The following is a 288,358-nucleotide window of genomic DNA, read 5'->3' on the forward strand; positions in this document are numbered from 1 at the left end:
ATGTGGACCCTAAAGCTAGTGCGAACGTTGGAAGCATCAGAGGAAAATATCGCCCGTGCTGTCGATCATTGGCTCAATCACGTCATAGGAATATTTGTGAATGAATTCACGTTCGACACCTCAGTTAGCTATAGCGAGCTAGAGCGATGATTTTTCAAAGGACCACAAGGTAAGTACGTAAAATCTTTGAATACCTGGATTAAAATGTTTTTGTATGAAAAATGGGTTATACAGCTACCTTGATGTTCGGGACTCGTGAAGCGAAAACTTTATAGAAACGAAGGAAATAAGGGTCTGGAGTATAGCCCCTTGATTTTACCTCTGCGAAGGGACGAAGAAGGGATAGTGAAGGTTTCTCTGCAAAGTTCTACTCATTTAATAAGACAAGGATTCCCACGAATACCACCTCCACCCTCACCACCTCCGACTTCACCTTCATCACCTCCAACTTCACCTGTACCACCTCCACCTCCACCGCAATTCAGTATGGAAAATATACTAAAGTTGCCTTTGTTCAAAAGCTTTGGAAATGAGGACCCGAACCAATTCTGACTCGTTGTGAGGGCTGTATGGGAAGCTCAAGGTGTTACAGATGATCATATAAAGAAGGTGACACTGGTTAGTGCTCTTCAAGATCGCGCACTAACCTAGTATATTAAGTACTCTAACAATAACTTGAATGCTGGAGTAGCAAACATCCAAGCAGCACTAAATAGGGAATTTAGTAGGCCTAAATCTGAAGCACAACCGATTGTAGGATTCAAAGAGATCGCGATGCAACTAGGCAAGATGCCTTGGGAACTAGATCAGAGGCTGAAATGTACAATCCGCGAAGCCAACATGAATTTGACAAATGGACAACATCACGAGTGGTTTGTGGCTTCACTACTACCACACTTAAGGAGTGCGTTGTCACAGTAGAAGATAGCAACTTTGGCAGAGGCCTTGGAGATTTCCATGAGACTACATGAGACTCCGATGCATGCTCCTAATCTAGGAGTTCAGTAGATTCATGCACAATTGAAGAATATGTGCCTTGAGATGAAAATTTTGAAGCAGGACAGGACAGTTCGACCAGAGATACGCGAGGAGGTATGGTGCTTGAAATGAAAAAGTCAGGGTCATTACAAAGACCATTGCCCAGTATTTGAAAATTACATTGTAGGAGGAGGACTGATGCCTTTAACACCAGAAGCTCAAGCAATACCTAGCGCGGGGCCTACCAGATAGCCGGAAAACATGCCACGGATAACTGTCACCTGCTACAGAAGTATGTACAAGCACCGAACAACTGTTCTACAACTTTTGTAGGTCGGTAGGACATGATGAACGTACTTGAAGGATATATGAATTGATGATGGATAGAACTCCCACCTATAGGGTTCAGGTCGAAATGCAACCCCTTGAACAGAATGCAGGGATGGCGCGAACAGGATTTCAAGGGCATGAACAAGGCCGAGGTGGAGGAGGACCTGGTAGAGGTCAAGGACAGTTCATTTGATACAATTGCAGAGGACCAAGATACTATGTTCATGATTTCACTAATCCAACATGTCCATCGTGCAAGTATTTCACACTATTTGATCATGAAACATAATATTGTCCTACGCTGATAGCTAGGATACGTGACAAAGGGGTGCTACTACCTCCACCAACTCAGAACCTACAGATGATGAGGTCTGATCCACGCAAGGAAGATCCAAATGTAAATATAGTGCTCAGAAGTGGAATCACGACAGGGGATGACAAGGGGGATTAACTAGAAGATAGTACATGGGTTCGCAAAGCCCTGGAAAAAGAGGCTGAGTTCGATTTGGAGCATGCTCGTGAAACCTTCATGGAAGCTAAGAAGAGCTTCACTGAGGCCTCCACCTCAGAAAGCAAGGATAAGCCTAAGCCAGATATGGACCCCTCTATGCTCACAACTTTCCTAGAAACCTGTATAAAGTTATTGCGCGATAGTAAGGTTGTGAAAGGGTTATAGGAACTCATCAATAGATGCGTTGGAACCGCGCTAGGTGAGTCACACATAGTACGAAATATTGGTAAGCATAGAAAAAGGACGGGATGGGAGATGAGACTGACCACACAGATAGGAGAGTATGAAATGGATCAGGTCATTTTGGACCTAGGGTCAAATGTGAATGTCCTACCAAATTAGACTTGGGAGTGAATGGGGAGACCTACGTTGCAATGGTCTTCGATTCAGCTAAGGATGGAAAATCAACAAAAAATCATCCCCATGGGGCGGTTGCAAGGGGTGACCATGGATATTGAGGGAGGGAGAGCACTAACAGATTTTGAAGTAATATAGATAGTGGATGACAACAATCACTACCCTGCGCTCTTGGGAATTGACTGGGCTACTTATATGAATGGGGTAATCAATTTGAAGAAGCGAAAGATGATCTTTGAGAAGAAATCATTGCTCGTAATAATACCCCTCGATCCTGCTGAAGGATCGCACTATACTAAGCTTGTCCATGATTATGAGAGTGATGACGATCTGGACTATATCTATAAGATAACAACGTGAGACCAAGTTTGGGTGAATCCCACTGTGGATAGATGGATTACATGGGATCACGAGAGTTCCTGCACTTCGGACTCTGATGAAGAAATAGAACGCTAGCATAATCGTTTACATGAAGTAACTATGCTGAATTGCAACATGATAACCCAGTCGCTACATTGTGTGTCGTCAGGGGTAAGAAATCTTCCTATTTATGATGGTATAAATGAGGTAGATATCTTTTTGGATACATTTGAAAGGGAGGTACTAGAAAAGCAGTGCTTGCAGGTCTTGGACTAGGCACTACACAATACACACCCAAGATGGTAGGTTATGCACAAGGGAAGCTTTGATGATTGGCGTGAATGTAGGAGGGTGATAAGAACACGATTTGGGAAGCCTAAGATATGACTGACAAACAAGTACGATGGGAAAAATGATCTGCGCACGCACCTGGCCAAATGGATGTAGGCTTATGGAGAAAAGCCCCAACCTGAGTGGGTGCACTTGTTCTGTCATACCCTGGATGTTATCCTAATGAATTGGTATATAGAAACAGAGCTCCGCCATGGGACAGGTGAATGGGATATCCTGTAGGAAGGATTCATGATGAAATTCAATTTTGAGGATGGGTTTGACAGTATTGATGAAGGGCTCAAAGAGGTTAAAGCAGCCATCTTTAGGATACCACAAGGTCCTTTAGACTTGATTCAACCTAAATGAGCTACTCAGTTGAGTCACGTGCTCGAATGTTATAATATAATTGCTTAAGTAGAGGATGAGGATTCGCGAAAGATTAACATTCCATAAACAGAAGGCCACTGCGAGGTTCAAGGACCACAGTTTGAGAACCCTAATATAACTATGCCAGTGAAAACAAAACAAGTGAACATCGGTAGTATGAAGGCAGAACCTAAATTCGCAAAGATTGGAGACTACTGGGACAACACGACGGTGGATAAGGTCATTGAATTGCTCCATGAATACCAAGGCTTATTCCCTACCAAGTTTACAGATCTGAAAGGAATAATTGGAGACCTAGGAGTGATGAAGATCACGTTAAATCCCAACACTAAGATAGTTAATCAGAGGCCTTATTGCCTCAATCCAAAATACAAGGAGAAGGTCCGCTTAGAGATAGACAAAATTCTAGTGGCAGGCATCATTGAGCCTATGGAAGAATCCGATTGGGTAAGCCCAATGGTGGTGCAAGAGAAGAAGCAGAAGGATGAGATAAGGATATGCATGGATCTCAAAAAACTGAATGACACTTGTGTGCATGATCCTTTCCTGACTCCGTTCACGTATGAAGTGTTGGAAAATGTAGGTGGCCAGGAAGCATGTTCCTTCACTGATGGGTTCTCTGGGTACCACAAAATCAAAATTGTGCTGGAGGATAGGAACAAGACAACCTTCGCAACTGAGTGGGGTTGTTTTCAATACACTATGATGCTATTTGGATTGAAGAATGTGCCTGCAATATTTTCACGCGTGGTTGTTGTGACATTCAAGGAATTTATTCATAAGTTCCTGGAGGTATATTTTGATGATTGGACTGTATTTGGGCTAGTTAAATGCCATGTAGCAAGCTTTCACTTGATGCTAGATACGTGTCAAAGATACCAGATTGTGCTGAATCTCAAGAAGTGCCTATTTTGTGTTCCTTTTGGGAACCTATTGTGGCATGTGGTTTGTAGACAAGGACTGATGGTAGACCCCGCAAAGATCACGGTGATACTGAACTTGGAAGTGCCGAGGAGTGTGAAACAGTTGCGCACCACTTTCGGACATACATGATATTACAAAAAGTTTATCAAAATCTATGCCCACATCACCGTGCCGATGGAAAAATTATTGAAGAAGGATGTTATGTTTTGATAGAACGATGATTGTAAGAAAATCTTGGATATATTGAAAGAAAGGATGGTTACCGCGGTGATTCTAGTCTTCCCGGACTAGAAGAAAGAGTTTCATGTACATGTCAATGTGTCATATATAGCACTGGGGGAAGTATTAACACAGGATGGTGGAGAAGGCCTAGACCATCCTATAGCATCCGAAAGCCGTAGATTATCCAAAGCAGAGAAGAACTATTCTACCACTGAATGTGAGGGGCTAGCTATGGTGTATGCGCTCCAGAAGTACCGACACTACTTGCTAGGAGGCCATTTTAAGATGTATATGGATCACTCCGCGCTGAAGTACCTGGTCAATAAGCCTATGTTGGGGGGCCAAATCTACAAATGGCTCTTATTGTTCCAAGATTACAATTTTGAAGTTGTTGTTAAGCCTGGAAGATTGAGCGCCAGACCAGACCATCTGTCATGCATCGAAACAGGGGAGGAACCTACTAACTTGGAAGAAGGATTGCCTGATGTGCAGCTATTTGCAGTGCATGTTGTGGATGGTCATTTTGAGGATATAATACACTTCCTAACAATAGGAACTGCACTGGAAGGATACTCTGTCCAGCAAAAGAAGGAATTAGTGGTGCACATGGTAGATTTCTCTGTCATTGTTGGGCATCTATACAAGATGGGGACTGATGAGATATTGTGATGGTATGTACCTGAGTTTGAACAATGCAGTGTCCTCACAGAAGCTCATGGGGGTGTCGTGGGAGGACATTATGTAGGGAGAGCAACCGCTCATAATATTCTACGCACCGGGTTGTGGTGGCCAACCCTTCATCAAGATTCAAAAGCATATTGCAAGGTGTGTGATGTATGTCAAATAACATGCAAGCCATTATCAAGGGATGAACTGCCTTTGAATCCACAAATGACATTGCAACCCTTCGAGAAGTGGAAAATAGATTCTGTATGACCCATTTAGCCATAAGGGAAGACACGAGCAAGGTACATTATCACTGCGATGGAGTATTTGACTCGTAGGGCAAAAGCGCAGTCGGTGAAGGATTGCATAGGTGCGACGACTATGAAGTTCCTCTTTGAGCATGTACTGATGTGATTTGGATGTCTAAGGATCTTGATGATTGATCGTGGTACACACTTCCTGAATGAGACAATCAGTGCACTAATGGAGGAATTTTAAGTATATCACCAGAAGAGCACACCTTATCACCCGCAGGCTAACGGGACAGTGGAGGCGTTCAACAAAGTGCTTCAAAACACATTGACCAAGGTTTGTAATGCTCAGCAAAGTGATTGAAACCTACAGATACCTGTAGTACTGTGGGCCTATCGAATGACATGAAAGAAGTTGACGGGACAAACCCCTTTTAGGCTTGTTTATGGTGTGGAATCCGTAATGCCTATGGAATACATCGTGCCTAGTTTGTGCATAGCAGCGCTCAAATGTATGACAGATCACAGAGCCCTGGAAGAGAGGCTCGTGTAGCTGGATGAGCTCAAAGAAGAAATATTTTTGGCTGGATTTCACGAGCAGGTCCAAAAGCAACTTGAAAAGGCATGGCATGATCGAAACACCAAGCTGTGCACATTTAAGGTAAATGATCTGGTTTTTTGTATGATAGTAAGTTTGATAAATTCCCCAAAAAATTCAGGATGCACTAGTTAGGGCCCTATGTTATTAAGGAGATTACCAACGGAGGAGCGGTACAAATGGTCAAGTTAGATGGAGAACCCTTCCCAGGAAAGGTGAATGGAAGTTACTTGAATCCATACACCGGCGGTCCGGCCATGTGACTAAATGAAAGTAGCACAGTCTTAGCACCCCAGGTAGCTTAAAGGAGGCGTGGGACTATAAACTACACTATCCAAGTTGGGGAGCTGCGTGATTGGAAGATGGTGTGAAGCAAGGACGTATCACTGGGTCTGCAATGGCGTGGAGGGAGATGCGCTACCCAAGAGGAAATTGCACAGGTCGGCTAGAAAGTGATTGTTAAAGTCACTTTTCATGAAAAGACGACAAAAGTGAGGCCAAATGGAGCGGGTGACTGGCATTTAAGATGAAATTTATGGCTTATATCCTTGAAAATCTATTGCCAATCCGGCATTAATGAACCGATTTTGGGGGGAATGGATTTGAATTCAAATTTCCCTATAAATTACAAGTGGTCATCTAGCAAGAAACACTTGGCATTTTAAGTATTCAGTTGTTGAGCTCTTAAACGCCTATGGACCCAAAGTTTTTTGAAGCTCTCAAACAGACCCCTGCATTTGCAAACTTTCTTGAGACGTCGCGAGTATTGATAGAGAGTGTTATGTCATCACCCCCAAAAGTTATCAATACATAGAAAGTGGTATAAGAGTCGGCATAAGAGATGGAGAAACAGGCTGAAGAAGTTACCTCAGAAGTAGCCAAAGTATTGGCGGAGGTCCCTAAATCTCCGAGAACATTGAGACCGAAGCCAATCCCAACCAAGGAGACCATGAAAGATAAGAAGGGAAAGCAACCTACCATTCCGGTGTGCACATCATCGAGACAAAACCCAACCAAGCCCACTTCCTAGGAGAAAGGTAAGGCTATAAACCTAGAGCCAGAAGAGGAGGATATCAAAGACATCCCCATGGATGATGAGGATGTGGGAGTGGAAATATAGGAGGTTGAAGCCGAGGGTGTGGACCCTATTACACAGTTGCCAGAGTATGTCCCTTCGTGCAAGCCTAAGTCCAAGGTCCCCAAGGACATTGATGAAAGTAAGACTCCCCTACAAACCCCATTGCTACCAGATGAGATCACTTTTTATGGTCTGCATTTGGCATGGGTGCTGATTTTGAAGCTCAAAGACTAGGACTTGGCGGACCATGAGAAGTTTCCACACCTGGCGACCAAACATTCATCATAGACACAAAGACAAGGATGACTACACTAGAGCCGATAAAGTGGCTCAGAGGAGTAGAGAAGGCAGGATTACTAAACTAGCTCTAGGTGTCGCACTATAACTGCACCCCCATGACAATTTTAGTTATCAAGAAGCTATTGTGCTTGCTGCATGATGGGTGTTTGTGGCTAGAGCAGCTAATACCCATCATTGATATTTTGATTCACTGCATCACACGCCTGCCGTATATAGGTGAAAATATAGCTATGATCTTTGGTGGCAAGGGCGGCAAGCTGGTGCTCGCAGAATCGAGGAAAGAGAAGTTTAAATTAGTAAAGAATTCGCACGGGTACGCGATCTCTAGCATCTGCAACCTCACTGTGAAGGTGGAAATGCAGATCCTTATAGGAAAGGTGATGCGGAAGTTCCGCGCCGAAGAGGTGTAGGCACCTATCATTGTGCTCGCACAACAGTGCGTAGAAGGAGTCCAGTTTAACTGGTCGGACTACCTTCGTGGCGAGTTCCTGGAAAACTGTCGTGAAGCACAAGAGCAAATCAAGACGTTCCACTACGCGTGGCTCTTGCCATTTCCCCTTGGTCGCATTGGACCTTCCTAAAGTAGCGAAGTATGCTTCACTGTGGGCAACCAAGGACGCGGAGTGAGTGCGAGACAGCAAGATCTTCTGGATCTTGAAGGAAATGAATATCAGGATGGTTATCAATCGCAAGCCGCAATTATCACCCATGGTATATGCTAACCTATAGAGTTATGCCAAATTCAAAGACGATTTCCATAAGATCTCAATCAGGGCATGGAAGGACCCTACACAAATGTGGTATGATTTGCCATACCTAGCCACAGATGATGCCATCGATGCAGTGTTGGATAAATGGCCGGCAGAGTGGCACACCTCCATAGACTTGGCGATGGGTGGAAACAAGTCTTCCACACAAAAGAAGAAGGATGAGGCCAAGTGATCCGGACTTAAACAAGAACGCAACAAATTATAGATATAACCATAAACACAGATATGCAGCGGAAATAATACTTCATTTCATTAATGTAAGATATTGAAATATGCTTACAAACAATAATGGAAATAAACTAGCTAGGGCGATGGTAGCTTATCTCTGAGAAGAGATGTGGTGGCTACATGCCTCTGAATTGTTTTATAATGAGGCTCGAAGGCCTATTTATTGTTGAGAAACAATGGAAAACCCTTAACATTCCAAAACCTAACCCTAGAAGATGAAACACCAAACTATGGGCCCCGTTTGGGTAAATTGTACACCAACTTCTAGGGGTCGTAACTTTGGCATACGATCTCTGTTTGACGCGTACAATAGCTCGTTAGAAAGATCTATCAGAGCACTACCACTTTGGGAGGAAACATCAGTCCATGGATCCATGTTGCCCCAGATTTCCCAAAAAACGTCGTTTAGGGCCTCAAAACGGCGCCGGAAGTTCAGGACCCGAAAAACTGCTAAAAATAGTAAGTTGTGCTACAACTAAGGAAACTGAAAGTGCTGAGAGAAACAATGGTGGGGGTCCAAGTGGACTTGGCAGGTGGCCACCAATATCCACCTGGATCATTCCTCCCCCCTTAGGAAGCAATGGTCCCCATTGCGTTGAGTTCCTCCATGAGATGAGGAAGCTTTTGCTGAACTTGTTCCCTGGTGAGCCACTTGCCCTAGTGAAGGAGTTGGCCTGCTTTGACAACTCGATACAGTTTGATATTCTGTTGGCGAGTGTTCTTGATCTGTGTGTCCATGATCCGATCAGTTGTAGCTTCTTCCATGCAATCTGGATTTAATTCTGTGGGTTTGAGCTGTTCTGCAGTGTCGAATGTGTCTAGCAGTGGTGGAAAGTATGGTTGAAGGCGGTCCACATTGAACACTGGGTGCAGGCCAAGGAATGGGGGAATGTTGAGCTCAAATTCATTGTCTCCCATAGCCTTAGTAATGGTGTAAGGACCATATCGGAGTGGTCTCAGTTTCCGATAGGCTCTAGTAAGGCGTTCCTTTTGCAAATGTAACCAGACTTTGTCGCCCACCTGAAACTTATGTGGCACCCGATGTTGATCATGTCGCTGCTTGTACTTGGCATTTGATTTCTCCAGAATGTCATGGACCTGTTGGCGAATATGTTGGATGCGCTCAATGAAGCTGGTGGCCTTATCTATTTCGGAATGGACATGAGCTGAATTTATGTGAGTAGCTGCAAGTGGCATGGCCACATCAATGGGGCATAGTGGCTGGAATCCAAAACCCACCTGAAAAGGGCTATGGCCAGTGGAGCTGTGAAGAGCTCGGTTGTAGCTGTGCTGAACATAGGGGAGGCTCTCGTCCCATGTGCATGGATGATTTGAGTTATACATGCGCAGAATGTGCACAATCATCCTATTGACAATCTCTGTCTGGCCATCAGTTTGAGGATGGAAGGCTGTGGACTTCGTGAGTTTGGTGTCCAGCATTGACCAGAGACTGGACCAAAATGTGTTGAGGAAACGACTATCCCGATCTGAGATGATAGACTATGGGATCCCAAAGTGCACCCACACTCGTTCAAAGAAGAGTTTAGCAGTGGCTTCTGCTGTGATATTCTTCTTGCAGGCCGCCATAATGGCCATCTTCGAGAACCTGTCGACAACCACAAAAACACAACCATTTCCATGCTTAGTGGAAGGAAGGCCTGACATGTAATCCATGGAGATGGATTCCCAAGTTCGACTAGGGGTAAGCAAAGGGGTATAGAGTTCATGCTTCTTGATGGTCGGTTTGGCAATGGCACAGGGAGTACATGATCTGATGTACTTCCCAACATCCTGTCGAAGATTCGGCCAATAGAAATAATTTTGCAGTACTGCCACTGTTTTCTCGACCCCGAAATGCCTAGCAGCCCGACTGTAGTGTGCTTCCCAAATCATCTTGGCACGCTCGCTTGAAGGAACACAAAGGTGACCTAGGTGGCATAACAGGGCATCCTCGAGGTGAAAATCTGGAACATGCCGACCCTCCAAGAGTGTCTGGTATGTGTGGTCGAATTCTAGGTCGCTTTTGTAGAGAAGTGGCCAATCAGAAGTCTCATGCCCACAAGAGTTGAGCACGGTGGTTAACGCCATGATTGGTGGTCGACTGAGGCAATCTGCAACATTATTGGTGCTGCCCTTCTTATACTTGATATTCAAGTGGAATTGTTGCAGGTATGTAGACCACTTCTGATGGCGATCATTCTACAATTTCCCTTGGGTCTGTATGAACTGCAGGGGTCGGTGGTCTGTGTGGATGACCGTTTCCTTCCCCAAAATGTAATGCTTCCATTGTCGGCAGGCCTGCACAATGGAATACATCTCTTTATCATAAGTGGGGTACTTCCGGACTGTCTGAAATTGTTTCACTATGATATGCCACTAAATGTCCATGTTGAGTAAGGACTGCCCCAATAGCATAGTCAAAGGCATCTGTCTCGACCTCAAATGGTTGTTGTAAATCTGGTAACGCGAGCACTGGTGTCGTGCAGAGGCGATCCTCAAATTCTATGAATGCCTTCTGTTGAGATTTAGACCAAAAGAATTTTGCTTTCGCTCCTCCCTTGGTGACTTGACTCAAGGGCCAAGTAATATGAGAAAACCCCAACACGAACCTGTGGTAGAAGTTGGCAAGACTTAGAAAGCTATGGAGCTCTGTTAGAGTGGTTGGAGATGGCCAATATCGAATGACTTGGATCTTGGCTGGATCCACATGCACCCCCTGTTCATCAATGATGTATCCTAGATACTGAACCTGGGTCATGCCAAAAGTGCATTTCTCCAAATTGGCACATAGCTTGTGTTGCCGCAGTGTTTGGAGAACCTGTCGGATGTGGTGAAGGTGCTCTTCCCAACTCTGGTTGAATATCAGAATGTCATCCAAGTATACTACTACAAATGAGTTGGTGAATGGCCACAAGATGTCATCCATAATCCTCATGAAGGTTGCAGGAGCATTCATCAATCCGAAAGGCATAACCAACCATTCGAAAAGGCCCTCCTTGGATTTGAAGGTAGTCTTCCACACATCAGAGGGTTCGATTGGTACCTGGTGATATCCTGACTTTATATCGATCTTGCTGAAATATTTTGCCCCCTTTAGTTGGTCCAGGAGGTCATCAATCCGCGGGATCGGGTACCTATTACAGACAATGATCTTGTTCAGTGCCCGATAGTCAATACAGAGTCTCCACGTCCCATCCTTCTTCTGTACCAACACGATTGGGCTCCCACAAGGCGATGAACTCGGACGGATGTGACCTTTATGCAAGAGCTCCTAAATCTGCCTCTTGATTTCATCGTTCTCTAGAACAGAGCACCGATAAATAGGTCCATTGGGTAGCGGCGCACCTGGGGTCAGATCGATGGAGTGCTTGACCTGACAGTGTAGAGGAACCCCTGTGGGGGAGGTGAAGATGTCCTCATACTCCTCCACGACCTTGTCCATCTGTAGTTGTCGTGCGGATGGGCCCTGTCTGGAGGCTGCGGCCACTGTCTTCTTCTTTCCTGAGGGCGTATCATCAGGAAAACAAATTTCCTGGTTTTGGAAATGAGCTTATTGCATTGTTTTGTAGTAATCAAAGAGATGGCGGTAGGTGGTGCTACCTCTGGTATCCTGTACAACTTATTTCCCAATGTAATAATAACAACACAGGGCCTTGATTAATACACAGCATGTCGCTTCCACAAGTATGGCTGTCCTAATAATACATCACAAACTTCAAGGGGAGAAATGTCACACAATACCTCATCCGTGAAGGGCTTGATGTTGTATGGAAGGCGACACTGCTGGCTCACGCGAAGATCTCGTCCTTGGTGAAGCCACCTGATGGTGTACGGTTGTGGATGTGCTGTGGTTGGTAAGCCCAACCGCTTCATGACCTCTGCAAAAATAAGGTTCTTTTGGCTCCCGCTATCAACAATGAACTGTATCGGGGAGCCCTTTACCCACATCTGGGAGTGGAAGAGATGCTCCTCCTCCTCTGAATCTTCGGGTTCATTTTTCTAGATCTTGGCGGTAGCAACAGTGGCGTTGGGATCTGCATCAATGATCTACTTCCCTTTGTCATTCCCCTTGTCGGGTTCTGACTCAGATTCGGAACATGCATCTGATTCTGAAACCTTTAGCTCAGCCACCAGTGACTGCTTGGACCGACACTCACTTGTGTTGTGAGTGGAGCTCTTATGGAACTCACACCATTTTCCCGTGTCCTTTTTCGGCTTCGCAGCGTTGTTCTTTGCTTGCAGCTTCGGCGGGTTGTCTTGGGCTGCCCCGCCTTGGCTTTGTCCTTTGTTCTGTGGTTTAGGGGCACCTTTCCCCTACTTTGGATTCGCAGATCCAAATTCTTGCTTCTTTTGTTTAAACTTCTGCTCGACGTTTCCGGCATATCGGTATGCTGTGCCTAGCAAGGAGATGTTCAGGAATTGTATTTCTTCCTGGATGTACTTGTGCAGGCAGACGTGGTATTTGAGTATCAAATGCTGCTCTGAATCCTTGATAACCAACTTTGTGTGAAGGTTATGGAAAAGATTGGTGAACTCCGGCACGTCTTGGTCCCTTCCCTGCCACAGCGTGGTCCATTTTATGTATTCATCCTCATAGCTTCCGACAGGGTAGTACTGCTCCTTGATGGTATCCCGGAATGAATTCCAGGTGGGTGCGGCGAAAAATAGTGAGCCAGTACTTCCATCCTTCTGCTCGCAGTAGGTTTCCTACCAGTCCTTGATGTGGGGGGCTGCTTTGAGAAGAGCGAAAACAATCTTTTCCTGACTCGAAAATTCATGAATAGGAAAATAACCCTCTAGCAGATTTAACCATTTATCTATGGCATCTGCGTCTATCTGACCCTCGAATATGGGGATTTCAAAATTAACTTGTACCTTAAAGGGCATGGCGTTTCCAGAGTAGCTGTTGGAAGCCAACGCGTCGCTTCTGGGTAGCCGCTGAAGGATCTGGGCAAAGTTGTCCATCATCGCATTCTGTTGTCGCTCAAGGGCTTCTTCGAGCAAGATTTTGATAGGATCTCCTGCCCCCTCGTCTTTCTTCTCATCCGCCATGGGAGGCCGTCGGTATTTGCAAGGTTGGTCTTGCAAAGGTTCGACCAGTTCAAGCCCTAACTCCTTATATCCTGACCTCGTTGGGGACATGCAAAGAAAAACAGAGAAAAAGCAGACCGCTCTAATACCACTGATCCGGACTTAAACAGGAACGCAACAAATTACAGAGATAACCATAAACACAGATATGCAGCGGAAATAATACTTCATTTCATTAATGTAAAATATTGAAATATGCTTACAAACAGTAATGGAAATAAACTAGCTAGGGCGATGGTAGCTTATCTCTGAGAAGAGATGTGGTGGCTACATGCCTCTGAACTGTGTTATAATGAGGCTCGAAGGCCTATTTATTGTTGAGAAACAATGGAAAACCCTTAACATTCCAAAACCTAACCCTAGAAGATGAAACACCAAACTGTGGGCCCCGTTTGGGTAAATTGGTACACCAACTTCCCGGGGTCGTAACTTTGGCATACGATCTTTGTTTGACGCGTACAATAGCTCGTTAGAAAGATCTATCCGAGCACTATGACTTTGGGAGCAACCATATTTCCCAAAAAATGTCGTTTAGGGCCTCAAAACGGCTCCGGAAGTTCAGGACCCGAAAAACTGCTAAAAATAGTAAGTTGTGCTACAATTAAGGAAACTGAAAATGCTGAGAGAAACAATGGTGGGGGTCCAGGTGGACTTGGCAGGTGGCCACCAATATCCACCTGGATCACCAAGCTGAAGATGGCGTAGATGGTCGAGAAGAGGAAGAAGGAGGCCACTAAGAAGGCTAAGGCAAAGTAGATAGGAAAGGGGGAAAGAAAACAAAAAGGAAGCACAAAGCGGGGCTCTGACAAAGGTGCGCGGTCGTCTTCACCTACAACTGAAAAAGAGGACACAAAGCAGCACGACGTAGACCCTCAGGAGACATCTAGCCGTATTAAGCGCCCGAAAGAGCCGGAAAAAGGAGGGTCCAGCAAGAAGTCCAAGGCAACCAAGATCTTGCTAGAACCCATCACACTAATGGAGGGAGACTTATACAACATCGGTGACACAGTCAGCGATGTCACTGCGGAGGCCCTACACCAATTTGAAAAGCAGTAGCAGATCATCCTATGGTCCATCCAGACTGGACTGCAGGAGTTGCAGGCCCACACATCACAAGTTAGTATGGCATTTACCAGCTTGGCTATCAGCACGTCAGAGGTTGTCGATATGCTATGCACGAAGGTTTCTAGTGCACTAGTGCTGCTGGATGGATCACTGACAATAGAAAATGAGGCTGACAGGCCCACTGTCAACACCTGCAAGGGAGTAGGATTGAACCTGGCAGTGCTCCCGTGCAAAGCACTCCACCTCTTGCAGGATGGAGTAATTGCATAACTGAGGGCCCATGGGCACTGCGCCCTCCAAGTGATCAGTGAACAAATAATAAACAATGAGAAGATGGCCTTGTAGAGGGATGCTTCCATCACCGCTGAGGCCGCGATGACCAGCCAACATAAGAAGATCATATAGGTCATAGAGGAGGCCTGCAGAATGGTCCCAGAATTGGCACTTCTAGAGGAGGATCCAGTCGAGGTCCGCATCCGTAAATTGGCCACAGGGGTGCACGACACTCGGAAGGAGATTGTGTGGGTTTAGTTGGAACTGAACTTGTAGATTACAGAGTTCCAGTTGAGGGCTCAGCCTTCAACACCACCAAAGGTAAAGGAATAGTGAGTGGTTGTTGTCACAGAGGCAGTCGTGGCAGTGGAGTGTGCAGAAGAAGACTGCACCTAGTTGTTTAAACAATCGTTTGAGGTCCTGACCAGCTTGGAGGAGGACCCAAACATCCAAAGGATCGAGATGGAAGCGCACGAACTCCAGCAATGCTATGACGAAGTTAAGGGCACAACAAAAACTGTTGCACTGACATAGAGGTTAGCCAAGCTACAGGAAGCCAAGCAACTGAAGGAATAGGTGGACACAGTATTGTACAAGGAAGCATTGCTAAAGGCGTGACTTTAGCCCTAGCTGGAGGAATCTTATGCAGTTACAGGAAACATTGAAGGCAAGGATGCAACTCTACAAGCGATGCAACAACAAGTTCAAGCTGACAGTGCAGGGGTAGTAACTGAGAATACAATCAAATATGCGAAGCAGGTAGAAGATCAGTGCATAATCTAAGTTGTGGTTATCAGGGTTGAGTTGGATGAGCTTCGTGCAAAGATCTCCATGTCTATTGAGTGACTCGAAGGCAAGTCACAATGTTTGTGTTGGGGACCTTTTGGGAGCAAGATCCCCCAAGGGTAGTTTTGGGGCTAAAAGCCCATGTTTTAGTCAAATTTTTGTAATATTATTGTAAAGAATCCACATTTTGTGGTCATGGGGTGTGAAGGTATTATATGTCACAAAGGGTAGTTAGCCCTTATTTTTGTAGTACAGTAAATTCAGTTGTAATAAATCTACCCATAGTCCACGGACCATGGGATTGTATAAAAAGAGCTAAGATCTAAGTAGTTAATAGGATAACATGAGGAAGAGAGTCATATCTTTAGAGCAAGAAGTCTAAGTCTTGGGTTGTAGCATAGGTAGAGGCTTGACAGCTGAGTGCGCATACGCATAGGGTAGAAGTTCGCAGCTGAGTGCGCGGACCCCTGCAGCTATCTGCGCAGGGTGAACAGAGTCTGTAACACTTGGAAGATATTAATAAAAGGAGTTATTCTGCAATTTGTGTGTATTTATTCTGTTCATGGGTTAGGATATCTTGTGTATGAATTTCCTTTATTATTCTTATATGATGCATGAATGAATGCAATTACATTGAATAATTGAACACAATCACGAATATTTGCTTACGTGGTGATAACTTTAAGTATTTGACAAGATAAGAAAATCACTTAGGATAATTGAGGAATATGCACGGTACGTTGCTATAGCAGTGTGAAAGTACTTGAGCTATAGGTTAGAGCTGCACGAAGGTCAATCATGTACTTTTGTGAAGGTATTGAAAGCCGGAATAGAGAGTTTGTCTTACAAGCCCTAGAGCAAGATCACCTGCGTGAAGGCAGGGATAGAAGAGATCAAACGACATCACAACCATCTCAGGGTGCAGAAACTTGGTTCCAACATCCCCCCATACTGCTGCAAGTGAGACTTCGGTCCGTGCTCCGTGGGCTGATTCTGAAAGCGCTAGTAGTGTAGGGAAATGATTGGCTAATTAACGCTGAACCTGGGTCAGGCCCCCTCAATCCAACACATAGTCAGAGGAATTTTTCTCAATATCAAATGGTTATTATAGGTCTATGTGAGCACTGGTGCAGAATAGAGGTTATTCTTCAACTCGGAGAACATTTGTTGTTGGGTTTCTGACCAAAAAAACTTTTCTTCTTCTTCACCCTTCATTACTTACTTAAAGGCCAAGTGATTTGAGAGAACCCCAATAGAGAAATCTCCATAGCTCAATAAGCCACAACCCCTTTCAAGTTGGGCTGGGATTTAAGCCATTATTCCCCATTGATGTGGCCATACCATTTGCAACCACTCAGGTAGATTCGGCTCACTTTCAGTCCGAAGCTGAAAGGGATAATAGCTTCATTGAGCATATTCAACATGTCCGCCAACAAGTCCATGATATATTGGACAAAGGCAATGCTAAGTACAACTAGTGCAAGGATCAGAATCAAGTCCCACACAAGTTCCAGGTGGGCAACAAAGTTTGGCTACATTTGCAGAAGCAGCACCTTGCTGGACCCCAGTGCAAGCTTCGCTCACTCCAATATGGGCCCTACACCATCACCAAGTCCATCGATGACAATGCCTTTGAGCTCAGCATCACACCATTCCTTGGTATGCACCCATTGTTCAATGTAGATCACCTTCGGCCATACTTTCCACCATTGTTGGACACATATGACATTGCAGAATAGCTCACACCAACATAGCTCAACTCAGACTGCATGAAACAAGCCACAACTGATCAGATCATGGACACACATATCAAGAATGCTTTCCAACAGAATATACAACTATATCGACTTGTCAAATCAGGCCAACTCCTTCACCAGGGAAAGTGGTTCACCACAAACAAGGTTCAATAGAAATTTCCTCACCTCAAGGAGGCTCTACATACAATGGGGACCATTGCCAACTAAGTGGCAAGGAATGATCTTGGTGTATACTGGTGGAACCCCACCTATTCCACCTAAACACCCCAATCAGTTTCATCTTTCCTTGTTCATTTAAGCATTTACTATTTTTAGCAGTTTTTCAGGTCCTAAACTTACGTATCAATATTGACCCCCTAAACGAAATTTTTTTGGGGTCCGTGGTAGGCTTGTAGCTATAAGGAAGGGCCTGTAATGAAACTTGTAGTACTATGAGAGACCTTTCAAACAAGGTATTGTACGTGCCAAACAAAGATAATATGACCAAGTTACAAACCCGAGAAGTTGGCTGCCCAACTAAACCCAACGGGACCCACAAACTCTTGGTGTTACATCTCCTGGGGTTAGGGTTTTGGTTGTTTAGGGTTTTCTCATGCTTTCCAATAATAAATAGGCCCTTGAGCCTCATTGTAATAAAGTTCAAAGGTATGTAGCCACCACATCTCTTCTCAGAGATAAGTTACCATCACCCAAGCTATCTTATTTCCATTCTGTTTGTAAGTATAGTTCAATATTTTTCTTTTAATGAAATGAAGTGTTTTTCTATTGCATCTCTGTGTTTATTATTATATATATAACTTGCTGCATTCTTGTTTAAGTTCAGATCAATGGTATCAAAATTTTCTTCTCTTTCTCTGTTTTTCTTTGCATGTCCCTAACGAGGTTAAGGTATAAGGAGTTAGGGCTTGATCTAGTTGAACCATTACAAGATCAGCCCCGCAAAACTTTACGACCTCCCATGGCAGAAGAAAAGAAAGATGAGGGGGTAGAAGATCCTTTCAAAATGTTTCTCAAGGAAGCCCTCGAGCAACAGAGGGATAGGATGATGGATAAATTTGCTCAAATCCTTCGACAGCTACCCACAGGCGATGCATCTTCATCCAACAATGACTCTGGAGGCGCCACTCCTTTTAAGGTACAAGTTAACTTTGATATTCCCATATTCGAAGGCTTGATAGATGTAGAAGCCCTAGATAAATGGTTAAATATATGGGAAGAATATTTTTGAGTTCATGACTTTTCTAAGCGGGAAAAGATTACTTTTTCACTTTTTAAAGCTGCCCCACATGTTAAGGATTGGTGGGAAACCTACTATGAAAAAAAGGATGAGAGTGAACCCTTGTTGTTTTCATTCGTACCCACTTGGAATTCTTTCTGAGATGCCATCAAGGAACAATATTTACCTATCGGGAGCTATGAATACAAATACATAAAGTGGACCACGCTATGGCAGGGAAGGGACCAAGATGTGCCAGAGTTCACAAATACTTTCCATACCCTTCACACAAAGCTGGGTATCAAGCATACTGAGTAACATTTGGTGCTCAAGTAGTGCGGTTGTATACACAAGTACATCCAGGAAGAGATGGAGTTCCTAGACATTTCCTTGCTCAGCATAACGTATCGATATGCTGTCAAGATTGAGCAGAAGTTTAAACAGATTAAGTGGGACTTTGGATCTGTGAATCCAAAGCAAGGAAAAGGTGCCCCCAAAGCACAAACAAATGACCAAACGAAGGCAGCACTACCCAGGACAACCCATGATCTGAAATGGGGACCTAAAGGCTTCTTGTAAGCTTATAATAACCTCTCCCACTCCAAAGCTTAAATAATTTCCAAGATCTATGCTTATGATTGATAATTTGCGGAATTAAAAGAACTTGAAATAGGTGTATGCTTGTGTTTTCCTTTCACTGCTTAATTGCCTTAAGTTTGTTTGCTTAAAATGAAATATGAACACACATAACAGTAAATGCAGCAAATAAACAAACCATAAAGACAACAAGTTTAATTAGGAGTTCACCCTGATATCTTGGGCTATGTCTCCATGAGCTCTAGTCAACTCAACTAGGCTCTTTGGGATTATGGTAAACTTCTTTTACAAGTTCCACACTCAACTCCATTGGTTTACAACTGAACCTATGGGTTTAGAATACCATCTTATCTCGCTAGCTGTCCATACTCTGCAAACAGATCTAGGCTTCTCTAGACTAGATTCCTTCAATCAGCACTCCAGGCTATCTTGAGCTCCCAGCTTGCACCAACTCCCTCAGAATTCTTTTACTATCTCTGGAATTCCTTCTTCTATCTTCAGCACACATCAGACACCAGCAACAACTTGATCATTTGATCTCTTTGTTGCTCTAAAACTTCATTACAACCTCATGGCTCTTAGAAGTCTGTTTTGAGCTCTCTGGCTCTGCGGCTCTGCCTCCAACCTCTGGTGGCTCTGCCTCTATCAAGCCTCCAACCTTTGGTGTCTCTCTATTAATCCTTGGCTCTACAGCTCTCTGGATTTGCAACTCTGCTACGCTCAAGTTCTCTGGCTCTGCAACTCTACTGCTCTCAGCTCTCTGAGGAATCACCCCTTTGCCATTGCCCCCAACCTCTGGTGGCTTCTCTGGCTTTCTCTGGAACTGTGGCTCTACGGCTCTATGGCTCTTGGCTCTATCAGCTCTCGGCTCTGTGGCTCTTTGCCCAGTTGTGAGCTCCCTGAAGGGAGACTTGCTCCTTCGCTTGGCTCTCTGGCCTTTGAGGAATCCTCCAACTCTGTGGCTTCCATCCGTTCCTCTATCCCCAATCATGAGGAATCATTCCTTTGTGGCTCTGCATCTCTTCGACTGGCCCTCTGGCTCACTAGCTCTGTGGCTCTGCATCTAGCCCTCTAGCTCGGTGGCTTTGCGTCTGGCCCTCTAGCTCACTAGCTCTATGGCTCTATGTTTTCTATAATGCATTCATGTTACAAAATGCTCGCTTATAGCATGGCACAGATGAGATGGACTGTTTCCAATGGAAATGAACTGGTGGCCTCTTTCCAGGACAAAATCCACGAAATAACGCATTTGTTGTTTGGAACAAAAATACAAAGGAATACACAAAAAAACCGACAAAATGCTTTTCATCGAAACTCAAATTTTATCCAATCGTGTCCATAATCCTATCAGGTCTGGCCTTTATCACATGTCGTAATGCACAGCTCTTTTATATGGCTGCAATCCCATTCACCAATCTTTGATATTGGTACTATCACATTTCGGCATATCCCATGGCATAAGGCTTTGTTCCAATAGTTGATCACTGACACCAATCACTGATCGCAATCACATATCACATTGTCACATGGGTCTGAGGTCTGGTGCTTTACCCCTCCGATCACCGATATTGTCGTCACTGATCGCACATGTAAATGGCCCGGGGTTTGTTCCGATATCGCATGAAGGCCTTCCTCTGATGTGATATATTGGAGATCAAAATCGGGGTGTCCTTCCACCTCCATTTAAGTCCTCCCTTTGAACCTTTCTGATGCAATTCTTTAAGGAACCCTTAAGTCCACTTTAATAAGAAATTGCCTCCTTTTCTAAGGACATTGGGCAATTTTCATTTTACAATAACTCCTTCATCCAGAGTCCGTTTTGGTCCATTCAAATTGCAGTAGATTCAGAATGAAGAGATCTATGCAATGAGACTATTTCCAAGAGCATCCTTTGACTTTAATTTTTTATCATTAAAAGTCATCAAGGATCATTTTCTGATCACGCCTCCCCATTGGAAATATTTTGGACCCCAAAATATTGATATACTGATCTGAATAGTAGATGAGAGTAACAACACCATCTTCTTTCAGCCTCCATACACTTGCCTTACATAGTGCCTCTAAACCAAAGCCTTTGAACACTTCCTTCCTGGATGTGCTTGTCCTCCAATTAAGAACTGTCTTCCTCCTTGACTTCATGTAGAACTCCTGGTGAGAAGGTTACAGTAGGTAGTTTGAACTTCTCTCCCTGGATCATTGATCCAAGTTGGCTCAAACAAATGTGAAGTTACATCTTCTTCACAAAAATTTACATTTGTATCTGTTTGACATATTGTCAACAACAATAGAATTACAGACAACAACTGGATGGCTTAAACTCTTGCTTCATCAAAAGAAATAGATTTTCACATCTTGTGAATTACCTCCATGTCTTACATCTACATACAAATGATTGACTAGATAACAAGCCAACAAAACATGCCTTTAAAACAATTGACCCTTCAAGTCAAGCATGTAGAAAAAGAACTTTAGGATTCTTTTTCAAAGATGAAACACTTCATCATTATCTCCATCTTGGAGACCAAATCAACTTTTTCCAAGTCAACATTACATTACACGCATGTTTACAACAAAGTAATCAACCCTTCAAGTTAATCACACATACATGTTCAAATACAAGGAAATCATCAACATCCCTGTGTTCATGCATATCATGCTTATGCATGCATTTCACCTTTCAACTTTCGCTTAAGTACATTGTACTTTCGAAGCTAAAATGAATATAATGTTGCAGCAATAAAGTGAGTCTCCTACTCAACTTTTCCATTCACCTTCTTGGTAAAACCCTGCAACTTGCATTCCATTAACAAAGAAATGCATTCTATTGATTTGATGCATTTTCAAAAGACATGCAACCTTAATTGGATAAGAACTCTAACCATTTAAGTTAGTAACTGGAGAACCCACAGTAAAAATCATGTTTTCGTCAACGTTTCAAATCCCAACAGGGATCCATCATCAGGACTTCATGAATGTTGATAGAAGAAGAGCTTGAATTAGGGTTTAAATAGTTTTGAGGAGAGAAGATATAAGAAGATGTCGGTTGTTTTAATCTTTTCATTTATTTTAATCATAATAAATAATTTTGAAGTATTTTAAAGTATTTTTAATAACTATTATTTAATACAATTATTAATGTGAAAATGAATAAATACTTTGATTATTTAATCTTTATCATCAATCTTTATTATTGAATGTTTAATTTTTAATTATTATTATTATTATTTTTAATAGATTCATTAATTATTATTATTATTATTTTTATTATTATCTTAAATAATAATTAATAATACTAACAATTCATAAAATAATAGTAATAGTTATTATCAAAATTATTATATTGAATATTTAATTTCATTTTTAATTATATGTATTAATATTAGATATTAAATATTAAGTATTAAATATTAAATATTAATAATAATATTATAATTAATAATCTTAAATATTAAATACTAAAATATATTAATATTAATAATAATATTATAATTAATAATATTAAATATTAAATACTAAAATATATTAATATTAATAATAATATAATGATTAATAATAATAATAATGTAGTGTGTTAAAGTAAATAATAATAGTCATTAATAACTAATTAATATTTAATGTTGATAGTTCATAATAATACCAAAACCTAATAATTACTACTAAATAATTATTTTTTATTAAATTTTATTAATAGTATAACTAATTATTAGAATTATTCATAGGCCTTAATAAATAATAAATAATAACATTTCATAATAATAATTAATGATAATAATATTAGCTAATATCATCATTATTATTGTAAATGTTACCAATCCATTTCAAAGGTCCTTCCTTTGTCTGCACATCAACATCAACATGTGAATCATCTTGAAACACATCATTCATGGAATCTTTCTTTCCATTCCTGCCATTCTCTCTTTCCACCCTCTTCAAGTTTTGTGGAAGCAATGTTAGATTCAGTGTCCAACATTTTGCAGCAATATGTCCTTGCTTATGGCAGTAAGTGCAACACATGTGCATCTTCTTGACAACATGATTTGCCTTGTCCAGTGGACCTTTGGCTTTTTGCTTCTTTTCCTTCAAAATTTTCCTGTATGTGGCCATTTTCTTCCAACATCTAGAAACATTATGGTTATCCAAACCACAAAAGGAACATGCAATTCTTTTCCCATACTTATATGGAAATTTACCATGCTGAACATAATCAAAAGGAATATGGTTAAAACCAGATTTATACCTTTCTCTTTCACCTTTATTGCCTTCATGAGGAGGTGAATCAAATGAAGAAGTGGCTCCCTTTGGAACACCATCAATCTCTTCAAGGCTTTCAGAGTTTCCACAACTTTCTGGTTCAAGTGTATGCTTATGAACACCTTCATCCTGTAAATGATGTTTCAAGCTATTACATTCCCCATGAATACAATATTTACACTCTTGAGGTAGAAGACCTGAAATGAAACTCCTTCTTGGAACTGTTTCAATTGTCTTCATGGCAACTTTGGAAATTTCTCCATAAGATTTTCCATAGCCAAGACCCAAATACTTAGGCCTTTTTTCAACCATTATTGGCTCAACAATACCCTGTGCATGTTTTCCCAATCCTTTTCCTTCATGGCCCATTTTGGACATTAACTTGGAACCTATGCCTCTGGTATGTTTTTCAAAAGAACCAATATAAACATTCTTAGAGGAAATTGAAGACAAACTGGAATTTTTTACCTCTTCTTCAAGCTGATACTTGACTAAGGCTTCTTTGGCAACAAGGAGCTATGTCTCTAACTCATGCATCCTTTCCAGGTTCATATTTGTAATATGAAGTTGGCCTTCTACTTCCTGCAATTTGTTAGAAAGAAACTGTTGCTCTTCCTTCATGGAATTCAACTGCTGTCGAAGTCCAACACTCATTTCTCTCACCATATCCATTATGGTGAACAAGTCTTGCTTCATTTCTTTATGGCAGAATCTTGTGATGAAGGAATAATTTTAGGACTCACTTGTAGAAGTTGTCATTATGAAAATGAACAAAAGAACTTCAAACAAGATTAACAAAGAGCTTATTCAAGCAACCTTTTGCAACAAACCTCTTGTACTTCAAGGATTGCTTTGAGGTCCTTTGGGATAAGAAGAATGCCTTCAACCCTTCTTCTTTCTTGTCATCTCCTAGACTCAGCTATCAATAGCTTTCCCTTCACCTCTGCAAACTCAAACAATAGTTAGTTTACAAACAATCAAACACCTTTCAAGTCAACCAAGCATATAGATTGCTCTGTCAATCAAGCATTCTGATATAATACCACTTGCATCATGATACAACTTGCTTCATGATACAACCTGCTTTGGTATAACCTGGCACTGATACCAGCTGATCTAAAATGGGGACCTAAAGGCTTCTTGTCTGCTTACAGGAACCTCTCCCACTCCAAAGATTAAACAATTTCCAAGATCTATGCTTATGATTGATAATTTGTGGAATTAAAAGAACTTGAAATAGTTGTATGCTTGTGTTTGCCTTTAACTGCTTAATTGCCTTAAGTTTATTTGCTTAAACTAATATATAAACACACATAATAGTAAATGCAACAAATAAACAAACCATAAAGACAACAAGTTTAATTAGGAGTTCACCCTGATATCTTGGGCTACGTCTCCATGAGCTCTAGTCAACTCAACTAGGATCTTTGGGATTATGGTAAACTTCTTTTACAAGTTCCACACTCAACTCCATTGGTTTACCACTGAACCTATGGGTTTAGAATACCATCTTATCCCGCTAGCTATCCATCCTCTGCAGATAGATCTAGGCTTCTCTGGACTAGATTCCTTCAATTAGTGCTCTGGGCTATCTTGATCTCCTAGCTTGCACCAACTCCATCAAAATTCTTTTACTGTCTCTGGAATTCCTTCTTCTGTCTTCAGCACACATCAGACACCAGCAATAGCTTGATCATTTGATCTCTTTGCTGCTCTGAAACTTCATTACAACCTCATGGCTCTTAGAAGTCTGTTTTGAGCTCTCTAGCTCTGCGGCTCTACCACCAACCTCTGGTGGCTTTGCCTCTATCAAGCCTTCAACCTCTGGTGGCTCTCTATGAATCCTTGGCTTTACATCTCTCTGGCTTTGCAACTCTACTGCACTCAAGCTCTCTGGATCTGCAACTCTTCTATGCTCAGCTCTCTGAGGAATCACCCCTTTCCATCGCCCCCAATCTTTAGTGGCTTCTTTGGCTTTCTCTAGAACTACGGTTCTACGACTTTATGGTTCTCGGCTCTACCAGCTCTCGACTCTATGATCTCCTTGAAGGGAGACTTGCTCCTTCGCTTGGCTCTCTGGCCTTTGAGGAATCCTCCAACTCTGCGGCTTCCATCCGTTCCTCTATCCCCAATCATGAGGAATCATTCCTTTGCAGCTCTGTGTCTCTTCGATTGGCCCTCTGGCTCACTAGCTCTGTGGTTCTACATCTGGCCCTCTGGCTCTCTGGCTCTCTAGCTCTACATCTGGCCCTCTGGCTCACTGGCTCTGTGGCTCTGTGTCTTCTATAACGCATTCCTGTTACAAAACGCCTGCTTATAGCGTGGCACAGATGCGATGGACTGTTTCCAATGGAAATGAACTAGCAGCCTCTTTCCAAGACAAATCCACAAAATAACGCATTTTTTGTTTGGAACGGAAATACAAAGGAATACACAGAAAAACCCGACAAAACGCTTTTCATCGAAACTCAAATTTTATCTAATATCATCCATAATCCTATTGGGTCCGGCCTTTATCGCATGTCACAATGTGCGGCTCTTTTATATGGCTCCGATCCCATTCTCCGATCACTGATATTGGCGCTATTGCATTTTGGCATATCGCATGGCATAAGGCCTTTGTTCCGAACACTGATCGCTGATTGCAATCGCATATCACATTGTCGCATAGGTTTGAGTTCTGGTGCTTTACCCCTCCGATCGCCCATCTGTTATCGGAAATCTAGTGTCTATGCAGAGCTGCTAGTCCCACTAAGATGGGTAGCTATCTTACAAACAAATAGATTAAAGTTACTTTCGTTCTCCTTTATGAGAAGTAGATAAGAGAGGATCAAAGAATACCAACCTCAATCTTTTGCTCGGTTCTTTGCTTGTTCCTTCTCCTCACCAACAAGTCTTTGCCGCTTTTCCCTTGACCACTCTGCTTCAAAGAGTACTTGTAAAGTCAAAGCAGCACAATACCTTAAAAGTGCAGAGATCTACAATCATAAGCAATATAGGACTAGATATATATTGACCACACAAATGTATATACTATCAGACATATAAGAATGTGGAGGAAAACTTGAATAGCTATATTGATGTAAAGATTAGAAGAGAGGATTACAACCCATTGATCTGACCCAGTGTCATCCTCCCAGCATGAAAGCCCTTCTTCACCTCATGAAAAGCTTAGATCACCCAACACTATGATATTCCACCAGGAAACCAATAGCACTTCCTTACAAAATACAAAATTCCAGCCTCTGGATCTCTGGGATGAGGGATCCATATATAGATGATTGCAGGGAGGTGAGTCAGCTTCTGGGATTTTGATTAGTGTCTTCTCTCTGATAGTTCTTGATTCCACTTGGAGATTGATGATCTCTTACTCATCCCTGGGCAAATTCAGAGAGACAAGTGTCACAGGAGAAGTTTCTAGAAGATTCCATGATCATCCACCTTGCAAACTGTCTCTGCCATTTGTCCATTCTTGCCCATCACACCCTACAGAAGGGATTTCTAGTATGCATTGCACCTTTTACACTAGGCAGGTGAGATGCATCGTACCCTTAGCACTGAGCAGTTTTCTATGGAGAACTTTTGGGATATGATGTAATCAGCTGACCTTGTTCCTTTAGGGCATGAAACAACACTTTTAGGGACTCATAAGCCCTTGGTTTTTGGACATATATGATTGGGGTTGCAGTGCCAAAAAATGTCTATAACAGTTGCCCCCTAAAGCATGAGGTCGTTAATCTTTTGATGTCGGGTGAAATGCTTTATCATGAGGATCCGAGGTTTTTCGAACTGGAAGGTGACCTGTAATAAGATACAATACAATACATTATCTTCATAACATTTTCATGATCTAGCTAAGGCGGGCATTCCCATGCTTAGTGTTGGCCGCTCTAATTGTTTTCACAATTCGAGCTCCACATGAATTGTCAACCCGAGAAGGTCTTTTTATTTCAAAGATAATAACGCACTGGATATGCTCAATTTCAAAAGCGGAATCGATGTTGTAGTAAAAGAAAGATGCACACTTGTTAAATTCATCAATCTACTAGTTCACACTCTACTTAATCAAAGCTGAAGTCAATTAAATTATAGCAGAAACGATTTCTCTGTTACAGCAAAGGAAACTCAATCTACAAGGAAAGAAATCATTCAACCATAGCAGGAACAGGACCCTATTCCTTGGTGAGGAACTTCAGCACCTGCTGCCTGGAACTTAACCACACTGTAAGAAAAGTAACTTCAAGAGATCAAGACCCTATTCCCAGGAACAGGAACCTTCAGCACTTGTCCTCTTGTTTCTAATCACACTGCAGGCAAAGGAAAGCAATCAATGGGAGCAAGACCCTATTCCTTTATGCAGGAATCTTCAGCACATGCTCCCAACGTCATTCATTCATGCATTCAATACGCGTAGCGCTAAAGAAACAGAGTATTGCAAAGCTGTGTAACTAGTGTCCAACAACAGAATCAAGGGAAGTGCAAACACATAAAGAAATAAGCAAACTACAGGAACCAAAAGGGTGAATCTTGTGAGGAAGGCGGGCCCTTTCCTTCTCACAAGATTCCCCAAGAGAAAGAATTAAATTGAAACGCTCAAAAGAAGATTTTATTCATCTGTCAAAGTAACTGATACATTACAGAAGGAGACTAGCTCCAGTTCTCACACAATACTCTCCTGTAACTTACAATTCAACCCCCCTCTAATGATGATGTCTCCTCTTTTTAAAGAGGAGACATCTTTTACAATTTACATGAGAGCAAATCTTCATTATCTCGATTCTGTTTTCTTTTCCAAAACAGGACTATTCTGTCCTTTCAAAAAGAGATGCTGTTACAACCGAGACAATAAAAGTGCTATCTTCAGGATGATCCAGGTAACCATATCTTCGTGCTGCTGCTACTATTCCACAAAAAGTTCTTCCAGAATCGCAAATTACGCATAACGGGATTTACGTGCTTGACGGCTGTTTCAGCAACTGAGTCAGCTGTTTCAGCAACGGAGTCAGCTGTTTCAGCAACGGAGTCAGCTGTCTCAGCAACAGCCACTCGTTCCCAACAAGGCATATAACTTATCTGCGATCTTTGACTTGTGTTAGCAACAATGCACTTCAATTAATGATAAAATATAAGAGTTTTGCGGAATTAAATGTAAGACAGATTAAACATATAATAAAGAAGAGGTTTCTATATACCTTGGGATAAGGTAGATGAAAAAGACAATGAAGTTCATGGTTTAAGAGTAGAGTGGTGTCAAAATATATAGCAAAAATGATACATAGTGGAGTCCTAACATCCCCCCCAGCTAAAAATGTTGCATGTCCTCAGGCAACCCCTAGTCTAAATCAGAGTCTGAGTATTGGGACTGAGCATGCAAATTACTCAAGCAATAGCTGGAGAAGGTGGCATCTGTAGGAGCTCGGAATCCGCTGTCGGTCTGCAAATGTTGCCATGCCAAGGCTTCCTCTCTGTCAGTCAACTGGTAATGACATTGATATTTGTCTGAAGGCAGCCATAAAATTGGAAAACGGAAATGATACCCGATCCAGTTTACTCCACAATGTTGAATGCAATTAATGTACTTAGGGACCCTGGATAATGCAGCTTGAAGATTGAGAGGGTTAAAAGGATGATAATCCTGTCTTTCCTTACATGACTGCTGCCAAAAGATATCATTGGCCTTCAATGCAGCAGTACCCTTCATTCTAATGTGTTGTTGACACTTAAAAAGTATTGAAGCCTGTAATTGCTGCATGTACTCGTTCATTCCTGGCTTCTGCAAGAATTCATAATATTGTGCTATAAACGTGGCTGGGCCTACAGGCTCTGGTCTAATCCACAGGAGTTTATTTTCCACATTATGACTGCTTGCAGTGAACGCAGTCTGCCAAGTGAGCTGGTTAGACAAAAATGAAGCAAATGCCCTGATTTGTATATCTCCTGCAATTGGAATAAGATTAACTCTCCTATCTTCAGGAATGGCCTCATTATGAAGGTAGAGTTCGCACAGCAGATGCTGGTCACTTTCAGGGGCCTCCTTAAAGGTCTCAACAAATTTCTCTGAAGTCATTAATTCATATGGTCTGCCATTTGCTATTGCTTTTAATTGGAAATAAACTAATCGTTCAGAAAGGAAGAGAGAGTAGTTTACAGAGGGTTTGCGCGTAGCCATCAACTTCTGGACTAATGAAAACATCAAGGCTATCTTTGCCTTAGATTCTCTAGCTTCCTTTTTATACTTCCTGTGCTCTTGCATTATTTGGTCCCAACTATCCCAGTTGGCATATACATGGTTCTGCCATTGTAACTTATGTTGTCATAATATTATATCTTGTTCTTCAGCATATTGCTTCTTCCATTTATTCATCTGTTCCAATTGATTCCATGGCAGAGTCTGTGTCTTGGCATCAGAAGTAGTGGGTTGGGACGTTGTTTCCTCTATCTGGATGGCTGCATCAGAAGTAATGGGTTGGGACGTTGTTTCCTCTGTCTGGATGGCTGCATCAACCTGCAAAGGACGGGATATCTGAGGTTTGATTTCTTCTTCTTGCTTTATAGAGAGTCCTACTGGTTCTTGTGGAGCAGTAGGGCATCCCTCTCTTATTCCAGCTGATGTAGATGCCTCAGATAATTGAACTAGTTTGTAGCTTGCATTCTGGTAAATGTTGCCACACTCCTGGCACATGTATTCTTTGCATGGCTCCTTATTTTGCATTGAGGCTATGTGTGCTAATGTATGGAGATTCAGTTCTCTTTCAAAAGCCTCTCGAGCCATGGTTAGTTCCTTCTTGTAAGCTTCTAATTCAGACTTCAGGAATTCATTCTCCTCCAATAGAGATGTCATAGTATGTAAACCTTGTGTACTGGTTGACTCTGTTGGGGTATTTTGTTGATGCACAGTCGTAGCTAGTTCTTGTGCCACAGTAGCTGGTTCTTGTGTTTCAGCCACTGGGCAAGTGACTGGTTCTTGTGTGACAGTCACTGCTGATTTCCCACTACCGTCCTGCTTGGTGTATTCTTGTGCCCCAGTGACTGGTTCTTGTGTGACAGTCACTTCTTGAGCCATAAACAATGTCGTATTATCCCGGGGCGCTGGTTCTTGTGTGGCAGTGCCTCCGGACGAGACAGGTTGGGAGGTTTGAGATGGGGATAAAGGTTTTAATAGAATAGTGGCAGGGTAAGGGAAAATAGAGGTGAGTTTTTGTCTCAACAGCCATTTTCATTTTTCTTTTTGGTAGGAAGGCAGCAAAATCACTGCCTTTCCTTTTCTTTGAAGGGGAGGGTTTCTTTCTGGGGACAGGGTTTTTCGAAGAAGTAAGAATTTGAGATGTAGACCTTGTCCGTGGTCTGGAGACTACGACTGTTGGGGTTCTTTTCTTTTTATAAGTGGGTGAGGAAGGGGGTGTTAGAGAGTCGTCACTAGGGACAGAAATAGTGGGGGCAGTTAGCTCTGCTGAATGAGGCGAGCTCGGGGTTGGGTCAACTGGGGAGTGTGGAATTTCTTCCTGTTGTTCTTCATGAAGAATTTCCGGAATATCATGAGGAATTTCGGGTAGTTGGGGCGTTTGGGCTTGTTGAGGAATTTCGGGCGGCTGGGGTGTTGGGGCTTGTTGAGGAATTTTAGGTGGGGCGTGCAGAGGGGGATTTTGCTGAGCAAAACCCCTCTGTATCAGCAACTGGCATAAACGGTGATGGGTAAGGGATAACATTGGGAATTTAGCTCGTTTACAATAATAAGACATGTTTTTAATACAACCAAGCAGATAATAGGGGATATTAATCAGTCGTCCATTCCTCAAATGATTCATCAAAACAAAATCATGATTGTACACTACCTGATAACGCCCCTCACACGTTAAGTAGTGTTTGATGAACTCTGCCACTGATGGCCATGGTTGAGGAAGTGAGTGCAGACTAACCCCGCGGCCTCTGGGTTCCACTTGCTCATCTGGGTGCAGAAATTCTTGCTGCGCATTGAGAACAACCTGCTTCCTGCTGAACCAGCGAGTACCCTCAGCTGGCAACCCTGATACCTGAACTATGTCATCCTCTGTCACTGAAATGCGAACCCCTTGGACCACCGAAAAATCATCTTGAAGGTTTTGTGCAAATTCTAGGACTTGTTCCTGGTTAAATTCCCCCAACCTTTCAAAATATACTGTCCATCCCACTTGGTGGAAAATCTGATAGACTTCGGGAAACAATTGAAGAAGACTTATGGAGCCGGGCTCATGTCTAACGGTCGACCCTCCCATGGCTGTAGCTTTGAGTTATCCGCAGAGGCACCGGCACAATAAACACAGACCTTGATCGCGCTAGTTGTTGCAACAGAGGCTGCATGGTCTAAATGACGGCAGAAATAGATATGACAAGGGACGGAGGCTTGGTTAATGTGAAATGATTGTTCTATTTTTGGAATTCCCCCCCCCTACGTATGGTGTAATAATGATTGGGCGTGTGAAGATATGTAATCATTATAAATGAAATCCTCTCTTTAATATGATTTAACCGAATTACATTAAAACCTTATACCTTACATTTTACCTTTGATTTAATAATTCGAAGTGTCGGTTGCTTCAAAATAGCTTTAATGTACATGGAAGAATCTGTAGATTTTTTAGAACGGGAGTGTAATTGAATCTGGTACGTGCTGAATAATTTTCACCAAAAGGATCTGAAGTATAATCGTGGAGAACCAGAAAGCTCATATAACAGCAAAGAGGGATACTGTTTTGATGATAACAAGTTGCTGAAACTGGTGTTTGAGCAACTGGAAAATGAACGATACGTTGCTGAAACAGGTGTTTCAGTAACGGGAGAAATCAATAATACATTGCTGAAACAGGTGTTTCAGCAACGGGGAAAATCAATGATACGTTGCTGAAACAGGTGTTTCAGCAACGGGAAAAATCAGAGAAATGGGATAAATGACTTAGGTCTGTGAATGGAGAAAATATTTGATAAGGGATCATTTCAGCAGTAAGGGGTGGGAAATACCGACTGAAGGAGGATATTTCAGGGATGGTGGGAGTGGGAATAATAGAAATAATGTGGGTATGGAGGGATATTGCTTTAGGAAAAAGGGTAAAATGATGGGAAGAAGCTTCTTGACTTAAAGCTTCAGATCTTGTCATGATGAATCTGTCCTCCTTATTGCTTTTTCCAGAATCTGCAAAATTCAATTGTAATATGCCAATCCTTGACAGGGATTATTAGTGCTAAATCTAATCTAATACTAAAAATATAGTGCAGAAAATTAAGTGCTGTGAGGAGCAGAAGACTCCCCTAGAAAAAGATAATGAATATCAGTCATGCAAGCAGTCTTGAAATCCTCTTTAGAAACAGGGCGCTTATATAGACGGAGCCTATGGCCATTGACTAGTAGAGGTGTTTTAGCATCATCAATTGTTACAAGCCTTACCGTTCCGTTTGGAAAAACATCATCTACTTCATATGGTCCAAGCCAACGTGTATGTAGCTTTCCCTGAAAATTTTCAAATCGAGAGTCATACAACAAGGCCCAATTACCTTTTTGGAACTGCTTGTGTTTGATAATTTTGTCATGCCACTTCATCCTTTGTTGCTGTATCATGTTTGTTTGATGAATGACATCTAATCTCTTTTCATCCAACTCCAAAAGCTGCTGCAATCTAGCTGTCTGCACATCATTCAAATCAAGATTAACAGCTAAAGCAGTCCTTAAAGTTTTAATTTCAAATTCCACAGGAAAAACAACATTTTTACCATAAACCAATTCATAGGGAGAAAAACCTGTAGTGTTTCTCCAAGTAGTCCTGTAAGCCCATAATGCCTCAGGGAGCCTTTGGGACCAATCCTTTCGGTTGTCCTTCACTGTTTTAGTTAGAATGGCCTCTAAAACTTTGTTTGTGCTTTCCACCTGCCCATTGGCCTGGGGGTGGTATGGTGTAGTCATTCTATGTTGAATATGATATTTGTGAAGGGTAGATTTAAAACCATGAGAATTGAATGGAGGTCCTCCATCAGTAACTAGCTCTCTAGGAATTCCAAATCTAGTGAAAATCTCTTCGAATAAGAAGGCTAGGACAGCCTCTTCATTGGCTCTAATAAGTGCTTTGGCCTCCACCCATTTAGTCATATAGTCTGTACAGACTAATATATAGGTTCTTTGATTGGATGGAGGGTTAATGGGTCCTATGAAGTCCAAGGCCCATCTTTCAAATGGTTCAGAAACTACCTGGGGGTTTAATGGCATTTGGTCTCTATGATTGGGTTGACCCATTCTCTGGCAGCTGTCACAAGCCCTTACATACTTCTTTGCATCCCTGAATAATGAGGGCCAATAGTAACCCATCCTCAGAATTTTATGTGCTGTTCTTTTATCAGCAAAATGGCCTCCACAAGGGCCATCATGACAAGCTTTCAATATGTCATACACTTCATCTTCTCTAATGCATCTTCGGATCTCCTGATCAAGCCCAGTATAGAAGAGACACCCGCTTATCCAGCTGTACCTGGCACTTTGTTGAACAATTCTTCTCTTTTCTCTATATGACAGGTGTGCTGGTAGTTTTCCTGCAACCAAATAATTAGCAATATCTGCATACCATGGAGAGTGAGCAGAAACTGCAAACAAATATTCGTCAGGAAAACTATCATCTACTGGAATATCATTGTCAGTTTTTAACTGAGAAAGAAAATCAGCCACCACATTTTCTTTACCAGGCCGATCTACAATTGTAATATCAAATTCCTGCAATAATAATAGCCATCTGGTAACTCTAGCATTTGTGACAGATTTGTTCATTAAGTATTTAATAGCTGAATGATCAGTGTGCACAAAAGTAGGATAACCAGTGATATAGTGTCGGAATTTATTAATGGCATAGATTACTGCAAGGAACTCTTTCTCGGTAACTGTATAGTTAAGCTCAGCAGGGGTCATATTCTTACTGATAAAGTATATAGCATAAGGAAGATGATTTTCCTCTTGTCCCAAAACCGCTCCAATAGCAATGTCTGAAGCATCAGAAGATATATGAAACGGAAGATTCCAGTCAGGCCCCCTCAAAATAGGAGCAGTAGACAACTGATGCTTCAGCTCTTCAAAAGCTTTCTGACAAGAATTAGTCCACTTAAATTCAGCATTTTTCATAAGCAATACAAATAATGGAGAAGCTATTTTAGAGAAATCTTTAATAAATCTCCTGTAATAACCAGCATGTCCTAGAAAACTTCTCACATCAGTTTGAGTTTTAGGAATAGAAAGATTCTGAATGACCAATATTTTAGATGGATCTACCTGAATACCTTGAGATGAAATAAAATGTCCAAGCACTATTCCCTCACTCATCATCATATGGCATTTTTCGGTACTTAAGGAGAGGTGAGCTTGTATACATCTTTTAAGTACTTTCTCAAGGTTTTGTAATGCCTCTTCGAAAGACACACCATAAGGGGTAAAATCATCCATAAATATTTCCATAGAATCATTCAGCATATCGGAAAAAATTCCTATAACAGCTCTTTGAAAAGTTGCTGGTGCGTTGCACAACCCAAATGGAAGAACTCTATAAGCAAAAGTTCCCCAAGGGCTGGTGAAAGTGGTCTTGTCTTGGTCTTGGGGTGCAATTCTTATCTGATTATACCCACTGAATCCATCTAGAAAAGAAAAGAATTTCTTCCCTGCGAGACTATCCAACACCTGATCAATGAAAGGTAAGGGAAAGTGATCCTTTTGAGTGGCTTTGTTTAAAGCTCTATAGTCGACACATACCCTCCATTTCCCGTTTTTCTTAGGAACAATTACTAATGGGGAAACCCATTCACTGTCAGATATGGGGTATATAAATCCTGCGTTAAGCAATTTTTGAAGTTCTTCTTTAACAATTTCTCGTAGATTAGGATTCATTCGTCTTTGGGGTTGACAAACAGGTCGGCATCCCTCTTTAATGTAAATTCGGTGAGTACATAATTCAGAAGAAATACCTTTCATGTCCGTGTAATCCCAGGCAAATGCCTCCTTATATTCGTGCAATAACTTCATTAGTTGCTGTGTTTCAGCATCTGTTAGATCAGGATTTATGTTTAATGTCTTGCCGGGTTCAATTTCAACTGTTATGCTTTTAGATGGGATCGTGGTTAAAGTTTGAGATGAATCTTCAGGTTCAATCTTTTCTTGTGCATCAGTTTCAAAAATTGCAGTTAATTGATTGTGTGTTTCAGCAATGACAGAAGAAGGTTCACAAATAAAATTATTGATTATCTCATCCTCTGTATTGTCTTTAAGAGTTAAAGCTTGTCCTATAGTTAGGATAGGCTGAACAGCATTATCATCATAATCCATCCATATAGAATCTTCATTATTGACTACTGGCGTAGCGTGAGGATAAAGAGTTAATTGTTTTGTTTCATAACCATTAGAAATTGTCATTGAACCAGATCTGCAACTAATAAATGCATCAGCTGTGGCCAACCATGGCCTTCCTAGAATTAAGGGATGTCCCCCCAGCTTTGTTTTAGTCTGCAATACAACAAAATCAGCTGGATATTTCCAGGATTCAACTGAAATGAGTAGGTCTTCAACAATTCCTTCTGGTTTAATTGTGGAACGGTCAGCTAACTCTAAGATGGTGGGTGTATCTCTGATTGTGTTATTCAGCTGTAACAATTGTGAAGTTTCCAGAGTCATTATATTAATTGCTGCACCTAAGTCTACCAGAACTCGGGGAATCATTGTTTTACCAATCTGAACTGTGACAGTAGGATGGCCAGGATCACCATATTTTACAGGAGGGGTTTTTCCGGACATTAATGCAGACAAGTCTCCCATCACATGTACTGTAAGGGGATCCTTGGTTTTCCTACCAGGTTTCTTAACACAAATATCCCTTAATGTTCTGGCATAAATTGGTACATCTCTTAATGCTTGTAAAAGTGGAATTTTAATGTACAAATTTTGCAATTCCCCCATAAAATTAAAAGCAGGTGTTTCAGCTGTTTTGGTTAAAACCAAACGCTCGGGGAATGGTGGTTCTGTTATTTCAACATTTTTGTTAGGAGGTGGTTGAGCTTCTTTTTGTTTCTCGGTTTCATTTTTATCTGAATCAGTTATGTCATCAATAATAGGCTCTACTATTCTTCCAGATCTCAAATGAATATCATTACATTGCATAGTAGGAAATATAGACTGATTCTGAATATCAATGACTTGCACAACTTTATTATTGGGGTTAGGGTTTGGTTGCACAGGTAGTTGGGGTCTCATTTGGTTGTTTGGCGGAGCATTTGATGGCAGAGGGAGTGATTGCTGGAATTGAGGCAATTGATTTGAGTACGGGAGTGATTGACTATTCCAATTTGGGTTCCAAGGATTGAAAGGAGGTGGCTGCTGTGGAGGCCAAGGGGTCCACATTGAAGGGTCAACAAAGGGAGGGTTTTGCATTTGCATGGGTGGGAAATTCATTTGATTGAAAAGTGGGTATTGCATTTGGTTGAAGGGGGGGTAACTTGTTTGGCCAAAAGCAGAATAATTGTTCCAACGATTAAATGGCATACCAGAGTTCGTACCTTGCCCTTTAGGTTGCCATTGTCTTCTTTGAGTTAGCAGGTAAACTGCTTCAGCTTCTTCTTCCGTTGGCTGCAATGCTGCTTTTATTCCTGGTAGAGATGGACACTGTTCTGTCTCATGATCTTTCTCACAAAGGGTGAAAATTGGTATTTTATCTCTTGGACATTCCCTTAGTGGATGTTTGTCTCTACATTTCGGGCAAAAGACAGCCAGAGTTGCTTCTGCTTCGGCCTGCTTCTTCTTAACCTGCAAAGTGTCAATCTGCGAAGCAAAAGAACTTAACATTTCGGTTTTAAATTCTTCAAGTAAATTACCTATTTCTGCCCTTGTTGCTCCTCCATTGGCTGATTTCTGCACCCTTGAATAGGTGGAATCTCTTATTCTGTTTCTTGCAGCTCCCCTAGAGCACCTCTTAGCAAGTTCACAAATCTCATCATATGATTCTTTAGATATATCTCCCTTAGCAAGCATATTTAACATATTTAAACAATCATCCCTTAAACCTCTAAGTAATATTGTTTTACGAATATCCTTACTTATATCCGGATGATCAGATCTCTGTATGTTGTACTGCAGCCTTTCTATGTAGTCCTCTAGACTTTCATCCGACTTTTGTGCCATATTGAATAGTTCATCCTTCTTCTCTCTCGTCCGGCAGTAGTCTTGATATTTAAGCAGAAATTTTTGTTTCATATGCTCCCATGTTGTGATTACCTGACTTCCAAGGCTCATGAACCATCTTAAAGCATTCCCTTTTAAGGTGGCTGGAAACAGCTTCAACTTTTGAGCATTAGTAACATAATCATAACTTCTGCATAATATATCAAATTCAAAAAGAAATTCGTCAGGATCTTCAGTGGATAGACCATGAAAGTTAGGTAGAGCAGACAATGGAATATTTTTCATTGTTCCTGCAGGGAGATCACTGATGGGAAATCCCAAGGTAGAGAGGGAATTTTCATCCTTTCTTTCTTCTTCAGGACCTGCACGTCCTCCTCCAAAGAGGAAGGCATCATTGTTATCTTCCATTGTTGGCCCTCCTACTGCACTTTCTCGATCGTCAGAATCCTCTATTGGTTCTTCAATGTTATCTACCGGTCGTCCAACGCTTTCTACTATTTCCTCAATGTGTTCCACTGATCTGCTAATACTTTCCTCCGACTCTTCAGCACTAACTGCTGGTTCTTCTGTATTTTCAGGACCCACAACTTCCTCTGTTTTGTAATCTGACTGAGGGGAACGCTGAAATTTTGATTTCCGAGAACTTAATCTTTGTGATGATTCAGCCTTCGATACAATCTCGTCAATAAAAGTTTTTCGTCCTCCCCAGCCCTTGCCACCTGTGCGGTTATTTTTCTTCTGGTTTCCTCGTCCTCTCATACAATCTGCACATTAAAAAGAAAAGATGAATGCTTTTGAAATCTATAATTACCTTCCCCGGCAACGGCGCCAAAATGTTGGCCGCTCTAATTGTTCTCACAATTCGAGCTCCACATGAATTGTCAACCCGAGAAGGTCTTTTTATTTCAAAGATAATAACGCACTGGATATGCTCAATTTCAAAAGCGGAATCGATGTTGTAGTAAAAGAAAGATGCACACTTGTTAAATTCATCAATCTACTAGTTCACACTCTACTTAATCAAAGCTGAAGTCAATTAAATTATAGCAGAAACGATTTCTCTGTTACAGCAAAGGAAACTCAATCTACAAGGAAAGAAATCATTCAACCATAGCAGGAACAGGACCCTATTCCTTGGTGAGGAACTTCAGCACCTGCTGCCTGGCACTTAACCACACTGTAAGAAAAGTAACTTCAAGAGATCAAGACCCTATTCCCAGGAACAGGAACCTTCAGCACTTGTCCTCTTGTTTCTAATCACACTGCAGGCAAAGGAAAGCAATCAATGGGAGCAAGACCCTATTCCTTTATGCAGGAATCTTCAGCACATGCTCCCAACGTCATTCATTCATGCATTCAATACGCGTAGCGCTAAAGAAACAGAGTATTGCAAAGCTGTGTAACTAGTGTCCAACAACAGAATCAAGGGAAGTGCAAACACATAAAGAAATAAGCAAACTACAGGAACCAAAAGGGTGAATCTTGTGAGGAAGGCGGGCCCTTTCCTTCTCACAAGATTCCCCAGGAGAAAGAATTAAATTGAAACGCTCAAAAGAAGATTTTATTCATCTGTCAAAGTAACTGATACATTACAGAAGGAGACTAGCTCCAGTTCTCACACAATACTCTCCTGTAACTTACAATTCAACCCCCCTCTAATGATGATGTCTCCTCTTTTTAAAGAGGAGACATCTTTTACAATTTACATGAGAGCGAATCTTCATTATCTCGATTCTGTTTTCTTTTCCAAAACAGGACTATTCTGTCCTTTCAAAAAGAGATGCTGTTACAGCCGAGACAATAAAAGTGCTATCTTCAGGATGATCCAGGTAACCATATCTTCGTGCTGCTGCTACTATTCCACAAAAAGTTCTTACAGAATCGCAAATTACGCATAACGGGATTTACGTGCTTGACGGCTGTTTCAGCAACTGAGTCAGCTGTTTCAGCAACGGAGTCAGCTGTTTCAGCAACGGAGTCAGCTGTCTCAGCAACGGCCGCTCGTTCCCAACAAGGCATATAACTTATCTGCGATCTTTGACTTGTGTTAGCAACAATGCACTTCAATTAATGATAAAATATAAGAGTATTGCGGAATTAAATGTAAGACAGATTAAACATATAATAAAGAAGAGGTTTCTATATACCTTGGGATAAGGTAGATGAAAAATACAATGAAGTTCATGGTTTAAGAGTAGAGTGGTGTCAAAATATATAGCAAAAATGATACATAGTGGAGTCCTAACACTTAGCTTTATAAATTCATTTTCATGTACAAAGGACAGACAACCGTCTGTGTGGTAGACTGATGACTCTGATAGAGCCATCATCCTTTGATTCGGATGATCATCCGTGCAGCAATGATGTACATTTGATGTCTTTATTTTTCCTAAATATATCGCAGCTAGGATGGATGAAACTAGATCCAAGGTCTTCAAACTCGTCCAATATTTGCCCGAAGTACAAGTCGATCCATGTGAAAAATGTTCTGGAGTTGAACATGGAAAGACATCGCCTGATTACCAGCCAATGATGTAAGTTGTTAATAGGCGCGAGAGGAATCACCGATAATGATGATGACCCTCAAGGTACGACAGTACAATTCACGTGGTGTGAAAATGGGACTTGGCGTCGAACACCACGCAAAATCTCTCGGTCGAAGGCCATTGATGTAAACCTGTCGCCGAAAGTGAGAAACTTGCCATTGAGGCATGCAAGCTTCAAAGTACTGAAAGGGTTGTTCCTAGGTTGACTTCTTGGATAATGAGCTGATGTCAACAAGAAGTGACCCGTCATAGGAGGGCCTTAATGAATCCCACATCTATGACATGGAACGGAGCAAATGACTTTTGGAGGTGAAAACGATCTGATGATACAGGGTTTAGGGTGGCAGTCATGAAAGAATGAAGCGTAAAGGTATTGTAGCGGATGAGACACAAGATGGGTTGGTGAATTCTCTGATCGACTTCTCTTGAACATATCGGCAACACTGAAATGGATTGGTAGCATTAACCCCAAATATGGATGGCACGGTGGACCAATGGTAATATTACCGGTGAACGGAATAACCCAACCCGACTCAATCATGGTGATGGAGCGAAAGTGTCATGTTCAAGAGCGACTCGCTACCAATAAAGTTTCTTCAAGTTTTCTTCCCAATTTTTCCCTAGTCATTGCTGACCAGTACCTCTTTATTTTTATCAAGCTTGAAGAGGATAAAATATGCTTGTTCTATAATTTTCCCTTCGAGCAAACCCGTTGCTATGTTTTAATGAGCCTAACGACAATGAAACTTGTTCTTGTCTGCATGGACAAGTTTGTCTCTATTGGTTTTAACGAGTTTAATGAAAAAGAAAACTCGGTACTCTTTCAATTTTAGAGAGTCTGAAAAGGGACGGAAAGGAAACTCCAGTGATCCTTTTTCGTCATGTAATCCCTTAAGTCCGAAAAAGTATAAAATAATACGAAAGGGATGAATTTTCGATAGTTTTAATGAGCCGAACAAGACAAGCGCTCGATATTTTTGTGTAATAATCCCTCAAGTCCAAAAATATTAAAATCTAGAGGAGGGATAGCACTGTCGGTAGATTTAACGAGCTGGAGAGGCCAACTGCTCAACAATATTTTCATATTTTATGAGTCAGAAGAAAAGAGCTTAAAGGAGACTCGTTTCTTGAGGAACGAGTGATATTTTTAGGTAGCAACTGATTCCAAGTAAGTTTTGGAATTTTCCAATCACGGCAGTGTCACAAGTATGGCTAACAGAATCACTCTTCGCAGTTGTTCGTCAAAAGGGGTAAACAATCAAATGGAGGCAAATGATCGGCTAAAACAAAGTATAGGTGATGGTAAGATCATGACCAGGGCTCAAAAAGCTGATGATAATGCATTCGCAATGGTTATTTACCAGAGGTTGGTTCATTTTTTAATGAGCTAAAACTCTGGGGGGAATGTTTGCCCATTGCTTAGGTTTAATTTTTTACGAGCTTGAACTTCACATAAAAACTACTCATGCCAGTCGTATAATAAGGATGTCTCATCGATAGGTTCAATTTTTAGGGAGCTTGCACCATTCGAAACTTTGCTCCGCTGCCTCTTGCATGCAAGCTAGGAATGACCAACTACTGTCCTAGGGGTTAGTTAACTACTAAGGTCGGGTAGGAAAATTTTTCCTTTATTTCACCGGTGCCATTTGGCCCCTGCGAAGGCGAACGGTCGATTCGACCACTCACCCAACTTAAGCAATTGAAGTTAGTGAACCTATGGAGTTAGCGTTACGCTGGTCACTTTTCACTTGTGCACAAAAGGTTTGCATGCCCCCAGGTATATCAAAGTAGAGATTCCCAAGTAACCCCTCAATTTGCAGACAAAACAATTGTTCTATCAGGAAAGGCCTACCTTTTCTAGGTTACCCTTCAATTTGCAGACAAAACATTTGTTCTATCGAGAAAGGCCTACCTTCTAAGAGAGGTACCTTATTCCGGTCTAATCCCATTTTCCCATATGGATGGGTGTGTCAAACTAGTCATATATCCTTCGTGGAAACCTACCCTATACCTGATGTTTTTCTGCCAGGCAGACCAGGGCGCATGCCCCCTAGGTTTCAGTCATGGCCACCGAATTACTTGTGTTCTTGAAGTGGACAGACTGGAGATTGATGAGACATTCCTTGCATGAAAAGACAATTTAGGGATGGTATTTGACTATTAGCTATGTGTGAGCCGAGGAACGAAAGTTGGTCTACGAGCTGGACCACTTGGCCTTCATGCGGAAAACACATTACTCGAAAGAGTGAGGAGACGATGGATCCCATGCTATAAATATAGTCGCGCCCAAGGAGCAGATTATAATCTAAAGGTCCTTGGACTACCATTACATTCAGATACATGGTTTTCCCTCTTAAGGTTATAGGAAAACTTGGAAGGATCCCTAACGGTCGAGTGGTTCCTTTATCAAAGCCTGTTAGATTCCACATCTCAGGCAAAAGCGATGGCGAACCAAGCGCTTTCCAAGTAGTTGAGGAAAGGATACTCACAGAAGCCCCCTCATCTATGATGGTACCAACCATGACCATTTTGTAGGTTTTAACAATGATTCTGAATGGTACACTAGCCGGTAAACGGGGTTTGCCTAGTAGATTCCAATTGAAGGAAACTACTAGGTTGCTCAGAGGTAGGACCGAATAAATGGTCGGGTATGACTCTGACGAACTTCATTCCTACGGTAAAAGAATGGGTAGATTGCCCCCATGTTCATCAGAGTCTGTGTTTATGAAAATAATTTTAACGGTGTCATTCTCATTCTCTTCGGTGATTGCATCATATGAAGATGGACCTTCCGAAGGCAAGACCGGGTCGACTGCCACCTCAACCTTTTGAATTTCATCTAGTATGGATTCAGTGGGTTTATCTTCAATGATAGATGCTTCGATCAACAAGAAAGTAATGTCGGTTAGATTTTCAACTAGTGATGGACTCGGCAAGAGTTTCTTATATCCAGGAGGAAGCCGCAGCAGTGAAGTGGGACGGTTATCCAAGACTCTTTTAGCTTCGTCCAGGAAGGGCAATGGTGGACGGCATGATTTCCTTCGCACAGTTTGCAAGGAAATTTACATCTTCCTTTCTGTCTAGAGACTTCATTTTCACTAGTTGATGGTGTTCTTTCAACATGATCGTCAGAGGTTGATGACACCAGATTGTGCAAACGAGGAGACCAGTCCCTTAAGATCCAGGGGATACAAGGACAATCTCAATGATAGTGGTCCCCTTTGCAAATGACACATGGAGATTTAGGTCTGGACGGTGTCGTGTGTGGATTTTCGCTAGATGATGCATGGTTACCCCTTTTTTCCTTTGGCTCCTTCTTCTTCTTTTCCTTCTTCTCCTTCCCCTTCTTCTCCTTCTTAGTTACTTGATTTTTTTCTTTACCAGCTTCATCAAGCGAAGAGGAAGGAGGAGAGGGAGAAATGGACGAAGTAGAAGGTTGGGGGGTAACTCTAGTATCATCTAGTTGCTAACTTGATTGTTCAGGAATCACGGTATTCTGAATGACGGAGGTCGAGAAGAGCCATATTGGCAAGGCAATCGTCAATCCTGGAAGTGACAATGTGGCCATATGAGGTGGACCAACATCTCCCCAAGAGGAGAAAGGACCAGGATTTCCTCCAAGGGGAAATCCTTAGTTGGTGGACTCCATTTTATCAACCTAAGACCAACGAGGGAACAGTGACGTTATTCCGATTAAAATAAATTTTAGACGCTTTGACACAACCTGCTTTTTCAATTTTTAAGAGTCGAGAAAAAAAAAAATATGACTCTAGTCGCCTTCGATTTTTAATGAGCCTGAAGTGACAAGTGCTCAGATGGACCTTTTCCTTTAAGGAGACAGAGGGATTACCAAACCAATCATAAAACTACAGAATAATTTTTACGGTAAGGCAGTCAATCTTCCTAAATGCTGTGTTCAGTGGATTGCAATCGATAGGGCGACAGACATGGCTTCCTATGGATAAAGGATATAGCCTATTGTGGTCTCCCAATATATACTCGACGGTACGTGGGAGCACAAGTTCGTACTGGTACTTTTCGTCTCAAAGAGGAGGAATCACCCAACCTACGATGAAAGCGACAGTTACCAGGCTTTATGACGTTGGAAGACGTCTCTAGCCCAGACTTCTAGATATTGTGCGTTAGGTTCCAAAGCGTTTTTATGTTCATTGAATTTATTTTACAGTTGATATTTCTTAAGAAATTTTCCTTTCAGGTTCACTGTGTGATGTAGATATATAATTCCTAAAATGCAATCTAAGATGATAAACAATCATTTAATCTTCTTTTTGCAATGAAAACCCTAGCTACTAAGGAAAGAGAAATGAGATTCTTTCAACATAGAACAGAGAGCACACACTAGATGCACTGTCCTAAATCAACAAGCAGTATAAATGCAAATGCACATGCATGTATTTGTTTTCAGCCTTCTTAATGTGTGAATGACAAGAAGAATGCTAAGTACAAATCTGAATTATCTTTTCAAAGCGACAGTACTAACAATTTTTCTTCAAAACACGAAAGGAAGATAATGACGACACTTTGCGATTTTGAGTTGAAAACTGCTTTCGACACTTGAAAAACCACTAATTCAAATCAAATACAAGAGTAATTGTATAATAAACCATCAAGAATGATAGGACTCTTTTCTTTGACTGAAAACGACACTTGCGACACTTCCAAATCAAAAGACGATAGTTTGATTATGCTACTTTTTTGTAAAAGAGAACTGTAAATGGCACACAATACATAAAAACATTCACAATTCTTTGTACTATGGAGGTGGAATCATGCAAAGGAAGGGAGTTTCCACAGTGGTATACTGATCACAGACAGCAAAACTCCTGAATAAAGCTGAAGAGAGTGGACAAAGAAACCAAAATCTGGAAGCAAAAGAAGTCTTATCTTATCAACGCACCTACAACACAGGGAAAGTGCGATGCAGCGCACCTACTACACACGGGAGGTGCGATGCATCCAGACTCCCAAGAGGAGAAAGTGCGATGGTCCAAGGACGAGACTTGCAATGGTCCAAGGACGAGACTTCAACTTGGTTCTTGGTCACAGTTTGCAACTTAGTTCAGGGATTTAGGCCGAGCTAATGATAGTTAGTAAATAGAAATCACAGGGGCTGATCTAATGAGATTACTAGAGACACCACTAGGGCAATTAGGATGTTTTCAAATTGATTGTTCAGTTTATAAACAAAACCCAGAGATAGACTGAAGCAACATTGATCTACTTTTCACTTGCATAGAAAATGCAGTTCGAACGCTAGCTGGCTTAACTTCAAGCTCTGTCTGTAAGTTTATAAAGCAAACAAGTATAAACAAGCAAACAAGCTATTCACTCCCTAGTGCAGTCACCATTTTGTTATTGGGAAATCTAGTGTCTATGCAGAGCTGCTAGTCCCACTAAGACGGGTAGCTATCTTAGAAACAAATAGATTAAAGTTACTTTCATTTTCCTTTATGAGAAGTAGATAAGAGAGGATCAAAGAATACCAACCTTGATCTTTCACTTGGTTCTTTGCTTATTCCTTCTCCTCACCAACAGGTCTTTGTCGCTTCTCCCTTGACCACTCCACTTCAAAGAGTACCTGTAAAGTCAAAGTAGCACAATACCTTCAAAGTGCAGAGATCTACAATCATAAGCAATATAGGACCAGATATATGTTGACCACTCAAATGCATATACTATCAGACATACAAGAATGTGGAGAAAAACTTGAATAGCTATATTGATATAAAGATTAGAAGAGAGGATTACAACCCATTGATCTGACCCAGCGTCATCCTCCCAGCATGAAAGCCCTTATTCACCTCATGAAAAGCTTAGATCACCCAACACTATGATATTCCACCAAGAAATCAACAAAACTTCCTTACAAGATACAAAATTCCAGCCTCTGGATCTCTGGGATGAGGGATCCATATATAGATGATTGTAGGGAGGTGAGTCAGCTTCTAGGATTTTGATTAGTGTCTTCTCTCTGATAGTTCTTGATTCCACTTGGAGATTGATGATCTCTTACTCATCCCTGGGTGAATTCAGAGAGGCAAGTGTCACAGGAGAAGTTTCTGGAAGATTCCATGATCATCCACCTCACAAACTGTCTCTGCCATTTGTCCATTCTCGCCCATCGCACCCTACAAAAGGGCTTTCCAGTATGCATCGCACCTTTTACACTGGGCAGGTGAGATGCATCACACCCTTAGCACTGAGCAACCTGTATGGTCCAGTTTTGACCAGTTCTGAGTAGTTTTTTGTGGAGAACTTCTGGGAGATGATGTAATCAGATGACCTTGTTCCTTGAGGGCATGAAACAAACTTTTAGGGACTCAAAAGCCCTTGGTTTATGAACATATATGATTGGGGTTGCAGTGCCCAAAAATGTCTATAACACGATCATTGAACGCTGATATCGCTGTCGCTGATCGCACATGTAAACGGCCTGGGGTTTGTTCTAATATCGCATGAAGGCCTTCCTCTGATGTGATATATCGGAGATCAAAATCGGGGAGTCCTTCCACCTCCGTTTAAGTCCTCCCTTTGAACCTTTCCGATGCGATTTCTTTAAGGAACCCTTAAGTCCACTTTAATAAGAAATTGCTCCCTTTTCTAAGTGCATTGGGCAATTTTAATTTTACAATAACTCCTTCATCCGGAGTCTGTTTTGGTCCATTCAAATTGCAGTAGATTCAGAATGAAGAGATCTATACAATGAGACTATTTCCAAGAGCATCCTTTGACTTTCATTTTTGATATTAAAAGTCATCAGGGATCATTTTCTGATCAGCCCACTGAAGAAACAAGAAAAGAACATCACCCTGAAGACAAAGAAGGACACAGGAAAATGGTGTGAGTTCCATAAGGGCTCCACTCACAATACAAGTGGTGTGAGTCACTAATGGCTGAGATGAAGGCTTCCGAATCTGACACAGGTTCTGACTTTGAATTAGAACCCGATAACGGAACTTACAAAGGGTAGCAAATCATTGATGCAGATACCATTGCCACCATGGCCACCACCAAGATCCAAAATATTGAGCCTGAAGATCTCGAGGAGGGGGAATGCCTCTTCTACTCATAGATGTGGGTGAAGGGTTCTCTGATACAGTTCATTGTTGACATTGGAAGCCAAAAGAACCTCATTTCAATAGAGGTCATGAAGCGGTTGGGCCTAAAGACTATAGCACATTCACAGTCGTACACCATCGGGTCGCTTCACCAAGCACGAGATCTTCATGTCAGCCACCAGCGCTGCCTTCTATATGACATCAATCCCTTCACAGCTGAGGTAATATGTGACATTGCTCCTCTTAAATTTTCTGATGTATTGTTAGGACAACCATACTTGTGGAAGCGACATGTTGTATATGAGTCTATACCTCGCTTTGTGATTATTACTTTGGCTAATAAGTTGTACAGGATATTGGAGGTAGCCTCGCCTACCGCCATCTCTTTGATCACTACAAAGCAATGCAGTGAGATCATTTCCTAGACCAGGAAATTTGTTTTCCTTATGATTCACGCCCATGACAAGAAGAAGGTTGTGGCCATGACTTCCAGGTAGGGATCCTCTACACAATAGCAGCAAATGGACAGGTCATGGAGGAGTATAAGGATATTCTCACCTCACCCACAGGGGTACCTCTGCATTGTCAGGTCAAGAAGTTCATTGATCTAACCTCAGGTGCACCCTTGCCCAATGGACCAATCTATCGACACTCTATTCTGGAGAACGATGAGATCAAGATGCAGATTCAGGAACAATTACATAAAGGGAACATCAGTCCAAGCTCATCACCTTGCGGGAGCCCAATTGTATTGGTATAGAAGAAGGATGGGAAATTGAGGCGTTGTATTTAATATCACGTGCTAAACAAGATCACTATCTGAAATAGGTACCTAATCATGTGGATTGATGACCTTTTGGACCAGATCAAGGGGGGAAAATATTTCAACAAGATTGACTTGAAGTTAGGTTATCACCATGTGCGTATCACTAGGTAGCTATACGGTGACTATGTATAAAAGTGTCTCACTATGGTAAGCCACTGGATGCCCTTTTTGTGTAAGAACCAACCATTATCATAGTCAGAGCCATCTACCTCAATCTCAAATGGTTGTTGCAGGTTTGGTAATGTGAGCACTGGTGCAGAACAGAGGCGATTCTTCAACTCTAAGAACACTTGTTGTTGGGTTTTTGACCAAAAAAGCTTTTCTTTCACTTTACCCTTTGTGACTTAACTTAAAGGCCAAGTGATATGAGAGAACCCCAAGAGAGCAGTCTCCATAGCTCAACAGGCTACAACCCCTTTCAGGTTGAGCTGGGCTTTCAGCCATTATGCCCCATTGATGTGGCCATATCATTTGCAGCCACTCAGGTAGATTCAACTCACGTTCAGTCTAAAGCTGAAAGGGATAATAGATTCATTGAGCACATTCAACACATCTGCCAGCAGGTCCATGGTATATTGGACAAATTTAATGCTAAGTACAAGCAACGCCATGATCAGCAACGGGTGCCGCACAAGTTCTAGGTGGGCGACAAAGTTTGGCTACATTTACAGAAGGAGTTCCTTGATGGACCCCACTGCAAGCTTTGCCCACTCTAATATGGGCTATACACCATCACGAAGGTCATCGGTGACAATGAATTTGAGCTTAGTATCCCTTTATTCCTTTGTTTGCACTCAGTGTTCAATGTAGGTCACCTTCGACCATCCTTTCCACCATTGTTGGACACATATGACATTGTAGAATAACTCACACCAAGAGAGCTCAACCCAGACTGCATGGAACAAGCCACAAATGATCATATCATAAACACACCTATCAATAACACTCATCAATAGAGGATACGACTATATCGAGTTGTCAAAGCAGGCCAAGTCCTTCACCAAGGACTAGGTTTAAAAAAATTCCTCACCTCATGGAGGCTCTACACACAATGGCGATCATTTCTTCCTAAGGGTGCAAGAATGATCTAGGTGGATATTGGTGGCCACCTACCTATTCCACCTAAACCCCCCAGTTAGTTTCATCTATTTCCTTGTTCATTTCAACATTTACTATTTTTAGCAGTTTTTCGGGTCCTAAACTTCTGGAGAAGTTTTGACCCCTAAACGATGTTTTTTTGGGTCCAAGGCAAGCCCATATCCATAAGCAAGGGCTTGCAGTGAAACCTATAGTACTCAGAAGACCTTTCCAACAAGGTGTCGTACGCTCCAAATAGAGATAATATGACCAAGTTACAACCCTGGGAAGTTGGCTTCCCAACAAACCCCAATGGGGCCCACAAACTCCTGGTGTTACATCTCCTGGGGTTAGGGTTTTGGTTGTTTAGGGTTTTCTCATGTCTTCCAATAATAAATAGGCCCTTGAGCCTCATTGTAACACAGTTCAGAGGCATGTAGCCACCAGATCTATTCTCATAGATAAGCTACCATCGCCCGAGCTATCTTATTTCCATTCTGTTTGTAAGCATAGTTTAGTATTTTTCTATTAATGAAATGAAGTGATTTTTTGTTGCATCTCTGTGTTTATGATTATATCTGTAAGTTGTTGCATTCTTGTTTAAGTTAATATCAGTGGTATCATATCAGTCTACTCTTTCTTTGTTTTTGTTTGCATCTCCCCAACGAGGTCAGGGTATAAGGAGTTAGGGCTTGATCTGGTTGAACCATTGCAAGATCAGCCCCACAAAACCCTATGACCTCCCATGGCAGAAGAAAATAAACATGAGGGGGCAAGAGATCCATTCAAAATGTCACTCGAGGAATCCCTCGAGCGACAGAGGGACGCGATGATGGATAACGTTTCTGAGATCCTTTGACGGCTACCCACAAGCGATGCATCTTCATCCAGCAACCACTCTAGAGGCGCCACTACTTTTAAGGTACAAGTTAACTTTGATATTCCCATATTTGAAGGCCTAATAGATGCAGTCACCATGGATAAATGGTGAAATATATTGGAAGGATATTTTAAGTTCATGACTTTTCCAATTGGAAAAAGATTACTTTTGCACTTCTTAAAGCCTCCCACACGTCAAGGATTGGTGGGAAACTTGTTGTGAACAAAAGGATGAGAGTGAACCCTCGTTGTTTTTAGCCACACCCACATGGAATTCTTTTTGAAACTCCATCAAGGGACAATATTAACCTGGTGGGAGCTATGAAGATAAATACATAAAGTGGACCACACTACGGCAGGGAAGGGAACAAGATGTGCCAGAGTTCATAAATACTTTCCATACCCTTCGCACGAAGTTGGGTATCAAGGATACTGGGTGGAATTTCTTTCTCAAGTACCATGGCTATCTACACAATTACATCCAAGACGAGATGGAGTTCCTAGACATTTCCTTGCTCGACAGAGCGTATAAGTACATTGTCAATATTAAGCATAATTTTAAACAGAAGAAGCAGGACTTTGGATCCGCGAATCAAAAGCAAGGAAAAGGTGCCCCCAAACCACAAAAAAACAGACCAAGCCAAGGTGGCGCTACCCAAGACAACCTACTGAAGCCATAAGAAAAGAACAACACCCCAGAGACGAAGAAGGACATGGGAAAATGGTGTGAGTTCGATAAGAGCTCCACTCACAATACAAGTGAGTGTCAACCCAAGCAGTCATTGGTGGCCTAGTTGAAGGCTTCTAAATTAGATGCAAGTTCTGACTCTGAATCAGAACTGAATAAGGTAACTGACAAAGTGAATCAGATCATTGATGCGAAACCTAGTGCCATTGTGGCCACCACCAAGATCCAGAAGATTGAGCCTGAAGATCCAAAGGAGGGGGGAGGCCTCTTCCACTCATAGATGTGGGCAAAGGGTTCTCTGTTGCAGTTCATTGTCAAAAACGGGAGCCAGAAGAACCTCATTTCAGTAGAGTTCATGAAACGGATGGGTCTAAAGAGTATAGAACATCCACAAACCTACACAATCATGTGGCATCACCATGGACGAGATATTCGTTTCAACCAATAGTGCTACCTTTCGTATAGCATCAAGCCCTTCATGGATGAGGTATTGTGTGAAGTTGCTCCTCTTGAAGTTTGTGATGTATTGTTAGGACAACCATACTTGTGGAAGCAACATGTTGTATATGAGTCTAGACCTTGTTTTGTGATTATTACTTTGTCTAATAATTTGTACAAGAGACCGAAGTTAGCCTCGCCTACTGCCATCTCTTTGATCACTACAAAGAAATGCAGTAAGATCATTTCCCATACTAGGAAATTTGTTTTCCTTATGATTCGCCCCCAAGGCAAGAAGAATGTTGTGGCAACGACTTCCAGGCAGGGTTCCTCTACACAATAACAGTAGATGGACAAGATCGTGGAGGAGTACAGGGATATTTTCACCTCACCCATAGGGGTACCTCTACACTGATAGGTCAAGCACTCCATCGATCTGACCTTGGGCGTGTCGCTGCCCAATGGACCGATCTATCAACGCTTTATTCTAGATAACTATAAGATCAAGAGGAAGATTCAGGACCTATTGGAGAAAGTGCACATCAGGGCAAGCTCATCACCTTGTGGGAGCTTGATTGTATTGGTACAGAAGAAGGATGCTACCTAGAGGCTCTATATTGACTATTGGGCACTGAACAAGATAATTGTCTAGAAAAGGTACCCAATCCCATGGATTGATGACCTTTTGGACCAGCTCAAGGTACCTATCACCAGTTGCATATTAGGTGACTATGTCTGAAAGTGTCTGACTGTGGTAAGCCACTGGATGCCCATGCTAAGTAATAACCACACCAATAACATAGTTGGAGGCATCTGTCCAAATCTCAAATGGTTGTTGCAAGTTTGGTAATGTGAGCACTAGTGCAGAAAAAAGGCTTTTTTCTCAACTTAGAGAAAGCTTATTGTTGGGTTTCTAGCCAAAAAAACTTTTCTTTCACTCTGCCCTTGGTGACTTGACTTAAAGGCAAAGTGATATGAAAAAACCCCAATAGAGCAGTATCCACATCTCAACAGGCCACAACCCCTTTTAGGTAGGGATGGGATTTCATCCATTATGCCCCATTCATGTGGCCATACCATTTGCAACCACTCAGGTAGATTCATCTCACGTTCATTCCGAAGTTGAAAGGGCTAATAGTTTCATTGAGTGAACTCAACACATACTCCAGTAGGTCCATGATATATTGGATAGAGCCAATGCTAAGTACATGCAGTTCCATGATCAACATCGAGTGCCACACAAGTTCTAGGTGGGCGACAAAGTTTGGCTACATTTGCAGAAGCAACACCTTGCGGAATCCACTGCAAGCATCACCCACTCTGATATGGGTCATACACAATCACCAAGGTCGACTATGAGAATTTCTTCGAGCTTAGCATCCCACTGTTCCTTGGTCTGCACCTACTGTGCAATGTAGATCTCCTTTGGCCATACTTTCCACCATTGTTGGACACATATGACATTGCAGAACAATGCACACCAACAGATCTCAACCCAAACTGCATGGAACAGGCCACAACTAATCAAATCACGGACACACAGATCATGAACACTCGCTAACATAGGATACAACTACATCGAGTTGTCAAAGCAGGCCAACTCCTTCACCAAGGCAAATGGTTCACCAGGGACCAGGTTCAATAGAAATTTCCTCACCTTATGGATACTCAACACGCAATGGGGACCATTGCTTCCTAAGGGGTAAAGAATGATCCATGTGGGTATTGGTGGCCACCCGCCTATTCCACCTAAACCCCCTAGTCATTTTCATCTGTTTCCTTGTTCATTTCATCATTTACTATTTTTAGCAGTTTTTCGAGTCCTGAACTTCCATAGCAGTTTTAACCCCCTAAACAACATTTTTTTGGGGTCCAAAGATGGCTCATGGTGTGGTCAAGGGCCTATGGCAAAACCTATAGTACTCATAAATACATTTCTAAAAAGGTATTGTACGTGCCAAACGGAGATAATATGACCAAGCTACGACCCCCAGAAGTTGGTTGCCCAACCAACCCAAATGGAGCCCGCAAACTCTTGGTGTTACATCTCCTAGAGTTAGGGTTTTGGTTGCTTATAGTTTTCTCATGTTTTCCAATAATAAATAGGCCCTTAAGCCTCATTGTAACACAGTTCAGAGGCATGTAGCTGCCGCATCTCTTCTCAGAGATAAGCTACCATCGCCTGATCTATCTTATTTCCATTTTGTTTGTAAGCAAAGTTCAGTATTTTTCTATTAATGAAATGAAGTATTTTTCTACTGCATCTCTTTGTTCATGATTATATCTATAAGTTTTTGCGTTCTTGTTTAAGTTCGGATCAGTGGTATCAGAGAAGTCTTCTCTTTCTCTATTTTTCTTTGCATGTCCCCAACGAGGTTAGGGTATAAGGAGTTGGGGCTTGATCTCATTGAACCATTGCAAGATCAGCCCCGCAAAACGCAACCTCCCATTGTGGAAGAAAAGAAAGATGAAGGAGTAGGAGATCCTTTCAAAATGTTTCTCAAGGAAGCCCTCAAGCGATAGACAGACACAATGATGGATAAATTTTCCTAGATCCTTCGACGACTACCCATAGGTGATGCATCTTCATCCAGCAACCACTCTGGAGGCGCCACTCCTTTTAAGGTACAAGTTAACTTTGATATTCCCATATTCAGAGGCCTGATAGATGTAGATGCCATAGATAAATGGTTAAATATATTGGACATATATTTTTCAGTTCGTGACTTTTCTAATCGTGAAAAGATTACTTTTTCATGTCTTAAATCCACCCCACATGTCAAGGATTGGTGGGAAACTTACTGTGAACAAAAGGATGAGAGTGCACTCTCATTGTTTTCAGTCGCAACACTTGGAGTTCTTTCTGAGACATCATCAAGGAACAATATTACCCTATCGGGAGCTATGAAGACAAATACATAAAGTGGAACACACTACAACAGTGAAGGGAGCAAGATGTGCCAAAGTTCACAAATTCTCTCCATACCCTCGAACAAAGCTGGGTATCAAGGATACTAAGTGGAATTTGGTGCTAAAGTACCCTGGCTATCTACAAAAGTACATCCAGGATGAGATGGAGTTCCTGGACATTTCCTCACTCAGCACAGCGTATTGGTACACTGCCAATATTGAGAAAAATTTTAAACAAAAGAAGTGAGAGTTTGGATCTGCGAATCCAAAGCAAGGAAAAGGCACCCCTAAACCATAGGAAAAAGGACCAAGTCAAGGTGACACTACCTGGGACAATCCGTCACAGTAGAAAGAAAAGAAAAAAACCCCAAAGATGAATAAGGATATGGGAAAATGGTGTGAGTTGCATAAGAGCTCCACTGCAAGCTTCATCTGCTCCGATATGGGTCATACACCATCAAGAAGGTCGTCGATGATAATGACTTCAAGCTCAACATCCCACCGCTCCCTTGTCTGCACCTAGTGTTCAATGTAGATTTCCTTCAGCCATACTTTCCACCCTTGTTGGACACATATGACATTATAGAACAACTCACACCAACAGAGCTCAACCTGGATTGTAGGGAACAACCACAACTAATTAGATCATGGATACATAGATCAAGAACACTCACCAATAGAGGATACATCTATATCGAGGTTTCAAAGCAGGCCTCACCTCATGGAGGCTCTGCATGCAATGGGTACCATTGCTTCCTAAAGGGGAGGAATGACTCAGGTGGATATTGGTGGCCACCCGCTTATTCCACCAAGAACCCCTAGTCTGTTTCATCTGTTCCTTGTGTTGGCATTATGGCTAAAATGTTGTCCTTGATGGCAACCCATTCAGGTGACAGGTTACTGTACTTCAAGTCAGCAGCAGAAGTTGATGATCAGCTACCAAATATTGAAGGAAATAAGGAGGACGCAGGAATACCTTACAGAAAGTGCGTACCCGCAGGTACACCATGCAGAAGCCGCGTCCAGGGACACAGTCCAGCCGTTCAGAAGGTGCGTCCACCCAGTGCACACTTTTTAAGGCAGAGAAAAGCACACGTGGGGGTTTCTTGTGATTTACTCCTGGTATCTAGCCGACGGTATTGTGTTTTTAAGGTGTCGGCTCGTGGTATTGTTCCTTGATTCGAGGAGGAGCTTGCCTATATAAAGCAAAGGAGATCATTTGGTTTGTGTATGTCTTTGGTTGAATATCTTATTGGGTGAGATCTAGTCTAAATCTAGAGAAGGCGAATCTACTAAAGGACTAAGATCTCTTTGGCGCATGATTAGATCTGTAGATCTGTGTGTTTGGGTTTCTCTTAAAGTCTTGAAATCTTTCATACCCGAAGGCACGTAGGTACAGTGAAAGGAAAGTGCGCCGGGACGCAGCACAGCAGAGAGAGACCTGCATGGGGACACAGGGCAGACGTGGCTCAGGTGCGTCCGGGACGCAGTTCAGTAACGGGAGATCTGCGTGGGGACGCAGGACAGACCAGGTTCAGGTGCGTCCCTGAGGTAAAAAGAAGCGGCGCGATAGTATCTCTGGGTGCGTCTTTTGAGCAACTGGACGCGGCGCGATAGTGTTTTTGGGTGCGTCCCTGCAGCAAAAGGACGCAGAGCAGTTGAAGGAACAGTGCGTGGGCACGCAGTGCAGCAAAAGGATCTCTGCGGGTGGTCGCAGGAAAGCAGAAGGTGAACTGCGTCTATACGCAGGCCACAGAAGGGAAAACTGCGTCTCTGTTCTGTTGATTGTATTTCTCTGTTGATAAGGTGTTCTGGGTTAATTCTGTTATTGCTGATCTGATAACTGTAGTAGACAGTAACTGTTATGTACTTGATGATCATTTGATGCTTTATGAAAAGAAGTAGAGAGTTGTAGCTCTCTGCAGGTTGCAGCCTGCGTACTGGTAAATGACTGCACCAGTACAAAATCATTGTAAAAGGAGTTTCTAATTTGAAAGAAGATAGAGACATATTGCAGCAGGTGGTTTTCACCCACATTGGGTTTCCACCTTACATCTTGTGTTCTTTGGTGTGACTATCTGTTTTCTTTGTTCATGCTCATTATTTTATGGTACTGATATGCAAGAATAATTCAAAGATCAAATAAAGAAGATTTGTTAAATTGCTAGATAATACTAATTCACCCCCCCTCTCAGTATTATTTCCAACAATTGGTATCAGAGCAGGTCCTTCAGAGAAGCTTGATCGCTTGAAGGTAGATCGTTCATCATGAGCAACTACGAGAGAGAAGCATCAATCAGGCCACCGGTTTTTGATGGGACAAACTTCAATTATTGGAAGGTAAGAGTTACTGCATATCTTCAATCTCTTGGTACAGAAGTTTGGGACATTGTAGAAACAGGCTATGCTTTTCCTTCAGCTACTCCTACAGATCCAGCTGAGAAAAAGAAGTATGAAACAAATGCAAAAGCAGTCAGTACTCTATTAGGAAGTATATCCCAAACGGAATTCATGAAGGTAATGCACTTCAAATCAGCAAAAGAGATATGGGACAAAATGGTCACGAGCTATGAAGGAGATGAACAGGTAAAGCGAGCTAAACTTCAAACTCTCAGGATTCAGTATGAGACTCTCAAGATGTATAATGATGAAAGTGTGGCTAATTATTTTCTTCGGGTAGATGAGATTGTTAATTGTATGAAAAATTTGGGTGAAGAAATAAAAGAGGCTATAGTAGTTGAAAAGATTCTAAGATCATTATCCCCCAAGTTTGAATCTAAAGTATCTGCAATAGAAGAAAAGGAAAATCTCCGAATTCTCACTATGTCTCAGCTACATGGAATTCTAACTGCTTATGAAATGAGAAAGGGAGGTCCATCAGACAGAAGGGAAGCTGCTTTCAAGGCATCAGGCAAAGAAGATTACTATGAAGCAAGACATGTTCCAGAAGAAGAGGAAGAAGAATCAAATTTTGTCAGAAATCTTCAAAGGGGTTTTGGAAGGTTCAGAGGTAAGCTACCTTTCAAATGCTTTGCTTGTGGAAGAGTAGGTCATTATGCTGCAAAATGTCCCTATAAGGATAAAGGTAAGGAACCTACTAGATGGAACAAGAAACAAAGTACAAATAAGAAAAGCTACTACACCCATGAAGACAGTGATGGTTTATCAAACAGCGATGAAGATGAACAAGGTAATAAATATAAGTTGTTAATGGCATTTGAAGATGATGATTATGAGGATGTTGTAGATGTGAATAACCTCTATGATGAAATTACTAGACTCAAGAGATGTATAGAAGAAAAGAATGTGATCATTGATACTCTACAATTTCAGATTGATGAAAAGGAAAAACATCTTGAAAAACTAGAAGGTGAAATTGTTGGTCTCAGAAAAGAAATTGAGAAAACAAAAGCTATTAATCTTAAGTTTGTCAAAGGATCTGAAACTTTGGATGAGATTATCAATGTGCAGCGGTCTCCTCTAAACAAGACAGGTTTGGGTTATAATGGAGAAACCTCTCAAGCATCCACCTCAAAAAGTTATCTTGATGCGGCAAGAAGAAATGAGCAGAATAACAATGAAGATAATCAGGTGAAGCAGGGACGAAATACAAACAGAAACTATCAAGGGCAATCCATCTTAAGGGTGAACAAAAGCTACAACCAGCCACAGGTAAAATCTTCTCAGTTTGGTTCAAGAATAGATGAAAATAGAAATTACAATCAGTTGGCAGGTAGATTCAATAACCGCAGAAGCTTCTTCAATGGACAATGCTTTTCTTGCCATAATTTTGGTCACAAAGCAGCTCAATGTGTTGCATATAAAACAATCATGACTAGGGAAGCTCAAAAACAAAGAAGCATGACAGGGATTACAAAAAGGACCTATAACAACTTTTCGGCTCTTGAGAATGAAGTTGAATGTTCCATTTGCAATAATTTTGGTCATGAAGACTCTGAATGCAGGAGCAGGTTTCAGGAGAGAAAGGAACAAGAGCGGAAAAAGGAACAAGCCTCAAGCACCAAAACATGGAGAATAAAGGAACCTCAAACAGAAAGATGTGGGATAGCATTCTATGCAGAGGGACAGGAAAATCTATGGTATATTGACAGTGGATGTTCGAAGCATATGACAGGTGATAAAGAAAAACTTGATTCTTATTCTACTTTAGAAAAGGGAAAGAAAGTCTCTTTTGGAAATGATACTCCTGCAACTATAAAAGGAAAAGGTATTGCTCCTTTAAAAGAAAATGTCAAGGCTGGAAATGTTTTGTATGTTGATGGATTGAAGCATAATCTACTAAGTGTCAGCCAGATGTGTGATCAAAGAACCGAGGTTATATTCAGATCAAATGGATGTCTTGTTCGTGATCTTGATACAGGTAAAACAGTACTCAAAGGCAAAAGAACTCCAAATAATCTGTACATATTTGAAGAAGGACAACAACAATGCTATCTGAGCAAGGATGAAGAGCACTGGTTATGGCATCGAAGGTTGGGACATCTAACCTTCTCACAAATAAGGAAAGCATGCAAATATCAGGCAGTTCGCGATCTTCCAGATATCAAAATTCCTGACAACACCATATGCAGATCATGTCAGTTTGGAAAACAAACCAGAACTAACTTTCCAGAGAAAGAAGGATCAGCTAGCATGCCTCTTGAGCTAGTACATACAGATACATGTGGTCCATTCAGGAAAAGAACACCTAGAGGAGAGGAATACTTGATATTATTTATTGACGATTTCTCCAGGTTTGTCTGGTTAGGACTTATGAAGCACAAAGATGAAGCATTCGAAAAATTCAAATCCTTCAAAGCCTTGGTTGAAAATGAATCAGGTCACAAAATTAAGTGCCTCAGATCCGACAGAGGTGGGGAATTTACTTCAAATGAATTTTTCGATTTCTGTGATGAACATGGGATAAGGAGAGAATTCTCTATAGCTAGAACTCCTCAGCAAAATGGAGTTGTTGAAAGAATGAACAGAACAATCCAACAAATGGCTCGTGCTATGCTTGATGAATCAGGAACTCCCGCAACTTTCTGGGGTGAAGCTGCACATGCTGCGGTCGTTATTCTCAACAAGACAAATGTCCGGGTGAACAACACTCAAACTCCTCATGAGCTTTGGAGTGGCAGGACTCCTTCGGTAAAGCACTTCAAAATATTTGGGAGCAAATGCTATATCAAGAATACTGATGAGCAGCTTGGCAAACTTGAACCTAGAGCAGATGAAGGCATTCTTCTTGGTTACTCTCCACATAGCAAAGCATACAAGTGCTACAATAAAAGACTTGGCAGAATTGTTGACAGCATTGATGTGGTGGTTGATGAGAAGGGATACATTCCTAGGCAAGTACATCGGGAAGATATCGAAGAAGATGAAGGCTACCCTCAAAGACAGAATGATGAAGAAGAAGAACCTCAAGAAGAACCAGAGGAGCAAACAAGAATAGAAGAAAAGACTCCATCCAGATATGTTCAGAAAAACCATCCAGAATCTCAGATTATGGGACAGAAAGAAGCAGGTGTACAAACTAGAAGAACAGTTGCAGAAGCCTCAAGCTATTTGGCATTACTCTCCTCGACTGAACCACAAAATGTGAAGGAAGCATGCAAAGATGAATGTTGGGTGAAAGCAATGAATGAAGAACTTGAGCAGATCGAAAAGAACAACACTTGGGAGCTGGTTCCTAGACCAAAAGATAAGAATGTTATCGGGACAAAATGGGTCTTCAAAAACAAATTGAATGAAAATGGAGAAGTAATTAGAAACAAAGCCATACTTGTTTGTAAAGGGTACGCACAGCAAGAAGGAATAGACTTTGAAGAAACTTTTGCTCCTGTTGCAAGACTTGAGGCCATCCGAATGTTCCTTGCTCTCTCAAGTTTTAAAAACTTCAAAGTATTTCAAATGGACGTGAAATCAGCCTTTCTGAATGGAGACTTGGAAGAAGAAGTGTACATTGAACAGCCAGATGGGTTCATTCTTGGAAATGATCCAAATCTTGTATGCAGATTGAAAAAGGCTCTCTATGGTCTCAAACAAGCTCCAAGGGCTTGGTACTACCGGTTGGACAAATATCTTCATCAACAAGGTTTTTCAAAAGGTTTAGCGGATAGCAATCTGTATATAAAAGTTGAAAATGACAAATTGCTAATACTTGTTGTGTATGTAGATGACATTATTTTTGGCAGCAATGAAGAAGCTATGAGTCAAAGCTTTGCCTCGGTCATGCAGAAAGAATTTGAAATGTCCTTGCTAGGAGAACTGACATATTTCCTTGGTTTGCAAATCCAACAAAAAGAAGGAGGAATCTTTTTATCTCAAACCAAGTATCTCAAACAGATTTTGAAGAAATATGGCATGGAAGATGCAAAACCAGTATGTACACCCATGGTCACAGGATGTAGTCTCAGTGCAAATGATGAATCTGCAGCAGTACATCAACCAACCTACAGATCTATGATTGGAAGTTTACTATATTTGACAGGTACCCGACCAGACATCATGCATGCAGTTGGAATAGTTGGAAGATTTCAGGCAAATCCGAAGGAGACTCATCTTCAGGCAGTGAAGAGAATTTTCAAATATCTTCAAGGGACTCAAAATTATGGCTTATGGTATCCTAGAGATACAGATCTTACTCTTCATGCTTATACAGATGCAGATTGGGCCGGAAGCGTGGATGACAGGAAAAGCACAAGTGGTGGTGCGTTCTTTATGGGTTCCAGACTGGTATCTTGGTTCAGTAAGAAACAGAGTTCGATTGCCTTGTCTACAGCTGAAGCAGAATATGTTGCTGCTGCATCTTGTTGCACCCAACTTCTTTGGATGATGCAGACTTTGCAGGATTTTCAAATCACTTGTACACCACCTATCCCCATCTTATGTGATAACACAAGTGCAATCAGCATCTCAAAGAATCCGGTTATGAATTCAAAAACCAAGCACATACCAATCAAGTATCATTTTCTCCGGGAACAAGTGCTTGAACAGAAGGTCAAGTTGGAGTATGTTCCTTCTAAGGAACAAGTTGCTGATATTCTCACCAAACCATTGCCCAGGGACACTTTTGAATACCTCAGGCAAAAGCTGGGGGTTGTTGATGCATCATCTTGTTGAATCTTTTCTGATTGATGGTACAGGTTCAGGGGGAGCATATAATGCATTGTTGGCATTATGGAGGATGGTCAGAAGGAGGTCTTGGAGATAGTTGCAATATGTCTCTATCTCTTTCATGGTGGATTATGGTTCTTTGTTGCAGATCTGGTTCATATTCAGGGGGAGCATGTCCTTAGGGGGAGCACACCCCTTTGCCCTTGATGTCAAAGGGGGAGAATGAAGCTGAAGGTTGTGAGGTTGCCATCAAGTCCAAAGGGGGAGATTGTTGGCATTATGGCTAAAATGTTGTCCTTGATGGAAACCCATTCAGGTGACAGGTTACTGTACTTCAAGTCAGCAGCAGAAGTTGATGATCAGCTACCAAATATTGAAGGAAATAAGGAGGACGCAGGAATACCTTACAGAAAGTGCGTACCCGCAGGTACACCATGCAGAAGCCGCGTCCAGGGACGCAGTCCAGCCGTTCAGAAGGTGCGTCCACCCAGTGCACACTTTTTAAGGCAGAGAAAAGCACACGTGAGGGTTTCTTGTGATTTACTCCTGGTATCTAGCCGACGGTATTGTGTTTTTAAGGTGTCGAATCGTGGTATTGTTCCTTGATTCGAGGAGGAGCTTGCCTATATAAAGCAAAGGAGATCATTTGGTTTGTGTATGTCTTTGGTTGAATATCTTATTGGGTGAGATCTAGTCTAAATCTAGAGAAGGCGAATCTACTGAAGGACTAAGATCTCTTTGGCGCATGATCAAATCTGTAGATCTGTGTGTTTGGGTTTCTCTTAAAGTCTTGAAATCTTTCATACCCGAAGGCACGCAGGTATAGTGAAAGGAAAGTGCGCCGGGACGCAGCGCAGCAGAGAGAGACCTGCGTGGGGACGCAGGGCAGACGTGGCTCAGGTGCGTCTGGGACGCAGTTCAGTAACGGGAGATCTACGTGGGGACGCAGGACAGACCAGGTTCAGGTGCGTCCCTGAGGTAAAAAGACGCGACGCGATAGTATCTCTAGGTGCGTCTTTTGAGCAACTGGACGCGGCGCGATAGTGTTTTTGGGTGCGTCCCTGCAGCAAAAGGACGCAGAGCAGTTGAAGGAACAGTGCGTGGGCACGCAGTGCAGCAGAAGGATCTCTGCGGGTGGTCGCAGGAAAGCAGAAGGTGAACTGCGTCTATACGCAGGCCACAGAAGGGAAAACTGCGTCTCTGTTCTGTTGATTGTATTTCTCTGTTGATAAGGTGTTCTGGGTTAATTCTGTTATTGTTGATCTGATAACTGTAGTAGACAGTAACTGTTATGTACTTGATGATCATTTGATGCTTTATGAAAAGAAGTAGAGAGTTGTAGCTCTCTGCAGGTTGCAGCCTGCGTACTGGTAAATGACTGCACCAGTACAAAATCATTGTAAAAGGAGTTTCTAATTTGAAAGAAGATAGAGACATATTGCAGCAGGTGGTTTTCACCCACATTGGGTTTCCACCTTACATCTTGTGTTCTTTGGTGTGACTATCTGTTTTCTTTGTTCATGCTCATTATTTTATGGTACTGATATGCAAGAATAATTCAAAGATCAAATAAAGAAGATTTGTTAAATTGCTAGATAATACTGATTCACCCCCCCTCTCAGTATTATTTCCAACACCTTGTTCATTTTAGTTTGTACTATTTTTAGCATTTTTTCGAGTCCTAAACTTCCATAGCAGTTTTAACCCCCTAAACGGCATTTTTTGGGATCCGTGACAGGCTTGTAGCCATAGGAAAGGCTCATGGTCATTCCTATAGTGCTCAAAGAGACATTTCCAACAATGTATCATACGCACCAAACAAAGATAATATGACCAAGTTATGACCCGCAAAGTTGTTTGTCCAACTAACCCCAACCGGGCCCACAAACTCTTCGTGTTACATCTTCTGGGGTTAGGGTTTTGGTTTTTTAGGGTTTTCTCATGTTTTCCAATAATAAATAGGCCCTTGAGCCTCATTGTAACACAGTTGAGAGGCATGTATCCAGCACATCTCTTCTCAGAGATAAGCTACTAATGCCCTAGCTATCTTATTTCCATTTTGTTTGTAAGCATAATTCAATATTTTTCTATTAATGAAATGAAGGTTTTTTTTTATTTGCATCTCTGTGTTTATGATTATATCTGTAAGTCATTGCATTCATGTTTAGGTTTGGATCAGATGACTTTGGCTAAACCGTAGTCAATTTACTAGCCTTATAAGCCCCTACTTCCTTGCACAATTCCTAAGAGGATCAACCCATATTTAATTTGGAAACCCTTCTTCCAAAACTACGCAATCCAAAATTAGGTCCTCAACTGATTGCATGCATGATTTGTACAACTCAAAAAATCATACAACTGACAGTACATTGTCCTTGCACTCTAGTCTCAAATGGGTCTTCCTCTGAATTGACATGCATGAATTATTTGTGATTGAATCTTCAGTTAACTTTTGTGGTACTGGTTGATGCATTGGTGCACTAATCCACTACTAGACCTCTACATGTTCCTGCCATAGTTAGAACTCATTTAACTAAGTATAACTTAGTTAGACTGAATTATCTAATTACAACTCTAAAGAACTCAACCTAAACCCCTAAAATTTAGGGATCACACTTACATGACTCCAGATAGACTTCCCACTCAAAATTCCTAAGTAAATTAAGTCAATTTAACTTAATTAAGTATTTACAAGTTTCTATGAGAATAGATTTTGCTTTTAATTCACAATTTAATTCAAGAAAAAATTAAATTGGAATTTCTTGTTGCTATTTTTAATGCTCCCTCTCAATAAGAAATGGATTATCAGCTACCCTGGTCCTATCTCTGTGAAACTTGAATTTACATCTTAACAATGCCTTTGTCAAAATGTTAGCATCTTGCTCCTCTATGGGAATGTACTCCAACAACATAATCTATCTCTGCACACAATCTTGAAGATGATGATACTGAATATCAATATGCTTGAACCGATCATGAAAAACTGGATTTTCAGGGAGTTTGATACAACTCTAATTGTCACAATAAATCATAGTTGGATCCATCTATTGACCAAACAAACCAACCTGAATCTTCCTCATCTAGATGGCCTCACATGTTTCTTGATTAGTAGTCATGTACTCTGCCTCTGTTGAACTAAGTGCAACCAATCTCTGTTTCTTGCTATACCAAGAAAAAATTGTTGACCCAATACTGAAGATCCCTCCTGATGTGGTATCCCTGTCGGATGGACTCCCTGACCATTCTACATCAGTGAAGCCTTGAAGCTTCACTCCCTTTATCTGTCTATACCACATTCCATACTGAGTAGTGCCTCTGAGGTATCTCAACACATGCTCGGTAGGCCTAACCATCACCTGACTAAGATGGTTAACTGCATATCACATGTCTGGTCTTGTGTTCACCAAATACATGAGTGAACCCACAAACTGCCTGCAAACACTAGCTTCCACTACGTCACCTGAAGTAGCATCCTCCTTCCTACAGTTAGCTGCTAGAGGAGTCTCCAATGGTTTACTTCTCTCCATGTGGAACCTTTTCAGTATCTCATTGGCATGATTTCCATGGGAGAAAAAATGTTCCCCATCACCTTGCTATACTTCCATGCCCATAAATTAATGCATGAGCCCCAAGTCCTTCATTTCTAACTCTCTTGCAAGATCCTCTTTGCAATACTTGATTAGCTTATCATCACCTGTCAAAATAAAATTGTCGACATATAAAATAATAATCAACAATTTACCTTCCACCAAAATATGGCACAGGTTCGCATCTGCTTCACTTTTGGTGAAGCCCAACTCGGTGAAGTAGCTATCGATCATGGTGTACCAAGAATGGGGTGCTTGCTTCAGCCCATACAACTCTCACTTGATGATTTGGATTTAAACAAGAATGCAACAAATTACAGATATAACCATAAATATAGAGATACAATATAAATAATACTTCATTTCATCAATGTAAAATACTGAAATATGCTTATAAATAGAAATGGAAATAAACTAGCTTGGGCAATGGTAACTTATCTCTGAGGAGAGATGTGGCAGATACATGCCTCTAAACTGTATTACAATGAGTCTCAAAGGCCTATTTATTGTTGAGAAATAATGGAAAACCCTAAACATCCAAAAATCTAACCCTAGGAGATGAAGTGCCAAACTATGGGCCCAGTTTTGGGTAAATTGGTACATCAACTTCCCGGGGTCGTAACTTTGGCATACGATTTCTGTTTGATGCACACAAAACCTCGTCAAAAATATCTATATGAGGAATACAACTTTTCGATGAGAAACATTGGTCCAGAAACCTATGTTAGTCCCAAATTTCCCAAAAAACGTCGTTTAGGGCCTCAAAACGACTCTGGAAGTTCAGGACCCGAAAAACTGTGAAAAATAGTAAATTGTGCTACAATTAAGGAAAATGAAAAATTGAAAGAGACAGTTATGGGGGTCCAAGTGGGATAGGTGGGTGGCCACCAACATCTACCTAGATCACTTGATTCGACACACATATGAATCATTCAAAGGTCTCAAAACCTTCAGGTTGTTCAATATACACCTATTCCTCAATCATGCCATTAAGGAAGGCTATATTTATATCCATTTGATATATCATCCAACCCATCTACGTTGATATTGCCAAATTGATGAGTACCTTGTAACATGAGCAAAGGTCTCATCATATTCAACCCCCTCTACCTAAGAAAAGCCTCAGTCCATAAACCTAGCCTTATGTTTCTCCACACTACCATTCATTGCTTGCTTTACCTTGTAAAGCCATCGGGAGCTCACCACTAACTTGTCTGTCGGTCTTGGGACCACATCCCAAAAATTGTTACGAAAAATGGAATCATACTCCTCCACCATGGCATCAACCCAAACCAGTTGATGCACTACCTCCTCAAAGGACTATGGCTTTGTCTCAACACATCCTCTCATAAGATCCATGTATCCAATGTACCTCTCAAGTGACCTCCTCTTTTTTCATTGTGATGTGGGTTCTCCCACATTCTCTCTCATATCCTGCAATAACCTGTCGGCCTCTCTGGTGTGGTTTCTCCCATCCATGGAAGACTCTTCCTGAGATGATGTCTCCACTCCCAGATCCTCTGCATGTAGCTACTCCACATCAATCTAAGGATCCTCCTTAGGAGCTAAAATCTCCTAAACCGCATGTAGTTGAAGCTCCCTCTCAATGGAAAATTTCATGGCCTTCTCTTCATCGAATTTTACATCCCTGTGAACCGTTTTCATCCTGCTGGTCAGCAAGTAAACCTGATAGTTGTGAGGCATATCAATGTACCCCACAAATATCCCCAACTCTGTTGTCATCTTAAGCTTCTTCTGTGCATCTTTGGTCACATGGCAATATATCAATGACCCAAAAATCCTGAAGTGACCCACATATGGTCTCTTCACTAAGAAAGCCTCCTCTGGTGTACTCATCCCAAGAATCTGATGAGGGCTTTTGTTCTACAAACAAAAAATTGTGTTTCATGCCTCAGCCCACAAGTGTACTGTTAGGCCCTGATCATGCAACATCACTCATGTTTCCCCTACAATGCTTCTATTATTCATTTCAGCCAATCCATTCTACTTTGGGTTATGAGGTGTTGTCAACTCTCGTTGAATGCCTTCTACCACATAGAAGTTTTTAAACTCATTCAACACATACTCTCGACCGTTATCACTCCTGAGAGCTTTAACCTTCTGTTGTGCTCTACAACTACCCCCCATTTCTTATCATTTTATTCACAAAATGATCATATGAAATGGGTCGCTTTAGAGTTTGATTGGTATCAATATTGCATTATTCAAAAAAGGTCCGAAAACCAAATAAAAACATTATAAAACCCTTTTCAGAAAATCCCATTTTTATCAAATAAATCAATCTTTATCATTGCGATAAAGCGATCGCAAGATCGCATATCGCAATGACATAAGGTACATAAATAAGTGGCACATTGGTCCCCGTCGATGCGATATCACTATTGGCTATCGGCAACACTCTATGCATATTTTAAAGTGCCCCCATGCCATTAACCCCGATGCGATGCGATGCGATATCGGCAATCGGCGATCGACGATATACTATATATGTCTCAGATGATGCCAATACTCCCGATGCGATGCGATATCGCTATCGGCGATTGGGATTTTCAAAAGATGTCAATATAAAGGGTTTAAGCTTGCCCCGATCGCCGATTGCGATAAAGTGCAGATTTCAAAAAGCCGTTGGAATAAAGGGATATCATGATTTATTCATATTAAAGGCTTGATCCGTCCAACAATGATTCACCTACGCTCAACCGCCAAAACATCTACAACACGCTTAAATGAATCATTCGGCCGATTAATGATATAATGGGCATAAAGATTGGCAGGTTTTAAATGACCATTTAATGTAATTGTAAGTCCTAAAATCCTCCCATGGATTGTATCTACGCCCATTTTAAAAGATAATCCCTTATCATGCATCAGTCAATATATCTCATCACTTTGAATTTTTCATTGCCAATTCTCCATGTTACATTTTTTTTCACCTCTGTGCAGAATTCATCCAAAGGAGAAAGCTTAAGCAAAATGGGGAAGAAATCCAAGAAGACCACAGGCGCTTCCACTGCGCCAGCTGTAGGACAAGCTGTCGCTGAAAAAAAAGAAAGGATTGATTTCGGATACCACATGTTCTGGTCTCGGCAAAACTACTTGGCAGAGTACCTACAACTTGATCGAAATCGAAGAACCTAAAGTGACAACAGTAGAAGCTACTGCAGATTCTACTCGGAAATCTGAGGGTACTCTCAAGGACTTAGCTGACTCCTTCCTTCACCGGATAGCAGCTAGAGAACAAATCCTCCCATACACAGATGTAGTGCGGTGGGCAATTGAAGAAATCCTAATCCTGGATAGAACCTTCAGCACCAGAGATGGGAGAATTTCCGGGTCGTTCAAAGCTGATGATTTGAGGCAAATGTATCATTTTCCTGAGCCAGAGAAGATATACAATAAGGCATTCCTGGAAAAATTCTCAAACGAGAACGAAGTTGAATCCGAACCCATCCGGGATTGGAGACAAAATCCGGCAAAGCACAAACATGAGTCTTCCGGTAAGTACTCAGTTGATTCCCTGGCTTCTCCTTATTGCTATGCGGGAATAATGATGTGTAGATTGTGGGGATTGCATGACTCTTCTAATTTCACTATAGAAATGGTCCCTTTAATGGAAGCTGCATGCAACAGTATAATAATGGATTGGGCCACTATTCTCTCAGATAAACTAGCCAAAGCTGTTCTTGAGTTTAGGAATAAGACTCGCATCTCTGAAAGGATAATTCCCCCATTCTATTACAGTGCATATATTTTAGATACATTGTGTTTCAATTCTGAATTTCCCGTGCTCGGCTGGAGGTGGACGCCACAAGACCCCATGGCTATCCACATATACCATCAGAAATTATGGAAATCCTCTTACAAGCACCATCTGTACCAAGTCTGCAATGGCTTTATGATGCCTATTTATTATTCTATTTTTGATAAGCCCATTCCCAAGATTTCCTACCAAGATGAGATTGATTTAACAGCGGTAGGGAGATGGTTTGGAGAGGATAAATTCACTTATATAAGAGTTTTCGGTAGCCAAGCCGAACCTCATGTTCTCCCTTTATACATACCAGATAAATTGTTGGCAAGAGAAATCTCTTACCAGATTATGGCTGAGAGTGTTACACAGACTCTCAAGAAAAATAAGAAGCAGGGTTGGCCCTCTTTTCTCTTGAGATGTGGTGTATATACTCTGCATGATCTAAAACATGCAGAGAAGGAAGCCACGAAGATTAAATCATTAACTCTGGCGACTCTCTCAAATAGGCAGTTTGATCCAAACAAAGTTGCCTATAATGCACTAGAACAGGCCAAATTTGACGACCTGTTCTCTTCAGCTGAGACAATAATGCAGGTTAAAGCATTGGCCAAAATGAAATATAATGATGAAGGGTTGACAGAATTTAATAAACTTAAAGAACAGAGGTTTCAAACTCTGCCTCTAGATCTACTAGCGACAACCCCAGCGCCATCATCAAGCGAGCCTGATCGGCAACAGTCAAAGGAACCTCCAACTATAACAAAAGAACAAGAGAAGCCACTGGAGGAAAATCAGAAGAAAGAACAGGAGGAAAAGCAGAGAAGAGAGAAAGAGGAAAGGCAGAAAAGAGAGAAGGAGGAAAGGCAAAAGAGAGAGCACAAAACAGTGCGGAAGGAGACCCAAGCTGAAAAGGAAAAACAAACCACCATTGATGTCAATGTGGATACTCATATTGACCCTAAATTGCTTCAGGAATGGAAGCAATTTGATTCCATTATCAGTGGTTTGGAATGTTCAAAGGACACAGACACTTCAAAGGTAACGGACACTCAGGATATCACTTCACCACAGGTTCTAAGTGGAACCAGCGGCCCACCCATTTCTAAAGAGGTAGAGATAATACGAAAGGACCTCTCCGACCAAATCATTTTGCAGGTAGAAGATATTCCTCCCCTGGATGTCTTCTACAACCCAAGGCATAAAGTGGTGGTTAAACGACAAAGGAAAAGAAGAAGGACTGATCAACCTTCCCTTTTTCCAGAGAAAACTGTCACGGGCAATGTGGTTTGGAAGGAGGAATTTGACCCCTCCAATGACCTGACAAAACTGTCACAGTATGCGGGAGCTTATTCGACAGCAACAATAGATAAGGCATCGGAGGTAACCCTTTTACTGAAAACAAAGGATCAGGAGATTTTCTCATTACAGGCACAGCTAAGTGAAGCAAAGTAGAAAGCGGAGCAGGCAGAGCAGCAATTGTTGACGCAACAGCAAGTGAACAGTCAACTAACTCAACAATTACAGGCAGAAAAACAAAGGATCGACCAAAGCACAATCCAGAAGCAGAAAGAATTATCAGAGGCATTGGCACAATTGAAGGCAGCAAACGAGCAAATGGTGAAAACAAAAGATGAGCAAATCGCTCAATTATCATCACATCTCGAAAAAACAAAGGGCGTTCCACAAGTGGCTGAATTTAGGGCAGAAGCATTACAAATAAATACTGCATTAATATCCCAAATTAAGCTTCTGTGTCAACAAATAGCCCAGGCAGAGCCACTATGTGAATTAACGACATCTATAAATAAGTAAGTAGAAAAGGCCAGAACTGAATTGGATCAAGCCGAAGAAACAATAGTTGCATTTCTTGACTGGCAAGATTCTGATCAAGGACAAGCGGCAAATTTACCCAGGACCTTAGAATCACATAAAGATATACTCTTCACAGAATGGCAGTCCCAGTTGATGAAAGCAGAGAGGGCGGCTTCAAGATGTAAATCAACTTCTAGCAATTTAGTTGAATTAGTCAATAACACTCTCTATTTATCAAACATGATTTCCCAATGCACACCAGGAAAGTTGACAACGATGAAAACATTGGAGCAATCATGTTATCCAGATCTAGAAGAAAAGGGGAGATTAATCGCTGGGATTAACAGTTTAACTTGGGACACCTATTGGTTCTTCCTAGTAAAGCCGCACACACAGAGAGCCGCCCTCAAATGCCTTACGGATGCAATCGGGTATATTATCCCCGATATTCAGGATGCCACCTATGCCACCTAGCTCAGCTCGCGCCTCAACAAACCACCTGAAGTGGAGCCAATGCTTGCGATAAGTCAGCTCAAATATAAAGGAAAGCAGCCTACTTGATGAATCATGCCGCCGACTGCCAGATCGCTGAAAAAAATAGGATCAAGATTTATTGATACAAATTAAGTAGGATTTCTGTTTTATAGATAGGTAGAATAATTAAGTATTTATAGACCCTTTCATTGTTTTGGAAAGGGTCGTAAAGTTTTGTACCTGACTTAAAGGCTGAAGTTGCACTATTGTGCTTCATTCATATTCTTTTATGAAACTGGACCAATTGTTCTTAATTTGACAAGGAAGCTTTTTATGCAATTGTGCACTATTGTCTTTGTTTGAAAGTGTTTCTACGTTGAAGGAAGAATTACAAGTAGCGATTGATATTGGGAGTGTCAAGCAGCTCATATGGTATTTCTATCTATGTCTGAGTTCATTTCTTTCATATGAATTGTTATTTGATTATCCTTGCTATTATTGATTATATGCATGTGCTTTAATAGCAGATCTATATTCCTTCCACTATTGGATGTTTTATGATGTGATTTTCTTTTAATCATGTATGTGTCGATGATATAAATGATGAGTGTAGTAATATCGCTTTAATCACTTTGCTTAACTATTTAAGCACAGTAATCCCGAATGAAATAATGTCCATGTCTGTTAGATGGAGTCATCTATATGCCTGTTTATAGACACAGACCATCAAGCGCTACACTTTAAAGCTCAATAAGTTTCCCGGGATAGGTCATAGTTCTTGTATTCTTGTTAATAGATTTAGTTATTTGCCCACCATTAGCTTAGTTAATAAATCATCCATTCATCCCGTTTATCCACTTTTGGGAAACTGGTCCCATTATCCCCAGTCAGAGCCACCATTCCAAACGGAAAAGGAGTTGTACTAAGGTCCGGACCGGGTGGTTATCCCCAATGTTTTTGCAGTGATTTTTGAGGCATCAACATTTTTGGCGCTAGAAGGAGGGGCTGACTGTGAATGGAACACAAATCAAAATTTACAAGCCATTCCAAGAGTTATTCTCCCTCCGTATCCCCTCAATCTTCCCATTTGCATGCTGGTTCTCCAGTATCCAAACAAGAAGAAGAGGAATCAACTACCACTGCTCAAACCCATCATACTCCAGAACGATTAAGTCTTGAATCACCTGAAGTCCAGTCTCTTATCCACAAACTTCAGAGCTTCTCGATTTCACCATAGAAATCTGAGATATCACAAAGCAGTGCGACTTCGCAGTTCAATTTACCTCACCCTCTCACCAGACTTTAGAGCGAAAAGCTCGGTATTGAACCCACTGAGTTCCCTTTACCCAAGAGGAAAAAGGCGAAGAAATATACTGAAGAATCTGACAGTGAAGAGATTTCATCCACATCCTCCATTGCATCTTCTCCTCTGCAAAGTCAACCATCCACTCCCCCATTACATATTGTTGTTCATCAGGGATTAGGAGCTTCAACATCCCAACCTGCTCATTCCTCAATATTATTCCCTTCCCAGACATCTGGAATTCCAACAGTAGTATCAAACACTACTGCTATTATAATGGCAGATCCATGGACCAGACTTGGTGCAATCAATATGCCTGCACCATTGCATCCATTACCAGATGCTCCTTAAAAATGGCTACCCAAATTTAATCCAGGTGATGGGACCCAGGCTGAGGAACACATTAATAATTTCATGTTGGCAATCAACTTGAAAGGAGTAACAGAACAAGATGTTGTTGTTAGACTTTTCCCTTACACCTTGCAAGGATCAGCAGGATCCTGGTATTTTTCTTTACCCTCTGGTTCCATTACCAATTGGAACACTTGCCAAGAGCAGTTTCTTACTAAATATGGAGATGATAGGTCTTTGGCTACCCTAATAAATGATCTCTCCAATCTTAGGATAGAGCATTGGGAACCAATTAAGGAATTTAATGCTCAATTCAATAAACTCTTGAACAAAATCCCGACGGCCTCCAAACCAAGTGAACAAATTCGAAGCGAATGGTATATAACCGCCCTACCTGCCAATATAGCCATTTTTGTAGATAGGGCTGGGAAACCTACCTTAGCCGAAAACATGAAAGAAGCACTTGCTGTGGAAAAACGCATTAATGCTCTAGAGAAGAACGCTGCTCTGGAAGACAGAAAAGCCAAAAAAGTCTCTTTTAAAGATGACTCAAGAAATAAAACCTCAAAAGACCCATATGACATGGAGGGTTTGCAAAAGGTCCTAAAAACTTTATCAAATGAAATGGTTGAAATAAAAAAATAGGTAGCCGAAACCTCAACCAAAAGACCCTTTAGGACTTTTAAAAAAAATGAATCAAAGCCACCAAATGTCATATCTAATGCAGATTCAGAGCAAGAAGAAGAAGAAGAAGAGGAAACAATCTCACCAACTGATGATGAAGAAGAAGTAGTAGAATGTCATGGAATGTGGGATTTTATACTCCCCAACTCCGATACCGATAATGAAGAAGAAGCGTTCCCGGTTACTACTAGGAGAAAAAGTACTTCTGAACCTGTTCAGGTAACGTCAAAGAAAAGGAGTGCAGGTGCCACTACAACCAAAGAAAAAATACCTGCAAAGAAATCACCTGCAGCAGTTCCCCAAAACCAGCCTTCAACTTCTAATACTCCTTCAACATCTAAAACACTAGTGGTATCTGATTCAATGGAGTACAACATTGTTGATGACATGAAGAAAACTAAAGCAAACATTACTATGTTTGAACTTAGTAAATTAAAACATCAGCAGAAATTGCTTCTTAAAGAATTGAATATTGTTCCTTCTACACCTCTTCCCAGTGCTAAAGCTGCTAATGATTCAGGCCAACCTCCTCCCAGTATGGTTGAAGCCACCAATTCAGTTCTGATTGGAGATAGATCAAATTCTCATACTCCACCTTTCCTTCTAACCTATGAGATCTATAACAGAAACCTGCACAACTATTTGATTGACTCAGGAGCATCTTCTAACATAATGCCAGCTTCAGTTTGTTCCAAACTGAACATAGAACCCCAGAAGTCTGCTATTCATATTGTACAGTTGGACAGGACCAAAGTGCAGGTTGTGGGAGAAATTAATTCCGTAACTATCAGGTTATCTGCTGATCCTAGAGTAGTACAAAGGATTGATATCTTGATAGCCGATATACCTGAATTTTACGGTTTAATCTTGAGTAGGGATTGGTCTGAAAAATTACATGGGTATATTTCTACTGATTGGTCACATATGTGGCTTCCCTATAAGGGTAAGCCAAATCAAATAAGGATTGATCGAGAAAAACATATGACCCATACAGTTACTGAATTTGAGCAAGAAAACCAACCTGTAGCATTTAATAACAACATTTTGGGAAATTATTCATCTGAGTCATTCTTTGGTAGCTTTATTGCCCAGTCATCCCCTTTCTCAGTCAATCATTTTTCATCTCAGATTGAGAATTTTTCACAAACTGATAGGTCTAGATGTTTCAATGATGCTGAGAAAACTGTAAATACATTTGTTAATACCTCTTTATTTTGGTCATTATATTTCGATGGGTCCAAATCTAGTGAGGGCTCAGGAGCAGGATGTATTTTGGTTAGCCCACTAGGAGAAAAAACAATGTTGTCTTGTAGGCTCGAATTTGAATGTACTAACAATACAGTCGAATATGAAGCCTTAGTCCAAGGACTGTATAAAGCGATCGGCCTTAAAGTGCAATATTTAAAATTATTCGGCGATTCTGAAATTATTATCAAACAGGTGAGAAATACAATTCATTGTCTTTCAAATCATCTTAAACATTATCAATCGCTAGTACAAGAAATCACTTCACACTTTTTGGCATTCAATATCTCCTCCATTCCTAGGTCTCAAAATTCAGCAGCCGACCTGCTAGCCAATGTAGCTTCCAAACTCCTACCTTCTGAAGACTACAACCCAGATAGATTTTCAGTAGAATTGCTTTTTAGGCCTTCAATTCCTGACAATGTCACTAATTGGAGAGTATTCAACCATGATGAGGATATTTTACAATTCTTAACTTCTGAAAAGTCCTATGATAATCAAATTATTGAGGAAAATGAGCATGACTCCCAAATGAGAGAAATACCCTAGGAAAATGCAATTCCTAAACCTGTGGTAAAGCTGGAGGATCTTTATGATATTAAAGACAGGTTTAAACCTGTAACTAATGTAAAGCTCCAAAGCTCTACCCTAAGGTTTGAGTTGATAAATCTTGGTACTGAGCAAGCTCCTCAAAATATTAATTTAGGATTAGGACTTTCCTTCGAAGAGAAAGAGGCATTCATTAAACTGTTAAGGAAAAATAAACAGGTTTTTGCTTGGAAATATGATGATTTGAAGACATATGATACATCCATTATCCAGCATACCATTCTTGTGCTTCCTAATCAGAAACCAATTCAACAGAAGTTAAGAAAAATACATCCAAGTTTGGAGAGTCAAATAAAGACTGAACTTAACAAACTCTTGAAAGCCAATATTATTTTTCCATTCCGACACTCAAACTGGGTCTCCAATATGGTGCCAGTCAGAAAGAAAAATGGCGAAATTCGGATTTGTATTGATTTCAGAAATTTGAACAAAGCAAGCTTAAAAGACAATTTCCCATTACCTACCATGGAGCAAATACTCCAATCAGTAGCAGGCTCTGAATTAATGTCCTTTCTAGACAGTTTCTCAGGATATAACCAAGTTTTGGTCCATCCTGATGACCAGCTTAAAACCACATTCAGAACCAAATGGGGAACATATGCATATCAGAAAATGCCCTTCGGACTTAGTAATGCAGGAGCAACATTCCAAAGAGCGATGGATACAGCTTTCAGAGGGATGATTAATAGAACAGTGGTCGTCTATCTAGACGATATTACTGTATTCTCTAAAGAGAGGTCTAATCATTTTCATGACCTAAGTCAAATCTTTCAACGCTGCAAAAGATATGGTATTTCTCTTAACCCTAAAAAATCTTTCTTTGCTCTTGACCAAGGAAAGCTCCTAGGCTTTATTGTGTCTAAAAATGGCATTTATATTGATCCTGATCGGATCAAAGAAATCACTCAAATCCCTTTCCCCCATAATAAGAAATCCATGCAGTCATTTTTAGGCCAAATCAATTTTGTTAAAAGATTTGTTCCAGACTTTTCTCAGATTATTTTGCCACTTCAAACTATGATCAAGAAAAATTCAGTCTTTAAGTGGGGATCAGCGGAAAAAGAAGCGTTTGATTTAATCAAACAATCAATAATCGATGTCCCAGCCTTAAATACTCCCAATTTTTCTAATCATTTTACATTGTACACTATCTCCTCCACCTCGCCTTATGCAGCAGTACTCACGCAACTCAATGATCACAATTTGGAAGCACCCATTTCATTCTTTAGTTCAAATCTTCAGGGTGCTGAATTGAATTACTCCGAAGTAGAAAAACAAGCCTTTGCTGTATTTAAAGCAGTCAAACATTATAGACCCTTCCTTTTGAAAACCCACACTAAAGTTATAGTTCCTTTCCCTGCAGTTAGGCAACTATTAATCCAAAAAGAACTGGGTGAAAAAAGGGCAAATTGGGTCACAGCGCTTCAAGAATATGACTTAGAAATTAGGCCAGCAAAGATTGTTAGGGGCCAAGGTTTTTGCAGGTTATTGGCAGGAGCATCCAATATTCCAGAATCAAGTGATACAGATCAAACCAAAGAAATCAACCAGATAAGTGTTACTGATTCTGAGTCTCAATATGCAGATTTAATCTTTTATTTGAAAAATGGTTATGCACCTCCTAACCTGTCTTACAAAAACAAAAGGGCCATTAGGTTAAAAGCAAAGAATTTTACAATTATTGATGATGTGCTTTTTAAGCAGAATTATGATTCCATCTTATTAAGATGCCTTGAGAAACCTGAAGCACAAAAGGTTTTGCAGGAGTTACATGATGGACCAACAGGAGGACATTTTGGAGCTGACACAACAGCTCACAAAATTATTCATGCTGGATACTATTGGCCCACTCTGTTTAGAGATGCCCACGAGTATGTAAGGAAATGCCTCAATTGTCAAACTTCTAGTGGAAGACAACGTAAACCAGCTTTCCCTCTATGACCAGTCAACATTGAACAACCATTTGAGCAATGGGGATTGGACATCATTGGGGAAATTACTCCACCGTCTTCCAAACAGCATAAGTATATCCTTACTACTACCGATTATTTTACTAAGTGGGTCGAGGCAATTCCTTTGAAGACAGCAAATTCTGAAGCTATGATTGAATTCATAGATCAATTCATCATTACCAGGTTTGGTGTCCCAAATGCTCTTGTTTTTGATAATGCATCTTATTTCTCAGGCAATGCTATGTTTGATTTCGCTATTAAAAGAGGATTTAAATTGAAATATTCTGCTAATTACTATCCCCAGGGTAATGGTTTAGCAGAGTCTACTAATAAAAATCTGATCAAAATCATTAAGCGAACTATCGAACAGAATCATAAAAACTGGCACAAATCCTTAATGTTTGCATTATGGGCTGATAGGATAACACAGAAAGCTTCTATAGGATCTTCCCCATTCAGCCTTGTGTATGGAAAAGAAGCAATACTGCCCACAAATCTTGTTCTTCCTTCTCTAGCCCTAGTTCAGTTCATTGAGGAAAGTCCTTCCTCTTCTATTCAGCTTAGACATGATCAAATTCTAAAATTAGAAGAGGAAAGAGAAAAAGCCAGGGTTATTCATGCCAAACATCAGCAAGTCATCAAGGCAGCGTTTGATTCAGTCTCATCCGGTTCAAAACAATTTCAAGTCGGTGATTTAGTTCTGAAATGGGACAAAGCCCATGAGGACAAGGGAAAACACACCAAGTTCCAGAAAATGTGGCTTGGACCATTTCATATCTGTGAGAAGGTAGGCCATTCAACCTTCATATTGCAAGACTTATCAGGTTTGAGATATTCTCTCCCTGTTAATGGCCTTATCTTGAAGAAATTCTTTAATTGAGGAGGTAACCCCTTCTCCTTTTAGTTTGATAGAGTTTTGTAGTTTGTAGGATTTGTAGAAAATAATGTTGTAAGGTATCTTCCATTGACCTTTGTTGTGTTTGAAAACTTGATCCACAGAAGTATTGTGATATTTGCTTTTAAAATAATAGAAGTCTTAACCAAAAGGGATAATTTCTAGGAAGCTAGGTATCATTGTATTCTGAAACCATACTTCAAGTTTTGTGAACCCCTCTCAAAGTTGCAAGTATTATAAATCATTTTCTGTTTTCAAATTGGTCACAAAAGGTTATCAATATCAAGATAGAAGCTAATCCAACTTCAGCATCTTCAACTCTTACCCTGTCATCCATCTACTCTTAAAAGAGAAAATTGTCCATCCCATTCACCAAAGTTTATGATTACTCAGAGTGTAATTCTAAAATTTTGATATAAAAGATAAGAGGTCTTATTACAAGCCTACTTACCATGATCATAGGGAAATAGTTTAACCGACATTACCAATACTGCATACCATAACAGGGTAATGGCTTAAGAATTATAAGACAAGGGGTCTCATCACGAGCCAGCTTGTTCGGTTAGATTACTACCAGTGAATGGCATTGTCGATAGCTGGCTACCAAACCAGGACAATGGCTTTTTTATCTTATCAATAACAGGAAAAAGAAAGAAATACAAAATATGCAAACATATTTTGAATTCATTCTGTTAATCACACTCTCAAATTGGATGGGACAATGGACAATAACATGGTTAAAAGGTATCCCTGTCGAAACTATGAACGTTTGCTGGTAGCAGAGGCTCTACCTATGACAGACGAGTTCACTATAAAAGCTGATTTGGAAAGGTTTTCTGTTTTATCATTATAAACCAATAAAGGCCTATTTAAAACTTAAAATGTATCTATTGTCTTAAGAAAAGAGAGGAAATTAACAAAATAATTTCATTTTACTCAGAATGCATTTATACCTAGTTATATTAGATTTTTCCCTTTTGATTAGAACTCTATTTTGAAAAAGTTTAAGTATTTCTATACTTTTCAGAGATAATTGTTTCTTCCAGCGAATCGCCAATTGTTGTGCTCTACAACAACCCCCCATTTCTTATCATTTTATTCACAAAATGATCATATGAAATGGGTCCCTTTAGAGTTTGATTGGTATCAATATTGCATTATTCAAAAAAGGTCCGAAAACCAAATAAAAACATTATAAAACCCTTTTCGGAAAATCCCATTTTTATCAAATAAATCAATCTTTATCATTGCGATAAAGCGATCGCAAGATCGCATATCGCAATGACATAAGGTACATAAATAAGTGGCACATTGGTCCCCGCCGATGCGATATTGCTATCGGCTATCGGCAACACTCTGCATATTTTAAAGCGCCCCCATGCCATTGACCCCGATGCGATGCGATATCGGCGATCGGCGATCGGCGATATACTATATATGTCTCATATGATGCCAATACTCCCGATGCGATGCGATATCGCTATCGGCGATCAGGATTTTCAAAAGATGTCAATATAAAGGGTTTAAGCTTGCCCCGATCGCCGATTGCGATAAAGCGCAGATTTCAAAAAGCCGTTGGAATAAAGGGATATCATGATTTATTCATATTAAAGGCTTGATCCGTCCAACAATGATTCACCTGCGCTCAACCGCCAAAACATCTACAGCACGCTTAAATGAATCATTCGGCCGATTAATGATATAATGGGCATTTAAAGATTGGCAGGTTTTAAACGGCCATTTAATGTAATTGTAAGTCCTAAAATCCTCCCATGGATTGTATCTGCGCCCATTTTAAAAGCTAATCCCTTATCACGCATCAGTCAATATATCTCATCACTTTGAAGTTTTCATTGCCAATTCTCCGTGTTAAGTTTTTTTTCACCTCTGTGCAAAATTCATCCAAAGGATAAAGCTCAAGCAAAATGGGGAAGAAATCCAAGAAGACCACAGGCACTTCCGCTGCGCCAGCTGCAGGACAAGCTGTCGTTGACAAAAAGAAAGGATTGATTTCGGATACCACATGTTCTGGTCTCGGCAGAACTACTTGGCAGAGTACCTACAACTTGATCGAAATCGAAGAACCTAAAGTGACAACAGTAGAAGCTACTGCAGATTCTACTCGAAAATCTGAGGGTACTCTCAAGGACTTAGCTGACTCCTTCCTTCACCGGATAGCAGCTAGAGAACAAATCCTCCCATACACAGATGTAGTGCGGTGGGCAATTGAAGAAATCCCAATCCTAGATAGAACCTTCAGCACCAGAGACGGGAGAATTTTCGGGTCATTCAAAGCTGATGATTTGAGGCAAATGTATCATTTGCCTGAGCCAGAGAAGATATACAATAAGGTGTTCCTGGAAAAATTCTCAAACGAGAACGAAGTTGAATCCGAACCCATCCAGGATTGGAGACAAAATCCGGCAAAGCACAAACATGAGTCTTCCAGTAAGTACTCAGTTGATTCCCTGGCTTCTCCTTATTGCTACGCGGGAATAATGATGTGTAGATTATGGGGATTGCATGACTCTTCTAATTTCACTATAGAAATGGTCCCTTTAATGGAAGTTGCATGCAACAGTATAATAATGGATTGGGCCACTATTCTCTCAGATAAACTAGCCAAAGCTGTTCTTGAGTTTAGGAATAAGACTCGCATCTCTGAAAGGATAATTCCCCCATTCTATTACAGTGCATATATTTTAGATACATTGTGTTTCAATTCTGAATTTCCCGTGCTCGGCTGGAGGTGGAGCCACAAGACCCCACGGCTATCCACATATACCATCAGAAATTATGGAAATCCTCTTACAAGCACCATCTGTACCAAGTCTGCAATGGCTTTATGGTGCCTATTTATTATTCTATTTTTTATAAGCCCATTCCCAAGATTTCCTACCAAGCTGAGATTGATTTAACAGCGGTAGGGAGATGGTTTGGAGAGGAGAAATTCACTTATATAAGAGTTTTCGGTATCCAAGCCGAATCTCATGTTCTCCCTTTATACATACCAGATAAACTGTTGGCAAGAGAAATATCTTACCAGATTATGGCTGAGAGTGTTACACAGACTCTCAAGAAAAATAAGAAACAGGGCTGGCCCTCTTTTCCCTTGAGATGTGGTGTATATACTCTGCATGATCTAAAACATGCAGAGAAGGAAGCCACGAAGATTAAATCATTAACTGTGGCGACTCTCCCAAATAGGCAGTTTGATCCAAACAAAGTTGCCTATAATGCACTAGAACAGGCCAAATTGACAAAATTTGATCATAAAGAAGATATGTTTGACGATCTGTTCTCTTCAGATGAGACAATAATGCAGGTTAAAGCATTGGCCAAAATGAAATATAATGATGAAGGGTTGACAGAATTTAATAAACTTAGAGAACAGAGGTTGCAAATTCTGCCTCTAGATCTACTAGGGACAACCCCAGCGACATCATCAAGCGAGCCTGATCGGCAATAGTCAAAGGAACCTCCAGCTATAAAAAAAGAACAAGAGAAGCCACAGGAGGAAAATCAGAAGAAAGAACAGGAGGAAAAGCAGAGAAGAGAGAAAGAGGAAAGGTAGAAAAGAGAGAAGGAGGAAAGGCAAAAGAGAGAGCACGAAACAGTGCGGAAGGAGACCCAAGCTGAAAAGGAAAAACAAACCACCATTGATGTCAATGTGGATACTCATATTGACCCTAAATTGCTTCAGGAATGGAAGCAATTTGATTCCATTATCAGTGGTTTGGAATGTTCAAATCACACAGACACTTTAAAGGTAACAGACACTCAGGATATCACTTCACCACAGGTTCTAAGTGGAACCAGCGGCCCACCCATTTCTAAAGAGGTAGAGATAATACCAAAGGACCCCTCCGACCAAATCATTTTGCAGGTAGAAGATATTCCTCCCCTGGATGTCTTCTACAGCCCAAGGCATAAAGCGGTGGTTAAACGACAAAGGAAAAGAAGAAGGACTGATCAACCTTTCCTTTTTCCAGAGCAAACTGTCATGGGCAATGTGGTTTGGAAGGAGGAATTTGACCCCTCCAATGACCTGACAAAACTGTCACAGTATGCGGGAGCTTATTCGGCAGCGACAATAGATAAGGCATCGGAGGTAACCCTTTTACCGAAAACAAAGGATCAGGAGATTTTCTCATTACAGGCACAGCTAAGTGAAGCAAAGCCGAAAGCGGAGCAGGCAGAGCAGCAATTGTTGACGCAACAGCAAGTGAACAGTCAACTAACTCAACAATTGCAAGCAGAAAAACAAAGGATTGACCAAAGTGCAATCCAAAAGCAGAAAGAATTATCAGAGGCATTGGCACAATTGAAGGTAGCGAACGAGCAAATGGTGAAAACAAAAGATGAGCAAATCGCTCAATTATCATCACAGCTCGAAAAAACAAAGGGCGTTCCACAAGTGGCTGAATTTAGGGCAGAAGCATTACAAATAAATACTGCATTAATATCCCAAATTAAGCTTCTGTGTCAAAAAATAGCCCAGGCAGAGCCACTATGTGAATTAACGACATCTATAAATAAGCAAGTAGAAAAGGCCAGAACTGAATTGGATCAAGCCGAAGAAACAATAGCTGCATTTCTCGACTGGCAAGATTCTGATCAAGGACAAGCGGCCAATTTACCCAGGATCTTAGAATCACATAAAGATATACTCTTCACAGAATGGTAGTCCCAGTTGATGAAAGCAGAGAGGGCGGCTTCAAGATGTAAATCAACTTCTAGAAATTTAGTTGAATTAGTCAATAACACTCTCTACTTATCAAACATGATTTCCCAATGCACACCAGGAAAGTTGACAACGATGAAAACATTGGAGCAATCATGTTATCCAGATCTAGAAGAAAAGGGGAGATTAATCGCTGGGATTAACAGTTTAACCTGGGACACCTATTGGTTCTTCCTGGTAAAGCCGCACACACAGAGAGCCGCCCTCAAATGCCTTACGGATGCAATCGGGTATATTATCCCCGATATTCAGGATGCCACCTATGCCGCCCAGCTCAGCTCGCGCCTCAACAAACCACCTGAAGTGGAGCCAATGCTTGCGATAAGTCAGCTCAGATATAAAGGCAAGCAGCCTACTTGATGAATCATGTTGCCGACTGCCAGATCGCTGAAGAAAATAGGATCAAGATTTATTGATACCAATTAAGTAGGATTTCTGTTTTATAGATAGGTAGAATAATTAAGTATTTATAGACCCTTTCATTGTTTTGGAAAGGGCCGTAAAGTTTTGTACCTGACTTAAAGGCTGAAGTTGCACTATTGTGCTTCAGTCATATTCTTTTATGAAACTGGACCAGTTGTTCTTAATTTGACAAGGAAGCTTTTTATGCAATTGTGCACTATTGTCTTTGTTTGAAAGTGTTTCTGCGTTGAAGGAAGAATTACAAGTAGCGATTGATATTGGGAGTGTCAAGTAGCTCATATGGTATTTCTATCTATGTCTGAGTTCATTTCTTTCATATGAATTGTTATTTGATTATCCTTGCTATTATTGATTATATGCATGTGCTTTAACAGCAGATCTATATTCCTTCCACTATTGGATGTTTTATGATGTGCTTTTCTTTTAATCATGTATGTGTCGATGATATAAATGATGAGTGTAGTAATATCACTTTAATCGCTTTGCTTAACTATTTAAGCACAGTAATCCCGAATGAAATAATGTCCATGTCTATTATATGGAGTCATCTATATGCCTGTTTATAGACACAGACCATCAAGCGCTACACTTTAAAGCTCAATAAGTTTCCTGGGATAGGTCATAGTTCTTGTATTCTTGTTAATAGATTTAGTTATTCGCCCACCATTAGCTTAGTTAATAAATCATCCATTCATCCCGTTTATCCACTTTTGGGAAACTGGTCCCATTATCCCCAGTCGGAGCCACCATTCCAAACAGAAAAGGAGTTGTACTAAGGTCCAGACCGGGTGGTTATCCCCAATGTTGTTGCAGCGATTTTCGAGGCATCAACACCTTCCTACTTGTATATTTCTCGACCAATGCTTTAAATTTGCAAAACTTTGTAAGAGTTTGATCTTTCTTCTACATGAAGAAGGTCCAAAAATTACGAGAAAAATCGTCAACAAATATAACATAATACTTGTGTTTGGCCGTGGATGTTGTTGAGAATAATCCACACACATCTAAATGGACTCAATCAAGGATCACATGTGCTCAACCGTCTTTTTCATGAAAGAAAGCCTTGGTGTACTTTCCCAATGTACACCCTCTGCATGTGTCAAATTGCTCTAGTGTACATTTGGGACAACTGGAAGAAATTTGCTACATGATTTTCAAAGCACCATGATGCAAGTGACCCTATTGCTTGTGCCATAACTCATCGATGTCTCTGCTCTGCACCTCCTTTGCTTTCATGCTCAAGGTAGAACAACATTCTACCTCCAACTTATAGAGATTCTTCACCCAAATCCTTATCCTCCTTACCTGTCCCATGGCTATGTGACAAAGGAACGTATTTCCCTTACTAAAGATCACATGATAGCCTCTATCCTCCAACATGGAAATAAATACCAAGTTCTTCTTCAAACCAGAAACATACATAACATCATGCAAAGTGAGGGGAGCACCCAACTCCCTCTGAAAGGTAAATGTATCTAACCCAATAGCACTATACCTACTGTCATCGCCCATATCAATATGTATCTGGAGATCCTTCTCCTCCAAGTCACTGAAGAACTCCTTGTTACTAGTCATGTGGAAAGAAGCTCCACTATCTAGGTACCATACACTACCCATCATTGGTGACACAATGCATGTGATGAGGGTAAAGTCCAATATGAAGTGTGAGGCAATAACCTCACTTGCCGCTCCTCCCGAGGAATTCTTCTTAGACTTATTGAGCGGACAAATTGTAGAAAAATGACCCAACTCGTGACAATGGAAGCACTTGACTTTTAACATGTCCTTCTTCCTTCCTCCATGACAACAATCCAATTTGGAATGGGATGCCTTACCCTCCCCTTTGTTTTCCTTACATGTTAAGGAACATTTTTCCTCGTCATTAGTCTTTGATGAGGATCCATCCCTAGTGCTCCTATGAATATATTCAAGTACCAAATCCGACCATAGTTGTTCCTAATATGGTAGCTTCTCCCTCCCATTAATACAATCCTCATAACTATGTAACCTCTTGGGGAGTCCTAGAAGAGCTATGCTCATTATATCATCCTCGGCAACAGTAATCCAAACACTTCCAAGCTCATCTCGACAATGAGTGAACTTGGTCAAGTATTTTAGAATTGAGTCGCCCTTCTCCATATTGATCTTTCTAAGTTTGTCCTTTAGTGCCAACTTCCTATGGTCATTGAAATTCTGAAATATCTTCTTCAATGCCTTCCACATTGAGTATGGAGTATCCTTGCCATGGAGACTTGAAACAATGTGGTCTCGAACTCCCTCCAAGATAATCCTTCTTGCTTTTACCACACACTTTCTCCATCATCCATATCTTTAGCGTTCAATGCTGAAGGCTTAGGAATGTCATGATCTATGAAATCCTTAAGGCCATTGTCTTCCAGTACTGCCTCCATCCTATCTTTCCAGGCTATGTAATTCGAGCTGACTTCCAAGGAATACTCAAGTCTCAAACCGTAGAAATCCATTTTCTGACTCTGAAGTATGAACTGCAAATTTGAATTTCACATCCACAACAAACTCGGAATATCCTCTTCTATACTGTCTTCAGCTCTAATACCATGTATATTTTCTTGTAGATTCAACAGCTTATGTGATTTTCTAAAACACAAGACAATAATCTACTCTACTCCTCTCAGTGGAAACCAAAATGATCGATGAAAACAATAATCAAAAAGAGGAAGAATATAAATCGCACACAACACAATATTTCTTTGGGGAAATAAACTACTAAAAACCCAGACTATATATATTGCATTAACCAGAAGACCTGAGAAGAAAATACAATGCTTGTTTGTCCTGAAAAATTCTTGCACTAGTACAATCTAACTCTCTTCTTCCTAGGCTGAATATGGTCAATACTTAGCCAATTTACTAGCCTTCCAGGCCCCTACTTCCTTGTACAATTCCTAAGCGAATCAACACATATTTAATTGGGAAATCCTTCTTCTAAAACTGCACAATCCAAACTTAGGTCCTCAATAGATTACATGCATGATCTGTACAACTCAGAAAATCATACAACTAATAGTACATTGTCCCAGCAGTCTAGTCTCAAGTAGGTCTTCCTTTGAGCTGACATGCATGAATTATTTGTGAGTGAATCTTTAGTTAACTGGTGTGGTACTAGTTGATGCACTAATCCATTACTAGATCTCTACTAGTTCCTCCAACAATTAGAACTAGTTTAATTGACTCTAACTCAGTTAGACTGAGTTATCTAATTACAACTCCAAAGAACTCAACCTGGACCCTGAAAATTTAGGGATAACACTTACATGACTCTAGATAGACTTCCAACTCGAAACTCCTAAGCCAATTAAGTCAATTTAACTTAATTAACTATTTACAAGTTTCTATGAGAATATAATTCAATTTTAATTCACAATTTGATTCAAGGACAAATTAAATTGGAATTTCTTTTTGTTATTTTTAACAAAAATATGAGGCAATACTTGATCTTATTATTTCTTTCATATTAGTAATTAATGGTCAAGGAAAACTAAGGTTTATCTTGTTCTTTATAAGGTAGCATTAAAAAATTCTATAAAGGATTGACTAAAGGCACAATCAGTAGATAAGCTTGAGACTTTTTATTTTCATGACATAATCTTTTCAATAGACTGAGTAGTATTGCATACACATTGTGATCTAGAGGCTAATTTTGTCAAGTTTTCAAATCTTGATCCCTGTGTGATTATGGAAATGAGCCAGTGTTTAATAGAAACATATGATTTGGCTTGATATTTTGCTAGTGAATTGATGTAGCTAATATGTTCAAATATAGTGAAAGTAGATGTATTGCTAAGTAGAGAACCTTTAGAATGATGCTAATCTGAATGAACATCAAGTAGAAAATTGCTTCTAGTTATAGTTTGAATCGTCAAAGGGCTTGATGTAGTATAAATCATTGTTTTTATTTAAGGTATTATTATGGAAGTGCACTTATTTATTGTTACTAGCATTTGGAGACGTTGTCGATTACATAACTTTCTATATGTATGGTGTGTACCCTAGTTGTTTTTTCATAAGATATTTGATATGCTCATATAAAATAGTGATATATAAACATGGTGATTGATTGAGAGATGATTTGAACTATCTAGTGTTTGTATGGTATCTATGAGGTAAAGTACCAGATATTAGCATTGTAATAAAAGGGTGATCACTGGCATGGTTGGAGTTGTTGTTAGGGTTTGTTGAAGGCTCCATATATATTGATGCTATTAAGGTTTGCTACTAGGGTTTGGTAGTGTTGGGAAAAGCTAGGGTTTGGCTTGATGATATGTGTTGAGAAGATTTGTTGATGTTGTTCAAGTATAAGAAAATGATGAAGAGTGACTAACTTGTTTGTCTTTGTTGTCCAAAATCTGGTTATAATTGTTGGGGAGTGCCATTGGTGTTGGATCACTGTTGTCCTATTGAGTCGATTTTTGTCCACTATTGATGTGTCGACAACAAGTTTTCATGGTTATAATGGTTTGAATACAAATAAAGTTTCCATTATAGAAATAATTTGATGCTAATTCTTAGGGTTTACTTTAATTATTATTGCAATTAAGTAGTATAACAAGAGTGTTGTATGTAGTGCAGAGTATCCTAGGGTTTATAGCTATTTTCATGTTGTAAACTCCAAGATATTGATACAAGGAACATATATCTATTGATCAAGGATATTGTTATTGATGAGATATGTCAGATGTTACGATTATGATATTATGTTATATGATGTGTATCTAATGAGCTAAGTAGGGTTTTTGTTACAAATATCAGATTGGTTATTGGATATTGATGGTAGTGGATGCGTAATGTAGTGATCAATAGTAATAATTAAACAACGTAATACATCATATTCAGTTACCTTATCTAAAGGGTGGTAAGGTGGTGCAAGGTAGAGGTTGGAATTTCCTTCAGAGTGGTGCTAGGGAAAGTTGGAGCTGATAAAACCATGTTGTTGGAGTGTCCTTATAGTTAGAGCTGGTAAATCAGGGTGTTGGAGTATCCTTTTAGTTAGAGCTGATAAATCATGGGGTTGGAACCTCCTTCTAGTGGTTATTGGAGAATATTGGAAGTTGTAGCTTCGTGTTGATGTAATCATTAAAGACATATATTAAAATTGTTCAGTGTTTTTTCTCCCTGGAGGGTTTCCACCTAAAAATATCTTGTGTATTGTCTTTGATGTTGTGCATTGTTTAATGGTGTTGCTAGTTTATGTTTTAATCTAATGCTATTGATAATTAATGTTTTATGAAGTTAAAATTAAATAATTGAAGAGAAATATTGATTCACCTCCCTCTCGGTATTTTGAACAATGTGGGCCATAGTTACCAAATTTGAGTGAGTTGGCCCAAAACATTTGAATATTCACCGATTTGATTTGATTTGTGCATTAATAAGTGAAGTCAAATATTTCAATTTTATGACAAATTCTATATTAAAAGAAAATGTCAACGGAAAGTTCTATATAAAACATATGAAACAAAGGTAAATTATTTACTAAAAACTTGCTTTGAAAAATATTACATGTGTTTTAAATTCTTTGGGATGATAGTGATAACCAAGGTTGCATTCTTATTACTTAGATTATTAAAGTTTACTTTACATGTTTTCCCAATCTACAATATTAATAAATTTGATGTAATTTGTTTTTTGTTATTTTTGTACCATCTTAAAATAGCTGGGGGTTTTAACATCTTAGAAAAGCAGGGTCTATAACATGTTAGATCAAATAGGTCAATGTTGAAGTTAATTAAACCATAGTATTTCATGAATTTTCTTTGAGGTTTTGAATATAATAAATTTTCTTTTTAATTTTTTGAAATTAAATTTTCAAAAAAATAAATATTTATAAAATGTATAGTCTCAAAATTTTTCCATATTGAATTTTATACCGTTAATTTTTTGTAATGTCTACTATCTCATGAGCTGGAGATATGACTTCTTCTTGGTTAATTATCTCCTAATAGGCTAGCGAGAAGGAAAAATTAATCTAGGAGATCCATTGGAAATTTACCCAATTTTGTTATTATTAAATAAAAGGGTAAATAATAAATAATAAATAATAAAAAGAGGCAAAAGGTATTTTATTTCAAAAAGGGGCAAAAGTCACTTAGGAGGAGAAAAGTGACTTCTTCAATAAAATAATATTAAAAGAAGATCTAGAAGCTTGGAGAAGTCTCAACGAAATATTATAAAAGGAGGAAGAAGGTCAATGATTGAACATTCTATTCCAACATATTCTTTGCTTTTAGGTGAGTAGCTCAAGTGAGTTTCATTTCCAAAGGTTTCTAGTGAAGCCCTCACACTAGCTTCAGTGGATCTCTTGCCACCTTGTTATATTTATTCCATCTTCGGTGGGCATCACTTGCAACCCTCGTAGAATTCTTTTCTCTTATTTATGTCTGAATATTTAAAAAGATTTGTTGCAGGAAAATCTTGACATATTGACTATAATTTGGTTATAGGTCTATAGAAGTCCAAGGGTTGAGTTAATCTCCTTCTAGTGGGTCAAACATCAAGGGTTTGAAGGCTAAATTCTGAGCACAAGTATCAGATTAGATTAGTGGGCCGAATATATTTCTTTAAGATATATTGTATTCCATATTGAAAATTGGTTGAATCATTTAAATCTAATGAGAAGACCCTGCATTTCGATGTCAAATTTACCTTTCTCAAATATTTGAAGTGTCTCCTTGACAAAACTATAGATCAATTTCATTGGAGCTACAAGAGGTTAGATTGCAGAGGTTGGAAGGGTGAGTTTCTTAATTTGGTGCCAAGGAAGAATATAAATTGTTTAATCAAAGATCATCCAAGGATTGAGTCTGAACCCATAGTGAACCTCTCAACTAACCTCTACGAGGGTTAGTAAGGTATAATAGATCAATTACTCTATAGGACGAAATAAGAAAGACAAGGGATTTACAAGATGAAATTCATAATACCAAGGAACCCATCAAACCCACCTTCCCACCTAATGGAAAAGATAGTAGACCTCCTCAAACTAATTTGACTAGGAGGAAACCATTGGATGAGGAGAACAAAAGAGATGTCAGGAGGAGGAGATTTTGTTTCACATGCCAAGAAAATTAGGCATCAGGGTATTGATGTACAACAAAGGGAAAGGCTCATTATATTGAAGTGTTCTCTGATAGCGAGGACGAGGAGGATGAGAAAGAGAAACAGGAGGAGCTTAGAGAAATGGAGGGCAAGCCACACCAAGATGAAGAAAAAGGTGGTGTTATTACATCACTTTCAGACATGCCTTAGTAACTTACCCTCAAGATTTGGGGAACCATACAAGGACATAGGGAAAAAATATTTGTTGATAGTGGGGCTTCTCACAATTTCATTGATGCCAACTATGTAGCTAGGGGGGGATTAGCCACTATGGAGTTTCAGGGATTCTCCATAACCATACCAGGAAACAAATTCATATAGTATAATAGGATGATCCCAAAAGTGAGTTTGACAACGGGGAAAATACACTGTCACAAATGATATCTTTGTGATTGTTGTCCATCCTAGAAATGTAGTATTGGGAGTTCAATGGCTTATCACTCTTGTGTTTTGCACCACAAACCACCAACAAATGGAGATGGATTTTATAAAGGATGCAAAAAAGGTTGTGCCAGGGGCATGCACACTTATCCTCCCAAGACAGTGACATGAAATTAGATGGAGGTGATTTTTTGACATGGATACATTAATTAGGCAGCATAATGCAAAGTGTCAGATAAGAGGTTAGAGGATTAGCATAGGTAATATCCAATAGACATTGTAGCTCTATTGTAGAAGTACCAGAAGATGATTGGGGACATTCCACCATGGAGGCCACCTAACAAAGGTTTTGATCATATAATTTAGTTGGATGAGGGAATCCAAAAAGTCATCTTCACTCCCCATAAGCACCCTAGAGCAGACAAAGATGAGATTGAGAAGACTATTCAGGAGCTACTCAAACTAGGCGATATACGCCCTAGTTCCAACCCATTTTCTTCATAAGTGGTCCTAGTCAAGAAAAAGGATGGGTATCTAATGATGTGTATCGATTACAGGAAATTGAATAAGAAGACAATAAAAATTGATACCCATTTCCTGAGATTGATGAATTAATGGATGAATTAAAGGGGACCAAATATTTTTCCAAGATCGATCTTTGCTCAGGTTATCATCAAATTAGAGTCAGGGAGCAAGACATTCCTAAAACAACTTTCAAATGTCACTATGGCCATTATGAGTTTTTGGTTATGCCTTTTGGGATAACCAACACACCTGCTACATTCTAGTCTTGTATGAACCATGTGTTTAAAAATCAGTTACGTAAGTGTGTGCTAGTATTATTTGATGATGTCTTGGTCTATAACAGAACATGGGACCAACACCTATAGAAATTGGAGGAGGTATTAAATATTTTGGAAGAACAAAAAAATTATGCTAAGTTGTCTAAGTGCGAATTTGGTTTGACCAAGATGCTCTATTTAGAGGATGTGATTAGAGGGGGAGTAAAGGTGCAACATGAAAATATCTGAGTTATTATTGATTGGCCCACTCTTAAGAACATGAATATGTTGAGTGGTTTCTTGGGTATCTACAGTTACTATAAATAATATGTCAAGGGGTTTTCATAATTGGCATCTTCCCTTGTAGATTTGAACAAGAAGGAAGATTTTGCATGGACTTGCAAAGAAGGAATTTGTGCAACTTAAGGAGGTAACGAGTTCTTTCCCTATTTTAGCTTTGCCTAATTTTTCTCATCCATTTATTTTGGAGTGTGATGCTTCAGGTGAAGGGATTGGAGCAGTACTAATGTAAAATGGGCATCCTATTGCTTTCAAGATTTAGAAGCTTAGGGACTATAAACGTCACTATTCCAAATATGATAAATATATGCTTTCTATCATGCATGAATTAGCCAAAATCGAACCATGTCTAGTGGTTAACCGCTTCAAATTCAAAACCGACGATAACAATCACGTATTCTTTCTAAATTGGAAGAAGTTAAATGATCGGAAACATAAGTGGGTGAGAAAGGTATGGACTTATGATTTTGAGATTGAATAAGTCAAAAGGAATAATAATGTGGTGGAAGATGCGCTATCAAGAAGACCTACAATACTTTCTCTCGTGGATTTATCTTTGGATTGGAAGTCCTAGATATTGGTGGAATACTCAAATAACAAGATAGCATGTGAAATTTTAAATGGGCAGATATGGGATGGTCAATTAGACAACAAGTTGTCTACTTCATGAGTTTCTTCTTCATTATGAATCTGATTTGATGTTGACGGATAGTCTTCACCATCTTCGAAATCTTCAGATTTTACCTGCATAGGAGTGTTTCCTTCTTCATCAACCACTACATCAATACTTTCAACAATTTTACCAAGTCTTTTATTGTAACATTTGTAAGCTTTGTTGTGGGGAGAGTAGCCAAGTAAAATTGCCTTCATCTGCTCTAGGTTCAAACTTTCCAAGATTTTCATCAGTCCTTTTAATGTAGCATTTGCTTCCAAAAATTTTGAAGTATTTTACCATGGGAGTCTTACCATACCAAAGTTCATGAGGATTCCGAGTTCTGTTTACCCGGACGTTTGTCTTGTTGAGAATAGTAACAGCGGCAAATGCGGCTTCACCCCAGAAGGTTGCTGGAGTTCCAGACTCATCAAGCATAGCACGAGCCATTTGTTGAATAGTTCTGTTCATCCTTTCCACTACTCCATTTTGTTGACGAGTCCTTGTAGCAGAGAATTCCCTTCTTATTCCATGTTCTTCACAAAAATCAAAGAATTCATCTGAGGTAAATACCCCTCCTCGATCAGATCTGAGGCATTTGATTTTGCGATCTGATTCATTTTCAACCAAAGATTTGAATGACTTGAACTTTTCGAAAGCTTCATCTTTATACTTCATGAGTCCTATCCAACACATCCTTGAAAAATCGTCAATGAACAATATGGAATACTCTTCTCCTCGAGGTGACCTCTTCCTAGTTGGACCACATATATTGGTGTGAACAAGTCCAAGTGGCCTACTAGCTGATCCTTCCTTCTCAGGGAAATTAGTTCTAGTTTGCTTACCAAATTGACATAATTTGCATATTGCATTGTCTGGAATTCAGATGTCAGGAAGATCATGAACTGCCTGATATTTGCATGCTTTCCTTATCTGAGAGAAGCTAAGATGCCCCAGTCTTCTGTGCCATAACCAATGTTCATCATTCTTGCTTAAATAGCATTGTTTTTGTTCTCCCTTGAGTACATATACGTTATTTGGAGTTCTTATGCCTCTGATCACTGTCTTTCCTGTATCAATCTCACAAACAATACATCCATTTGATCGAAATATTACCTCAGTTCCTTGATCACACATCTGACTGACACTCAATAGATTATGCTTTAAGCCATCAACATACATAACATTTCCAGCCTTGACCTTTTCTTTCAAACGAACAGAGCCTTTACCTTTTATGAATGCAGGGGTGTCATTTCCAAATGAGACCTTCTTTTCCTTTTCTAAGGCACTATATGACTGAAGTTTTTCTTTATCACTTGTCATATGTTTCAAGCATCCACTATCGATGTACCATTGATTTTCCTGTCCTTCCACATATAAGGCTATCCCACATCTTTCCGGTTGTGTTTCTTTCCTTTTCCATGTTTTGGAACTCAATGAAGTTTGCTCCTTCTGAGTTGTTTTCTGAAACCTGCTCCTGCATTCAGAATCTTCATGACCGAAGTTGTTACAGATAGAACATTCTATTTCACTTTCAAGAGCAGAGAATTTATTGTAGGTTCTTTTCGTGATTCCAGTCATACTCCTTTGTCTTTGATCTTCCCTAGTCATGATGGTCTTGTAGGCAACACATTGAGTAGCTTTATGACCAAAGTTATGACAAGAGAAACATTGGCCATTGAAGAAATTCCTACGATTATCAAATCTACCAACCATATGATTGTAGTTTCCATCCATTCTTGAGACAAATTGAGAATGATTTACCTGTGGTTGGTTGAAGCTTCTGTTCATCCTTGAAGTAGATTGCCCCCAATTTACTTGATAATTTTTTATCATTCTTGAAGCAAATTGTCCCTGATTTACCTGGTGATCTGCATTGTTCTTTTGTTGTCGATTGTCAACTTGTTCACTTCTCCTTGCTGCATCAAGATAACTTTTGGAGGTGGATGGCTTCTGCGCTTGCTTCTAAGCTTGAGATGCTTCTTCGGAATATCCAAGACCTGTCCTGATTAGAGGAGAACGCTACACTTTGATAATCTCATCTAGAGTTTCAGATCCTTTAGCAAATCTGAGATTAAGGGCTTTTGTTTTCTCAATTTCTTTTCTAAGTCCCACAATTTCACATTCTAACTCTTCATTGTGTTTATCTTTTTCAGCGAGTTGGAATGTTAGAGTATCTATAATCATATTCTTTTCCTCTAAACAAACTTTAAGTTTAGAAATTTCTTCATAAAGCCCTTCTTCATTTGTAGCATCCAAGAAATCATCATCTTCAAAAGCCATCAAAAGTCTATCATCATTACCTTTTTCATCTTCATCACTATTTGACAATCCATCACTATCTTCATGCATGTAATAGCTCTTCTTATTTACATTATGTTTTCTGTTCCATCTAATAGGTTCCTTACCTTTGTCTAGTTTATCTTTATGTGGACATTTTGCAGCATAATGACCAACCCTTCCACAAGCAAAGCATTTGAAAGGCAGCTTACCTCTGAATCTTCCAGTTCCCCATTGAAGGTTCTTGACAAAATTCGATTCTTCCTCTTCTTCTTACATATGTCCTGACTCATAGTAATCTCCTTTTCCTGAAGCCTTGAATGCAGCTTCTTTCCTGTCTGAGGGTCCTCCTTTTCTCATTTCGTAAGCAGTTAGAATTTCGTGCAGCTGTGACATGGTAAGGCTTTGTAGATTCTACTTTTCTTCTATGGCAGAAACTTTTGAATCAAACTTAGAAGACAAATATCTTAGAACCTTTTCAACCAAAACAACTTTTTTAATTTCTTCACCCAAGTTTTTCATACAATTTACGATCTCATCTATACGTAGGAAATAGCAAGCCACACTTTCATCATTATGCATTCTGAGACTTTCATATTGAATTCTAAGAGTTTGTAATTTTGCTCTTTTTACCTGTTCATCTCCTTCGTAGCTCAGAACGATATTGTCCCATATTTCTTTTGCGCTTTTGAGCTGCATAACCTTGACGAATTCTGATTGAGATAGACTTCCTAATAGAGTATTGATAGTTTTTGCATTTGTTTCATACTGCTTCTTACCGGCTACATCTGTAGGAGTTGCTGATGGAAATGTCTATCCTGTTTCCATGATATCCCAAACTTCTATTCCAAGAGATTGAAGATAAGCAGTGATTCTTAACTTCCAATAGACGAAGTTGCTCCTAGGAGTTGCTAATGGAAATGTGTATCCTGTTTCCATGATATCCCAAACTTCTATTCCAAGAGATTGAAGATAAGTAGTGATTCTTACCTTCCAATAGACGAAGTTGCTCCCATAAAAAATCGGTGGCCTGATAGATGCTTCTTTTTCGTAGTTGCTCATGATGATAGATATTCCTTCAAGCGATCAAGCTTTTCCTGAAGGACCTGCTCTGATACCAATTGTTGGAAATAATACGGAGAGGGGGGGGTGTGAATCAGTATTATCAAACTATTTTTCAATTTATACAAATATTTGCAGATCTGACTAATGAAACTTGCATATACCTCCAAAACTTATAATTTAATTTATTCTTCAGATGTTGATCATTAATCATATAATAGTAAGCAGGAAGAAAAAAGTAGAGCAGACAGTCACACAAAAGAACACAAGATATAAGGTGGAAACCCAATGTGGGTGAAAACCACCTGCTGCAATATGTCTCTATCTTCTTTCAATTAGAAACTTCTTTTTACAATGATTCTGTACTGGTGCAGTCTTATACCAGTACGCAGGCTTCAACCTGTAGAAAGCTACAACCTTCTCTCGTTCTCCAGATTCTTCTAGAAGGGAGCTACAACCCCCTTAGCTCTTGTACTAGCTGAGGTACTAGTACATAGGTGCTGACCTACAAAAGACTTCTCTTTTCTTCCAGGGACCACGTTTCATAAATTTTCAGACTGGATCCATGAATATCAATCAAACATCAAATAGATCTGCAATCAACCAACTTCCTTGTAAAAATATTGAATCAATAACTTCTCAGAACACGGTACCAGTAACTAGACACCAAGTCAGAGGTCTGAACACCACAGAAATAGATAGAAGCAGCTAAAACATATTTCAAGGGAAAAGTCCGCAACTTCACCAAAAGAAACGTGCGTACGTCTGCAATATTCAGTTCTTTACTCTACGGGTATCCACACCTTCTCTGTGTCGAACCTGCAATATCCGCACCTGCGCTCTGCCAAGACTACGGGTATCCGCACCTCCTCTGTGTTGAACCTGCGGGTATCCGCATAGCGCTGTGTCGAGCCTGCAGGTATCTGCGCCTGCGCTGTGTTGAGCCTGCGGGTATCCCCGCCTGCGCTGAGTTGGGCCTGCGGGAATAGAAATTTATCAAACTTCAATTATACCTCAGATTATCAGATTTACAGATATGATCACGTGCCAAAGATATCTCAACCCCTCAGTAGATTCGTCTTGTAATGCTCAGGTTTCTCCTTGATTCAGGTCCAGCTCACCAACCGATCACCAATATTTCAGATCTTTCTCATCTCAAGATATTCAACACATTAGTTGTTCCAGCCAAATGATCTCCTTTCCTTTTTATAGTCTAGGCCTTACTCAAACCATGGTCCAAAACCATAGAGATCCAATACTAGGGACCCAAAACCTGGGTTCAATACTTTAGATACAAAACCACGGACCAAAACCATAGGATCAAAAATGTTGGACTAAATACCATGGACCAACCATAAGATTTCCCCATGTGCGTGCTTTTCTCTGCATGAAAGTGCGTGTACTTTACGTCCACACTTTTTGTTCGGAGAACCTACGTACATGTCTGCAGCTTTTGTTCTGCGCACCTGCGTATGTCCGCGGCTTTGTGAATAGAAACTTGCGCATTTTCTACTATTTTGAGAGCCTGCACTTGTGATCTACTATTTGAGTTAGTTGCCATCAAGGACAACAATTTTTCCATCGAGCCAAACCTGTGTCATAATGCCAACAATCTCCCCCTTTGGACTTGATGGCAACCCAGGGTCACTCAAAGTCTTTTCTCCCCCTTTGACATCAAGGGAAAAGGGTTATGCTTCCCCTGAACCTGTGCCAGATGGTCTCTGATAGACCCATATCGGACTCTTCTCATCCTTTCTTTTCTTCAAGTCGACTGCACCCACATAAACCAGCGTATGTACGTGTATACCTCATATGAAATGCGCGTATAGCCAACAATCTTTGAAACAGACAAGATTCAACAACAGGATGATGCATCAACTATCCCCAGCTTTTGTCTAAGGTATTCAAAGGTCTCCCTGGGTAGTGGCTTGGTGAGAATATCAGCAACTTGTTCCTTAGAGGGAACATACTCCAATTTGACCTTTTGTTCAAGCACTTGTTCTCGGAGAAAATGATACTTGACTGGTATGTGCTTAGTCTTTGAATGCATGACAGGATTCTTTGAAATACTGATTGCACTTGTATTATAACAGAAGATGGAGATAGGTGGATTACAAGTGATTTGCATGTCTTGCAATGTTTGCATCATCCAAAGGAGTTGTGTGCAGCAAGATGCAACAGCTACATATTCTGCTTCAGCTGTAGATAATGCAATCGAGCTTTGTTTCTTGCTGAACCAAGATACTAATCTAGGACCCATGAAGAATGCACCACCACTAGTGCTTTTCCTTTCATCCGCGCTTCCTGCCTAATCCGCATCAATGTATGCATGAAGTGTGAGATCTGTACCTCTAGGATACCATACACCATAGTTTTTAGTTCCTTAAAGATACTTGAAGATTCTCTTAACTGCCTGAAGATGAGTTTCCTTTGGATTTGCCCGAAACCTTCCAACTATTCCCACTACATGCATAATGTCTGGTCGGGTACCTGTTAGATAGAGCAGACTACCAATCATGGATCTATAGGTTGGTTGATGTACAACTGCCAATTTTTGCGCTGAGGCTGCATCCTGTCACCATAGGGGTACATACTGGTTTCGAATCCTCCATCCCATATTTCTTCAAGATCTGCTTGAGATACTTGGTTTGTGATAGAAAGATACCGTCTTTGTTTTGTTAGACTTGTAAACCAAGAAAATATGTGAGCTCACCAAGCATGGACATTTCAAACTCCTTTTGCATCACCAAGGCAAAATTTTGACTCATGTCTTCTTCATTGCTGCCAAAGATGATATCATCAACATACAAAACAAGTATTAGCAACTTTTCATTGTCAACCTTTATATATAGATTGCTATCAGTTGATCCTTTTATAAAGCTTTGTTGATGGAGGTACTTATCCAACCGATAATACCATGCCCTATGAGCCTGTTTAAGGCCATAGAGAGCCTTTTTGAGTCTGCATATAAGTTTTGGATCATTTCCAGGAATAAACCCATCTAGTTGTTCAATATATACTTCTTCATTTAAGTCTCCATTCAGAAAGGTAGATTTTACGTCCATTTGAAATACTTTGAACTTCTGAAAGCTAGATAGAGCAAGGAACATCCTTATAGCCTCAAGTCTAGCAACTAGTGAAAATGTTTCTTCAAAGTCTATGCCTTCTTGTTGTGCATACCCTTTACAAACAAGTCTTGCCTTGTTTCTAACCACATCCCCATTTTCATTCAGCTTATTTTTGAAAATCCATTTTGTCCCTATCACATTCTTATCTTCTGGTCTAGGAACCAACTCCCAAGTATTATTCTTTTCAATCTGCTCGAGTTCTTCCTCCATGGTCTTGACCCAGCATTCATCTTTGCAAGCCTCTCTTACATTTTGTGGTTCAGTGGAGGAGAGCAATGCTAGATAACTTGAAGCTTCTGAAATGGTTCTCCTTGTTTTTACACCTGCATCTTTCTGCCCCAAAATTTGAGATTCTGGATGATTCTTCTGAACGTATCTGGATGGAGTCTTTTCTTCTATCCTTATCTGTTCTTTTGGAGCCTCATGAGTTTCTTCTTCGTTATGAATCTGATTTGATGTTGACGGATAGCCTTCGCCATCTTCGAAATATTCAGATTTTACCTGCCTAGGAGTGTTTCCTTCTTCATCAACCACTACATCAATAATTTCAACAATTTTACCAAGTCTTTTATTGTAACATTTATAAGCTTTGTTGTGGGGAGAGTAGCCAAGTAAAATGCCTTCATCTGCTCTAGTTTCAAACTTGCCAAGATTTTCATCAGTCCTTTTAATGTAGCATTTGCTTCCAAAAATTTTGAAGTATTTTACCGTGAGAGTCTTACCATACCAAAGTTCATGAGGAGTCTGAGTGTTGTTTACCTGGACGTTTGTCTTGTTGAGAATAGTAACAACGGCAAATGCGGCTTCACCCCAGAAGGTTGCTGGAGTTCCAGACTCATCAAACATAACACGAGCCATTTTTTGAACCGTTCTATTCATCCTTTCCACTACTCCATTTTTTTGAGGATTCCTTGCAGTAGAGAATTCCCTTCTTATTCCATGTTCTTCACAAAAATCGAAGAATTCATCTGAGGTAAATTCCCCTCCTCGATCAGATCTGAGGCATTTGATTTTGCGATCTGATTCATTTTCAACCAAAGATTTGAATGACTTGAACTTTTCGAAAGGTTCATCTTTATACTTCATGAGTCCTATCCAACACATCCTTGAAAAATCGTCAATGAACAATATGAAATACTCTTCTCCTTGAGGTGACCTCTTCCTAGTTGGACCACATATATTGGTGTGAACAAGTTCAAGTGGCCTGCTAGCTGATCCTTCCTTCTCAGGGAAATTAGTTCTGGTTTGCTTACCAAATTGACATTATTTGCATATTGTATTGTCTGGAATTCTGATGTCAGGAAGATCACGAACTACCTGATGTTTGCATGCTTTCCTTATCTGAGAGAAGCTAAGATGCCCCAGCCTTCTATGCCATAACCAGTGTTCATCATTCTTTCTTAAATAACATCGTTGTTGTTCTCCCTTGAGTACATATAAGTTATTTGGAGTTCTTATGCCTCTGATCACTATCTTTCCTGTATCAAGCTCACAAACAATACATCCATTTGATCGAAATATTACCTCAATTCCTTGATCACACATCTGACTGACACTCAATAGATTATGCTTTAAGCCATCAACACACATAACATTTCCAACCTTGACCTTTTCTTTCAAACGAACAGAGCCTTTACCTTTTATGAATGTAGGGGTGTCATTTCCAAATGAGACCTTCTTTTCCTTTTCTAAGGCACTATATGACTGAAGTTTTTCTTTATCACCTGTCATATGTTTCGAGCATCCACTGTCGATGTACCATTGATTTTCCTATCCTTCCACATATAAGGCTATCCCACATCTTTCCGGTTGTGTTTCTTTCCTTTTCCATGTTTTGGAACTCAATGAAGTTTGCTCCTTCTGAGTTGTTTGCCAAAACCTACCCCTGCATTCAGAATCTTCATGACCGAAGTTGCTATAGATAGAACATTCTATTTCATTTTCAAGAGCAGAGAAGTTATTGTAGGTTCTTTTAATGATTCTAGTCATACTCCTTTGTCTTTGATCTTCCCTAGTCATGATGGTCTTGTAGGCAACACATTGAGCAGCTTTATGACCAAAGTTATGACAAGAGAAACATTGGCCATTGAAGAAATTCCTGCGATTATCAAATCTACCAACCATATGATTGTAGTTTCCATCCATTCTTGAGCCAAATTGAGAATGAGTTACCTGTGGTTGGTTGAAGCTTCTGTTCATCCTTGAAGTAGATTGCCCCTTATTTACTTGATAATCTTTGATCATTCTTGAAGAAAATTGTCCCTGATTTACCTAGTGATCCGCATTGTGCTTTTGCTGTCGATTGTCAACTTGTTCACTTCTCCTTGCTGCATCAAGATAACTTTTGGAGGTGAATGGCTTCTGCGCTTGATTCTGAGCTTGAGATGCTTCTTTGGAATATCTGAGACGTGTCTTGATTAGAGGAGAACGCTACACTTTGATAATCTCATCTAGAGTTTCAGATCCTTTAGCAAATCTGAGATTAAGGGCTTTTGTTTTCTCAATTTCTTTTCTAAGTCCCACAATTTCACATTCTAACTCTTCATTGTGTTTATCTTTTTCAGTGAGTTGGAATGTTAGAGTATCTATAATCATATTCCTTTCCTCTAAATAAACTTTAAGTTTAGAAATTTCTTCATAAAGCCCTTCTTCATTTGTAGCATCCAAGAAATCATCATCTTCAAAATCCATCAAAAGTCTATCATCGTTACCTTGTTCATCTTCGTCACTATTTGACAATCCATCACTGTCTTCATGCGTGTAATAGCTCTTCTTATTTACATTCTGTTTTCTGTTCCATCTAATAGGTTCCTTAACTTTTTCTAATTTATCTTTATGTGGACATTTTTCGGCATAATGACCAACCCTTCCACAAGCAAAGCATTTGAAAGGCAGCTTACCTCTGAATCTTCTAGTTCCCCATTTAAGGTTCTTGACAAAATTTGATTCTTCCTCTTTTTCTAACATATGTCCTGACTCATAGTAATCTCCCTTTCTTGAAGCCTTGAATGCAGGTTCTCTCCTGTCTGATGGTCCTCCTTTTCTCTTTTTGTAAGCAGTTAGAATTCCGTGCAGCTGTGACATGGTAAGGCTTTGTAGATTCTGCTTTTCTTCTATGGCATAAACTTTTGAATCAAACTTAGAAGGCAAAGATCTTAAAAGCTTTTCAACCAAAACAACTTCTTTAATTTCTTCACCCAAGTTTTTCATACAATTTACGATCTCATCTATACGTAGGAAATAGCTAGCCACACTTTCATCATTATGCATTCTGAGACTTTCATATTGAATTTTAAGAGTTTGCAATTTTGCTCGTTTTACCTATTCATCTCCTTTGTAGCTCAGAACGATCTTGTCCCGTATTTCTTTTGTGCTTTTGAGCTGCATAACCTTGATGAATTCTGATTGAGATAGACTTCCTAATAGAATATTGACAGCTTTTGCATTTGTTTCATATTGCTTCTTACCGGCTGCATCTGTAGGAGTTGCTGATGGAAATGTGTATCCTGTTTCCACGATATCCCAAACTTATGTACCAAGAGATTGAAAATAAGCAGTGATTCTTACCTTCCAATAGACGAAGTTGCTCCCATAAAAAATCGATGGCCTAATAGATGCTTCTTTTTCGTAGTTGCTCATGATGATAGATCTTCCTTCAAGCGATCAAGATTTTCCTAAAGGACCTGCTCTGATACCAATTGTTGGAAATAATACTGAGAGAGGGGGGGTGTGAATCAGTATTATCAAACTCTTTTTCAATTTATACAAAGATTTGCAGATCTGACTAATGAAACTTGCGTATACCCCTCAGACTTATAATTTAATTTATTCTTCAAATGTTGATCATTAATCATATAATAGTAAGCAGGAACAAAAAAGTAGAGTAGACAGTCACATAAAAGAACACAATATATAAGGTGGAAACCAATGTGGGTGAAAACCACCTGCTGCAATATGTCTCTATCTTCTTTCAATTAGAAACTTCTTCTTACAATGATTTTGTACTGGTGCAGTCTTATACCAATGCGTAGGCTTCAACCTGCAGAAGGCTACAACCTTCTCTTGTTCTCTAGATTCTTCTGGAAGGGATCTACAACCCCCTTAGCTCTTATACTAGCTGAGGTACTAGTATGTAGGTGCTGACCTACAGAAGACTTCTCTTTTCTTACAAGGACCACATTTCATAAATTTTCAAATTGGATCCATGAATATCAATCAAACATCAAATAGATCTGCAATCAACCAACTTCCTTGTACAAATACTGAATCAATAACTTCTCAGAACACAGTACCAGTAACTAGACACCAAGTCAGAAGCCTGAACACTGCAGAAATAGACAGAAGTAGCTAAAACATATTTCAAGGGAAAAGTCCTCAACTTCACCAAAAGAAACGTGCGTACGTCTGCAGTATTCAGTTCTTTACTCTACGAGTATCTGCACCTTCTCTGTGTCGAACCTGTGGTATCCGCACCTGCGCTCTGCCGAGACTGCGGGTATCCGCACCTCCTCTGTGTTGAACCTGCGGGTATCCACACAGCGCTATGTCGAGCCTGCAGGTATCCGCGCCTACACTGAGTTGGGCCTGCGGGTATAGAAATTTATCAGACTTTAATTATACCCCAGATTATCAGATCACGTGCCAAAGAGATCTCGACCCCTCAGTAGATTCGTCTTGTAATGCTCAGGTTTCTCCTTGATTCAGGTCCAGCTCACCAACCGATCACCAATATTTCAGATCTTTCTCATCTCAAGATATTCAACACATTAGTTGTTCCAGCCAAATGATCTCCTTTCCTTTTTATAGTCTAGGCCTTACTCAAACCATGGTCCAAAACCATATAGATCCAATACTAGGGACCCAAAACCTAGGTTCAATACTTTAGATGCAAAACCACGGACCAAAACCATAGGATCAAAAATGTCAGACTAAATACCATGGACTAACCATAAGATTTCCCCACGTGCGTGCTTTCCTCTGCATGAAAGTGCGTGTACTTTACGTCCGCACTTTTTGTTCGGAGAACCTGCGTACATGTCCGCATCTTTTTTCGGTGCACCTGCGTATGTCCGCAGCTTTGGGAACAAAAACCTGCGGGTATCTCATTTTCTACTATTTTGAGAGCCTGAACTTGTGATCTGCTATTTGAGTTAGTTGCCATCAAGGATAATACTTATGTCATCAAGCCAAACCTATGCCAAACCTGTGTCATGATGTCAACAATCGGATCATTAGGAGGATAGGATAAGTGGCTTTTGAGTTGGATATTCCAGAAGGAAGTAAGATACACAATGTGTTCCAAGTATCTTTCTTGAAGAAGTCAATTGGACAACAAGTTGTCACTTCATCCAAGCTACCTCCTTTGGATGAGGAGGGAGATTTGGTATTAATTCTTGAGGATATTTTCAAGGTAAGAGAGAGAAAGCTAAGGAGCAAGGTGATCAAAGAATATCTTGTGTGTTGGAAAGATATACCTTTAGAAGATGCTAAATGGGAGGGTGAACAAATATTGCAGCATCAAAGGCTAAAATTGTTTGAGGGCAAGAAATTTCTAGCGAGGAGGACTATAATTTCCAGTATCTTATGAGTTGGAGATATGACTTTATCTTGCCTAGTTATCTCCTAATACGTTAGAGAGAAGGAAAAAATAATCGAGGAGATCCATGGGAAATTTACCCAATTTTGTTATTATTAAATAAAAGGGTAATTAATAATAAATAATAAAAAGAGGAAAAAAATATTTTATTTCAAAAAGGGGGAAAAAACACTTAGAAGGACAAAATTAACTTCTTCAAGAAATTAATATAAAAAGAAGATCCAAAAGCTTGGAGAAGTCTCAATAAAAGATTATAAGAGGAAGCTTAATGATTGATCATTTTATTCTATATTCTTTATTATTGGGTGAGAAGCTCAAGTTGAGTTTAATTTATCAGGTTTTTGGGTGAAGTCCTCATGCTAGCATCGATGGATCCCTTGCCACCCTGGTTATATTTATTCCATCTTCCCCGGAAATCACTTGCCACTGTAGTGGAATTATTTTGTCTTATTTATCTCTGAATATCTAACAATATTTGTTGTAGGAAAGTCCTACCATATTTACCATAATTTGGTTGCATATCTATAGAAATCCAAGGGCCAAGTTCATCTACTTCTAGCGGGTTAAACACCAAGGATTCTGTTGGATACCTATACCAATAGGTTTCATATTTCATGATTGGCAAGAGAAAGTCCAAATATGCTCTGCTTTGAGTTCACAAAGATCCCATATTTCCTAAAGAGAAAGAAGGTGTGTAAAGTGTTTCAAATGTTGATGACCTTATTTCAAATTTTGATGGATGATCCAACAGTCTAATCTGGATCATGCCATGTGTTCAATTTTGTGTTGTAGACTAGAGAAAGAAGTCTGTCCAAACTGTTTAATCTGGGCAGACAACTAGTTTAGGTAGAGAAGAAAAGGATCCCAACAGCTTAATCTGGGACCTTGGAAGAGATAAGGGTAGAAGTAGATAGAAAGAGCAAAAGAAAAAGCCAAGGAAAAGAAAAGGCAAGTAAGGGTCTGCAAGTCCAAATGCACCCTCCAAGAAGAAATAAAATGCTAGGCAAGTAGCTGGGTAGGTAGCTGGGGTTGCAGAAAGGTTATCCCTATCATTGCAAGATTGGTGATGGTGGGCAGCAAGGCAAAAGATTACAGCTGGGAGCATGACTAATTTCCCTCACTCCCCTCCAATTTCATTTCTAACATTCCCTCACTAGCCTGAGATTCATGGAAAAGACTAAGTTTTCATGGTGGTTCTTAATCTTTAAAAGCCACTTTTCTTGTCCAAAAATCTTTTCATTTTGATCTACTCTTGAAACCAAGCTTGTTTCACATAAACTCAATGGTTTCCACATCCACTTACCCCTTCCTCCATAACTAACACTAACCCTACTATATAAATCCCTTATATCACCTTTTTTCCTAATATTACTAACACCAAGGTGTATAAATCCCAGCATTATCTACATATTCTCCTTTTGGTATTATAGCCAAGTAAATGGTCTAAGGGGACTTCAGTTCACCTGGGACTGTGGTCAACCTTGTCTTGGATGTGCTCTGACCTCTGGTTATGAGCAGAAATCCTGTCCCTCAACCCTCACCGTCTCTCTGCTGAAAACGCACAAAAACCCCATTTTCCTATATAAACCCTTGAAAAAACCCAAAAAACCCAAAATTTGCGAAAAAACCCACTTTTTCTATAGTCCTCCGCCCAATCATTAAATTGAATATTTTATTACGCTGGCGGGACCCCTCCCCAACATGCTCGACCAGTCGGAAGGCCCGCCAGTCGTCAGATCTCCGTCGCCCGGATCTAAAGGTGGGCGGTCATTTTCACTCCCCGACCTGCCGACCTTTAGCGTCCGGGGAAAATGGTTTTGGCCATCCCGTACAGGGGATGCGTGGCAGGCGGCGGGGTTGTTCGGAGCCCCCCTCCCCATTACCGCCTTTGCCCAAAGGTGGTGCGGGGAACCCGCTTACCGCCACCCCTAATACCACTTTCCTCCCACGTCAGTTGCACGTCACCCTGACGTCACCTCGCCGGTACCCGCCCCAGCGTCCCGTGGCCCTCCACGTGGACCCACCACTGTACCCGCCCGCCACCGTGTCCTGCCACCCTGGCGAACACCTCAGCCGCCACGTCACCTCCGTACCTGGGCCCCGCCATGACGTCATGCTGACGTCATCGGCGGAAAAGCGCCAAATGCACACTTTTGCCAAATTTAACGATTTAAACGACTAAATGAGTCGTTTTCGTTCATTTTCATGCGAAAGAGAAACTAGCCGTTGCCAACAGCTGCTGCAAAACCTCTCACTCAGCCATCAAATTCAACAATCCGACCATTCAAAGTTCAGAATTCGACGGCACCAAGTCGTCACAACCCGGCCAGCGAGCTTCCAAGTCGATTTTCCAGGTATTTTGCCATTTCCTTCCACTTTGCCCATGAATTCCAATTCTCTGTAGAATTCACCATTAAAGACTAGTAAATTCACTTAATTCAGCTCCACCTAAGCACCTAAACCAAACCCAAGCAACTTGCCCCATCCCGAAGCCACAATTTGACATTGGAGAAATCAGTTCGCGGGTTAAAACTGCAAAATTTGCCCCCGAGGTACTTGGCATTGTTCCCTTTTGCCAAGTACAGGCCACCTGCACTCTTCCTAATAAATTATCATTGTCCCTGCAATGTCCCCTTAGGCAATCCACATCCCTGAGATTTTACAGCATTTTACCAACCTGCTTACAATTTGACACTAGAAGAGGACATCACACGGTGTACAGTTTTCCTGCTGCTTAAGTCTTCAAAGACTTATCAAACTTTTACCTCTCCCTGCACACATACAGATTAAATCATGGCAGCCTCAGCATCCTCTTCCCTCAGTGTTACTCCACTGAATCAGACCAATAAGGAACTGGAGGCCTTGCCATTTATTGACAAGGATTGTCTCATCAATGACTTTGAGGGGGACAGGGACTTTTTGAAGACCTTCACTACACTGAGGGAAGACCATAAGGAGGGATTTGGTACAGATGGAATGTGGGAGTCAAACCTGCCCTATTACTGTCTCCCAGCTGTGAATGTTTTCCCTGAAATCATTCACTTATGTGCTCAAAACTATGATCTGGAGCACAGAGCTGTCAATACTCCATCAGGGAGGATCCTTTTTTATATAAATGCTGAGTCCATCAACAAGATGTTGCAGTTTGATCAAACGGAGTTGCTAGTCCCATTCTCCATGAGGTACTTGCTGGAAGCTGGTGACAAGATGACCAGTGAGGAGCTGCAAAAGGTCACCAGGAACTACATGAGAGCTGAGTGCCAGCCTACAGGGCCACCCCCTTATCTGCATGAACATTTCAATGACTCAGGCAGGCTGCTACTAGACATGATAGCCTATGTGTTAGGTTACCAAAACAGTAAGCATGTGGATCAAGCCATGCTCGTATTGTTGTCTGCTTACAGCCCACGTCAACCCCCTGCCCGAAAGTATAACTTTGCTAAGTTCATAGCCAATAGGATTCATGATCAATTGAGCAAAATGGACAGACAGGGGGTCTTCAGATACTCAACTTACATCTACCACCTGTTCATGTTTTATCATTCTGAAGCTTTCCCATGCTACATCAGAAGGCTGGATAACAAAGGAGAGAAGAGATCTGTCATTTTCTGGACCTCAGTCTATCATGAAATCACAAATTCACCCTATACCTACTGTGAATTTGTTGACCAGTTTGTATACCCAGTCTCCTGCATGCTTATGAAGTCCCCTCCACCCAGAGTATCTAATGAGATCAAGAAAGCTTTGCAGCTGTCTAAGAAGTACAAAATAGGTGATTGGTACCTATATGAACACCATACTGTGTTCAGAGTATATGGCTGTGAGCTCTGTCCATACAGGCTACCCAAGTATGTTCCTATGAGATTATTTGCCTTGGAGTATTACAGGCAATTGATTCAGTCAGACCTTACCCATTTCCACAGCTCCAAGAAAAAGGCACACCTTAACTTCAAAAATGAGTTGGGTCCTTTCATCATGAACAAGAAGGAAGGATGGGAATCTGCAGACCTGATCCTCAAGGACAAATATAAATTGTCATACAGTTTTCGATGGGTCCCTTATGACCCTCAAGGTTTCATCACTGCTAGGAGAACTAAGTACAGACTCCTAGGGATTAAACACTGCCACTACCCACACATAGAAAAGTATGCCAACTTACAAGAATGGCAGCTGGACACTCTAGTTGAGAGCTTAACTGAAGAAGAAAGAATGCTTAAAAATATGAAAGAACTTGAGAAGACTATTGACCTGGACTATGTGCTCCAGGTACCTTTCAGATTGCCTCAATCAGTGGGAGGAGGGACCTCAGTTACCAGGACAGCGCCGCAGACACTCTCTACACCAGCACCAGGCTTAGATAAAGGAAAAGGAAAAATGGATGCAGAGGATGAAGCAAAAAAGGAACAGTCAGAACAACAATCACAGCAAAAAGATCAACAAACAGAGCAGCAACAAGGACAAACTGTTCTGCCACAAACTGGGCTGCCAGAAACCCCCCTAATGCAAACACCGCCACCTCAAATTGAGCCACTAACTACCTCAATTTTGCAGACCCCAGCACATGAAGAGAGGGGTACTAAAAGGCAAAGAGAAGAGTCCACTCCCCTCAGTGGATCCTCCCACCAGCCAGAGGCCAAAAAGCAAAGGGCAGATTCCCCAGAAGTGGAAGACATCACTGAAGATGTCTTGAACGATACAGCAAAGGACAGGGAAGGCAGCCAACATACAGGGACAAGCTCCTTTCAGCAGGAGCAGAATTTACAGCTTGGTTTGGAGGTGTCATCCTCTTCTCAGCAAAGCCAGAAGCTTAAAAGTGCTAAGGCTACCTTCAAAGAAATCAAGGCAGCAAATGAGTTATTGAGGGCTGAGGTTTACAAACAGTTTATAGATGCCACTCCAGCCCAGCAGGAAAGGTTGATGTCGGTCTACGACTTCAAAGAGGAAAAAATGATATTCAGCCATTTCAGACCCAAGGGGCCGCACCCAATGACAACTGCAGATTTCATCAAAACAAGGGTGGAGGTCCTGGCCAAAGACATACATCCTATGGACCAAATCGAGCTCCACAAGCAGACCGGGGAGATGGTCTATGCCACCTTGGTAGAGAAGGCCACATTAGCTCATGAGCTGAAAGAATCTTTGAAGAACACAAACACTCAACTAGACTTTGAGAGGTTGTCCTCTAAGGCCAAGGACAATAGGATAAAATCTCTTGAGGAGATTATTGTTGATCTAGGACATGACCCTAGTGATCCAACCGGGTAAAAGCCCTCATAAAGAAAAAGGATGATGATCTAAATGCCATGAAGAAGAGGTTGAAGCTGTTACCTACAGAACACCCTCAGACAACTGAATTGCAAAAGGAAAAGCAAGTTAATGAACAACTTGACCTCTTATTACAGCAAGATCAAAGGATCCAAGAACTAGAGAAGGAGCTGGAAGGAGCATTGCAAGACAAACAGGGAAGATCTACACTCCAAGTTCCTCCAACAGATTCCACAACAGCAACAACTTATGGGGCAGCAGTGGCCCCCACAACAGAAGCAGCAGGTACAACAGCAGCTACAGATGCCCACCCCAGTGTAGAAGAATTAACCAAAGCTGTCAAGGCAATGGAGCTACAGGCGGATGAAATAAGGAAAGCAAAAGAAAAACTGGCAGAGATAGATGCCAAATATGACCAATCAAAGATAACGGTAGCAGAACAGGGCAGACAGATTAAGGCTCAAAAAGATAAAATAAAGGCCCTGGAGAAGGAGCTCAATCTGGAAAATACTATGGCAGAAATCAAAAGAATCCTGTGGAATAAAATTACCCAAGCTATTATCAAACAGTGGAAATCCATTAAAACAATGCATGAGCATATGGATTTAATTGTACAAGCCCAGACAGATGTCCAGAGAGCCAAGACAGTGTTAGGAAACAGACCTGAGCAAGCTAGCCAATTGATAGAATTTTTGAACAGGCAAGACAAAGAGGAGCTGGCAGCCATTGGAATCACCAACAGAACAGAGGCCATCCTCATGGCTAAAAAGGTGCTAACTCTCAGAGGTTATGTACAGACGGCAGAAAGAAAAAGTTATGAGATACAGACTGAAGTTGAAGATTATAAACTCAGAATGGGAATGCTACAAGCAAGAGGACTGCCTAGCCTGTTGAGCAGCACAGGGAAATTGATCAGCAGAGATCAATTTACAAACAGGGTGGCCGCTTACATTGAAAATCAAATCACTGCATCCAGCAGTACTTCTGAGGAAACAGTTCCTCCAACAGGACAGAGCTTGTACACTAAGCTCGAAGGCTCATTTTTTGTTGAAAATGAGGTAAATCATTTATTTGAAACTCCTCCTAGTTTTTTCAGATATACAGAGCTTGATGAGACTCTAATTAAAATTCGGAGGCATCAAATGCCTAAGGAGGACTGGTGGCAGGCCATGCTCCAAATTTTGCCACGGTAGTTTCAAGACATTCGGCCACTGCCAGCTCAGGTCACCAGAAGACAAGTGTAAAAGGATTAATGTTTGAAAAGCATCCATAAAGTGATTCATCACTAACGATGATAGCTTGCCACATTTTGAACAGCACATCCCCAACCGACTCAGCAGCTCCCAAAGGCCAAAGTATCTTCTGACAAAACATCAAGATGCCTTTATTTTGTATTCAATGCTGTAATAAATTTCTGATAAAAATATCTCAAAAGTTGGTGAGAATATTAAATCTGAGATAACTTAGAACTCAGATATTTTTGTAAAAATCAAAGTATATATTCACCCCGCACATAAGCTGAAGGGGTTGTTGTTATTTTCATTTCGGAGATCTCACTTGCTGTAAATTTCTCAGAGAAATAATACAAAGGGTGAATGGAACTTCCAAAGCTTGGCGTACCTTGATGCATTGTGATGAATGGTGAATGTTGCAGGATTCCAGAGTGTTTCATAAAACAATAAGTCTTTCTTAAATCTCTTTGTTACATGTTTTCGAGTCTTTTGTTCTCTTTTATTGTTTAAATGTTTTACACTTAATAGCAAAGTAGAAGAATAGTTCCAGGATTTAATCACTGATTACCCTGAACTCAATCTGAGCTATTATCCATGTTTTCTTCAGATACAATGAATGAAGCGTAATTCTTAACTGCTGCACTTTAAAACTATATCTTTTACAGTGATAGACATTCCCAGGAATTCAAGTTTGTTCCTGAGACATCTATCCGTTTCTCATATCTAGTTTGGTGGAAATACTTAAATACTTTAGTGAAAATTCTTAATTGCTTTCACTGGTTTTTTCACCTATTTGTGTTATAAATCAAAAATTTTGTTGTATGAAGTATCCAAATGGCCCTGTAAGTTTCACCAATTCACCTCAAGGTTTCTAGACACCTACAGCTATAGACTCCATTGCCCAATGATATTTGACTCTTTGAACATTATATCACAAGACCTGAAAGAAAATCTTCAACCAAAACATAAACAAAACCTGTGCATAATACCTAGCCTAAAAACTATCATAACAGATACAAATCATAAAGAGAGAGCCCTCTCTGATCACAATTTGGCTAGAAACGGTGATCAAAAGATTGGTTAGTGGTTACCCCGGCCGTATTCCCTTGGGAGTCATAGGGAACAACCTGGGTGTTAACATAATTGGCGACTCCACTGGGGACTTCTTAAGATTTTTCAATTACTATCTATCTTCCAAAGCTACCATCAAGCCTGAAACTAGCCAAGAGGCCTTAGAACTGTTTCTGTAATACAGGGACAGCTTTAGGGAAGAGCTAATTAGGGAATCTTCATCCCAGCTTTGGAACATATATAGCCATTCCAAAATTCACATCCAGTCCTTGCATATATAAACTTCTTGTACAAATTCAAAAGAAATTAGAAGCTGGCTCCCAAAAGAAACCCAAGGCACACTAGGGCAAACCCTGACCCTAATCAACCTATCATTGTTGATAATCCAAATATCATTCCAAAGAACATTAGGAGACAGCAAAAGCAGGAGAAGCCTGCTGAGTCAGATATAATTTCAGATCAGCCTATCTGCATTCCCACACCCTGCAAAGTTCTTTTCCGGTCCACTCCTAGTTCCCCTAGTTCATCATCAACACCTCAAAGTCCTCCTCTTACATCTTCACCCACTGCACATACTCTTTCAACCAGTTCCCCATTTGTTACCCATCCCATTAACCCTGTTACACCAGTAATCCCTGTTGTCCCATTTGTTCCTGTCAACCCTGTAAATCCCATAAACATGGCCAACAGGTATGCACCTCTGCAGATACCAGCTAATGCTCCAGCTCTACCCCAAGACTACCAAACCAAAATCTCATTTTTTGACTCCCATGGCCCTTTGACAGCTGTCCAGCATGCTAAGAAGATGCAAGACCACTTTGAGACCTATGAAATAGATGATAACAGTGTCAGGATGAGAATTTTTGTTCAAAGCTTAACTGGGGATGTTAGAACTTGGTTCAGATCCCTCAATGCAAACTCCATTGCAACACCTGATCAGCTTTACGAAGCCTTTACTGAGAGATGGGAGAAGAAGAAAGATCCTCTCCACATACTTGGTGAATATAACACTATTAAAAGAGGTCCCCAAGAAACAGTTTTGGAATATTGTGCTAGGTTTAACAATGTATATAATGCTATCCCACAGAACTTAAGGCCCCCTCCTGATTTGGCCCTGTATAACTTCCCTGACGGTTTTGATTCTGATATGGCCTATCAATTGAAAGAAAGAGACCCCCCCACCCTTGCAGAAGCTCAAAGGGTTGCAGTCACTGTAGAGGCTAACCTAATTGCCAAAAGAAACAGGGCAAAGTTGGAAAAGAAGACTGGCTTCAGAGAAGAACCCTCAGGTTTTGATCAAAAGCTGGATGCAATACTAAACAGCATGAAAAGATTGGGTGAAAGAGTGGAATCAGTTGAAAGAAAATCATCATGGGAGGCATCACAAAGCAACCCTCCTAGAAACCCGAATTTTAGGAGACCTCAGAACCCAAACATAGGAAAGACAAGTGCTGACCAAGACATTAGACCCCCTTTTCAAGAAAACTATGCAGAAACTTCCACAGCCAATCAGCTCAATGAAGATCCTGAAATTAACTTAATGGGTCTGGATGGTAAAAGCCATGTTTTCCTAACACAAGAAGACCATGAGGAGGATGAAAGCAAAACATTCCAAACTAAATCAGGAGAATCCTTTGACTTTAAACAAGGATATGATACTGCTGTCTATGAAGTCCATAAACAGTATAAACTGAGGAGTAGGACTGTGAATGTAAACCAGCCCGACAAGATAAAGGATAAACAGAGGTCTAAAGAAACCATGATCATAGAACCCAATGACAAAATAAACTTTCCTGCAGAGGAAATTATAGTTGAGGAGGTTACTGAACTATTGTCCCCACTACAACAGCCCATGGCAACTTCGTCCTCTCACCCTGATTCAAATTTTACCCCTCAAGACATGAGTAAAAGGGGCAGGTCTCAAAATCAAGATGAAATCCAACAAGAAGATTTAATGAACAAAGAAAAGACTGGTATCCGTGACTATAAAACCCAAGTTGACAAACCTTTTGACCTAGGCACAGAGATTGGCAAGCTAAAAATAGCAATTCCTCTCTCAGAGCTAGCCAAGCATGACATATACAAACAACAGATCAAAAAATCCCTTCAACTCACTACTAGCAAAGATGATGTAAATGTGCTAGATGACACTCCAGAATTACTGTTTGGCCCAGAGGTAGATGGAAAAACAATAGTCACAGGGGTCTTACCTTTTTATGTCAGCCTGCATGTTCATGATAAAATACTGCATAATGCAATGTTCGACTCAGGCGCCTCTCACAACCTTATGCCAAAAGCAGTCATGGAAAGATTGAACTTGGATATAACAAGACCATACAAAGACCTGTTTTCTTTTGATTCTAGCCAAGTCAAATGTTTAGGCCTAATAAAAGATTTATGTGTGTCTCTGGTTCAATATCCCAACAAAACCATTCTAATGGATGTTGTAGTCGCTGATATCCCACCTAAATATGGGATGCTGTTATCAAGATCATGGGGAGCCAAGCTCCAAGGCTCCCTGCAATTAGATATGTCATATGCCACTATCTCTGTCTTTGGGCAACCAAAAAGACTGTACAGGGAAACACTCATGAAGTATATGGTCAGCAGTGAAGAAAAGCCTCAAAACTTTCCAATATATGCTGTCCATTCGGACATAGACTCCTTCATCCTCTTCAATGACAGCACAAGCCTCTCAAACAATGACATTAGGACCGAAACACTCACACAAGAACAAAACATTGATCAAACAAGTATCACCTGCCAAACATCAATCAGCCCAACAATACACAGTATCCCTCCTCTAGTTGTCAAAGATTGTCAAAAAGTGATGAAATTGTCCTAGAAAACAAATGGGAAAAGAAACCCCAACTCATGCTCACATTGCCATCCCATGAACAGAATTTTAAATCTCCTGTTCAGCAAGACATCCTGTGGGTCCTAGAATTTGATGGCTCAGTTAACAAGTTAGGGGCAGGAGCTGGAGTGTGGATACATAACAAAGAGAAAGACTATGCAGAAGGCAGGGCTTATAGATTGAATTTTAGATGCACTAACAATATGGCAGAATACGAAGCTCTGTTGCTGGGCCTAAAGCTAGCAAAATCACTACAAGCTCCTAAACTCTCCATCATGGGAGACTCTGATCTAGTAATTCAACAAGTGAAAGGAAACTTTGTCACCAATGACAAAAGATTGAGGTCCTACAGATCTGCTGTAATTGAAATATTAGAGACCTTCTCTGAGTATGTTATCACAAAAATTTCAAGGGGCCACAATCTCCATGCACACAGCTTGGCAACATTTGCCAGCACCTTCAAATTCCCATTAGAACCCAATAACTGTTTCACAGCCGAGGTCAAATACAGACCCTCTATTCCAAACAATGTCAAAGAATGGCAAGTATTTGAGGATGACATGCAAATAAACAATTTTTTAACCTTGCAACAAGAGTTCACAGGATTAAATATTGATATTGATGGAGCAAGTCAATCACAAATACTTGATGGAGCAAGTCCATCACAAATACAGTTTCAACAGTCTGCTCACCCAATGTCACCTAGAACAGCAAAACAATTACTGACTCCAACCATTTTCAGCAATGAAAACATTCAGCAAATTCACCAAATTGACTGTGAAGAGATGAGCAGCGCTGAAGCTGAAATCATACAACTCAAAGACAATTTCCTTCCAGTAGGCCTTACCCCACTAGAGGATATTTTTGATTCAAATGACATCCCTAGGAAGCCAAAGATGCAGCCATTAGATGCAACAGTTGAAGAATGCAACATTGGTACTATTGACAAGCCTAAAATAATAAAGCTATCTGCCTCTTTGCCCCCTGATCAAAAGCCCAAATACATTGATCTCTTTAAAGAATTTCAAGATGTTTTTGCTTGGGGTTATGAGGATTTAAAGTCTTATGATACTTCTGTCATCCAGCATACCATTCCCCTCAAGCCTAATCAAAAACCATTCAAACAGAAATTGAGAAGGATCAATCCTGTGCTCCTTCCTTCCATTGAAAAAGAATTACATAAAATGTTCAAAGCTGGTATCATAGCACCAATCAGGTTCTCTGAGTGGATTTCAAATTTGGTCCCTACAAGAAAGAAAACTGGTGAGATTAGACTTTGTGTAGACTTAAGGAATTTGAATCAAGTATCACTCAAAGATAACTACCCTTTACCCAAAATGGATCACATTCTTCAAAGAGTAGTAGGGGCTTCAAGGATATCATTGCTTGATGGATTCTCAGGCTTCAATCAAATCCTAGTGCATCCTGATGATCAAGACAAAACTGCATTTACAACCCCATGGGGAACTTTCAAGTATGTGAAAATGCCCTTTGGATTGAAAAATGCAGGGGCAACGTTTCAAAGAGCAATGGACATTGCTTTTGCAAAAGAGATTCATGACTTCTTGGTCATTTACTTAGATGATCTTACACCCTTTTCAAAATCTGACCAAGAACACTTGAAACATTTGAGACAGATTTTCATAACATGCAGGAAATATGGTATTTCCTTAAACCCCAAGAAGTCATTATTTGGCTTGGAAGAAGGGAAACTCTTAGGGCACATTATTTCAAAAGATGGCATAAGAATTGATCCGGACAGGATACAAGCTATCCTACAAATGCCTCACCCAAGGAATGTCAAGGAGTTGCAAGGATTCTTAGGGAAAATCAACTTTTTAAGAAGGTTTATCCCTAATTTAGCAGAATTAATCAGATTACTAAACAATATGCTAAAGAAAGATTCAAAGGTCAAATGGACTGTCGAAGCAAAACAAGCCTTTGAAAGTATAAAATTGGCCTTGACTCAAACCCCAGTGTTAACCAATCCTCAGTTTGACAGAGACTTTATCATTTTCTCCTTTGCCTCCCAACATACTATTGCTGCTGTTTTATTACAGAAAGATGACCAAGGGAGTGAGAAGCCTATTGCCTTTTTCAGCAGAGCTCTCAGAGATGCCCCTCTAAAGTACCAAATAATGGAGAAACAAGCCTATGCTTTGATCAAAGCTATTAAAGACTTTAGGATTTACATCCTTTACTCCCATGTTGTGGCTTATGTACCAAGTCCTATTGTCAAAGACATTCTTACCCAAGAAAACTTAGAGGGTAGGAGAGGAAAATGGATTGCCAATATACTAGAATTTGACATTGAAATAAAACCTACAAAGCTGATAAAAGGGCAAGGTTTGGCCAAATTAATGACAGAAGCAAATTTCCAAGCCTTAGATATCAACCAACTGGACAGTGAAACAGAGCTGGCGACTCCAAAGATCAATGTAGCCTTTGAACAATCTCCTTGGTACTCTAATATCTGCTATGTGTTACAAAACCTGTGTGCTCCCCCAGGACTGTCCAGAACTAAGTGTAGGTTCCTAAAAATGAAAACATCTAGATTTTGTGTGATAGATGGAAATTTACTTTGGAAAAACCATGAAGGTATATTGCTACACTGTCTAATAGAGAATGAAACCAATAATATCATGCAAGATTTCCATGCTGGAGACTATGGTGGACATTTGTACTGGAAGTCCACTGTGGACAAGATATTGAGGGCTGGTTATTACTGGCCTACCATGTTCTCTGATGTGAAGAAATTCACAGCCTCATGCCACAAATGCCAACTGTTTGAAGGCAAAAGACAGTTGCTGCCACTTCCCTTAAGACCCATTGCAACGGAGAGACCTTTTCAACAATGGGGCTTGGATTTCATTGGGGAAATTCATCCCTCATCTTCAGGACAACACAGATGGATTTTAACAGCAACAGACTACTTCACCAAGTGGATTGAAGCTGCCCCATGCAGACAAGCAAATGATTCAGTAATCATTCAGTTTTTGGAAAACAATATACTGGCTAGATTTGGCTGTCCGGACAAGATAATAACAGACAATGCTGCTGCCTTCAGATCCAAGAAAATGGTGAACTTCTGCCACAAATTTCACATTACTTTGGGTCATTCTACTGCTTACTATCCTCAAGGAAATGGCCTTGCTGAATCATCAAACAAAAGTTTAATAAATATTATAAAGAAGGTGCTGGAAGAGAACAAAAAGAACTGGCATAAGAAACTAGTAAATGCTTTATGGGCAGATAGACTAACAACAAAAAGATCAATTGGGACCAGCCCATATGAGTTAGTCTATGGATTAGAAGCCAGATTTCCTTCATCACTAGGAGTACCGGTTATGAAGCTTCTGCAAGAAAGTCAAGCAGAGCCAAATGATATGCAAAGGAGGATTAACCAGATAATTTGTTTACAGCAGACCAGAGAACAAGTTTTCAGCAGAGTGCAGACATTACAAGAGAAACTGAAAAAGGCCTTTGATAGAAGAACCAAAGCAGAAGATTTCAATGTGGGGGACAAATTCTTAAAGTGGGATGCAAGAAGAGAAGAGAAAGGAAAACATGGAAAGTTTGACTCTTTATGGAGAGGACCATTTGCTGTCCAAGCAGTACAAGGTAACAACACCTACTTCCTCAAAAGTCTGACTGAAACTGACTTGGATGAAGGTCCTGTCAATGGCAGGATGCTGAAGCATTATTTTGACTATTTCCCATGACTGCAACATCAGGTTCCCTTGTATATATGCAGATGTACATATTATTTCTATTTTAGATTGTAAAAATGCAGTTTCCTAAGTGATTCACCAAACAGCAAGAGGCAAATAGAATCAGAGGTCTTCCAAGAAAGAAGCACACAATTTTGACACATTAATGCAGTAAAGTTCAAAGATTTGGTATGGGCAGCTAAAGAGCAAGGCAATCTGACCTGCTGTTCTTGGTCTTTCAAAAGAAAAACCATCCCCATGTGGAGCCACTGTTGGATACCTATACCAATAGGTTTCATATTTCATGATTGGCAAGAGAAAGTCCAAATATGCTCTGCTTTGAGTTCACAAAGATCCCATATTTCCTAAAGAGAAAGAAGGTGTGTAAAGTGTTTCAAATGTTGATGACCTTATTTCAAATTTTGATGGATGATCCAACAGTCTAATCTGGATCATGCCATGTGTTCAATTTTGTGTTGTAGACTAGAGAAAGAAGTCTGTCCAAACTGTTTAATCTGGGCAGACAACTAGTTTAGGTAGAGAAGAAAAGGATCCCAACAGCTTAATCTGGGACCTTGGAAGAGATAAGGGTAGAAGTAGATAGAAAGAGCAAAAGAAAAAGCCAAGGAAAAGAAAAGGCAAGTAAGGGTCTGCAAGTCCAAATGCACCCTCCAAGAAGAAATAAAATGCTAGGCAAGTAGCTGGGTAGGTAGCTGGGGTTGCAGAAAGGTTATCCCTATCATTGCAAGATTGGTGATGGTGGGCAGCAAGGCAAAAGATTACAGCTGGGAGCATGACTAATTTCCCTCACTCCCCTCCAATTTCATTTCTAACATTCCCTCACTAGCCTGAGATTCATGGAAAAGACTAAGTTTTCATGGTGGTTCTTAATCTTTAAAAGCCACATTTCTTGTCCAAAAATCTTTTCATTTTGATCTACTCTTGAAACCAAGCTTGTTTCACATAAACTCAATGGTTTCCACATCCACTTACCCCTTCCTCCATAACTAACACTAACCCTACTATATAAATCCCTTATATCACCTTTTTTCCTAATATTACTAACACCAAGGTGTATAAATCCCAGCATTATCTACATATTCTCCTTTTGGTATTATAGCCAAGTAAATGGTCTAAGGGGACTTCAGTTCACCTGGGACTGTGGTCAACCTTGTCTTGGATGTGCTCTGACCTCTGGTTATGAGCAGAAATCCTGTCCCTCAACCCTCACCGTCTCTCTGCTGAAAACGCACAAAAACCCCATTTTCCTATATAAACCCTTGAAAAAACCCAAAAAACCCAAAATTTGCGAAAAAACCCACTTTTTCTATAGTCCTCCACCCAATCATTAAATTGAATATTTTATTACGCTGGCAGGACCCCTCCCCAACATGCTCGACCAGTCGGAAGGCCCGCCAGTCGTCAGATCTCCGTCGCCCGGATCTAAAGGTGGGCGGTCATTTTCACTCCCCGACCTGCCGACCTTTAGCGTCCGGGGAAAATGGTTTTGGCCATCCCGTACAGGGGACGCGTGGCAGGCGGTGGGGTTGTTCGGAGCCCCCCTCCCCATTACCGCCTTTGCCCAAAGGTGGTGCGGGGAACCCGCTTACCGCCACCCCTAATACCACTTTCCTCCCACGTCAGTTGCACGTCACCCTGACGTCACCTCGCCGGTACCCGCCCCAGCGTCCCGTGGCCCTCCACGTGGACCCACCACTGTACCCGCCCGCCACCGTGTCCTGCCACCCTGGCGAACACCTCAGCCGCCACGTCACCTCCGTACCTGGGCCCCGCCATGACGTCATGCTGACGTCATCGGCGGAAAAGCGCCAAATGCACACTTTTGCCAAATTTAACGATTTAAACGACTAAATGAGTCGTTTTCGTTCATTTTCATGCGAAAGAGAAACTAGCCGTTGCCAACAGCTGCTGCGAAACCTCTCACTCAGCCATCAAATTCAACAATCCGACCATTCAAAGTTCAGAATTCAACGGCACCAAGTCGTCACAACCCGGCCAGCGAGCTTCCAAGTCGATTTTCCAGGTATTTTGCCATTTCCTTCCACTTTGCCCATGAATTCCAATTCTCTGTAGAATTCACCATTAAAGACTGGTAAATTCACTTAATTCAGCTCCACCTGAGCACCTAAACCAAACCCAAGCAACTTGCCCCATCCCTAAGCCACAATTTGACATTGGAGAAATCAGTTCGCGGGTTAAAACTGCAAAATTTGCCCCCGAGGTACTTGGCATTGTTCCCTTTTGCCAAGTACAGGCCACCTGCACTCTTCCTAATAAATTATCATTGTCCCTGCAACGTCCCCTTAGGCAATCCACATCCCTGAGATTTTACAGCATTTTACCAACCTGCTTACAATTTGACACTAGAAGAGGACATCACACGGTGTACAGTTTTCCTGCTGCTTAAGTCTTCAAAGACTTATCAAACTTTTACCTCTCCCTGCACACATACAGATTAAATCATGGCAGCCTCTGCATCCTCTTCCCTCAGTGTTACTCCACTGAATCAGACCAATAAGGAACTGGAGGCCTTGCCATTTATTGACAAGGATTGTCTCATCAATGACTTTGAGGGGGACAGGGACTTTTTGAAGACCTTCACTACACTGAGGGAAGACCATAAGGAGGGATTTGGTACAGATGGAATGTGGGAGTCAAACCTGCCCTATTACTGTCTCCCAGCTGTGAATGTTTTCCCTGAAATCATTCACTTATGTGCTCAAAACTATGATCTGGAGCACAGAGCTGTCAATACTCCATCAGGGAGGATCCTTTTTTATATAAATGCTGAGTCCATCAACAAGATGTTGCAGTTTGATCAAACGGAGTTGCTAGTCCCATTCTCCATGAGGTACTTGCTGGAAGCTGGTGACAAGATGACCAGTGAGGAGCTGCAAAAGGTCACCAGGAACTACATGAGAGCTGAGTGCCAGCCTACAGGGCCACCCCCTTATCTGCATGAACATTTCAATGACTCAGGCAGGCTGCTACTAGACATGATAGCCTATGTGTTAGGTTACCAAAACAGTAAGCATGTGGATCAAGCCATGCTCGTATTGCTGTCTGCTTACAGCCCACGTCAACCCCCTGCCCGAAAGTATAACTTTGCTAAGTTCATAGCCAATAGGATTCATGATCAATTGAGCAAAATGGACAGACAGGGGGTCTTCAGATACTCAGCTTACATCTACCACCTGTTCATGTTTTATCATTCTGAAGCTTTCCCATGCTACATCAGAAGGCTGGATAACAAAGGAGAGAAGAGATCTGTCATTTTCTGGACCTCAGTCTATCATGAAATCACAAATTCACCCTATACCTACTGTGAATTTGTTGACCAGTTTGTATACCCAGTCTCCTGCATGCTTATGAAGTCCCCTCCACCCAGAGTATCTAATGAGATCAAGAAAGCTTTGCAGCTGTCTAAGAAGTACAAAATAGGTGATTGGTACCTATATGAACACCATACTCTGTTCAGAGTATATGGCTGTGAGCTCTGTCCATACAGGCTACCCAAGTATGTTCCTATGAGATTATTTGCCTTGGAGTATTACAGGCAATTGATTCAGTCAGACCTTACCCATTTCCACAGCTCCAAGAAAAAGGCACACCTTAACTTCAAAAATGAGTTGGGTCCTTTCATCATGAACAAGAAGGAAGGATGGGAATCTGCAGACCTGATCCTCAAGGACAAATATAAATTGTCATACAGTTTTCGATGGGTCCCTTATGACCCTCAAGGTTTCATCACTGCTAGGAGAACTAAGTACAGACTCCTAGGGATTAAACACTGCCACTACCCACACATAGAAAAGTATGCCAACTTACAAGAATGGCAGCTGGACACTCTAGTTGAGAGCTTAACTGAAGAAGAATGAATGCTTAAAAATATGAAAGAACTTGAGAAGACTATTGACCTGGACTATGTGCTCCAGGTACCTTTCAGATTGCCTCAATCAGTGGGAGGAGGGACCTCAGTTACCAGGACAGCGCCGCAGACACTCTCTACACCAGCACCAGGCTTAGATAAAGGAAAAGGAAAAATGGATGCAGAGGATGAAGCAAAAAAGGAACAGTCAGAACAACAATCACAGCAAAAAGATCAACAAACAGAGCAGCAACAAGGACAAACTGTTCTGCCACAAACTGGGCTGCCAGAAACCCCCCTAATGCAAACACCGCCACCTCAAATTGAGCCACTAACTACCTCAATTTTGCAGACCCCAGCACATGAAGAGAGGGGTACTAAAAGGCAAAGAGAAGAGTCCACTCCCCTCAGTGGATCCTCCCACCAGCCAGAGGCCAAAAAGCAAAGGGCAGATTCCCCAGAAGTGGAAGACATCACTGAAGATGTCTTGAACGATACAGCAAAGGACAGGGAAGGCAGCCAACATACAGGGACAAGCTCCTTTCAGCAGGAGCAGAATTTACAGCTTGGTTTGGAGGTGTCATCCTCTTCTCAGCAAAGCCAGAAGCTTAAAAGTGCTAAGGCTACCTTCAAAGAAATCAAGGCAGCAAATGAGTTATTGAGGGCTGAGGTTTACAAACAGTTTATAGATGCCACTCCAGCCCAGCAGGAAAGGTTGATGTCGGTCTACGACTTCAAAGAGGAAAAAATGATATTCAGCCATTTCAGACCCAAGGGGCCGCACCCAATGACAACTGCAGATTTCATCAAAACAAGGGTGGAGGTCCTGGCCAAAGACATACATCCTATGGACCAAATCGAGCTCCACAAGCAGACCGGGGAGATGGTCTATGCCACCTTGGTAGAGAAGGCCACATTAGCTCATGAGCTGAAAGAATCTTTGAAGAACACAAACACTCAACTAGACTTTGAGAGGTTGTCCTCTAAGGCCAAGGACAATAGGATAAAATCTCTTGAGGAGATTATTGTTGATCTAGGACATGACCCTAGTGATCCAACCGGGGTAAAAGCCCTCATAAAGAAAAAGGATGATGATCTAAATGCCATGAAGAAGAGGTTGAAGCTGTTACCTACAGAACACCCTCAGACAGCTGAATTGCAAAAGGAAAAGCAAGTTAATGAACAACTTGACCTCTTATTACAGCAAGATCAAAGGATCCAAGAACTAGAGAAGGAGCTGGAAGGAGCATTGCAAGACAAACAGGGAAGATCTACACTCCAAGTTCCTCCAACAGATTCCACAACAGCAACAACTTCTGGGGCAGCAGTGGCCCCCACAACAGAAGCAGCAGGTACAACAGTAGCTACAGATGCCCACCCCAGTGTAGAAGAATTAACCAAAGCTGTCAAGGCAATGGAGCTACAGGCGGATGAAATAAGGAAAGAAAAAGAAAAACTGGCAGAGATAGATGCCAAATATGACCAATCAAAGATAACGGTAGCAGAACAGGGCAGACAGATTAAGGCTCAAAAAGATAAAATAAAGGCCCTGGAGAAGGAGATCAATCTGGAAAATACTATGGCAGAAATCAAAAGAATCCTGTGGAATAAAATTGCCCAAGCTATTATCAAACAGTGGAAATCCATTAAAACAATGCATGAGCATATGGATTTAATTGTACAAGCCCAGACAGATGTCCAGAGAGCCAAGACAGTGTTAGGAAACAGACCTGAGCAAGCTAGCCAATTGATAGAATTTTTGAACAGGCAAGACAAAGAGGAGCTGGCAGCCGTTGGAATCACCAACAGAACAGAGGCCATCCTCATGGCTAAAAAGGTGCTAACTCTCAGAGGTTATGTACAGACGGCAGAAAGAAAAAGTTATGAGATACAGACTGAAGTTGAAGATTATAAACTCAGAATGGGAATGCTACAAGCAAGAGGACTGCCTAGCCTGTTGAGCAACACAGGGAAATTGATCAGCAGAGATCAATTTACAAACAGGGTGGCCGCTTACATTGAAAATCAAATCACTGCATCCAGCAGTACTTCTGAGGAAACAGTTCCTCCAACAGGACAGAGCTTGTACACTAAGCTCGAAGGCTCATTTTTTGTTGAAAATGAGGTAAATCATTTATTTGAAACTCCTCCTAGTTTTTTCAGATATACAGAGCTTGATGAGACTCTAATTAAAATTCGGAGGCATCAAATGCCTAAGGAGGACTGGTGGCAGGCCATGCTCCAAATTTTGCCACGGTAGTTTCAAGACATTCGGCCACTGCCAGCTCAGGTCACCAGAAGACAAGTGTAAAAGGATTAATGTTTGAAAAGCATCCATAAAGTGATTCATCACTAACGATGACAGCTTGCCACATTTTGAACAGCACATCCCCAACTGACTCAGCAGCTCCCAAAGGCCAAAGTATCTTCTGACAAAACATCAAGATGCCTTTATTTTGTATTCAATGCTGTAATAAATTTCTGATAAAAATATCTCAAAAGTTGGTGAGAATATTAAATCTGAGATAACTTAGAACTCAGATATTTTTGTAAAAATCAAAGTATATATTCACCCCGCACATAAGCTGAAGGGGTTGTTGTTATTTTCATTTCGGAGATCTCACTTGCTGTAAATTTCTCAGAGAAATAATACAAAGGGTGAATGGAACTTCCAAAGCTTGGCGTACCTTGATGCATTGTGATGAATGGTGAATGTTGCAGGATTCCAGAGTGTTTCATAAAACAATAAGTCTTTCTTAAATCTCTGTGTTACATGTTTTCGAGTCTTTTGTTCTCTTTTATTGTTTAAATGTTTTACACTTAATAGCAAAGTAGAAGAATAGTTCCAGGATTTAATCACTGATTACCCTGAACTCAATCTGAGCTATTATCCATGTTTTCTTCAGATACAGTGAATGAAGCGTAATTCTTAACTGCTGCACTTTAAAACTATATCTTTTACAGTGATAGACATTCCCAGGAATTCAAGTTTGCTCCTGAGACATCTATCCGTTTCTCATATCTAGTTTGGTGGAAATACTTAAATACTTTAGTGAAAATTCTTAATTGCTTTCACTGGTTTTTTCACCTGTTTGTGTTATAAATCAAAAATTTTGTTGTATGAAGTATCCAAATGGCCCTGTAAGTTTCACCAATTCACCTCAAGGTTTCTAGACACCTACAGCTATAGACTCCATTGCCCAATGATATTTGACTCTTTGAACATTATATCACAAGACCTGAAAGAAAATCTTCAACCAAAACATAAACAAAACCTGTGCATAATACCTAGCCTAAAAACTATCATAACAGATACAAATCATAAAGAGAGAGCCCTCTCTGATCACAATTTGGCTAGAAACGGTGATCAAAAGATTGGTTAGTGGTTACCCCGGCCGTATTCCCTTGGGAGTCATAGGGAACAACCTGGGTGTTAACAGGTTCAAAGGCTAAATTCCAAGCACAAGTATCATATCAGATTATATCCATTTCATTTCAAGATCAATGGTACGAATAAATTTCTAAGCTATATTTTCTACCATATTGGAAATAGGTTGAATCATTTAAATCTAAGGAAGAGACCCTTCCTTTTGATACCAGATTTAACTTGCTCATAAATCTAAAGTGTCTCCTTTACAGAATTGTAGATTGATTTCATTGGAGCTACAAGAGGTCAAATTGCAGAGGTTGGAAGGTCAAGTTTCTTAACTTGGTGTCAAGGAAGAATATAATTTTTTTAATCAAGCTCATCCTAGGATTGTGGTTAAACCCATAGCCAAATTTGGAGATCAAATACTGTAACTTGGAGGCCGCATTTATCTTCCAAAGACTAAGGATTTCAAGTGTCCTTGCTCCATGCATTTTCCATAATTACTTCATTAAAGGGGACCAAGGCCAAAATATTTATGCTCTAGCAAGTGAATCTCAGGGCCAAATTGTATAATTTTAGAGGGAGGTCAAATGCATTGTATTTTCTATATTTGATATCTAACTAGGCCACATTATCTACACTGTAGAAAACTTAATATTTCAATGGTATTGAGTAGCATAACAGAGAGTTTTAGTTGTTGATTCCAGTGAAGAAAAGTAAAATTCTCTATGTCAAGAGATCCACTAACTTGTTCATGTTCCAGATCTAAAGTTTTCTTGAATGCCATTGCCTGTAGCAGCGTACCTCAAGAAGATGAGTTGGTATTCTTCTTGTAGCATCTTATCTAAAGAAGACGAGTTGGTTTCAAAACAATTTCAAATCAAGTTCCAGGAGTAATTTTTACATTAGTTTTATAATCTACTATTTTCTCTCAATAAAAAGCACTCTCTTGCCTCAGAATTGCTCTTATTCTAGTTTGAGCACAAAATGTTTCACAAAATTCATTAAAATTTTCTAAGTATTCATTCAAATTGTTTGTGAAAAGATGTCAAACTCAATTTAAAATTATTTTTGGAAACATTAGCTTCAAGAAATTATTTCTTATAATTATGCTTGAAGATTTATTTGGTACATCATATTTTTTTCCTTGTTGAATTGAATTCAAATTTGATAATTATGGCGTGGGACATGAAGCTCTACTTCACACCAACCCTTTTATTTACAAACTATAAACTATTTAATACACCCTTTAAGACATAGTCACCCATACAACATACTTACATGGCCATCCATATTATTTTATTTGACGGAGGTGATTTGACTTCTCTACTTTCTAATGGATTGGCAGGTGGGAAATAGAAACAAATAATGGGCCTTTAATGGACCTGATAGCCAATGACCCATACATACGGCAAGGGCTAATGAGCCTGCCATAGGGCATTAAATGCCCGCTCAGCTGCAAGCTTGTTAGCCATATCTAACACTCACGCGCGGTGACTTTCCAAACACTCCGTCCCCACCTCGTGTTATATGGCTAACGAGCTTGCAGCTGAGCGGGCATTTAATGCCCTATGGCAGGCTCGTTAGCCCTTGCCCATACATACAGCATATCAATGGCCATCCTGACTGAGCTCTTGATTTTCTTGCAACTCCTCTTCCTGTCTACGCCATTTGCATCTTTGGTGAATGGATAGTTCCCGAGGTCTGACACTGAACAAAGCCAATGATCGTTGTCCTGCAGGGTGGACAGAATTAAAGCATTGACGCAACACAATCCCTCTATTTGAAATTTGAAATTTGAGTTTTGAGTGTGTTGAAAAATTGATACATGAATGCTTCTTGTGTGTGGTTTTTCCTTTTTAGGGCTAGGTTCTTCTGGATGATCTATTGAATTCACTACAAATATCAACCGCATCAAATAAACTAGGTTCACAAAGCTCGAGTAATCTAGGAAATACTACAATGTTGCTTCCATATATGTTGTGCGGCGTCGTTTTTGTTATGATTTTGATAGTCTTTTCTTAAAGAGATTTGGGTTTCTCTTTGGGAAAGGACTCCAGTGATGTTGGTCCATCACGACCAGGCACCGAATCAACTCTTCATAATGGCATAATGAATCAGATGATGAGGAATTATGTGCCAAATTATTCAGATAATATCAAGGAAAAAGTAATTGTTATTATGGTTGAGGATGAGTTGTCGATATTAGTAGCAAATGCCAACATTTCTATCTGGAAAATGAAAGCAAAAGCACTTGTTGGGTTGAGATCTATATCATCCTGTAATTATGGAATACCGATGAATTAACATGAGGTGAAATTTTTTGATTTTGTATATGTAAAAGGAATTATAATCATAAAGGAAAGTTTTGTTCAACCATTCTTTCCTAACATTTATTTTAGGGTTTTCTCTCCATTTGTACCCTGATGATATAGTTCATAAGTTTTTGTTTAGCCCATTTTTTATAATAATTCCTATTTTGGTAAGATCGCCATTGCACGCTAAAGGAATTTCATGTTACCTAATTTTCTTCGGACTAGAAGGTCATTGAATCTCTTCTGAATGGCTTTATTTTTATGATTACTTGCATTCGAGGGAATGTGCCTTCCTCCTGCCTTTGGGTTTTTAATTATACAAGAATTGGTAGGATGGATATTTATGTGTGTCAATGGCCAGGATGATGGCAGTCCATCCAGCTAAAGGGAGGTTGTCTCATGTCTATCCATGAATAAAGTCTTGCATTCATCAACCATATCTTGAAAAGACATGTTGGCCTCCCATTCATCTTTTTAGTTTCCACCATAATCAAGCCAAGCATATATTTTCTATAGGGGTTCCTGCGTTTTTCCACTATCACATTTTTTAAGGCGAAGAGTGATTATCTCGCTCAGTGTCCTTTGTATTTCTCGATCTAACCTTTATCCTTTAAAATTACCTCTAGTGTACAAAAAATTGGAGCTAAATGATCCTTTAATGAGCACACAAAATGGAAACCTCAAACTCTACTTTCAACTGCCTCTCTACAACAATGTTACGAATATGGTTTTCGAGAAATAAAGTTATCGAAAATAGGGAATAACAAAAAAACCATAGAAAACATACTTGGACTTTTAAAATGGTGAAAAAATAGTTCTCAAAGGGGGCATATTTAATATAGGATGAAGATATTTAACAAAATAAAGTTGTATTTTGAAATTTCGAAAATATAATCATTGAAAATCATGTTTGATATGATTTGATGTGAATTTTTTAAATATTTGTTTAATATTTGTAAATATGTTAATATAAAATTATTTTTGTTTTTTTAAGGTTTTTGGAATAAATGTGAAATGTCCAATGTCCAGAATGAATGGACACTCCATCCATATGGAGAGATAAAGTTATTTGTCTTTCATATTGAGTGGAGTGTTCTCTTGAGTTGAGTGTTCATATTTCAAATCACTAGAAACAATTTATTTCAAAAAACTTTAATAATATGATTATATAAGTAGCCATAAAGTATTTTTTGTTTCTCATTATAACTGGAGTGTTCGTTAAAGTGGAGTGTTATGTTGTAGCGGCTACAACCACCCTCCAAAATTTTGCCTATGCTTCGTTTCGGAGCCTCCCTCCTAAATCACAACAGCTCATATTCCACTAACCCAAGTACTTGTGCTTGGATGGAGATTTATCTTTTGCATTATGGCTTGTTTTTTCTTACTTGCTTTACCATCTAACCCACAATCTAATCTCTTGACTTGGTTTCAAGCCGGTTCCAAGCTTGGCTTAATGAACTGCGCAATACTTAAGGCAATGAGCCTTGCTTTTGGGAATTATGCAGTCCAAGCTAACAGTGAGCCTTCAGCGCCATAATTTCGCAGAGCTAGCTGACGACATGTTTTCATCTGGGAAATTGTACAGAGCATGAGAGGCAGCCCAGAGCCACTCAACCCAGAAATTGCGCAAGACCTTCCTACTCATAAGTTGCTCAGTGCATGAGCTAATGAGTTGCCTAATCCTTCCCAGAACTACACAATCTCTCCAGGAAATGCATGGAATTTTTTCCTAAAAAAGAAAAAAGAAAAAGAGAAAAAGCATCCCTAGCAAATTTGGTTCTATTTTTAGTAGCCCGGAGGGGACACTTGAGTTATTTTGGAAACTGCAGCCAAGTGTCGCTTTTTCCTTGATTTTTGGCCTTCACATCATAAGCCCTAAATCAATCAAATATATTTAATGGACACTTCTAGAGCTCATTTTTACATTTGATCTTGGAGCTTTGGCATTCTCGAGAAAATCAAGGAACCTTCAGTGTGATCATCATTGCTTTTTCGAGTAAGTCTTTTTTTTTGTCTTTTGTTGTTTTTTCTATCGCTTTTGTTTGTTTAGCTTGTGAGAGTGTTGTTTCACTCATTTTTTTGAATGGACGCTGGCATTTCAACTTGTTTTAGGTTGTAGAAGTCTTTTTTTAAGTTTTTCATTGCCTTTCCCAAGTGTCGCACGCATCACCTAGTTTTTGCACTAACGTTCGTCATTTTGGCGACTCTCTCTGCATGCTTCATTTTCCTTCAGTTTGATTGATTCCTGCACTTGTTTGACTTGCATGGATTATCATTCACTTAGATCTACACCCAACATCATTCAATCTTTCATATATGTTCAATTTCTCACTTCCCTTGGTAATACTTGGGCTTCCTTGGCCTGAATCTCGTTTTCCCAAGCATACACTGTGCGTTTCTAGAGCTAAAGGCCTCGGCCTTGGCTTCTAGAATTTCACCAAGGGTTCCCAAGCCTGGCTCCAACTACGCATTGCATAGTTTCTGGAGCCAACCTCCAGCATTGGCCACTGAGATTGCGCAATGTGCAGTCTCTCCTGGCATGTGCCCAGACTGAACTACACATTGCATAGTTCCAGTCAGCAAGACATCCCCACTGACTGTTGGGACTGCGCAATGCACGGTTCCAGCTGGTAGCCATTCACCACTGTGAGAGAAGATTTCACAATCCTTCCCAACAGTTGCCCAGTTTGTTGCATGGTTTGTTCATGAAGTGATTTTGGCTTCAAGCTAAAATTTGCATGCCAGGAGTGTACTCTTTGTCTCCAAGTACAATAGTTGTCGAGCAACTCTCTAGCAGTTACAGGTAACATGGCTTCCAAGAGAGTTTTATCGAAGGATATTGTCAAGAGTAGGATTGGGGAAGCAGTTGAGCAGGTGTCAGTGAATTTTCCAGTTTATGCAGACACTCAGTTGTTCATTGAGAAGGGCATGAAGTTAACATGGTAGGAAATCAAGGATATCTTTGCAGGGGACTTCAAGGAAGATCTAGAGGATCGGTAGGTTTATATCAATATCCATTGGTCAGGCTTACATAAGGTTGCATGTAGGTACCCTGCCTTCCCATGTGTGGACATCATCCACTGGATTGTCTCACACACAGATCCAGAGACTATGACATTGAGTAGTGCCAGTGGGATACAACTTGCCAACTTTAGGGTGGAGAACTATCAACAAATGTATCATTTACCTCATCTGGTGAACCGCATGGATGCACTTTTCTATGCCACCCACAGTTTGTGAACACCAGAGATATTGTAAAGAGTTATGTGAAAGATTCATCGAAGTTCAGAGTGACATTCAATCATGTTTACACGAAAAAGTAACTCAGGAAGGCCTGCTAATTCTTGATCATCTTTGCGTGTCGATTATATGATCAAGAGAGCATGAAGACCTTTCAAGAAAATTGGGTGGTTGTATTGGACCAATTGGTGAATGATGGAAGGTCATTCAACTGGTCAGATCTGTTGGATCTTTAGTTGAAATTCCATGTGACTAGCGCCTAGAATTCGCCCAAGAATGAGAAATCGATATTCTACATGTCCACTTATTTACTTGATGCAATTTTTGCCCAACATCAATTTCCTGGCATGGGTTGGACATGGACACCAAAAGAGACTGTCGCCAACATTTATTACAAGTTGTTTTTTTACTGCAGCTACCAAGGAGTTATGGTGAGGTTGACTGATCATTTCATCATCCCGTTGTACAAGTTGATCTTTGAGAAGGATCTGCCTTGCATGTCCCAAGAAGCGATGGAGGCAATACTTGACATTGCAGATTGGTATGCCTCACCCAATGGCACCTTCATCAGGATGGCTAGTAGAGAGAAGCATCCACATGTTCTACCAAGGTATGCCATGGTTAAGTTGGTCATGCAAGAGGTCTCATATCACATCTCCATGGAGTTATCAGCAGGGCTACATAGGAGGAATAAGGCACCATCGCCTGCTCTTCCTTTGCGGATTGGATTGTAAGATATTAAGAGATTGAATGATGTGGATGTTGAAGCTAAGGAGATATTGAAGTTTGAGTTTAGCACCAAGGACTATGATCTGTATGATCCCCATGATATTTGCAAGAACCATTGTGTGAAGGTGTACTATCTATGGATCCATGGGATATTTCATTGGGCAGAGGAGGACCCTTGGAGGTACTGTTATAGCTACTCCAAGCTCAATGAACCAGTCAGTATAGCCACAACATGGAATTTTTTCATGCAAGAAGCAGAACCGTAGGAAGCAACAACAATAACAGTAATATGTAGCAAATCATCGCAAGACAAGGGTAAGAGGGAGATTTTCGAGAACCCAGAGGCTGAGCAAAGCTACAAGTTCAAAGAATATCCAATCATTTAAAAAGCACCTTTAACAATGGAGGCAAAGAGGCAATAAAACATACATAGGGAAGAGTGAAGGAAGAAAGAAAAGCAAAGGCTGGAGAAAGCAAAAAGTGTAGATTTTTTTATGTAGATTCAATAACTCGTGATATACTAAAACACGAGACAATAATATACTCTACTCTTTACAGCAGAAACCAATAATGATCGATGAAAAACAATCAAAAAGAGGAAGAATATCAGTTTCACATAATACAATATTTCTCTAGGAAAGGAAAATGCTCAAAACCCAAACTATCTATATTGCATTAACCAGAAGATCTGAGAAGAAAATGCAATGCTTTGTCACACTAGAACAATCCCTGCATAAGTATGATCTAACTCTCTGCCTCACAAGCCCACTATAGCCAACACTTAGCCAATTTTGTTGCATGCCATGACCCTACTTCGTTGTGCAATTTCTAAGAAAATCAACACATATTTAATTCGGAAATACTTCCTCCATATCTGCCCAATCCAAACTTAGGTCCTCAACTAATTTCATACACCATTTGTACAACTCGGAAAATTATACAACTAATAGTACATTATCCATGCACTCTAATCTCAATTGGGTCTTCCTATGAACTGACATGCATGAATTATTTGTGAGTGAATCTTCAGTTATCTATTGTGGTACTGGTTGATGCATTCATGCACTAATCCACTACTAGACCTCTACTAGTTCATCCAACAATCAGAACTAGTTTAACTGACTATAACTTAGTTAGACTGAGTTATCTAATTACAAATCCAAAGAACTCAACATGGGCCCCTAAAATTTAGAGATCACTCTACATGATTCTAGATAGACTTCCAAATCAAATTTCCTAAGCTAACTAAGTCAAATTAACTTAGTTAACTATTACAAGTTGCTATGAGAAAAGAATTACAATTTTAATTCACAATTTAATTCAAGGACAAATTAAATTCGAATTTCTTGTTACTATTTTTAACACTCCCTCTTAACAAGAAAGGGATTATCAGCTACCCCGATCCTATCTTTGCGAAACTCAAATTTACATCTTGACAATGCCTTTGTCAAAATGTCAGCATCCTGCTCCTCTGTGGGAATGTACTCCAACAACATAATTTGCCTCTGCATACAATCTCGAAGATGATGATACAAGATATCAATATGCTTGGACTAATCATCAAAAACGTATTTTTAGAGAGTTTGATGCAACTCTAATTGTCACAGTAAATCACAGTTGGATCCATCTATTGACCAAGCAAACCAACTAGAATCTTCCTCATCCAGATGGCCTCAAAAGCTTCTTGACTAGCAACCATGTACTCTACCTCTACTGAACTGAGTACAACTGATCTTTGTTTCCTATTGTACTAGGAAACATCTACTCACCCAATACTAAAGATCCCTCCTGATGTTCTCTTCCTATCTGATCGAATCCATGCCCAATATGCATCGGTGAAGCCTTGAAGTTTCACTCCCTTTGTCTATCTATACCACAATCCATACTGAGTAGTGCCTCTAAGGCATCTCAACACATGCTTGGTCGCCCTCCAATACAACTTGGCCAGCCTAACCATCTCTTGACTAAGTTGTTTAACTGCATAGCACATGTCTGGTCATGTGTTCACCAAATATGTGAGTGAACCCACAAGTTTCTTGTAAATGGTAGATTCCACTAATTCACCTAAAGAAACATCCTCTTTCCTCCAGTTCCCTGCTAGAGGATTCCCCATGGGTTTACTGCTCTCCATGTGGAACCGTTTCAATATCTTGTTGGCATACTTTCCCTGAGAAACAAAATTTTTCCCATCACCTTTCCATACTTCCATGCCCAACAAGTAGTGCATGAGCCCCAAGTCCTTTATTTCAAACTCTCTTGCAAGACAATCTTTGCAATACATGATCAGCTTATCATCACCTATCAGAATTAAATTGTCAACATACAAAACAATAATCAACAATTTACCTTCCACCACAATATGGTACAGGTTTGCATCCACTTCACTTTTGGTGAATCCCAACCTAATGAAGAAGCTATTGATCCCGGTGTACCAAGAACGAGGTGCTTACTTCAGAGCATACAATGCTCGCTTGAGTCAGCACACATGCGACTCTTAGTCAAAGGTATCAAAACCTTCAAGCTGCTCAATATACAGATCTTCCTCAATCATTCCATTAAGGATGGTTGTCTTTACATCCATCTGATGTATCTTCCAACCCATCTGCATTGATAATGCCAAAATGGATCTGATTGATGAGTACCTTGCAATAATAGAAAATGTCTCAACATAGTCAATCCCCTCTACCTAATAAAATTCTCGGGCCATGAACCCAGCCTTATGTTTCTCCACACTGCCATCCACTTCTTGCTTTACCTTGTAAAGCCATCGGGAAATCACCACTGAATTGTCTACTGGTCTTGGGACCACATCTGAAACACTGTTACAAACAATGGAGTCATACTCCTCCACCATGGAATCAACCCAAACTAGTTTCTGCACCACCTCCTCAAAAGAAGATGGCTTTGTCTCAACACATTTTCTCATAAGAGCCATGTATCTAGTGTACCTCTCAGGTGACCTCCTATGCCTGTGATGTGATGCGGGTTCTAGCACATTCTCTCTCACATCCTACAATAACTTGTCAACCTCTCTGGTGTTCTTTCTCCCATCTCTAGAAGACTCTAGTTGAGTGGATGTCTCCACTCTTGGGTCCTTTGAATGTGGCTGCTCCATATCAATTTGAGGCTCCTCCTTAGGAGATAAAATCTCCTCAACTGCATGTCGCTGAAGCTCCCTCCCAAGGGAACATCACATGGCCTTCTCTTCATTGAATTTGACATCCCTACAAACCACTATCATCTTGTTGGCCGACAGGTACACCTGATAGTTTTGAGGTGTATCAATGTACCCCACAAATATCCCCAACTTTGTTTTTGGCTCAAGCTTCTTTTGTGTATCTTTGGTCACATGGCAATCTACCAATGAGCCAAAAAGCCTGAAGTGACCCACATCTAGTCTCTTCCCTGAGAAAGCCTCCTCTATTGTACTTGTCCCTAGAATCTGATGAGTGATTTTGTTCTACAAATAAACAATTGTGTTGCATGCCTTGACCCACAAGTGTAGTGGTAGGCCCTGATCATGAAACATCACCCATGCTACCCCTACAATGGTTCTATTCTTCCTTTCAGCCACCCCATTCTATGGTAGGTTATGGGGCGCTGTCAACTCCTGTTTAATCCCTTCTACTGCACATAATTTTTTAAACTCATTTTAAACATACTCTCCACCATTGTCACTCTTGAGAGCTTTAACCTTCCTTCCAGTATCTTTCTCGACCAATGATTTAAATTCAAAAAACTTTGGAAAAGTCTAATCTTTCTTTTGCATGAAAAAGATCCAAAAATTACAAGAAAAATCATCAACAAATATAACATAATACCTATGCTTGGACATGGATGTTGTCAAGAACAATCCACACATATCTGAATGGACTCGATCAAGTATCACCTGTGCTTGACTGTCTTTGTCGTCAAAGGAATCTTTGGTGAATTTTCCAAAAGTACACCCTTTGCATGTATCAACTCTCTCTAGTGTACCTTTGGGAAGATCGGTAGAAATTTGCTGCATGATTTTCAAAGCGCCATGATTCAAGTGACCCAACCTCTTATGCCACAACTCACCCATTTCTTAGCTCTGCACCTCCTCTGCTTTCATGCTCAAGGAAACACAGTCTTCTACCTCCAACTTATAGAGATTCTTCACCTGAATCCTTATCCTCTTTACCTATCTCGTGGCTATGTGACAAAGGAACGCCTTTCCCTTACGAAATATCACATCATAGCCTCTATCCTCCAACATGGCAACAGATACCAAGTTCTTCTTCAAACCATGAACATACATAACATCTCGCAAAGTGAGGGGAGCACCTGACTCCCTCTAAAATGTAACTGTACCCAACCTGGTAGCTCTATACCTCCCATCATCAGCCATCAATATGCATATGGAAATCCTTCTCCTCCAAGTCACTGAAGAGCTCTTTGTTACCAGTCATGTGGAAAGAATCCCCACTATCTAGGTACCATACACTACCCATCATCGATGACACTGTGCATGTGATGAGGGTAAAGTCCAATTTGAATTGTGAGGCAAGAGTCTCACCCGTCGCTCCTCCTAATGACTTATTCTTGGACTTCGTGAGTGGAAAATTTGTAGCAAAATCTCCAAACTTGTGACAATGAAAGAACTTGACTTTTGACATGTCCTTCTTCTTGCCTCCATGACAAGAATTTGATTTGGAATGGGATGCCTTCCCCTTCCCTTTCTTTTCCTTACCCACTAAGGCACAATTTTCCTCATCATGAGTCTTTGATGAGGATCTGTCCCTGGTGTTCCTCTAAATCTCTTCCTATACCAAATCCGGCCACATTCGTTCCCAATCTAGTAGCTTCTCCCTCCCATTAACAGATTCCTGATAACTGTGCCAAATATTGGGGAGTCCTAGAAGAGCTAGGCTCACCATATCATCCTCGGCAATAGTAATCCCAACACTTCCAAGCTCATCACGACAATGAGTGAACTTGGTCAAGTATTTTGGAATAGAGTCGCCCTTCTCCATATTGATCTTTCTGAGTTTGTCCTTCAATGCCAACTTCCTATGGTCACTGTTATTCTAAAAAAGGTCCACCAATGCCTTCCACATTGAATATGGAGTTTCCTTGCCACGAAAACTTGAGACAATGTGGTCTCGAACTCCCTCAAAAATAATCCACCTCACCTTTTCCACAAACTTTCTCCATTCAACCATATCTTGAGCATCCAATGTTGGAGGCTTAGGAATTTCTTGATACATGAATACCTTGAGTCCATTGTCTTTTAGCACTACTTCCATTCTGTTCTTCCATGCTATGTAATTCGAGTTGCCTTCCAAGGCATAGTCAAGTCACAACCCATAGAAAGACATATTGTTGATCTGAAGTGTGAATTGCAAATTAGATTTTCACCTGCACAACAAACTCAAACTATCCTCTTCTATATTGTCTTCAACTATGATACCATGTAGATTTTCTCTATAAAAACAATAGCTCATGTGATATACTAAAACACAAGACAAGAATCTACTCTATTCTTTACAGCAAAAACCAATAATGATTGAAGAAAACAATAATCAGAAAGAGGAAGAATATCAATTTTACATAACACAATATTTATTTGGGGAAAGAAAATGCTCAAAACCCTAACTATCTGATTGCATTAACCAGAAGATCTGAGAAGAAAATACAATGCTTGTTCACACTAGAACAACCCCTGCACAAGTATGATATAACTCTCTCCCTCACAAGCCCACTATAGCCAACACTTAGCCAATCATGTTTCCTTCCAAGCCCCTACTTCCTTGCGAAATTCTTGAGAGAGTCAACCCATATTTAATTGGGAAATCCTTCCTCCATAACTACGAAATCCAAACTTAGGTCCTCAACTAATTGCATGCAGCATCTGTACAACTTGGAAAAATATACAATTGATAGTACACTATCCCTGCACTCTAGTCTCAATTGGGTCTTCCTTTGAACTGACATGCATGAATTATTTGTGAGTGAATCTTCATTTAATTGGTGTGGTACTAGTTGATGCACTGGTGCAGTAATCCACTACTAGACCTCTACTAGTTCCTCCAACAGTTAGAACTAGTTTAACTGACTATAACTCAGTTAGACTGAGTTAGCTAATTACAACTCCAAAGAACTCAACCTGGGCCTCTAAAATTTAGGGAACACTCTACATAACTCTAGATAGACCTACAACTTGAATTTCCTATGCTTACTAAGTCAACTTAACTTAGTTAACTATTACAAGTTGCTATGAAAAAAGAATTACAATTTTAATTCACAACTTAATTCAAGGACAAATTTAATTTAAATGTCTTGTTGCTATTTTTAACAGAAAGGAAGTGGTAGGAAACAAAGAAGAAGTTCAAGGAAGAGCAGGAGCTAAGAAGGAGAGAGAGGGAAGAAAAGAAGAAATAAGAAGAAGAAGAAAGGCATGGTGCGTTGACAGAGAAAACAACACCCATATAGGTTGAGGAGTCAGAACAACGAGCAACTGAAGAGGAGGGTAAGCAAGTGCAGGATCGGGAGCTTGCTCGGTAGAAACGTTTTCTACAATTATCTAGCTCTGATACCATGTAGAAACTTTTTCTACAATTATCTAGCTCTGATACCATGTAGAAATTTTGAATAATTTAACACATATTCAATGGAGATTATCCTGATCATGTACTAATGCGGAAAACATACACAATACATAAGCTCCTCTACGTTGATCAAGAATATAGCAGCATCAATAACAATAAAACATCAAGAGCATTCACACATTAACACAGTATGTATCACGGGGAAAGCATCTCGCTAAAAACCCCACACTATCTGTATATTAATGATTGAGTCATGTAACATTACACAGCATAATACTTCTCACAAGTATCTCCACCTCTGTTACACACAATACAGCTCAGATCTGATCTCCAAATCTCTTCCACTGCTTGCCTGCCTCCACTGCTCAATACCTGCTCAAGAACTGATGAGAATTGCTTCCCAAACTCGATTTTCACCTGCAAAATAGTCACTCACTCTTTGTGGACGTGAGCAAAGGCTAAAATGCGGGCCAAATACGTGAGCAAACTCATTGGCATACTCAATCCTTTGATTGTGCAAGATCTGGTGCACAACTATAGTCACAACTGATAGCAATCTGATTCTCTACCACCTGTCCCTGTTGAACTGAACATGCACTGACATGCAACTGAGTTAACTGATGTATTCTTTAGTTGTATTATGAGTTAATAATTAGTTTAACAACTCATCATTAGTCTATCTGCAGTTAGACTAACTACAACCAGTTTAACTAAGTTAAACTGAACACAACTCCATCAACTGTACCTCCAGTCCACTAAACTCAACTCACTTGAGTTCTAACTGAAGTCATGCATGCAACAACTCAACTGACTCATAAGAAAAATGAATTTCCTTCTGACAGCTACATGTGCCACTTCCGTAGCTCAAACTGAAGTGCTCCAAGAGAATAAGATTAAGTTTATAGTCCAAATATTATTGTGAGATAATAATATTTGACTTTTCTATTTTTGACAGCCAGTCTAAAAATAGACTTGATCACTCACACTGTGATCACTCACACTTTCATCAAAAATAGAAGTCCATCTATTTTCCCAACTTGATCAATCATCCATAAACATAGACATGATCCATATGTCTAAAAATAGACATAGTCTAAAAATAGACTTGCGCCAAAAATAGCCTGCGGGCCCACTTAGTGAAGGCGACTCTTTTCACTAAGCTCCATCATCTTGTCGCAATCTCAACACTCCCTCTCGACAAGATATGGATTATCAGCAACCCCTATCCTGCCTCGGTGGTACTCGAATTTGCTCCTGGTGAGAGCCTTCGTCAGAATATCAACATCCTGATCCTCCGTTGGAATGTACGAAAGTAACATGATCCTCCGCTGCACATAATCTCTGATATGATGGTACCTGATGTCAATATGTTTAGATCTATCATGAAATACAGGATTAGACGAGAGTTTAATGCAACTCTGGTTATCACAGTAAATCACAGTAGGATCCAAATGAGAACCGAACAAACCAACCAGGATCTTCCTCATCCATATAGCCTCGCATGCAGCCAAACTTGCTGCCATATACTCGGCCTCCGCTGAACTGAGTGCCACGGATCTCTGCTTCCTGCTGTACCAAGAAACTGCTGTCGATCCGATACTGAAGACCCCTCCTGATGTGCTCTTTCTGTCTGTTGGGCTCCCTGCCCAATCTGCATCCGTGAAGCCACATAGCTTCACCTCATCCTCCTTTCTGTACCACAAACCATATCCCAATGTGCCTCTCAAGTAGCGCAATACATGCTTGCCCGCCTTCCAGAAGAGCTTGGTAGGCTTAACCATAGCTTGTGAAAGCTGGTTAACTGCATAGCATATATCAGGTCGTGTATTGACCAAATACATCAGCGACCCCACCAACTGTCGATAAACAGTGGCATCCACTTCTTCTCCCGAAGTGGCATCCTCCTTCCTCCAACCTCCAGGAAGAGGAGTATCAACAGGCTTGCAGCCATGCATGTTGAACTTCTCCAGTATCTCCCAAGCATACTTGCCCTGAGAAACAAACAGTCCACCACTGCGCTGCCATATTTCCAATCCTAGGAAATAGTGAAGGAGGCCCAAATCCTTCATCTCAAACTCTGTAGCAAGATCCTTCTTGCATGACAGTATCAACAGCTCATCACCCGTTAGAATCAAATCATCAACATACAGTACAATGATAAGCAACTTACCCTCCACCACAATCTGGTATAGGTTCGGATCCGCCTCACTCTTGGAGAATCCAAGTCCTGTGAAATAGCTGTCTATCCGTGTGTACCAAGCACGTGGTGCTTGCTTCAACCCATACAGCGCTCTCTTGAGCCTGCACACATGCGACTCGCTGCTGAAGACTTCAAAGCCTTCGGGTTGCTCAATGTACACCTCCTCCTCAATGAATCCATTGAGGAACGTAGTCTTCACATCCATCTGATGAATGTGCCATCCCATCTGCGCTGAGAGAGCAAGAATCGTCCGTATGGAAGAATACCTTGCGACAGGTGCAAAGGTCTCCTCATAATCGATCCCCTCAATCTGTGAAAAGCCTCGGGCAACAAATCTTGCCTTGTACTTCTCCACACTCCCGTCAGCTGCCTGCTTAACTTTGTAGATCCATCTCGAACCTACCATTGATTTCCCTTCCGGTCTAGGAACAATCTCCCATGCACTGTTTCTTACAATAGAATCATACTCTTCCACCATGGCGTCTACCCATGCGAGATCCTCCACAGCTTCCTCGAAAGAGGATGGCTCAGTCACAACACACTTGCTCATAAGAGCCATGTATCCAGTGTACCGATCAGGTGACTGTCTCTGCCTGCGTTGGGCTGTAGGTGGTCCTACAACTTTCTCTGCATCTTGAGCCAGTCGCTCAGCTTCTGTCAAGCGCTTTCGCCCTCTGATGGTTGGCGCTGCATGAGTGGTCTCTTCCACTCCATGAACCTCATCCTGTGGCTGATCCACGTCCTGAAGCTCATCCTTAGGAACTAATAGCTCCTCATCTGCATGCAAGTGTAGCTCCCTCTCAAGCGAACACTTCATGGCTTTCTCCTCCTGAAATTTTATATCCCGTCGCACAACAGTTTTACCACTGTCTAGCAAATACACACGATAGTTGTGGGGCGTATCAGTGTACCCCACAAATATCCCAACCTCTGCAGTCGGCTCCAACTTCTTTCTGGCATCCTTCGTCACATGCATGTAAACGTTAGCACCAAAAATCCTCAAATGAGAAAGATCAGGCTTCTTACCAGAATAAGCCTCCTCGGGTGTACTCATGCCAAGTATCCTATGAGGACAACGGTTCTGCACATAAACTGCTGTATTGCATGCTTCCGCCCACAAGTGAAGGGGTAGGCCCTGATCATGCAACATTGCCTGTGCAGCACCCACAATCGTTCTGTTCTTCCGCTCAGCTACCCCGTTCTGCTGTGGGTTATGGGGAGCTATGAGCTCTCTACGAATCCCTTCTGCCTTGCAGAAATCCTTGAACTCGTCCGAGATGTATTCACCACCATTATCGCTCCTAAGAGCCTTCACCTTCTTCCCCGACTCCTTCTCGACCAGTGCTTTGAATTCACAGAACTTTGAATATGTCTCGCTCTTCTTCTGCATGAAGAAGATCCAGCACTTACGAGAGAAATCATCAACAAAAATCACATAATACCTGTGTTTTGTTGTCGAAGCAACTGAGAAAGGTCCACACACGTCTGTGTGAATTCTCTCAAGGATCGTCGTGGCGCGACTATCCTTCTCGTGAAAGGTGGCTTTCACAAACTTCCCCAAAGTACACCCCTTGCATTGATCTGACTGCGCAAGTGTGCCTTTAGGAAGCCCTGTAGTGATCTGCTGCAGTATCTTCAAGGCTCCATGGTGAAGGTGACCCAATCTCCTGTGCCACAACTCGCCATCATCCCGGCTCACCAATCCTTCTGCCTTGCCTGCCATTGCTGCGCATCCATCTACATGCAACTGATAAAGGTTCCTCACTCGAACCCCTATCTTCCGGGTCTCACCAGTTTTCTTGCTGCGCAGGAAGGCCTTTCCCTCGCTGAAAACAACATCATACCCCTTGTCTTCTAACATCGCCACTGAGATGAGATTCTTCTTCAATCCTGGAACATGCATGACTTCCTTCAATACAAAGGGTTTACCAGACTCCCTCTCAAAGGAAATGGTACCGATACCGGTCGCACTATATCTACCATCATCGCCCATCTCGATGTGCACTCCAAGATCTTTGTCCTCCAGATCAGAGAACAAATCTCTATCTCCCGTCATGTGAAAAGACGCACCACTGTCCAGGAACCACACTGATCCCATCACACTTGAAACCAAGCATGCGATCAATGAAAAATCAAGCTCAAACTGAGAAGCTAAAGCCTCTCCCCCTGCAGATCCAGCAGCTTGCTTGTTCTTCTTCTTCTGCGGACAATTTGTGGCATAGTGTCCATGCTGGTGACAGTGAAAACACTTCACCTTGGACATATCCTGCTTCTTGCCTTTCGCACCAGACTGAGAAGCTTTCTTGCTCTTCCCTTTCTTTGCTTTGGCAGCCAAAGCACAATTCTCTTCATCAGCTCCCTTTGACGAAGATCCATCCCTGGTACTCCGCCTGATCTCCTCCTGCATAAGATTTGACCATAGTCTTTCCCATCCTGGCAACTTCTCCCGACCATTGACAGAGTCCTGATAGGAATGCCAACTCTTCGGAAGACCAAGGAGAGCCAAGCTCACCAAGTCCTCATCATCGACAGTAACCCCCACACTTCCCAGCTCATCTCGACACTGAGTGAACTTCGTGAGATACTTGGGAATACTGTCTCCCTTCTCGCATTTGATGTTTCTGAGTTTATCTTTGAGCGCCAGCTTCCTCTGATCGCTCTTGCTTTGGAATAATTTTGTTAATGATTTCCACATCAAATATGGAGTAGCCTTTCCATGGAGGCTGGACACAATGTAATCCTTCACGCCCTCCAACAGAATTCTTCGACATTTTGCGATCTTCTTTTGCCAAGCATCAGCTTGAGTAGCATCAGTAGGCTTTGGGATATCCGTATCTATGAATTCCTTCAGCCCGTTATCATCCAATACTGCCTCCATCCTGTCCTTCCATGCAATATAGTTTGAGCTGCCCTCAAGAGCATACTCCAATCGCAATCCGTTGAAAGACATTGCTGCGTTGTCACCAAGAAAACACTGCTGCAAATTCGAATTCCACCAGCAACCAACTCAACTGCTTCCGATCAACCCTCGCTTGATATCCTGTAAAAATCTCTTCTACAAATCAAGCTGCTCCGATACCATGTAGAAACGTTTTCTACAATTATCTGGCTCTGATACCATGTAGAAACTTTTTCTACAATTATCTAGCTCTGATACCATGTAGAAATTTTGAATAATTTAACACATATTCAATGGAGATTATCCTGATCATGTACTAATGCGGAAAACATACACAATACATAAGCTCCTCTACATTGATCAAGAATATAGCAGCATCAATAACAATAAAACATCAAGAGCATTCACACATTAACACAGTATGTATCACGGGGAAAGCATCTCGCTAAAAACCCCACACTATCTGTATATTAATGATTGAGTCATGTAACATTACACAGCATAATACTTCTCACAAGTATCTCCACCTCTGTTACACACAATACAGCTTAGATCTGATCTCCAAATCTCTTCCACTGCTTTCCTGCCTCCACTGCTCAATACCTGCTCAAGAACTGATGAGAATTGCTTCCCAAACTCGATTTTCACCTGCAAAATAGTCACTCACTCTTTGTGGACGTGAGCAAAGGCTAAAATGCGGGCCAAATACATAAGCAAACTCATTGGCATACTCAATCCTTTGATTGTGCAAGATCTGGTGCACAACTATAGTCACAACTGATAGCAATATGATTCTCTACCACCTGTCCCTGTTGAACTGAACATGCACTGACATGCAACTGAGTTAACTAATGTATTCTTTAGTTGTATTATGAGTTAATAATTAGTTGAACAACTCATCATTAGTCTATCTGCAGTTAGACTAACTACAACCAGTTTAACTAAGTTAAACTGAACACAACTCCATCAACTGTACCTCCAGTCCACTAAACTCAACTCACTTGAGTTCTAACTGAAGTCATGCATGCAACAACTCAACTGACTCATAAGAAAAACGAATTTCCTTCTGACAGCTGCATGTGCCACTTCCGTAGCTCAAACTGAAGTGCTCCAAGAGAATAAGATTAAGTTTATAGTCCAAATATTATTGTGAGATAATAATATTTGACTTTTCTATTTTTGACAGCCAGTCTAAAAATAGACTTGATCACTCACACTGTGATCACTCACACTTTCATCAAAAATAGAAGTCCATCTATTTTCCCAACTTGATCAATCATCCATAAACATAGACATGATCCATATGTCTAAAAATAGACATAGTCTAAAAATAGACTTGCGCCAAAAATAGCCTGCGGGCCCACTTAGTGAAGGCGACTCTTTTCACTAAGCTCCATCATCTTGTCGCAATCTCAACATGCTCAATAGATTGAGAAACTAATTGAAGTGATGGACATCGATTTGGGGTAGGAGCCACAGGACCAAGACACTGACCTCATGCCTAGAGCACCCAAGGTCACCTCTCAATCTCCACCTCCTCTAGTGTCAAAACTATAGAAAATATGTGATAGGTTAACCCGATAATGCAATATAAATCAAAGCAAAATACTATAACCTGCTTCTACTGTCAATTTGCAGAAGCTTAAAGATCGAGCTGAACAATATAACCAGAAGAAGAAGAATCAATGGCACAATACACATGAAAATACTTTGGGGAAAGCCTCAGCTAAAAATCCCACAAAACTGTATTATCATACATGGTTGAAATACATAGGAATTATACAAAGCCTTAGCTCTCACAGCTAGCCAGCTCTCAGTAAAATCCTCATAGATTCTCACAAGTAATCTTGGCTTCTCTCCAGCCTTCCTCTCTACCCTCTAAGCTCCTATTTCCTTGCATTGTTCCTTGTGGATGATTAGTCTATTACCAAGTGGAAAACAACCTTCAAAACTGCACAATCCTCAAGGATAGATCCTTGACTGCATGAATGGTTTTTATCCATGAGAAAATGCATGCAACTGATAGTACACTATCCTTGAACATTAATCTCAACTGGGTCTTTCTCAGAATAGACATGCATGAGTTTCTGATGAGGGAATCTTCAGCTAACTGGAGCAGCACTAGTTGAGTGCATTAATGGATCAACTGACTGTTAACTCACTATTAGTTCCTCAAACAGTTTGGAACTAATTTAACTGGACTTAACTCAGTAAACTGAGTTAACTAATTACAACTAAAATATAACTCAATCTTATCTCCTTAATTTAAGGGATAACTCTTGCATGACTTCAGAAAGACTTCTAACTTGAATTTCTCCAACTAATTAATTTAAAATAAATAAATTAATTATTTCCAAGTAGTTGTTAAGACTAAACTCGATTTTAATTCACAATTTAATTCAAGAACAAATTAAATTGGAATATTCTTGTTGCCATATTTCAACAAAAACCAGTCTCGAGCAAGCAAGGAGAGGTTTTTCTCCTTGATGATGATTCGATGATGGAAGTGTAAAATCTATCATTTGATGAGATTCAGAGGAATATTGTACAAGAACGGAGAAATCATTTCCTGGATGATCATGCATCACCTGCATTCATGAAGGAAAGGGTGATATTGTCATATGTCAAAAAGCATTGAGTTTCCATGGCCAATGCCACTTTGGCTTATGCAGAAGCCACGAGCTCAAATGTCAAGTTCTTGTTAGCTAAGAATGAATAGATGGAAAAGAAATTTCAAGTGTCTAGGAAAAATGTAGAACAATCTGTAGGTTCCATAATGGTAGAGATGAGGAAAGTGATACTTGTTGAAGTATCAAATATTGAGACCAACATGTAGAAGCTCTATGACGGATTTGTCACTGTGCATAAGGCGGTTGTCCATCTGTATGGATTTCAGCAACGAGGAAAAAGGGTTGTCCAAACTCTCAAGGACATACATGATGTTATCGCCCATGTGAAAGAATGGACAATGTGGTACAAGGGAGCCCTGCTTCACTTACAAAAGATGATGAAGCCGTAGGGAGAGCTAGACAAAGTGCATTAGGGAAATTTTGAGTTTTAAAACAGACATCCTAAGAAAAATGTACAACCAAAATAAAATTTATAAGAACCAATAGGATTCAATATGACGATTTCAACCATGGGGGATGATTCACCATTTTTGGAGTGAAAAAGTGAAAAGATTAAAAAAATAATAAAATAATAAACTGCTTTTTCAACTCTTATTTTCAACTTATCTCCTTAATTTTTTACGCAAATTTTGAGCGGAAGTAATCATTGGATGAAAAAATTAATTCCGCATCCAACGAATACCCATGTTTCATACTTTTGATGGACCCTACTACACGAAAAATGAGAAATACATGAAAAAACGTGATTGAAATCATGGTTTTCATGTATTTTTCATTTTTCGTGTAGAAAGGTCCATCGAAAGTATGCAACATGGGTACTGCTTGGATGAGGAATCAAATTCTACATTCAACGAGTGTTTCCACTCAAATTTTGAGTAAACCCATAGGGAGATAAGTTGAAAAAATAGTTTTTTATTTTTGACCTCTAAAATTTGATGATGTAATCTAATCTTATTTTATTATTTCCACTATTATTTTATAATTTCCTTAGGAGGCCCATTTTAGACTTCAAAATCCCCCTAATGAAGATCTAAATGTTGATCCAGAACTATGAGCAGCTCTCCCCGTTCGTCAGTAGCATACAGGTTTCATATGCATGGTTGTATAAGAGTTTGGATGTAATGGTAAGAACATAGGATCCCATCAATCAGTTCCCTCACTCAAGCTAAGCACAAGAACCAAGTTTCGTTAGAGGTCGACAGGGACATCGAGCAGCTAAGGTGAGAGGCCACCAGCGATGACTTGGAGTTGAGCGCAAAAAACATGTAGAAGTACATTGGTGGTCCTGTCATGGTCAATACCATGTTGCACATACTTCAAGATGAGTTGGACAAAGGTTCCAAGACCATGTACCCAGAACCTATGGAGGCAAGAGTTTGCTATCAGAAAGACACCATCAAGCAGTTTGGGGACATCATAACACAGTACCAAGATTGGCATCAGTACGACACCAAGAAGAATCAAGTGGAGGTTGCCTAGTTGGTATTTCCCAAAACTTATGAGTAATAGTGATTTTCCTGTTAGGTTGTCTCTAGCCTATTTTGTTTCACATGGGTACATGTGGAAAATTTATATTACTTGTAAATATGTTGTAAGTGAAATTCCAAGTGTCATTAGTGGAATGTGAAAAATCACTATGTAATGTAATGAGTAAAATGTAAAGAAGTTGAAGAGTCATGAGGGTAGTCAAAGAGTCACAAAGGGGAAGGTCAAGGGTCACCCCACCCTTTGTTATAAATAGAACCTCATAACTCATAGAACAAGCTTTTGGCTAGGCTTAGGCTTAGAGAAGGCTTGGGAGTATTGTGATGAGCCTTGGCTTCTCCACAATGTAGAGCCAGTATACTTCTTTGGAGGAGCAAGTATTCTTGACTATAATGTTCCACTATTGGGGCTAGTGGTTGTTAATGGTGTATGGATGGATGGAACATTCACTTATAACAATAATAACTGAGCCAACACACTTTCATGCATATGTTGTTATTGTAATTGGACTATTCTAGTTTCTTTAGAAATGTATGTTGTTTGATTTACGCATTTGCTTATGAACTAATTTGTATGCAATTGTATGAATCCTGTTGAATGCTTGTTGTTGGATTAACCCATCACTTTGGTTTTTGGACTATTTCTCATTTCAGCTTGTCATGTCAAACTGCTCATGTGTTCCTTTAAAGTTGTGTACTATTACAGGCTTCTAAGGGGCACACTTGCTCTTACCCTCCATGTGTTAGAACCCCCATGCATTTCAGTTGACTCATTGCAAGGTCACTGTTGTGGGGGAAAGTATCCAACTCGGAATGACCCTAACCCACTCTAAGGGTGACAGTTCCTTAGCAACAGCTGAAAGCAAAACTATCTAAAGTTTCTTCTTTATGACATGCAAGAGATAAAAGGAAGAGATCCACTTACCGATGTCTTGCGCAAATGGTCGATCCAATCTCCTTTTATTGCCGCTTGCTCCCAGCTCCAAGTCTTTTCACGGGCCCAGCTACACGAGATCCTGCAAATAAGACAAGAAAAGGAAACTACAAGAAGCATGCATGCATAACTGATTCAAGGATTAGCATAAATCAAATACGCAAGTAAGACAATACATCATTGAAACACATGCGAATAGAAGAACCTCAAAAGCTTTATTAATATATGGAAGTAAGGTTCAGGCGGTGATACAACCATGAGAGGTCCAATCCAGCATCACCTTCCCGACGGAGAGAAATCTCTTCTTCACCTCCCTCAAGCAATCACCCAATACTCTCAACTGCAAACCAACAGCAATTCTTTGCACTAAATTCCAGCCTCCAGATCCCATGGGATGAGATCCTTATATAGAGTTTTGGAGTGAAGATAAGTCAGCTTGATGTGTGACTTGTTGTCCTCTTCAACTCCAGTTGTTCTTCAGTTCTTCACTCGGAGTTTCTGTCTTCCACTTGGAGTTTTAGAAGCTCTTAACTCATCATTAGGCGAATCTTATCATCAAGTGTCTTTTTAGAAGCTTCCTGGGCACTGGCACTTTGAGAAAAAGATTCCTCCACATGTCCAAGTACGCCCAACGCAGGTAGCCTTTGTTCTACTTGCTATGCAACGCAGGTAGCCTTTGTTGTACCTGCTATGCAGCGCAGATGCCTAGTGGAGCAGCTGCAATGATCCAAAACTGACCTGTTTTTGAGTGTTTTTCAGTGGAGAACTGTTTTGCAGTGCTGTGGTTTGCTGACCTTGTTCCTCTAAGGGTAAGAACAACTTGTTTAGGGACTTTGGATCCCTCAGATTATTGACATTTCATGCTCTATGCTGTAAGGCACAAAAATGTCTATAACAGTTGCCCCCTAAAGTATGAGGTCGTTTATCGGGTGAAATGCTTTATTAGGAGGATCCGAAGTTCATTCAATCGCCGGGAGGTGACCTGTAACAAAATACAATACAATACATTATCTTTTCATACTTTATTTTCATGATCTAGCTGAGGCGGGCATTTCCCATGCTGAGCTTTATAAATACATTTGCTGTACATAAACAGACGATCGTCTGATAATAGACGGATAATTCTCTGCTTTTAATTATCATCCTTTTAGTAGGATGATCATCTGCTGCACATGTCTTTATCTCCTGAATATATATCGCAGCCCGGATGGATGAAACTAGATCCGGGGTCTTCAAACTTGTCCGATCTTCACATTAGTACAAGTCGATCCATGTGAGAATTTCTTGAAGTCGAACATGGAAAGACATCGCTTGATTACCAGTCAATAATGTAAACTGTTAACAAGCACGAGAGGAATCACCGATAATGATGATGACCCTCAAGGTACTGCAGCACAATTCACGTGGTGTGAATATAGGATCTGACGTCGAACACCACGCAAAGTCTCCTGGTCGAAGGTCATTAATGTATACCTATCGCCAGGAGTGAGAAACTTGCCATTGAGGCATGCAAGCTTCAAAGTACTGAGGGGGTGTTCCTAGATCAACTTCTTGGATAATGAGTTGATGTCGACAAGAAGTGATCCGTCAAAGGAGGGCCCTAATGAATCCCACATCAGTGACATGGAACGGAGCTAGTGATGATTGGTGAAAACAATTTGTGAAATATGATTCAGGGTGGCGGTCATGGAAGGATGAAAGATGATGTATGGTAGTGGATGGGACCTGGTTGACACATTCTGAATGACATCTCTTGAACATGTAACGACACTGATGTGATGGATCGGTAGCATTACCCCATGTATGGATGGTATGGCGAGACCATGGTGAAGGGACCGGTGAATGATAATAACCCAACCCGATATTTACGGAGGCAAAAGTGTCATGTTCAAGAGCGACTTGCTACCATTAAGCTTTGAGGTTCTTCCCAATTTTTCCCCAGTCATTTCTGACCAGTACCTCTTTATTTTTTGACAAGCTTGAGGAGGATAACATATGCTTGATCTATAACCTGCCCTTCGGGCAAGCCCATCGCTATGTTTTTAATGAGCCTAGCGATAGGGAAACTCGTTCTTGTCTAAGGACAAGTTTGTCGCTATCTAATATTTTTAACGAGCCCAGCGACAAAGACAACTCGGTCCTTTTCATTTTTAGAGAGTCTGAAAAGTGTACATAAAGTAGACTCCAAGGGGTCCTTTTTCGTCATCTAATCCCTTAAGTCCAAAAAAGTATAAAACAATACAAAAGGGATGAATGTTCGATATCTTTATCGAGCCGAACTAGACAAGCGCTCGATCTTTTTGTGCAATAATCCCTCAGGTCCAAAAAGATTAAAATCTAGAGGAGGGATAGCTCTTCCGGTCCTTTTAACGAGCTGGAAGGCCAAAACTCGGCAAACTTTTCATATTTTACGAGTCAGTGAAAAGAGCTCAAAGAAGACTCGTCTTTTGAGGAACGAGTGATAAACAGGGATAGCAGCAGATTCCAGGTAGAGGTTGGAATTTTCCAATCACGGCAGTATTACAAGGATGGCTAGGTGGAATCACTCTTCGCAGCTGTTCCTCAAAATAGGTAAACAATCAAGTGGATGTGAATGATCGGCCAAATGAGAAGTGGAGGTGATGGTGCACAAACACGACCAAGGCTTTTATGGCTGATGAATTTACGGTCTCAGATGTTTATTTACCGGTACTGGGTTCATTTTTTTTAAAGAGCTTGAATGCGCCAAAACACTGCTCAATCTTATGTTTATTTTTTAACGAGCATGAACTTTGCCAAAACTGCTCGTTTTTACCAGTCATAAAGTAGTAAGGTCTCATGGAAGATTCCTATTTTTTAAGGAGCTTCATCTCCCTACGCTTTGCTCCATATCCTCTCTTTATGCAAGCTGGGTATCGGCCCATCCTACGGGTTAGAGGGGCTAGTCCTATCTAAAACTAAAAAGCCGCCCGCGCTTGCATTCCAAGAGGTTTGCATGCCCCCAGGTATAAGTTGAATTTCAAGGTTACCCCTCAATTTGCAGGTAAAACATTCGTTTTACCGGGAGAGGCCTACCTCTTTCTGGTTACCCAAAGAATGGTTTTATTTGCAGCCGCAAATGAAACTCTTTCTTCGGCGATGTCTATCATTAGGGTACACAAAGATGGTTACAATCTGTGGCAACAACAGCGTCTCTATCTTTGGGGGCTGCCCCTACTTATCCTTTAAAACATTTGTTTTAATGGGTGAGGCTGGCCTTTTACCCAAAGCCGGTACCTACTTGCTGCCACAAACGGATCCCCTTCTTTGGTAGAGCCTACCTATTTAGACAAAGGTGAATGACCTTTGTCAAACAAGTAACCTTGACAGAAGAATCCTTTTCCAGAACAACCCCATCCCTAACAGCCCCTTCTGAGAGTCCAACTCTCTCTTTGTCTTCTTGTCCTTCTTCTCCACGAAGATGGCTCAGAGGAAGATTCTCAAAGATGAAGGAGGGGGACGGGGTACGGACTAGTCATATTCTTCCGTGGAAATTCTACTTTACACCTAAGGTTTTTTCTGCCTCCAGAGCAGACCAGGATGCATGCCCCCTGGGCTCCTGCGTTCCTTTCCCGAATCACTCGCATTCATCAGGAAGAAGAACCGGGGGAAGAGACCTTTCTTGATCAAAAAGACCATTGAGGATAGGTATGTGACTACTTGCGATGTGTGATCCCGGAAGTGAAAGTTGGTCTACGAGCTTGACCATTCTTCCTTCGTATGGAAAACACATTATTCGAAAGAGTGAGGAGACTATTGCTTTCATGCAATATATGTAGTCTCGTCCAAGGAGTAGGTTATAATCCAAGGGTCCTTGGACGACCATCAAATTCATCTTGACAGCCTTCCCTTTCAGTGTGATAGGCACATTAGGTAGAATCCCTAATGGTCGACTGGTTCCTCTGTCAAAACCCGAGAGACGCCTTGTCTCGGGCAAAAGCGCCGGGCAACCCAGTGCTTTCCAAGCAATAGAGGACAGGATACTCACAGATGCCCCTTCATCAATGATAGTTCCAGCCATCACCATTTTGTATATTTGGACTATAATTCTAAATGGTATGCTGGCTGGTAACCGGGGTCTGCCTAGTTGGTTCCAATCAAAGGACACAACTAGGTTGCTTGGTGGTGGGACCGAATATACGGCCGGATATGATCCTGACGATGCTCCTTCCTGCGATAAAGGAGTGGGCGCTTTGCCCAGATGCTCATCAGAATCGGAGTTGACGAAAAGAATATGGACGGTGTCATCCTTATTCTCTTCGGCGGGGGTGTCAACTGAAGATGAATCCTCAGTGACTGTGGTGTTTGAAGATGAAACTTCTGAAGGGAGAACCAGGTCAACTGCCGTTTCGACCTCTGGACTTTCGTCCGGTCCGGATTCAGTAGGTTCACTTTCAGCGACTGACACTTCAGCTGGCCCTCTAAGCAAGACAGCTGTATTTTCGACCAACGAAGGACCTGGCGCGAGTTTTTGATATCCAGGAGGAAGTAGCAACGGTGCAACCGGTTGATCTTCCAAAACTCTCTTGGCTTCGTCTAAAAAGGGACAACGGCGGAGGGTGTGATTGCCTTCACACAATTCACAGGAGGATGTCCATCCTCTTCGTCGTCTAATACCTTCACGTTCGTTGGTCGACGGTAAGCATTCAACCTGACTGTCAGAGGTTGACGCTTCCGAACTGTGCAAGCGAGGGGACCAGTCCCTTAGTATCCGGGGAATACTGGGACAATCACTGTGGAAGTGGTTCCCTCTACATATGACACATGGCGACTTGGGCCCGGTCCGTGCTGTGTGTGGGTTTTCGTTAGATACCTTCTGCTTGCCCCCAGGCGCCTTTGGCTCCTTCTGCTTCTTTTCTTTCTTCTTCTTTTCCTTCTTCTTTTCTATGGGAGCCGCGCTTTTGGCGGCTTGACCTTTCGAAGAAGAAGGATCGGAGGAAGGCTCATAAGAAGTGGAAGGCTGGAGGGTAGTTCTAGACTGGTCTAACTGTTGACTCGACTGTTCTGGAACCGTGGTGGTCTGAACTACAGCGGTTGAGAATAGCCAAACTGGCAGGCCAATTGTCAGTCCTGGAAGCGACAATGTGACCATGTGGGGCGCACCAACTTCTCCCCAAGAGGAGAAAGGGCTAGGGGTCCCCCCCTGTGGGATCCCTTGGTTGGTGTGTTCCATGTTCTCAACTTTAAAGATCAACGTAGGAATCAAGGGTAATTATGTTCCGTTTAAGATGAATTTTATATGACGACGCTTTAGACACAACTTGCTTTTTCACTTTTTAAGAGTCGAGAAAAAGCTAAAGATGACTCTAGTCTCCTTCGATGTATTAACGAGCCCGAAGTGACAAATGCTCGGATGGACTTTTTCAGTTATAGAGTTTGAAAAAGGCCAAAAGAAACTACTCTGGAGTTCTAGGCAAGGGTGTGCCAAACCTTTCGCGAAACCACAGAATACGTTTTACGGTACGAGTGGTCGATCTTCGTGAATGCTGTGTTCACTGCATCGCGATCAGTAGGGCGGCCGACACGGCTTCCTATGGATAAAGGCTTTGTTCCTATAGGGGTCCCCCAATATACGCGACGGTACGCGGGGGCACAAGTCCGTATTAGTGCTATCGTCCCTCAGGAGGAATCACCCACCTTCGTAGAGATCGACAGTCACTATGTTTAACGACGCCAGTTCACGTCTCTACCTAGACCTCTACTGTGTTTCGTTATGTTTCAAAGCGTTGTTAGATAAATTCAGTTCTTTTTAGGTTGATCTTGCTTAGCAGTTTGCCTTTATGGATCACCACGTGATGTATGAGACAACTCCTAAATGCAGTCTAAGAATGATAAGCAAGCTTTTTCAATTCTTTCAACTTATGAAAACCTTAACTACTGAAGGAAAAGAAAGACATCATCTTTTCAAACAGATCATAGAGCACACACTGATGCACTTTTCCTAAATCGACATGCAAACTGTCAAAATGCACATGCACAATGCAAGTATTTCTTTTCTTCTTTCTTAATGTTTGGTGTGTGACAAAAAGAAAGCTGTTGTACGATTTCGAATTCAATTTCAAGCGAAAACAAACAAGTATTGTCCAATAATCAAAAGAACACCTTAAGATTTACTCGTTTCAATCACAAGAAATACTGAGATTCGAACCATATAACGAAAGCAAATGCTCAAGCAGCTATGAACAGCAATAAACTAACTCTTAGAATCACAACGACACTTTCTCACAGGTCTAGATTCAAGAGGTCATAGCAAGACTAGTTCACTTTCGCTATGGGAAACTGTGAATGACAGCAAGAAATACAATAAGAACAATCACGGTTTCTTCACACAACTGAGGCGGAATGAAGGCAAAGAGAAGTGGTTTCAGCTGGGTATACAGGTTGACAACAGGCTGCAAAAACAGTACTGAAAACTGGGCAACAGACAGTGGAGAATCCCAACTGCACAAGGCAAGACTGGATCAGCGCAGGTGCTGCACTGTCAATCTGAGATGCAGCGCAGGTAGCCCCTTCGGGACCTGCGTTGCAGTGCAGGTAGCCTTTGTTGCAGCTGCACTGAACGAGACAACTCTCGTCTCTCTCAGATTCCAGCTCACAGTTTGCTCAAAAATGAGCGGTTTTTGGCCAAATCAGTTGCTATCAGTCAAGTATACTCTAGAGGATGATTAAAGGAAGATGAACACTATCAAAAAGAGCTAAAAAGCGTCCTTGTGGATCAGCTCTTCAAATCATAAACATGCCCAGCACTGGGCTAGAGTAGCTGCCCTCTACTTTGCATTCGAAGAACTCGAATGCAGTTTTCGATTCGGTACCCTTTTGTTTAAGAAAAGAATAGCAAGAAACACAAGCTACCAACAAGACACGTTCCCCAGCGGAGTCGCCAGTCTGTTGTGGGGGAAAGTATCCAACTCGGAATGACCCTAACCCACTCTAAGGGTGACAGTTCCTTAGCAACAGCTGAAAGCAAAACTATCTAAAGTTTCTTCTTTATGACATGCAAGAGATAAAAGGAAGAGATCCACTTACCGATGTCTTGCGCAAATGGTCGATCCAATCTCCTTTTATTGCCGCTTGCTCCCAGCTCCAAGTCTTTTCACGGGCCCAGCTACACGAGATCCTGCAAATAAGACAAGAAAAGGAAACTACAAGAAGCATGCATGCATAACTGATTCAAGGATTAGCATAAATCAAATACGCAAGTAAGACAAAACATCATTGAAACACATGCGAATAGAAGAACCTCAAAAGCTTTATTAATATATGGAAGTAAGGTTCAGGCGGTGATACAACCATGAGAGGTCCAATCCAGCATCACCTTCCCGACGGAGAGAAATCTCTTCTTCACCTCCCTCAAGCAATCACCCAATACTCTCAACTGCAAACCAACAGCAATTCTTTGCACTAAATTCCGGCCTCCAGATCCCATGGGATGAGATCCTTATATAGAGTTTTGGAGTGAAGATAAGTCAGCTTGATGTGTGACTTGTTGTCCTCTTCAACTCCAGTTGTTCTTCAGTTCTTCACTCGGAGTTTCTGTCTTCCACTTGGAGTTTTAGAAGCTCTTAACTCATCATTAGGCGAATCTTATCATCAAGTGTCTTTTTAGAAGCTTCCTGGGCACTGGCACTTTGAGAAAAAGATTCCTCCACATGTCCAAGTACGCCCAACGCAGGTAGCCTTTGTTCTACTTGCTATGCAACACAGGTAGCCTTTGTTGTACCTGCTATGCAGCGCAGATGCCTAGTGGAGCAGCTGCAATGATCCAAAACTGACCTGTTTTTGAGTGTTTTTCAGTGGAGAACTGTTTTGCAGTGCTGTGGTTTGCTGACCTTGTTCCTCTAAGGGTAAGAACAACTTGTTTAGGGACTTTGGATCCCTCAGATTATTGACATTTCATGCTCTATGCTGTAAGGCACAAAAATGTCTATAACAGTCACACACTTGCTTCCGACCAAATTCATCATACTTTTCTCTATGCTCTATCATGGTCAAGGCATTACATTACCACTCACTGCTGGGACTCCTACTCCTAATGGTTTGACATCTAGTTGGGACTTCTTACTGGGGAGATCCCCCTGAATGTTGGCAGGTCCAACACCGTCAATATTTTTGGCACTAGAAGGAGGGCCAGATGACCATATGAGCCCTTGAAGTCTATTTTGAATTTCTACACATCATTCATGACTTATATCACAATCACAAACCCAATATGTTTTTCTCACGCTACTGATTTCAATGTGTCGGAGGATGTTATAGATGACTTGTCACAACTCAAATTTGATGGCGAAAGAAAAAAATACCTGTTAATTCACGCAGTTCCCTTTCTAGGTTTCTATGACAGGAATGAGGTCCCCTCAAACGACATGACCTATGGGTTATTCACTTTCATGTTCGAAGGGAATGTCAAGTAATGGTGTCACACATTGCCCGCAACCTCTATACACTCTTTCGAGCACATCATCAGAGAATTAGGTCGTTCTTTCATCTTTTATGACCATAAATCACTTCATCACAAAATGTTAAAATTGTGAAAATCACCTAATGAATCAATTGCACACTTTTACGATAATTCTGTCATTACTGTTTTGAATTTCTAGAAGATGAAGTTGACTAGAAATTTCTAAATCAAATATTTCATTATCTTGTCCACGTCTCTCAAAATCCACATGAGTTAGAAACTTTTGAACCCCTCCCAACATACCTTGGTGTTAGATCTTCGAAATCTGAGACAGACAAGTTTGCTATCCCAAGTGACCCTCCATCCCCTTCTCATCAAACAGATCTAACTCCGTAGGACGAGGTGGGAGAAATTATGAACCTACCTATTGAACTATCACCATCTCCTCCTACCCCACCTGCTCTATATTTTTGCACATATTTGGACTGCAAGCCTGATGGTTGTCACGTGGTCTCATCTGCTCAGCCTTCGCCCACTGGTTCCTTTGATCCTCCAGATTTTGGTATGTTGTGTTCATCCATTTTGGACTTCACATGTGATGTTCATGAGGATCAAGTTATGGATGGATTTGGTGTTGAACAACCAACCTACACTATTATTTTTTATGAGTATGTGTGGGAATCTAAACAAGAAGTTGTAGTGAAGGATTACCTCCTTTGGTACGCACCTCATCCACTTTATCTTAACATATTCTACGGTTCTCCCATTTCTGATTCCTCTTGTGAAAATATATCTTTGGATGTTTCCACTTCCGATCATTCAGTCTATCATATGATTGTGGAGAGGACAAATATTTATTCCTGGATCCACTCGATCTCTCATCTTTCATTTTTTCAAACTCAGAGGGTGAAAATTTTGTTTCTCATCAACCCCTCTTTATGATTTGTCAGATCATAAGTATGTCATTGTCCGTATTGAATTTTCAGATCATGGCTATTGTGATTTGTTTACTCATTCATTTGATCACGATTTTGATTCACCTACTGTTGATATTTCCAAGCCATCAATCTTTGATGATCCATATTTTGATGAAGTGGAAAATCCTCAAGTTGTCGAGGAACTTCATCTCGATCTTATGATTATGTCAAGTTACCATAGCCTTGAGGTCATTCCCACTTCCGATTGGAAATCTGTTGAATCTCCCTAGTCTCCTCATCAACCTCCTATTCACATTGAAAATAAATCCAATTCACATTTTTCGCATCCTCCACCAGAATCACATAATCCTATTTCTCATGCATTGGAGGAGTCATACGTGGTAAGCACTGTTGTGAAATGAAAATTTTCTTCTTTCTTCATGTTTTCTCGTTTGTCTAGTTCGAAGGTGTGTACATGCTTGTCATCCACGCGCAATGTGACACAACACCATGATACATCTGCAGAGCTCCTTTCATGTGCTTTCAATTTCTTCTTTTCTGTGGATGTATTCAAACTTCGAACGTTTTGGTTTGCATTTCTTTATCTTTCTTGTTTGTTGGTATTCTTGAATATCTTTCTCGCCAACCATGCCATAACATACATGGGTCAAAAACATTGCCAGTGGCTGCATTGGAAATATCACTTCACATGAGTTGGCCCATGCTCTGCTTAGCTTAGGAGTAGGAGTAGTGTTTTCTTTTCTATTTTGTTTTGCTTACTCTGTTTTGGTTTGTCTTACTTCTTTCCTTTGCTTCTTTGCTTGTGCACTCGTAGGATTAGTTTCCACATGAAACCATGTTTGGCTTCTTAAGGCTAATAGGGTGAAATACAAGAGGACTTGTACAACTATCAACACTTGGTTATCTGTCTATTCCCTCTTTTTATGAAGATATTGCATTTCTTCTAGTTGATGATACCCTAATGGAAAATACATTCCTTTCAGAGTGAGTCTTGGTGAAATCACAACACTTGCACTTTTAACTAGTACCACCTACTCTAATCAATTTTTTGTATTCGGTTAACCTTTGTCACCTCCGTCAACTAGAGTCAAGAGATGGGAAACCTTAACAATCAGTTAGAGGTATATATAAAAATCCTTCTCTAAAGGGACAACCTCTTCTGCTCTCAATAAGTTGGGATCACTCTTCCGCCTCATGAAATAAATAAATGCCTATGCACAGTTCTTTGGAAATGAAATGAAATGAAAAAAAAAGATAAAGGCGAAAGAAGAGAAGGGCTTCCTGCGCAGAGAGGTTAAACAAGTAACTCCACCGGGTTACTATCCAAGCTCGCTAGCAGTGAAGCAATGCTTGTGTTCCTGAAGTGACTCCATCGGGGTACTATCCAGTCCTTCTGGAAACAGAGCAACACCAGAGATGAAGCTAAAATTTTGACAGTGTATATTGCTTGTGTATCAATATACCCCTCATCCCCAATCAAAACAACTCAATTGACTTGGCTTGGTATTGTTGAGTTATGCAATGGGTATGTATTTACTATCAATTACATTGCCTTTTTCCTCTTTTCTTATCTCTTTCATACCTTGATACGCTAACATATTGATGGATTGTGATAAGAAATGAATGAACTACTCTTGATTAAGATTTAGCCATCCTAACTAACTCTTATTCCTTTTTATGCAGAAAAACAATGAAAGGAACAGTTGTTGTCCCCTAGAGATGGAACAACATAAACCAACAAAGGAGAATGAGGCGCGTTGGGTGTGATCAAGTTAGAGAATGAATTAGGAGGATCAACGCTAAATAAGAAGAATGTCAGAAGATAGAATTTAGTTGTGAATCCCTCAAGATCTTCCAATTCTAAGGGATCACATTTATCTTTTACCTTTCGACTATAAAAGTGAAAACTGTAGGAAGAAAGGGGATCGATCACTGTTTATCTCAAATTGTAATTTTAATTTACAGAATTGTGCTTTTGAAGAACACGATTGTATTGTAATGAGGATTGAATTCAATGGTTAATACATAATCTATGTTGTTGTTCATTCGTATTCTCTGAAGTAGCTCAGCAGTATTCGCTGGTGGCTAGGGCCCGACCTCTAGTGGATCAAACTGCTATCCTTTGTGTTATATCTTTCTAATTCACGCAAGTCTAATTGGTTTGATGTTTTCTTCCATTTTGTGCTAAGTTTACCATGTTTGATATCTTTTGATCTCCTGTGAGTTTGATATCTTTTGATCTTTTGACCTCATGTACTTCACAACTTTGCTGTTTGATTTCATTTATGTTCATTGTAGGTTGAATTAATTATCAGTTAAGACATTGATTTTTGGTTGATTACGATAAGAGTGTGGTTAGTATAGAATCAGCTGAAAGAGATTGGTTAATGCTACTATGCTCTCGATTGATGCTATTTTCAATTGAATTGCTTGCCTCATATTTGATTATGATTTCAGTTGAAGACTAAGTCTTGATGCTTGGATGTAATATTTCCATTAACAGTTGCAGCTTGAGTTGTATGGATGCATCCATTTACTCTTGTATCAAGTTTTATAGTTCAACTTAAAAAACATCACTCTCTGGATTTATAGCTTGCACATATTGTGTACACTCTTGAAACAAAAAGACTTACCCAGGTTGATAATTAATGTCAGGCAATTAGGAGTTTTAAAAGACACATATTAGCAACCAACATTTTGGCACCGTTGCGGGGGAGAGTGTTGCCATTTCATAAAGAGTGATGTATGTTTGATATTTACTACTAGGAAAGAATTGGGTATTAAAAACGGGAGGTAAGAACTTACGTAACGAGCAAGTAAAGTGCTTGCTCCTCCGCCCACTTTTCAGCACAATTGCATAGAAGTTGAAGTAGGTGTTTGATGTTTGTCTGCTAAGGGAGAACTGGGTATTAAAAATGAAAGGTAAGAACCTGCGTAAGGAGCAAGTAAAATGCTTTCTCCCCTGCCCACTTTCTAGTAGAATTGCTAGGAATTTGAGGTAGAAATAAACGTTTGTATTTTTGCATGAATGACTAAGAAGAAAAGACCAAAAAATGATATAATCCCACATCCCAAACCTAAAAAGTCTAAGGGTCTAGTGACCCTTGGACGATAAACCTTTATCGATGAAATCATAAGGATAGCTAAGTCTCAGCCATCAGTAGGGCCTCTAACCATTGCTTCTAGACACCCTATCGTCTCCCTTCAGGCCACAGGATCACCATCTGTAGCTTACACTGAGGTTCACAGTAAAACTGAAGGGACTGAATAGAGTTTTCAAGATATTGAAAATTCACAATCACGTCCCTCATAAGAAGGGAATTATTGCAACCTCCATGAAGGAGAAGGAGAAATAGGTAAATCTGAGATTAAATCAGCAGAAACGAGATCTCCTGAGGTAGTGATTGAGAAGAGGACACCCAGTGTCCCAGATCAAGGTAGTGTTGTTAGAATCATCCCCGCCTCTTCTAGACATCCTAGGAACAACTCTCTAGCCTCAGAGATCCTAGAAGGATACTGGCATATTTTTGACCAAATGGCCAATAATCCACAACCAACCCAGACCTCTACACTACAGTCTCCTATTGTTGACACAGCTGTCAATGCCCCCAAGAAATCCATCCCATTACAAAAAATTCCCACCTTTCATGGGCTCACTTTAGAAGATCCAGATGCATTTCTGTTTGAATTCAATGTCCTATGAAAGACCTAACTAGTTACTCCTTTACAAATCTTTAATTATGAAGTTTACATCTTGGAATATAAGAGGTCTAGGTAGTAAAAAAAAGCAAAGAATGCTCAGTTTTAGAATGAAACAAGATATGTTGGATATGATCTTCATCCAGTAAACGAAGTGTTCCATCCAAAAAATAAAATTAATCCATAGCAAATGGCTCCATAGATTTGAGTTTTTAGAATTTAAAGCAGAAAAGATAGCTTGGGGCATTCTTACTCTCTGGAACCCCCAAAAAATCAAAGTATTAGATGCAAAAGCATCCAAAAACTACTTATCAGTAGTCATTCAACCAGTAGGGGTTTTTGAAACCTTCCTAGTCACTAATGTTTATGGTCCTCAAAGAATAGAGGATAAGCTCAGATTGCTAGAATCCCTCACTGATCTCAGGAATACATAGACTAGTATTCCTTGGATCATGGGAGGGGATTTTAATATGATCAAATCTCTTTCGGAAAAGAAAGGAGGAACCAGAGCACTAAACAAAGACTCATTAGCATTTCAATCGTTCACAAAGAACTTGAAATTGGTTGACTCAGACTCAGACAATGGCCTTTTTACTTGGAACAACAAGAGAGGAGGGGAAGCTCAGGTGGCCTCTAGGTTAGACAGGTTCATGATTTCAGAGGAACTTATGCTTATAAATAATGAAATTACAGCAAAAATTCTTCCCTTTGGAGGCTTAGATCATTCGCCGATTCAATTGGAAATCAAGGGTTTGGATTCTCCAAGGAATAGACCCTTCAGATTTGAAAATATTTGGCTCTCCCACCCAGATTTCTTGAGTAATATCAAAAAATGGTGGCTTGAGGACTTGCAGATCCAAGGATCTAAAATGTTTCTCCTACATAAAATACTAAAGCATATTAAGTTTAGACTCAAAGAATGGAATAAGAAGGATTTTGATAACATTTTTGTGAACAAAAAATCAGTGGAATCCAAAATTCAGGAACTCAACCAAGATTTGATCAAAGATGGCTTTAACAAAGACAAAAATGAGTAGGCTGACAAACTTCACCATGAATGGGAAAACCTATGCAAACAAGAGGAAATATTTTGGAGGCAAAAGTCCAAAGTGCAATGGCTCAAAGAAGGAGAGCGCAACACAAGATTTTTCCATAGATCCACTATGGCCAATAGAGCATTCAACAGAATCTCGGCGATAAAGGATAAGAAGGGGGAGACTCAGAACACACATAAGGATATTGAAACGGTGCTTGTTCAACATTTTCGAGACATTTCTCGAGAAAACAATCCAGACAGGGAGAAATCAATAAAGGAAATCACAAGATATATTCCTATGCTGGTGTCTAGAGAGGACAATATTAACCTAAACAAACCAATAACTGAAGAGGAGGTCAGTGAGGTACTCAAAGAAATGCAGAATGGCAAAGCACCAGGTGATCAGGAGCTCAGGACCAAGTGTCGTAAAATGGTAAAAAATGAAAGTGCTCAGAACTGATTGGAACCTGAACGACTGGATAGAGCTCGTTCTCCTGATTCCGGCGCCGCAAACGGTTCGAAAAACGGTCGCCGTATGTGAAAGTTATGGCAAAAACAAAATCGCCCAATAACCCTTAATTTTTGAATTTTCAAAAAAAATTAAAAAAAGAATATTCCACGGAATATTCCGGGGAATATTCCTTTGGGCCAGCCAATCACAGGCCGCCACGTGGCAGGCCTGGAGGGCGCCACGTGGCCCCTAGGTGACGTCATCAATGGCATGGGCGCATATTAAAATTTGTTGGCAAATGGTGGTTTGAACCCGCGACCAACTCCACATGAATGCCAAGCCTTACCGTTAGGCCACGGGAGGAACAGTTGTCATACGAATGGAACAAATGCTTTTTAAATTGGAAATAAAGTTTGGCGGGAAACCAAATAGGGCCAGCCCCTCCCATACACGTGACCGTGACCCAGGAACCGTGGGTTAAGCACCAACCGCCAGCACTAACTACTAGCGCGAAATCCGAGACAGCTGGTCACATGCGAAATTGGCGGGCAGTTAAGCAGCAGTTAGGCTGGCGGGATTCTTGGCGGACCGTCAAGTTTGGCGGACCCGCCATAATTGGCGGACTTATCTGGACCTCCACTACAGTTAGCTGGAGTTTTTCTAGGGACAGACTGGAGAAACATTAAATGGCCATAACTTTGGCTAGGAAAGGCCGTTTTGGACGAATTTTTTTTTGATTTTGGGTCTCTTCGACCTTCTGAAGCCATTGGCACAGGTTTCACAGCCATTTGAGGTCATTTGCAGGTGTTTTTGCTTCGTGGAAGTTCCAGGAGCCACTAGGGCCAAATCAGTTTGGGAGCTGCATTGGGAATTGTGCAGCCATTGGAAGTGGAACGAAGGTCATTCCTGAAGTTTTCCAGCCTTCTGAATCCATTTCTACAGCTCGTTTTTCCTTCTGAGGCATTCTTCTCACTGTTTAGCTTCAGGGAAGCTTTCAGGGCCACCAGGGCCATTTCAGTGTTGGAGCTGTTTGGGGGCTATGTTCATCAGTTTTTGGTGATTCAAAAGCCTATGTCTGCTATTTTCGACCTTCTGAGTCTAATGGCAGAGGTTTCAGAACCAATTGAGGTCATCTTCACCTCGAAATTCTCCATTCAAGTGTAAAGAGCCATCAGGGCCAATTGGGGAAAGTACTGTATGAAGGTACAATTTTCACTGTTTAGTGTTGGGAAAGAGCATGTTTAGCTAATTCCTATCTTCTGATTCTGTATTTACAGTCAGATCTGTCCTTTGAGACACCCATATTCTTGTATTAGCCTTTGTAGCAATTTTAATACAAGAGGACAAGCCTAGTTGGAGAGGCTTGGTCCAGCAGATGTAGCCCAGGAGGGGGTGAACTGCTTTATCATTTTGATGTCTTTATTTGCTGAAGATAATATGGTAAACAAAACTGAAATAAAGTTTTAAACAGCAAATATACATAACTTACATACCCACATAAACACCTGTTCAGCTACAGAAAGTTATTTGTCTTATTCCGCAAGGACCTTAAACTTCAAGCATGTGTATGTCAAAGACTTCTAAGTGATTACTTTTTTATTTCTTTAGGCAGAGCCTGTAAAGGGCCAGGTAGCCTCTGGAACTCATCCTCTTTTTAGAGGTGACATGTCCGGTGAATGCCCCTACAGTCTATCTCTGTATAAGAAATAATAAGTCTATACATTTTTAGAGGTCATTTGGAGTGTATAGCTCACAGTTGAAATTATTGGAAATGGATACCTTGCACCCTTAAACAAGTACATTCCATTTTCAGATCACCAGGCCCAGATGGTTTTAATGTGGATTTCTTCAAAGCTTGTTGGGATATAGTCAAACTGGATATTTTAAATGTTGTAGAGGATTCAAGGGGTAGTAAAACTATCCTAAAAGCTTTCAATACCTCCTTCATCTCCCTGATACCCAAACAGGACTCAGCTCAAACAACAGATAAGTATAGACCCATAGCTTTATGCAATGTAGTATACAAGATAACATCCAAAGTAGTGGCTAACAGACTCAAACCTCTCCTTCCTTCATTGGTGTCGGAGGAGCAATCAGGTTATGTGGAGGGCAAACAAATTTTGAACAACATCATTCAAGCCCATGAGGTGCTTCACTCTCTCACAAGCAAAAAGCAGGTCGGGATGATCATGCAACTGGATATCGCCAAAGCTTATGACAAGGTCAATTGGGTTTACATCAAAAAGGTACTCACGGCCTTTGGGTTCGATCACAATTGGATTAGATGGGTAATGGCTCTAGTAACTACTTCCAGCTTTTCAATTTTGGTCAACGGCTCTCCCTCTGAGATCTTCATTCCTTCTAGAGGCCTTAGACAGGGAGATCCGCTCTCTCCCTTTCTCTTCATCCTTATGATGGAAGGACTTGGGAGGTCTATCAAGCAGGCCAAAGACATGGGCAAAATTAAGGGTCTTCAAGTAACTGAGAATGGTCAGACACTTACACACCAACAATTTGTAGATGACACCATGTTGCAAGGAATCCCCACAGTCAAAGAAGCTTCCACCTACAATCAAATCCTCAATTTTTTTGTAATGGCAACAGGTATGGAAGTTAATCTTTCAAAATAAAAAATTTTCTTCTTAAATACTAACATTGCTATTCAAAGAAATATATCAAGGATCCTTGGCTTCCAAAGATACTCCCTCCCCTCAAAATATTTGGGAGTGCCACTCACGGCTAGACCAATGCTTAAAAGTATTTGGGAACCTGTGCTAAATAAGTTGCAGGATAAAGTTAAAAAATGGACCTTCAGAGCCTTGAACTTGGCTGGTAGGCTAGTTTTGACAAAGGTTGTTTTGCAATCCATCCCGGTTTTCATCTTATCAGCCCTTCTAGCGCCCAAAGTTGTCTTAGAGTAGTTCAGGAATATTCAAAGAGATTTCCTATGGGGTAAGGAGGAAACCAGGAAGAAATGGGCCCTGGTTTCCTGGGACAAAATCTGCAAACCCAAGAGCCATGGGGGTCTAGGCTTAGATGATCAGGAGATTCTTAGTAAAGTTCTAGGAGCCAAGCTTTGGTGGCGATGGGTGCAAGAGCCAAAAGCCCATTGGGAAAGGATCTGGAAAGAAAAATATGCCAGCTCTTGGCACACAAAGGATCTCATAAGAATGTCAGGAAACATAAAGGGTTCTCACATCTGGAACAGGGCTTGGGATAATAGAAGCATAGTGCAACAACACAGTTTCTGGGAAATCAGAGAAGGTGATCTAGCACTCTTTTGGGAGGACAAATGGCAACAAGAACCAGTGCTGTTAAAAGAGGACTTTTTAAGTCTCAAACAGGAAACAAATTCCCAAGGGTTAAACAAAGTATAGGATTTCTGGGAAATCTCACAGATACAGGGAAAGTGGAGAAGCTGGAGAAACATTGACTGCAGAGATAATAGCCCCATAACAATAGAAGCAGAGGCACTGAGAAGCTTACTAAAACAAAGGATGATCTTGGTTACAGAGGGGCAGGATCAATTGAGATGGGGTAACAACAACAAAGGTACCTTTAATCTAAAGGAGGCAAAGAGTATTCTCCTTGGGTTGGAGTCCAGTGTTCCAGGAAAAACCTGGCAGCAACTCTGGAAATACCAAGGATGGATGAAGATCAAGCTTTTCATGTGGCTGGTTCATCATAAGAAAATCTTGACTTGGGACAATATTAGAAAAAGGGGTGTTTTGGGTCCTTCCAGATGCCAGCTTTGTGAAGAGCAAGAGGAGACTATGGAGCACATTCTCAACTGCTGCTCTTACACCACCTGGCTATGGGATTATTTTTCCAACATTTTCCAACAAACAGACAGGGATAGAGGAAGTATCACTAATACCCTAAATAAATGGAGAAGGATCTTTTCGAAGAATGAATCACTTAATTTGGCCTGGGCTTTCACGCCAGGATTCATTATCTGGAATGTGTGGAAAGAAAGAAATAAAAGAATCTTCAAGAATGAAAAGTCTAACCCTCAGAAGCTTTATGATTTGATTTTGAATCAGATCAAGGAGACAGTCAGCACCATAGTTCGCAATATCCCAAAGAATCCTCTCTCAAAGATGGAACTGAGAACTCTCAAGCTTCTGGGAATGCAAGAGATCATTCCCCAAGGGCTTGAAAAAAAGGATACTGCCCTGTATATAGAGAAAGATTTCTGGCACCCTCCTCTAAAAAACTATCTGAAATTCAATATTGATGGTGCCTCAAAAGGCAATCCGGGTATAGCTGGTTTTGGAGGAGTTTTAAGAAATGAAGAGGGCAAGATCATCTTAATCTTCCACAGCCATTTAGGTAAAGCCACCAATAACATGGCGGAATTAATGGCTCTGGAGCAATGCCTAGAGATTCTGATTCAAAATCGCAGCCCAAATGTCATTATAGAAGCAGACTCCGAAATAACCATCAACTCTGTAAAAAGAATTAGCTGTGGCACTAAACCGGAGAAAGTCTCAAATCATTGGAGACTAATTCAGGTTTATCAAAGAATTCAAGTACACCTTCAAGGACTTCGTATTGTTAGTTTCAATCATGTGCGTCGAAATGCTAATAAGCTTGCGGACATTCTGGCCAACCAAGGTGTGAACAATGCGGATTGCAGGATGGAGAAGAAGTGGCAGGAAATGCCCCAGAACCGTTTAAAGGCACTCTGCGATGAACAAGCGGCAGAGGACATTGAAGTGGTCCGATATCGAGGGAGGATGTCATGCAGGAATGGAGTTTCCCCAGCCAGAGCATCCTCTGCCTCTTAGTTTGGCCGCTTTTCCCCTGAAGTAACTCCTTTGGGTTCCCCTGATTTTTGGATGGATTCAAGACGGAGCTTTTTGCTTCATCAGGGCAGTCTCGGATTCAGGGTCCATGGTAAGATCGGAAGCGGCGGGAGGTTCGTTCCTCCAGTCACCGGAAATGTCTTCCTTGCCGGGTTCGGGTGGAATACCGCGCCACGGTGGTTTTTTGGTGATCGCGCGAAGATTGCATGGTAAGCGGTTTTACTTTTTCGGCCGCGATTCCATTGAGTATTCAACACGTGGCAGAGGCTTGTTTTGTTTACCACCCTTCATCGCAGATTAATGTTCGGTTGTGTGGGGGGGAGCGATATGGTTCCTGGCCGTTGGATCTAGGCACCCGAATCGACGGTTGGGAAGGAGCGGGTGGTTTGGTGGGGTCAGGAGGATTTACAAACCCTTTGGCACGGTTTTTGAGGCAGGGGATCACTGATATAAACTCATAAGATGGCCCCCGTAGGTTGGGTTAGACCTGAGGTTGGGTGTGAGGTTTTTGTTTTTAGTAAGGGACTGTTTGTCCAAAGTTCTTGTTATCGGACGGTTTAATGTACATTATGTATCCATATTTTGAATTAATGATATAGAAAGTTCTGCTCTTGCTACAGCAAAAAAAAAGCACTGAAATATCATTAATATTTTAAATGTCAATAAAACAGGGAAACCCTAAAAGTGTGACAGATGATCATTGTAACAAATTCTTGACCTCTTGTTGCATGTAAACAATGGAAGTCCTCGCTAATATTGAGCTTCAAAAGCTCCACCCAGTTAATCTTCCACACTCTGAAACTCCTTTTATACTTATCCCTCCTTATTAAATAAAACCTCTGCAATTCTCTCTCTATTTATAAAATTTATGAATCAACCTTAACACTCTGAAATGCCTTATTTATCCCTCCCTATTAAATAAAACCTTTGCAATTCTCCCCCTCTATATATATATATATAAATTTTATGAATCAACCAATTGATAAGAAACATCGTGAATATCAACCTTAACATTTCAAACGTCAATAATAATGGAACGGCAAAGAACGGGAAACCCCTATCCTCTGCTGCAAATTTTTGACCATCTGATCTGTGTAAACAATGGGGCCCTGGCTAATATTGAGTTCCGAAGGCTCAAATCGGTCGATCTTCAGCACTTCGAAATGCCTTTTATACTTCTCGCTTCCTGGTAAATAAAACTTCTGTGACCAATAAATAGTAAATTTGAGCCTTTTTTTTTAATCAAAAAAATGCCAGATGCCAAAACCAACGAACTTCACAAAATTAAGTGTAAATCAAGTGAACAGAAGAAGATACCTGGTTGAACTTCTGCATGGAGAAATTCTTTGGATCTGGTTGAGCCTCACTTCTGCCTGCTCTCCGTTCAGTTGTTGATGTTATGGTTATGATTCAGTTCAATAGCTTCAGTTTTCATTTTAACAGAAAAAAAAATGAGAAGCATTGTAGTTTCCTTTATGGAAGGTAACAATTTACATTATCAAGCTTATGTCTTGGAAATTTGATTGCTTGAGCAAAAACATATATTTTACTCCACCTAATATATTCTACCCAGCAAAAGTTGTTTCACCTTTTATATTTTGATTAACCATGAAACACCAAGGGGTAACCACTATTACAACTATGATTTTGATTCTCATTATTGTTTGGTTTCAATGTTTAACTATAGAACCTTGCCAGAACCTTAATTGGAAATGGTAATTATAATGTCCAAACTCTAACTAGTTATTTTTCTGTGGAAAAAGGAAAAATTATTGAAAATTTATGCTTTAAATAAGTCATATTAGAAGGAATACCATAGATTAAGAGTACAATTGAAAAATACCATATATCAATACTGAATTTAACATATCATTATTTTTATTTTTATTTATCATTATTGTTATTTTTATTATCTTATGTAATCTAAGAGTATTCAAACTCCAATTAATTAGTTTTCTCCAAAAAAAAATATCATTGAAAATTTATGTTTTTAAATAAGTTATATTAGAGGAAATACCATGCATTAAGAGTAGAATTAAAGAATACCATATCTCAATACCTAATTTAACTTATCATTATTTTTATTTTACTTATTTTTATGTAATTTGATCAAATAAAAAAACAAGACATTGTCAAAATAGCTAATTAACTCAGGTATGAAGATTTATCTAAAATTAGGGAGTTAGTTAATTGAGCGTTGAGTCAAGTGGAGTTAAGTCATAGTTAAATACTCTTGACGGGGTTCATTGTCATAATCAAGTTTTTTGTGATCAATAGAAAGCCAAAACTTGGGTGTTAATTTGTGTTTTGCCTCCTCTCTCTTTCCAACAAATTGATATCACAGCAGAGAAAAGATCCCAACATCCATAGAGCCAGCAAATTCAAGAAAAAGAATAAATAAACAAAATTATAAAAAAGAGTAAATAAAAAAGATCAGTGATTTTTTCAGTTTGCAAAATTATCAAATAATTAGTATGCAACAAAATTGTGAAATAATTAATATTTTGGATCAACGCTCCTCTCCTTCATAACCTAAATTTCATAAAGTTACGAAAAAAAATAAAAATAAGTCTTGCGTCGAAAGAATCGTAAGTTCTTATAAGGTTTTATAAAAAGGTTTATTATAAAGTGTTTATATATATATATATATATATATATATATTTATTTATTTTATATAAAAAAAATCAATTAAGGTTTTTTAAAGTTTTTTTATATAAAATAAAAATTTAAAGTTTTATTAAAAGGGATTTTTAAAGATTTATTGAAAGGATTTTTTTAAATAAAATGAGTTTTGTAAAGTTTAAAAGGGGTATTTTTTGAAGAAAGATGTTTTCTCAAATTTCCACTCCCAGTGCCTATTATTTACACGAAATGATTATGATGTTTGGGTCATTAAGATGGCAACCATGTTGCAGGCACATGATGTTTGGGATTATATCTAGTTTGGGTTTCAAAACCTAAAAATGAAGAAGAAGAACTAGCCCTCACTAATGCAGAAAGGGAAATATGGAAGAAAAACAAAAAGAAGAATGCACAAGCATTGCAGCTCATCCAGCAGGGAGTGGACCTAGCAATGTTCCAGAAGATTATGATCACGTCTTCAACAAAGACAACATGAGAGACCTTGGCAACAAGCTATAAAGGTATGTATAAATTCAATATTGTTAAGTTGTAGAATACTAAGAGAGATTTTGAAACTTTGCATATCAAGAAGACAGAGGACATCGATTCTTTCATGAATCGTGTCATGGCTGTCGTAAATTAGTTAAAAAAATTTGGTGAGGAAATTAAAGATCAAACAGTGGTTGAGAAGGTCTTTGAATCTTTGTCTACCAAATTTGATGTTGTGGTAGAAGCCATAGAAGAAGCCAAGGATTTGGCATCATTAACAATTGTTGAGTTGATGGGATCACTTCTACGACATGAGGCAAGGATAGACAGAAATAAGGATTCCACTTTAGAAATCGCTTTCAAAAGCCAGGTTTCTATTTCAAGAGACCATGGTCGAGGCAGAGGACGAGGTGGAAGACATGGTGGTCGGAGAGATGTCCAAGAGGAGCATGAACATGAAGATGGAAGCAACTGCAGAAGCTTTAACAATAATCAAAGAGTTAACAAATCAAATGTGAGATGTTATTATTGTAATAAATTTGGTCACTATGCCCGTGATTGCAGGAAGAGGATAGCTGATCAAGGGAACCAAAGAGCTAATGTCACTATAGAGAGTACTAACTCCATGTTCCTAGCTTGCCATACCATGCATGAACCTTCTAATAATGTGTGGCTATTAGATAGTGGTTGCAGTAACCACATGACAGGAAACAAGAATTTGGTTGCAAATTTGGATCAATCTGTGAAGACAGAGGTAAATTTGGGAATTGACAAGACTGTGGATGTAGATGGAAAAGGAGTGGTCAACATTCTAACCAAGCAGGGGGAGTCGAAGACAATCTCAGAGGTATATTATGTCCCTAGTCTCAAACATAATTTGATAAGTGTTGGTCAATTGACACAGAAGGGATACAAATTTATCTTTCAAGGACAAGAGTGTGTTATATATGACAAGCCCCCAAGCAAGCAGTTGATAGCAAAGGTGCAGATGATGAGGAACAAACTCTTTCTTCTAATTATGAATTACAGTGATCAGGTCAACTCTTTTATAGTTGCATGTTCTAATGATTATTAGTTATGACACTTTCGGTTTGGACACTTGCACTTTTTTGGTTTAAGATTGTTGCAACATAAACAAATGGTCGGAGGATTACCTCCCATCAAAGAACCTGCCAGTACTTATGAGTGTTTCATCCTGGGAAAGAAACACTGTGAAATTTTTCCAAAGGGAGTTGCATACAAAGCAAAGCAACCTCTTGAGCTAGTGCATTGATCTGTTGTTGAATGTTAGTTTTGTTGTGCTAATTTCAACTTCACAATTAAAAACAATTTCTTATCATTTTCTTCATGTGCATAGGTTTCTTTTATGATGTTTGTGAATGAACAGGTAAATTTTGTCAAGTTTTATGTCAAATTCATGAGCAAAATAGCATGTAAATCAAGTGTTGAAAAACAACAAAAAAATGTACATCAAACCATCAAAATGAACAATTAACATAGTGTTTTGATGAAGGAGTTCACCCCTCCTGGACTACATCTCCTTGGTCCAACTTCCATGGCTTGGGCCTCTTTATTAGCTCAAAATGGAAAAAAGTGTTGTTTAAAATGCTCTACTACTCCTAAAACCTACTTCAACGTGCTCAGAATGTCAAAATCATCTAAGAATGACTTTTTATGATCTTCATTTGGTCGAAAATTGCAAAAGTTATGACCAAAACAGTTTCTCCTAGGAATTCTCCACTAAAACTAGAGGAAATCCAATTAACTCCGCTAAATTTGGAGTTAGCGACGAATTTAGGGGACCAAGAAAAATGCCACCAACTTAACTACGCAATTAATTATGGATAAGTGCAGTTTAATTAATGTTAATAATGATTAGCGCATTATGCACACGATTATGCTTAATCGTTGGCTGGCGATTTAGTGGTGGTGTTCACATGCGAGATTACTTGACGGTTTAAGCTAACAGGTATAGCTTGTGCTGGCCGCCGGTTCTTGGTAGTGGTCACATGGGAGGGGGTTGGCCCGTAGGCTGGCACTCTCCTCCCCCCAACCCACCACGGTTAACATAATGTATACAACTTGCAATCGTTATAGGTTAAGACTTATGGTGGCGGTGTAGTGGTAAGTTGTGGAGTTTGTTCGGGCAAGGTCACGGATTCGACTCCGCCAACTTGCCCATAAATTTTTCTACTGCGTGTCGATAGATGCCCGACCTTTGGGGAGGGACACATGGCAGCCTATGGGCTTGTCACATGTCCCCTCTTCATTGGTCCATCCTCCACCAATAAGAAATCGAGCCAAATCACCACACCACTAACCAACCAGAATGTGCCACTTGGTGAAACCTTACTGGCCATTGACCAAATTTGATTTGCCCAGTCACCTACCATGTCAGTAGTACGAACTGCTAACTGTGCAGTGACTATACCTTTTTTTTTGCAAAAATTCTTCTCATTTTCTTTTCCTTATATTTATTAGATAGTCATTTTCATAATTAACTTAATGGGTTAAAATTATCTATTATAGATAGCTATTGATCTAAAATTTAGATTTAAGTAGAAAGTTCAAGTTTACATTAGATAGCTTAACTAATGAATTTATATTAATAAGTTACCCAAACCATTAATAATGGTAATAATAAGAATAATACTATTATTAAAATATTATAATAATAATAATAATAATAATATAATTTTTGAAATAATAATTAATTTTATAATATTATTATTTTAGTTATATTAAGGATAATAATAAATTCTAATATTAATAATCCCTAGATCTATTAATATATTAAACATAAATATGTTAACATTTTACTCAATTATTATTATTATTAATATTGCCTAGATTTATTAGTATTAATAGTCTCTCTTTTCTAGTATATAACCAAACTTTGTCTCCAACTTGAAATTTATGATCGACACGATGTTTGTCATGCCTTACCTTATAGTTGCTTTGACTTTTTTCAAGATGTTCTTGCACTATGTGATGTATCAACTGAATTTACTCAATGAAGTTCCTTGCCTTATCGATGTCGCTATGACCATCGATGGTGACATCTTTCTCAAAGATGAAGTCCAATGTAGATCTTGGCAAGTACCCCAAACATGCCTCAAATGGCGATGTGTTTGTGGTAGAATGCTTTGCCCTGTTGTATGCATGTTGTATGTAATGCAACTATTAATCCCAAAACTTGGGATGTTTGCTGCAATATCCTCTAAGAAGATGAATGACTGTCCTGTTGACCACCTCGGTTTGTCCATCTGTTTTTGGATGAAAATTTGTACTCTTCTTCAACTTAGTGTCCATCATGTCCCACAAATTTGACCAAAAATTCCCAACAAATTGAGAATCTCGATCACTTACAATGGAAGTAGGAAGATCAAAATGAACCCAAATGTTTTGAAAGAAAAGATGAGTTGTTTGTTCAGCTCTAATTTTCTTTTTACATGGTGTTAGAATACACATCTTGTTGAACCTATTTACAACTACATACTAGTAATCATGACCTTTCCTTGGCAATGGAAGGCCTCCTACAAAATCCATTGAGATACTCTCCCATGGACGTGAAGGTACCAAAAGTGGAGTGTACAATCCTAGTTTCCTATTGCTAGGATTACTTATTGCACACAAAGAACATCCTCTAATGAAACGAAATATATTATCAAACATGCGTGGCCAATAACAATACCTTTGGAGATTCGCTACTCTCTTGTTTACATCAAAGTGTCCAACAATCAGTGAAGTGTGCGCCTCCCTTATGATATTGTTTCTTTCTCCCTGTCGAATACATAAGTTGCCCAAGTGATACAAAAAACTGTTATGTACATGGTGATCTAACTCTTCAATTTGGTTTCCTTGCCTCAATCTTGCGTACACATCTTGAAAGTCGTTATCATATGCATGTTTCTCAATGTAACTTTCATGTAAAACATAATTGTGCTTGAGTATAATAGATAAATTTACAATAGGCCTAAAAAACATATCATCTACCTTATTGTAGATTCCCTTTTTGTATTTGATAACCAAATGAAACTATTGTAGAAAACCCATCTATCTGAAGTTTCATGATTACTGCAACTTTGATTGTGGCTGTAAGTACTGCAATGGTTGATGGTCGGTATGGATAATGGTCTCCTTCCCCATCAAGTAGTGTTTCCATTTTTTAACACTTTGTACCAATGCATAAAGTTCTTTGTCATAAGTGGGATAGTTAGTCACAACACCATTAAAAATTTCAGAATGAAATGAAATGGGCTTACCATGCTGCATAAGAACTGCTCCCATGATGTAATCACTAGCATCCTTTTGAATTTCAAATGGCTGTCTAAGATCCGTAAGATCCCATACCAGTGCTGAATTAATATTTTTTTTTAAACAATCAAATGCTTTATGTTGTACATCTCCCCAATGGAAGACTTCCTTGACACTAGTCAATGCATGTAGTGGTGTTGCAATGGAAGAAAAATTAGCAATAAATTTCCTCCAATATTGTGTTGCCCCTAGAAAGCTTCTTATCTTTGTAACTATGTTGAGCTTGGGCCAATTCACAATGACCTCAACCTTAGAGGGGTCTATCTTCAACTCACCTCCTCCAACAATGTGTCCCAAATACACTAAAGAAGTCTTGCCAAATTCACACTTTGACATCTTTAAAAACAATTGTTCTTTTCTCAAGACATCAAGTACTTTGTTCACATGCATGACATGTTCATCTCTAGATTTGCTGAATACGAGAATATCATCTAAGTAAACAATGACAAAGTCATCTAGAAATTGTCTCAATACATCATTCATAGCTCTCATGAAAGTAGCTGGAGCATTTGTAAGACCGAGAGGCATAACAAGCCACCCAAACAATCCTTGTTTAGTTTAAAATGTGGTTTTCCAAATGTCCTCTTCAACCATTCTAAATTGATGATAACCACTTCGTAAGTCTAACTTAGTGAAATACTTTGAATACCTCAATTGATCAAGCAAATAATCAATTCTTGGGAGTGGATAACGATTCTTTACCGTTATTTTATTCAGTGCACGGAAATCCAAACACATGCGCCAAGTCTCATCCTTCTTTGGCACCAAAACAATGGGTGAACCACATGGCAAAGTAGATGGGCGTATGATACCTTTGTTCAAAAATTCTTGAATTTTCTTCTTGATTTCCATGCTCTCCATGATCGACATGTGATGCATGCCAATGTTTGGAAGTGGAACATCCTGCTACAGCTGTATCTCATGCTGAATTCCCCTCTTGGGAGGTAACCCCTTTGGTTCCTGAAACGTCTCGCCATGCTTTCTTACCACATCAATCCAATCAAATTTTAACTTATCATCACAACCTTCAAAAGATTCACAATCAATATCATTCTTTTTCTTGATAATGAGAAGCACAAAATGTTTACTTGCATTTACTAGTCTCTTCATATGCCCTTGCATTAACCAAATAAATGTTTAACATTTTTGGATGGGCTCTCACAATATACTCCACTCCATTCTTTAGCAATTGGTATTTGTTCTCACAACGATAAAATAACGCTTTCCTATCATACAAATATGGCCTTCCCAATATGATTCCTGAGATGTCAAGTGGAACTACATCTAACTCAACTTCATCATTGAAATTTTCAATAATGGAAAACCTAAATAAGCATTTCCTTTTAACCTGTAAATTTTCATTATCGACTACCCAACCCAAGGTATATGGATTATGATGAGTTACAGTTTCAAGGTTAAGATTTTTGACCAAGTCTTCTGAAATTAAGTTTGATTGTGACCCGCTATCAAATAATGCATCAATCTTTGTATGATTTGAAATTACCCTTACATGGAACAACTCTATCCTTGATTCTTCATTTGGAGTGTTGTTGTGACTATGTGAGGAACTAGTGCTTGCAATAGCTTCTTTTTCTTTTGTGACCATGGCTGAAATCTTGGTCTCATCACCAGAACCAGATCCAAGATCATGTTGTGTGGTAATGGTCGTCCTTTGTTTTCCCTTATTGTTTGGTTTCTTAGGCCTTAGTTCGGGATGTAATTTCCAACAATGCATTTAATCATGCCCCACTTTGGAATACTGTTGGCATATAGTTTTCTCCCCTTTTTTCTTTACACATGACTTATTCTTCCCTTTCCATTTTCCACCCTTCTCTTTCTCTTTACCCTTGAATGGCTTCTTCTTACTACCCTCTTCCTAAATGTTCTTTCCTCTTGCTTCAAGGTGCGTGGCTTTCACACATACCTCATCTAAATTTCTTGGATTGAACATAAGGATAGTATGTTTTAAGTAGGAATGTAAACCGCCAATATATTTAACAGTGTATCTTGGGAATTCAAATTTACTCCTAACAACAAAGCCCTTTTCTTAAATTCTTGGGTATAATCTTGAACTGTTTGGCCCTTGAGTTGCCTAAAATTTTTCCAACTCATAATGGCTTTTTGCATATAGGCTAAAGGATAAAACTATCTTTTAATTCAAGAAACAAATTCAAACCAAGAAATGGATATCTTACCATGAATTTTCATATCCTCTTGAGTATTTTCCTCCCACCAAACTAATGCTACTCCTTCTAGCCTCAATGAAGCCAACTAAATCTTTATGTCATCTTCTTGAAGGTTCTGAATTCTACAATAAACCTCCAATTGTCGAATCCAACTGTCTAACTTTTATGCATTTACCTCACCATTGTACATGGGAAGTTCAAACTTAATGTTCAATTTGAGTAAGGAAGTTTTTTCTCTTTGGGTTTTTGACTGAGTATGAACAATTTTTGTGGTGGAAGTGGAAGATGATGTTGTTTGAGATGATGATGATGATGAAGAATATGAGGAAGATGATGAAGATGGTGGAGATGGAGGAGGCTTTCCTCCATTACCCATTGAATCCTTCTTTTCATCGTTTTTATCTCATGAGTTTCCCTCTCCATGTGGGGACTTAGAACTCTCTCCAGCCATTCTATTATTCCTCTCTTCATAGAGGACTCTAACCATGTTAGTTAAGTCATAGAAAGCTTTCTTAAATGCTTCCTCTTCTAAAAGACCTTTGGTCTCTCCTGCTCCAGACATGATGCCTTTGGATTCAAGCTCAACTTATGGTACTGCTTGTACCTCCTCAATCTCAATTGAAGGTAAAACTTGAGGTGCTTCAAGTGCAGTTGGGATTGGAACTTTGGGTGGATATTGTGGCCTTGTGTCTCTCCTTCTTCTCGGCATGACCTCAGGATTTGCAACCAATAGTTTCCCTTCTCCTCTTTGCAAATTTAACCTTGTAAGCATCACAATTTTGCAACCATCTAAACCCTACTTGCACAAAAATCAAGCAATCAAGCAAATAACCTTTTCTCTGATACCAACTTGATCTGTTGTTCAATGTTAGTTTTTTTGTGCTAATTTCAACTTCACAATTAAAAACAATTTCATATCATTTTCTTCATGTGCATAGGTTTCCTTTATGGTGTTTGTGAATGAAAAGGTAAATTTTGTCAAGTTTTATGTCAAATTCATGAGCAAAATAGCATGTAAATCAAGTGCTGAACAAAAACAAACAAATGTACAACAAAATATCAAAATGAACACTTAACACAATGTTTTGATGAAGGAGTTCACCCCTCTTGGGCTACATCTCCTTGGTCCAAATTCCATGGCTTGGGCCTTTGTATTAGCTCAAAATTGAAAAAGTGTTGTTTACAATGATCTATTACTCCTGAAACCTACTTCAATATGCTCAGAACATCAAAATCATCTAAGAATGACTTTTTCTTATCTCCATTTGGTCAATTGCAAACATTATGGCAAAAACAGTTTCTCCTAGGAATTCTCCACTAAAATTGGAGGAACTCCAGTTAACTCCGCTAAATATGGAGTTAGCGCTGAATTTAGGGGATCGGCAAAAATTCTTCCAACTTAACTACGCAATTAATTATGGATAAGTGCGGTTTAATTAATGTTAATCATGATTAGCGCATTAAGCGCGCGGTTATGCTTAACCGTTGGCAGACGGTTTAGTGGCGGTGTTCACATGCGAGATTACCCGACGGTTTAAGCTAATGGTTCTAGCTTGCATTGGGTGCCAGTTCTTGGTAGTGGTCAAATGGGAGGGAGCTGGCCCTCTCCTGCCCCCAACCCACCACAGCTAACATAATGTATGCAACTTGCAACTGTTACAGGTTAAGACTTATGGTGGCGGTGTAGTGGTAAGTCGTGGAGTTTGTTTGGTCGAGGTCGCGAGTTCGACTCTGCCGACCTACCCATAAATTTTCTACTATGCACCGATAGATGCCCTACCTTTAGGGAGGGACACATGTCGACCTCCAGGCTTGGCACATGTCCCCTCTTCATTGGTCCATCCTCCACCATTAAGAAATCGAGCCAAATCACCACACCACTAACCAACCAGAATGCACCACTTGGTGAAACCTTACTGGCCATTGACCAACGTTTTCCTGCCTAGTCACATTCCATGTCAGCAGTACAAACTACTAGCTGTGTAGTGGTCGTATCTTTTTTGTTGCAAAAATTCTTCTATTTAGCAAAGTGGACAGAACGCAATATCTTCCTCATACGAGCTCCTTTTTGAGTGAAACGAGTTGCATTAAGATCATATTACCGAGACGGACGCGATCGTTCAGTGTTTGAGAAATTCTGAGCACTTTTATTTTTTAGCTAAATACTGATCACCTGATCATGCATACAGACTTATGTGGACCTATGAAGACACAATCAATTAGTGGAAGTTGTTACTTCCTCACTTTTATTGATGACTATAGCAGAAATACTTGGGTTTACTTCTTGAAGCTTAAGTCTGATTTTTTTTCAAATTTCAAGGAATTCAAAACCTTAGCAGAGAACCAAAGTGATTGACAGATCAAGGTATTGAGGTCAAATCATAGTGGAGAATATGATTCAAAGACATTCCATGATTACAACAAACATGGAGTTAGAAGAAAATTTACAACTAAGTACACACCGCATCAGAACGGTGTAGCAGAGAGAAAGAACATAACCATTATGAATATGTAAAGGAGCATGTTGAAAGGAAGAAATTTGTCTAGTGAGTATTGGACAGAAGCAGTTGCATGTGTTGTTTATGTGATAAACAGATCTCCTACAAAGAGTGTGATGAACAGAGTACTAGAAGATGCATGGTCATGTATGTCTTGCAGCGTATCTCATCTCAAAGTGTTTGAATGTGTAGCTTATGCGCATTTGCCTAAAGAGATAAGAGGCAAATTGGATGATCAAAGTGAAAAATGCATATTTCTTGGTTATAGTGAGCAATCAAAATCTTACAAATTGTATAACCTTGTCACCAAGAAGACCATAATTAGAAGAGATGTTGTGTTCAAAGAACAAGAGTCGTGGAATGGTAATATAGACAAAACAGTTGATGCACAAGTGCCACTGATGGAAGAAGATGATGTAGCAGAAAAGGGGCAGAAATAATCACAGATGAAGACACCAAACAAAGACACACCAACAATGACACCAAGATTTTCTTAGCAGCATGGATATTCAAGTAGATCAACAGATCAAGATTCTCCTAGAAATCAATCAAGTGATGAATCATGCAATGGTAAGAGAAAGATGAGAAGTATGAAAGATATTTATGATGATTTGGATGTTAGTTCAAATTATGCATTGTTTTCATTCCAACCTTCTTTGTTTGAAGAAGCAATCAAAGATGAAAATTGGATGCAAGCCATGGATGAAGAAATTGAAGCTGTTGAAAAGAATGATACATGAGATTTGGTTGATTTTCCAAAGGAAAAAAATCTCAATGGTGTGAAATGGATGTACAAGACAAAGTTGAATGAGAAAGGTGAAATTGATAGATTTAAAGCACGACTTGTAGCAAAAGGATTCTCACAACAACCAAGAATAGACTTTGGAGAAACATTTGCGGTAGTATCCAGATTGGATATTGTAAGAGAAGTTCTAGCCACAATATCTCAGAACAAGTGAAAAGTATATCAGATGGATGTGAAATCAGCCTTCTTGAATGTAATTCTAGAAGAATAAATTTATGTGTAGCAGCCTCCAGGATATGATGTTGAAGGTAAAGAAGATAAAGTTTGCAGGTTGAAAAAGCACTATATGTATTCAAGCAAGCGCCTGGAGCTTCGTATAGCAGAATTGAGAGCTACATGATCAAGAATGGATTTTGCAGAAGCAACCTTGAGCCTATCTTGTACACAAAGGTAAATGAGCATGGACATATTTTCATTGTTTGCTTATATGTTGATGATATGATTTATACAATTGATTTTGAATTGGATGAATTTAAAGCAACCATGATGAAAAAAATTGAGATGACATATCTTGGTCTCATGAAATATTTTCTTAGCATAGAAGTTGAGCAATCTTAAAAATGAATTTTTATTTGTCAAAATAAATATGCTAGATATTTGTTGAAAAGATTCAGGATGGAGAATTGCAAACCTATTCCTACACCAGTTGCAATAGGTACAAAGTTAAGCAAGGATGATGAAGGATCATATGTCAATCCAAATCTATTCAAAAGATTGGTTAGTAGCCTCATGTATCTCATGACTACAAGACAAGATATCATGGAAAATTTTAGGGGCTAATGTTCGCCCAGTGGGCTAATTTTCCATGATTTTTCCACAAAAAATATTCGCCAAATTCCAATTTTTATAAAAGATGATTCGCCCAAATTTTAGAATATAAAATTATTTTATCTTAAAAATAGCCAACATTATATAGAGACTATATATAAAATCATTATAAATTTGAATAATTTTACAAATGTATCGATAAACATTTTATAGTTTTCATATTAGGGATTAGTTAGATTCGCCAATGTTTTTAAACTTCAAGAAAATTTTCCATCCTTAGAATTTTCCTTGCAAGATATTATGCAAGGATTGAGTTTGATTTCGATATTTATGGAGACTCCAAAAGACACACATTGGAGAGTAGGAAAAAGAATTTTGAGATACATAGCAGGAACTAGAGATTGTGGCATAATGTATGCAAGCACAAAAAAGAAGGATTTGATTGGATACACCGACAGTGATTTTTCGGGTAGTTTGGATGATAGGAAGAGCACTTCTGGTTATGTGTTCCATCTTGGTTCAAGTGTGATTTCATGGGCATCTAAGAAGCATCCTATTGTGACACTTTCATCAGCAAAAGCAAAATATGTAGCAGCAACATGTCAAGCAGTGTGGTTAAAAAGATCTTTTGATGGACTCAAGCATAGACAACAAGGATCAACAAAAATATATTGTGACAACGCCTCAGTGATTGCACTATCCAAGAATAATGTGTTTCATAAAAAAAGCAAACATATTGATACTAGATATCACTTTATTAGAGAACTTGTGAGAAATGGATAAGTTCGCTTGAAGCCTTGTAAATCTAGTGATCAATTGGCTGATATATTTACTAATTCATTAGCAAAAGATGTGTTTGAGTTTCATAGAAGGAATTTTGATGTTGTAAAGCTAGCTGAGACATAGACCAGTAGGAATGTTTGAGTTGTCATGAGTCATGTCTTAGTTTAGTGGTCGTAATTAAGGGGGAGCTAATTAACTCTCGCATGGAGATTTATCTAAAATTAGAGAGTCAGTTAAATGAGCGTTGAGTCAAGTCAAGTTAAGTCATAGTCAAATTTAGTGTGTGGTTTCATGTCCAGTTATTTTAGGCGAGTCATTAGTTGGAAAAGGTTAAATACCCTTCACCGAGATCATTGTAATAATCAAGTTTTGTTTGATCAATAGAAAATCGAAAACTTGTGTGTTTTGTGTGTCAATATTTGTTTTGCCTCCTCTTCCTTTCCAACAGACATTACATTAATTACCATTGAAAATATAACCTAGGTACCATTGAGATTTGACCTCCAAATACCAAATTCAGGGTCCAATGTCCTTACCACTAGACTATGGGACCAAGTAACACTCAAAATGTGAAACGGAACAATGGAAAAAGCCTAAAGAAGCTTAGCAAGAATGGGTGTGTACATTTTGCACGTTTGGGGCAGTAGAATCAGAAGAACATTTTATTTTGGAATGTGATGCCTTCAAAGACATCAGATAAAGTTATGGGAATATGTTAGCATCGGTTTCTTGGCATTTCCTTTTTAGCGAGGGGATCGTTTGAAGGTTGGGTCAACTCATCCTCAATTTGAATAAGAAAATGATTAAATTGCAAAAGGAAAAAAGCCGGGAACTAATGGTCCCATAGACTATCTTGAACTAATGGTCCCATAGACCATCTTGAACTAGTGATCCCATGGACTATTTTTAGTCTAATGGATGTTAAAATATCATTTCATTTCATTTCGTTATACTTATTTAATATATTTTTGTGATGGAGATGGATTATAAAAAAATTCGCTCGATTGAAATTTTCACACCAAAATTTAAAATATCAGGGATTTCCCTCATTGCAATAAGGATATTCGGATTAAGGGGTGAAGAATGAAGATTCGAAGGTCGCTTGTTCAATCCTGGCTTGCCGCAGTACTTTGTGTTTTTGGGTTATCGTTTTACTAGATTTAAAATTTTAACAACAACCAAGAGAATGCCCTGTAGTGACCAATCCAGGGGTCTAGATTAGACTAAATTTAATGTCAACCAAGGTAAGTAAACTTAGAGGCACGTGTCTAAAATTTATAGACCTAAAAGGATCTCATCTACCTAGATAAGTGTCTACTGTGACAGGCTACAACACTCTTTTACAAGAGATTGGAATATGTTTTCTTTCACAAATTTAACACCTATATCCTCTAATTTAATTAGTTGTTCTAAAGCAGAGTGTTACTAGTCTGAGTCTTCAATCCTCTTACAAGGATATAGTTCACAAAAACTCTTTCCAGCTAACACACTAAGCATTCATGAAAACCAAAAACTCTTTTAAGCATACTAAAACTCAAACTCATGAAAACAGAGTCCATAGAGATACTTTGAAATTCACTGTTCAATTAAACCTTTTACAAGATCTTGTTCAATAATTTAGCAATTGAATTTTCAAGCTATCACCATGAATCATACAATAACACTCGCAAGAACTTCTAATCGAATTAATTAATTCAAAAGCATAGAAATGGCATCAAACGCTATTCAGGTCTGAAGTCTAAATGCTATGAAAATGAAATGAAAGTATACCAGTCCCCACGTAGGTGTTATAGACATTTTTGTGCCTTACAGCATGAAGCATGAAATGTCAATAATCTAAGGGATCCAAAGTCCCTAAACATGTTGTTCTTACCCCTAGAGGAACAAGGTCAGCAAACCACAGCACTAAATATCAGTTCTCCACCTGAAAATACTCAAAAACAGGCTAATTCTGGATCATGTCAGCTGCTCCACTGAGCATCTGCGCTGAATGTCAACTGCTCCACTGTGTACCTGCGCTGAATGTCAACTGCAAAGAAGGCTACCTGCGCTGGGCGAGTTTGGCCAAGTGGCACAGTCGTTCCTCAAGGTGTCAATGCCCAGGAAGCTTCCAAAATGACACTTGGATCAGGGAATTCGACTAGTGATGAGTAAGAGGGTCTAGATCTCCAAGTGGAAGCAAGAACCTCCAAGTGGACTCAAGAACTGAAGAATAACTGAAGTGGGAGAGGACACTAGTCAGCTTCATGCCAGCTACAAGATGACTCATCCTTTCTCCAAAACTCCTATATATAGAGCTCTCTCATGAGGTCTAAGGAGGCTGGAATCTTGTGAATGTAAGGAAGTGTTGTTGGTTTGAATATAGAACTATTGGGTGATTTTCTTGAAGGAGGTGAAGAGGAGATTTCTTTCTGCTGGGAGGTGATGCTGGATTGGGCCTTTTATGGTTGTATTACTTCCTGAACTTTACTTCTTCCATTAATAAAGCATTTGAGGTTCTTCTATATGCATGTGTCTCAATGGTGTATTGCTATACTTGTGTATTTGATTTATTCTAATCCTTGAATCAATTATGAATGTATGCTTCTTGTAGTTTCCCTCTCTTGCCCTTTTGCAGGATCTTGGTGTAGCTGGGCCAGTGAAAGAGCAAGGAGCTGGGAGCAAGCAGCAAAGAGAGAAGATTGGATCAATCATTAGCGGAAGACAACGGTTAGTGGATCTCTTTCTCCCCTCTCTTACATCTCATAAAGAAGTAATCTCGAATAGCTTTGCTTTGATTGTTGCTGAGGTACTATCGCCCTTAGAGTGGGATAGGGTCATTCCGTATTGGATACTTTTCCCAACAACAAATTGGCGACTCCACTGGGGGTCGTATCTTGTTGGTTGTTTGTGTTTTTGCTATTCATTTCATAAACACAGGGAGTACCGAATCGAACTGCATTTGGATCTTTCAAATGCAAAGTAGAGGGCAGCTACTCTAGCTCAGTTTCTGGGCAAGTTTATGATTTGAAGAGCTGATCCACAAGGACTCTGAATAGCTCTTAGTGATAGCTTTTCATCCTCCTTTTCATCCCTTAGTGTGTACTTGACTAATAGCTTCTGATTTGGCCAAAAACTGTGAATTTTTGAGCAATCTGTGACCCGGAAACTGAGAAAAACGAAAGTTTATCTCTTCAGTGCAGGCACTGTGAAGGCAGTCTGCATTTCAGCGTAGTTCCCGAAGGGGCTACCTACGCTGAAGGTCAAACTTCCAGTGTACTACCTGCGCTGAACCAGTTTTGCCTAGTGCTACTGGGATTCCCTCCTGTTTATTGCCCTGTTTTCACCCTTGTTTTTGCAGCCAGTTACCAGTCAATGTACCTATCTGAAACCAACTTTCCTTGCCACTATTCCGCCTCGGTTGTATAAAGAAACTGTGTTTGTTCTTTGTGTATTTCTTATATCATTTACAGTTTCCCATAACGAAAGTGAACTAGTCTTGCTGTGGCCTCTTAGATCTAGACCTGTGATAAGTGTCGTTTTGATCTTAAGAGTTAGTTTGTTTGCTGTTCATAGCTGATTGAGCTTTTGCTTTCGTCATATGGTTTGAATTTATGTATTTCTAGTGTCGAAACAATTAAATCTTAAGGTGTCTTTTGATTTTGGACAAGCTTGTTTGCTTTCACTTGAAATTGAATTCGAAATTATACAACAGCTTTCTTTTTGTATTGCACCAACATTAAGAAAGAGAAAAGAAATACCTGCATTGTGCATGTGCATTTTGACAGTTTGCATGTTGATTTAGGGAAAAGTGCATTAGTGTGTGCTCTATGATCTGTGTGAAAAGATGATGTCTTTCTTTTCCCTCAGTAGTTAAGATTTTCAAAGTTGAAAGATTGAAAAGCTTGCTTATCATCTTAGACTGCATTTAGGAGTGTTACTATACATCTAGTGGTGATCCATAAAGGCAAACTGCTAAACAAGATCAACCTTAAAATAAATTGAATTTACATAACAACGCATTGAAACATAACGCAAACACATAGAGGTCTAAGCTAGAGACGTGTTCCGGCGTCGTTAAACGTGATATCTTAGCGTTGAGTGGTTGGGTGATTCCTCCACGGTGAAGCGATAAGTATCAATACGGACTTGTGCTCCCACGTACCGTCGCGTATATATTGGGAGACCCCTATAGGAACAAAGCCTTTATCCATAGGAAGCTGTGTCGGCCGCCCTACTGATCGCAATGCAGTGAACACAGTATTCACGAAGATCGACCACCCGTACCGTAAAACGTATTCTGTGGTTTTGCGAAAAGTTTGGCACACCCTCTGCCTAGATCTCCATAGTAGTTTCTTTTGGCCTTTTTCAAACTCTATAACTGAAAAAGTCCATCCGAGCATTTGTCACTTCGGGCTCGTTAAAACATCGAAGGAGACTAGAGTCATCTTTAGCTTTTTCTCGACTCTTAAAAAGTGAAAAAGCAAGTTGTGTCTAAAGCGTCGTTATAAAATTTATTTTAAACGGAACATAATCACCTCCTATTCCTGCGTTGATCTGTAGGTTGAGAACATGGAACGCCCCAACCAAAGAATTCCGCATGATGGAAATCCTAGTCCTTTCTCCTCTTGGGGAGAAGTTGGTGCACCCCACATGGCCACATTGTCGCTTCCAGGACTGACAATTGGCCTGCCTATTTGGCTATTCTCAACCAATGTAGTTCAGAACACCATGGTTCCTGAACAGTCGAGTCAACAGTTAGATCAGTCTAAAGCTACCCACCAGCCTTCAACTTCCTATAACTCTTCCTCCAATCCTTCATCTTCGCAAGGTAGAGCCGGCAAAAGCCAAGCTCCCATGGAGAAGAAGGAGAAGAAGAAGAGAGAGAAGAAGAAGAAGGAGCCTGAGGCGACTGGGGGCAAGCAAAAGACATCTGACAAAAATCCACACACAGCACAGACCGGGCCTAAATCGCCATGTGTCATATGTAGAGGAGACCACTTCCATAGAGATTGTCCCTGTATTCCCCGGATACTAAGGGACTGGTCCCCTCGTTTGCACAGTTCGGGAGCATCAACCTCTGATAGCCATGTTGAATGCTTACCGTCAACCAGCGAAAGTGAAGGATCAAGACAAAGAGGGGGAGCAAGATTCCCCTGCAGACTGTGTGAAGGCGATCACGCCATCCACCGTTGTCCCTTCTTAGACGAAGCGAAGAGAGTTTTGGAAGATCGCCCGGTTTCACCGTTGAGACTTCCTCCTGGATACAAAAAACTCGTGCCAAGTCCTTCGTTGGTTGAAAATACAGCTGGCCCACTCAAGTGGTCAGCTGAAGCATCAGTCATTGAGAATGAACCTACTGAATCCAGACCGGACGAAAGTCCAAAGGTCGAAACGGCAGTTGACCCGGTTCTTCCTTCAGAGGTTTCACCCTCAAATGACACCGTCACTGAAGATTCATCTTCAAATGACACCCTCACTGAAGAGAATAAGGATGACACCATCTAGATTCTTTTCATCAACACTGACTCTGATGAGCATCAGGGCAATGCGCCCATTCCTTTATTGCAGGAAGGAACATCGTCAGGGTCATATCCGGCCGTGTATTCGGTCCCACCGCCAAGCAACCTGGTTGTGTCCTTTGATTGGAACCAACTAGGCAGACCCCGGTTGCCAGCCAGTGTACCATTCAGAATCATAGTCCAAATTTATAGAATGGTAATGGATGGAACTATCATTGATGAAGGGGCATCTGTGAGTATCCTTTCCTCTATTGCTTGGAAAGCACTGGGTTCCCCGGAGCTTTTGCCTGAGATAAGAAATCTCTCGGGTTTTGATAAAGGAACCAGTCGACCATTAGGGATCCTCCCCAATGTGCCTGTTACATTGAAAGGGAAGACCATTCAAATGAACGTGATGGTCGTTCAAGGACCCTTGGATTATAACCTACTCCTTGGACGAGACTATATATATTGCATGGAGGCAATAGTCTCCTCACTCTTTAGAGTAATGTGTTTTCCACACGAAGGAAGAATGGTCAAGCTCGTAGACCAACTTTCATTTCCGGGATCACGCATCGCAAATAGTCACATACCAACCCTCAATGGCCTATTCACTCAAGAAATGTCTCCACCCCCAGTCCTCCTTCCCGATGAGTGCGAGTGATTCGGAAAGATGGGACTGGAACCCAGGGGGCATGCATCCTGGTCTGCTTCGGGCAGAGGAAACCTTGGGTATAAGGCAAAATTTCCATGAAAGAATATGACTAGTCCGTACCCCGTCCGTGGATGGAAGAGGGGTTGTTCTAGAATAGGATTCTTTTGTTAAGGTTACTTGTTTGACAAGGGTCATTCACCATTGTCTACTTCGGTAGACAGTGCCGAGGAGATGTTTTCGTTTGATGGTGTTAACAAAACAATCTTTGGGTAACCAGAAAGAGGCAAGCCTCACCCTTTAAAACAAATGTTTTGACGGATAAGTAGGGGCAGCCTTGAAATTTTACTTTATACCTGGGGGCATGCAAACCTTTTGGAGTGCAAGCAAGGGATGACTATTTATTTTTTTAAATTTTTAGGTCCTCCCTTTAAACCTGTAGGTCTAACCCTTTAAACTCGTAGGATTAGCCGTTTCCAAACTTGCATAAAGAAAGGATGAGAAGGAGCATAGCTTCGTGGGATAAAGCTCCATAAAAAATAGCTATCTCACAGGAGACATTCTTATCTTATGACTGGTATTTCGAGCAGTTTTACCGTAGAATTTATGCTCGTTAAAAAATAGAAAAGTGAGATCCGAGCAGTTTTAGCGCATAGTTCATGCTCGTTAAAAAATAAACATAAGATTGAGCATTCAAGCTCATTAAAAAATGAACATACCCCGGTAAATAATCTCTGTGATCGTAAATTTATTAGCCGTAAAAAGCCTTGGTCATGTTTGCACCTGCCACCTCCATTCCATTTGGCCAATCGTTCACCTCCATATGATTGTTTACCTATTTTGAGGAACAGCTGCGAAGAGTGATTTCACTTAGCCATCCTTGTGACACTGCCGTGATTGGAAAATTCCAACCTGTACCTGGAATCTGCTGCTATCCCTGTTTATCACTCGTTCCTCAAAAGACGAGTCTTCTTTGAGCTCTTTTCATCTGACTCGTAAAATATGAAAAGTTTGCCGAGTTTTGGCCTTCCAGCTCGTTAAAGTGACGGGAAGAGCTATCCCTCCTCTAGATTTTAATCTTTTTGGACCTGAGGGATTATTACACAAAAAGGTCGAGCGCTTGTTTTATTCGGCTCGTTAAAGTTATCGAAAACTCATCCCTTCTGTATTGTTTTATACTTTTTCGGACTTAAGGGATTAGATGACGAAAAAGGAATTTTGGAGTTAACTTTATGTACCTTTTCAGACTCTCTAAAAATGAAAAGGACCGAGTTTTCCTTGTCGTTAGACTCGTTAAAATGATTAAATAGCGACAAACTTGTCTTTAGACGAGAACGAGTTTCCCTATCGCTAGGCTCGTTAAAACATAGCGATGGGCTTGCCCGAAGGGCAGGTTATGGAACAAGCATATGTTATCCTCCTCAAGCTTGACAAAAATAAAGAGGTACTGGTCAGAAATGACTGGGGAAAAATTGGGAGAACCTCAAAGCTTTAATGGTAGCAAGTCGCTCTTGAACATGACACTTTTCCTCCGTATCACATCGGGTTGGGTTGTTTCATTCGCCGGTCTCATCACCATGGTCTTCGCCAAACCATCCACATTTGGGGTAATGCTACCGATCCATCGCATCAGTGTCGTTATATGTTCAAGAGATATTGTTCAGAAAGAGTCAACCGTGTCCCATCCACTGCCATACATTATCCTTCATCCACCCATGATCGCCACCCTGAATCATATTTCACAGATTGTTTTCACCTCCACTAAAATCATTAGCTCCGTTCCGTGTCACTGATGTGGGATTCATTAAGGCCCTCCTTTGACGGATCGCTTCTTGTCGACTTCAGCTCATTATCCAAGAAGTTGATCTAGGAACAACCCCTTCAGTACTTTGAAGCTTGCATGCCTCAATGGCAAGTTTCTCACTTTCGGCGACAGGTATACATCAATGACCTTCAACCAGAAGATTTTGCGTGGTGTTCGACGCCAAGTCCTTTATTCACACCACGTGAATTGTACTGCAGTACCTTGAGGGTCATTATCATTATTGGTGATTCCTCTCGCGCTTGTTAACGGTTTACATTATTGACCGGTAATCAAGCGATGTCTTTCCATGTTCGACTTCAGCGCAATTCTCACATGGATTGACTTGTACTTAGAGTGAAGATCGAACGAGTTTGAAGACCCCGGATCTAGTTCCATCCATCCGGGTTGCGATATATATTCAGGAAATATAAAAACATTTGACATGTACATCATTGCAGCAGATGATCATCCTACTCAAAGGATGATAATTTCAGCAGAGAATTATCAGTCTACCATCAGACGATCGTCTGTTCTATGTACTAAAATGAATTTATAAAGTTGAGCATGGGAATGCCCGCCTCAGCTAGATCATGAAAGCAGAATGAAAAATAATGTATTCTATTCTATTCTATTACAGGTCACCTCTCAGCGATTGAATGAACTTCGGATCCTCCTGATAAAGCATTTCACCCGATAAACGACCTCATACTTTAGGGGGCAACTGTTATAGACATTTTTGTGCCTTACAGCATGAAGCATGAAATGTCAATAATCTAAGGGATCCAAAGTCCCTAAACATGTTGTTCTTACCCCTAGAGGAACAAGGTCAGCAAACCACAACACTAAATATCAGTTCTCCACCTGAAAATACTCAAAAACAGGCTAATTCTGGATCATGTCAGCTGCTCCACTGAGCATCTGCGCTGAATGTCAACTGCTCCACTGTTACCTGCGCTGAATGTCAACTGCAAAGAAGGCTACCTGCGCTGGGCGAGTTTGGCCAAGTGGCACAGTCATTCCTCAAGGTGTCAATGCCCAGGAAGCTTCCAAAATGACACTTGGATCAGGGAATTTGACTAGTGATGAGTAAGAGGGTCTAGATCTCCAAGTGGAAGCAAGAACCTCCAAGTGGACTCAAGAACCTCCAAGTGGACTCAAGAACTGAAGAATAACTGAAGTGGGAGAGGACACTAGTCAGCTTCATGCCAGCTACAAGCTGACTCATCCTTTCTCCAAAACTCCTATATATAGAGCTCTCTCATGAGGTCTAAGGAGGCTGGAATCTTGTGAATGTAAGGAAGTGCTGTTGGTTTGAATATAGAACTATTGGGTGATTTGCTTGAAGGAGGTGAAGAGGAGATTTCTTTCTGCTGGGAGGTGATGATGGATTGGGCCTTTTATGGTTGTATTACTTCCTGAACTTTACTTCTTCCATTAATAAAGCATTTGAGGTTCTTCTATATGCATGTGTCTCAATGGTGTATTGCTATACTTGTGTATTTGATTTATTCTAATCCTTGAATCAATTATGAATGTATGCTTCTTGTAGTTTCCCTCTCTTGCCCTTTTGTAGGATCTTGGTGTAGCTGGGCCAGTGAAAGAGCAAGGAGCTGGGAGCAAGCATCAAAGAGAGAAGATTGGATCAATCATTAGCGGAAGACAATGGTTAGTGGATCTCTTTCTCCCCTCTCTTACATCTCATAAAGAAGTAATCTCGAATAGCTTTGCTTTGATTGTTGCTGAGGTACTATCACCCTTAGAGTGGGATAGGGTCATTCCGTATTGGATACTTTTCCCAACAACAGTAGGGCCCGTCCACATGTTGATGGTACACTTAGAAAACTTCAGATGATGAAACCGTTAACACATAAAACACTAGAATGATGAAACGTTTCCTGTGATTAAAGTCTGGAAATCAATTACATGCAAGAACAGAGTTCTGGAATATGCAGTCTTAAGCCTACTCAAATCTATTATCCTTCGTTCACTAACATTCCTTAAGGTTTACAATCGAATGTACATACATTATCACGCAGATGTTTATGCTTTTACAGTCAAAAAGACGATTTTTGTTTTTTTTTTTCTAATCTTAACATATTTCTAAAACAAAACGAAATAAGTTTAGGTAACTTTGGCTTTTTGCTGCTTTTATGACCAAAAAGGTTGGGTTTGACCAGCATTGACCATGTATCCAAGAGCTCCAGATGTGATGCTGAATAGATCTTTCACCATGTATGTACATCTGTGATCACGTCCCTATCCTCTGTTTTGATTTTCCTACCATACCACGTGTCACAACATAAACCAATTACAGGAAGTCATGACATCCCGTAATTTTGTTGAAAATTTCCGATTTTTAACATAAAAATCCATAAATTAAATTTAATGTAAAATAACAATTATAATGCTTTATTAATCAATTTCAATGGACCATGAGGGGTTTATGGGAGAAAATGTTAGATAAATGATGGATTTTTAGAAGAAAAGAATGGCACTAAAATAGTACCAACATCTCCCCCAAACTCAATGATTTAGCATGTCCTCATGCTAATCCTGATGTGCTCCCTTTATATTCTATTCCTGCTTGTGCCTCTGCCGCTTGTAGCAAGACATCTATACTCTTCTGAACTTGGGCATTCTTTTGAACTTGGAACTCATGTTTCAGATTCTTATATTTTTCTTTGAGAGCTTTTTTCTGAGTGTACCATTTTGTCGCCCATTTGCACATTTCAGTTTGTTCAATCTTAAGTTCTTTGATTTGCTCCTTCAGTTTCTCATTTTTCTGCTGAGTCTTCTTGCTCTGAGCTCTCAACATTTCATTTTCCTTCTTTATGACCTTCTCTAACATGTTTGCTTCCATCAATTCCTCTTTTAGTTCTTCAATTTGTTTCTCTAACCTTCTCTGTTTCTTGTTTGTAGGTACTGGCTCTTTCCTTTCTTCCTTGTTACTCTCGATTTCCATTTCTGCTTCCTATTCTAGCTGGAATTAGTATTGCTTTCAATGTCCATTTGTGCATCTGCATTCAGCTCTAGTTGATCATCTTGTGTTTGATTCCTTTTTATTCTCCTTGATCTTCGCTTATAAGTAGTGAAGATTTTATCTTTTTCAATTTTCTCGGCAGTTTCTTGCCTCATCCTTCTTGTCCTTACACCACTGCTGGGTTGAGGAACATTGCTTGACTTATGCTCAAGGATTTCTTCATCAATATCAAGCATAAACTTTGTGCGTTCTTGCTGCTGTTCCTGTTCATCTTCTTTAATTTGATTGGAAATTAAAAATTCTTTCCATGTTTTTCCTCTCCTCTGCAACTCAAATTCAATTAGAATTTTGATCAACCCAAAATGACACAAACTCTTATCTTCATTACCTTTTCGTTTCTGAATGGTCTTCGACATTTTAGTCAAACTCTATAAGAGGAAGTAGGGCAAACTGATGGTGCATTGACCTTTTAAGTGCAACAGAAGTTTGATGTGATATAGGTATACTATACTGTAACGTCCTTCACATGTAACAAATTTTTGAATAATGTATACCATTTCGTCCCAAGGGTGAATTAGCCAACTTCTGGGAACACCCTTTTTCCAGTTGACAGAGGAAACCCTTGACCTAGACATAAATTGAGTCCATGATTTTTCCTTAAATTGTTTGGTTTTGAAATATTTTTCCCCTTCTGGACTGATTCCCAATGTTTGTGCTATGGTATCCTTTGAAATTCTAAAAGAGAAGTTTCCTATTAATGTTTTCTCTCCGTTGAATGTGAATGCAAACTGCTTTTTCACTTCTTCATTGTTTCCATTGAATTTCTCTAGAAAAGATAACCAATGTTTTCCCTTAAAATCGTGACACAGTCATCATGATATTGTGAACTATCAAATGTTTCAGGCTCTGCTCTATTGGTCATTTAAAAAAAAAATCTCTGTTCTAACCCTTTTGTTTATGCTTAACAATTCAATCAAGGTTTTTTCAATGTGTTACCTCTTTTCCTGCGTTCCACTTAGCCGACCTGGTAACGCCCTCGATTCTCAGGGTTTCCTTCTTTAATTGCTTGGGCGGCGGTAGAAACTCGTGGTAAGCCTGTTTTCTATGCTCTCCCTTTGTAGCGCCTACTGTCTCGGCCCTCTTTGAAAACTCAGAGTTTGAACACTCACATGGTAACGCACTTTATGAGCTGAGAGTTTTATAAAGTGAAAACTTAACAGCCGACCTTCACCCAATTGCTATAATGATAATGCAGAGTTGAAGGTGCATTCACATCATAAAGACAGAGGAGCGGTACTGATTTGCATAGGTACAATCATGAGAACACCATATACATATAAAGAGTGTTGTAGTGATGATAACGGATATATGTTTCATGAGCCGACTTGGGTCAAAAGACTGTTTTATAACTCCCACATTCAAAATGAACGAAATCATTTAACACTTGTCTTTCCAATGGAACGACTTATCCACTACGTGTTGGTACTTGGCCGATTGAAAAATGATGGATCGATGACAAGGTTTGATGGCCGATTTAAAAATGATGAGTTGATGACAAGGTTTGAAGAGTGGTGTAGGAAAAGGTTTGAAAATCGTAGTAGGAATATGGCAATAGGCTAAAGTGTGATGGGAAATGATAGCAGAGTGATAGCAGAGTTGAGTAGTTAGGAATGTTACAAGGGTGATGGGTATAGGGGTTTTTGAAATTGATAACAAGCAATCATAATCATCATTTTTAACACTAAAATAATTCAAGAATTTTAAATGTTAAAAATAAAAATTTCACCAATACATTACACTTGTTGGTTGACAATGGCTGATTTGGCGTGCACAGGTAGGACTGATCTTCACTGTCCAAATATGACTGGTCTTCACTGTCCAAAACAGGTCCCTTTGAAATGAAATTGAATATAACAGGTCCCTTTAAAATCTGAAGAACTTTGAAGAACTCTGAAGAACCATGTTTGTGAAGCTTCTTTTATCCTTGGTGTTGATGTAGCCTTGATTATAATTTTGATGATAAGCAACCTTTGAAAACTTTGTTGAAGTAGCCTGATGTATCTTGAATGCAGTCTTTAACAGGTCCCTCTGATATTGATAATGTTGACATAGTCTTCTGAACAGGTCCCACTGCATATCTCATTGCTTGAACAGGTCCCTCACTGTTTCTTCAATGTTGACATAGTCTTCTGAACAGGTCCCACTGCATATTGCTTGAACAGGTCCCTCTAATTAGAACAAAAATAGCTCTTTTATTGAAATACTAAATTACTGAAACAAATTCCTTGAAGATATAAAAATGAGGAGATGAGATAGGGAAAACAAAATGTTGATTCTTGCTGATTCTTCTCCCCCACTAAAGCTTTGACTTGTCCTCAAGTCATTATTGAATGGATGAAAAATAGTAAACAAGTAGAGCAAGGGATTCTTACCAGCGAAATGATTGGTTTTCTAGTAAGAATTCGGGTTTAGAGTGTGCCAGAGGCTAGTTTTCACATCTAAACCATTATTATTGTTTTATGTTTTTGTTTTTGTGGTTTTTTTTTTAAATGAAATTGAATGAACTAAGGTAGAGATATCACAACTGAAGGCTGCAATATCTCAACCTCCCTTTGCTGAGATACAGTGTGAATAAAATTCTCCTTGCTGATGGGCTTATGATAGAGTTTCAATCCAATGACCATTGCCAATAAAGGTGTTGCCTTCTCCATCAATGATAGTAAGCTTGATTGATCCATTTTCATATACTTGAACTATTTCATATGGGCCCATCCAATGTGTGGTAAATTTGGCTTTATGATCTCTGAATTTAGAGTCAAAGAGTAAAGCCCAGTCTCCTTCTTTGAACTATTTCTTTTTAATGTGTGCATCATGCCACTGCTTCCTTTGTTTCTGCATTAGGATTGTTGTCTCTTCTGCTTTTTGCCTCATTTCATCTAACTGGTTCAATTGACGAATTCTCTCTTTTTTTGCTTCATTCAGATCAATTCCTAAATCTGCAGCCATCTTATAAGTATGTATTTGAAATTCAATAGGAAGCAGTACCTCTTTTCCATACACCAACTGATATGGTGTAAATCTTGTAGTGTTTTTCCACGTGATTCTGTAAGCCCAGAGTGCATCTTTGAGCTTCTCTTCCCAATTCTTTCTATTCATTGCTACTGTCTTAGTGATAATTCTTTCCAATGTTTTATTGGTAGATTCCACCTGGCCATTGGCCTGTGGATGGTAAGGTGTACTTTTCCTGTGCTTGATTTTATATTTTTCTGTGATGTCTTTGACCAGCTTTGAGGTAAACTGAGTACCTTGATCCGTCACTATCTCCCTTGGTACTCCATACCTTACAAAAATTTCTTCAAAAAGGAATTTTACCACTGTTTGTTCAGTTGCCCGGACTAGTGCTTTGGCTTCAGCCCATTTTGTCATGTAATCAGTACATACTAGGATGTACTTTTTACCTTTTGAAGTTGGATTGATGGGTCCTATAAAATCTAGAGCCCATTTTTCAAATGGCTCTAAATGTACTTGAGGCTGAACTGGCATTTCATCTGTAGCTGTTGGTTTGCCCATTCTTTGACAGCTATCACAACTTTTCACATAGTTCTTGGAATCCTTAAAAATAGATGGCCAATGGTATCCAAGACTAAGAATCTTGAATGTTGTTCTTTTGGCTGCAAAATGCCCACCACACGGTTCATCATGGCAAGATTTTAAAATATCAATTATTTCATCATTTCTTACACATCGTCTAATAATCATATCATAACCGGTGTAAAATAAATCTCCATTAACCCATGAATATCTAGCACTTTGTTTGATCAACCTCTTCTTTTCCTTTGGAGTAAAATATGGAGGTGTTTTTCCTGTTGACAAATAGTTGGCTAAGTCAGCATACCAAGGATTCACTATTGAAATTGCAAATAAATTTTCATTTGGAAAAGAATCTTCAACCAGAACAACCTCACTTGAATTTTGCAGTCTAGAAAGAAAATTTGCCACCTGATTCTCCTTACCTGGTCTATCTAACACTGTAATATTAAATTCCTGTAATAATAACAGCCATCTGGTAACTCTGCCATTAGTGATTGGTTTATTCATTAAATACTTAATGGCAGAGTGGTCAGTATGTACAAAAACCTCATAACTAGTTATATAATGTCGGAATTTATTCACAGCATGTATGATTGCAAGCATTTCTTTTTCAGTGACTATGTAGTTTAATTCTGCAGGTGTTAGATTTTTACTGATGAAATAGATGGCATAATTGAAGGACTCTTCTTTTTGGCCTAATGAGGCACCTACTACAGTATCAGATGCATCTGTAAAGATGTGAAATGGTAGGGTCCAGTTAGGTCCTTTTAAGACTGGTGTGGTTGATAACTTTTCTTTGAGTGCTTCAAAAGCTTTCTGACAATTCTCATTCCAGTTGAAAGTTGTATCTTTTGCTAGAAGCTTAAACAGAGGTGAAGCTATTTTACTAAAATGTTCAATAAACCTTCTGTAATAGCTTGCATACCCAAGAAAACTTCTTACCTCTTTTTGAGTCTTCGAAATTGGAAAATTGACAATGATCTGGATTTTTGATGGATCAACTTTAATGCCTTGAGAAGAAATATAGTGACCTAATACTATCCCTTCATTTAACATCATAAAACACTTTTCATTTCTCAGGGACAGATTAGCTTCAATACATCTCTTCAAAACTTTTTCAAGATTTTCTAATGTATGCTCAAATGAATTACCATACACTGAAAAATCATCCATGTAAACTTCAACACAGTCATGAACTAAAGTAGCAAAAATAGCTAATACAGCTCTCTGAAATGTAGCTGGAGCATTGCAAAGTCCAAATGGTAAAACATTATAGGCATAAGTGCCCCAGGGACAAGTAAAAGTGGTTTTGTCCTGGTCCTCTATGGCTAACCTGATCTGATTATAGCCACTGAAACCATCAAGAAAAGAGAATGATGATTTCCCAGCTAATGTGTCTAGCACTTGGTCAATAAATGGTAGTGGGAAATAATCTTTGAGGGTTGCTTTGTTCAATTGTCTGTAATCAACACAAATCCTCCACTTGCCATTTTTCTTGGGCACTACTACTAATGGGGATACCCACTGACTGTTAGAGATAGGATAAATAAAATTGACTTTCAGTAGTTTTTGTAATTCATCTCTAACAATATCCTGAAGCATGGGATTCATTCTTCTCTACGATTGCCTCACTGTTTTGATATTACTATCGGTATAAATATGGTGAGTGCATGTTTCAGGGTGAATTCCGTGCATATCGGTGTAGTCCCAAGCAAATTCTTTCTAGTATTTTCTCAATAATTGGATCAATTTTTCCTCCTGAGATGAGTCTAGGTGAGTGCTAATATTCAAAGTTTTTCCTGGACTAATCTCTATGGTCTTTCTCTGTGTGTTTGTGATAGATTGAATGGGAAAAATGTTCTGAAATGTTGTTTGCAAAGAATGAATGGTACATGTTTCCTGAAAATTCTGTGCCAAAAGTTCATCTGCAACATGGTATTGGTCATTTCTTAATTCTTCAGAAATATCAGGTTGAGAAAGGAACAATTCTACCAAATCATCATTATTATGTTCTTGAAAATCATAGATTTGATTGATGCTGAAAACAGATTGAACTTCTTCCTTATCATTGTATTTATCATCAAGCCATAAATTGTGTGCTACTGTTGGTGATTGTGCTGATGGGTAAAGAGTGAGTTGTTTCCTTTTAGTTCCTCGTGAGATAATCATATTACCTGATCTACATCCTATGAATGCATCAGCAGTTGCTAACCATGGTCTACCAAGGATGATGGGGTGTCCTCCTAAATTAGATTTTGGCTGAAGAACTAAAAAGTCCACTGGATACTCCCAAGAGTCCAATGAAACAATTATGTCCTCCAAAATCCCTTCAGGAATCACTTTAGACCTATCAACTAGTTCTAGAACAATTGTTGTGTGCTGCAAGTTTGTGAGTTGCAGTGTTTTCATTGTTTCAAGAGTCATCACATTTATTACGGCCCCAAGGTCAATTAAGGTGTTTCGAATATGTATGTTGTTAAAGATTGTAGTGACTCTGGGAATACCAAGATCAACATACTTTTCCATTGAAATGGTGTTTGTCATAAGACCAGCTAAATGTCCAATAACATGAATAGTTTGTGGATCAATTCTTTTCCTAGTAGGCTTCTTGAGGCACAGTTCTTTGATTGCTTTAGTATATATGGGAATGTCTTTTATGGCTTGCAATAGTGGAATTTTTATATAGACATTCTTTAGCTCATCTAAAACATCAAACTGTGGTATAGACATGGGAAGTTTTGCTTGGACCAATCGTTCTGGAAAAGGTGGTGGATGCAACAGTTGCATTTGTTTATTTTTGATGTCATCATTTTGTTTCCTTTGAGTTGGAGTTTCATTTTCATTTTCTTCGTTTTCTTCTTGTTTTTCAGCTATTGGAGGTTCTTTTTGAAGTACCTTACCAGACCTCAAATTGATATTTTGTAAAGGTAATGTGGGATATGATGGTCCCTCATGTACATCGTAATCTAGTCTCTCTGCTATGTTATTTGGATTTGGTACAGGCTGAGCAGGAATCTGAGTGGGTCTAGGAGGTTGTTGGTTAGATGGGAGTTGTAAGTGAGGTGGAGTTATTGGTGGAGGAGCAGGCAATGCTTGTTGAGTGTTTTGGGGTTGATAAACAACTTGTTGCTAAGGATATTGCTGATATGTTTGAGGATATTGCGAATGTGGCTAATGATACTGTTGATATGGCTGAGAATACTGTTGGTATGGTTGAGGATATGGTTGATATTGTTGAGAGTATTGCTGAAATGGTCTCCATTGTTGTTGTGGGTAATTTTGGTGTTGCCATGGCATGGGCACATTCCAAGAATTCTGAGCATACATCTGATCTTGTGCAGGAAATTGCAAATTTTGGTTTGGAAACATACCTGGAGGGGGAGGTCTAGGTTGCCATGGTCTCTTAGCGCCCATGAAATACACATTCTCCATATCTGTGTTAGCTGCTTCCACATTACAATTCTAGAAATATCTTGACTTTAGAGCAATGAAATATATCATGATTTTCAGTACAAAAGGCACAAACTTGAATGTTTTCTAATGGGCAGTCTTTCAAGGCATGTTTCTTCCGGCATTTTGGACAAATGACAACCATTATTTGATCTTCCTCTTCTTGTCTTTTCTTAGCTTTCAGAGTGTCAATTTGAGTTTCTAAGGTACTTAATAGATTTGTTTTGAATTCTTCTAACAGGTTTCCTATTTCAGCCCTTGTGACACTTGCTGAAGCAAATTTTGTGGCTTTAGATGATAGAGCTCTTTTTCCATCTCTGGCTTTGCTCCTTGAATAATTTTCACATAAATCAGCAATTTCTTCTAAAGGTAAAGTGGAAATATCACCTTTGCCCATCAAATTAAGATCATCTAAGTATTCCTCTCGAATTCCCTTCAAGAGACATGGTCCTATGTTTTGATTTTTGAAAATTGTAAACAAATCGTTCCAAATACTCCTCTAAATTTTCATCCTCTTGTTGATTCATCCTAAAGATATCATCTTTAGAATCTTTCGATCTGCAATAAGGTTGGTATTTCTTTAGGAATATTCTTCTCATGCCATCCCAATCAGTTATTGCATGTTCACCAAGTCCCATGAACCATCTTAATGCTGATGTTTTTAATGTTGCTGGGAAGAGTCTAAGCCTATGGGCATCATCTGTGTAACCATATGTGCGGCATACTATGTCAAATTCAAACAAGAATGAATCAGGATCTTCTGAAGCCATGCCATAAAAGTTTGGTAGCACAGATGGAGGTATGTTTTTCATTTTTATTTCCTCATCATAATTTTCTCCTGGTTCTTGAATAGGAAATTTAAAGGTTGACTCTTCCTCCTCTCTTCGACCTTGATTTTGTGGTCCTCTTGCTGATCCATCTCCTTCCTCAGCCATTTTGATAGGTTCCTCTGTTGATTTAATTTCTTGTTCAGTGTCACTTGTTTCAAAGAGAAGTTGTTCTAGTGATTTTTCTCCTTCTTGAAATTTTTCAAAATCAGTAGGTTCAAGGAGAGATTGTTGAGTTATTGTGCTACTTTCTCTTTTTATAGAGGATTCAGGGAGATGTTTCTTCTGTGATTCGTGTGCCAATAGAATTTTCCTCTCAATGAGTGTGAGTCTTTGCCCTGATTTCAGTTTATCCTCTAATTTTTGTATGGTGACTTTCCCAGCTGGTGTTGTGTGTTCAACTTTTCCTAAAGGGTCTGCTCCTAGTGGTGAATTAGTTTTTGGATGGGGGGTTTTTATGAATCTACCTTTATCATCTCTAGATCTAGACATAAGTAAACATGACTTCTAAAATGATGAATCAAAATTAAATCTATGTTTTTGTTTGTTTTTGTTTATGTTTTTTTTTTTTTTTAGAAATCCTCTAGTTGCGCCTCCCTGGCAACGGCGCCAAAATGTAGTGACCAATCCAGGGGTCTAGATTAGACTAAATTTAATGTCAACCAAGGTAAGTAAACTTAGAGGCACGTGTCTAAAATTTATAGACCTAAAAGGATCTCATCTACCTAGATAAGTGTCTACTGTGACAGGCTACAACACTCTTTTACAAGAGATTGGAATATGTTTCCTTTCACAATTTAAACACCTATATCCTCTAATTTAATTAGTTGTTCTAAAACAGAGTGTTACTAGTCTGAGTCTTCAATCCTCTTACAAGGATATAGTTCACAAAAACTCTTTCCAGCTAACACACTAAGCATTCATGAAAACCAAAAACTCTTTTAAGCATACTAAAACTCAAACTCATGAAAACAGAGTCCATAGAGATACTTTGAAATTCACTGTTCAATTAAACCTTTTACAAGATCTTGTTCAATAATTTAGCAATTGAATTTTCAAGCTATCACCATGAATCATACAATAACACTCGCAAGAACTTCTAATCGAATTAATTAATTCACAAGCAAAGAAATGGCATCAAACGCTATTCAGATCTGAAGTCTAAATGCTATGAAAATGAAATGAAAGTATACCAGTCCCCACGTAGGGCCCGTCCACGCGTTGATGGTACACTTAGAAAACTTCAGATGATGAAACCGTTAACACATAAAACACTGGAATGATGAAATGCTGCCTGTGATTAAAGTCTGGAAATCAATTACATGCAAGAACAGAGTTCTGGAATACGCAGTCTTAAGCCTGCTCAAATCTATTATCCTTTGTTCACTAACATTCCTTAAGGTTTACAATCGAATGTACATACATTATCACGCAGATGTTTCTGCTTTTACAGTCAAAAAGGCGATTTTTGTTTTTCTTTCTAACCTTAACTGGTTTCTAAAACAAAATGAAATCAGTTTAGGTAACTTTGGCTTTTTGCTGCTTTTATGACCAAAAAGGTTGGGTTTGCCAACATTGACCATGTATCCAGGAGCTCCAGATGCGATGCTGAATAGATCTTTCACCATACATGTACATCCGTGATCACGTCCATATCCTTTGTTTTTATTTTCCTGCCATGCCACGTGTCACAACATAAACCAGTTACAGGAAGTCATGACATCCCGTAATTTTGTTGAAAATTTCCAATTTTTAACATCAAAATCCATAAATTAAATTTAATGTAAAATAACAATTATAATGCTTCATTAATCAATTTCAATGGACCATGAGGGGTTTATGGGAGAAAATGATAGATAAATGATGGATTTTTAGAAGAAAAGAATGGCAATAAAATAGTAGCAACATGCCCCATATTTTAGTTCATGGAAAAATAAAACCTAATTTTTGTTAATAGACATCATGTAAAGAAATTACCATGTTCACTTTAGAAACTGGTTACATTTGAACTTAAAATAATTAGTCGGGCTTGTAAGGTCTCATTGGGACATCAATAAATTTGGTTCACTGGATTTTTTTTGACAAATTTGTTTGTGTTTATAAAGTATGAAGTGTAGTTTTTCAAAATAATAGTTTTGTGCAGTTAAAATATTAGGAAGGTTGGTAATGTAGATATCTTTAAAAATTGAGAGACGATTTTGGTATATGCTAGACATTTTAAGAGAAGTGTTTTTCATTTTCAATAGTATTAAAAAGTTGACATATTTTTTCGTCTCAAAGTGTTTTGGGATTGTCTAATCAACATTTTCAATATGCATACTTTTAATTTTATAAAATAGGGTTGACCACCTCCTTATAATATTTTAATTTTATTTTACCCTATAACTCTTTATCTCTAAACAATTTTTCCTTAAATTTTGATGTAATAATACTCTTAATATTATCCTTATTTTGTTAAATGACTTGTTTCTTCATTTTATATGGTTTAGCCAAAACTTGGCATTGTTAATTTGGTAGCTAAGTGACAAATTCCAATCATGGGACTAGATTCCTCTTTTCGAAAGGACCAATATTGACTTTTGAATCACTTTATTTGGACAAGGGAAAGTGTATTTTTGAATTAAAGCCCACATGCGCACAAAAGGGCAGGTTGGCCCAAAAGAAGAATCTGGACACCCTTGGATAGCTATAAATACAAGTCAAGTGACCCTTATTTGAACAATCATCATGAAGCATCTTCTCCTCTCCTTTTGATTTGGCTCACAAAGGTCTGAGGTTCTGCTATGATATCCTTGATGAGTAGGAATCATATATCTTTCGCACTCAACACTACAAGGATGAGTATATTGTAGATAGTTTGGTGAGTTGTGAAGCATCGTGGCTTTGGAAGCTATTCACAAGACTGTTTGATCAAGTGTTGGAGACAACCATGATATATTGTGACAATCAAACCTCTGTGAAGCTTTCAGAAAATCTAGTTTTCCATGACAAGTCGAAGCACATTGAGGTCAAGTATTGCTACATCCAAGACATGGTACAGGAGGGAGAAGTGAGGCTCCAATACATTTATACATATGAGAAACTCATTGATATTCTCACAAATCCTCTATCCCAGATGAAGTTTGTATACTTTAGGGACAAGCTTGGAGTAGTTGAGAATACCTCCCTCATTGAAAGGGAGTGTTAATGTTGTAGCATCAGGGAAAACATTTTCCCTAGGTCAAGGGTAATGACCAAGTGCCTTGTAATGTGGCTAGGGAGAATGACTCAGATACATCAGGACCCATGGTTCTCCCTTAATCAGAAGGTTATGATCATATTGTTAAGGTTTACTTGGCTACTGGGTAGAGTTAGTGCCCCAAAGCATCGAGAAACTATTTTTAATATTCAAGTGGCATGTGACGACACGGGGGAATGGTAAATGGGCCCGAGGTTTCACCATTAGTTGGGAAAATTGAGTTGGTTCCAAGTGACGACTTGGTTGGTTGGTGACCCAGGCCTAGTTTTTCTTTACCCTTGTCAAGGGGTACCTAACCATATCGCCAAAGGGTATTTGGCTAGTAGGTGACTAGATCCTTTGCATGATACTGATGCAAAATGTTTTCCACATGGTTCTAGAATAGAAAATGAAGTGGATGGATACATTAACATAGCATTCTCATTCAATCTTTTTATGTGATGGAGAAGAATTTTCAGCAAAGTGGACATTAGAGGAAGTCAAGGTGAATACCTCCCTAGTTAGGAGGGAGGGTTGATTTTTGGGTAGTTGCGAAAGGTATTCACCAACTACACAAGTCAGCCCATGAAAGAAAATTAAAAGGAGGGAAAATTATATTCAAATTTGAATTTAGACTGCTAAAGTCAACCCCAAAAGTTTAAGTTAGCCCAACAAATGGACGTTCCACTTGGGCACACTAAAATCACTATAAATAGACACTTAAACTTCTCATTTGATCACTCACTCATCACTCACGCATTCTCTCTCTTTTGCAAGTGGGAAGCAGTTTGAGGAAGAGGTTGAAGATTTCTAAGGAGCCAAATTTCTTAATAGCCAAGTTTTGACCAACCTTGACCATTATTGACAGAGTATTTATGGGTAGAGTTTGGTCAAATTTCTAGGTTGTTTTAGGAGGCCAAATTTCATTCCTTATGACTCAAGTTAACCAAATTTATGGGAAGTTGTAGAAGGCCAAATTTCATCATGTTTGACTATTGGACAATTAGCATTGTTTGGGTAGCTAGTGGCTAAAATTGTGTTGGCATTGATGTTAACCAAATCAACATGGAGGTTTGTGGTAGCAAATGATAGCATTGATATGCTTGATGTGTCAAGCTTAGGGGGAGTCCTATGGTTGGTTTAGTCTCTGGTATAGAATCATCATAGTAGTAGGTTTATTGCAGAATCCATAAAATGATGATTATGGTGGTTGGGAGTCTAGGATTTCAGGCACAAGAGAAGGGCCAACGTGCAAAGAATAATATAGATTTTGCAGTAATTTATTAGGTAGAAAATGGGCTGAAAGCCTACATCAGACCTTCTCCACTGAAAATTTCTCTGAAAGAGCTTTCCAATGGTGTGTGGAAATTTGAAAATGGACTTCTGGGTCAAAAGTTATTGATTGTCGAAGTTAGGATCTTGAAGTCCTAAGTAGGTCGAAATATCGGAGCAAGCTAGAATTTTAGGACCTCTAGAGGACAAAATTTCGAAGGGTTGGAGTTTCGGGAGCCGATTATCGGAACCCGATATCGGAAAGGCTGGAACATTAGACCTTGATGGTTAATTTCCTCGGTGGTTTATTCGAAAGGAACCCAATATTGGAAGGGTTGAGTTGGTAGAACATCAGAATGATGAATATCAGAGCATGCGAGAACCTCGGAGGTTCGGAACTTTGGAGATCAGAATCTCGTAATTTCTTGATAATCAATTTCCTTTAAAAGTGTTGAGGGTTGCAGGAAATACAAATTACAAAGGAATTCATTGAAAAACTAAGGACCGAGGGCCCTTTCTCCCTCCTCCAATAGGACACATGGTGACAACTGATTGGCCCCTTAGGATTTGACGTGGTAGATGACATTAGCATGACATGGCAGTAGAGAGGACACATGGCAGTCACTTTCAGTTGGGTGGCCTAATAGGGAAAATCTAGGTGACATGTGTTACCACTAAGGAGACGCTACGTGGGATTGATGACATCATCTCAAAGGTTGGTATATTGGAAGTGAGAGATCTCGTAACTCCTGTACAAATTATATTTGAAAAAGTTACAATGAAAGGGACTTTGATGTGTTGGTGCTTGGTCGAGGAAGCTAATAGAACCAAGGGTGTCGAGCGAGGCTTAGCATTTAAGTGCTATGGAGTATAACAAAGGTTGGATATTTTGGAACTACACTTTAAATGAATTTTGGAGAAAGTTCTGATTCGATATATGGAGCATTGATGTTAAGTGGCACTTAGTTGTGGGGCCCCAAAGAGCTAAGGGCACAGAGTAGGGCTAGCTGCTAAGGGCTATGGAACATATCGAAGGTTGGAGTTATCATAACTCCTATGTAAGTACCTTTTAATGAAAGTTACAATATCTAGGGGCTTCCGATGTGGTGGTGCTTGGTTGAGAAATCTAAAGGAACCAAGGACGTAGAGAAATCATAGCACCTAAGTGTTATGGAATTATATCAAAGGTCGAAGACCTCATAACTCCTTTTGTAATTGAAATTTGGAAAAGTTGCAATACCAAGGACTTTGGATGATTGATTGGCGTTTGGTTGTGAAATCCTAAAGAACCAAGGGAAGAGAGCAATACACAAGGAAATAGGCCCCCTGTTGGACCCTAAAGGCTTAGCACCTAAGTGTTATACCAGTGGTCACAAGCAGCAGTCATATGAGAAAGAAAACGATAAAGGAGGCTAAGCAGGAAGGGGATAAAGGCATCAAAATTTTGTGATACGTAATGTCTCACTTAATAAAGTTACGATATGTTAAGGCTCCTATATTGTAGTACAAAGTGTTAAAGGATGAATGGGTTAGCAAAAAGAGGGTAAATGCATGTAGAAGAGTTGGTTTCACAGGAGTAATAGTGACTGCATAGATCGCTGGGTCAAGACGATGAGGACCATGATTCTCAAAAAAGAATTGTTGGGCTTGTCTCGATGTTGAAAGAAAGTCATCTCTGATCTACCATGCACAACTTATAGAAATAAATTAAGACAGAGAAGCCATGCTGAAGTACAGTAAAACTTTCTGAGCCATGAATAAGCATGGGGAATCTCATTAGAGTGTACAGGTGTACTGAGATTAAATTCTCAACAGGGAGAATCACACAGGAAGTTGGTGAAGTGAACGAAACCCATCCTCATGCTTTAATGCAGCGGCAAAATTTGTGAAAAGAGGCATAACAGAAAAATCGAGTTCCATGCCAGGAGTACACTCTCTAGCAGTGTGGATAGCGATAGAGACAACATTGAGCTCAATGCAGCAAAGGAACAAAACTCAGGATTTTCATTGAGAAATTGGGGATATACAATATTGTTGTGTATCTGCTAAAGAGAGTGGAGCATAGTGTGCAAAAGTTGAGCAACTAGCCCAAGTGTAGAACTGAAGCAAAGTGTTTCAGACAACATGTGAAATAGAAGGTCAAGAGCAGAGTATATGTGGTTGAGAGTAGAAGGATGAGTACAGTGTGATGTTGCAAAGTGAGCAGAGGATAGGGTGTTGTTGTGTGAGGCTGAGAGAGTATGTCGAATAGTAGAGGACCGAAAGCAAAAGTATGATACTACAATGAACCATATTGATATTTCTATATATATGTATTTGCCCCTGTTTTCAGTTTGAAAATTGTATGAAAGGTAGAACAGTTGCTAGAGTAGGTGGTGCCCTACATTCATAAGAGGTTGGTGCCTCTTGGAAAGTAGGGGCTTGCTATCTTAAGGGGCTCATTACCTCCTACGAGTGGGTGCTCAAAAACAAATTGATGTAATTAAGTAGGTTCTTAATTTACATCATAACAACAAACAAATTGGTGGCTTTCTCCCTTTGGGTTTCCACATAAAAATACCTATGTAAATACGTGTATGTTGCTCATGAGATGGATTTTATGTACATGTGAATGCCTTGTCTTGTTTCTCATTTGTATTGTGTATGAATTCTCTCATAAGGAATTGACAGTAGAGGAAAGAACTAAAAACTTACTCATAAAATGTCTTAAGAACCTCACTATTATTGATTAACCCCCCCCCCCAGTAACTCGTTATTCCAAAAATTGGTATCAGAGCCAAGTTCCTTCAAGAATAGTCTAATGACTGGAAGGTAGATCCATAAGGAATTATGTATAGGAAAGAGATTCAAGATGCTTACTAAAGCAAGATACCAGTCTTTGATGGGACAAACTATGCCTTCTAGAAAGTTAGGATGTAATCTTATCTTATGTCTCTAGGAGTAGATGTTTGGAGCTTTGTACTAATAGATTATGATGTCCCTGATGTCCCCTCATTGATGCAGATGGTAAAAAATTGTATGGAAATAATGCTAAAGCCAAGAATGCCATTCTCTTTGGCTTTAGTCAATATGAACTCGTAAAGGTTATGAACTATAAGTCTGCCAAGGAAGTGTGGGTGAAGCTCAATCAGAGTCATGAAGGAGATGACAAAGTCAAGCAGGCCAAACTTCAAACCTTCCGAATGAGGTTTGAAAGTTTAAAAATGAGTGAAGAAGAAAGCATAGCAGAATACTTCCTCAGAGTTGATGAAGTAACAAATATGATTAGAGGACTTGGTGAAGAAGTCAAGGAATATATGATTGTTCAAAAGGCCTTAAGATCTCTACCCGTGAGATTTAAGTCCAAATTCTCTACTATTGAAGAAATGGGTGATTTAAAGAGTCTCAAGATGGATCAATTTCTTGGTACTCTCACTACCTATGAGATGAGAGTAGGAAGAGAGAAGTCTAAACCCAAGGAGGAAGCGTTCAAAGTGTCCAAGAAGGCCAAGGAGCAAAAATATCATCAAGATTTCTCCAGCTATGAATTTGATCAGGAGTTGTCTCAATTTTCCAGGAAACTGAAGCGTGGCTCAAAAAATATAAAGGGAAGTTTCCTTTTAAATGCTTTGATTGTGGGAGAGTTGGATATTTCTCATCCAAGTGCCCTTACAAAGAAAGGACTCAAAAGGAAGATTATCAGAAATTTAGAAACAAATCTCAAAAACATTAGAACAAGAAGTTCTATAAGAAAAAGGAGCTCTATTCCAAAGAGGATAGTTCAATGCCAAAGTCAGATAACGAAAAATCTTCAAAAGATGATTTAGATAAGTATTTACTTATAGAATTTGGAGTAGACTCCAAGAAACAAAATATTACTAACTCTGAAGAGGAAGAAGAAGGAGGAGTGGTGGAATTTGAAGGGGAACTCATAAGTGCTCTTGATGAGTTAAAGAAGGAAAGGAGAAAGAATAAGCAGTTAAAAGAACAACTCCAACGTGATGAATGTTGATTTATGGTAGCATCGGATGTTCTCTAAGCCTCAAAACTTTTAGGGAGGCTAGGCCACATGTATTCCAAAACACCTAGAAATCGTTTTGGGAAATTCCACGTGAAGGCAATTTTATTAAAAGAATTAATTATTTTTAATGGATGCCTAAGTATAAACTTAGGAAATTAAAATAATTAAATGGTATTAATAAAACTAGGTGTGAATCTTCTAGAAGAAGATGGAGATTGAGTCAATCTGATATGAGCCATTGATTAAAATTTAACCTGGGTCATTGATTACTCAACAATAAGATTAAAAGAAGGACTTCGATGGGCATTTGCAATACACATTGAGTGAGAGATCAGAGATCGATTTTCTCAAGAGAGCAGCGCAACAATTGTTGGAGACGTCATCAAGGAGATTTCTTGCAATGAGGGGCAGAGATAGTTTTCTGGTTGGAGAGTTTCCCGATCCGGGGATACATTGCAGAGAAGGAAGAGAGAGATCCATAAGAGGCAGCATAGATGCATGTTGAGGCAGCGCAGAGCCTACAAGGAGATTCAAAATTTGCTAGAGAGTCGAGTTTTAGAGCCATAAGCCGGGGTGTGAGATCGTAAGGGAAAAGAGTCGAAATTCCAGAGGAAAATCGACCAGCAAGAAGGGTGACGCAGAGCCTAATAGCTGTGACGTTGAACTGCGTAGGATGATGCAGAGGAAGCACAGAGGTAGTGTGGGGCTTTCCATCCAGAGCCTGGACCAATATTGAATCTCCAGTGATAGTGTGAGGCATTTCTCGCTAATTTCTCTGCCAGTCATATTCTCTGTATCAGATAGCTAGTAAGGCATCCAAAAATTGTATTCATAAACTACTGCATAATAATACAAACCCTCAGCTGCTGCACTGGTTTTCCCACATTGGGTTTTTCTGGGGAGATTTGTCCAAAAACAACGATGTCAATTGTGTGTGTGGTTATTTCTACTTGCTCAATTCTTGTTTCTGCATATAATTTAATTTGTGAAGGTTGCAGTCCTATTTACTTCGATATTTACAATGTAACACAGTAAATAACCTACATGACTTAACAAGTAGGAGAAGTAATATTAGTTTGATGTAGTAGGGGATTTGGGTTTTCAAATTTTCACATGGTATCAAAGTGAAAGTGAAGCAAGAGAGCAGACTAGAAGATCCCAGCATTGAGGAGAAGGAGGGAGATCGAGGTGTTGCGTAGGCAGCAGATCGAATCCCCAAAGGGATTGTGTAGTCCAGATTAGTGTTGAAAAGTGTGCAACAAGAAATGCTAAATTTAGAATGTGCTAAAAATAGACCTGCTAAAATAGCATGTCTAAAAATAGTAGTTTGTCCAGTGAGGTCATTGGCCGCATTGGGTGAGAGGTGAAACTGCTAAAAATAGAAAGTTCTAAAAATAGCATTTCTGGGTCCCTTCCTATTTATAGCAGTCCCTAGTCTATCTATAGGAAGTAAAATTAATTTTGGTCTTAACAACAGTTGGAAATATTAATTAATTAATTTAGTTGAGTTAATTAGTTAAGGAAATTCGAATTTGAAGACTTTGTGAGCATGCACATGAGTTGTCCCACTGATTGAGGAATTTATCCTTAATTTCCTCCACTGATTGAGGAAATAAGTATGAGTACTATAATGATAGAATCATTTGACTTAGTTCTAACTAGTCAAGTTTAGTTAGATTATTTTAACAAGTTGTTAAAATAATAAAATATAGTTTGTTAATGCTTGCATGCATGCGACAACTATTATTTTAGATAACTGAGGATTCACTCATGGATAACTGTTGCATGTCAATTCTATCAAAGATCCAGTTGAGATCAGATGTGGGACAGTGCACTATCAGATGCTTGACTATTTCTAGTAAGTAGTTTTTGCATGGTTGAGGAACTAGTGTCCTCAAGGATTGCGTAGTTGGACCATTGGTTAATTTGGTATGTTTGGAATTAATAGCATATGCTTTTGCTATTATTTCCTAAGCAAACTACGTAAGGACCATAGGTAAATCCTATATAAACAAGGCTTGGTTGGTTCATGATACATATCTTCATAGTTCACTGAGAACTGAATAGCTTGAGAGCTAATTCTTTTTGTATTGTGAAGAGGATTTCCACTTGATTGATAATACATGGTTGGGGTTTTATTCTGGTGCTTCCCCCTGGATATATCTTGTATTATGTGTGATTAATTCTCTTGATCAGTTATGCATGTTTCTACTTGATGTTGCTCATGAATTCGATTATGCTTCTGCTTAATGTTTTATAGAAGTAGAACAAGTATTATGCTTTAGGACATTGCATATATCGGTTTGTTCTACAAGTGAAATTTCTACATGGTATCGGAGCACAGGTGATCAAGTAAGAATAGTATACTAGCAGGAGGAATTTGAAGTTTCTTATTCTTGATATAGATCTCAAGTTCTTATCACATCTATTTCATCGATGGCGTTCAATGGTTTGAGGCTTGAGTATTCCCTTGATGGCAGCTCAAACTATATAGCTTGGAAGGATCGCATGGAGGCAGTTTTGGAAGATAATGGTCTGAAGGATTTCATTGATCAAGAAGTCCCTAAGCCTACTGACAAGGATGAGCTGGTGGAATGGGGTAAGTGTGTGGCTAGAGCTAGGAGAATTCTCTTGAAGGGTGTTCGAGATCACATAGTCTCAAGCCTCCATGGGAAGGAGTCTCCATTTGCAATGTGGAAAACATTGAAAGATTTATATCAGAATAGCAGTGATCAAAGGAAGTTGGCACTAAAGGACAAGCTTCGGAAGATCAAGTGTGAGAAGGGTGACTCGATTTCTACATTCTTGAACAAGCTCACCACCTGCAGAGATGAGCTTGCAAGCGTAGGAGTCACTACAGCTGATGAGGATATGGTGAGTCTAGCATTCCTTGGCCTTCCTAAGAGTTGGCATAGCTACCAGGACTCAGTGAATGGAAGGGACAAACTACCAGATTGGGAATGACTATGGTCGGATTTGATGCAGGAGGAGATTAGACGGAGCACCAGGGATGGAGCTTCTTCATCAAAACATGATGATGAAGAGAACTTGGCTTTAGCTTCTAAAGCTAAGAAGGGGAAAGGGAAGGCATCCCATTCCAAGTCTTCTCAAGGAGGGAAGAAGTTTGACAAGTCGAAGGTGAGATGCTTTCATTGTCATGAGTTGGGTCATTATGCTAATAATTGCCCAAAGAGGAAGTCCAAGAAAGGTTCCTCCAAGGAATCTAATGGTGATGCACTAGCTTCACAGTTTGAGATGGATTTCTTTCTTATTGCATGCATGGTTTCATCCTGAATGGTATGTGTTTGGTATTTGGACAGTGGAGCTTCTTTCCACATTTCAGGTGACAAGAATCTTTTCAGCACTTTGTAGGAGAAGGATCTCCAAATACGGATCGAGATGGGCGATGACGGAAAGTACTGTGTCTCAGGTAGAGGTACGTTATGTTTCAGAGGGAGCATGGTTCTCCCCTCACTCTTTCGAATGTTATGTATGTACCAGGGTTGAAAAAGAATCTTGTGTCTATTGTTATGCTTGAGGATAAAGGCTATGATGTAGTCTTTAGTTTGGGAAAGGTTTTCCTAAGGCATATCGGCACTGGACAGACCAAACAGATTGGGATTCGAATTAAGAATCTCTACAAGTTACAGGTAGAAGATTGTGCTGCTCTCAATTCCAAGGTAGAGGTGGTGCATGGCCAAGATATTGGCGAGTTATGGCATAGGAGACTGGGCCACTTGCATCATGGGGCCTTGAAGATCATGCAACAAATTTCTACCGGATTACCCAAGTGCAAGCTGGAGCAGACAAGCACATGCAAAGGTTGTACTCTGGGTAAGTATGCGAAGGCTTCCTTTCATGATCGAGATGGTAAAGCAGGAGCAGTTCTGGATCGAGTTCATTCATATGTATGTAGGCCCTTCTCTACAGCCTCCACTGCGAAGAAAAGGTACTTTGTTATTTTTATAGATGATTTTTCTCGTAGATGTTGGATCTACTTCATGCAAAAGAAGGATCAAACCTTCTTGAAGTTTTGTGAGTTCAAAGCTTTGGCAGAGAAAGAATCAGGGAGGAAGATAAAGGCCGTGTGGAGTGATAACGGTGGAGAGTATGTTTCCCATCAGTTTAAAGACTTCTGTGCTTCAGAAGGAATTAAACGGGAACTCACAACACCTCATAACCCACAACAGAATGGGGTGGCCGAAAGGAAGAACAGATCTATTGTGGGAGCAGCTCGAACAATGTTGCATGACCAAAGCCTACCACTTCATCTGTGGGTTGAGGCATGCAATACAATAGTGTATCTTCAGAACAGAAGTCCTCATCGTATTTTGGGGATGAAGACACCTATAGAGGCTTTTTCAGGGAAGCAGCCAGATGTGATTCACTTCCGTATCTTTGGATCACCAATTTACTGTCATGTGACCAAAGATGCTCGAAAGAAGCTAGACCTAACAACTAAGTTGGGAATACTTGTGGGGTACACGGATACACCTCACAACTATCAGGTGTTTCTGCCTACCAGTCAGAGGACAGTAGTGCGTAGGGATCTGAAGTTCGATGAGCAGTGAGCCATGTGAGAGTCAATTGAGAGGGAGCTCAAGTTGCATGGTGATGATGAGGAACTACTAGTTCCTAAGGAGGAGGAGCCTCCTGATGATGTGGAGCAGCCGCATGCAGAGATTCCAGTGGTGGAGATCACCACTACTGGAGAGGCTTCCAGAGAGGGGCGGAAACGCTCTCGAGAAGCTAACAGATTGATGGAGGATGCAAGACAGAATGTGGGGCAGCCATCCTCTCAGCGCAAATAGAGGAGATCTCCTGATAGATACACTGACTACATGGCTCTGGTTGGGGAGTGTGTAGCGACCGAGCCTTCTTCTTTTGAGGAGGCAGTGCAGTAGCCAGTTTGGATGGATGCGATGGTAGAGGAGTATGATTCTATCATGAGGAACAATGTATGGATGTTGTTCGTAGATCGGGAAACAAGTCAGTAGTTACTTCCCGATGGCTTTACAAGGTAAAGCAAGCAACTGATGGCAGTATTGAGAAACATAAGGCAAGATTTGTTGCCTGTGGTCTCTCACAGGTTGAGGGGATTGACTATGATGAGACTTTTTCTCTTGTTGCAAGGTACTCATCGATCAGATCGATTCTAGCACTATCAGCACAGATGGGTTGGAAGATCCATCAGATGGATGTGAAGACAACTTTCCTCAATGGGGAGATTGAGGAAGAGGTATACATTGAGCAACCCGAGGGATTTGAGACCTTCGATCGTGAGTCGCATGTGTGTCGACTCAAGCGAGCATTGTATGGGGTGAAGCAAGCACCCCATGCTTGGTATACCAAGATCAACAGCTATTTCACCAAATTGGGCTTCACCAAGAGTGAAGCGGATGCGAACCTCTACCACATCATTATAGATGGTAAGCTATTGAATATTGTACTTTATGTCAATGATCTTGTTAGTGTCGGTCTTGAGCCCTCCATCAGTGATCAATAGCTCTTTGCATATGCATAGTTAGGTGTCTCATCAGTGTCAAATTTTGCATCCCACTAGGCATGCCATAACACTGAATGGAGGAGCTGGTCTTTGTTCCCTTCTCGGCTTCGCTGGATCAGGTCATACCACAATGTAATTGAGTCATACTTATTTTTGTTTTTTTTTTTTTTTTGTCTTGAGGTCCCATGGTCTTAGGTCTAGGGTTTTGAGTCAAAATCACTGCAAGCTCATGAGTCATGGTCAGTAAGTGCCCAGCAAGCCAGAAGGAGGTATGTACATATGTTTCATTATTATTTTTTATCATCTACAGTTCATTTTATGCCTTGGTTTTAAAAACCCTGTTTTTTAAAATCCAAGGTCATGAGAAATTTGTAAAAATAAAGAAATTTTCAAAAGTTTGCAAAAGTGTCGGCAACAACCCTGGTTCCTTTCCCACAGTCCATCAGATGGTCAACCTGCAAAAAGAACGGAGTCAAAAGCATCAAAAAGTTAATTTCAGGACAAAATACTCCAAAACAGTGTTAAAAGAGAATGTAAAATGAAAACATTATAAAGTGGGTTTCTAAAGTCAATTTTTTTTTTAAAATGACCCTATAAAGGTAAATTCCCTCCTTGCAAAGTTTCATTGTGCATTTGGAGCAAAAATTTACGAGCTAGAGCGATTAGAGGGCGAATCTGGGCAAATTGCAGAAATTCCAGTCTCTTGGAGGGTGCGCGACCACTCCACAGGGGTGCGCGACCACCTGGGTGGTGCGCGACCACTCCAGCGCTCATTTCCTTTGCAAAAATACACGTGCGCGACCACTCCATCGAGGGGCGTGACTACTCGTCCTGTGGTAACCAAAACTCACCCAAACTTCGCCAATTCTTCGAATTTGCTCGTGGATCTTTCAAGGTATGCCTCCCTCACATATTTATGATTGTGTCATGGATGAATAAGGAGGGTTATGGTCATAAATATCATGCAAGAAATTAATGAAAAATAGGTTAAGTGATTGATGTTTTTGCAAGCTTATGCTTTGATGGTGTGTTTGTTTTTCAAGGTAATTTTTCCTTATTTCCCTCCATTTATTTTCCCAATATAAAATCACATGTGTTAGAGTGTCATTTTCATTAATCTCATTTGCAAAGAAAATACTCAAACCCTACCCCAAATTCCATGAAACCCTAACCCCTCCTAAACCCTATTTCAAACCCTAGTTTTCTACCATGCATCATGCTCAAACCCTACACTATTACACACAGCAAAATATATATGTAAATTGCACAGCAAAAGAATGAAAACAAATATAGCAAAAAGAAAAGAAAATGATGACATGGCATGCTTATAATCACACAAAAACAGAGTAAAAAATATAACTTGCATAGCCTTATAAAAACAAAAGAAAAATGTCATCTTGCTGTAAATATCAAAGGTTAGAAGCTGTGTGAAAATCATGACAAAGTTTATCGAATGTACCAGCTGCTAGCTATTAAAAAGGAGCAGTTTTGCTGTGCTAGGGTTTGTGCATTAACATGGTATCATCTCCCTTTCCCTAGACTTTGTTTTCCTACCTATTCCCCTCATGAAAAACCTAATTCAATTGCCTATCCCTTCTTCAAACTCCCTATGCAATTGAATCTCCTTCCCTATTGTCAAAACATGCAATGAAACCCTAATTCACTCATGACAAATGCAATTATGAAGCTGCCAGCACTATTGAAAGACTGCTGTTGTGAAAATTGGTTGGCAGACTTTGATTAATAGGTTTCATTACTCCCTAACCCTAATTCCCTATATCCCCTCATTCCCCTAATTCCCTTGATACAATCCCTCTCCCTTCCATTTTAAAATAATCACAGCAACCCCTCCCTTCCCCTTGTAATCAAATACCCAAGACCCCTGTTTTCCATTAGCATCAAATGGCCATTTTTACGTGTGAAAAAACAAAGTATGCTTATGAAAGGCATTAAAAGACAAAATAAGCAAAGGAGCAGCCTGTTACTTGTACATCATTGATGCTACCCTATTCCCCTATGCCCATGCCATTATTTCCTCCATGATGAAGATTTTTATTGTCCTTTCCCTTGGTGCTCAAAATACAAATTTTCCCTAATAAAGTATTAATTTGCAAATGATGAGAGATAGAATGACATGTTTAACATTGTGTGATTGTTTCCTTCAAAATTCCCTGTTGTTTATATATATTTTTTCCCTTTCCTTATGTAAATTCCCTCCCCTAACATGTCCCTCATGATTTTTCCCCTTGAAAACAGCATACTTCACAGCATTTTGCAGGCAGGGCAGCAGTCATCTTGACTTATTTATTCCACCTTGCTCAATCACACCATGTCAACCACTGAGACTAATGAGCAAGGTGATGACCGATCTTCATCCACTGAGATTGAGACACAGCGGAGGCCTCGCAAAGGAGGTAAGGGTGGTCATCACAAGAGGGAAGAGCCCACATCATTGGCAGAGTTGCAGGCTTGCCCATTGGCAGTGACTTGCTTTCAGTACATGTCATGCTATCAGTTTTGCGAGAGGCTTGCACAGATTCAGCATCATAGAGAGCTGGCCCGGCTATTTGTCCTACACCTTCATGACGGGCAGGTCACCCTTGCAGGGGTGAATTTTGTGTTTTCTCCAGAGGCTATTTCACAGGCTACCGGGATACCAAATGTGGGTGAGGTGTGGCCAAAGCGCAAGTGGCTGGATTTTGTTTACTTTGAGCCATATGTGAGGCCAACATACATACACAACTTGTCAGGGAACTTTCCTATCAGGTTCCTCCGAGAGGAATATGCAGCTATCATGAGACTCATTATGCACTATTTCACATGTGAGGGGAGGTTCTCACGGGTATTTGCTTGTCACATCCGCATGCTGATGCACTTCACCAAGGTGAGAATGATGAACATCCCGGATTATCTCTTTCATGACATTCAGAGGATGGTCTCTATCTTCCAGAAGCAGACCCCAGCTCAGCAGTTCAGGAGCTTGTGTCATCATGGTCTCATCCAGCTGGTTGTTTCCCATCAGTTGAGCCAGCAGGGCATTCCTTGGGCAGATTTTATCTCCCGTGAGTTCTTCACACAGCCACAGCCAGAGCCAGAGGCAGTTCACGAGGAGGGAGGGCCATCACATCAGCCCGAGGCTAGTATTCCGAGACATATGGCTTCTTCTCCTCTGGTCACTTATCAGAAAGGTCATAGGACCTTATTTGCAGCAGCTCGACGAGTACTTTCTCCACAGCAGGTGGAAGGGGTCTCGTCATCCTCTTCAGATCAGCGAGTGTTATCTCCACACCAGGTGGAAGGGGCCTCGCATCCTTCAGCAGCAGAGGCAGTACGAGAGGGCAAGCAGCCCATGGTTGAGGATGAGGCAGTTGGCGAGGCACATCCTGATTTCACTGATCTTGATGCTCATTCTCCTTCCTCTTCAGATTTCTTTGAGCTCATTAGGCAGAGAGAGGAGGAGAACTTTGTGTTGCAGCGGAAGCTTGAGATGGCTCAATGGACTATCACTTATTTAGAGCAGCGGAACAAACAGCTAGAGACGGAGAAAGAGATGGATGAATTATGGAGAATCCGCGGTAACAGAGGCTTGAACCGCAGGAGGCCCGGGGACCCATTGCCCGCTGATAGGGAGTCATTGCTCATCCAAGCAAATCTTCGCTTGGAGAGATTGTTGGAGAAGGCAAACCATGACAAAGAGCTGCTCCGAAACATGAGGACACATTACTGGGCTAGATTACATGTTTGCAAAGCAAGAATGAAAATTCTCCAACGAAAGCTATCAGAGGCCCGGAAGAAGAAGAAAAGGACAAATCCACTCCGTATCTTGGCTGAGGTATCCCTCACTCACCATGGTACTCATTAGCCTTCATCCAGCATCAAAATCTGAAAATTTTGAGAATTTTGGAGCATTTTGGAAATTTTTTGTAAAATTACAGGTTTTTGCCTGTGGAGTGGTCTCACCCCCCGCGCGACCACTCGTGAGGATTGCTCGGAATTGCAAAAAGTTGACATTTTTGGAAAGGGTATGCAAAGACTAAAATTACCTATACTTGGGAGAAGCCTGATTTTGAGATTTGAGCCTCCAAAAACTCAAAATACATCAAAAAAATGACTTTCTGCCCACTTTTTGAGTTGCAGAAAGTGACCTTGGGAGAATTGACTTTTGAGGGGTCAAATCAACTCCAAATCCAGAAATTCCACTTGGGATGGAAAGCAGACAGACCAGGCTTTCCAATGAGCCATTTTGCACCTGATTGCTGCAAAGGGGCGCGACCACTCGAGCAGGGGGCGCGACCACTCGAGCTGAATTTGGCAGTTTTGACTTTTCAGGCCAGAAAACACTGTTTTCACCTTGGTTGATGATTTTTACTTGTAGATGATGGATGAATGTATAATTTTCATGGCACATTGATAGATTTTATCTCTCTTTACCCTTCTAGAATCTTCTTTGATGTAAAAAGTGAATAATTAATGCATGGATGAGTTAGCTAAGTAATAGAGGCAAGTTGTTTGACTGCCTATTATCTAGTGCTTAGTTTAGAATTAGTTCAAACTGCTCCTAGGAAGCTGAGCTCGACCCCTAGAGGTGGGGAAAGAAGTTAGATGGTCTATATTATGCTCTCTCTTTCTCATTTTCATGGTTGGACTCTTGTGGAAGAAAGCTTTCATTGTATATTGTACATCTATCTCTGCAATTTAAGGAAAAGGAAGGCCAGGGTTTTGCAGACATCATTGTGGATTCTTGTGGATTGTTGTGTTGATGGTGTGTTCTCTACATGTTCTTGTAAGTTTGTTTATGTATTCCACATCTCTCTTTTGCTTCTAATTGGACAGATGAAGTGATAAAGTTTGAATTCATGCTTTGACATGCTCAGCTTTTTAGTTTGTTCAATATTTATGTTTTCTACTGTCTAGAGAGGATTCAAATTGGTTGTTTGCCCTCTTTAGCTCCCCCTCTATCATTCCTGATCATCCACCTCAGATTAAGGCATCAGCACTCACTCCTACCTTGCCCCTAAGATCCCCCTGCAAAAACTGTGCTCATTTCCCGCACCCTGAAATGCACTTCCACCAATTGCCACCAAAAACCCCAAAAATCATTAAATCAACCCCCCTATCAATTTACTAGCCTAAAATCTTTATTCATAATTGGTCAGCCTAATCATATTGAAAGATCTATCAAATCTGACCCGGGAGAGCCTTCTCATACCTCGTAGGGCTAGCTACGAGGTGAAATGGTTTGATGTAGCCTTGAGAGTTTGTCTATCTCAGCCTAGGTGAATTCCAAGCGCTAACATATTGGCGACCATACTGGGGAAAACAAACTTGTTTGTGTGTTGATGTGTGAGTTTCGCAAGTCTTAGACGGAGCCTGAAGTCACGCCAGGTAGCCTTTGAACACGCTCTTGTTTTACATCAGCGTTAGTAGATAAACGCTGCTTCAGTCAATCTCCGTGAGCTTCTGAAACTCTCACTTCAGTGACATCTTTATCCCAGTATCATTATGGACTCTAAGCTTCGGATGATAGGCTAAGAGATTCCATACGGCTGAGCGGTTTTTCCTTTCCTAGTCTATTCGTGAAAACAAGCTGGCTACTGATCCAAGACCAATTGCTAGATCTAATTCATGCCCAACTATTTTTGAGTATCTTGAAGATCTTGATTTCGATGAAAGTTTTGAGTTGTTGTTGTTTAAAGCTAAATCTGAAAGTGCACTTGCTACTCTAGTTCCTAATCCTGATTTTGCAGCGGCTATTGAATTCGAGAGGCATAATAAATTAGTTGAAAATTTCATTTTGAGGAATCTCCAGACGCGTGTACAAGCTACAACTCTTGCTGATTTCCTTGAAAATATCTCTGGTCATATTGGATCCTCTATCACGGCGCATGAACAGTCAAATCCCCCTTATATTGCCATCACTCCCATAGTTACTCATCCCCCATCTACAGTTGTCTCGCCTTCGGTTTCACACACTACTTCTCCTCCTCTTACTCCTCATACTGCCACACCTACCCCGCCTGCTACTCCAAGACCTACATTACCAAGAAAAATGGCAGCCCGGTTTGCCCCACTTGTATTGCCTGCTAATCTTCATGATATGCCTGCTGATTACCAAAGTAAAATTCCCATGTTCGATGGCACTCCACAAAGTATTACAGCACAGCAACATATCGATAAAATGTCTACTTTCTTTGATCTATATGAGTTAGATGAAGAAGATGTTACCATGCGGCTGTTCGTGCAAACATTTGCCGGAGAAGTAAGAAAATGGTTCAGAGGGTTGGCAGCTAACAGCATCACCACCTTGGAAGCACTCGAGAATCAATTCTTGGACCGATGGGAAATAAGGAAAGACCCGCTGCAAATCAATGCCGAGTACAACAACCTCAAACGAAATCCGGGTGAGTCGGTTCAAGATTATATAATCAGATTTAATTCAGTGTATAACGCTATACCCGATGATTTGAGACCATCAAGAAAGTCCGCATTGCTTAAGTTCCCAGATGGTTTCGATCCGGAGATGGCCTACTCACTGCGGGACCGAGATCCTCCTACTTTGGAAGAAATGCAGAAAATTGCAGTCAGTGTGGAGGCTAATTTGAATGACAAAAGGGCAAGAATGAAAGCGGAGAAGAAGGTCACAATCAAAGAAGAGGCAGCATCCACTTCTCAGGTTCTTCGTACAGTTGAGGAGGTGAAAAAGGCACTCCAAAATCTCAGTCTTGGCAAACCAGAACCACAAGTTCGAAACCCAAACTTCAGAGGTCAACAGCAGCAGCCCCAATATAGAATCAAACAGCGGGAAACATGAGCACAAGAAGCTGCCGTGAAGCAGCCAATCCAACCTCCATTTCAGCAAAATTATGTCACTCAAGAATCAGAAGATGAAGGTGAAGGTGTGGGTGAAGAAAATCACTTTTTCACTCCCGATGATCTGCCCACATACATCACGGAAGAAGAAGAGCTGGTAAGTAATGCTTATACACCTCAAGATGAGCATTACATTCTATCTAATGATGTTGTACTTCAAGATGAGTCAGAAGAGTACCAAAGAGGTTACTTACACGCTTTATCAGCTCAACAAGGCCAGCAGAGACAGTTGAGAAACCGGACAGTTCCCATACATCCAATTCAAAAGAGGGCAGAAAATTTGGCAAAGAATGGTGCTGCTGTTCCACAGAGAAAGGGTAAAGAAGTCATGGATCCTTCATCAACTCAAACAGTTCCAGCAAACATGATGGATCAGCCATCAAATGTACCCAAAGATAGAGTGGAAAAGCGAGACAATCCGGCAAAAGAAGGTGAGAAAAGTCAAGCATTCAGCATTGAGAATGAAGTCTCAAAATTGAAGTTGTCCATTCCATTGACGGAGGTCATGAAGAACAACACATACAGAGCACAAATTTCCAAGATGTTCAACATTGATCCAATGCTAGATGCGGTGAACGTAGAGGATGATCAGCCGGAGTTGATTTTTGGGCCAGCGCTAAATGGTGAGTCTCCCGAAAGTGATGTTCCTCCATTCTATATCAGTTTGAGAATTCATGATTTTATTCTTCACAACGCCATGTTTGATTCGGGAGCATCACACAATCTAATGCCTAAGGCGATTATGGAGAAGTTGGGACTTGACATTACCAGAAAGTACCATGATCTATACTCATTCGATTCCAGCCGAGTTAGATGCATCGGTTTGATTAAAGATTTGGTTGTGAGTCTAGATCAAATCCCAGCAAAGAATCTTTTGATGGATGTTGTGGTGGCGGACATTCCTCCACGGTTTGGCATGCTGCTCTCAAGGTCATGGGGAGCTAAGCTAAAGGGTATACTTCAGCTTGATTTTTCATATGCTACTATTCCGGTGTTTGGCCAAATGAGAAAGGTGTACCGAGAGCAAAAGATGAAGTATATGATTACTAGCAAGGAAAAGCCAGTAAATCATCCTGTAAATTATGTAAAAACAGATTTAGAATCTTTTGTTTTGTTTGCGGAAAATTTAAATGATATAGATAGTCAGCTAGTTCAGGTAGAAGATATCCCAGGTATTGCAGAAAATTTCAGAGAAGTTTTGAGAACGGAAAGCGAAGAAAGGACTGTTGTCATAAGATCAATCGCTGAGACAAATGGGCAGCAAATTATGACTGAAACAACATCAAAAGTGCAGCAATTAGATGATGATGAGGAGGGTCTTTGGACCATGGATTTTGATGGTGCAGTGGGCAGCGATGGAGCTGGCATAGGTGTGTGGATTCGAAGTCCATTTTCAGTCCAAAACCAAGTTCCAAGCAAGGTACGGGTGTGTTCTTATAAATTAGCTTTTGATTGTTCAAATAATGAAGCAGAATATGAGGCTCTTATTGCTGGTTTGAAAATCCTTCGCAAATTGAAAGCAAAGAAGATAGTGGTTTATGGCGACTCCGAATTAGTTATCAAACAAGTGAAGGGGGAATTTCAAGCCAAACACCCTCGTATGCGGGCTTATCGCAATGCTGTCCTAGATATTTTGAAGCGGTTTTCAGAACATACTTTGACTTGTGTGCCCCGAATTCAAAACGGTGTGGCGGATGCATTGGCAAAGGCAGCAAGTAATTTGAAGATACCAATGAATTCAAGCAACAAGTTCGAAATCTATGTAAATCACCGTCCTACAGTCCCGGATAATCAAAGATGTTGGCAAGTGTTTCAAGATGATGAGGAGATCAAAGATTTCTTGCATGGAGAAGGTAAATTCGAAGAAATCTCAATAGCTATGGAGCCTGAAGGAGTGAATCAAATGGATGTTTTGCAGCTGAAAGACAATTATATTCCTAAAGGGTTAATTCCTTTAGAGGAACTTTTTGATCAAGATGATGTGGCCCGCAAGCCAACTTTGATGCCAAGAGAAGAAGGTGTGGAAGATGTGAATCTTGGAACAGCCGAGAATCCAAAGATGGTGAAATTATCAAAAGCATTGCCGCTCAAGGTAAAGAATCAATACATTAGATTATTGTCATCATTTTCTGATGTTTTTGCTTGGGATTATTCAGATTTAAAGACCTATGATACAAGCATTATTCAACATACTATTCCCATAAAGCCAAATCAAAAGCCTTTTCGACAAAAGTTGCGGAGGATCAATCCCAAGTTGTTGCCTTCGATTGAGAAGGAAGTCAATAGGCTCTACAAGTCTGGAATTATAGTCCCTATTCGCTTTTCTGATTGGATCTCCAATCTAGTGCCTGTGAGAAAGAAGACCGGTGAAATACGCTTATGCATAGATTTCATAAATTTAAACAAAGTGTCGCTAAAGGACAACTATCCGCTGCCTAAAATGGACCACATATTGCAGCGGGTAGTGGGCGCTTCAAGAATGTCATTGCTTGATGGATACTCCGGCTACAATCAGATTTTAGTGCACGAGGATGACCGTGATAAGACAGCCTTCACTACACCATGGGGAACATTTCACTACGCCAAAATGCCATTTGGGTTGAAAAATGCGGGTGCCACATTTCAGCGAGCTATGGATATGGCTTTCGCTAATGAAAAGGATGTATTTTTAGTTGTGTATCTTGACGATCTAACCGTGTTTTCCAAATCAGATGAAGAGCATCTATTTCACTTAACTAAAGTGTTCCAAAAGTGCAGAAAATATCGCATTTCCTTGAACCCGAAAAAGAGTCTTTTTGCCATGAGTGAAGGCAAATTGCTGGGACATATCATTTCCAAAGATGGCATCCGAATTGATCCCGCACGGGTGGAAGCAATTCAGCAGCTAGAGCAGCCCCGAAACAAGAAGGAAATACAGTCTTTTAATGGCAAATTAAATTTTCTGCGCCGCTTCATTCCCAACCTTGCAGAGCACCTTAGAGAAATAACCAATATGCTTCGGAAGGACAGCGAGATTAAGTGGACCGAGGAGGCAGTCAAATCTTTCAATCTAATCAAGGTAATCTTGTCTTCAGCCCCTACCTTGATCAGTCCCGATTATACTCAAGATTTCATCTTGTTCTCTTTCGCTTCCGAGCATACATTGGCAGCAGTATTGATGCAAAAAAGAGAAGGAGTTGAGAGGCCAATAGCTTTTTTCAGCCGGATTATTAGAGATGGAGCACTAAACTATAACATCATTGAGAAGCAAGCTTTGGCGCTAATCAAAGCCTTGAAAGATTTCTGGGTATATATTCTCAACTCTCATGTGTTGGCATATGTTCCTAATGCGGCCGTAAAGGATGTCTTGGTACAAACAGAGCCGGAAGGTAGGAGAGGCAAATGGATTGCTGCTCTCTTAGAGTATGATGTTGAAATCAAGCCTACCAAGCTGATTAAAGGTCAAGGTCTCGCGAAATTAATGGCTGAATTAAACCTTCATGCTCTTGACATCAACCTGATCGCTACCTTATCCGATGGTGACGAAGAAAATTCAGTAGTTCAGGTATCAGACATCTTTGTTTCTTCGCCTTGGTATGCTGATATAGTTTATGTACTTCAAAACTTATCTGCACCTCCCGAAATGTCAAGAAATAAGGCAAGAACATTAAAGCTAAAGGCTGCTAAATTTTGCATTTTGAAATCTGCACTTTATTGGAAAGATCCCGGAGGTATCTTGCTGAATTGTTTGGTCGAAGAGGAAGCGAAGGCAACAGTGGAAGACTTCCATAAAGGTGATTGTGGAGGTCATTTGTTTTGGAAGACAACGGCCAACAAGATCTTGCGAGCTGGTTTTTATTGGCCTTCCCTATTTTCTGATGTGTACAAAGCGGTGAAGAGCTGTCATGAATGCCAAATATTTCAAGGAAAGCAAAAGTTGCAGCCATTGCCTCTCAAACCGGTGGAGATTAGTGCGCCATTTCAGCAGTGGGGCTTAGACTTTATTGGCGAAATCCACCCAGCATCATCCGGGCAGCACCGTTGGATCTTAACCGCTACCGATTACTTCACAAAGTGGATAGAGGCAATTCCTACCCGGCAGGCCACAGATTCAGTAATTATCTATTTTCTTGAAACTAATATCTTGTCACGTTTCAGCTGTCCATTCAAAATAATTACAGATAATGCAGCTGCCTTTAAGTCAAATAAGATGGTGGATTTTTGCTATAAGTACAACATCAGCTTGGGTCACTCCACCGCTTATCATCCGCAAGGTAATGGGCTGGCCGAATCGTCAAATAAGTCACTAGTGAACATTATCAAGAAGATGCTGGAAATTAACAAGAAAAGTTGGCACAAGAAATTGGTAAATGCATTATGGGCTGATCGGGTGAGCCAAAAGAAGTCCATTGGAATGTCGCCATTTGAGATTGTTTACGGAGTTGATGCAATCTTTCCAACATCACTTAGTGTACCGGTCGAGAAATTACTTCAAGAAACGGGAGAAGATATGGATCCAATGCAACGGAGAATCAATCAAATGGTCCACTTACAGCAGACAAGGGAAGAAGTTCTCCAAAACTCTTTGAAGCTGCAAGAACGTATCAAGAAGATCTATGATAAGAAGGCAAAGTCGGAAAATTTTCAGCTAGAAGATGTTGTTTTGAGATGGGATGCTCGAAACGAGGACAAAGGTAAGCACGGTAAATTTGATAATTTGTGGAAAGGTCCTTATAAGATTGCTGCATATCGTGGTCCTAATGCTTTCATTCTCAAGGAGTTGAATGGCGATGAATGTCCCGGTGGGTCGGTGAATGGCCGGCTTCTCAAGAGATATCATGCTTGAGCAATGCTGCTCTAAATCATCTTCATTGTATATATCATTTTACTTTACTACAGCAAGTGTGAACTGATCTTTCATTCATGGTTTGGGGCCCGAAGTGAAGGCTATAATTCCAAGGATGAAGATTGGTTGGTGTGGGATTTTCAGTTTGTTTACTTTCTGCAAAAAGTCAGTTTGTTTGAGTCATAGTCCTTTGAGAGTTTTCAGTTTATAGTCAAAGTCAAATAAAGTCTTTTTGAGTATGGTTATATTTGTACTAGTTGACTCCATTGCCCAATGAATAAAGCACTGGTCTGCTCTCCCAAGAGGTCTGAGGTTCTTGGCACCTCCAAGGAGCTGCCATCCCCATTGGAGCCAATGTTAGTGTCGGTCTTGAGCCCTCCATCAGTGATCAATAGCTCTTTGCATATGCATAGTTAGGTGTCTCATCAGTGTCAAATTTTGCATCCCACTAGGCATGCCATAACACTGAATGGAGGAGCTGGTCTTTGTTCCCTTCTCGGCTTCGCTGGATCAGGTCATACCACAATGTAATTGAGTCATACTTGTTTTTGTTTTTTTTTTGTCTTGAGGTCCCATGGTCTTAGGTCTAGGGTTTTGAGTCAAAATCACTGCAAGCTCATGAGTCATGGTCAGTAAGTGCCCAGCAAGCCAGAAGGAGGTATGTACATATGTTTCATTATTATTTTTTATCATCTACAGTTCATTTTATGCCTTGGTTTTAAAAACCCTGTTTTTAAAATCCAAGGTCATGAGAAATTTGTAAAAATAAAGAAATTTTCAAAAGTTTGCAAAACTGCCGGCAACAACCCTGGTTCCTTTCCCACAGTCCATCAGATGGTCAACCTGCAAAAAGAACGGAGTCAAAAGCATCAAAAAGTTAATTTCAGGACAAAATACTCCAAAACAGTGTTAAAAGAGAATGTAAAATGAAAACATTATAAAGTGGGTTTCTAAAGTCAATTTTTTTTTTTTAAATGACCCTATAAAGGTAAATTCCCTCCTTGCAAAGTTTCATTGTGCATTTGGAGCAAAAACTTACGAGCTAGAGCGATTAGAGGGCGAATATGGGCAAATTGCAGAAATTCCAGTCTCTTGGAGGGTGCGCGACCACTCCACAGGGGTGCGCGACCACCTGGGTGGTGCGCGACCACTCCAGCGCTCATTTCCTTTGCAAAAATACACGTGCGCGACCACTCGTCCTGTGGTAACCAAAACTCACCCAAACTTCGCCAATTCTTCGAATTTGCTCGTGGATCTTTCAAGGTATGCCTCCCTCACATATTTATGATTGTGTCATGGATGAATAAGGAGGGTTATGGTCATAAATATCATGCAAGAAATTAATGAAAAATAGGTTAAGTGATTGATGTTTTTGCAAGCTTATGCTTTGATGGTTTGTTTGTTTTTCAAGGTAATTTTTCCTTATTTCCCTCCATTTATTTTCCCAATATAAAATCACATGTGTTAGAGTGTCATTTTCATTAATCTCATTTGCAAAGAAAATACTCAAACCCTACCCCAAATTCCATGAAACCCTAACCCCTCCTAAACCCTATTTCAAACCCTAGTTTTCTACCATGCATCATGCTCAAACCCTACACTATTACACACAGCAAAATATATATGTAAATTGCACAGCAAAAGAATGAAAACAAATATAGCAAAAAGAAAAGAAAATGATGACAAGGCATGCTTATAATCACACAAAAACAGAGTAAAAAATATAACTTGCATAGCCTTATAAAAAACAAAAGAAAAATGTCATCTTGCTGTAAATATCAAAGGTTAGAAGCTGTGTGAAAATCATGACAAAGTTTATCAAATGTACCAGCTGCTAGCTATTAAAAAGGAGCAGTTTTGTTGTGCTAGGGTTTGTGCATTAACATGGTATCATCTCCCTTTCCCTAGACTCTGTTTTCCTACCTATTCCCCTCATGAAAAACCTAATTCAATTGCCTATCCCTTCTTCAAACTCCCTATGCAATTGAATCTCCTTCCCTATTGTCAAAACATGCAATGAAACCCTAATTCACTCATGACAAATGCAATTATGAAGCTGCCAGCACTATTGAAAGACTGCTGTTGTGAAAATTGGTTGGCAGACTTTGTTAATAGGTTTCATTACTCCCTAACCCTAATTCCCTATATCCCCTCATTCCCCTAATTCCCTTGATACAATCCCTCTCCCTTCCATTGCAAAATAATCACAGCAACCCCTCCCTTCCCCTTGTAATCAAATACCCAAGACCCCTGTTTTCCATTAGCATCAAATGGCCATTTTTACGTGTGAAAAAACAAAGTATGCTTATGAAAGGCATTAAAAGACAAAATAAGCAAAGGAGTAGCCTGTTACTTGTATATCATTGATGCTACCCTATTCCCCTATGCCCATGCCATTATTTCCTCCATGATGAAGATTTTTATTGTCCTTTCCCTTGGTGCTCAAAATACAAATTTTCCCTAATAAAGTATTAATTTGCAAATGATGAGAGATAGAATGACATGTTTAACATTGTGTGATTGTTTCCTTCAAAATTCCCTGTTGTTTATATATATTTTTTCCCTTTCCTTATGTAAATTCCCTCCCCTAACATGTCCCTCATGATTTTTCCCCTTGAAAACAACATACTTCACAGCATTTTGCAGGCAGGGCAGCAGTCATCTTCACTTATTTATTCCACCTTGCTCAATCACACCATGTCAACCACTGAGACTAATGAGCAAGGTGATGACCGATCTTCATCCACTGAGATTGAGACACAGCGGAGGCCTCGCAAAGGAGGTAAGGGTGGTCATCACAAGAGGGAAGAGCCCACATCATTGGCAGAGTTGCAGGCTTGCCCATTGGCAGTGACTTGCTTTCAGTACATGTCATGCTATCAGTTTTGCGAGAGGCTTGCACAGATTCAACATCATAGAGAGCTGGCCCGGCTATTTGTCCTACACCTTCATGACGGGCAGGTCACCCTTGCAGGGGTGAATTTTGTGTTTTCTCCAGAGGCTATTTCACAGGCTACCGGGATACCAAATGTGGGTGAGGTGTGGCCAAAGCGCAAGTGGCTGGATTTTGTTTACTTTGAGCCATATGTGAGGCCAACATACATACACAACTTGTCAGGGAACTTTCCTATCAGGTTCCTCCGAGAGGAATATGCAGCTATCATGAGACTCATTATGCACTATTTCACATGTGAGGGGAGGTTCTCACGGGTATTTGCTTGTCACATCCGCATGCTGATGCACTTCACCAGGGTGAGAATGATGAAAATCCCGGCTTATCTCTTTCATGACATTCAGAGGATGGTCTCTATCTTCCAGAAGCAGACCCCAGCTCAGCAGTTCAGGAGCTTGTGTCATCATGGTCTCATCCAGCTGGTTGTTTCCCATCAGTTGAGCCAGCAGGGCATTCCTTGGGCAGATTTTATCTCCCGTGAGTTCTTCACACAGCCACAGCCAGAGCCAGAGGCAGTTCACGAGGAGGGAGGGCCATCACATCAGCCCGAGGCTAGTATTCCGAGACATATGGCTTCTTCTCCTCGGGTCACTTATCAAAAAGGTCATAGGACCTTATTTGCAGCAGCTCGACGAGTACTTTCTCCACAGCAGGTGGAAGGGGTCTCGTCATCCTCTTCAGATCAGCGAGTGTTATCTCCACACCAGGTGGAAGGGGCCTCGCATCCTTCAGTAGCAGAGGCAGTACGAGAGGGCAAGCAGCCCATGGTTGAGGATGAGGCAGTTGGCAAGGCACATCCTGATTTCACTGATCTTGATGCTCATTCTCCTTCCTCTTCAGATTTCTATGAGCTCATTAGGCAGAGAGAGGAGGAGAACCTTGTGTTGTAGCGGAAGCTTGAGATGGCTCAGTGGACTATCACTTATTTAGAGCAGCGGAACAAACAGCTAGAGACGGAGAAAGAGCTGGATGAATTATGGAGAATCCGCGGTAACAGAGGCTTGAACCGCAGGAGGCCCGGGGACCCATTGCCCGCTGATAGGGAGTCATTGCTCATCCAAGCAAATCTTCGCTTGGAGAGATTGTTGGAGAAGGCAAACCATGACAAAGAGCTGCTCCGAAACATGAGGACACATTACTGGGCTAGATTACATGTTTGCAAAGCAAGAATGAAAATTCTCCAACGAAAGCTATCAGAGGCCCGGAAGAAGAAGAAAAGGACAAATCCACTCCGTATCTTGGCTGAGGCATCCCTCACTCACCATGGTACTCATTAGCCTTCATCCAGAATCAAAATCTGAAAATTTTGAGAATTTTGGAGCATTTTGGAAATTTTTTGTAAAATTACAGGTTTTTGCCTGTGGAGTGGTCTCACCCCCCGCGCGACCACTCGTGAGGATTGCTCGGAATTGCAAAAAGTTGACATTTTTGGAAAGGGTATGCAAAGACTAAAATTACCTATACTTGGGAGAAGCCTGATTTTGAGATTTGAGCCTCCAAAAGCTCGAAATACATCAAAAAAATGACTTTCTGCCCACTTTTTGAGTTGCAGAAAGTGACCTAGGGAGAATTGCCTTTTGAGGGGTCAAATCAACTCCAAATTCAGAAATTCCACTTGGTATGGAAAGTAGACAGACCAAGCTTTCCAATGAGCTATTTTGCACCTGATTTGGACCAGTGGAACCCACTCAAAAGTTGCTGCAAAGGGGCGCGACCACTCGAGCAGGGGGCGCGATCACTCGAGCTGAATTTGGCAGTTTTGACTTTTCAGGCCAGAAAACACTGTTTTCACCTTGGTTGATGATTTTTACTTGTAGATGATGGATGAATGTATAATTTTCATGGCACATTGATAGATTTTATCTCTCTTTACCCTTCTAGAAGCTTCCTTGATGTAAAAAGTGAATAATTAATGCATGGATGAGTTAGCTAAGTAATAGAGGCAAGTTGTTTGACTGCCTATTATCTAGTGCTTAGTTTAGAATTAGTTCAAACTGCTCCTAGGAAGCTAAGCTCGACCCCTAGAGGTGGGGAAAGAAGTTAGATGGTCTATATTATGCTCTCTCTTTCTCATTTTCATGGTTGGACTCTTGTGGAAGAAAGCTTTCATTGTATATTGTACATCTATCTCTGCAATTTAAGGAAAAGGAAGGCCAGGGTTTTGCAGACATCATTGTGGATTCTTGTGGATTGTTGTGTTGATGGTGTGTTCTCTACATGTTCTTGTAAGTTTGTTTATGTATTCCACATCTCTCTTTTGCTTCTAATTGAACAGATGAAGTGATAAAGTTTGAATTCATGCTTTGACATGCTCAGCTTTTTAGTTTGTTCAATATTTATGTTTTCTACTGTCTAGAGAGGATTCAAATTGGTTGTTTGCCCTCTTTAGCTCCTCCTCTATCATTCCTGATCATCCACCTCAGATTAAGGCATCAGCACTCACTCCTACCTTGCCCCTAAGATCCCCCTGCAAAAACTGTGCTCATTTCCCGCACCCTGAAATGCACTTCCACCAATTGCCACCAAAAACCCCAAAAATCATTAAATCAACCCCCCTATCAATTTACTAGCCTAAAATCTTTATTCATAATTGGTCAGCCTAATCATATTGAAAGATCTATCAAATCTGACCCGAGAGAGCCTTCTCATACCTCGTAGGGCTAGCTATGAGGTGAAATGGTTTGATGTAGCCTTGAGAGTTTGTCTATCTCAGCCTAGGTGAATTCCAAGCGCTAACAGATCTGATTTTGATAGGTGATGATCAGTTGATCAAGTCTTGCAAAAGAATCTTGCAAGAGAATTTGAGATGAAGGACATGGGGCTCATGCACTAATTTCTAAGCATGGAGGTGTGGCAGAGAGATGGGGAAGTATTTGTTTCTCAAGGCAAGTATGCCAATGAAATATTGAGGCACTTCCACATGAATATGTGCAAGCCCATGGAGACACCTCTAGCAGGGAACTGGAGGAAGGAGGATGCTACTTTAGGCGAGGTAGTAGCTGCTACTATTTATTGGCAGATTGTGGGTTCACTTATGTATCTAGTGAACACATGACCGGATTTGTGCTTTGTCGTGAACCAACTGAGTCAAGCTATGGTTCAGCCAACCAAGTTATTTTGGAAGGCGGTAAAGCATGTGCTGAGATATCTCAGAGGCACTACACAGTATGGATTATGGTACAGGTGGACAGAGGGAATGAAGCTCCAAGGCTTCACAGATGCAGATTGGGCAGGTAGTCCATCAGACAGGAAGAGCACTTCTGGAGGGATCTTCAACCTTGGGTCAGCTGCAGTTTCTTGGTATAGCTGGAAACAGAGATCAGTTGCACTTAGCTCAGCGGAGGCAGAGTACATGGCAACAAGTCAGGCTGCATGTGAGGCCATCTGGATGTGGAAGATCCTAGTGGGATTGTTTGGTCAGATGATGGATCTGACGGTGATATATTGTGATAATCAGAGTTGCATTAAACTCTCTGAGAATCCAGTGTTTCATGATAGGTCCAAGCATATAGATATCCGCTATCATCATCTACGGGATTGTGTGGTCAAGAGGATCATGATGTTGCAGTATATTTCGACTGAGGAACAGGATGCAGATATTTTGACAAAGGCATTGTCAAAGGGCAAGTTTGAGTTCCATAGAGACAGGATTGGGGTTGCTGATAATCCCTTTCTTGTTGAGAGGGAGTGTTGAAAAGTGTGCAACAAGAAATGCTAAATTTAGAATGTGTTAAAAATAGACCTGATAAAAATAGCATGTCTAAAAATAGTAGATTGGCCAGTGAGGTCATCGACCACATTGGGTGAGAGGTGAAATTTCTAAAAATAGAAAGTTCTAAAAATAGAATTTCTGGGTCCCTTCCTATTTGTAGCAGTCCCTAGTCTATCTATAGGAAATAAAATTATTTTTGGTCTTAACAGCAGTTGGAAATATTAATTAATTAATTTAGTTGAGTTAAATAGTTAAGGAAATTCGAATTTGAAGTCTTTGTGAGCATGCACATGAGTTGTCCCACTGATTGAGGAATTTATCCTTAATTTCCTCCACTGATTGAGGAAATAAGTATGAGTTCTATAATGAGAGAATCAGTTGACTTAGTTCTAACTAGTCAAGTCCAGTTAGATTATTTTAACAAGTTGTTAAAATAATAAAATATAGTTTGCTAATGCTTGCATGCATGTGACAACTATTATTTTAGATAACTGAGGATTCACTCATGGATAACTATTGCATGTCAGTTCTGTCAGAGACCCAGTTGATATCAGATGTGGGACAGTGTACTATCAAATGCTTGACTATTTCTAGTAAGTAGTTTTTGCATGGTTGAGGAACTAGTGTCCTCAAGAATTGCGTAGATGGACCATTGGTTAATTTGGTATGTTTGGAATTAATAGCATATTATTTTGCTATTATTTCCTAAGAAAACTACGTAAGGACCATAGGTAAAGCCTATATAAACAGGGCTTGGTTGGTTCATGATACATATCTTCATAGTTCATTGAGAACTGAATAGCTTGAGAGCTAATTCCTTTTGTATTGTGAAGAGGATTTCCACTTGATTGATAATACATGGTTGGGGTTTTATGCTGGTGCTTTCCCCTGGATATATCTTGTGTTATGTGTGATTAATTCTCTTGATCAGTTATGCATGTTTCTACTTGATGTTGCTCATGAATTTGATTATGCTTCCGCTTAATGTTTTGTAGAAGTAGAACAAGTATTATGATTTAGAACATTGCATATATCGGTTTGTTCTACAGGTGAAATTTCTACAATCATGAGAGCAAGATTCTCAAGGAAAATCTCTCTCTGAGTGAGTTGGCAAAGAGGTAGGATTTCTAGTTCGTGATTTCTTAGTGGTAGAGGGAGCAGCACAACAACAGATTTAGCGCTGAGAAGTCTTTAGGTGGGACGCAGTTCTCTGCAGCAGTTGGTGGGGTAGAAAAACGTTAGAAGAAGGAAGAAGACACTTTTTGAGGGAATTCATTCCTTAGTGAATTCCGAGCCAAGGAATTTTATTTCTCAGTTGTTGAGCATCAATAGCAAGGATCATATCTACTAACTCTAGTAGGGAATGCACAGATCAAGCTAGTAGCTATGTAGAGGAGATAAGGAGCAGTTTGAATTTTGTTGGTAGAGATGGCAGCTAATGGGATGAGAGATCAATATTGATTGGACAAAGAATCCAACTATGTGATTTGGAAGGCTAGGATATTTACCTTATTGATGAGCATGATATCAAAACCTATGTCGATAATGTGGTAGCTGATCCCGCCGATGCAGATCCACTCAAGAAGTACAAGGCTGAGATGGCGAAGGCCACGTGGTTGATCCTCGACGGAGTGAGGGATCACATTTTATGTCACATTGTTGGCAAAGGGACGTCCAAAGAGATGTGGGATGCCTTGGCTATGTTGTATCAAGGATCTTCCGAGCAGTGGAAGATGTATTTGGAGGAGAAAATTAGATCCACAAGGATGCAGAAGGGGGAGCGCATTGATATGTTCCTATCAAAACTTTAGGAAGTTCGAGATCAGTTGGAAATTATAAGATCATCACCTTAGCTTACAAAGATGGTGAGGTTGGCCCTGAATTCAGTCTCAAAAGAATGGAATGTATTTGTCCAGAGTATCCTGGGCAGAGATAAATTATCGGATTGGGAAGGGATGTGGGTTGCTCTTCAACAGGAAGAGATGAGGCGAGACTTAGTCAAGTGCAAACTTGATGGCAGTAACAATAGTGGGATGAAGCCCAAGGAGGAGGAGGAGAATGCACCCCTTGCATCAAAGGGGCAACAGGAGCAGTGGAGGAAGAAGAAGGACATTTCTAAGATCAAATTTTTCTGGTGTGGTGAATTTGGTCACTACGCTATGCATTGTTCTCTCAAGAAGAAGGAAACAGATGAGAAACATGATCCGCGGGTTGCAACCACAAAGATTGAGGAGGAGGAGTTTTCCATGATTGCCCAAATACCTCCAAGGAAGAGGTGGGGTGATCTAGTACTGTAGTTTGAAAGAATTGCAGATGGGTAGGGTCCATTGAGGAGTCCACCTCATGGAACAATACCTTGCTATGGGAACCCATATCAAAAGTAACAGGATGGACCAGTGTCAATTGGCGTAGAGGAATGCCAGAGTGATAGTTGCAGTGGCTAGGAGCACCAGAGACTTAGCAACGTAGAGTAGAGTTGGCAGCACTACAATTGGAACAGTGCATGGTCAGTATGCAAAGACTTCAGAGGGTCAACATAGAGACTAGCAGTAGTCAAAACTCTAGCAACATATGCATCACACTGAACACCTTTGGTTCATTGTTTTGGATGTTTTTCTGTTGCAACAACAACAGGAGTTGCAGTGTAGATGCAATTGGCATCAGCATGTAGAGTCAGCAATAGCACAAATGTAGCATTTGTGCAGTATTTGGTGGGCAGTAATGTCAGACATCAGCAGCACAGAGGGAGATGTTATAGAGTCGGGGTGATGCTTCAGCAGGTTGCATTACTAGAGCACATTCCTCGCTAAGAGGGAGTATTGATTTTTGGTAGCATCACATGTGCTCTAAGCCTAAAAATTTTCAGGGAGGCTAGGACATATGTATTCCAGAATACCCAGAAATTGTTTTGGGAAATTCCACCCAAAGACAGTTTTATTAAAATCAGTGTTGACAATATCACCAATATTCGCAAATATCGCGATATTTTCTGGGAGAAGAGATATCGCCGTGGAAATATCCCGATATTTTGTCTCCTTGAAAATATAGCAATATTTATGAAATATAAGCGATATGTCGGGAAAATATTGTGCTACGATGCAAAATATCGCCCAGGCACAGAAAAAAAAATTGTCATCGCGGCTAGAAAAGGCCGATTTTGTTTTTTTTTTCATTCATTTTCATTTCTGATTGTTGTAGAAGGGGAGAGCTATGTGCTTGTTGCCAAGGAGTATTTGAGTGTTGAATATCCATTATCGCCACCAACAATGAATATTTTATTGATCTGAGATTGAAGAACAGTGAGACAATTTCATTTCTTCCATTAACAGGTATGTTAAATAAACCACTATGTTAATGAATATTTTGATAGTTTTAGGATTATTCTTGCTTGCCTATTTGCCTACAAACATTTTGCTTGTTTTTTTCCTTTTCCATTTGCTATGATTTTCATGCCCATGAGAAAATGCAAGGGTTTTCTCCATATTTGGAAAACAAACTCCATTTTTTTTTGAACTTTCAAATGCACCCTCTTATTGTCATTTATGGTTTTTCATTGAATTCACATTGCAAATAATGAAGCAAAAAAATTATTTTGTAAATTAAGGTGGTTATTACTTATTAATTTCAATTTTTATTTATTTATTTTTTGTGCCCTAGGTTTGAGTTAGCTCACTACAAAATTGAAATATGCCAAAAGCCTTGGACACATTTTGGGAGTATGGGGGGCCTAATGGTGGGACAAATCGGGCATATCTTACATGCAAATTGTGTGGGACCAGGATGAAAGGAGGGGTTACACGATTGAAATACCATCTGGCTAGACTCACTAGACATGATGTTTGGATTTGTACAGTTTCTAGTCCGGAGCTTATACAAAAAGCTCTTGAGCCAATTGATGAAAAAGACAGAAAGAAGGAAGAGACAGAAAGAAACAAGGTTGAACGTGCAGGTAGATATTTTAGGATATCTTCTCTTGATTTTGATGCTGAGGGTAGTGGGAGGGGCTCCACAACATCACCTACTACTGCTAGTGTGAGGTCATCATTTTTTGTTCCACAAATAGGACATGGATCACAACCTGGAATAAAATCACTTGTTAAAAAAAAGGAGAAGCAAGATGCAAATATAGTCATGGGGATATGCCTTTTCTAGAGCGACACCTCTCAGCATCACCAAACCCAATCCATTTGGTAGCCAATGTGTGAAGCTATTGCTGTTGTGGGCACAGGGTACAAAAGTGCTACATATGAGGAGTTGCGGGGGCCAATTATTCAAGAAGGAAAGCAGGACATTAACTCTAGATTGGCGGAGTTGAAAAAAACATGGGAAGTTACTCGATGCACAGTGATGTCTAATGGTTGGACAGATAGGAAGGGTAGGACCCTTCTAAATTTCTTGGTACATTGTCCTAAAGGTACCATGTTTATTAAATCAGTGGATGCATTAGAACATATCAAATATGCAACAATGATATGTGAGTTGTTAGATGGGTTCATTCAGGAGATTGGTGTGCAGAATGTGGTGCAAGTCATAATAGACAATGCAACTAATTATGTGTCTACCAGCAAGATTCTTATGGAGAGGCATCGCACATTGTTCTGGACTCCGTGTGCACCACATTGTCTCGATTTGCTGCTTAAGGATATGGGGAAACTCTCCTTCATCAAGGAGGTGGTTGATATGGCTAGGAGCATCCCCAAGTTTATTTATAACCATGCTTTTGTTCTTAGCCTGATGAGGAAGTTCACTAGAAACAAGGAGTTGCATTGTCCTGCGATCACATGTTTTGCCACAAACTTTATTACTCTTTAATCTTTGCTTCGATGTCAGTTCGAGTTGAATAAAATGTTTGTGTTTGATGACCAGCATAATTGTAGATACAGCAAGAGACAGGATGAGAAATCCATTGCAAAAATGGTGTACTCTGAGACGTTTTGGCATGGAGTAGAAGAAGCATGCTCAGTTAGTGAACCTATAGTAAATGTTCTCATATTGGTAGATGGGGAGAAGCCTGCAATGGCTTATTTGTATGAGGCCATGGATAGGGCCAAGGAGGCCATTCGTTCTTATTATGCAGAAAAGGGTTCTGCTGGCCTTGATAGGCATATGATGTTATGGGATGTGATTGACAGTCGATGGACAGGGATGCTTCATCGACCCATTCATGCAACAACACTCTTCCTCAATCCCGCATTTTCATACAAATGTGGCTTTGATTTTGATGGCGAGGTGATGGAAGGGCTCCATTCCTATATTCATAGGATGGTACCTGATCCTGAGCTTCATAGCAAAATCAATCGCGAGATACATTTTTATCGGGATTGTGTTGGCCTATTTGGATTTGATGATGCTATTAGGAAAAGTACCCTCTTCATGCCACGTAAGTGACAAGTCATCACTCATTAGAAATTAGAATTTTCAATTTAGAATTTCCTTACTTATAATTATATTTTTTTTAAATTCAATTATGTAACTTTTATTTGAAAGTTTAATTATGTTTTAAGTTTTTGAATTTTTTATTTCTTTATTTTGTTGTAGATATTTGGTGGCGAAGCTATGGTGCAAGGGCACCAAATTTGCAGAAATTTCCCATAAGAATCTTGATTCAAACATGTAGCTTTTCAGGGTACAATTGGAGTGTATTTGGGAAAATACATGCAAAACAGCACAACAGGTATAACATTGAGCTCCAACCTTCAGTTGAGCAATTACATTTACTGTAATTTTTAATTTTTAATTTATGACCTTCAAGTGTCAAAAGTCAAGAGTCAAGACTCATTAGTTTTTTTTACACTCTTACAGGTTGGAGTTCGCACGCCTCAATGATTTAGTGTATGTGCATTACAACATCCGACTTCGAGTGAGGCAAATAGAAGCACCAATAGATCCAGATGCCATTTCCTTAGACAATATTGATGTATTGTCTTAGTGGAGGGTAGAGTCTAAGGAGCTATTATGAATATAATTCATAAAAAGAAAATAAATAAAATAAATATAAATATTAAATAATCAAATATTAATTAGGTTAAATAGTCATTAAGTTATGTGAAAAGGCATGTCTAAAAGACATGCCCAATCACGAAAGGACACCTGCTGAGGTATAAAAGAAGGGTCCTCATTGTAACATTCATATCACTTATACATTTCTATATATAATAAATTATTATTTACAAAATACCTTTTGTGTATTTTTAAACTCAAGTCTCCAAGCTATCATTTTTCATACTTCAGTAATAGTTTTTATGATTCAGTGGTATCAGAGCCATAGTGCACAATATAATCATGCAAGTCTTTGAACGTTGTTCACCACACAATGTGCCATTATGTTCATGTCTTGAATGTGTTGAGCAGTTTAGTAAAATTCAAGAGGCATTTCAGCGTTTAGAAAAATCATATGCAGAAGTTAAAGCTTGTCAAAAGGAAATCAATAATAAGGAAAATGATCTAGATAACTATTTCGATGAAGATGATATAGATCAAGAAGATTATAATGTTGAAAATTCATATGAAGTGGATCTTGATGTGGATAAGGACTATCTTGAGAGACAAGAAGATGAATATCACAACAATGAGGAAGAAAACCATGATCAAAATGATGAGAATAATGCACAAAACATTACATATAATAATGGAGAAGATAAACTTGATCATAATAAAGAAGCTTCACATGAAGATGAAGATGATCTCAACAACTATTGGGATGGAGAGGAATCTGAAATCAACCAGCAAAATGGAAATGCTGGAATAAGACCAAACATAAGCAAGGGTCGTGAATTTGGGACCTCTTCTGTACAAGGTTCTTGTTTGCATGGATATAGCCCCAACTTTTCACACGTGGGTCTGGAATATAGTTTTGACAGTCCTTCCATTTTCCATCTAGGTTTAGGACCTCATTTTGAACATAATCATGGTAAAGAAATTGACCACTCAAATGTATATGTGGGATATCTGCCTTCTACCATGGAAGAGGAACAATTGATTAAGCTATTCTCTCCTTTTGGTAGAATAGTTGAAGCCAAAGTCATCAGAGACGATGTGAAAAGTTCAAGCAAAAGTTATGGTTTTGTAAAATTTTATATCAATTGCGCTGCCCAAGCCATTGCACATATGAATGGCTACAGGTTGGAAGACAAGAATATTGGGAAAGAAAATGCTTTAGAACTATTTCAGAAAATGCCTCAAAAGAATGTGATATCGTGGAATGCAATGATTTCGGGATTTTCACAGAACGAGCATTTAGATGAAGAAAAAAAAATTATAAATGACTATAATAATTATAAGTAGTTGCAAATCACAGTACGGTTCCATATTCTGACTGTGAGAACCAAGAAAAATGCTCCACTGCCACCATTAGTCAGCCTGATGTCCACTGTGCTATCCGCCATTCACTAACCCCTTGCCACATTGTTCTCCATTCTCAACGTCCTTGCTTCTACTATCCACACTGTCACTAGGCCCCAGTCTCCATTGCTCTGTCACTAGCCTTGATGAAGCCTTATCACCAAGCATTCTCCATGCCCGTTCTCTGTCACCAGGCCCGAAGAAGCCTTATCAACAGGCATTCTTCCTTTCCATCTGGATCCATCCCAGATCCGTATCCCCACTCCTGGATTTTTGTTACGCATTACCAATGCCTCGCAACTCAACTTTCAATCCCTGGATTAACTGGTGGCACCCGCCCAAGATTTCTAATAAAAAACCAAAACCTATCCGCTCACACTATGCTAAGATCATACCAGTGTTGGCTTCTAAATCCTCTTCACGCCATGCCAGCCACATAGCAGCAGCTACAACCTTTAGTTTTGGCGACAATCATGGTGGAAGGGAAACAAACGTAGAAAATTGTGAGCTAGATTATTTGAATCTCCAAGATATCACCAGTTTCCATAATCTCAACAGTGGAGGGGATTCTAAAATCGCAGACCCGTATCTTGTTGTGCCGTTGTGGAGAACCCGTTCAACAGTGAACAGGCGTGACCGCGGTATTGTGGAGGAACAATGTGCATCTGCGGGTTCTAGCATGGAACGTTTGTGCCGCGGTCAGCATCTATCGGCGTCGTTCAGTTTCAAGCAACTGGGATTCCCTTTTTACAATTCGATCCGCTACCGTCAATGCTTGGTAGGTCGTGACTGTTCCTTCATGGTGGGGACGTATATAAGTTGTTAATAAGCATAATTATATAATATATATAAATTATAATTATATAATATATATATATATATGTGTGAGATAATTATATATATATATATATATATATATATATATATATAGATATATATATTTTAAATAATTCTATATATTTTTTAACTCTATTTTTCTTTTAATAAAAAAAAATATTATTATTTAAAAATAATAATAATAATTTTTTTTATTAGAAAAAAATAGAGTTAAAAAATATATAGAATTATTTAATATATATATATATATATATATATATATATATATATATATATATATATATATATATATAACTTAATTAATTAATATATTTTAATTGATTAAATTATTATTAAAAATAAATAAATAAAAAACCTTATACATAAAAAAAATTGGAGTTAAAAAAAATAGAGTTATTAAAAAAAAAAAAAATTAGAGTTATAAAAAAATAAATAAATAATCCAAGGGAATATTACTGATGAGCTACATGACGAAACGATGACTAGATTGTATACATCGAGATGACATACACTAAAGTGAAGAAAATCGACAACATTAAAGCTTTGAGGACAAAGCTTTTGAAGGGAAGGGCTATGTTATGAATATAATTGATAACAAGTAAATAAATAAAATAAATATAAATATTAAATAATCAAATATTAATTAGGTTAAATAGTCATTAAGTTAAGTGAAAAGGCATGTCTAAAAGACATGCCCAATCACGAAAGGGCACCTGCTGAAGTATAAAAGAAGGGTCCTCATTGTAACATTCATATCACTTATACATTTCTATATATAATAAATTATTATTTATAAATACCTTTTGTGTATTTTTACACTCAAGTCTCCAAGCTATCAATTTTCATTTTTCAGTAATAGTTTTTATGCTTCAGGAGCCCATCTTGGAGGAGTCACCTTCATAGTTAGAGCCAAATGATCTATTAGAACAGAGGCAGTAAGAGGAGGAGGACTCGGAGGAGGAGCAACACTGGAGGAGGAGGAGGAGGAGGAGGAGGAGGACACTGTGGGAGCATCAAAATCAACACCATCTGTTATAGATATAGGAGAGCACATCTCCATACCTAGCACTCATTATTTGACATTAGGTGAAGAGGCAGGGCCAAGGCCTTCTACTACTAGGGGCAAGACTAGCAAACAACCCATCATGTTTTCTCGTAAAAGGGGGAGAGGGCAGTGATTTCAAATAGATAGCTGCTAGTTTTATTTGTTTTGCTACATATAACTCATGATGATGAGTTACTTTTATATATGTGATGCTATTTTGTATTGGTTCTCCACATTTGAGTCCTTGATTGGACAATTATCAGGGATCAGCAGGATTTGGTATCGCCCTTGATGTATCATTTCTATTTGACATCATACATATCAGTGCTTTCTTCATATTTATGTGCCAATGTGTTTATTTCATGTTGTTATTGCTTTATATGTTTAAAAATATGCTAAAAATGAACATATTATGCATTTTTTATGCTTGCCAATATTTGCCGATATTTTACCGATATTTTCACCAATATTTTCACTGATATTTCCGATAAGATGTCTTTTGGACCCTTGCCGATATTTTGCTGATACCGATATTTTCAACACTGATTAAAATAATTAATTATTTTTAATGGATTCCTAGGTATAAACTTAGGAAATTAAAATAATTAAAGGGTATAAATAAAATTGGGTGTGAATCTTCTAGAAGAAGACTGAGATCAAGTCAATATGATCTGAGCCATTGATTAAAATTTAATTTGGGCCTTTGATTACTCAACGGGAAGATTATAAGAAGGACTTCAATGGGCGTTTGGAACACACATCGAGTGAGAGATCGGAGATAGATTTTCTCAAGAGAGCAGCGTAGCAGTTGTTGAAGAGGTCATTAAGGAGATTTCTTGCAATTAGGAGCAGAGATAGTTTTTCAGTTGGAGAGTTTCATGATCTGGGGATACATTGCAGAGAAGTCAAAGAGATATCCAGAAGAGGTAGCACAAAGCCACGCTGGGTACCGTAGAGCCTAAGAGGAGATTCGAAATTTGTTGGAGAGTCGAGTTTTATAGCCAAAAGTCGAGGTGTGAGACTAGAAGGGCAGAGAGTCAAAGTTACAGAGGAAAATCGACTAGCAAGAAGGGTGACACAAAGCCTAATAGCTGTGACCTTGAACTGCGTAGGCTGATGCAGAGGCGGTATGTGGCTTGCCATCCAGATCCTGGATCAGTATTGAATCTCAAATGATAGTGTGAGGAATTTCTCACTAACTTCTCTGCCAGTCAAATTCTCTGTATCAGATAACTAGTAAGGCATCCAAATATTGTATTCAGAAACTACTACATAATAATACAAACCCTCAGTTGTTGCACTGGTTTTTCCACATTGGGTTTTTTCGGGGAAATTTGTCCAAAAACAATGGTGTCAATTGTGTGTGTGGTTGTTTCTTCTTGCTCAATTATTGTTTCCACATATAATTTAATTAGTGAAGGTTGTAGTCATATTTACTTTGATATTTACAGTGTAACATGGTAAATAACTTGCATGAATTAACAAGTAGGAGAAGTAATATCAGTTTGTTGCAGTAGGGGATTTTGGTTTCCAAATTTTCACACTGAAGAAGGTATGTACAACTCCAACAATGAGGAGTTTTTTTTATCAAAAATAAAAACTTGAAGAATCCATTAAAAGAAAAAATAGTTTAGCCCTTCTATTAGAAGAAAAACAAGGAACATGTCAGAAACTAGAAGAAGAGAACAAACATTTAAAACATGAGTTATTCAAGATAAAGAAGGAAATGATCTCAAAAACATGCAAAGATGAAATTTTGTCCTTGAAAGTCAAACTAGAAGAAGCTAAACGAAAGGAATAAGTTCTTCAATATTTGATCCATGAATGGGAAGAGAATTGTCAGAGTCTCGAGGCAGAGGTCGTCTCTCTGAGAATGGATCTTGAGAAAATGAAGACTAAGAAAGGAATAAATGAAAAATTTGGAGAAAGAAAAAGAAAGCTAGATTAGATTCTAAGCAGTCAAAGGTCTTTAGGTAACAAAACAGGCCTGGGATACTCCAGACCATAAGAATATTCTATGGGAAAGATGAAATTCAGGGCCATAATATTTGAGGAACCTCAGAGCTATGCAAATATGTATCAAGAAAGAATCAATGAAGACAAAAAGGGAGCAAGTTAGAGAGGGTCCCATCACTAGAATAATAACTCCATCTACCCCAAGGAACCACACCAACGAAGAATGAATCAATCATTCAGAAAACAGAGGTACCTTCATGCACAAACTCATGAACCTTCCAACTTCAGGTACCCTCATTTATTTTATGGTCATTGTTATACATGTCACATATTTGGACATAAGGCTATTGATTGTAGAAAGATCAAAGTTAAAAAAGATGAAAATTTCAGATATAATATGTATTCGAATTTTAGATCTCAAAACTCTACTCTCAGAAATCAAAATGCCTTCTCCCCTACTGAATGATGTTTAATGTTTCAAATGTAATAATTTTGGGCACAAGGAAAGTGAGTGCAGAAGCAGGTTTGAGTATTCATCTAAGTCTTAGAACACTTGGCAACCAACTTTTCAAAAAGATAAGGATAATTTGAAATGAAAATATAGAAAGAGCATGGAAAGTGGACTTTCTCTATTAACACATAATCAAGAAAACAGATGGTATGTGGATAGTGGTTTCTCCAAGCATATCACTGGGGATAAGAGAATTTTTTTTGTTGCTAAAAGAAAAGGACAAAGGAAACAATGCCACTTTCGTCAACAATGCCCTAGCAAGAATTAAGGGTAAGGGAATAGTCAATCTTGTTGAAAAAACTAAATCCCAAAATGTGTTGTATATAGAAGGTCTCATGCATAATTTTCTTAGTGTAAGTCAAATGTATGATAATGGCTTTAATGTGACCCTTCGATCCAAGGACTGCGAGATCTGAAATGAAGAAAATGGAAAGTTGGTGGGGAAAGCAGTCAAAACTCATAGTAATGTATGTGTGTTTGATGACTCTAGAGTAAAGTGTTATTTAAGCAAGACAAATGAAGCAAAGTTGTGGCACAGAAGATTTCCATATGAATTTTGATATTTTGATAAGAGGCAACAATTTGGGAGATGTAGGAGGTTTTCCAAGACTGTCAAGGCCTGATAATTCAATCTGCAAGTCATGTCAATTTGGTAAGAATACTAGTACTTATTTCAAGACAAAAGAGTTATCTTCATCTAGACCACTGGAGCTAATTCACACAAATATATGTCGCCCAACTAGAGAAAAATCCCAAGAGGAGAAAGGTATTGTAAGTTTCTCATTGATGATTTTACCAAGGCCACTTGGATCAAGCCCTTAAAAGAAAAATCATAAGCATTTAAAAAAAAAATAAGCTCAAGTAGAAAATGAGAAAGACTTAAAGATCAAATGCTTAAGATCGCATAAAGGAGGAGAATACACTTCAAAAGAGTTTGAAGAATTCTGTGAAGATCATGGCATTAGGAGGAAGTATTCTGTGGCGAGAACTCCGCAACAAAATGGAGTAGTTGAGAGAAAGAACAGAACAATCCAGGAAATGGCTAGAGCTATGATGGATGAAGCAGATGTACCCTGCATCTTCTAGAGAGAAGCATCACAAGATGCAGTGTACCTATAAAACAAAACACAACTCGGGACTAATAGTGATAAAACTCCCTATGAGTTGTGGAAGGGAAGACCTGTGTCAATTAAACACTACAAGGTGTTTTGGAGAAAATGCTTTATCAAAAGGAATGATAAAAATCCTGGAAAGTTTGGTTCACATGTTGATGAGGGTATCTTACTCGGGTACTCTACTCAAAGTAAAGGATACAAGTGTTACAAAAAGCGAACAAAGAAGGTTGAGGATTGCATTCATGTAGTAGTAGATGAAATAGCTTCATAACCTGAATCCTCCAAAGGGAACCTGAAGAAAATTTAGACATTAGGCCCTTAGATCAAGATGAAATAGATTCAAATAATGAAGACATGGAAACGAGCAAAACTCCAAGCCCCGAAACACCTTCCAGGTATGTACAGAAGAAACATCCCAAGAGTCAAATTCTTGGAGATCAAAGACATGGTGTTCAAACCAGGAGGAAATTTCTTGGTAATTCAAGTTATGCAAATCTTGCTCTGTTATCTCAGATTGAGCCTAAAAATATCAGCCATGAAAGTGAGGACAAGTTTTGGGTGAGATCTATGAACGAAGATATTGACCAAATTGAGAAGAATGACACTTGGGAGCTTGCTCCAAAACCCAAAGAGAAAAATGTCATAGGAACAAAATGGGTTTTCAAAAACAAGCTAAATGAGCAGGGTCAAGTAATTAGGAACGAGGCTGGTTTGGTCTGCAAAGAGTAAGCCTATATAGAGAGGGTAGATTTCGAGGAAACCTTTGCACGAGTAACGACTTTGGAGCTATCAGAATGTTTCTTGCCTTTGCCATTCATAAAAATATCAAGGTATATCAGATGGATGTGAATTATGCATTTGTCAATGGAGATCTAGAAGAAGAGGTTTATATTTAGCATCCAAAAGGATTCACACTCACCAAAGATAAAGGGTTTGTGTGCAAACTGAAAAAGGCCTTATATGGACTCAAACATGCTCGCAGAGGGTGGTATGCAAGACCGAATCGATACCTTCAGCAATAAGGCTTTACGAAAGGTATTGAAAATCTATACATAAAGTCTAAAGATGATCATCTACTGATTGTAGTAGTGTATGTGGACGAAATAATCTTTGGTAGCGACTTGGAATAATGGGGACATCAATTCAAAAACTGTATGCAGACAGAGTTCAATATTTCCACGATCGAAGAGTTGTCCTTCCTCCTAGGATTGAAAATTTCTCGGTCAAAAAATGGGGTGTTTATCCAAGTACCTATTAGAAACTCTGAAGAAGTTTGGGCTAGAAGATTGCAAGCCAGTTAACATACCTATGGTTACAGGCTGGAAATTGTACAAATAATATGAGACACTACTAGTAAATAAGACTAAGTACAAATCAATGATAGGAAGCTTGTTGTATATCATAGCTTCGAGACCAGGCATCATGCAAGCAGTAGGTCTTGTGGCAAGATTTCAAGCTTTCCCTCGTGAAATTCATGTCATCACCATCAAAAGGATTTTCAAATATCTTCAAGGAGCAACTGATTATGGAATGCGGTATGCTAAAAGTAGAGAGTTTAAGTTGAAGGCCTATACTGATGTTTATTGGGAAGACAATATTTATGATAGGAAGATCACCTTAGGTGCAACATTCTTTTTGGGAAACTTCTTAGTGTCTTGGGTCAACAAGAAACAAGCCTTCATTAATTTATCAACTACTGAAGCAAAGTATATTGCATTTGTTGCTTGCAAATTCTATGGATGAAGCAAACCTTGAAGGAAATTAAGGTAAAATTTATTGATCCTATTCCAATCATGTGAGATAATATTAGTGCCATTAGTATCTCTAAGAATCATGTCATGCACTCAAACACCAAGCACATCCCTATCAAGTTCCATTTCTTAAGAAAGCAAGTTGCAACAAATGTTGTTTGACTTGAATATGTGGCCACTAATGACCAACTTGCAGATATATTTACTAAGCCATTGGCAAGAGGACCCTTTGAATATATCAGGTAGCATATAGGATTTTTTACTCCTCCTCCCAAATGACTCAATTATAGTGTGTGTTGGAATCTACTCATCATGTGGGATCAATTGAAGAGTAGGCTACAGTGGTTCAGGGGGATTATTCAAGGGCATCCTTTTCCATTGATGCCAAAGGGGGAGAAGATTATTGGTGCATCTAAGAAGAATAGAAATGAAAAGGACCATGCCTAATTTCAGGGAGAGCTTATGTTGTTGCCATCAATGCCAAAGGGGGAGATTGTTGGACAATTGGAATTATCTGGATGGCTAGTGGTTGCAAGTGTGTTGGCATTGATGTCAACCAGATCAACATGGAGGTTTGTGGAAACAGATGCTAGAATTGATATTCTTGATGTGTCAAGCTTAGGGGGAGTCTTATGGTTGTTGCAGTCTCTGGTAGAGAATCACCATAGTAGCAAGCTTATTAGAGAAGCCATAAAATGATGACTATGGTGGTTGGGAGTCTAGGATTCCAGGCACAAGAGAAGGGCCAAGGTGAAAAGAACAACAGAGATTTTGTAGCCATTTCTTAGGTAGAAAATGGGCTCAAAGCCTACATCGGACCTTCTCCACTGAAAAGTTCTCAAAAATATCCTTCCAACAGTGTAGAAGTCTGCAAATGGCATTCTGGATCAAAATTTATTGATTGTTGAAGTTAGGATCTTGAAGTACTAAGTAGGTCGAAATATTGGAGCAAGCTGGCATTTCGAGACCTCAGGAGGACAAAATTTCGGAGTGTTGGAGTTTCAGGAGCCGATTCATAGATTCCGATATTGGAAAGGTTGTGATATCTGACCTCGACAATTTATTTCCTCGATGGTTTATTCAAAAGGAACCCGATATTAGAAGGGCTAAGCTGGTAAAACATCGGAAGGATGAATATCAGAGCAGGCGAGAAACTCAAAGGCTCGGAATTTCGAAGATCAGAATCTTGTAAGTTCTTAATAATCAATTTATTTTGAATTACAAAGGAATTCGATGAAAAACCAAGGACCGAGGGACCCTTTCTCTCTCCTCCAATAGGACACATGGTGGTACCTGATTGGCCCCTTAGGAGCTAATGTGGTAGATGATGTCAGCATGACATGGAAATACATAGGACATGTGACAATCAGTTTCGACATTTTTGGGTGGTCGGGAAAATCCAGGTGACACATGTCACCACTAAGAAGAAACCATGTGGGATTGATGACATTAGCATGATGTCATATTGGAGGTCGGTATATCGGAAGTCAGAGATCTCATAACTCTTGTGCAAATGATATTTGAAAAATTTATGATGAAAGGGGCTTTGATGTGTTGGTGCTTGGTTGAGGAAACTAATATAACCAAGGGCGTGGAGTGAGGCTTAACACTTAAGTGCTATGAAGCATATTAGAGGTTAGAGATTTTGAAACTCCGATTTAAATGAATTTTGGAGAAAGTTATGATCTGATATGTGGAGCTATGATTTTAAGTGGCACTTGGTCATGGGGACCCAAAGAATCAAGGGTGTAGAGTGGGGCTAGCACCTAAGGGCTATGGAACATATCGGAGGTTGGAGTTCTCGTAACTCTTGTGTAAGTGCCTTTTAATAAAAGTTACAATATCTCAGGTCTTCCAATGCGGTGGCACTTGGTTGAGAAATCTAAAGGAACTAAGGGCCTAGAGAAGGCCTAGCACCTAAGTGCTATGGAAATATATCAGAGTTCAAAGACCTCGTAACTCCTTTTGTAATTGAAATTTGGAAAAGTTGTGATACCAAGGGCTTCTGATGATTGATTGGTGTTTGGTTGTGAAATCCTAAAGAACCAAGGGCAGAGAGAAATACACAAGGAGATAGGCCCCTGGATGGATCCTAAAAGTCTTAGCACCTAAGTGTTATACTAACGGTCATAGGAAACAGTCATATGTGAAAGAAAACTATAAAGGGGGCTAAGAAGGAAGGAGCTAAAGGGATCGAAATTTTGTGATATCATAACGTCTCACTTAATAAAGTCACGATATGTTAAGGCTCCTATATTGTAGTACAAAGTGTTAAAGGACGAATGGGTCGACAACTAGAGGGTAAATTCACACAGAAGAGTTGGTGTCGCAATAGTAATGGCAATTGAAAATATCGTTGGGTCAAGGTGGCGAGGACCATGATTCTCAAAAAATAATTGTTCGGCTTGTCTCGATGTTGAAAGAAATCCATCTCTAATCTCCCATGCATACCTTATAGAAATGAATGAAGAATAGAGAAGACATGTTGAAGTACAATCAAGCTTTGTGAGCCATGAATAAGCATGGGGAGTCTCATTAGAGTGTGCAGGTGGATTGAGATTAATTTCTTAGCATGGAGAATCAAACAGGAAGTTGGTGAAGTGAACAAAGCTCATTCTCATGCTTTAATGCAACGACAAAATTTGTGAAAGGAGACACAATAGAAGAAAGGAGTGCCATGCCAGGAATACACTCTCAGGATATGTGGATGGCAACAGAGACAACGTTGAGCTCAGTACAGCAGAGGAACAAAACTTGGAATTTCCATTGAGCAACTGGGGGTATACAGTATTGTTTTGTATCTGCTAAAGAGAGTGGAGCAGAGTGTACGAAAGTTGACCAACTGACCCAAGTTTTGAATTGAAGAAGAGTAATGCAAAGAGCCTGTGTAATAGAAGGCTAAGATCAGAGTATATGCAGTTGAGAGCAGAAGGATGAGTAAAATGTGTTGTTGCACAGTGAGAAGAGGATAGGGTGTTGTTGTTTGATGTCGAGAGAGCTTATGGAACAGTAGATCACCGAGAGAAAAAGTATGATACTGCAGTGAACCAGATTCTTATTTCTCTATATATGTATTTGCCCCTGTTTTCAATTTGAAAATTGTATGAAAGGTAGAATAGGGCTAGAGAAGGTGGTGGCCAGCATTCATAAGAGGTTGGTTCCTATTGGAAAGTCAGTGTTTGTTATCTTAAGGGGTCAGTGCATCCTGTGAGTGGGTGCTCACAAACAAATTAATGTAATTAAGTAGGTGCTTGATTTACATCATAACAACAAACATATTGGTGGTTTTCTCCCTTTGCGTTTCCACGTAAAAGTACTTGTGTCAATATGTGCATGTTGGTCATGTGATGGATTGTATGTATATGTGAATGTTCTATCTTGTTGCTCATTTGTATTGTGTATGAATGGTCTCATTGTTCGAAAATCCATAGCGATCGTAGTTAAAACGATTTTCCTCTTAATGACATTAGCTTGTGATATTTTAGCATTCGATTTCTTAATTGTATTTTCTTATCATCAAGACTAATGTCAAGCAACAAAAACAGAGAATAAAAGTTATAGGCATGTTGCTAGGGAAAAATCCCCCTTGTGCGGAAAACCCAATCACACATTCTTCCTTCAATAGATTTAATATGAGACAACCAAGACCATTACATCTTAGACACGATACTACCTCCATCCTCCATTAAGTCATCCTCCTTTTACTGAGTTTGCATATCAATATTTATGTCACACTGTAATATGACACTAAAACTTCATTTATGCGGGGGCACCTTTTAACTGCAAATCTTCTCATTGTTGAGACACTAAATTCTTATCACAGATTTTACACCGAGACAGAGGTTGCACTTTAGATTGTGTTATGTAGCAACATCGAGTGATAGCACCTTAATGTGATAGCATCTTTTCAATACCTTACTGTAACAACCCCAAATTTCCTGAAGCCTATCTGAGTTTCTCACTGTAATAACAATGAGACCTATCTAACTTCTGTTTTTGTGCCAAGAGTATCCTGTGGCATCTGAAAATCATTACCAAAACTTCTCTGAAATGTGAGTTATTCTTCTATAATCACCAAAACTTTTTCAGATATAAAGTGTGAGCTTCTTATTTGAACTATAGAGTGGTGCACCCTCCTATTTATACTTGTTTGTCCTTAAATGAGACGACATGATATTTGAGGAGCAGTGTCATTGTTTTGAACCGACATGAGTTCCTTTGAGGGTAGCAGACTTGATGAGGATTCTTTTGAAGCCGAAAATAATGAGACCTTGAAGGAGGAGGAGTCTTCAAAAGAAAATTGACTTTGACAATTTACCTAAGGCCTTTAATGGAGGCTTGACGTAAGAAATTTGACCCAAGCATGAAACCCATTCTTTAATAAGTCAATTTCAATAATAAAATTATTTTGACAAATATATTACATTTTGACTTTAAGTACAATTATGAAGACTGAACCTAGTTACATTTTGCAACACTCCCTCTTAACTAGGGATGTATTTATATTTACATATAACCAAGGAGGTACATGGAATATCTCAAACCAAACCATTTATGAAGAATTTTAGGCACCACAATTCCATGGACTAGATTCGTGCCTAGGGAAATCTATCCATTGGTCTCTCACTAATTTAGGCACCACAATGCCACACACTAGATTCCTAACCAGGTTAATCTATCTGGGTAGGACTGAGATGGACTCAAGCTTTCAATGTCTCTAGGTACCATCAGGTTTAATTGCTAACCATCAACCCAGAAATCCAAGTGTGTGTCAGAGCTTAGTGACTAATGACACCTTTCCAACATCGGGACCTAGACATCAACACAATCTGTCGGCTAGATGTCCTCCCAAGAAATGCTTCACTCATAAAGCGTCAACCTTCCTTGAACCAGCAGATCAAGGATAACCAATCTCTCACAATCAAACTGATTGGTAACCAGCATACTAACAAAAACCTTCGAGAGATTCACCTGTACAAACACAACCCCATTCAATAATATCCTTTCATATGTACATAATTAAATAAAAACCTTTAGGGTTTCTCAGACAACATATGTTGCTCCTTATCATAGTAGGACTATCAACTGAAGCTTTGATAGAAGATTCCTCAATCATACACTTTTATTTCCTACTTCATATCCAACAACATATCTTCCAAAATGAATTCTCTAATCAAAACTATGATATTCCCTCCATCTCAACCAAGGAGATTCCTTTTATCTAGGCTCCCTCTTAATCTCTGGGAGATGTCTCTTATTCAGGCTCCCTCTTAACCCAGGGAGATCAACTTATTTTCTTCAACGTCGAAGAATATTATGTGGCTTTCAATTATTTCATCAGAGTTATCATCATCCACATCATGCTTATCATATCAACAATCATCTTCACCATATTGAAGATTGTGTTCCCGCACAACTTAGATAGTAAGTACAACCAAATCTATAGAAGCGTGAAGTTAGCCATATCAGAATCACGAAAGCATTTCAATTTTATATATCAGATACCCAAAATTAATTATAAAAAAGAGACAAATACTCTTCAATCATCTTGCTAGGGACTTTGTCATAAACCCTATACTACTTCATAACAAATTTCATTACATCTATGGTTTCGATGTTTCTTCCAAAGGTATGACATACCCTACTAAAACATATAAAAAACCCTAGAAACAATTCAAACAAATATAGATCTACAAAGCATCTTACTACTTTCAGAATTCATATGTTATACTTTCCACTAGGGTTAAATCCTAGATTTCATACAAGAGAATCAATCAAAACCAATCACATCTTAGTCATTAACATGACCAACTTCTACTAGGGTTAGTTGCAAATCCTAGATTTCCAATCAAACATAAATCCCAACTAAAACTCAGATTTCATCATTCTTACATAAATCTCAAATCATCACATTGTCATCAGAGATTTTTACTTCTACTAAGGTTTAACTCCAAAACCCTAGAGTTTCATTTTCATAATCTCAACAATCATTATATAAATAGATCTTCGGTTGTTATATCACACATACTAGAGAATTTAGATACTACTAGGGTTTAACTGCAAAACCCTAGATTTACCAAACAACATCATCCTGAACATCAAAATTTGACTAGGGCTTGTTTCTAAACCCATTAACACTTAGGTCAATGCATATATCTAGGAATTCATCAAGATATCATAAGCACATCATATGTCAGACAATATTAATATGTTAGACATATACTGACCTAGAACGGGCTAGGGTTTCAACCAAATGAACACATACTTAGAGTTTCATTCCTACGATTCTAATACATAACAAGGGTTTTTCTCATAGACCCAACCAAACCCTAAATATCTAAGGTTTCATAGCAACACAAACCCTACTATTCCAAAATTTCAAAGGTTTGGGATCTCAGACAAACATCATTCAACCCTAATAAGTTAAGATTTTATGATCACACCAAAATCCCAAACATGACATCATCAAAAAAACTTCAAATAGAATTTCACAATAACCCTAAGCAGGCTAGGGTTTCACAAATTGTCAGCACACCCTTAGGTTAGGGTTTTCCAGAGAACTAGGCCACGGTTCTTTAAAGTCAAGTGATGAATCACCCAAAGCAAGAATCATTATGATTCAATATAGCTGGACATAATGATGTTAGTAACATATTATCAAATGAATAAACATTTATTATAAGGAAATCAATGTTTTGTAGTTTAAGATATCCTTTTTTCATTGACAAGCCTTGTAGGGACTTCTTGAAGTTTCATGATATTCTGTATCTATAACAACTACTTCTAGACAAAATATATGATACCTAGAATATGATGTTAGCTCTCAATCTATATTTTTCTAACAATGGAGGATGGAATTCTTTATATACAAATCATTTTTTTCTTTCCTTCTGATTTTATTTGACATCCTAAATTTCTTTATAAATCCTAGAAGATAAGGATTAAGATCGTAATACAAGATTTTAGTATGTTATCTAGGGAGTACAATCTTTTCCCTAAACTGGCTATAAATAAGAACAATAAGAAACTTATGAATATGCGTACCTTGTGTTTTACGTACCTTTGATTTCATAATGTATTAGGCTTGTTGAAAGTGTATCTTGTGGAGTACTTACCATTATAGTAGCACTGAACTCTTTTTCTGTTGGAAGCCCCAAAATTGTGTTATTGTAATAACACCAACACCTTCTTATCAAAGCCTACTCGTTGTTGGGAGCACCAATCATAGCACCGAAGTCATCTCTTCACCGAAAATATTAAGATTTGTGCCATCACTGAAAATGCTAGGATTGTATCATCAAAAAATGCTAGGACTGAATCATCACTGAAGATTCTAGGACTTTACTCTAGAAAAGATCTGAACTGTGGAAGTATAGATATTATCTTTACACCCTGTTTGAGATTAACGAAACATTAGTTTTATTAGAATTTGATATCTTTGTTATTCTTTTTCATGATATCATATTACTGTGGAAGCACTGAAACTGTGTTCATATCACCGAATATGTGGAAGCATCAAATTGTAGTAACACTAAACTTATAAGAACATCGATATCTTCTCTACCGAGCCTTATCACTATAGTTATTGTGAAAAATTATGAATCTACACATCAGAAATCCTACTGCAATCACAGGTTTATCATCTCCTACTTGTTATTACATTCATAAAGTTATTTAACTTATAAACAATGATGAAAAAAACTACTACAAACTACATTGACATACAAACCATAAACTGAAAAAAATATGAGACAAACACATAAGGAACACCATTATTTTTGGACAAACACCCCAGAAAAACCCAAGGCGAGAAAATCGGTGCAACAACTCTCAGGGTTTTCTATTATTAAGCAGTAGTTTTGAATACAACTCTGGAGGCCCTCTCAGCTATCCAATAATAGAGATAAAATATAATGGTAGAAACCTAAGTGAGATTACCTCATTTCACCCAGAAAAATTGTAGAGAGTTCATCGTAGATTAAATTGATTATGCAATGTACTAAAGAAAAATACTTAATCTACTTCTACAATCAAACTTGCAGAAGCTTAATTGATTTTGGGCAAGATCAAACAGAACACATATAACAGAGAAGAATATTCAATCGCACATGAGACACAGAAGAATACTCTTGGGAAAGCCTCAGCTAAAAACCCCGCTATCTATATTATCATACAAGTGGAAATATCTTAGGATTACACAAAGCTTTAGCTCTCAAGCTATCCAGCTCTCAGTACAATCCCTCACTGTTTCTCATAGACAGAATAGATAACACATATGCCTTCCTTCAATCCTCCAAGCCTCCTATTTCCTTGCGCAGTTTCTCCTGGGTCCTCCAACTACAACCTGTGTGATTCTCACCTCACACACAACACTGACCTCTGAAATAACTGCGCAATCCTGAAGGAGAAAATTCCTTCTGCATGGATGAGTTTCCTATATATGAAAATTCCTCCAACTGATAGTACACTGTCCCTTCCTTTAATCTCAACTGGGTCTTTGTCTGAACTGACATGCATGAGTTATTTATGAGAGAATATTCAGTTATCTAAAGTACACTAGTTGCATGCATGCATGCATTAACTGACTGAACTCACAATTAGTTCCTCCAACTGTTTGGAACTAATTTAACTGGACTTAACTCAGTTAACTGAGCTAACTAATTACAACTCAAATACAACTCATCCTTATCTCCTTAATTAAGGGATAGCTTCCTCAATCAAGGAGATAGTTGTTGCAAGTCTTCACATAAAATTCATGTTTGATTTTCTCCAACTAATTAACTCAAGATGAATTAATTAATTGTTTTTCAAACAGTTGGTGAGACTAAATTCGAATTTTAATTCTCAATTTTAATTCAGGGACTAATTAAAATTGGAATCTATCCTGAAATGCTATTTATAGAAATTCTATTTTTAGCATTTCTATTTTATCATTCCTTGTTGTTATTTTCAACACTGGTACCTGAAATTTTATTTTATAGTAATGCTATTTATAGCATATCTTGTTGCTATTTTCAACAAAAATCTCTCTGATTCGACAATTGGACTGACTATGCTCGACTACAACTGTGTTTCCCCTTCGTAGTAGCTATGTGCGCCTGTGTGGAGCACTCTGAGACTCTGTGTCAACTCTGTGCTGCCTCCTGTGCCTCCCGGAGCTTTGATGTCAGCCTTCTCGGCTGATCCTATTGCTTCTCGGCTGAATTTGAACTTCTGTGGGAGGGAAACTCTTCCCCTCCGCTATCACTGCATCAAACAATGCTTGGGCCCTCCTGGCCCAACGTTAGCCTCCCTGGTTTGCGCTGCCTCCTATGACTTATCTCTGCCTCTCTCTGCTATGTATTAGGGATCCCGGAGAAGATCCTCCAACCCCAACTATGCCTGCCCCTCTGCTGCAACTCAAATCACCAATTCGATTTTCTTAGCAAACCATGCCTTAGAAAATTCAAACTTCTTTGATCACTTTGTGTATCTCCAACTGACCCTCAAGCATCCTTTTATACTTTTCTTTTTGATGAATCAATGACCATTATTAATTCCCTGATCAACGACTAAGATTAAAATAGACGTGACCTTTTTCACTTAGAATTTTCTCACCCATATTCTTATTAATACCCATTAATATTTTTATTTTCCTAAGTTTAGACTTAGGAACCCATTAAAAATATTAATTATTTTCATAACTCCTCATCCGGTGGAATTTCTCCAAACGATTTTTGGGCCTTGGAGATCTCATGTGTTCTAGCCTCTCCGCAAAATTTAGAAGCTATAACACATCTGATGCTACCCAAAATCAACACTCCCTCTTATCGAGGAATGTGCTCTAGCAATACTTCTCAATAGAAGTATTCCACTGATCCACTGCATCGGTCCTCTATGTTGCTAATGCTTGGCCTGTTGCCCTTCATCAACTGCACTACTGCATCCTGTACTGATGCCCATGACTCTACCACTGTCACTGCTACATCTATACTACAAATCCCTCTCAAAATGTTGCATCATGCTTCCCATAGCACTGACACTGCTAACTGCTCCATTGCAACTCAGTTATTGAGAAGTAAGTAACTGAAACTTCACCCAAAAACTGACATGTTGGTTAGTATGGATGCTTCGTGATGCTGAAGCTACCTCTGCTGCTAATTTGTGCTAACCCTCTGCTGCTACTACGTTGTTGCAATCTACTTTGTGCCTCTCGCACTGCTACAACATCCACTGTGCTACTTCAGACTTTGGCACTCTAGCTCTGCCATTGTTTCTCCCTCACACCTTGCACCAACTGACACCCTTCATTTTGCTACTGTCATTAAGGGCTCCTATAGCCGTATGTGATCCAAGAGTTTGGGCACCTTAAGGATCCTACCTATTTGTAGTCCACCTAACTACATTTCTATGTTGCCCCACCTCTTCTCCATGAGCACTCATGGCACAATCATCGTCAACATCCTCATTGTCATCTTTTGCTGGAGAAACCTTCGAGTTATAAGTGTCTTCCTTGCCCTTCTTCTGAGGGCACTTAGTGGAAAAATGTCCTAGTTCACAACACTTGAAGCATCTGACCTTGGATATATCCTCTTTCTTCCTTTTGTGTTGCCCATGTTGTCCCGATGATGCGAGATTTGCATCCTCCTCCTCCTCCTTGACCTAGGCTCCTCTATCGCTACTTCCTACCTTGGTCAACCTTATGATCTCTTCCTATCGAAGAGCTGCCCACATTTCCTCCCAACTGGGGAGGGAATCTTTGCCCAAGATACTCTGGAAAATGTCTCGCAGCCTTCGACGACTGAATTCAGGGCAGTCCTGACCATGAACTTGGGATGTGGTGTAGACCCCACAGATGTTAGCTGGTCTCGAATCCCTTGCAACCTGAGAAGGAAGGGATCAATCTCTTCTCCCTTTTGCATCTGGTACTGTCTAAGTTAATTTTGCAATAGCATCTTCCATTGAATGGAAATCCGCTAGTACAAGGTGGTCAGTGTCTCCCACATCTCCCTTGTTGTTTCCTTCTCAGCAATGTGTGGGACCACATGGTCTTTGACCCCATCTAGAAACATACATTTAGCCTTCACTTGAGCCTCCTCTTACTTCTTTAGCAAATCGATGTTGACCAGATTAACAACTACCTTCAAGGCATAGTCCTTGATGCGATTCTTGTCTAGGACTGCCAGGATCCTGGCCTTCCAGATGAAAAAATTGGATGCTCCATCCAATCTATCTTGATCCCTCAGTCCATTGAATGCCATGTCTTCTCAACAAACATAGGACTTGTTCTCTTCTCCCTCCCCTGATGTTATTCCAGCAAGACTCGGATCTAGATTTCTTCGATGCTAGAAATCCTCTAAGGAACAAGCTCCTCTAGACTCCCTCTGAGTCTTGATTTCCTTCACCGAAATCCTCTAGCCAAATGTCAAATCACTCCTCTCCAATCCTCCTTTGTTGCTGCAACTCGGGTCTAGATTTATTTGGCTAGAAATATGTCAAGGCAGTGACTCCCTCTACCTCATATTTGTCTCCAGAGACATTGTTCTGCACCAACAACAACAACGTCCCACCAACTCCGCTGATCAAATCTTCTCTGCTCCTCTAACCCTGGCAACTGACTGATTTGAGCATCTCAAGATCTGTGCTAGCCCAAAGAGCTAACGTATTCTCTTGGGTACAACGCCATCCTCTACAAGCTTGAAATGCTGACGTAGACACTACGTGAGCCTTTGCGTCACTTCTTTGGCTTTGCGTCACTCCTTTAGTTGCTCCTCTACCTCTGAAATAACGCCGTCACTCAAGACAACTGCTTCTCTACAGAAAATTCACTAGATCTCCCGGCTGATGTCTTTAGCATCGTATGGTCTGCAATGCTCTGATACCATGTGAAAAATTCTAATCTACACATCATAAATTCTACTGTAATCACTGGTTTATCATCTCCTACTTGTTATTGCATTCAACAAGTTATTTAATTTATAAACAGTGATGAAAAACACTACTGTAGACTACAGTGACATACATATCATAAAATTAAAAAAATATGAGACAAACACATAAGGAACACCGTTAATTTTGGACAAACGTCCCCGAAAAAACCCAATGCGAAAAAACTAGTGCAGCAGTTCTGAGGGTTTTCTATTGTTAAGCAGTATTCATGAATACAACTATAGATGCCTTCTCGGCTATCAAATTACAAAGATAAAATATACTGGTAGAAACATAAGTGAGATTACCTCACTTCACTCGACAAAATATCTCTCATCCAACAAATGGACTAACTATCCTTGACTACAACTACGTTGCCCCTTTGTAGTAGTTGTGTGGGCCTACGTGGAGCACTCTGAGACTCTGCATCACCTCTGTGTTGTCTCCTCTGCCTTCTGGAGCTCTGACGCCAGCCTTCTCAGCTGATCTTGCTGCTCCCCGGTTGAATTTAGACTTCTACAGGGGGTCATCTCTTCCCCCGTGCTATCAATGTGTCAAGCAATGCGTGGGCCCTCCTAGCCCAGCTTCAACCTCCCTGGTCTGCGCTGCCTCCTCTGGCTTATCCCTACCTCTCTGTTGTGTAAGGGTCCTGGAGAATATCCTCCAACCCCAACTATCCCTACCCCTCTGTTGCAACTCATATCACCAGTTCAATTTTCTCAACAAACCATGCCCCAAAAAAATCGAACTTCTTTGATCACTTGGTGTATCTCCGATTGACCCTCAAGCCTCCTTTTATACCTTTCTTGTTGATGAATCAATCGCTGAGATTAAGTCCCTAATCAATGGATAAGATTAAAACATACTTGATCTTTGTCACGTAGAAGTTTCTCACTCGTATTCTTATTAATACCCATTAATATTTTTATCTTCCTGATTTTAGATTTTGGAACCCATTAAAAATATTAATTATTTTAATAACTCCTCATCCGGGTGGAATTTCTCCAAACAATTTTTGGGTCTTGGAGATATCATGTGTTCTAGCCCCTCCACAAAATTTCGGAGCCAGAGCACATCTGATTCTACCCAAAATAAGAATTTATACCCGAACTATCATCACTGTAAACATACCCTTAACATTGACTCTGCTTACTTTTGTGGTACCGAAACAATGTTATAGTAGTACTGAACATGAGATAATCTTTGCTTCATTTTCTGAGATATCCAATCTTCCTTTTAGAGATATACTGAGTCTTCTTTCAGAGATGTCTGAACTTATTCTTCTGAGATAGATGCAATATTTTCTCTGAATTATGGAGTGAGTTATAGCATTTACTGAGATGTAGAGATTGTGCCATCAATGAAATGAATTGGAACCTATTCTCTGAAAAGACCGAACTGATTCTCTTTGAGGCAGCACTGGAATATCATTATGTTTTCACCTTGAGGGATCTTGACAGAAAGAAGAATGCTTCAAGGATGTATATGTGTTCTTCAAACTACCTTTGACTTTTGACCATAGCTCTGATACCATGTTGGAAAATCCATAGAGATGGCAGTTAAAACGATTTTCCTCTTAATGACATTAACTTGTGATATTTTCCTTATTAGTATTCGATTTCTTAATTATATTTACTTATCATCAAGATTAATGTCAAGCAACAAAAAGAGAGAACACAAGATATAGGAACACTGCTAGGGAAAAAATCCCTCAAGGGGAAAACCCAGTCACAAATTCTTTGTTCGATAGATTCAAGATGAGACGACCAAGACCATTACATCTTAGACATGAGACTACCTCCATCCTCCATCAATTCATCCTCCTTTTACTGAGTTTTCATATCAAGATTTATTTCACACTATAATATGACATAGAAACTTCATTTCTCTGGTGGAACCTTCTAACTGCAAACTTTCTCACTGTTGAGACACTAAATTCTTATCACAGAGGTTACACCGAGACAAAGTTTGCACTTGAGACTATGTTATGTAGCAACACCAAGCACCTCACTGTGATAACATCTTTTCATTATCTTACTGTAACAACCCCGAGAATTTGCCTAAACCCTATCTGAGTTTCTCATTGTAATAACAACAATACCTATGTAACTTTTGTGTTTGTTCCAAGAGTATCCTCTAGTATCCAAACATCATTACCGAAACTCTCTAAAATGTGATTTCTTCTTTTGTAATCACTGAACCTTTTTCAGATATAAAGTGTGAGCTTCTTAACTGAACTGTGGAGTGGCGCACCCTCCTATTTATACTTGATTGCCCATAAATGAGCCGACATGATATTTGAGGAGCAATGTCACTGTTTTGAGTCGACATGAGTTCCTCTGAGGGTAATGGACTTGATGAGGATTCTTTTGAAGCCGACAACAAGGAGACCTTGATGGAGGAGGAGTCTTTAAACAAAATTTTGACTATGACAATTTACCTAAGGCCTTCAACGGAGGCTTGACCTAAGACATTTGACCCAAGCATGAAACCCATACTTTAATAAGTCAATTTCAATAATAAAATTCTTTTGACAAATATATTACATGTTGATTTCAAGTACAATTATGAATACTGAACCTAGTTACATTTTCCAACACTCATAAGTAATGACAGTAGAGGAAATAACTAAAGACTGATTCAACCCCCCACCCCCCCCCCAGTAATTCCTTACTCCAACATTGACTACGTTTCACCTGTGCTGGACTTTTGGTTTGGGTTGACCAAGTTTGACTTCAAAATATCAAATTGTATTTTTGCTAAATTAACCAATTTCTCCTAGAAAAGATTGTTTGGTTTTCTCCTGAGTTTGGGTTTCTGGTGTCTATTATGCATGACTATCTACTATGATCTTTGTTGTTTCTATTGCATTTATTGTTGAATTTTCTTAGTGCAATTGCTTAATGATGTTATGGGGTATGCTAAAGTAATATAATATATCACTGGAAGTAATTATCAATCGCAGAAAATTATGCTTGTCTAATTATCACTAGAAAATCAACAAAATTACCTAATAGGGTTTTTTGTTGAAATGTGGCAACAAGAATATTCCAATTTTAATTTGTCCCTTAATTGAAATTCGAAATTAGTCTCACCAGTTGCTTGAAAATAATTAATTAATTAATCTTGAGTTAATTAGTTGGAAAAATTCAAGATAGAAGTCTTTCTGAAGTCATGCAACAGTTATCCCTTAAATTAAGGAGATTATCCCTTAATTAAAGAGATAAGATTGAATTATATTTGAGTTGTAATTAGTTAGCTCAGTTTACTGAGTTAAGTCTAGTTAAATTAGTTCCAAACTGTTTGAGGAACTAATTGTGAGTTATCAGTCAGTTGATGCATGCATGTACTCAACTAGTGCACTCCAGATAACTGAAGATTCCCTCATCAATAACTCATGCATGTCTATTAGGAGAAAGACCCAGTTGAGATTAAAGATAGGGATATCAGTTGCATGTGTTCTCTTATAAAGAAAACTCATGTATGCAGTCAAGGAATCATTCCTTGAGGATTGCGTAGTTCTGACAATGTGTTAGAGCAGTGTGTGAGATCAGTGTTACACTTGGTAACAGGAAGATCACCCAGGAAAAATTGTGCAAGGAAATAGGATCTTGGAGGGCAGAGAGGAAGGATTATGAGAAGTCAATTTTGTCTATGAGCATTTGTGAGGATTGTAGTCAGAGATGGCTAGCTGTGAGAGCTAAGGCTTTTGTGTAATTCTGATATATTTCCACCTTGTATGATACTATAGATAGCGGGATTTTTAGTTGAGGCTTTCCCTTGAATATTTTATGTGTTTCATGTGCATTGATTCTTCTTCTGGTTATATGTGTTCAGCTTGATCTTGCTCAATCTTTAAGCTTCCACAAATTGATAGTAGAAGGAGGTTATAGTATTTTTCTTTGGTTATATTGCATTATCAGGTTGACCTGCAGCAGATCTACAGAGCTGGATTTGTAGACAGAATTTCTACATGGTATCAAAGCAAAGGTTATCAGAGTTGTGAACAGTATATTTAGAAGAGAATTCGAAGTTTGAAATTCGGGGTTGCAGGTGAAAATCGAATTCATATTATACTTCAGGTTGGTCAATGGCGTTCTATGGCTTGAGACTCGAGTATGTCTTGGAAGGTAGATCGAATTACATAGCATGGAAAGATATAATGGAAGCTGTATTAGAAGACAATGGCTTGAAGGATTTCATTGATCAATAAATCCTAAAGCCAGCTGCAGCTAATGCACAAGAGTTGGTTGAGTGGAAGAAGTGTGTAGTGAAGGCGAGACAGATCATCCTTGAGGGAGTTCGAGACCATATTATCTTGAGTCTCCATGGGAAGGATACTCCATTTTCAATGTGGAAGGAATTGAAGGACCTCTACCATAATAGTAGCGACCAAAGGAAATTGACGCTCAAGGATAAGCTTCAAAAAATCAAGAAGGAGAAGGGCGATACTATTTCCACATATTTGAACAAGCTCACAACCTACATAGACGAGCTTGGCAGTGTGGGAATAACTACTGCTGATGATGATGTGGTGTGCCTCGCTCTCCTTGGCCTTCCAAAGAGTTGGAATAGCTACTAAGAATCTGTGAATGGAAGGGAGAAACTGCCAGATTCAGAATGACTGTGGTCGGATCTGATGTAGGAGGAGATCAAGAGGAGCACACGAGATGGTTCTTCATCAAAGAATGATGATGAAGAAAATCTGGCCTTAGCAAGTAAGGCAAGGAAAGGAAAGGGGAAGGCTTCCCATTCCAAATCAAATTCTTCTCATGGAGGGAAGAAGGGTGACAAGTCTAAAGTGAGATGCTTTAATTGTCACGAGATGGGACATTATGTGACTAATTTCCCATCGAAGAAGTCCAAGAAGGGATCCACAAAAGGATCGGAAGGTAAGGCATTAGCCTCTCAGTTCAAAATGGACATTACCCTCATTGCATGCATGGTGTCATCGATGGTGGGTTATGTTCGGTATCTTGACAGTGAAGCCTCATTCCACATGACCGGTGATAAAAATTTATTTAGTACCTTGGAGGAGAAAGACCTCAAGATGCGCATAGAGATGGGTGACGACGGAAAGTATAGTGTTTCAGGTGTGGGCACAACTGCTTTTCAGAGGGAGAATGGAGCTCCTTTCACCTTGATAGATGTGAAGGATGTGCCTGGACTGAAGAAGAATTTGGTATCAGTTGCGATGTTGGAGGACAAAGGCTACGATGTTGTCTTCAATAAAGGAAAGACATTCCTAAGACACATAACCATGGGTCAAACCAAGAGGATTGGGATTTGGGTGAAAAATCTTTGTAAACTAGAGGTAGATGATTGTGCAGCATTGAGTACGAAAGCAGAATTGGTGCAAAGCCAAGATATTTGCGAGTTGTGGCACAGGCGGTTGGGCCATTTGCATCATGGGGCTTTGAAGATAATGCAACAGATATCTATAGGACTTCCCAAAGGTAAACTTGAGCAAGTTGACGCATGCAAAGGTTGTACCTTGGGAAAGTACACAAAGTCTTCCTTTTATGATCAAGACAGTCGAGCAGAGGCTATCTTAGAGCGAGTTCATACTAATGTGTGTGGACCATTTTCGACGGAATCCATGGTGAAGCAAAGGTATTATGTGATTTTCATTGATGATTTTTCTCGTAAATGCTGGATTTATTTCATGCAAAAGAAGGACCAAACCTTCACAAAGTTTTGTGAGTTCAAAGCTTTTGTCAAAAAAGAGTCAGGGAAGAAGATCAAGGCCTTGAGAAGTGACAATGGTGGAGAATATGTCTATCAAGAGTTTAAAGACTTCCGTGCAGTGAAAGGAATTAAACGAGAGTTGACGATACCTCATAACCCACAGCAGAATGGGGTGGCAAAGAGGAAGAAGAGACCTATTGTAGGGGTAGCACGGGAAATGTTGCATGACCAAGGCCTACCACTTCACTTGTGGGATGAGGCATGCAACACAACGGTCTATTTGCATAATAGAAGCCCACATCGCATACTTGGGATGAAGAAACCAGAGGAAGATTTCTCTGGTAAGAGACAAGATGTGGGTCACTTCAAGATCTTTGGCTCATCAGTATATTTCCATGTGACAAAGGATGCACGGAAGAAGCTTGAGCTGACAATAGACTTGGGGATACTTGTGGCGTACACTGATACACCTAATAACTATCGGGTGTACTTGCCTACTAGTCGGAGGACAGTGGTTCGCAGAGAGCTCAAGTTTGATGAGCAGAAGGCCATGCAAGTTTCCCTTGAAAAGGAGCTCCAACTACAGGCTGTGGAGGAACTGTTGGTTCCTAAGGAGGAGAAGCCTCAGACTGATGCAGAGTAGCTGCATGTAGAGGTTCCAGCAGTGGAGACATCCACTCAAGTAGAGTCTTCTAGAGATGGACGGAAATGCACAAGAGAAGCTGACAGATTGTTGGAGGACGCGAGAGAGAATGTGGGAGCACCATCTTCTCAACGCAGACAGATGAGGTCACCTGAGAGGTACACTAGATACATGGCCCTTGTTGGGGAATGTGTTGAGACCAAGCCATATTCCTTTGAGGAAGAAGTGCAGCAGCCGATTTTGGTTGATGCTATGGTGGAGGAGTGTGACTCCATAGTTTGTAACAGTGTTTGGGATGTGGTTCCGAGATCGAAGAACAAGTCAGTTGTGAGTTCCCATTGGCTTTACAAGGTAAAGCAAGCTGCTGATGGTAGTGTGGAGAAGCATAAGGCAAGATTTGTTGCCTGCGGCTTTTCACAGATCGAGGGGATTGACTATGATGAGACTTTTTCTCCTGTCGCAAGGTACTCATCTATCAGATCAATGTTGGCACTATCAGCATAGATGGGTTGGAAGATCCATCAGATGGATGTGAAGACTGCATTCCTCAATGGCAGGATTGAGGAATAGGTGTACATAAAGCAACCGAAAGGTTTTGAGACCTTCGATCGTGAGTTGCATGTGTGCTAACTCAAGAGAGATTTGTACGAGCTGAAGCAAGCACCTCATGCTTGGTACACCAGGATAGACAACTACTTCACCGGGTTGGGCTTCACAAAGAGTGAAGCGGATGAGAACCTATACCACATCATGGTGAAAAGTAAGTCGTTGATCATTGTACTTTATGTTGATGATCTCATATTGACAGGTGATGATCAGTTGATCATGTCCTTGCAAATTCGAGATGAAAGACATGGGTCTCATGCATTACTTCCTTGGCATGAAAGTGTGGCAGAAGGATGGAGATTTGTTTGTGTCTCAGGGAAAGTATGCCAACGAGATACTCAGGAGATTCCACATGGAGAAGTGCAAGCCCATCCAGGCTCCTCTAGCTGGTAACTGGAGGAAGGAGGATTCTACTTCAAGAGAAGTAGTCGAAGCTACTGTGTACAGGTAGCTTGTGGGTTCACTGATGTACTTAGTGAACACACGACCAAATTTGTGCTATCCCGTGAACCAACTGAGTCAAGCGATGGTTCAAGCTACCACGATGGTTCAAGCTACCAATGTGTTTTGGAAGCTGGCAAAGCATGTATTGAGATACCTCAGAGAAACATCTCAATATGGATTATGGTACATACAGATAGAGGGAGTGAAGCTATAGGGCTTCACTGATGCAGATTGGGCAAGGAGTCCATCAGATCGGAAGAGCACATCAGGAGGGATTTTCAACCTTGGGTTAGTTGTAGTTTCTTGGTACAGCAGGAAACAGAGGTCTGTTGCACTCAGCTCGGAAAAGGCTAAATGCATGGCTGCAAGTCAGGGAGCATGTGAGGCCATCTGGATGTGGAAGATCCTAGTTGGTTTGTTTGATTAGAGGATGGATCCAACTGTTGTGATAATTAGAGTTGTATCAAACTCTCTGAGAATCTAGTATTTCATGATAGGTCCAACCACATTGACATCCGGTATCATCATCTCAAAGACTTTGTAGCGAGGAGGATCATATTTTTGCAGTATATTTCGACAAAGGAGCAAGATGCTGACATTTTGACAAAGGCATTGTCAAAGTGTAAATTTTAGTTCCATAGAGACAAGATCGGGGTGGCAGATAATCTCTTTCGTGTTGAGAGGGAGTGTTGAAATGTGGCAACAAGAATATTCCAATTTTAATTTGTCCTTGAATTAAAATTTGAATTTAGTCTCACCAGCTGATTGAAACTAATTAATTAATTCATCTTGAGTTAATTAGTTGGAAACATTCAAGTTAGAAGTCTTTCTAAAGTCATGCAACAGTTGTCCCTTAAATTAAGGAGATTATCCCTTAATTAAGAAGATAAGATTGAGTTATATTTGAGTTGTAATTAGTTAGCTCATTTTACTAAGTTAATTCCATATAAATTAGTTCCAAACTGTTTGAGGAACTAATTGTGAGTTATCAGCTAGTTGATGCATGCATGCACTCAACTAGTGTACTCCAGATAACTGAAGATTCCTTCATCAATAAATCATGCATGTCTATTTTGAGAAATACCCAGTTGAGATTAAATACAGGGATAGTTTACTATTAGTTGCATGTGTTCTCTTATATATAAAACTCATGCATGTAGTCAAGGAATCATTCCTTGAGGATTGTGTAGTTCTGACAGTGTGTTAGAGTAGTGTGTGAGATCAGTGTTACACTTGGTAACAGGAGGATCACCCAGGAAAAATTGCGCAAGGAAATAGGAGCTTGGAGGGCAGAGAGGAAGGCTTATGAGAAGTCAATTTTGTCTGTGAGCATCTGTGAGGATTGTACTGAGAGCTGGCTAACCGTGAGAGCTAAGGCTTTGTGTAATTCTAATATATTTCCACGTTCTATGATAACACAGATAGCGGGGTTTTTAGCTGAGGCTTTCCCCTAAGTATTTTATGTGTTTCATGTGCATGGATTCTTCTTCTGGTTATCTGTGTTCAACTTGATCTTGCTCTATCTTTAAGCTTCCGCAAATTGATAGTAGAAGTAGGTTTTAGTATTTTTCTTTGGTTATATTGCATTATCGGGTTAATCTGCAGCAGATCTACACAGCTGAATTTGTAGATATAATTTCTACATGGTATTAGAGCAAAGGTTATCGGAGATGTGAATAGTATATTGAGAAGAGAATTCGAAGTTTGAAGTTCGGGGTTGCAGGTGCAAATCGAATTCATATTATACATCAAGTTGGTCAATGGCGTTCTATGGCTTGAGATTCAAGTATTCCTTAGAAGGCAGCTCGAATTACATAGCATGGAAAGATAGAATGGAGGATGTATTAGAAGAAAATGGCTTGAAAGATTTCATTGATCAAGAAATCCCAAGGCCAGCTGCAGCTAATGCACAAGAGTTGGTTGAGTGGAAGAAGTGTGTAGTGAAGGCGATACGGGTCATCCTTGAGGGAGTTCGAGACCATATTGTCTCGAGTCTCCATGGGAAGGATACTCCATTTTCAATGTGGAAGACATTGAAGGACCTCTACCAGAACAGTAGTGACCAGAGGAAATTTTCGGTCAAGGATAAGCTTCGAAAAATCAAGATGGAGAAGGTGATACTATTTCCACATATTTGAACAAGCTCACAACCTATAGAGATGAGTTTGGTAGTGTGGGAATAACTATTGTTGATGATGATATGGTGAGCCTCACTCTTCTTGGCCTTCCAAAGAGTTGGAATAACTACCAAGACTCTGTGAATGGAAGGGAGAAACTGCCAGATTGGGAATGACTATGGTTGGATCTGATGCAGGAGGAGATCAGGAGGAGCACACGAGATGGTTCTTCATCAAAGAATGATGATGAAGAAAATATGGCCTTAGCAAGTAAGGCAAGGAAAGGAAAGGGGAATGCTTCCCATTCCAAATCGAATTCTTCTCATGGAGGGAAGAAGGGTGGCAAGTCTAAAGTGAGATGCTTTCATTGTCATGAGATGGGACATGATGCAATTAGTTGCCCATTGAAGAAGTCTAAGAAGGGATCCACAAAAGGATCGAAAGGTAAGGCATTAGCCTCTCAGTTCGAAATGGACTTTACCCTCATCACATGCATGGGTGTCATCAATGGTGGGTTGTGTTTCATATCTTGACAGTGGAGTCTCATTCCACATGACCAACGATAAAAGTTTATTTAGTACCTTGGAGGAGAAAGACCTCGAGATGCGCATAGAGATGGGTGATGACAGAAAGTACAATGTTTCAGGAGTGGGCATGGTTTCTTTTTAGAGGGAGAATGGAACTCTTCTCACCTTAATAGATGTGAAGTATGTGCCTGCACTGAAGAAGAACTTAGTATCGGTCGTGATGTTGGAGGACAAAGGCTACGACCTTGTCTTCAATAAAGGAAAGGTGTTCCTAAGACACATAGCCATGAGTCAGAACAAGAGGATTGGGATTCAGGTGAAGAATCTCTATAAACTAGAGGTAGATGATTGTGCAACATTGAGTACGAAAGCAGAATTGGTGCAAAGCCAAGATATTGGCGAGTTGTGGCACAAGCAGTTGGGCCATTTGCATCATGGGGCTTTAAAGATAATGTAGCAGATATCTATAGGATTTCCTAAAGGTAAACTTGAGCAAGTTGACACATGCAAAGGTTGTACCTTGGGAAAGTACACAAAGTCTTCCTTTCATGATCGAGACAGTCGAGCAGAGGCTATCTTAGAGCAAGTTCATACTGATGTGTGGACCATTCTCGATGACATCCACAACGAAGCAAAGGTATTATGTGATTTTCATTGATGATTTTTCTCGTAAATGTTGGATTTATTTCATGCAGAAGAAGGACCAAACCTTCACAAAGTTTTGTGAGTTCAAAGCTTTGGTCGAGAAAGAGTCAAAGAAGAAGATCAAGGCCTTGAGAAGTGACAACGGTGGAGAATATGTCTCTCAAGAGTTTAAGGACTTTTGTGTAGCAGGAGGAATTAAATGAGATTTGGCGGCACCTCATAACTCACAGCAAAATGGAGTGGCCGAGAGGAAGAACAGAACTATTGTAGGGGAAACACGGGCAATGCTGCATGACCAAGGCCTACCACTTCACTTGTGGGCTGAGGCATGCAACACATCGGTCTATTTGCATAATAGAAGCTCGCATCGCATACTTGGGATGAGGACACTAAAGGAAGATTTCTTTGGTAAGAGATGGGATGTGGGTCACTTCAGGATCTTTGGCTCATCGATATATTTCCATGTGACCAAGGATGCACGGAAGAAGCTTGAGCTGACAATAGAGTTGGGGATACTTGTGGAGTACACTGATACACCTCATAACTATCGAGTGTACTTGCCTACCAGTCGGAGGACAGTGGTTCACAGAGATCTCAAGTTTGATGAGCAGAAGGCCATGCGAGTTTCCCTTGAGAGGGAGCTCCAACTACAGGCTGTGGAGGAGCTATTGGTTCCTAAGGAGGAGGAGCCTCAGACTGATGCGAGACAACTACATGCAGAGGTTCTAGGAGTGGAGACATCCACTCAAGCAGAGTCTTCCAGAGATGGATGGAAACGCACAAGAGAAGCTGACAGATTGTTGGAGGATGCGAGAGAGAATGTGGGAGCACCATCTTCTTAGTGCAGACAGAGGAGGTCACCTGAGAGGTACACTAGATACATGGCCCTTATTGGGGAATATGTTGAGACCAAGCCATCTTCCTTTGAGGAAGCAGTGCAGCAGCCGATTTGGGTTGATGCTATGGTGGAGGAGTATGACTCCATAGTTCATAATAGTGTTTGGGGCGTGGTTCCGAGACCGAAGAACAAGTCAATTGTGAGTTCCCATTGGCTTTACAAGGTAAAGCAAGCTGCTGATGGTAGTGTGGAGAAGCATAAGGCAAGATTTGCTGCCCGCAGCTTTTCACAGATCGAGGGGATTGACTATGATGAGACTTTTGCTCCTGTCGCAAGGTACTCATCTATCAGATCGATGTTGGCACTATCAGCACAGATGGGTTGCTCAATGGAAATATTGACGAAGAGGTGTACATAGAGCAGCCATAAGGTTTTGATACCTTCGATCGTGAGTCGCATGTGTGCCGACTCAAGAGAGCTTTGTACGGGCTGAAGCAAGCACCTCGTGTTTGGTACACTAGGATAGACAACTACTTCACCAGGTTGGGCTTCACAAAGAGTGAAGCGGATGCGAACCTATACCACATCATGGTGAAAGGTAAGCCATTGATCATTGTAATTTATGTTGATGATCTCATATTAACAGGTGATGATCATTTGATCATGTCTTGCAAGGAGGACCTTGCAAGAGAATTCGAGATGAAAGACATGGGTCTCATGTATCACTTCCTTAGCATGGAAGTGTGGCAGAAGGATGGAGAGTTGTTTGTGTCTCAGGGAAAGTATGGCAACAAGATACTCAAGAGATTCCACATGGAGAAGTGCAAGCCCATGCAGACTCCTCTAGTTGGTAACTGGAGGAAGGAGGATGTTACTTCAGGAGAAGTAGTGGAGGCTACTGTGTATAGGCAGCTTGTGGGTTCGCTGATGTACTTAGTGAACACACGACCAGATTTGTGCTATGCCATGAACCAACTGAGTCAAAAGATGGTTCAACCTACCAAGATGTTTTGGAAGGCGGAAAAGCATGTATTGAGATACCTTAGAGGCACATCTCAGTATGGATTATGGTACATACAGACAGAGGGAGTGAAGCTACAGGGCTTCACTGATGCAGATTGGGTAGGGAGTCCATCAGATCGGAAGAGCACATCAGGAGGGATTTTCAACCTTGGGTTAGCTATAGTTTCTTGGTACAGTAGGAAATAGAGGTCGGTTGCACTCAGCTCGGTAGAGGCTGAATACATGGCTGCAAGTTAGGCAGCATGTGAGGCCATCTGGATGCGGAAGATCCTAGTTGGTTTGTTTGATCAGAGGATGGATCCAACTGTGATCTATTGTGATAATCAGAGTTGTATCAAACTATCTGAGAATCCAGTATTTCATGATAGGTTCAAGCACATCGACATCCGGTATCATCATCTCAGAGACTGTGTAGCAAGGAGGATCATGTTGTTGCAGTCTATTTCGACAGAGGAGCAAGATGTTGACATTTTGACAAAGGCATTGACAAAGTGTAAATTCAAGTTCCATAGGGACAGGATCAAGGTGGCAGATAATCCATTTCTTGTTGAGAGGGAGTGTTGGAATGTGGCAACAAGAATATTCCAATTTTAATTTGTCCTTGAATTAAAATTGTGAATTAAAATTTGAATTTAGTCTCACCAGCTACTTGAAAATAATTAATTAATTCATCTTGAGTTAATTAGTTGGAAAAAATACAAGTTAGAAAGTCATGCAACAGTTATCCCTTAAATTAAGGAGATTATCCATTAATTAAGGAGATAATATTGAGTTACATTTGAGTTCTAATTAGTTAGCTCAGTTTACTAAGTTAAGTCCAGTTAAATTAGTTCCAAACTATTTGAGGAACTAATTGTGAGTTATCAGTCAGTTGATGCATGCATGCACTCAACTAGTGTACTCCAGATCACTGAAGATTCCCTCATCAGTGACTCATGCATGTCTATTATGGGAAAGACCCAGTTGAGATTAAAGACAAGGATAGTGTACTATCAGTTGCATGTGTTCTCTTATAAAGAAAACTCATGCATGTAGTCAAGGAATCATTCCTTGAGGATTGCGCAGTTTTGACAGTGTGATAGAGTAGTTGGTGAGATCAGTATTACATTTGGTAACAGGAGGATCACCCAGGAAAAACTGCGCAAGGAAATAGGATCTTGGAGGGCAGAGAGGAAAGCTTATGAGAAGTCAATTTTGTCTGTGAGGATTGTACTGAAAACTGGCTAGATGTGAGAGCTAAGGCTTTGTGTAATTCTGATATATTTCCACCTTGTATGATAATACAGATAGTGGGGTTTTTAGCTGAGGCTTTCCCTTGAGTATTTTTTGTGTTTCATGTGCATTGATTCTTCTTCTGGTTATATGTGTTCAACTTGATCTTGCTTAATCTTTAAGCTTCAACAAATTGATAGTAGAAGTAGGTTATAGTATTTTTCTTTGGTTATATTGCATTATCGGGTTAAACTGTAGCAGATCTACAGAGTTGGATTTGTAGACATAATTTCTACATTGTTGACCTAATCGTCCCTAATATAAATGAGGTAACTTGTTTACATGTCCTTAACTAGTTAGACATTTTAAGGTATGTTTTTGTGAAATATTTATGTTCCCCCAACGTTAGATATGATCTGTTATAATGCATTAATGGTTATTGTCCCTAATGATTGTTCATTTTACTTGATCTTGAGAGGTTTTTGCCTCATGGTAATGATTTAAAGGAATTTTGAATTACATGAATGTGTAAATGTTGAAAATAAAGTTTGACACCTTAAAACATTTTACTTATGTCCTTCCACTTTCCACACTTATCAGAAGATATTGAAAATAATGAGAGTTATTACCTAGTTCAATTAGTTATTAAAGATAATAAGGAAACTATAAAGATTCAATGCTTATAACATGAGTAGGAGAGAGCAAGATGTAAGAGCAAACACATCTCCCTCCCTATCACCATTATAACACCTCCCTCAAACCCTAGGAGGGTTTCTCCAACATGTGCAAGATGGAAAGTCAATGACTAGAAAAGGTGAGGTATCGAGACAAGGTCTATGAACATGTTTGTTGCTAGGGTGGAGTTTTATATAGCCTCAAATAACTTGTTCTTCCTTGCATATGTGCTATGGAACCTTTTTTGTAGTGTTTCTTGGTAGCATTAGGAGTGTACTTTCCCCCTCACATCCTTAAAAAAAGTAAGTGGTATTGTTTAGCATTTTAGCCACTACTACTTATTTTTTCGTGTTTTGGTTCAACCTCATGATGTTCATTTGCATCTTGTCAGAGAAATATAAAGGGGTGGTTTCATTCTTTGTGATATTTTCTTTCCCTTCAAATCGTTATTGTCAAAGGGGGGATTTGTAATCCACCCATATACTCTTGTTGTGGAAATGGACTATATTTTACTCTTTTTGGGATAGTTTCAAGTTGTGATATTTTCTGAAGCATGGGCATCTACAACAGGCTTATGGGTGAGCCAGAAAACCAAGTGAAATATGATGACAGATGGAAAGGTGAAAAATAGGTATAGGTATAAGGTATTTACGACATAAAGGAAGTTGATGAACCATGTACAGGAAAGATTTTCCTAGAGAACTGACAGACACAGTGGTTGGTAATCCATGTATTTTGTTGCATGGTAATTGAAGCAACAAAACTTATAGCTTGTTGACTTTAAATGTTAAAATACACAAAGGTATTTGTAATAATAATTTATTAATATATAAAATGTACAAGGTTGTTTGAATGTTACAATGAGGACCTGCATATATACTAGGCAGGTGTCCTTTCACGATTGGGCATGTTTTTTAGTCATGCCTTTTCAATTAACTAATGACTATTTAACATAATCATCACTTGATTATTTATTATTTATATTTATTTATGTTTATTTTATTTTATACAATTTTATGTTTGTAACATTGCCCCTTCCTTCAAAAGCTTTGTCCTCAAAGCTTATTGTTGACAGTTTTCTTCAGTTTGTATTTGTCATCTCGACATATGTAACTCGATGTCATTCGCATCTCCACCTATATAATTCACTCGTAACACTGTCTTGAATCCAAGGGGTTATCGATTTTTTTTGTTTTTTTAATAATATATATTTATCTATATTTTTTTAATTAATAATTATTTAATTAAATTAATATATATAACTATATAACATAGTATATATATTAAATTAGATGTTAACTAATTGTAATTGTGGAAAAGGACGTGGTCAATTCCCCATGAAAAATCACAATGGTTGAACCTGCCTTACCACCATAATGTTTGAAGTTGTTAGGATTCCAACTAAGTATGTTCAATAGAGTGATAGTGAGAAATCAAATCGGTCCATTGTTTGACCGTGGAGCCGTCGTTTGACGGTGGCTCCGAACAACAACATCGACAATGTTTAGATGTGTCGCGTTTTAATTGTGTTGGACTCGGGATTGAAGTTGACGCAGAATACCATGCTGGTGTGGCCCTTGAGGGTCTTAACGTAATCTCTAGTGTGGACGTCCCAGATGCGGAGGTCCTTTTCATCAGGAGCCAAGCAAATATATCAGGTGTCAAACGACCACGCGAAGTGGGAGAGAAGGGAGACAGTCGAGGAATATTTCGGTCGGAGGACCTTGACCATGACTTTCTAATGGTGACTTTTCATTCGGCATTGTAAGGTCCTCGGGCGTGGGCGCGGTTGGGCGCCGGGCGAGTCGGCGTGCACGACAAGCGCGGGCGGGCACGCGGGCGCGTGGGCGGGTGCGTGGACGCACAGGCGGGCACGACTGAATGACAATACGACGAAAGTGCGAGTTCGGTGCGACGAAAGGCTGAACGATGGCAAAATGAAATGTGATAAAACAATGGAAAATAAACAATGGTTTATACCCCAGTTGGGAGCGTTTGCATAAGAGTTGGATGACCTACCATGGCAGGGTAAGGCCGACTTAAAACAAGCGTGCAAGGGGTTTGTATAGCATTTGTGGGGCGGTCGGCTGGGCAGCCCACCCACACGCTATGGTGACTATATATTATGGCAGTTTGAGCATTCAAACTTCATTCATTCGACAAGCATTCACTCAAGAGAAGTGCGCAGTTCTAGAGTGCGCAAAAAGGTCAAGGAGTGAGCGCATAGCTCATGCGCTAGTCTTGAAGAGCGCACAGAAATAGCCGTACTTGGAGGTTGGGTGAAGGCGTGGGCAAGGTGTGCCCGGTGTTTGGTCGAAGTGTAGATTTGTGTTGGACTTGGCGAGGGTGTCTTGGTGGCTCGGGTGAGCACCCACCCATCGTGCAAGATGTGCACAAGGTTGTAAAAGGTAGGGTTGCCTATGATTGTAAAAATTGGCTAAGTATGAGACTTGGTCTTGCCAAGACATACTTGTATATTGTAAATTGATGTTCTTAATATATTATCGGGGAGACTCATATTACAGGGAGTTGCCCCTCCCTTTATACTGTGCAATTTTTGTTCTCTTTTATAATTGCTAGGGAAAATTTTAAGAACCCCCCTAAATTTATATGTATAATAAATGGGCGAATCTCCATGGTATATAGGAAAAATGGAAGGCGATTTTATCAATAATATAATATGTATATATAATTTTTTGGCGAATCTCTCACCAGGCATGGTGAATATTTTACTCAATTATAAAATCTTGGAAGATCTTGGTATTACCATGGGTCAATACCATGGGTTATCATAAACCTGGAGCTTAAAAATTACTATTAGTAATTTATAAAAATTAATAAAATTAATAGTTGATTTCTATTTTATTTTTTATTTTAACCAAGCTAAAATGTTTAACATACATTAAATTACAACATCCATTTTTACTCTTGATCCACCCCCGAGAGGGATCAAATATTTTTTCACTCTATGCTAGTTTGGGTTAGTAGATCTAGAGTAAAGATGGATCTCTGCTGGTTTAATTCCCCCATTTAAATAGGCTACATTCCAGGTGAATACCATGGGTCAATACCATGTGCCATTTTGGTGAATACCATGGGTCAATACCATGTGCCATTTTTTATTTTTATTAATACTAATATTAGGGTTAATAATGTTTTTTTGCATGGTATTAATAACAATCTAGTCCATGGTATTTGTCCCATAGTATTTTGCCCATAGGTTTCACCTAAATATAATGCATTTTTTTAGTGTTCCTAAATATAAAGTGACTTATGGAGTAAATATAAAAAAATGTTTTATTTGTTTACCATACCTCTCGTTTATTTATATTTTTATTAATTTACCATACCTCTTTTACAAATATGGTATTTGGCCCATAGGATTCACTTAAATAAAACCTCTTTCTTGAGCCTTCATAAATAGAATGAGGGTTATGGACTAAATATAAAAAGAGGTTTTATTTATTTACCATACGTCTAGTTTATTTATATTTTTATTTATTTACCATACCTTTTGAGTAAGTATAAAAAGACGTTTTATTTATTTACCATACCTCCACTTTACTTATATTTTTATTTGTTTACACTGACTTATGCAGTAAATATAAAAAATGTTTTATTTATTTAGCATACCTCTCATTTATTTATATTTTTATTAATTTACCATACCTCTTTTATAAATATGGTATTTGGCCCATAGGATTCACTTAAATAAAACCTATTCTTGAAAATGGGCGAATAGATTCACTTAAATAAAATCTATTCTTGAAAATGGGCGAATGGAAGGTTGTAACTCCTAATTTCAAGGGCTAAATTTACCTTTTTTACCCTCTCCCTTAAAATAAGGTGGGCTATTTGAGGTGATTTGTAAAAATGTACTATGATACAAAATATTCACCCACTAAAAATTTAAAACCCCTTAATTTCGCCAAATGGCGAACATTCGCCCCTAAAATTTTCTATGATAATTGCTGATGATAATGAAAGAGTATGGGTGTTCATTAGTATAAAGGATAAACATAATATTGCTTGGTTGTGAAACACAAACTAAGGAAAAAGTGTAATAGGCATAGTCCACGAACATTAGTATTGGTGAAAAGGAAGTGTTCGGTGGTGCCGCACCTCGCTATAAGCGGTTGGAAGATTACCGCAGGTGTAGGGGCGTGACAGGTGGTATCAGAGCAGGTTGATTCAGGGTTGAAGAAGCTTGACAGTTGATGACAGTGGAAGCAGGTACTTGGAGGTGAAGGAAGCTAGTTTCACATACAAGTGGAACAAAGGCTGGTTCATGGTTGCAGGGAACTTGGTGAAGTTGGTGAGACTGGTTTAGCAGAGGTGAAGCTTAGTGCTTGGACCAAGCTGAACGACAAGGCATGGCAGGTTTGGAAGAATGCGAAGGGAAGCTCTTGCTTACCTTATACAGGTTGAAGAGGTTGAAAGAAGAGAATCCCCGGATTCGAGAGGAACTTGAAGTCTTGGAAAAGAATGTTGAAGACGAACTTCTTCAACTTGGTTGGACAATGGAGCAAGATGAAATTGTAGATTGTGCTATCAAGGAAGAGGAAGTGATGATAGTTGAAGATGTTGCAGATGTGACAACGATGGAGGATGAACTTGAGATTGATCAAGTTGGACCAAGATCGTGTAGTTTGCAGACATGGATGTATGAGGATACTCACATGGAGGAGCCTCATGATGATGATGATGTAAGTATTGATACCTGTGTTTCACTTGAGCATTTGGTAGATGGGTTGTATGCAGGGAAGGGAAAAATCAGTTTGCCAATGCAAGGGAGCATCTTACCATGGATGTCTATGATGAGACCTTGTATGGAGAAGCAAGGATTGTTGATTGTTGCAGAACTTGTTAGGGTTGTTTGTGGCCTTATGGTAGAAGGTAGAAAGGCCCGTGACAAGGGAGGAATAATAATAATAGACATTGACAGAGGAAACCTATCCACTTCGATGGATTTTCGTGTTTCGTAGACGAGAAACTCTTTGTCGTGTAAGATATGGTGACCCACCAATTTGTTAAATGCCAAGAAAACGATATCAATTTCTTTTGCCATATATGCATCTACCTCTAAGTGGAAATTATCATTTGCAGATTTAGTATTCCCATCCATCATTACAAGAGGATCCCTGAAAGAGATCACATTCTCCCTCAAATATACATACATTTTCTCACGCTTGGTCTTACATGGCTTCGGTACATTAGAAGGAAAAGTACTTCACTGATTTTCACTTATAATCTTAGGTGGACAATCATCATATCTTTTTATCTCAATACTTTTTGTTGGAATTTTGTTGTCATGACCAGAGATCTTCTTAATGGAATCTAGAGAGTTTTTAGTAAAAAGTCATTCAAATTTTGTTATAGGACCTAGAGAATGATTGTTTTTTACATTTTCTCCATATAGACTATGCCTCTCTAATGAAAGTTGCATTGAAGCCCTGCCTCAATCATGGCTTTAGGTTTTTTGTTTGTGGTTATATCACCAATGCTCTCCTTAAGATACAATTTATGTTTTAAAGTTGTAATAGGTTTCCTAGTTGTGTTTTCTCTCTACATAATAAAAAAAGAAGGCTTCAATGGTGTATGTCGATATTCTATAGAAGCTTCTGGATTCTAACATTGACTAATATGTCCTCTATTATTATCATCCATATTCTTCTGAACCACGGTATTTAGTTTCTCACTGGGTGCCTTCTTACCACTTCTTGTATTAGAACTCTTTAAGATGCTTCCTGACGTGTCTTGGGTTTTGTCTGGCATGTCAACCTCCATCGAAGTGTTTGCAACATGTTCTTTAACAATTTCTCCCAAGCTTGGAATGTCATCTTTATCATTTCCATTTGGATCATCATCTTGATTATTTTCTGCAACATCTTCATCTTCAACATTATCATCATTTTGATCAAAATCTTCTTCTATTGTTTCACCTTGTTTCGTTTCTCCATTGCTATCATTTTCCTTATTATCGATTTCCTTTGGACGTGTTGTAACTTCTGCATATGATTTTTCCCATTGTTGAAGCTTTTCTTGAATTTTACTAAGCCGCTCAATGAATTCAGGACGTAAAAGTAATGACATATTGTGTGGTGAATGACGTTCAAAAACTCGCATGGTTATATTGTGCGACGGATGATGTTCTAAGTCTCGCATGGCTCTAATACCACAAAAGCAACAAAACTTACAGCTTCTTGACTTTAAATGTTAAAATACACAAAGATATTTGTAATGTTTGAATGTTAGAATGAGGACCCACATATATACCAGGCAAACATCCTTCCATAATTGGACATGTCTTTTAGTCATGTCTTTTCAATTAACTAATTACTATTTAACATAATCATTACTTGATTATTTATTATTTATATTTATTTATGTTTATTTTATTTTATACAATTTTATATTCGTAACAATAATTCTTTTATATGGATTGCAACAACATGTGTATTTTGTAGGAGCAAGGTGAAAGTATGGAGGACGTGAGAAGAAGACCATAAATCCAAGAAGATGGAACATGTGAAGAAAAGAGTAAAGGAAAAGTTCGAGGACCAAAGGAAAGAAAATGGAAAAATAATTACAAAGTATTCACTAGAAAGGGATATGAGAGATAATGCATATGAAAAAATTATTAATATATGAAAATGGAATACTTGAGATAAACATATGGAGAAATTCATGGGGATAAGGTAGAGGATTTAATGGATCTCTCTTGAAATATTTTAGAAGATGGTTAAGGAGAGAATTGAAATTAATGACTCAATATGAAAATGGTTGTCTAGTTCCTATGTAGTATTTAAGGAAAACATTTGTAATCTTTTGTAACATGATTATGTGAATGTATATGTGTGATTAATACATATTTCCTCTACGGGGAAATTATAGAGTGAAAATTATGTTACCTTGCTTCTTATGTGATGTGCATTTTTTAGTGTATATTATTGCTACATTTTGTTCTTGTAGCCTGCATCAAGTGGTTCTTTGGGATTGAGTGTGTTGGGTATATTTTTCAAGGAAAATTCATGAAATATTTGTTGCGGAGTGAAATTCACTCTTAGTCAAAAGGATTTTAATGTAGGTTATTGTCGCAGACAGTGTTGATGAATATTGCTTTGTTTCCGAGTTGAAATTTCGTCAAATTATAGGTTAAATGCATGTGATCTCAATTGATTATTTGCATTCTAAACAGATTTACAACCTGTAACTGTTAATTTGTTTTGAATAGACTACCTTACAGTTGGGCGAATTATGGATTGATAACGCTGGCAATTGACCGTAAAAAAACGTGGATCAATCAATCACTAGAGTTGATTGGATCGTGACAACCTTTCTTTAATATTGATTTGACTGAACATTGGTGAGTTGAAGGCATTGTGGACCTGTAATGTTCAGAGCAAAGAATGGAGTGGAGCACAACTATGATGGAGGACTGAGTACTGCTGGAGAGCCAAGCCACAGTTCTATTAGAGAAATATGAAATGTTTGAACTACTCTTGCTATTCGAAAAGCCACTTGCACAAGACACAAAGAGATTGGTTTACTTTTTGTGCAACAGGAGTTGTCGAAATCCATGTAATAAATAGATCACAGAGCTAGACAGATTGATCAACATGGAGTGTTGAGCCTGCATAAAACGTGGAGCCTTATGCGTAGATCTGTGTGAGGCATGAAGCCTATGTGGAGGAAAACTCTTTCATGTTTTTATGACTTTGCCAATCTTTTGGTATCTTGTTACCTGTATGTAATTCTTATTATAGGTATGTCCTTCCTAGTATAGAACTCATAGAGAATGTGAGAATGATAGTAAATTATGTAAACAACACTTTATGTTTCACTTAAGAAGAGTTGATATTGAGGTCATTTTCCTTACCTCTAACCAGTCTAGTTTTGCTTACTACATGGTCCTTATTATTACAGAGGTCTTTGTATAGGCTTAACGTGAGTTTTTATTTATTGGCCAGCCAGTGCTTATCGAAAGAAGCCTACATATATCATTGATTTATGCTTGAATTATTTACAAACTTGGAATACTTTTGCAAAAGACGGATCAAGGAGGCCACTTGTATGTTGGGTGTGAAGCAATGTTATTAGAATCGGACCACTGATTGAAATGGTAGACCCTTCAAACCACGAACCAGTCAAAACAAGATGGAAACTGGTAAAAAAACCGGACCAAAAAAATGGTCAACCAAAAATACATAAAATATTCAAATTTTAAAGAAAAACATATATATTCATGTTCATCCATATGAATCCAAACCATTTATGCACAAATAAGAAAAAATTCTCATTTATATAGCATGTAAGGGTGCACATAACCAAAATAGCACCGAGCGCAATCCATCTCTAAACCGAAAATAGATCAGCAAACAAGCTCCACATGATTGCTAGCATCCAAAAAAAAATATGCTATAACAAATACCTACATGTAATCAAATCATTGCCTATATCGGGATCTTCATCATCAATATCGCCCTCTAAGCATTAAAATAAGATTGAAAAGCATAGCATGTCAAGTCAAGATTTTGTTTGAGTGATGGGTACCTTTTTTTGTAGGCTCATGATAGAGGAGTTTGGCAACCAATTCCACTAACATCAAGGTACCTGTAGGGCTTGGTGCTATCGACTAAATACTAGTTCCATAGCCTCGTACATGACAAAATCCAGCATAGCGTTGCAATAGCCCGAATCTTAAAATCCTAGAAAATTGTTAAGTCTGTTGGATTTTCAGTGGGATCTAAAATTCTACTTTCTCCATACGAAATCCAATGAGGTTAGGATCACTCTCAAACATCCTAAGCCATTTCATGGTAATCTTAAAAATTTAAGTAAAAGAATGAAAATGAAAGATAAAAGAGAATGTCACTTTTACTTTAAGAATTAAACATTATCATGAATTGCATAGCATTAGTACAACAATATGGTCAAATACTAGGCTTCCCCTATCATTAATCATTTATTTTTTTGAAAAACAAATGTGTTCAAATGGTCCTTGGCAGCAATGTACAAAACTGATTGGTTCACTATTGAACTGACTGATTCAATGAAAAAACGTCGATTAGGTACTGAACCAACCAATTTAGTACAAGAACTGTCTGTTTCAGTATCGAACCGGCCAATAACAGTTTAGGTCACCATTCTGAACCGGTTTTGGCCTCAAACCAGTCCGACCGGACAATTCAAATTGGTTTGGTCCAGTCCTAATAACACTGGTGTGAAGGCAGCGAAGCCAAAAAAAATCAACTCTTCGTTGTTGTTATGCAAAGAGAAATATCAATAGAATAGGTGATGGCTGAAGGGATGTCCTGACTATTATTCCATTATTTCTAGAAAAAAACAACTCAATAGTACAACATTGTATTGTAGAAATGATGGCCAACGTATTGTGGTGTGGTGTGATGGTGTACGGTCAATCAAAGAAGGTTGCATATTCCAAGGTATATGCTTATATACATATGTTTAGTAATGAAAAAATTGAGTCAAAGGTTTATAGTCAATGTTTGAAGTTCATCTATAAGACAGTTTATTTGAAGTCCATCTTGATGATAGAAGTTGAAAGTTTATTAATGTAGTGCAAGGGTGGGTCACGAGAAATAAAATATTGTGTTTTGTAATGATAAGTCAAAATCAACGTAAAGTCAAATTGGCAGATCTTGGTAATTTAAAGAGTTATGGAGTCCAAAGAAAAGTTAAATTGAAGTTTATGTTGCAATCTTGAGTCATTTTTTAATTTTAAGTCAAATTCAAGCTTAAAGAAATCTTGAATCAAGTTAAAGATTGGATGCATAATCGGTGTTACCCAACATCCAAGGTATAGGTTATGTTGAAATTTCATAAGCCCTACATCTAGTCTATGACTAGATCTTAGCACATAAACACACTAGGAACCCCAATACAAAAGTACTTTGCACATTAGAAATGTAACAACAATGAAATCAATTAAGTACACATATTTATATGGCCCAAATATCCACCTTTCTTGTTCATTTAATAAATAATCAATAGGGCTCCCATACCAAGCATCATGACCCTTTATGAAACCTAATATAATTAGTATACATAGTATACAAAATTTTAGGGCTTGAGATATATTCCATTAGATCTACAATCTTCCTAAAAAATACAAAGACAAGTCTTGACTTACCTGTTGAAGGAAATCCTTCATCCTCAGTCCTTTTAGTCCTCTTTTCCATTGCTCTTCTATCTATCCTTTGCCTCCAAGATCACACAAATATTTACTTCATTGAACCTCTGTCACAAAGCTATTCACAGTAGGGCTACTCCTTCAATCCCACTATATTTTATCAGCATCAAAACCATTGTTGTTAGGTCCTTCCTTTGACGTAATACTCTTCTTCCAACAATGTATGCTCCTTTAGACTGAAACCCTCCTTTCCCAAGCCACAACTACCTCTGTCCTAGGCTTAACCCTAGTCCTTTAGGGTCTTGGCCTTTCTTCTTTCCATAACGTGCAATAGTACCTTAATACTGCCCATACAATCATACTTGGTCTATTTTTTCCCTTGCAACATGTCCCTTTTAGGTTTGCTACTAGTCCCGATTCTAATCCAACCTTAGGCTACTCCTAGCAACCTCTAACCTTCTTGTTGCCTACTTTACTAACTATGGTAGCCTCACACCAAGCCTTGGCTACCTCAATAGACCTTTGGTCTCCCAGGTTATTACAACAACAAACTTAGGGCATAGTTCAACCCTCTTGACAACAATCGACATCTTTGAACAAGCTTCGGATAATCTCCCTCCTTGTTGCGGGTACTTTCGACAACTATTTCTCTACTTCAACCTCTAACTTAGGCCCCGCAATTCTACTCCAAGCGCTTCTCTTCTCTGTAAGCATCCCTAATATATGTTTGGTTTCCATTTCCTCAGGCTGCGACCAACCTACTTGTGAATGCAACCTATTCTTAGGCACCAAATAGACCTCTTTCACCTTGACTAACCCTTGCCACAAACTCCTGAGGCACTCGGTGTGGTATACATAATAGTGTATCTTCTTCAACGACCATATATATTCGCCTTGCTCCTTAGATAAACTAATATCATCATCAGACGTACTCGTCCTCCTCTTTCCTAGTAGAAACTCAGCCTTCCTGGACTTCCTCTTGCACACAAAATGAGTCCTTCCACTTGTGTATAATGAGCCTATCCTTTGGCTCTTATTTATAGTTTTATTTTTAAGGTTTCTTAGGCCAAAACCTTAGACCTTTAGGTTTTTCACTCACTTAACCCCCTTAGAATAAACAATTAATTCTTAGGTCCCAAACCCACAAATTTAGGTCCAAACCCCAAAATTTGGGTAAATTTCCCAACCAACTAACTTTTGGTGGGTTTCCTTCTGTCGGAAATACCTTCCGAGCTACCCAAATTTTTAACACTTCCTCTTTGCAAGGAATGTATTTCCTTCACACTTCCATCTCCATGACTTTCCTTGCATACCCAAGGCCGTCGTCACATGAGTCATGACTTTCCTTACATAGTTGTATCTGTCTTCGCATGTGCCACGTCTTCTTTTGTACTTGATCAAGATTCAACTTGCATGGTGCATGATTGTCCTTGCAAGAAACATGTATTTTCCTTGCACCACCATTAATGTTCTCTCATGGTCTATGATTGTCATTACATGGGCTAAAAACTCTTCTATCGTACTCAAACCTGAAGATTCAAACTTCAATTAGGTGGCTAACGTTTCTGAAGCTAGATTCCCTCTGAGCCTACAAAACCTACACTGGCTCGCTCTGATTTACTGTGCACACTTCAATCCATGTGCCCTTAAAAGTATCTACAATTCCAAGTTGAAATTTCATATGCCCTAGATCTGGTCTATGACTAGATCTTAGCACATAAACACACTAGAAACCCTAACACAAAAGTACTTTTCATGGTGGAAATATAACAACAATGAAATCAATTAAGTACATAGATTTATATGGCCCAAATATCAAATTGTATTAGTCCATTTATAAAGAATCATTAGGGCTCTCACGCAAGAGATCATGGCCCTTTATGAAACCTGATAGAACTAGTATACATAGTATACAAAAATATAGGGCCTGTTGAAGGAAATGTAACTAGGTTTGGTCTTCATAAATGTATTTTTGATATTTGTACTTATTCAAGAAAATAAATATTATTTTTAGAATATATGTCAATGAGTTTCTTGCTTATTTAAGTAGGTCTAGCACATGTCAAAGTGCTATAGGTGAGTCAAAGAGTCAAAAGAATTATGTTGAAGACGTTAAGGGTATGTTACATTATGTATATTTATCTATAAAAGTCAAAGAAGACACCTCCAAGCAAATTCAAGTATCCTTCAAGCAAAGACGCCATCAAAAGAATCAATGGAACCATTAAAAGCACCTATTGCAACAAAGAAAATCAAGTCGGCCTCAAAACTACAAGTCAGCTTAAAAGGAGGGACAGACCTCTATATATAGAGGTTGTCCACTCCCTCAAAAGAGAACACATTCCTCTCTGCAATATGCGAATTAAAAAGGCAAGAAAAGGTGGAAAAGAGTGAAGGAAAAGGGTCTCAAATTGCAGCGAGGAATAAGGGTATACGGTCGGAGTTAAAGAGGTTTGTTCTGGGGCCACAACAGTCACACGTGTGAGGAAACATAGGGTTGTCCCTGTGACTATGACTGCAACAATTCATAGGCATCCATCTATCTTTGTTTGGGGCTAAATGTAGGCCTACAAGGCCTCCTACTCAAGCATGGAAGAAAGACACTCAAGCGAAGGAGAGAAGTGCATATAACACCAAGTGAACCTCCCACACATGTAAGAAACTAGGGCAACAAAACAACAATACAGTCATACAATCATATCTCAAGAAGGATATCGTTTGGTCAAAGAAGAAGTGTACTTGAGCAAGGGATAGAAGAGGAACACCTCATCTAGAAGGCTCACTCAAGGAAGGTCTATCTCTAGACAAGAAACAATGAAGGAAGACGAAGTGCTGGGAGCAAAGTGCTGGAAGGAGGAAGCCTATGTGTCGGGGAACAAAGTGCAGGAAAGAGGAGAGGACTTGAATTTTTCTTGGAGGACATTCTTATCAAGGGTCTAGGGTTTGGCATTGATCAATAGAAGCTTCAATAAGAGAAATTCATGAAAGGGTTTTCCTCTCAAGAAAAAAGAGGTTTTGGTCCTGGTAGAGAACCAACATCTTGTGTTCTTGTTCTTATGTTTTGGTATCAGTTTGATGAAGTACTCACACATGCACTAATAATAAGAAGAAGAAGAATAAGATAACAAGAAAAACAATAAAAATACTCCACAAATTGTTATCAAGTAATGAAGAATCACACTACACCTAATTGCCCTATATTCTTCAACATGGTATTAGAGCTAAGGTGACACATCAAGGAAAGGGAAACTCAAGAACAATCATCAAGCAAAGACATCTACAAGGTTAAAACATCAAGCCAAATATACTCAAGGAAAATAAGGCATATCACCTATCATTCACCAAGGAAGACCACAAAGCAAGAATAAGAACCTTACATAAAGGCACCTACAAAGAAGAGCATATGACGCAGGACCTGCATCAAGCTACAAGTCATCAAGAAAATCTCATCATCAAGCAAGTCCACTTGTAGAAGGCAACTTGAAGAACATCAAGATCCAAGGAAGGAAAGCCATCAAGTCTTCAAGGAGGAAGCAAATCCATTACATCTCAAAATCTATCAAGTATATGTCCCCTTCTGAATATACATCAATATCTTTTTGCAAGGAAAGCAACAAATTGGTAGGTACCAATAACTTTCTTGCATGGAAGAAGAGGATTGATTTACTTCTCAAGGAGAATGATCTCCTAGAACATGTCAAAGGGACTGTTACCATTCTTGCTAAGGAACAAACTCAAGCCTTA

The sequence above is a fragment of the Pinus tabuliformis genome, chromosome 3_1 (assembly GCF_031772625.1).
Source record: "Pinus tabuliformis cultivar Carrire ecotype Pingquan chromosome 3_1, CPIR1, whole genome shotgun sequence".
In the NCBI taxonomy this organism is placed as follows: domain Eukaryota; kingdom Viridiplantae; phylum Streptophyta; class Pinopsida; order Pinales; family Pinaceae; genus Pinus; species Pinus tabuliformis.